General features: G+C 41.4%; 7 protein-coding genes across 20 annotated transcripts; 5 read left to right on the top strand and 2 right to left on the bottom strand.

Moving 5' to 3' along the window:
• Nucleotides 1-7,968: 7,968 nt before the first annotated feature.
• e2f7 (E2F transcription factor 7) lies at nucleotides 7,969-18,446 on the top strand. 3 transcript variants are annotated; one of them, XM_082510674.1, is made up of 13 exons: nucleotides 7,969-8,221; nucleotides 9,477-9,575; nucleotides 10,032-10,340; nucleotides 10,537-10,696; nucleotides 10,873-11,112; nucleotides 11,720-11,875; nucleotides 11,975-12,118; nucleotides 12,258-12,428; nucleotides 12,810-12,894; nucleotides 14,561-14,885; nucleotides 15,378-15,537; nucleotides 15,817-16,184; nucleotides 16,750-18,446. In XM_082510674.1, exons 2-13 carry the CDS (start codon nucleotides 9,477-9,479, stop codon nucleotides 16,903-16,905), a joined length of 2,373 nt encoding a protein of 790 aa, XP_082366800.1. In that variant the 5' UTR covers nucleotides 7,969-8,221; the 3' UTR covers nucleotides 16,906-18,446. The 3 variants fall into 3 exon arrangements, with proteins under 3 accessions (XP_082366800.1, XP_082366798.1, XP_082366799.1); XM_082510672.1 differs by lacking the exon at nucleotides 7,969-8,221 and adding an exon at nucleotides 8,718-9,013; XM_082510673.1 differs by lacking the exon at nucleotides 7,969-8,221 and adding an exon at nucleotides 8,996-9,078.
• Nucleotides 18,447-24,320: 5,874 nt separating this feature from the next.
• On the top strand, nucleotides 24,321-39,182 carry csrp2 (cysteine and glycine-rich protein 2). Its single transcript, XM_082510914.1, has 6 exons — nucleotides 24,321-24,484; nucleotides 25,980-26,098; nucleotides 28,032-28,200; nucleotides 30,241-30,370; nucleotides 31,992-32,085; nucleotides 38,996-39,182. Exons 2-6 carry the CDS (start codon nucleotides 25,987-25,989, stop codon nucleotides 39,070-39,072), a joined length of 582 nt encoding a protein of 193 aa, XP_082367040.1. The 5' UTR covers nucleotides 24,321-24,484; nucleotides 25,980-25,986; the 3' UTR covers nucleotides 39,073-39,182.
• Nucleotides 39,183-39,190: 8 nt separating this feature from the next.
• On the bottom strand, nucleotides 39,191-73,339 carry zdhhc17 (zDHHC palmitoyltransferase 17). Its single transcript, XM_082510887.1, has 17 exons — nucleotides 73,230-73,339; nucleotides 61,330-61,433; nucleotides 60,659-60,781; nucleotides 59,340-59,417; nucleotides 58,210-58,354; nucleotides 57,849-57,913; nucleotides 56,807-56,969; nucleotides 56,526-56,651; nucleotides 55,275-55,417; nucleotides 54,250-54,350; nucleotides 46,345-46,469; nucleotides 45,694-45,756; nucleotides 45,503-45,596; nucleotides 43,749-43,832; nucleotides 43,490-43,647; nucleotides 43,252-43,346; nucleotides 39,191-42,071 (listed from the first exon to the last, which is right to left on the bottom strand). Exons 1-17 carry the CDS (start codon nucleotides 73,290-73,292, stop codon nucleotides 41,933-41,935), a joined length of 1,869 nt encoding a protein of 622 aa, XP_082367013.1. The 5' UTR covers nucleotides 73,293-73,339; the 3' UTR covers nucleotides 39,191-41,932.
• Nucleotides 73,340-73,378: 39 nt separating this feature from the next.
• Nucleotides 73,379-173,281, top strand: osbpl8 (oxysterol binding protein-like 8; the record flags this gene model as incomplete). Of its 10 annotated transcripts, none has more annotated exons than XM_082510884.1 (24): nucleotides 73,379-73,398; nucleotides 107,937-108,034; nucleotides 133,365-133,401; nucleotides 134,582-134,770; nucleotides 155,847-155,920; nucleotides 157,144-157,224; nucleotides 158,723-158,824; nucleotides 159,031-159,234; nucleotides 160,646-160,730; nucleotides 161,935-162,100; nucleotides 162,201-162,426; nucleotides 162,993-163,177; nucleotides 163,583-163,664; nucleotides 163,757-163,855; nucleotides 163,992-164,088; nucleotides 164,203-164,301; nucleotides 164,799-164,896; nucleotides 165,563-165,652; nucleotides 165,997-166,133; nucleotides 166,419-166,604; nucleotides 167,178-167,331; nucleotides 168,689-168,791; nucleotides 169,162-169,267; nucleotides 169,354-173,281. In XM_082510884.1, the coding sequence occupies 23 exons, from the start codon at nucleotides 107,990-107,992 to the stop codon at nucleotides 169,481-169,483; spliced, it is 2,775 nt and encodes a 924-aa protein (XP_082367010.1). In that variant the 3' UTR covers nucleotides 169,484-173,281. The 10 variants fall into 10 exon arrangements, with proteins under 10 accessions (XP_082367010.1, XP_082367007.1, XP_082367008.1 ...); XM_082510881.1 differs by lacking the exon at nucleotides 73,379-73,398 and adding an exon at nucleotides 75,909-76,281; XM_082510882.1 differs by lacking the exon at nucleotides 73,379-73,398 and adding an exon at nucleotides 81,230-81,284.
• Nucleotides 173,282-176,096: 2,815 nt separating this feature from the next.
• On the bottom strand, nucleotides 176,097-178,567 carry LOC309692549 (E3 ubiquitin-protein ligase TRIM39-like). 2 transcript variants are annotated; one of them, XM_082511164.1, is made up of 2 exons: nucleotides 178,169-178,567; nucleotides 176,097-177,881 (listed from the first exon to the last, which is right to left on the bottom strand). In XM_082511164.1, the coding sequence occupies exon 2, from the start codon at nucleotides 177,870-177,872 to the stop codon at nucleotides 176,241-176,243; it is 1,632 nt and encodes a 543-aa protein (XP_082367290.1). In that variant the 5' UTR covers nucleotides 177,873-177,881; nucleotides 178,169-178,567; the 3' UTR covers nucleotides 176,097-176,240. The 2 variants fall into 2 exon arrangements, with proteins under 2 accessions (XP_082367290.1, XP_082367291.1); XM_082511165.1 differs by having other exon boundaries at nucleotides 178,241-178,567.
• A 36,989-nt stretch (nucleotides 178,568-215,556) lies between these two features.
• Nucleotides 215,557-238,990, top strand: nap1l1 (nucleosome assembly protein 1-like 1). Of its 2 annotated transcripts, XM_082511234.1 has the most exons (16): nucleotides 215,557-215,684; nucleotides 219,661-219,699; nucleotides 220,743-220,831; nucleotides 223,560-223,662; nucleotides 225,855-225,996; nucleotides 228,324-228,404; nucleotides 228,761-228,889; nucleotides 229,044-229,115; nucleotides 229,191-229,330; nucleotides 229,808-229,953; nucleotides 230,055-230,074; nucleotides 230,561-230,683; nucleotides 230,811-230,843; nucleotides 230,930-230,980; nucleotides 234,449-234,485; nucleotides 237,155-238,990. In XM_082511234.1, the coding sequence occupies exons 2-15, from the start codon at nucleotides 219,683-219,685 to the stop codon at nucleotides 234,452-234,454; spliced, it is 1,152 nt and encodes a 383-aa protein (XP_082367360.1). In that variant the 5' UTR covers nucleotides 215,557-215,684; nucleotides 219,661-219,682; the 3' UTR covers nucleotides 234,455-234,485; nucleotides 237,155-238,990. The 2 variants fall into 2 exon arrangements, with proteins under 2 accessions (XP_082367360.1, XP_082367359.1); XM_082511233.1 differs by lacking the exon at nucleotides 234,449-234,485.
• A 1,140-nt stretch (nucleotides 238,991-240,130) lies between these two features.
• On the top strand, nucleotides 240,131-244,325 carry phlda1 (pleckstrin homology-like domain, family A, member 1). The gene is made up of 2 exons (XM_082512068.1): nucleotides 240,131-240,816; nucleotides 241,970-244,325. Exon 1 carries the CDS (start codon nucleotides 240,325-240,327, stop codon nucleotides 240,775-240,777), a length of 453 nt encoding a protein of 150 aa, XP_082368194.1. The 5' UTR covers nucleotides 240,131-240,324; the 3' UTR covers nucleotides 240,778-240,816; nucleotides 241,970-244,325.
• Nucleotides 244,326-265,172: the final 20,847 nt, after the last annotated feature.

The following is a 265,172-nucleotide window of genomic DNA, read 5'->3' as shown; positions in this document are numbered from 1 at the left end:
TTTTTACTGGGGAGAGCATAGCTAGGATTTAATGATTTAACAAATTTTTTAAATCCTTTGTCCTCCACAATGCTAAATGGCTGGGAGTCCTCAATCACCATGCTAACCAGGTCTTCATCTATTTGAGATTGTTCTCCTGATGAAAGACAATAAAGACAAAGCACAAATATAAATATCACACACAGTGTAGCCCAGCATTAGCTGGCTCCATTCTCTCCTGACTTTCTCTCCTCACTCTCATAAATCTCCAAACTCTCACTAACCGCAACTCTCCATCAAACACGTACATCTTTGAATGAAGTCTGAGGGGTTTATATCTAGCTGTCATATCTCGCGGCAAAGTTCGAACCACTTCATGAACCACTTCATGAACCAGTCGGGTACAGCCGGGCAGCGAGGCTTCGGACGTCATCATTTTCAGCTGCTCCCATAAATGAAGCAAGCCTCGATACGCCCCCTCAATTACTCGACACAAGCTTCGAAGCCTCGATACAGAACGTAATATCACTATTGTAATGGCCTGTATTTATATAGCGCTTTACTAGTCCCTAAGGACCCCAAAGCGCTTTACATATCCAGTCATCCATGGCAGCTACATTGTAGCCACCGCCACCCTGGGGCGCACTGACAGAGGCGAGGCTGCCGGACACTGGCGCCACCGGGCCCTCTGATCACCACCAGTAGGCAACGGGTGAAGTGTCTTGCCCAAGGACACAACGACCGAGACTGTCCAAGCCGGGGCTCGAACCGGCAACCTTCCGATTATAGGCGAACTCCCAACTCTTGAGCCACGATCGCCCTATTGTAAAGCGCTTTGGGTGCCTTGAAAAGCACTATATAAATCTAATCCATTATTATTATAGAAACAGAATAATGTGTACAGTGTGCAAAAAAAGGTAAACATATGGGACAAATGGAGAGCATTGCAACTGCTCCACTTTGTCACAGGCACAGAAACTGCAACAACATCAGACGCTATTAGTTCCTCTTTCAAATGCGTCCACAGTGTTGACCTCTCAGGTTTATTTATTTTTTTTACCTCTTTACCACAGCATAAAGGCCATGCTTGTCATAGGTAGGTTTTGGGACATCAACAGCACCTTTTCATCTTGCAAACGTATTACAGAAATGTTAAAGCATGTAATATTTCATAAGATTATACTTGAATTGAATAATTTGCCTGGTGTGAATCGGCTACATTCCACAGGAACACTCATTAAAGTCTTTTATGACCTTTGGTTATGACTTGTGTTTCCGTGTATACAAGGAAGAGGTTTACGTGTGAATTACAAAGAGAAAGAATTCTGTTCAGACGGTGACATGAGAGACAAAAGCCAAGGAGCGGCACCAGGTTGAGAAAAAAAGAAAGGAGGAGCAGAGAACAATGAGAAGTAACAAATGAAAGAGAAAACAGAGGAATGAGGAGAGAGAGCGACTGAGATGGCGGACAGAGACTCCTGTTGTGTAGTCCCCTCTCTCTGTTACTGTAATGGCCAAACCCACGGCCACAGTCTAAAGTCGGTAACTCCTGTGTATTTTTCATTTGAACACAATAACACACTTGAGTTTGGTGGCCAGGGCTTAAAGCTGTTAAATACAAAGAGGGATAATTGAACGCACCACCACTTCCTGCTGAATGGGGAGAATGTCTATTTTCTTTAATTAAAAAAAGCTTTTGTAATTAAATTAAATATTGGAGTTTAGGGTTTAGTGGTTTTTGATTTTCTTCTTCGGTGTTTAGTTTATTTAAAAAACTAGACTGTACTGCATCATTTTTGTGGTTTATGATTGTGTTTTGTAGTTAGCCCTCGTGTGTCGTAGTGGTCTGATCAGCCATTATAAAACCCTTTTGTGTAATTAGGTCAGTTATGTTTGTTGGGGCAGTCATTTGGTTTGCTAAGTTCACAGTTCTTTGCCTGAGTCCAGTTTTGTTTCTTTGACCTCTTTTATGAGCTCAACATTTATTACTTTTGTAAATATAATTTTTAGGTTAAATAGAGTAGAATAGAATAATAGAATTAAATAAATAGAAATGGAATAGAATTAAATAAATGGAAACCCTATTTTTCTCATTCCTGAGATGACTCCTGCTTTTTTCAACTCGGTCCATCACAGTTACCCAACCCTTCTCCCCTCACCTCCCACCCCCACTTCTCCTGCCAACATACAAAGTGTGTGAATGAAGCACAGAAGGAGAAAGTAACTTGGACTCCAACCCTCATCTACCTTTCTTACCCACTCCTCCTTTAATCTGCACCGGCCCCTTAACTACCATCGCTAAGCTCTTATGCTCTTTTTATGCCAGCTGTTGCCATGGAAGTTGCCACATCAGATCTCTGGCTCCACCTATACTTGGCATCCTCTTCTGTCACACAAACCCATAGTTTCCATTGGCACCATGCTGACCAATGGCACTTTTGGGAATTAATCAAAAATAAGGCAGTACTTCCTATTTTAACAACTATTGACAAAAACCTCCATATGTTGTTAATGCTGCAAAATTCATATATTTTAGATAGTAAAAGAAGTTACTGTATATGTGAAAGAATTTGACTGAGCTGTCTAGATGAGTAGAGCAAGACTTAGGTGGCTCTTCAGAAGAACAAAATAACAAGAAATACCAACAATTGCCGTCTCCTTTTTCAGCTACAGAATGGTCCAGTTGCTCCACAGTTGCTTTAGAGCATAGATATCAAACTCTGGCCCACGGGCCAAATTTGGCCCGCAGCCTAATTACATTTGGCCCGCAAAGCCATACCAAATTACTATCAGAGCTGGCCTACTGGTATTATACAGCTAATATATATATATTGTTTAGTATTAAGCTTTGCTTGTTCCATATTCAGTTTTTCAGCAAAACGTGTTTGAGTCCATAAGAAAAGATTCATTCTTATATCTGGAGGAATAAATATATTTCAATAAATATTAACGTTAGCCTGCGACTTTGTTCCAGTTTTGAATTTTGGCCCACTGTGTATTTGAGTTTGACACCCCTGCTTTAGAGTTTGAAAGTTTTTGAAAATAATGAGTGATTTTAATTTAAAAAAAAATATCAAAAGTGATGTTAAAAAATATTTTTATTTTAAACTCAGCATCTTTTGAATTAATTTTTGGTTTGGCCAAAACAAAACACATAAACGAAGTAGTCTTATTTCATTTAGACACAAACTTTCTCCAGGTTGTAACTGCTGGCAGTGGCAGTAAACCCCCAGGACCACCCCCAGATACCCACACACACATATATGCACATAAGCACCCAGTGCTTTAAAAGCCTGACAGCATATGCTAGGAGTACAAATTACTTTAAATTACTCAGATAATATAAATAATGTAAAACATAGGCAGTGAAGACAGATCACTTTTCAGCACCTGCTAACATTTGGAATTCAGTGGTGACCCTGCTGAGGCAATGTGTTGAGAAATCGAGCCCTCGTGCGACGATCTGTTTCACTGCAGAGTTGTGCTGAATCCACTGAGCTCAGCCCCCTGCAGACGTCCGACGTTCTCCATTACCCATACATCACACACACATATGAACCCTAACGAGCATCTGGCCAGTCGACACTACATCAAACTGCAGCAGATTGTTTTCCTCTAATGCTGCTTTTGTCCTGCTTGCCAGGTAGAATCGGATCACGTCCCTCTGCAGATGTGAGCATCAAACACTACCATTTACACTAAAGGCGCTCATGATAGAGAATACCTCTCTCAGATGTGGTTTATTTTCTATCCACGCCATTCATCTATTATTATTCATGTTGTGTAATGTATCATCTGTCTGTAAATCGGCCTCTGGCCTCCTCGTGTTTTAGTTTTTACAGACAGTTGAAATGGAACTAATGCAATAAAGACTAACATCTGTGGCCTCTGATGACTTTCCATTATTTTTGTATAACTGCATGTCTACTCTAAGATTTTGGGATGCAACAGTCATCCCAATGCCCCGACTGGTTAATTCAAATGTCCAGTGTGTCTGGAGATATCTGTTTAATTTTTCTTTCAGATGCATAAAATTTCCATAGAATTTGTTATGCGTAGTTATTTATGGGTCCTTGTTAAGACAATACAACAATGTCAATGTCAAGTCTTGGATTACTCCTTTATGCTGTGCCCGACTCTGCTCCGATCAGCTGGTTGTTGTATTTGTAGTCCAAACAGGTGCGTTGCCAACAGGGAAGCTGCAGAGTGCCCTCTGGTGGACAAACTACTTTAAACTCTCAAACTTGAACTTTAAACAAAAGGGGGGGATGTCAGCCGTTTTACCTATAATATAGAAACAATGATATCCTAATATTCATGAAAAGGGAAACTAAAACCCCTGACCTCAAATCCAAATTTCCCAGTTCCGTTTTGGAGAAATTCAGCATGGTAAACTGCACTGTGAGCCTTATCATAGAGATCGGCGAAGGCAAATGGAGAGAGAAACGCTGGGCCGCTACAGACCCAACAAACTCAACTGACGACAGCCTAATACGGACAAATCACAGCCTGCTCAGCTGAAAACACAAACACAGAAGGATCCAACTCCTTAAACACACATTTTCTCAGTATATTGTAACAATAGCACTGAAATGTTGAAACGAAGAAAGTGCAAAGTTTCTTTGTTCTAAATTTGATGCTATCAAGTGTTTCAAAAAAAAGTTAGTGTTGCCATGACGATTTGTAAGGATAAATTAAGTGTACTACTACATTTTATGTTCTTTGAGTTTATTCCTAATTCCATATTCTTATTTAACACTTTGGGGATTTTTGTTGGCATCTTAGAAAAATGTAAGCAGTGAATGAAATATACGTTGTTGTTTTTTTAAATGTTTAAAAATGCGGTTTCCATTTCCTAAGACATCGGGAATTTCAACATTTGCATGTACTGCATGGAGTAAAGCACTTCTTAATTTGTTTGCATTGCTCTTGAATTCAGCTAACCAAATACTGATGAATGCCAGATTTGTGTGTGTAAGGAACAATTTGTGAGAATTCGACAGAAAGGTTTGAGAAACATCACGTTCTGGCTAAAGACCAATTTTTCCTTCCCACTGTCGCCAAAGTGCTCATAGGGGGTCATGTGATTGTTGGGTTTTTCTCTGTATGTATTATTGTGAGGCGACTGTTGCTGAGATTTGGTGCTGTATAAATTGAATTGAATTGAATTGAAATAAAATGTGCTCTTTGTTGGGGTCCATGGGTGAAATGTTCTTCATTAATGTAAAGAATACATCTTAGCAGTATCTCATTGCCATTTCAGGCAATGATGATTAATGATTTATCTAGTCAGTCATCAGTTAATGAGAGTGTCAGAAAATAATGTGTTACATGGGTGTTGTGGTTTGTTTTAGTTTGCAGGCTGCTTTTAAAAAGCTCGCTGCCAACACAACACACAACAATGTTAGAGTTATGACAGTACAATTAGAAAAAGACTGGTTTGTATATAGCACGTTTTTCTATGCCTAAGTGCTTTCTATCTAACATTAACACCCTGTTAGATTGCAACACACTGGAGAGCAACTTGGGTTTGCTCAAGATTAATTTGGTATACATACTGGAGCAACCAACGATCAAATCACCAACTTTCAATTAAATTTTATTTATATAGCACAAATCACAACAACTGTTACCTCCACGCACCTTATATTGTGAGGTATAGACACTACCATAATACAGAGAAAATAGAGAAAACCCCAATCATCTGATGGGCAAGCACTGGTGAGAGTGGGAAGAGAAAACTCCCTTATAAAAAGAAGAAACCTCTGGGAGAACCAGGCTCAGGGAGGGGCGGCCATCTGCCACAACCAGCTGGGGTTGAGGTGAGAAAGACAGGAAAGAGACATGCTGTGGAAGACAGCCAGAGATTAATAATAACTAATGAATGAATGCAGAGTGGTGTATAAAAACAGTGTGTGAAAAAAGGTGAGTGAAGAAGAAACACTCGTCATGCACCATGGGAACAGCAGCTTAGACCTATAGTAGCATAACTAAGGGAGGATTCAGGCTTGTTTTACAGCCACAGGAACAGGACACTGTGAAGTCATTACATCAATCGCAAACTGCTCTTTATTAAAAAGTATTCTAGAGTCAAATGTGAAGCCAAAGCTTGGCTGAAACTGGGTCATGCTGCGGGACAATGACTCCAAGCATAGCAGCAAACCTAAAACAGAATGTCAGAAAAAGAAAAGAATTAAGGGGAAGCAATAATCCAGTCAAAGTCTAAGAGAGCTGAACACAAACGGACACCTACAAACCTCGTTGAAGAGACCGATAGAGTCATACAGAAAACAGTTACTTCAGGTTATTGCTGCTAAATGTGGTTCTACGAGCTATTAAATAACAAGCTGTACTTAGTTTATCACAGGACTGCAGAATGCTGTGAAAACATTTTTTTCACATGACTGTATGTTGTTCCTGTCATGTCAGGTTGTGATTCCCTCCATTATTAGTAACATTCTCCAAAATTATTTCTTGTGTGTTTACTGGTGATGCTTTTTTAGGATTATGTCTGAAACCTTTCCTAAATGCCAGTGTCAGATGTCTTTACTGAGATCAGTGTGAACTGTAACAAGTTTTCCAGGGGAGTAGTTTAATAAAAGGTCAGAGCAGCAAAGCTGGGACAAGAAAACAAGTCTGTCAGAGTGACAACAAGTCAGAGGAAGGTAATAAAGGGCAGAAACAGATAGAAGTGGAGGGAGTCCGACAGAACGGATTTTACCTTTGAGCTTTAAAGGAAATCTCCACCACTAGCCTGTTGTTTACTCTCAGTCTAATGGTTACTGTGTTCCCATAGTAAATGTATATGCTGTCCTGAGTGGGGCTGTTTCGTTTACTGAATTTAAACAATTCTCTGACTATATTGCATTAACAACCACCACAGAACATGCCTGAACTTGCTGACCTCAAATCAAGCCAAACACCAGCAGAACAAAAGGCTTGAATGCAACTGGATCAGTTAGAAACACTGGTTGCTTTTTTTACTGTTGGCCTTCAATTCATTGCTACAGTCAAAATGAGGGAATAGGTTTATCAGAGTAGCACCAGGATAAATAAAGGTAATCATCGTTGTGTCATTTTGCAAAGAAAATGATTAACAGAGTGTGCAGTAGTCATTTTGTCACAAGTAACTATCCATCCGTCCATTATCTGAAGTTTACCCAGGTCCCTGTGATAGGAGTTAGCAGTCTAAGCAGAAACACCCAGACCTCCCTCTCCCCAGCCACTTCATCCAGCTTTTTAGGGGGAACACCAGTGTGTTAACAAGCCAACCCAAGAGATATAATCTCTGCCCTAGAGCCTCTCGGGGGAGGAAAAGCGAGTTTTTATGCATGAATGACGTGAATTTGAATGACAGCAAGATTTTCTTCTTTGTTTTTTGGTGACAGCATGCTGTCTGTGAGTGACAGTGAAAGTAGTAACTAACAACTATTTGAGAAACCACAGAATGCCTGAGATCGATATGTTACATTCATTTGAATTGTTACCTGGTTTATGTTTTCCCTTAAAAAGCGAGAAAACAAATTGTAAATTGATGCATAAAAAGCACAAATTCTTGCACTGCACTAGAAATCCAGCAAAATTATTGGACACCGACATTTTTGTCCCCAGATGTACCATGTAGTTTAGTAATTAAATTATTTGTTTTATCTCTTCATCTCTTCAAACTTGAGAAAAGCAGTCTGCTACAGTCATTATTTGCAAGCCACTGTCATTGACCTTTTCTGTGATAGACATAACTCAAATTTAGCAACCCTACAGTCTTGAAATACAGGCACGCTTTGACATAAACACCTTTGAGGTTACACGTTTTCTGCTGTAGCTCACATCTGACTGGGAGCTGGCGGCATGCTGTGTGTATTGGGGGCTATTATGCAAGCATTTGGGGTTCGTGACTGAGAGCTCGTCCTCTGCCAGTTTGCATACCAGTTTGCATACAGGGCGGGATCCCGGCTGCTAGAAAGTGAGCCCACTTTCCCACCGCCGCTTTTCCCGCTATGGCCCAGGTACTGTTAGCGCCACTCGCGCTCCTCCCCCTTCCGCCGCCTCCCATCTGTCTGTTTCAGCAGCTGATCAGCTAATTACAGCCGTCCACAGAGACTAGCGCCGGAGTGATTAAGCTGAACATATTAAAAGCGCCTTTGTAGGCGCAAAAAAAGTTCTACTTGCCGCTGCTAGGACCGTGGGAGAAGACGCAGACAAGCCAAACTTCTCAGCTGAGAAACAAAGATCGTCTATAGAGGTAACTCCTTGACCTCTCAAGTGTCGGCTACTCACAGTATGCCTAAAAGGAACAGGCTCTGAAATAAATGTCAGTTTTTATTTTAAATAAATTTTAGGTATTACCAAATACTTACTAAAGAAATCGCAAACCATGAGCACAGGGTACCCACGAATTTCCACACTGTAGTGAGAAGGCTGGGCTTTTTATTGTTATTATTATTATTGTTGTTGTTCTTTTGTACTTTCCCCATCAAATTTACTCGCTGTCTAGACTTCGAGTCGTGTAAATTCTTTTAATTAAAAACCTAACAAAAACTTTTAGAATACATCAAACACCTTCAAATTTAATCAGCCAGAACGTCAGGTTCCATGTAGGAAAATAAAATCACTAGAGTGAGACATCTTCTTATGACCATCTTCGTGAACATAAACGCGCCGGTTGCCCCGCCAACACAGATCTGGAGGCGTGGACGTCCGGTCCCTCATTGGTATTATCTGAGGCGCGCACCCGAGTACAATAGCACTGAGTGGCTGGAGCCGTATGACGGAGTCAGTCAGCTGACCGCTGATTGGCTGAGTGACCCAGCTGTAGGAGAGCGCCAGAAAACAAGCTTGAGCGGGTGATGTTGGATTCTCCAAGGAGTAGTATAGCTGAACAGGAGTCTGAAGAAAGGATTTGAGAAGGACTGCCTGCTTCTTTCTGAAGAGGGAAATAAACTGCTATGTCGGTCTGAAGGAGCGGCGCCCTGACAAGTGTGTAAAACGGGGACGCAGAGCCACACTTGACGATTTCATTCATTCAACAGCGAAGGTAAAGAGTGGTGATTTCCCTCCGGAGGGTTTCTGCAACACAGCTATAACAGTGTCCCTGGCTAGGTAACTAATTAATGCTAAGTCTTACTGACTTATAACATCCATCAGAAACGCATTTACCTCTATTCACAGGCTCAGCAACGGCTAAAGCTGTGGACCATTTGCATAAAATAATTTACGGCCGCAACTCGTGTTGCAACTTAGAAATAACATTCTACTAACGTTGTATATTAATACCTGTAGCTGTAAACTAATTACTGTCAGCTAAAAAGTTAATGCGGCACTTCAGCTGTAAAGTTACAGGGTTGAGGAAGAGCAGCGCAGTTAGCTTTATGAAGGCTAGTTAGCCGATGCTCTTTGCGCCAAATTCAGCTGACCACGGATCTGGGTTTACTTTTAAGTGTAACTTTACAATTCCCATTCTCAATATTTGTCTTTACTTTGGAACGCATTTTTCCCAGATGGAGGTTCAATGCCTCGCACTGAAAGACCTCTCAAGTCCAAGGAAGAGTTCAACGGTGGTGCCGGAGGAGGAGGATGGGGCTCGCGGGGAACAAAAGGTAGGCTAAGGTGGCACCCTGCTTTAAATCAGGTGAGGCAGGTTTTATAAGATTCATCTGAAAGAAAGCTTTGAAATCAGCGCAATCAGAGCGCTGTGTTCAGTCACGTGAGAGCTTATTGCTTTTGGCTTTCAGCAGCAAGGGCTGTGGGCTACAGTGCTAAATAAGATCTTGAGGGTTGTACAAATCAGTGTGAGTTGCTTGATTCCTCCAGATTCAGGAGCAGGCCTCCGGTCTCAGATTCAGCATATGGATGGCTTATTCGGATCTTTGGAGATGTGTGTTTATATAGTGGATGAGTTGGTATGAATAAATTCAACCAGGATTACATGTTTTTCTTTCATCATTCTTTGCTATAAAATGACCCCTTTGCAATTCATTCTGTATGAGAGGATATTTGAGCCTTTATTAAGGCAAACCTGCACTAATTCGATCACATAACTGTCTCCATCACAGGAGAACATGTGTGCAGAGAAGAGAAAATCAACACCGCTAAAATCTGCAGAGTCCACCCTTCCTACTTTGCTGATCAACAGAAAAGGTGCTCCCTCTGAGCTCGCCCACATTACCCCCATCAAACACACGTCTCTGACCGAACCCTGGACACCAACGGCTAACCTGAAGATGCTGATCAGCGCGGCGAGCCCAGACATCCGGGACAGAGAGATGAAAAAGGTGCTGTTTAGACCAATAGAGAATGATAAAGACCAGCCAGCGAGCCCAGATAATGTGGTGGAGGATCCAGAGGTGGAAGATTCTTGTCAGGTGTGGTGTTTTGTTTTTGTTTGTTTGTTTTAAAAGGACATTTTAACACAGATTGGATTTATTGTGTTGTAGTTTAAATTAATATTCTCCGAAAAATATATTTTATTGAAGTCCTGTTTAAAGACTAGTCATTTAAGCTGTGGATTGTTGGATTGGTTGACTAATCCAAAAGACAACGGCATTGATCTCTGTCCAGTTTGAAGCCGCTGATGAAGAGGACGATGCAGAGAAAAAGCCGAGCAGAAAGCAGAAAAGTCTGGGTCTGCTTTGCCAGAAGTTCCTTGCCCTTTATCCTGATTACCCACCGCTTCACAGCCCCATCTGGATCTCGCTGGATGAAGTGGCAGCCAATCTGGGTAAGAACCAGTAATTTGAGAGCAGCAGCAGCAGTTGGACACAGGAGAAGGAGATGACTACAATTTGTCTCACTGTAAACTCTTCATGGGGCCAGGAAAACACTGCTATTGAATTTGGGAATGACTGCTGCTCAAATCGTGCACGTTTTAGAGAAATGTTGCTGTAATCCTGTCAGGGGTGGAACGGCGGCGGATCTACGACATCGTGAATGTGTTGGAGTCCCTGACGATTGTGGGGCGGATAGCCAAAAACAGCTACACCTGGTACGGTCGTCAGCGGCTGGAAGCCACCCTGGAGGAGCTGCAGTGTGAGGGCCGACAGCAGGGCTACCACCTCCAGATGGAGCAGGCCAACGAGGCCAGGGAGACCGGACCGGGCCGAGAGGATGACGGGGGGGAAGGAGATGCTGGAAGCGGTAATAAACTGAAAAATAAGACTGGAGATGAAGAGTTTTGAGTGTTTAAAATGAACACTATAAGGAGAGTGTGCCTTTTCTTCCATATTGGCTCCAAATAAAGATTAGACGTTAACCGTAGTCTTCATTAGACTAAGTATCACTTCAGTTGCCTGCATGTAACAGTTTAGGTGTAGGCTTATTTTCACGGGCAAATGCTTAACACTAAAGCTGAATAAGGCCTTAAACCCACAGGAATGGATTCAAGCCTGGTTACCGTAGCGACGCTGCCTCTGTCTGCTCACAGCTTGTCATTAAGAGGTTGTACGTTTGCAGACTTATAATGTGGCTGGATTCTAATAAAGATCTAGTTTGTAAAAGTTGTACTGAGGTTTCAGGTTTGATTTCACGTCTCTGAAATGTTTTCATTCAGACTGAGGATGTACAGAAGAAACAAGTTTATGTTGACAAGTACTTTGAATTTCTGTTTGGAGTTTTGGTGCCTGTTATTAATGAATAAAATGTAATTAAACATACGATTCACTGGTTTTTAGTGGGCTGATTTTCACTGCTAATTAAGAAAGCAGTAGCTTTTTACACTGTCCGTTTCTTCTGCTTGTCTTTGCAGCCGGTAGCAACAGGAAAGACAAATCTCTGCGCATCATGAGCCAGAAGTTTGTCATGCTTTTCCTGGTGTCCAAAACTCAGACTGTTACCCTGGATGCAGCAGCAAAGGTCCTCATCGAGGAGAGTCAGGACTCATCAAGTCACAGCAAGTACAAAAGTAAGAAATCCAGAAGTGCTGCAACGTGTATAGTGACGTGTATAGATTCCAGGAAACAGTATTTCACCAAACTAAACACTGTGTCTGTGTGATCTCCAGCTAAGGTGCGGCGTCTGTATGATATTGCCAACGTGCTGACCAGCCTCAGCCTCATAAAGAAGGTTCATGTCAGAGAGGAGAGGGGCAGAAAGCCGGCCTTCAAGTGGCTCGGCCCGGTTGAATTCAGCAGCTCTGTGAATGCTGGTGAGAGTTAAAGATGACTTCAGTGAACTCTGCTAGAGTAACTTGAAAATATAAGACAGTCCAGACCTTTGTCAATCTAAGAACTGCGTTTGTCATCATTGCTCTTACCCTAAATCAGTCGTCATCCATCTACCTGTAGGAAACACTTTGAATGTAGCAGCCATCGCTTCATCTGAGTCTGCACAGCCAGGACAGGAGCTCAGAAAAGCAAAAATGGCACGTCATGCCTCCTTCAGCATCACGCCAACATCTGTTGCAGTCCAGCGGCAGGTCAGCTCCGCACCCAGCAGCCCGAGACGTGAAGTAACCGGTAAGAGATTTTATTTTTGGGGGAGTTGTTTGTTTCCAATCGGGTGGCGGGAGACGGCCAAGCGTCCCCGAGCCTTTTTTTAAATCTGCAAGTCGTGCGCTTTGACTCTGCGGAACAGCATAGAGCAGTGGTTCTTAACCTGGGTTCGATCGAACCCTAGGGGTTCGGTGAGTCGGTCTCAGGGGTTCGGCAGAGCCTTCGCCATGACATGCATGGCTCATTTTGTGCACCAGTAAAAAAATCACATTTTATTTTTCACTAAAGAGGGGTTCAGTGAATGCGCATATGAAGCTGGTGGGGTTCGGTACCTCCAACAAGGTTAAGAACCACTGGCATAGAGCTTTTTCAATATCCTGTCTGTTTGTTGTCTCTATGCTGCAGCCCTGCAAAACCAGCCTGTGGATTATTCCAGAAGGACTACAAGCAACAGTGCAGCGTGTCAGCTGCAGTTTGGAAGTAATGCTGAGTGAGTAAACGCTAACACACAGATACTTGGGTCATCTCAAAGATCAGCTTTCTCCATCTGAAGTGTTACTATTAAACCAAAAGTTTTTTGTTTGAGTTTTATACATGACACATTCAAAGTCATCTCTGTTGTCAGGTTAAAAGATGCTGCCCTCTCCCTTACAGAGTCTATTTTGCAACCATCTCTTATTCGTTATGTTTTACATTCAGTGCCAGTGTTTGATTTGGCTGATGTGTTTCGCTCAAGGCTACATGTAACAGGAGCTGACTCTGTGGACATTAATAGTTTTTGTCTCCTATGAGTGTATAAGTTGGCGGCATACATGGAGTACACAGTAGTTCATGTTGTTTCCTATTATTAACTAAACTACTCGTGGCCAAACCACAGCTGCCTCAAGGCTGTGGCTGTTAAGTGTTTTGTGGGGGAGTAAGATAATAAGACATGGAAGTGTGTGTTGAAAAGGAATATTTTAAAAATGAAGTTAGGCAAAAGTGCACCGGGGGCAGTGGTAGCCCACAGGATGAGAGCTAGAAGTTTATGCCTGTGGCCAGTTTCAAGTCTGCGTTTCAGCTGAGATATTGTAGGGGCACACAGACCCAGCTCTAACACAGTAACCTTTTGATCAGGTCAGGAATTTTTTTACCTGCATTTCAAACCATGGAAAGCAGGATTCAGGACCATAAAGCTTGTGCTTAAAAAACTGCACAGTTTGTACAGTTTGCTGAAACCTGCTTATTTGTCATTTACTCACTCATTGCCACTGGAGGCTTTGTTATGGCCAGGACCCTGTAATGTTATGCTATTTAACAAAAAAAAGTGTTCTGATGCGAGAGCAAAGTTTTAAGAAAAAAACTTTATTTCATCTTGTTATGTCTGCATCCTGCACACTTTACCCTTTAACTTCAAATATCTAGTCATGTGCGTAAAGCTCATGCTCCATTACAAATATGCCTTCACCTTCAATTTAAGTTACTTTTATTTATATAGCGTCAAATCAGAACAGTTGCCTCAAGGCGCTTAATATCGGTAAAGACCTCACAATAATGGAGAGAAACCCCAATAGTCAGACAACCCACTTTGAGCAAGCTCATGGTGACAGTGGGAAGGAAAAACTCCCTTTTAACAAGAAGAAACCAGCAGAACCAGCGAGGGGCAGCCAACCGCTGTGAGCACTTGAGGGTGATGGCAGGAAGATGGGACCAAAACAAAACACATTGATCATAACCAACACATCTTCCCATGGGCTTCCCATAATACACATCAGTGCATCATGGGAAGTCCACAGCAGCCTAGGCCTATTGCAGGGTCACTAAGGGAGGATTCGGGGTCACCTGATCCAGCTTAACTATATGCTTTATCTAAAAGGAAAGTTTTAAGCCTAAGCACATGTAAGCCTGCTATCTGAGATAGATAGGGGGCTACTGACGTGTGCAAGAGACTGATTTGTGACTTAACTTTCTGTGGTTCCTCTGTATCAGGAACAATTTGGTCAAAATGTTTAGAAGCTAAGGCTTGAGAAGCAGTGTTCCACTTTAGTCGAACACTGCAGTATCTAATGCTTGTAGTCATAAACAAATGTTTCTCAATCAGATTCTTGGCAAAAACTCAGTCTACAAGTAGCAGGAGAAATATAGCTTACTTTTCTTCCCCCCCCCCCCCTTTTCAGCAACCGACCCGGCACACCACCGCAGACTCGGCTCATGCACAACAGCAGTACTGCCCTTTCCCCGTCCTCCACCCTTCTGGCACCACTCCCCCACCCGGAGCACCTGTTTGTTGCTTCCCCGTCTTCCCATTGCTTGGCCTACTTGCCCAGCCTGTCCCAACCCTCCGTGGTCATGCTGTACAGACCGCCAGAAACGCCAAACCAGATGCTTGAAGGTCACACCTCACCCAGGTTGGAGGCAACGAAGAGGAAGAAGGAAGAAAGAGAGGAGGAGGAGATGGTACTTAAAAAGAAGGGAAATTCTGCGTTAGAGAAATGTGAAAAGGTGAGATGGTATTCTGTGGCGATGTGGATTTTAATTTCTGCTGCTAATTGCTATTCTTGTTCCAGTTAAAAACTAACTCCAAGCTAATTATTCGGTTCGGTGCCGTAATTCTGACAGTCAGAAAATCCTGTTAGTAATTCACCACGGCAGACAGTTAAACTGAAAATGGAAAATGTGCCATGCTCACTGATCAGGATAAGTCTTGTGTGGTGTAATTAAAGACTTCTCATCTCAGTAGAGTATAAGATAATTGATCATTTGAAAACCTGGTGCAGTTAATCAGGATACATAAAATCAAAGTAACTGGATGGTTCGGTGTCACATGCTAGGTTGGTCTTTTTAAAAGGTTGCCTGAGAAAATAAACCGTAAGCCAGGAACATGACTTGACTTTGTTACTAGAAGGGGAGACGTGTTATAGTCTGAGTTTTAAGGACTGTAACAAATGCAGATCATAAGGCTGTAACATCAGATGTCATTCCTGCTCTTTCCAGACTCGAGCTGAAGCTTGCAGGGAAACAGCAGAGTGCTCGCAAGCTGGTGCAGCAGCAGCAGGCCTCTGCAGAGAGCAGGTGATCGGCGAGAGTGGGGGTGGCAACACCAGCAGTGAGCACGCTCAGCCGTCGCACTACCTTTATGTCCCCAACAATGCAGGTAATGCACTGTTTTAGCAGCACGCAGAGCAAGATGTTAACTATGATTTGTTGTGATAGTAGAGGGACACTATGATTTGCACCCTTTCACTCTTTTACTGAGAATATTCCCTGCAGCAGGTCCTTTCAGTGCTGGAAATCCAGAGCGCTTTATTCCCAGGATTTGGGAACTGAATTTTATTTATTTATCTTTGCTTTGTAAAAAAAAAAAAAAAGAAAAGAAGAAGAAGAAAAAGAAATCCTTCAAACCTTTTAATCGGTCTCCTGTCCTCTTTTCTAGGATTAAATGGCCTCAACTTCCTGCTCTCAGCTGGACAACCAGCGGCCAGTCTAGCACTTCCTCCCAGCAGTGTTCCCACCTTGGCACTGCCCTATGTCCTGGTACCATCTGCTGCCCTCTCCCATTACCCCCTGGTGGCCGGCAGTCTACAGCAGCAAGGCTCTGATGCTCACACAAAACTGAGCTTTGGTCTGCCTGCCATGATGTCACCTGCCCACTTCATGGTGGGGGGGGCGCCGTATAGTGTGGTGCCGGTTCCACCGCCGTCCACTCCAGAACAGAGCGGGCTTTACAGGTCGTCAGCTGGCACGCCACATTCTCCCTCGAGACCACGACAGACCATCAGCATCAACACGCCAGAACCACTGGTAAGAACTGACTGTACTGCTGTAACCCTGCTCTCTCTCACACACAGCTGTCTGCCCTAAAATACATCAATGTAATTAGCCTTCATAATGAAACATGACCTTTCTCGTATCAGGCACTGGAAAATGTCACAACACAGCTTGACACGAGAGCAAGTGCAGCATCTGTTTTGTGGAAGGTTTACCCTCATTTACTCATCTGGACACTTTGTGTCACAGCAGTTAAGACTGATTAATCTCCAGCTTGTTAAATGGGAATGAACTTTACTGCCTGCAAAGACCAGTGTAGTGATGCTGGTTTAGCTCTGATAGAGTTACTGGGCAGCAAATTCACGCGACGTTATAAACAATAGGACAAGTTAATGACCACGTTGTAATGATGCATTAATCCCACTCTCACTTTCAGTGTGTAGAGTCACGTCTACCCACCCATTTTCTTAGATAATATTCAGTCTACTGACTTCCACTGACCTTTCAGCAAGTGAGCTTGCATCTACTGCTGGCAGTGGCTGCTGTTTATGCGTTGGGTTGTCTAAATGTTCCCTAAATGCATTCTGTCTCTTTACAGACTCCACATACGCCCAAGGAAACCCCAGCATCTTCTTCAAAGGCTTTCTTTCAGACCCCGGGCACTCTGGGAAGTGTAGTCAGTGCTGCGCCAGCTGTCCGAAAAAGGGGATCAGCACAGAGGAGACTCGACATTGGCCACCATCCAACCAGCTGAAGAGACGGGAGCTTGTGTTGAACGCGCCGTCTTAAAAATTGAGGGCGGTGAACCGAAAATGAAACAAAGAATATGGTTTTAAACCTTTGGTGCTATGTTTCTAAAGATAAATTAAGAACTTTCCAAGAGTATCGAATGTTTTCTTGTAAATCCTGGAGAGTCTCATATTTTGCTAATTGACTGAGTTTTATTAAAGGGGTGTCACACTGTGAAATCAGACACTCAAAACTATCGAGACGTCCTCAAGGTTAGGTTTAAGAGTAAGGCAGTATTACCAATGCAACAGTGCCCTCCTGTGATGGGAGCCGGTCACAGCTGCATTTTATGTTTCCTCCTAGAATGATCAAGCTACCTATTTACAAGGGCTGTAACGATTATCCAAAAGCACATTTCATTTTATGCTTTTCATACATACATACATACATACATACATACATAATATTATTTTAAAGGGGACAAATAACCAGAAACAGTCTTTTAATGTTACAGCTTTCACCACACTGCCACACTTCAGGCATTAACTTCTCTGCATGGGTATCACAGCACAGGAAAACGGGCATGCAACACGGCATCGCCGATGATTCGATCACTGTTTCGAGTTTTGCTTTGTAATCGTTACACCCTTGCTAATTCTTCACCCTTTGTTGTAGCCCAGTTGCTATTTATATCTTAGTGAAAATATGTCGATTACAGGGTCTGTAATGAAACATTAAGTTTTTAGCACTAAGTATTTGAAGAATGTACCCGTAATTTTGTAGTAATCGGCCCATTCAGATTTAGATACACGAAAACAGGTGTAAAAGGACACGTGTGAGCTGCTGAACGCCGGTTTACAATGACGGTGGTTGGACAATCCTTCCATTCTAGACATTAAGAAAATGATCACTAAAGCCTTAAACGTTTACAGCCAGACAAGTATCTGAAGGAACAGTTGTTATATTTCTCGATGCTTACGGGTGGTTTCGTGTTCTCGTCAGGAAGACGTACCCGGCTGGTGCTATGTGCATTCTTATGTGTAACCACTGTTACTGAGTGCTGAAAGACAATGTGGCAATTCTCTCAGGTACTTGAATACTAGTGACTGTGCTACAGTTGGATTGGGAAAAGTATCAGAGTACTGTAAAGTGTTTTTCCTCCTTTGTTTATACAGGGAAACTAGTGCCTTAGTTAACGGGGCATGTTGCTAAGAGAACATCGTTGTTGCCTCAAAACAGATTTTCTCAGGTTGTCAGTGAACGAGGCCCAGACAACCCAATAGTAGGAGTTATTCAGGAGAGCTTAGCTATGTCACGCCAAAGGCTGTACAGATAATCCACTCTAACCAGTGGGTGTGTCGTTTATGTCAATATTTTTAATGACTTATCCATAGTGTCATTTACAGTGTTTGTCTTTGTCCTGATTTTAAAAATAATGGTTATTGCACGGTTCTTTTAGGAGCTGCAACAGCTGGAAACTCATTGCTGTTCTTTCATTGTAACTCTGCACACACGATGTAGTTCAGAGCCAAACATTTCTGTGTGACTTGAAACAAAATAAATGATTCAGACCAGCTTTACAGTCTTTGTCTGTATTTCTAACAGCTCCATTTTATCGTGAGGATGTCAAAGAAGGAAAAAAAATGATTTAAACGCTTTGTTTTTCTAATCTACAATCAAAAGGGGCAGGAAATAAACTAACACAAGAATCCCAATGTTAATACAATTACAGATGGCTTCAGTTTACCAATTTGGGAATGTGCAGATGCCACTAATAATTCAAATTCATAGTGGCCCAGCAGATGGAAACAAGCGATGCTAGTGTAGACAGATGACGCTTCATCTGTAACACAACTCCTGTTGGTGCAAACTGTACTGATTTGTGTATTAAACAGTCACATATGATCCATGTGATAATCAGTATGATAAAGCCAAATATATGTAATGGTTCACATGTCTAGCAGAGGCAGTGCAGACTTAACATTCAGGCTGCACATGTAGGGAAAAAAAAAACCTGGCGTTTCGATTCTTATCTGCGATGAATTGGAGTTTCAATGCTGGACAACACATTTAACACATCAAGTGTGATCTCAGGGTCAGATCGGGCTGAGTGCGTAGCAATTAGAAAACATACCATCTGTGGATACAAACATGTAGCTATCAAAGCCTTTTTATATCAGCAGTAAAAGTGAGCCGAGTGAGCGCTCGATGGATCTCTTTGGCCCCTGTGAGGCATTTATGACACTAAAACTCAGCAGATGGAACAATTAACTTTAAATAGACAGACAGTTTAGCCAAGTGTCTGCTTTGACCAAAAACACCGGAAACAGAGGGAAAAGCAAGAAATTGGCATTTAAATATGCATTACTGTTAGTACCACCCCGACCATTACCACTACAAAAAAGAGAAATTATTACTTCCACTCGAAGAGGTAATATTGTTACACTCACATGACTCTTTATTCAGTACACCTGCTCAACTGCTCATTAACACAAATATCCAGCAGCTAATCACACAGCAGCAACTTATTGCATTTATCTACAACCTCAATGTAGGATCAGGATGGGGCAGAAAGATCTGGAAGACTCTGAATGTAGCATGGTTATTGGAGTATTTCAGAAACTGCTGAGCTACTGGGATTGTCCCACACAACCATCCCAAGGGTTTATTACATAGAATGGTCTGGAAAAGGGGAAATATCTAATGAGTGGTGGTCGTCAAGATAAAAAATGCCTTGTTGATACCAGAAATCAGGAGAATAGCCAGATTACTTCAACCTGATCAGAAGGCAACAGTCAGTCGGTGAGAGGAACATCTCTGAAAGCACAAATGTCAAAGCTTGCAGCAGAGTGGGTGCCATTTCTGTCAGCTAAGAACAGGAAATCTGAGGCTTCAGTTCTCACAGGCTGACCACAATTAGATGATGCAAGACTGAAATGACATTTCCTGCTCTGATGAGTCTTAATGAGTCCAGACTGCTTTGAAGTTGTAGCAAGACACTAGTAACTAAAATAACTACTTGCTAAGTCATGGGATGCAGAAGAGCATCTATGAATGAACAACAGGTCAAACCTTGCAGCAGATGGGCTGCAGCAGCAGAAGACCACACCAGGTGCCCCGCATAAGAACTGAATATCGAGGCTACAATCACACCCACTGTTAAATATCCCAATTCTTTGATCTTTGGGCTGAAGGAAGAACAACACTCGGTGTATAAATGCTCAATCAACAACCTCTTTAATCAATACAATGCTGAGTGTTTATTCCATACAACACTCAGCATTACCAACGTCCGGACGGGAGATGTGAACGGGAGGGTGTCCGGCAAAATCTCGAAGTGTCTGACGGTTTCTCACATTCTTATAGCTTCAGCCCCCTCAGAACTAAGCATTCACATTCTTTCTCTCTCAGTGAGCCTAGGTTACGGCCTTGGCTTCTTGTGCAGTATGTTTTGTTCTTTCTACAATCAGAAAAGCACGGCCATGATTCTCTGCAAACAGTATTCTCTTTATAAATCAGCAGTATGAAGTACCATAGAACAGTGTGATTCATTCACAGTAAATCAGCAGTTTAATGTAATACAAATCAGCCTAAGCAATCTAATAATTTCACCTTCTAACTCAGGAGTATAATGCAACCTAAAACTACATAATGATTTCATAAGCTTAAATCAGAGGTATAATGTAACAGTGTAATAATCTCACAACACTCACACGGGCCGGACATTAGAAGATTGGAATCTGCCTGGTCTGATGACTCGGATGGTGGGGGTCAGAATTTGGGGTAAACAACATGAAAGCATGGAGCTATCCTGCCTTTTGTCAACGGTTCAAGTTGCTGGTGGTGGGATGGTTAGGGGGATTTTTCTTTTACACTTTAAGCCCCTTGGTACTAAATGAGCATTACTTAAAGACCAAAACCTACCTGAGTACTCTTGCTGACCATCTCCCTACAGTACAGTGTACCCATCTTCTGATGGCTGATCATCTGAGATCTTCTCAGATCATCTGAGAACTTCTCGCAGGATCCCCCACAGAACATAGTCAAAAAAATACACGTAGACTAGTTGGGTAATCTCCCACACCCCTCCTATTCTTACTTTTGTTCTTCTTGTGAGCTTAGAAGCCTCTGAGGTGAGGTACCCCCACAGCACTGCACCCAGTAACTCCAAGAAGGCTGGGCACCCTGAACTGTCATTTGGCACATACGTATAAACAACATCAGGACTCAATCCACAATGTGAAGGTACAAGGAAGCAACGTTCTTGTCTACTGGGAAAAAAACAACATACAGGCAGCAAGATGATACAAGCATACCCGCTCTGCCCACCGCCAGGGCCTCCTTAAGTGCTACCTGACACACATTGCAGCCAACCACTTCACCACCTCCTGCGGGTGGTGGACCCAAACAAAGGCAGGCCCATGTTGCCAGGTTGGGGCACTCAAGCTCGCTCCCCAGGCTGGCTTCAGGGTGGGGCCCAGGCAGGGGACACTGGACCCTTGATTTTTTCTTTTTCAAAGAGGTCGTCTGAATTGCTCTTTGTCTGGATGCTATCAGGGGGCAAAATCTAATAAGAACGTACCCCCTGGATCCCATCTTAATGCCAGGTTCCATTCACAGTACATGAGCACATTAAATATTAAAAGATGAAAGCGCCAAACAGTTGAATGCTTCTTGAACATTTTTAACAGGAAATTGCTACACAGTAACATCAGCATTGGTTTTTATTGATTTGTATTTATGGATTTAACTCTTGCATTTTTCTTAAAATCAGAAACATATAGTTTTATTCCTGAACCTGTTTTATTCTGTCTCTGGAAGTATAGCCACCAAAAAAGTGTAGTAATACATTACTATAGTATTGACTTTAAAGTACTTGTCCAGCTTAAGCTTAATGGCCAGTTATTTGTTTTTTCCACTCCACTCCAGAGAGGGTTAGGGGGTTAGGGTTAGGCAAGTTTCTCTGCTTCTTCTCTGAATGCTCAACATTTAACGCTGTGAAAAACACATTTCATTTCCGTTTATGAGGGCATGGCTTTTCTCCTCTCAAATACTTGTGACCATATTAGCAGCAGCTCTACCTGCCTAAATCTGTTCTTTATTATTGCGCCTTAGTTTCTGCTTTTAGAAATTCTTTCTGAACACGAGGCTTATTAAACCCAGGTGTGCTGCCACATTCCTAAAACTGTCACAAAACAACAGAGAGCTCTTTATTGAATTCATTTTTTAAACTAACGTTGCTACTTTTTGTAGTTTTACATCAGGTGTTTACATCATTCATACTCCATGTACACTTTCCTCCAGCTCACTAAGTTTGTTGTTGTTGTTTTTTAACAATATAGTCTATAATATCAATGCATTTCTTTCTTTTGTGTATATTCTGGGTCTTGATTTTTCTCCTATCACTATATGCAATCATGGAAAATTGTCCCAGAAGCCTCGGGGAGCACATCCTGTTAGTTCCTTTGGTTACTCATAGTTCCAGCCTTCCTCTTTCTAACTAATTTTATTTTTACCCAGAATGTTTCTTATAGTGGAGCAAGGTACCCTGACCTTATAGCTAAAGCTTGAGATTCCTGAATACTTTCTGAAAATTCATTTAGTTATTACAGCATGCCCCGAGTAGTTCTGTCCAGCTTTCAGAAATGCCTTTTTAATGAGATACAACAGTTTTTCCCATTTACTTTAAATTTTAATGGAGGGATTTTTTTATTTGTAGCAAGTTTGTGGTGGGCTAATGGTAAGGTATAGCTGGAAGCAATCAAGCTGGAATTTATCTCGTCGGTTTGTAAGCTTTTCTGCATTTACCTTATCTGCAGGCTCTACCAGAATGTTCTCTTTACTGTAGTAGTGATGTTTCATTAACGACACAGGGAAATGTCACAGAATAGCGATTAGCTAACATTCATGTCAAACTCCTCACTTTGCTCAGTGCTCAGCTGTTTGTTAGCCAGTTGTAACCAAGTTTCACAAAAACTACTCGGTGCCTAAAGGGCAACATCAGCAGTAAAATGTATTTTTGTGTTGAAACTGTAGCTTTGACTATACCTTTTTATTTTCACACAATCGACAGTATAACTTGGAACATAAATGAAATGTGAAAATAGCAACTTTATAATTATAGCTGATTTCTGTTTTCAGGTGTCCCAGTACGCACTTCATTTATAACACGCCATAAAAAATTCCAGTTCCCCCTCCTTGCTTTGTTTCAGATGCTGGTTGTGAGCACAGTCCCGCTTACCTGCAGTTCAAATCTTCAGTTTGCATGAGGCAGCCAATCACAAGGATGCTATAAGGGAATGGGAAGGCAGATAAGACTGCATCAAGATAAATGAGGATTATTTTGAACTGAGTCATGCAAAGCCACTGTATAAGGATGAAAAAAAATACAGAACAGGAAACGATAACAGGTCCTCTTTGAAGGGCATAACTCAAGTCCACTCATTTCAAGAGCGATTCTTTCTGTGATTTGACTTTTTAATTAATTACTGTTGTGTGTCTTATTGAACTGTGCTGAAGTCAATCTTTCACTTAGAATACGGCTTTGTATCAGTTTTAGCTTTCATATATAGTTTGGTATCTATTTATAAGAATCGTCGGTCCTTTATGTTTGAGGTTTATGATGTAGTCATCGAAGAGTGTTGTACTGGCGAGTGCCGCATCACTGCCATTGTCTCCAGAGCTGTAGTGTCTGATATAACTGATTTCTTTCTTTATCTTGCCTGAGTGATACAAAACAACAACAACAACAACAACAATTTTCTGGTAGTGGTTTTTACATTCTGTGTCCAGCAGGGTGCAAGATTACAGCAAATTTTACAGCAGTGGTGATTTAAGCCCTGACAAATTTTCTGGGATACTGCAAATGATTTCCCTGTAAATGGATGCATGCGCAAATGCAGAGATATAATATTGTCTATTGTACTAAAGTCTATTGTCTCTGTCTCCTTTCCTGTAATCCTAACAGGAAGACCAGCTTCCTTTTTCCTGCACAAATCCATGAGTTTTAAGACAGACTGCACTCAGGCACACAGCTGGTGGTTCTGCATGCTCTCTGTAGTAATATATTCAACCACATGATCCAGTATAAATGGATAAGACAATAATTCTATATTTGAAATCCGAGCCACTGGTACGTGACATGACATAAAATAAAACAATAAGTCTTTTGGGGTTTTGTTATAGGAATAATCCACCATCATTATACAATCCTACTGCCACCATAATTATCCCACACAAAAGACAAATTAAACACTTTTCACAACCTCTTCCAACTTGGTTACTCGAAGGGAAACTATTATCAGCTGGCTTGTCACTGAACCCACGTTTTGTTTGTTTGTTTGTTTTAATCAGTCTACCTTCAGAGTCAACATAAATCTTTACTCTTCCGACCGCACGGGAAAGCAGCAGTGCTGAGTTCACGCCCCTGGGTGAAACCCCTCCTCTCTCTGTAAATGTGCGGAGCAGAGCGCTGTGTGGCAGTACGGCGTGTGTGTGCTGGAGGTACCACGGAGGTTTCTGGATATACCATTCAGACTCTGAGGTCGAGCTCAACCAGTTTTGGATATTGGCTGTTTTTTCTTCTTTTTAAAAAATATTTTAAGGTAATTTTTTGTTTAACCGGTTTGGGTTCGCGGTGTGAATTACTCACTGTTCCAGTGACAAGATAAGATAAAAAGATTACTTTTGAATTACAGAAATTATTGAATTAATCTTGTTGGTCTTTGGTGCAAAATGTTTGTAGACTAGTTATCGGGCAACTTTTGCGCAGACTGTTTTGTGCGTTTCACTGATAACTTAGATATACTTAAGAAACGAGGTTCAATGCCAGAAACAGCAGTGAGCTAACGTTAATACAAAACTCTTTGCTCGGTGTTCAGCTGTTCATTAGCCAGTTGTAATCAAGTATCGCACAAACTGGTCAAACTGTGCCTTAAGGGCAAAGCCAGCAGACAAATGCATCTTTGTGATTTTAACTTTAACTTTAACTGCAGCTTTTTTGTAAGGGTGACAATATTATTAATAATATAAATTCACTGTAAAAATGAAAACAAAAACGTTACAGCTCGTGGCTGACAGAATGAGAATTTAACTCCTGTCTTTTTTCAATATGTTCATATTCCAGAATAATATAAAATAAGGTCATTACCATTCACTGATATGTTATGGAGTCGCCTTATTGTTTCAGTTGTCCCAATGCAGTCTGTAGTCTATGCGAGAAATGGCAGGAAAAAACACTTAATTTCTTATTTTATAATAAGTTTCAGATTTCCTCTCTTGAAAAGGGTTCAGTGAATCTTTCTTGAGGAGCTCCATGCAGCTTCATTAGTCTTGCTTCACTGGAAGATTTCGTGTCCAGCCATGATCTCAAAGCTCAGACTCTTTCTCAGATAGACTGGAATACACTTCCACAGCCAGTACCAGCAGACTTGTTGGCCTGTGCACTTCCACACCGACTTTCTCATCAGCTGCTGAAGTATAGCATTAGTGGGCTTTGATCCCTTCTCATGCTGGGGGCCTGTGCTGCAGTCTCTAATCCAACAGGGAGGAGACCTGTGACAGAAAAGATTAATAGTCTCGAGTGTAATGAACAATCACAGCCATTTTCAAGTTTAATTTCCAAACTATGATATCATAGCAGGTTTGTTTTGTGCTGACATGTGAGGGGAAACTTAAAATGTTGCATTTGTATTTAGTGGGATTTAATCTGTAATTACAGGCAAATGGACAAACGTTAGGGAGACGCATGGTGTGACAAGACACTGTTTATTTCTCACTTCTTCTGTGCAGTTAATGTTTGCATCCTTCAGCCACAGCTCATCAGGAAACAAAAGCTCTGAGGCATGGCGCCCGCAAGCATTCCTCTGGGTATTAGTCTGCCCTTTTGTCAAGGCTGACTTTGTTTATGCAGTTGGGATAGACGTTGTGGCCTGTAGCTGTAATTTTCAGTCGAATCATTGCTATTGTGATATAAATCCTGCAGTGCTTTAATATGACAGAAAACACAGCTGTCCTTTTTTTTACTCACTCATGTTTGGAAGTTCAGAGGAGGAACAGACGAGATGTTTAACCTTTCTCATCATCTCTGTGTCTTGTCAGAAACACCATGCCAAACTGGGGCGGAGGCAACAAGTGTGCAGCATGCCACGGGACGGTTTACCACGCGGAGGAAGTGCAGTGTGATGGCAAGAGCTTCCATAAATGCTGTTTTCTCTGCAGTAAGTACATCAAATGCATCAAAATGCAAATATAACTTTATCTGGAATAAGACTGAGCAACGTTCCTGTCATCAGCGTAGACCCCGCCGAAGCAGGACGGCGCTTGAACTCTGTTTCACCTCCTCGGGTCACCTAAGAAAGCTTGCTCTGACATTTCGCTCACTAATCCTCACCCCAAACCAGCCTCAAAATGTCAGTGAAAATGTTCCAGTGAAGACCTCGCGAAGACATCAGGATATTTCTCCATAGAGCTGCTGTCAAGAAAAGAGCAAAACAGTGTGAGCCACAAAAGGCGGGTTTCTTCTTTTTGAGCAGCTCTATTACAAAGACAGCTTTGTCTGACCCAGGAGGTGATGAGCAAGGGCACTTTTTTGTCCAAATTCTCTGTTTTCCGACATTCACTGATTTTTAAGAAAGATAGCTTTATGCTGACAGAGAAGTCACACAGCCTCATATGACTCTGTGTACACTATCTGTGTCTTTGTCTCACCTATTTATTCACAGTCAGTGCCTGTGGCAACACATGGGGAATACTAGTGTACATGTAGTTGAAGCAAAGAGGAAGTACTGTCAAAAAACCTAAAAGTGCATCACAAACTGAGGAGGGCAAGTCAGGATTTAGGTGCCATTCAATGGGACATGCAAGTCTTGTTTTGACAGTGTTGGCTGGGAGACGTGCAGACGTGAATGGAGACATTTTTCCTGCCGGTTGTGTGAAATCTGAAACCAGATTCAGACAGTCTCGTAGCGAAGGCCATTGTGTAAAGAATTCAGCTAATCCCAGCAGCCAGCGTGGGCACAAGCGTGCAGCCTAAAGCACCCGTGGAGCCTTTGTTTTTACAGACGCTGCTTTCTCTGCTAAGACAAACCTGCCAAGATGCTGTCAATTTTTCCAACACCTTTGGTATACAGCCAGACTCAAGCTGGAATTGATTTTCTTTAACCTCTTACTTTATGTTATTTAAATACCTGCAGTTGCAATCAAAATGGTGTTAAAGTCATAAGAGAAAACACTGGAATTTGAAGAATCTGTTCTTGTTTTGTTGATTATTGTAGATGTGAACTTTAAATGCCAGAGGTCTTTGAACCTCTCATTCTTAGCAGCTGGTTCACATTCTTGAACTGGCTCTTCAGACCTTTGTGGCTATCAGATATTTTACTTTCCCCCCTTGGACACCTACTAGGAGTAACCCTTGTTTCTGTCATATCGTTCATCTGGACGTAGCGTTTTCAGTGGGAGAGATATTCTAATGTTCGTCAAGCCGCGTCTTTATTGATGTATACTGAGGTGTCAAAACTGGTCATTAAAGTTACACGGGAGGATAAAACAGAAACTACAAACAATCTTCTTTTCATTCCCACAGTTGTTGTTGACAGAAAGTGGACTGCTTTCAGCTGACACTGTAAATTACCCTTCCAGGTACATTATGTCAATTTAGCCATTCAGAACAAAGTTAGTTACGAGGGGAGCTGGAGGGCCATGTTTCGGACCCTGGGTGGAGTACTCAAAAAATGAATTTGAGCCCTGCATGGCTAATTTAGGAAATCCCAAAGAATACAGAGTTAGAAGTTAGCATAATAGGTGACCACAGACACACAACTCACCTGCACTTTGTGTGCTGCTTGTGAGAGGGACGCAGTTTTTAGAACACTGACTTTAAGGGAAGAATGACTGTAAAGGGAAAGAAACAAGGAGGAGGAACTGAGGGGCCGCACTAAAAGCCAGTAAAAGATTGAATATGGATGGATCTGTGCTACTCTAAAGGAGTCTAATAATAAATATTAGAATTTCATCTAGTACTTAAAATCTTTATAGTATTTCAGACATGTCATGTGCTACATTTAGGCAGTAAATACATGTAAATGTAACCAAGTGAAAAGAATTTAGAAGACCTTTCCTCTCACTTAACTGCTGCTGTGTGTGTGTCCACAGTGGTCTGCAGGAAGGGTTTGGACAGCACCACTCTGGCCAGTCATGACCAGGAGATCTACTGCAAATCGTGCTATGGAAAAAAATACGGTCCTAAAGGCTATGGCTATGGACAGGGAGCAGGAACACTCAACATGGATCGGGGAGAACGGCTGGGAATCAAGCCTGAAGAGTAAGCTGGACTTCAATGAATGTTTCATTCATAGAGTGCCAAATCACAGCAACAGTCACCTCAAGGTGCTTTATATTGTAAGGTAGACCCTACAATAATGCATACAGAGAAAAACCCAACAATCAAATGACCCCATGAGCAAGCACTTTGGCGACAGTCAGGGAAACACTCCCTTTACATAATGATTAAAGCGTAACTCTGACTAACTGTGATCACAATGGTTATTGCAGTTAACATGTGCACATGGTATTTCATGACATCACTACTGTATGCAGTGATGTAACTTTGCTGTATACTGGCTCTCGTCTGAGTTCTGGTGATGTTTATTGTTTCTGTGGGAGTTTAAAAAGTGTTAACTTTGTGTAAATTCCCAACAGTGTTGCCAGTAACTATGAAACTATAATATCTTAACAAAGCATCATTCATCAGTTATAATTGCACAGATGTAATGCTGCGGTGTGGTTGTCGAGGCCACTGTGTAGTGTTGCATTATTTGTAATGATCTTTATAAGCTGTGGCTGCTGACTGTCACAGTGCCATTGTCAGCACGTACTTATGGAACTGAGGTTGAAGCTGATCCCAAATACACAAACTACTTCACACAAAAACCAGAAATAGAGGTTATTATGTAGCTATGTAGGTGAGCGCTGTCCTGTAAAATGAATCTTTGCCTGATTTGAAAATATCACCAGATGCAATTTAAATGCGTACAAATGGCAATAACAAGACAATCTGTATGTTTGCATACAGATCAGCTTGCCCGAGTAGTGTCGTTCAGAGTAAAGATTTCATAACCATGAACAAGCCTCTGCGCTTCACAGTCCCGGCCCTTTTCTGCAAGAACCACAGCGCTTTGAGAGAGGAAAGAAACCTTACAGGAATACTGGCAAAACTCCACTTCTTTATCAAATCCAGCTTGGCTAAGTCAATTCCCAGATGTAGATCCACAAGATTCCTACACAGTATGGAAGGAGTAGTATAGAATTTGGATCTGGATAAAGAGACAAAAAAAGAGTATGGAAACATATTTTTGTTTTTACACTAATGCGAATATTGTCTTTAAAAATGAGAATTTCTGGAAATAGATTCTATAACCAGTGTTTACCTCCAATAATAATCATTTGATTCAACAGGTTTTGGTGCAGAGCTGGGTTGCTTTAAAACTGTGAGACTGGGACCTGTCTTTGAAGAGGATACAGGCTTCTCACTGTCGACCATTAGCTACAGTAAAATGCCGTGCACTAACCTTTTTGGGTTATAATGTTAGTACAGTTTGCATGTACAGTAACTCACAACACAGTACATTGTAACAGTGGGTTTAAATCCATTCCTTTACATGAGAAACATGTTTGTCCTTTGAGGTCTGATAAGATCTGATTCATCTGCCATGAAGTCTGCAGACATGAATCTTGGAAATGGTGTCATTTTAAAAGGGACCCAGAGTACAAGATGAGGCAAGTCTGAAATTCAAAGTAAAGATCTAAGAGTGAAAAACATCATCTAACCGAACAGGATCGTTGCTTTCCATCAAGCTTCCAGCCTGCAGCCCGGGAATGGGTTGGGGATATTTTCTGGACGCTCCTAAGGCAAAATTGCATCCGAGGTTTTGTTACACTGCATAATTATTACCCTGCCTCAGACGTCAGGTGATTCGATTATGAAAGAGTTATTATGCAACCAGAAGGATCTCGCTCACCCTGCTGTATCCTCCATCACAAAGACCTTCATTCAGGGGCCACTGAGGCTGGCAGTCACCCTTCGATAAGCATTGCTCCGGGCCCCATGGTGCCCTGCTCATTTTCCCACCATTGGCAGAGAACAGACAGCAGAGCAGTCAGGTTGTTTTCTGGATCTTAATGTTTTGGATCCTACTTTGTTCAATACTAGCACCACAAATAGTCTGATATGTTGATTTTAGGACTCTTTGAATTTACAGGCCAATGTCAGTCTGACTGAAATGAGAGTTGAACATGTGAACAATAAATTAACTTTTCCTCTGAAATAATTTGCCGTATATTTATTTGCCCTTTCCCACCCAAGGACCCAGACTCACAGACCCACGACCAACCCCAACCCATCCAAATTTGCTCAGAAGTTTGGCGGTTCGGAGAAATGCGCCCGGTGTGGAGACTCGGTTTACGCAGCCGAGAAGATCATGGGGGCAGGCAAGGTGAGAGTTTTACCTGAAGTGTGTTTAAAGATCACACCACAGACCTTCAGTCTCTCTGCTTTTCAGGCTTTAGTGAAACTGGCACACAGTGTCCACTTTGTAGGGCTTCACCAAAATCACACAAATGCTTCATGTCAAGGACACGTTTGTCGTTCTCAGTAGTGACGAGAACTAAAGTTTTGTGTGGTTTGATGGATCGTGACCCCCATGAGCTGGCACATCACTGAATGCTGATCGATCCAGTCTTGGACATAAAAACACAACAGCAGGGACGTGTTACTTTGCGTCATTTATAGTTGGTTGCTCAAGGTTCACAATACTGAAGTCACAAGCAATCCAGTGAATCAAAAGCTTCGGCTTCAGCTGACATTGGATATGCCTAATATGGTCGTGTCAGGCACTAAACTCTGGTTTGTGATAGGCAGCCAATCAGAGAGTGCTTACGGCAGATCTGCAACAAGGATTACTGTGGCTCATGCAAAGCTACAGTCGAAGTGTCTGAGATGACAACAAACAGAGTTGAAATCAGCATATTAGCTGCCCTTTAAACGAGAAAGATGCATCTCTGAATATGAATCCAATATGAACTTTGAATTGAGGCATCTGCTCAAGACATTGTCCAAGTCAGCTATTTAACTTTCACTAGTTCAGCCAAGTTTCAAAAATGTTATGAATTTATTATTACGTTAATGTGGACTTGCTTCAAGAACACACAACTGCACCTTTGTGCTGTTTTTGTTCTGTTTGCACTGTAGACACCTTTAAATCAGTTTGATCGATGGCAATCTGCAGTGTGATTTAATGTTATTCAGAAAACACTTTTCTAGTGTGCAGACTCCACTCAGCGCTACACAACTCTCATCAAACACAGCTTTAGCATGAACAGTCCCAGCACAAATGAGGTCCTTGAACTCACAGTCTGCAAACCACAGGGGTGAGACTGGTTTGACTGGATTGAACACACATGGTCTTGCCTGTGCTGAACCACACGCTGGAGGTTTGCTGCGGTTTCTCCTAATGAGAGAACGCGAATGCTGTTTTTCTGATTGAAGCCGTTCCACAGAGTCTGGATGGGAGCTTCCGGACAGCTGGTGTTAATCGGACTAAGCCTGCTATTGTCAGTGCTCTGATTTACGTCTAGGGACGTATCGGCAGGATGTTTTCAGAAATCAATAACTCTCAGAGCAGTTGCTCATATGAAAAGCTGTCCATGGAGGACAAACGATTTGTGTGCTGGATTTCTGTTGCCTCTCAAAGTGGGAGGAGTGGATCATTTCCTGTCAGTGATCACTTGTGGCTTCATGCATGAGCTGAGTAACAGCTGGTGACGTTATCAGAGCTGTTAATGTGTTTCCTAATGGGAGGAGAGGCTCTTCTCATTGGCTAAGACATGACCTGTAATTTTCTGTGTAATGAAAACGCCCCAGGCCGTGGGAAAGCCAAGTTGCTTTAATTGGATTTAATAAAAGCACTGATGATACATGATCCAAGAAGCATGTGCAGGTATCAGCTGTTATAGAACTGACCTGACATTGTACGAGCCTTGCAGTTTAATCTAGCTGTGGCATAAAAGCATAATAGCTGATCAAATGAGATCAAATCTTCCTGCTTTTCGTTGCAGCCATGGCATAAGAACTGTTTCCGCTGTGCAAAATGTGGCAAGAGCCTGGAGTCGACCACCCAGACTGAGAAAGATGGAGAAATCTACTGCAAAGGTGAGACAAATCTAAATAATTTGCAATGCTTCATTCCAGCATTACAACAGAGTGCTTCAGACACAATTTAGATTTCCTGAAAAGGTTTCCAGAAACGTCTCCGCTACCATAATAACTCCACCCAGGAATTAAGAGAGATTACTTACAGCTTCTACAAAGCAATCCCAGCACCAGCGCATTTTCCCACTGGATAGATCGACACTCCATTAATCAGTTAATGAATAATATTCAATTCAATTTTAACTGAGTTCAGTTGCCCAGACCTTACAATGATACAGAGAAAGCCCCACCAATCAGACGACCCTCTATGAACAAGCGCTTGGCAACAGTGGGAAGGAAAAACTCCCTTTTAACAGGAAGAAACCTCTCACAGGATCAGGGAGGGGCGGGGCCATCTGCCACGACCAGTTGGGGTGAGAGAAGGAAATGTGTGGCATACCACACTTCATGGCTCGAAAGTCAGATTGAAAATGTATGTTGGAGAACACTGCTGTTCAAACCTGTTTGTGTGAGGGAACCGGTCAGATTAAAGTTTGCTTAAAAGGACCTCCTCGTAATCCAAAAGGAGGAGAACTAAAACTGTTTTTACTTTCCACACAGCTGCACCAAGGCTCCGTGTTAAGTAAATAACACAGAGTAAAGTTGAGTAAAGTCCAGGAATAACAATAAAAATATGGAGCTGGAAATGATTGTGGTAGATTTGCTTTAATGCAGAAACTGGAGTCAGGTTTGTTTGGACTCCCCATGTCCTCAAATATCTAACCAGGAAGACTGACAAGTGGTATTGGAGTGCAATGACATTTGGTACAGGGTTTCAGAGCCTCTTTGGGGTAAATGTGTGTGTTCCTTTAACTTTCTGCTGCCATCAGCATTATTGAAACAGTACAGCTTGTGACCAAATACCTGCAAAGCAGATAACATTCCATCTGTCTCTGATGTACATTTGGTTAAACGCTTTTTAGCATGCTAGTATGTTAGCATGTTCATTGGCAGCTAGGGTTGCCAACCGTCCCTTAAAAGACGGAATCGTCCCGTATTTAGAAACAAAAGTACACGTCCCGTATTGAGCTAATAAGGGACGCACTTTATCCCGTAATACAGTGAGAATCAAAAGTAGTCTATAACTTTTAATGGAATTAACACTTTGTTTGAAAACATCATTCCCAGCCCCTCTCCTGCTTTGTGACCAATGAGCTGACAGCACACTTATGACAATTCAGATTACCGCTCATCTCATTGGTCGAGGAAAGGTCGCTTACAGAGAAAATACCGGAAGACAACAGTTGACCACAACAACAAGCATGGCCAACAGGGGAACAAACGCCGACACTGCGGTGCAAGTCTCGGACGACAGTAAACCTAAAGCTGGGCAAACACTGTGCGATTTTTTCAGTCACGTTATTCAGCTCCTGCTCAAACTGCACGATTGACGCGCAGGGGTTAGAAGTTGGTAGGTCACGATGCAGGTCTCACACTATACCGCCCGATGCTCTGATGCGACCCGAGTGCTCACACTGTGCCTCCATAACATGAAGGTTATAACAGAAAATCTGTCGCTCCCTCTCTCTCTCTGTCTTTCACTCACACAGACACACCACCACCATCAACTTTGCTAAATTGCTAATGAAAAACATGATCAGCTGTGATTGAGCAGCAATGTAAATCCAACTATTTTCACGGTTGTTGTGGTCGTGATAATTTTGTGATGCCACATCGAAAAGGCTCGGATGAGCTTTCCAAAGTTCTACAAGTTGTGCCTCCATCGCTTGTGTCCAGATCACACGCTGCACAGCTGTGCTGCTCCGTCTTTTTCACCGACGTTTACGTGTTTGCGCGCGAGCAGTGTGAGCGGCTGTGGTGACACGTCACGAGCGATTGATGATCGGGAGCTGGTCGTGAGGTGTTAATCGCTTCTCGTTACCCCACGTATACTACACGATGCACGATGAAGGCCACAATCGGGCCGATCACCAAATCGGTCGCACGACTCAAAAATCGGCTCAAAATGGGCCAAAGATCGCACAGTGTAAGCCCAGCATCAGAGCAGCAATGTTTGTTCGCTCAGAGAAAGAAAAAAAGGAGGAATGGGAAAAGGGAAACACCTGGCTGGGAAAGTGCACGATAACACCTATACAGCGCACTGCACTAGCAGAGTGAAGCTGACCCCCCACCCACTTGAAACGTAAAGGCAAATAGGCGGAGCGGTTAGTGCTACGTTTGTGCTGATTTGTGCAGGTAAAATTAGCGTTTGTGCTGCTACGGTTTTAAAGATATTAATGAAAATGTAAAGGTCAACCAGCCCCCCCACATTACCCAAATCCAACAAAAGTGGTATCAAACGTTTGTGCTACGTTTGTGCTGGTTTGTGCTGCAAAGATTTTCGTTTGTGCTGCTATCATTTTAAAGATATTAATAACAATTTCTAGAGGTCATCAGAGGTCAACCAGCCCCCCCACATTAATTAAATCAAACAAAATGGGTGTCAATCAACTGTGCTACGTTTGTGCTGGTTTGTGCTGCTAAAAATTTCGTTTGTGCTGCTTCTGTTTTAAAGATATTAATGAAAATGTAAAGGTCAAAAGGTCAACCAGCCCCCCCACATTACCCAAATCCAACAAAAGTGGTATCAAACGTTTGTGCTACGTTTGTGCTGCAGAAATTTTTGTTTGTGCCGTTATTATTTTAAAGATATTAACAAAAATTTCTAGAGGTCAACCAGCCCCCCCATATTAATGGAATCAAACAAAATGGATGTCAAACGTTTGTGCTGGTTTGTGCTGCAAAAATGTTTGTTTGTGCTGCTAACATTTTAAAATGTTTAATAAAATAACGTCTTGATGCGTGCTTAATCATCCAGGTAAGTAAATCCCAAAAGGTTGATCTTTCGCCATCCTACAATGCTGTGATTGTAGCCATTCCCCACTTTCTGTGAATGGTACTCATGGCCATTGATCAATAGGCTTTGATTAGTTGTCATTGATCAATGGTCATAAGAATTTGCATACTAACAATCATGGAATTAACCCCCCGGCACATTGTTCATTCAGTGGCGCTAGTTTCCTTCACTATGCAAATATACTGTTTATATGGTTGGGGAAACCTACAGTCAGCTGAGACTGAAGAAGTCACTTGGATGAGTGACGAAACGTTTCTCCAACTGAAAATGTCCAGATGAACAGAATCAACCTTTTGGGATTTACTTACCTGGATGATTAAGCACGCATCAAGACGTTATTTTATTAAACATTTTAAAATGTTAGCAGCACAAACAAACATTTTTGCAGCACAAACCAGCACAAACGTTTGACATCCATTTTGTTTGATTCCATTAATATGGGGGGGCTGGTTGACCTCTAGAAAGTTTTGTTAATATCTTTAAAATAATAACGGCACAAACAAAAATTTCTGCAGCACAAACCAGCACAAACGTAGCACAAACGTTTGATACCACTTTTGTTGGATTTGGGTAATGTGGGGGGGCTGGTTGACCTTTACATTTTCATTAATATCTTTAAAACCGTAGCAGCACAAACGCTAATTTTACCTGCACAAACCAGCACAAACGTAGCACTAAAAAAGTAGACCATTTTGGCCCGTTTTGGAGCAGTCTGGGGGGATGGTGACCTTTGAATGACCTATAAAATAAAGTTTAATATCTCGGAAACCGTAGCAGCACAAACGCTAATTTTACCTGCACAAATCAGCACAAACGTAGCACTAACCGCTCCGCCTATTTGCCTTTACGTTTCAAGTGGGTGGGGGGTCAGCTTCACTCTGCTCACTGCACTGTGTGCCAGCGCACTTTTTCCATAGGCATGCTTCTAGTGGTGGCACATGAAGAACATGAGGGGCGTGAAAGCTCGGGGAACCCTTAACCAATTTCTTGTCCACCAGGCCACGGCAGAAGCAGATATGGTATGTAAACATTGGGGTTAATATGGGCATGTGCAGTGAATATCAGCGCTATGTGGCCAGAAGTGTGATAATATAATTTATTTTGTGTAATAAACAACTGCAAGGATAGATGATTACAACAAATAGATCACTAATACATAAAAGTAATACATAGATGAATAATGATGATGAGTTATGATGCGCAATCATGGGAACAAGCGGGTTTACAAACAGGAGCAGCTGATTAGCTTTAGAAAAGCTGAAATAATATTTCAACTGGAGCCAATTGTACTAAATGCACTATATGTGCACAGTTACAAGAATATTTTTCGTTCTATTGTTTTCTATTAATTTATATAATTTTAAGTTAAGTAGGACAGAGTTCTTTTAAAGAAAGATTTACTTATATTCTCAAAAGTTAAGCATGACAGGCTTCTGTTTAAGAAAGAGACCTGTTTTATTGTGTTAATGTGTTCATTGTGAGCTAAAAATAAATGGCTAAATGATCATTTGTTTCCCATACGGTCATATCACAAAGAATATGCATCTGCTTAAATCAAATTCAAGTCAAATGGTTAAAAAATAATTTCACACACAAAAAAAAGAGCTACCACACTGGGAAGGGTGAAGACAACTGGGTCGCCCGGCCCTGGCCACGAGGTGTCCCTTATTTATTTTTCAGGGAGTTGGCAACCCTATTGGCAGCATGCTAATGCCATTGCATTTACATACATCAGTCTCAGGACTGAGCCAGGGGAACATTTAAAGCTGCTCACTTTTAAGATTGTGCTGTGTGTCCTGTTAGTCTTGTGACTTGCACAAGGGATGATGCCTTCGCATAAAAGAGACAGAACGGTCGACTTGTTACTCACAAACACAAAGTCAGCTAATTAGATCAGTAACGGCATTATGCAAATTATTCTCTGCTCCTGTGCCAGTGAATGTGACCATATCAGCAAAAAGTCAAATGGGATGGACTTTCTGAAGTGAAACATGCTGTAGCTGGTGTTGTGTCGCATGTTTTCTGTGGGTTTGGCTCTGTCATATTAACAGAGCCTCACCAATTTGACCTCCACAACAAGCTCTCTCCTCTCAGCACAATGGGATGCTTTGCTTGAACAGAAGAGTGATACACGCTGGCAGAAACAGTCGTAAACACAACTGTCAGCAGATCTTGTTTGCTGTACGTCACAAGGAAACCGTGCACTGATGGGCAGGAATGTTGCAACTCGGCTCTAAAGACAAACACCCTCAGCTCTGCTGCCGCTATCAATCAATCTGACAGCTCGCTGTCCTCTAACAGACATGTCCGCTCTCTGTTTCAGCAACATCTGGATGTTGTTACGGTGCCCCGCCTGAGTGTTTCAAAGACAGATGTGGACAGCAGATCCGATGTTTGTAGACAGAGCTCAAGGAAACGCTGCGGTTTATTGAATGAAATCTAGGAATGCTACACAGAGAATGGAAATTCTGCAGGTCTTTGTTTTACCACAATCCAAAGAGCGGGGGTATTGAACCTTAACACGTGCATGTTAAATAAACAGCTAAAGCTGGGAAAGCAGGCGCTGCTGCTACTGAAAGGACTGGAAACACGTACACACAGGAGGTTTCTGTTGCAGTGATTAGATCTGCTCAGTCACTGGGTCATAGAGGTCAAAACTGTAAGTGCAAGCGACAGGAAAACAAACTGCTTTCACAGCAGACATCTTGACACAGTTGTGTTAATGGTTAAATCCACCTACGGAGGTCCTGTTGGTTCATGATATTGGTTGGTTAATGGACCAAACGAATGGTGAAGAAAGGCGATTTTAAGTGAGTTTGAACGTTGCATTGTTGTTGGTGCCAGACAGGCTGGTCTGAGCATTTCAGAAACTGCTGATCTGCTTGGATTTTCCCCACACAGCCATCTCTAGAGTTCATCAGAGAAGGGTCCAAAAAGAAGAGAATAGCCCGACTGCTTTAAGCTGATAGGAAGGCAACAGCAACTCAAATAACAACTCATTACAGCCAAGGTATGCAGAAGCATCATGTACCACTCCTGTCAGCTGACAACAGGAGTCTGAGGCTACAGTTTCGTCGTGATGCGTGCTCAATCATCCAGGTAAGTAAATCTCCAACAGTTGATTCTGTTCATCTGGACGTAGCGTTTTCAGTGGGAGACACGTTTCATGAGAATTTGCATAATCATGATGAAGGAACTGACCTCCCAGCTGTTTGTTCCTTCAGTGGGCTGGTTTCAGTCATTATGCAAATGTACTGTTTATAAGATTGGAAACCTGCAGTCAGCTGAGATGAGTGATGAAACGTTTCTCCCAGAAAACGCTACGTCCTGATGAACAGACACAACTTTTGGAGATGAGGCTACAGTTGTCATGAGCTCACCAAAATTGAGCAACGGAAGCGTGGAAAAACATTCCCTGGTCTGATAATCTTGATTTCTGCACAGTAGGCTCTGCGCTTGGCATAAGCACCATGAAAACATGGATCCAGCCTGCTTTTTATCCCCGCTTCATGCTGGTCATAGTGGGGTAATAGTTTGGATTTTCTTGGCACATTAGTATCAAATGAGCTTTGTTCACCGCGACCCTGCCTATGTGAATACAGTGGATGGCTGCTTCCAGCAGGATGACACACCATCTCCAAATAGTTTCTTGAATATGAATAATTTCATTGCATGTAACAGCCTTGACAGTCACTAGATCTCAACCCAGTAGAGCACCTCTGAGATGTAGTGCAATGGGAGATTCACAACCTGGATGTGCAACCAAGCAAACTGTGATGCTGTGAAACAATATGGATCAACGTTCGGAGGAAAGTTTCCAGCACTTTGTTGAACCTGTGCCACCAAGAATCAAGTTGTGCTAACATGACACAGTGTTGTTAGCTTGTGTTGTGTGTCATTTCAGGTTTACACAACAATAAATAATTTACTGGTAGCAGTGATTTAAGAAGCTTTCAAATAGAATGACAATTAGAAGTAGAGAGGTTTGTTGATGTTTCTTCTTTCCCTCCACAGCATGTTATGCCAAGAACTTTGGCCCCAAAGGGTTCGGTTATGGCCAAGGAGCCGGTGCTCTGGTTCACGCTCAGTGATGGCTCGGTGGGACCACAGTCACTCTGCCCAACATGAACACATTTCATCCTCTATGCTTTGATGCTTAAAAGGTGCTGTTGATACAAATAAAATAAAAAACATGAACAAACCAACGGGTCACATTTGACTGTATTTTATTATTAAAGCCATTAAAACTGAACCATGCCCATATGTTTACATCTGAAGCGGAGTAACAGTGATGTCTGGAGGTGGGCAGAGAGGCACTGGATATGATTATGTGCTTTCTTTTTTTCTGCTTTTACTATCCCACATGGTGAAGGTGAGAGAGGCGGGGGAGGGGGGAGACAGAAGAGACTTTTTAGGCTGCTGGAAGAACTAGTGAGGACTGAGATGGCTTTGAATTCATGTCCTGTGTGAGCCTGAAGTGGTGAACCGCCCTAAAGAAAAACAAAAAACAAAACTAGCCTGCATATATCTATGTTCACTTAAAAGGCATTATTAGAACACAAGAGGCTAGTTACTGATATGAAATGTACAGCTGGGTCAGGGCCTTCTGACCATTAAAGCACACAAAACAAAGCTGCTGTGTGTCATGTTCTTAGGGCAGCAGTGACATCAGTGGTTAGTAAAGATGGAGGCTTGAAACATGTAATGATGACATAACCGTCCCCTTCTGATGATGCAAACACTAGGCTCAAAAGTTTCGGAGGCCTTTTATATAATATAACCTCCCTCTATCCTTAAAACTATTGCATGATCACATTTCAGCTTTTAAAAAACAGAACCAAAATAAAACAAAAATGGCATCTGCCTTAGTTCTCTAGTGTCTTTGCTTTACAATTTGTACATCCAGTGGTAATAACAAACCCAGCGGTATATAAGGTAGAAATAAAACAAACAAAAAATGGAACATTCAAATATATTACACGCTTGCACAGGGAGGGTCCCACTGGAAAGCTGGCGACCTGAAGGACAACTTTCACTAAATACACTGGATTTGAGAGAAAGAAACCTAAAAAAGGACAAATGAACAAAATGCAGAAAAGTACTTGCAAATACTTAACATTCACTATATACAGATACAGGGCTCGCTTGGCTGTCACCATGAAGAAGACGACGACGACAGGGGCGGCGACAGCCCGGCTGTCCCAAGCATCATACATGCAGTGGAGCTTCGTAAGAGTTAAAACGCCTATAGACAGCAGTGACGGACATCACTAAAAGCTACAGTCATACACTTGGAGTATAGTCACTCGAGTTTCTCCTTTTTCGGCTTGTTTGGAAGAAATCCCCCAAACGCGAGAAAAGAAAAAAAAGGTCCAGGAGCACTGTTGGGCTAACACTGATGAAAAGAAAAAGCAGAGGGAGATGATGTTTATGTACAGATGCACATTCTTGACATCTCAGGTCATCCTCCTGCTGCTGTGGAGCAGGCTGCGTGTGCGGGGGTCCGGACAGAAAGCGATGTGAGGCGGCCCGTCCTTTTCCTTCTGTGTAAACAATGGAAGCGTCGGCGTGAAGCTCTGCTTCTGTTCAGTAATGGCCAAAATTTAAAAAAAATTCAAACTTGAAAAAAAAAAATATCAGTGCAATAATGTAGGCAGACAAATGACACGACAAACAAATAAGACTGTACAGCTTCTGAAGAAAAACACGGAATGAAACCCTTGTAAACTCATCTGTCCTCCCGCTGCCTTCTCTTAAACTCTGCAGGTAATAAATACACTTGCTGTAGCCGCCTACAGGGGTTTGCAGGCAAGCTTCTCTGCCCTCCATCTTCTACAGCTACACGTACGCACGCCTTTTTTAACTCATAAAACCTACTCAGCTAAGTTGATCTGAAATGTAAAGATGATGTTGCTAGAACATAGTTACTTTCTCTATAAATAGCTTGAAAATAAATATACCTCACATAGTATCACATTGTCTGTAGGATCGTTTCTGTCACGTTTCTAGAGCGGTCGCCGCTGAAGGAGTCGTTCTCCGTGCGCTCCCAATCCTGCGTTCTTACTGCACAGCAACTACTCTGGGGTTAAACCCCTCCTATTCGCACTAAGCCTGTGTCTCGAGAGGAAAGCAGCTTTAACTCGAGCAGGTGAGAAGTGGGACTTCTGCAGCGGCTCCCTCTAACCAAACTCTCCTATGACAAGTTCAGCACTGGTTGGCAAATCATCAGCTGCGCCGGAAACTCATCACGGTGCAGAATAAAAACAAAAAACAAGACCTTAAAAGACATTCCCTTATTTCTATCATACTTTAAAACGATTTCTTGCTTTTTTTCATATACACGTATATATTTAAAAAAAAACAACTTTCTTTTATCTTTCACCACAGTTAGTTGTGACAGGAACGGCAGAGCGCCCGGACCAATCAGAAACAGACATGTACGGGGCACACGGACAGGGACACCATAAATAAGATATCGAGTGGGGGACAGGGAAAGAACAGCGTCGCCTCTTCGTGGCTCTACTTTTTCTGCAGTGTCGAGTCTCCGGATAGAAGAGCTTTTAAGTTTTGTAATTCCTCTCTCCTCGGCATTTGTGCCTGGCAGCAACGCACTGTCCAAAGAGCTCAGGAGAAGAGAGGAAGAGAGTTGGTCAGCGGCAAAGGTAGAGTAATAGTAGTAGTAATAGTAGTAAAGGTGGTGGTGGTGAAGGCCAGGGGGAGGGGGTGGGTGTGGTGTTGCCCCGTAACAGCATGCTAGTCCTGGCTGATTCTTTTTGTTGTTGTTTGATCGGTGAGGGAGAGATGGTCCAAAAAGCAGGTGCTCACAAGAACGCCATCACTCAGATATGCTCGCCAGAGGAGGGGTGGAGAGGGAGAGTGAGGGTCGTCCATTTATCCATCCACGCTCTGCTCACACTCCCCTTCCCTCTTCATCCTCTTACTCCTCCTCCTCTACACCAGCTGGTAGCCCGAGCCAGACGTCTGGTCGTATTCTATTGTGTACTGTGTGGTCCAGTCCACCGTGACGGGCCGGATCAGGCCGCAGCAGCGGATTTCAAAGAAATCTATGAGGTTTCTGATGCAGCCGTGACTACAGAGAGACATGAGAGGGGAATTAATGCTGCAAGCTTAAGCATTCTATACATACACATATAGCAGCCTGTTATCTGCCCTCTATTTATTCATTAATTTATTCAAACGTCTTTGCACTCTGCACCATTGCACGTATAAAAATGCTATACTGCTGTGTTAAGTACACTGAGACAAAAACAGAGCTTAATTCTTTCTCTGTGTACAAATACAGGCCAAAGAAATCTATACATCAGAAATTCAACCCTCCGAATTTAATACAATGATACATCTGAGTGAAATTACCTGCACTATCTAGTACTAATATCTAGTGTTCGACTATATGCCAGTACTGTTTAGAAATGTTTTTCCCCCTAAACTTAATCAGTTCAGTAAAGGTCCTGAATCTATTTAGCCTTATTTCAAATTGATGCATTTTCCTGTTATGGTACCAACTAACAACCAAAAATCTTTCACTTTTCACTTTCACGGGGCGATTGTGGCTCAAGAGTTGGGAGTTCGCCTTGTAATCGGAAGGTTGCCGGTTCGAGCCCCGGCTCGGACAGTCTTGGTCGTTGTGTCCTTGGGCAAGACACTTCACCCGTTGCCTACTGGTGGTGGTCAGAGGGCCCCGGTGGCGCCAGTGTCCGGCAGCCTCGCCTCTGTCAGTGCGCCCCAGGGTGGCTGTGGCTACAATGTAGCTTGCCATCACCAGTGTGTGAATGTGTGTGTGAATGGGTGGATGACTGGATATGTAAAGCGCTTTGGGGTCCTTAGGGACTAGTAAAGCGCTATATAAATACAGGCCATTTACCATTTACCATTTACTTTTTGAGGAAATTCAAAGCCGAGAAACTGACCTGAACAGCTGCTAATATTCCATTTTAGAAAGAAATCACTAAATAGAAAAAACCTGCTTCTGTTTTCTTGTTTTTCACTTTTTGACTTAAAAAATTGTGTTTCTCACCCTCAATAGTTTCTTTGGAAATAATATTTAAAATGATGCTTACACTGAAGTGAGTTTAAAAAAGACAACACCGCTGGGAGAAGTTGGTGTCGTTAAACTTTTAAGAATGTAAGAAAACCACAAACTCCCTTTTCCCCTCACTGTGCAGAAGCATCCTCTGCTCCAAAGCTGGATGAGACAATGGTTTAACCTCAGCTGCAGCTTCAGTGAGCTGGTGAGAATGAAGGTCGCTTACTTAAAGGGGCTCTCGATGGAGGTGGCTGTAACTTTAAAGTGCTTGTATCTCCGAGCGTTCATCCTCTCGTTGGTGGTGATTCCGAGAGCGGCGATCTACAAGATGTCAGAGCAAAGAGGTGAGCCGCAATGTAGCACGTAACTCGCTACTGAGAGTCAAAGCGATTACAGCTGTTCTCACTTATATCACAACAACACCTCTCTGCTTTTTCCGATGTAAACTTGGCGTAAACTCGTACCTGATAGAGCTGACACATGATGAGCACGGCCACCCACATGAAGTGGAAGACACTGTTGAGGAACATCCAGAACATCCAAGGGGAGCAGGAGGCGATCTGTGTCAGATAGAGCCAGAAACCATCCTTGGCGTAACTGGTGGCGCAGTGGATCCTCCAGTCTGATTGGGGGAGGAGCGAGGGAGAATCAAAGGCGTTAGCAGAGAAACAGGAGCGGCGTGAGAAATGAGCAACATTTTTAAAAGCGGTATGTTCTGCTTACAGGAGATACAGCCGTACATCATCCAGCAGATCATGCAGAGCAGGAAGAAGAGGTAACCCATGAAGTAGCGGTGATTCCCACTTCCTGTACACAAGAAGCAAGTGTCCTAATGTCACAGCGATACACGTCCAGTTCTCAGTTTAATTGTTTGAACAGAACTGAAGGTTAGACAACAGAGAAATGCAGAAGTAATTCCCATCATTCATTAATGCAGTGCTTCAAGTTAAGAACATGATTACTTGATTTGAGCTTCTCCCTTAAAACTCTGCCCTGTCACTCGAATAATCGCTGCTCATGCACACGTGGCTCTGTTCTTCCCCAAACCTGCACCTTTACTTTCACCCGCACTTCCTGTGCTCCAGGTTAAGCTCTCTTTCTTCTCCGAGCATCAAGTTCCTGGTTGGACTCGTGCTGTGCTGGACAATAAAGAGCATTCTGATCCACTTGACTCTCTCTGAAATGAAGATGGACTGTATCTCTGTAGATAACAGTCTTGACATCAACTCTAACCCAGACTTTTGCCAAATACTGGACTCTGACTCTCTACAGAGATCAAGGAAACTTTGGCATGTGCTACACAAAAAATATCAGCTGTTCATCCTTTTCTCTTGAAGTTCAGCTACATTTTTACTGAAGGTTTTGCACACATATCTGCAGGTTTTAACAAGTTAAATGTTGTTAAAATACTTCTTAACAACTTTAAAATGTGGATGGATGGACCAGCAGAGACACGGTGCATCATCTGATTGCTTTTATACATTTTCAACCTACATGTATACCATCCTGAGTGTCTGTGCATGAAATGTCCATGAGAATCACATATTTGAGTAGGACAGGCTTTAAAATAACCTTAAATAACTATTCCAGTGTTCAGAGAGATGGGGCCAAAAGCAGAGCTTGACATTACTGGTTACATTTGTTTAATCAAAATATTGAATTCTTTCACTTCAGGATTTAAGGACCCAGTTTTATTGTGCAGGAAAACATTCATTAACTTGGGGGTATGCAGGCATGTTGTATGATTTGTTACGCTACAGTTGCGCAGCAGTTTCTGGGTAAAAATACAATATTTTAATATTAGTAATATTCAGTTCAGTGTATATAATTGTATTGACTGGGTTTATGAGCTCTGTGGTGCCAGCAGGCAGAGAGGACTGTCAGGAGGAGGGACCTGCTGTTTGTTCAGACTGTTTCCTCACTTTCAAAGCTTCATTCTGACCGCATGCTTTCAAAGTGTTACAAGCCCTCTGCCACGCCTTCCTTCCCCTATTATCTACACACTGCTTTCACACCACAATCCTCAGCACACATACTTCCCATTAGCACTTCATTTTAAGGCTGGTTTGCTTTGTGCTCCTCTTCATTTCCTGCACCCTGTCATTAAACCATTCGTCATTGTTGCCTCGACTCTTTGTTTTTACAGGTTCTTTACTTTCTATGACAAATTATTACCTGCTTGTTTATTTGTCTTAGTGGCTGTGCATTAACTCTAACCTTAAGGCGATCTACACTACGGCCCTGCTAGTGTTCCCCGACGTGGCAGTAAAAACCTATATACACTAATTTGCCTCTCTGTTGTGCGGCAGCAGAGTAAATTGAAAGCAGAGCCTTCAGTCAGAACAGCTTCGCTGTAGCTTTTATAAAACACAATGAAAAAAGACAGCTGTGAATGTGGGGAGGAAAAACATGAGCTCTTTGGAAGTGCGTGTGCTGTTGTGATCCTCGTAAATCTGCAGTTCTGGTTCTTAACGTACCCACACAGTTCCCCACCCAGGGACAGTGGTGGTCAAACTTGGCAATGCAGCGGTTGCACACGGCGCAGTGTTTGGACCGAATGGGCTTCCGTATCTGCGGGGAAAAACAAATGATACGTCTTTAGCGTTATCTGTTTTGCTGGAAGTTACAGATGCTTGGGGGCAAAAACAAACAAACAAAAGAGTTTTACCAAACAGGTGCTGCAGAATATGCTCAGATCCAGGCTGCCTGTCTCTGCAAGCTCCACAATTGTCTGGGGAGGTTAAAAAAAAAAAAGAGAAAGAGAGAGAGAATGAAAACCCTAGAAATTCATCTTTGGCATTGCAACACAAGACCAAGCTGAGGCTGAAAGCTCACACTGGAAGCTTGGCTGACTCACAGTGAATTGGGACAAAGGCTTGTATGAATTTAAGATCTCAATTCAATTTCAATGCCTTTCTTTTTACGGCCCAGTTCCTGCGTTAGCTAATGTTGTTCCTCTTGTGTTTTATCAGCTTGCTTTAACAACAAATCTCAAAGTAAATAAATCCAAAATTCGACATCAAAGGACAGCAAGAGTTGGACGGGGATCCTCCACAGGGAACAGAGGGCTCCGTAGCCTTTGTTCTGAGGTGACTGCCCAGCCGCTGCACTGTGCTAACAATGCAGGGTAAATTTAGCTCTCATCAATCACAGGATGGGGATGTGGGGCCCGATAACAAGAAGAGCCTCTGTTGTCTCCTATTAGTGTGTGATAATGAGAGGAAGAGAGACATTAGCCCTCATGCCAGCATACACCAACACGTCAAAACAAGAACAGCCTCTCTGTGAAATACACCCCCGAAAAATTAACAGGTTTTACCTTTTTCTTCTGCTCCTCGGATGCTTTGATGATTCCTGGATCAGACTTCCAGGATTTACCAAAGTTGTAGAACAGAGCCAGGGTGTTAATGAGGAAGGGCACGTGGACGGTGGCAAAGGGGAGATGTGCATGAGGTCAAGGAAGAAGACAGGATTCCATTTGTTACTTTAACGGTGAGCTCCTCGGTTTAAACCAGTGTAACAGCCCCGGTGGCCGATGCAAGGCGATAAGAAACAGCATCGTGCTTCAGCCACGTCTAGACACATTTATCTTGTTGGAGATGTAACACTTTATCAGCAAACTGTTTGAAACCCATTCTAAGCTGGGAATGTTTCACATTCCTGAGTTATAAGAGAAGCAGCGTGGAATTTACTTTCCCTGGAAACTACTGCATTATTGTGCAAGAGAATAGAAACACCCGGCCCGATCTGTTGCTTCAGGAAGTGTTACTACACTGACGGCAGCTTGAGTTAGACTTTCTCTCGTCATAGCAGCTTGACTACGAGGTGAACTGTGACGCAGGGAGCAGCTCTGTCTCATCTCCACCCACCCAAGCTAAAGAGGGAGCGTCAGCCTGTCAAAGCAGCTCGTAGCAGCTTCTGATTTAAACAGTTAATGTATTTCACAGAGAATCAGAGTTATTACATAACTGAGTTAACACATCCATCTAAGAGCATGTAAGGCCAGTTCATCATAACAGAGATGCTCTATTCCTCGGCGAATACGCAAATCAGCAGCCTGTTTCACGGTCCTGTGTTTACCCGTAGACAGTGTGCGCTGTGCCAGCTTTTGGCTGCAGTCTAAGTCAGCTTTGCAGGTGTGCATGACTCAGCTGAATCCCAGAGAAAACAGCAGAGTCACACTGTGAAGTCCAAACTGCCAAATACTCACCTCTGTGTCTGAGAAAAACCTGGAGTGACATGCAGATGTGAAAAAGTACCAGAAAATTCAGACCAACACTAAAGCATGAAGCAGAAAGTGATTCAACAAACTACAGCCACGTGATTTTCAGTCTATAGATATAAACACTCTTTCATAGCAGCTGGTTTAATTGGTGTAACTGGCCTCACACTAGTGACTGTGATGCCCATCAACAGCACATTAACTGTGCTCAACATCACGGTGATCCTTCTAAAAGGTGGCAAATGTGTTGCATTTATGTGCTGAGATCATATTCGGGAAATTGAAACATCTGAACTGATTCTAACTCAAGTGTACTATAATCCAAACGTACAGGGATCCTAGATTTGGTATTTAGCTGATTTCCACAATAAAGTATCAGTCTGTTAAGGCATCCAGAAAGAAGAGATTCTATAACCAATAACATAGTTTTGCTAACTATTTGTTCAACATCTTAGTTTACAGTAACTGCTGACTAGAAAGAAAGCTTCTTTTGGCTGTTCCTTTATTCACAGGGGGTCACCACAGAGGGTGGACCACCGTGTTTGATTTGGCAGATGCCCTTCCTGCCATAACCTCCAAGAGATCTGTCACCACCCGGGACCAAACACAGGATCGTTTGGTTGTTGGGTTAAGGTGTATACTACTATATGATGGCGCCACTAATATCTGGTAAAATTAGTTAACTTCATGACCACAGCTGCACTGAGGCTGATGGGAACACTTGGAGTTGTGCAGGTATGTAGCCATCTACCAAGATCTGAACCTGAAAATGAGCAGAGAGGAGCCTGAACGCCTGAAGGATATTTAATATGTATCAAGGATTTCATGTGAGCCTCACACTGATGCCCGGAAAAGTCAAAGCATCAGCAAAGTCGCCAGGATACATCACAGAACTATTGCACTTTCAAAAGTGCCTACATTCTTTCTAGAGGCCAGCAGGGGGCGACTCTTCTGGCTGTAAAAACATACTTAAGTGCAGAGAATGACCTTATGACCTTAATAAAGATTTTCCTAAATAGTTTATGGTCCAAATCATTTTCTGTTTACACTAAAGCAATAAAGTAGCGGTGAATTTTCAGCTGACATGCTGTGGGTGAAAATTCACCGCTGTGCGAGCATTGCTCGGTTTCTCAGTCAGAACTACCCCCTGGCTTGGTCAGAATCCCCTATTTCAAAATCTCAAACTTCACTGAAAAACAATAATTTAATTTGCAATTGATCCAAAAGTTGGTACATGAAATATGGACCGAACAGAGAACAGGCAGTTCTAGCCACAAGCTAGGCCTTTTAACCAGAAGAGAGAGCTTGGCCTTTTTACTGGCCTTCAAAAAAAGCACATGTTTATTGTAACCATCTAAGCTGTATCATCTTCTGACTCAAATAGTGGCTACAGTTGCACAACCTGATCCTTTTTTAAAAAAATTAAGTGTTGGACACAGAGGATGCACACAAACATTTCATGCTTAACTCTGGAATCTTCTGTCAAAAAATGCTGCATGTAAAAAAGAGACGTGACAGGTTACACCAAACCTCCTAACTGACAACACTGAAGCGGCAATAAGGGTTCAGGATAACAGAGATCAGCAGCAAATCACTATTGTAAGCAGCTATGAAGAAGCACTATGACCACTGTGGTTTTTGTTGGTGAGAAAAACCCTCCAGCACCTTCATGACTGCACTGACTAAGTGATAGAGGCCTATACATCCCTTAGAGCGCATTGATCTTCATAAGTGTCTCTGTAAAGACCTGGGTGCTGATACTGCGCCCGCTCAGATGACCCGCTAAGTTAAACACTCTCTGAACCACATAATTGGTCTACTAACTCAATGACTAGTGGAGATGCTGAAGAGGGGCCGGTGATCAATGCCAATCCTCAGACAAATGGGTCTCAATGCTTCCTTGGGGAGTGATGGTCAGCATGTCCCCACAGCAGCCATTTTTCTTTAGAAGGCCTCGGCGGTGGAAAGGCAGCTGACACAGAGTCATACATGTCACTAATGACAGCATGCAGAGGATGTATAATTAAGCAAGTGCAGGATAAATGGTGCATAGTCATACTGATTATAAACAAAAATCTGCATGAAGTCTCTATACTCTCCTTCCATTTCAATGCCATATTTGAACCATTTTCAGACATTCACCTGCTTGAAACCCACTTAGGAGAAACGTCTTCCCTTCTTTTCCTTCTTAGTACTGAGGGAAATATGATCCAAGTCTGGAAAAGACTTAAACGTGCTCTTACAGAGCTCCACCCACGTCACTTGATCCCATTTCAACAGCAGGCCTGAGAACAATAATGGACTCACAACGGCAGAAAGTGGGTCAGAACTCTTAGTTTAAACCTGGGAGGAAGAAGAAAGGTGTGCAACGTGTCTGTCAAACTCTTTCTGTCCAATTCTGTGTGTTAATATTTTGACTGCCTGCTTATTACAAGTCTGTGTGAATCTGTGGATTTCCCCACAGCATCAGGTGGGTGGGGGTGGTGGGACGTCAAAGTTCAAAACAAGTCCATCTGAGCTGCAGGCATGCATGAAGCTGGGGAGTCGTCCAACCTCCAGTGCAGGGCCTCAGTGCGCAATTTGTTTAACCGGGCCCTGCAGGGTCAGAGAGGGTAAGCCAATGCCTCCCCTGACAGCACAGTCTGGAGAATACAAAGAGGACATTCGAGTATGCCTTAAACAAAGTGCTAGATAGAGCTGGAACAACTTTCTGACAAGCATATGGGTGAGGGACGAGATGAGTCACCCATCGATGTTAAACTCATTTTTTGGAAAATCTGAATTGATCTCCGTCCACCACAGTTGCATAAATAACAGGAATAAGAGCTGGGTGAAGCAAGACATGCAGTCAGTGGAGTGAAGACATGATGGAAATATGACATTTTCACATTGATATACTGTATATCAGCTGCTATTTTCTGCCTCTAGTAACACAAAAATGTCACACTAAATGGACTTTATGGTTGATCTGGTTTATTTTGAAGCCTGCTTTCATTAAACTTTCTTCCTCAAATATGGAGATGAATGTCTACTTGTACCCCTTTTTGTGCATTAAAAAGACTGAACACAATGAAATTGTTAGAAAGTCCAGGAAAGAGTGGCTAAAACTGTGGCTGTTAGTCTCTTATAGCAGCAAGCGCTTATGGCAAGCTTTAGAGAAAACATTCGAGAGATGCTTTGAGTAGCTTTAAACACTTTTACACATGTGGGCAAACAATACATCCAGCTCATCCTTAATCTTAATTTTCTTTTAGCTAACAGCATCAGAGAAATGCTTACTTAAAACCTTTCTGTGTCTCCTGCTGTTGCTATGCAGGAGTGTAAACAGTGACATTACATTTATCATTAAGTTCTAGTTATAAATGATGGTAAATGGACTTGTTCTTATATAGCGCTCATCTACTCTGAGCACTCAAAGCGCTTCATACAACTTTATACAATTCCTTCACCCAATCACACCCATTCACACAAGCACTTTTTCTAAACTGTTAAGTGCTTACTGTCTAACATTCATACACAGAGCAACATGGGGTTAGTATCTTGCCCAAGGATATTTGGGATCGAACCACCAGCCTTCCGGTTAGTAGCTGATCTGCTCTACCACCTGAGCTACAGCCACCCAGTGTTGTCGAGAGCACACCACTTCATTTCCATAAATGAGATTAGAAACATTCTGAGTACTAATGTATAAAACAAGCAGTCGACTTGACAACTGGGTGACAGGCTGACCGGTTTCCAGCAGACATGCCACACTCTGCAGCGCTGCACAAGAAAAGCTGACCTGCCTACACACTCTGGGACATGAATCAGCATGCCCTTCAACTGAATAAGCAGAAGAGACCTCTCACTGCATGCAGATTTATGGTTAAATCTGAAATCTTTCAAAGGGCTTATTTTGGTAAATGATTCATGTGCAAACACAATGTATCACCAGCAAACCTTTGCTCTTTTTCAAGATGAATGCACACATGCTAAGCTGGCAGCTCAAGAGCTTGTCTGCTGCTCTAATAGAGCTGTCTCAGCAATATATGGTCAATGCAATCGAAGTGCACCAAACATGCGTGAGAAATCTGCCGAGGACACCAGCAGCATTTAAAAAAAATAACCAAAACGATCTTCAGAGCAGCGTTATCTTTTTCAACAAACTCAGGCCAAAGGTATCCTGCTCTCGCTTCCCATTAGGGGAGCAACGAGGCAGAAAATTAAATGCCGTCCACAAACGAGACCTCTGCTTTCATTTCCTGTAATAAGCAGCTTCGGAACAGAAAGCCAATTCTTTCACTGATTTAAAAAAAAAAGCAGCAGTGCTGGGAGCAACAGGCACTCGCTCTGTTAGCCTTCACCTACCAGCTGCTACACTACACGCTCTCACAAATATTAACACAGCTGCAGAAAACTAAAGAGCTCCTTCATTTAGACACGCTCGAGCTTCATGGTTCCACTTGTTTCATGTATTTTCAATCAGCTCCTTCTGCTCTTTGCATAAACATCTCTCTCCTCTGACCGCACCTTTATTCCAACTTACTGCTCTGTAACCTGCTCACACAAGCAATTTTCCTGCTAATCTTTAGTTAGCGTCTGCCAAAAGTATAAGCTTTATTCTACAGGGTGGGCCATTTATATGGATACACCGTAATAACATGGGAATGGTTGGTGATATTAAAGTCCTGTTTGTGGCACATTAGTATATGTGAGGGGGCAAACTCCTCCAGATGGGTGGTGACCATGGTGGCCATTTAGAAGTCGGCCATCTTGGATACAACTTTTGTTTTTTCAATAGGAAGAGGGCCATGTGACACATCAAACTTATTGGTAATGTCACAAGAAAAACAATGGTGTGCTTGGTTTCAACGTAACTTTATTCTTTAATGAGTTATTTACAGGTTACTCTTTGTTCACAGCCATTGACATGTCGAAGAGGTTAACACGTGAGGAGCGGACCGAAATCGTGTTGATATCCGGTGAACGCAGTAACCGGGTCATTGCAGCAGATTTCAATGCAAGACACCCTACGAGACCACCCACCTCCCATGCTACAGTCAGCAAACTGCTTGCTAAGTTTCGTGAAACTGGTTCAGTGTTGGATTTGCCAAAATGTGGACGCAAGAAAACTGTCACTAATGAAGAAACATCAGATTTTGTTCAGTGATGAGGCAAACTTTTATGTGAATGGTGAAGTTAACAAACAAAACCACCGCTATTGGTCCGACACTAACCCACATTGGATGGATCCCTCCAAGACTGTTGGAGCAACAAAAGTGATGGTTTGGTGTGGTATATGGGGTACAACGATAGTGGGTCCATTCTTCATCAATGGAAACCTCAAGGCCACTGGATGTTTGAAATTGCTACATGATGATGTGTTTCCCTCTTTCTGCACTGAAGCTGGCACGTTCCCTGAGTTTTTCCAGCAAGATGGTGCACCACCACATTATGGGTGCCAGGTCCGAGCATTCCTAGATGAACAGTTTCCTGGAAAGTGGATTGGTCGTCGTGGGCCAGTTGAATGGCCCCAAGGTCTCCAGATCTGACCCACTTAGACTTTTATCTTTGGGGTCAGCTGAAGGCAATTGTCTATGGTGTGAAGATACGAGATGTGCAGCACCTGAAACTACGGATACTGGATGCCTGTGCTGGCATTTCTCCTGCAGTGTTGCTATCAGTGTGTGAAGAGTGGGAGAAGAGGGTTGCATTGACAATCCAACACAATGGGCAGCACATTGAACACATTTTATAAGTGGTCAGAAACTTGTAAATAACTCATGAAAGAATAAAGTTACGTTGAAACCAAGCACACCATTGTTTTTCTTCTGACATTACCAATAAGTTTGATGCGTCACATGGCCCTCTTCCTATTGAAGAAACAAAAGTTGTATCCAAGATGGCCGACTTCTAAATGGCCACCATGGTCACCGCCCATCTGGAGGAGTTTGCCCCCTCACATATACTAACGTGCCACAAACAGGACTTTAATATCACCAACCATTCCCATTTTATTACGGTGTATCCATACAAATGGCCCACCCTGTACAAGATTCTCCACACCCAGCAATCACATTTACAAAACATGTACTCGTATTTATGACTGATTCATGAAAGGGTCTTTGTAGCATGACTTATCCGTAAATCAAGATTAAAGATACTGCTTTAACATATAAGTGAACTAACCCCAAAAATGTGGACAATAATTTTTACAGTTAAATGATGTGTCACACACACAAGTCCAAGAAAAATATGACAGCGGTGGGCTGAAAAGAGCTTCACAAGAAGCTAACTGATCGCCTTTTTTAACAAATAGATCAGCAGTTGATGCTGAGGAATTCGTCAAGCTGAATCCTCAGAGACAATTTTTTAAATCTTTTAGTGCTTGTTCAAAGCAGCAGCCACAGTGCTGATAATAAAGCAGAGTCAAACACTGAATCCCCACATTGCAAGTCTCTCTCTCTGCAAAAGACTCTTAAATCAGCTAAAGTCCAAAACTACACACGAGTTAATTCAACATAACCGTTCATTGAAAGTTTTCTGTTTGAGACCATCTCCAAATAATATCACAGCTTTCTGCTCCGAAAACAGTTTTTACACTTTTTTTGCACGGATATTGTGAGTGATACTAAATTTTCCTCAGAGAGAGTAAAGACTGATGTCCTCGCACAGCGGCTCATCACAGAAAGTGTTTCTAGAAGTGTTTTTAACTCCAGACCATGAAAGCATCGACATTATTTTATTACATTTCTGTTTTTTGGCTTTAGACAGCTGTTTGAATCACTCCCATTTACTCCTCTTTTGTCACTGTCAACAATGTCACAGTGATGACCTATCAGGTTTCCAGTTTTACTGAGCTTTGTTTTTACCCTTCTTACAAAAATTGCTAATTTCATCTTCCTGAATATGTTCTCAGTGAGCATGACCTGTAAAGGCAGGCTGTCTTGGTGCTCTAATTTCAGTTCCTTTGATATTTTGTGCATTGGGTAGTGTGGAGTCCACGAAAAACCAAAAGGATATCATTCCAGAACCAATAAAACCAGGTGGTGTACATCCAAAACTTGGTCGCCAGGTAGATTCCCAGAGGGAGAGCGCTGTGCATGGAGTGGTCAAAAAAAGCCCTACAGAGAGAGAAGAGAAGCTGTTTAGCAGTAGGCGGCACTACCTCACTACACTTTCCATGAATGCTATTTGTGCAAACTTTTAACACATCAGCGTGATGCATTCACTGTTGCTAGACTGAATGACACATTTAACCCTGCTCTTTTGACCACATATGGACTCAAGGAAGTATGACGCTTCATCTCTCTGTGCTGCAGTCAAACAGCTGCAAAAATACACGAAGCCATTAGCTGATGACAAACTGCAGCTTGACTCAACAGCATTTACTCACACGACTATTTGTTAAACCAAGTAAGAATTCCAAGATTGTCAGTAAATATGAAGCTGACACCATGGATGATGAATGTTATTGTAGCCAGAGAGCTAACTGCAAGGCACAGTGAATCCTACCAACAGGCCCAGATGGTGGTGGTAATGGGGATCAAACAATGAGTAACATAGTGTCTGTGTGTACGGAGAAGGGGCCGAGCGTTTGAAAAAGGATGAGACAGAGATGAATCTGTGTCAAGTTGTGATTCTGTTCTGTTCATGTGCAGTGTGACGACACTTGGGTGTGCGCGATGGTCACACTAAACTCTACAGACAGATTTTTCCTCATCCTAGTGCAACACACATTTCTATCTGATTATTAAAAATGACACATCCTTGTCAGGTGTTTGACTGAGTGCGAATCTTTTGGCAGCTAACAATGTTTCCTGTGGTGTGAAAAACTAAAAGCACAATAGAAACATTTATGAGCAAAAAAAAAACCAGTTAGACTTTTTCTCTTAAATCCACCTCATGTGAACTCCAGTTCAACTGCTACACTTGAGATCTAATCAACCAACATTTAAATGCACAAAATTACCTAATGATAACAAATGTGCTAAATATGATGTAATAATCTCTTTAGTAATCTCTGTACTGTTGTGATTGAGACATACTTGGAGAGGAACTGCACTGCAACCCAGACACCGGCGTACATGACGCCCTTTATCAGCCAGGAGTCGATGTCCAGGTCAGCGATGAAACCAACTAACCAGATGACCACGAAGGGCGTTCCCAGCATCACCTTCTGTCTGAACTCCTGGAGGAGCAGAGACACGTGGACAGGACAATGAGGGGGAGGGAGAAATGGTAAGTTTGACTTTTCTGACAGATGCCATGATTTCAAAGTGTATTTTTCAATTAACTGTCTGTTTATACCACTCAAAGCTGTAAGTCCTTTGACCCTCTCCTTGATAGTTGATGTTGACAAAAATGCACAAGACCTTTTGATCCTGGGTTGCGTAATGAATCCATATTGATAGCCTGACCAGATTTTTTTAATCTCCATTGATATTTTCCATAACTTTAAAGCTTTTTAGACCAGAAGGTAAAAAAAAAAAAAGGTTTCCATGGCAAATATCTCAATTTCAAGCAGCAATTTAATCAATTTAGCTGCATTCCACAACTAAACCTACAACTAAAGCTCACTACAGCACACAGCCTGAAACTAAAGGCTGCACTAATGTGGACACCCCAAAATGGGATGGTGAGTTTATCTTCTACTTCTCAAATCTATAAACATATTCAGTTTGTTTGTGTTCTAGATTTCTGTCTAATTTACCTTAATTAGCTAAGAGTATCCAGGGAGACAGACAGAAAGATGGAAACAGAAAAATGAAAGCAGAGTTCAAACAGAATTTTAAGCACTGTTAATAACTACTGTTCTAAAAAATCTCTTGAGAGAAAGGGGAAAAAAGTCTGTATCTTCTATGAGAGTGGGAATTATTAACCACAGACATAGGTCACTCTGGCTTTAACGCCCACTTAACACATCCCACATTCAAGCATTCAGGCTCAGTCAAGCTCAGACTTTGATCAGAAAAAGGTTCTTTATCACGATGGAAGTGAATGACCATGATGACGCATCATAACAGATCTGACTCTCTGGCAACTGCAGACATGCTGTGGCAGTGCAGAAAGAGGCTAAGCCTGAGCAGGCTGGTCTGAGCATGTCTGTTGGAAATGAAAAGATGAAAGAGCTTTAATGGCAAAGTTTAGACAGCTGGACCTGATTTTATTCTTCAAATGCGACTTGGACTGCTACATAATGATAATCGTTTTTTGTGTAGCATTGATGTTGTGCCTTTCACTTATTTACAAAGCCTCTGCGCTTGGTTTCTGGCTAGCGTAACCATGTCTGTTTCTACCTTGTCCATCTTCAGTCTCTTCAGGTAGGACGGGCTGTCGTAGCCTTTGGCCTGCCGTGCTTCCTGTAAGTGATTGATCATCCAAACGTTCTTCCTTTGCTTGGCAAGATCCAGTGGTGTTTCGCCCTGAAAAATAATAAAAAGAACAGCTGCTGCATACATTTAAAAGACATATTTTAGCTGTGTGCGCACTGAAAGAAGATCCAGAAGAGGCTGCCATCCTGGCTAACAGCCTGGCATGCTTACAGGGAGACGCTGGTTCACAGAGAACCGTGGCTTACCTTGATGTTCTGTGCATCGACGTTAGCGTTGGCGTCCAGCAGCAGGCTGATGACGGTGGTGTTGCCGGCCAGCACGGCCCAGTGCAGCGCCGTGTTCTTGTGATATTTGTCACCCAGGTTGACAGACACGTTGAAGGTGAGTAGCAGCCTGGTGGGATCCACACTGTCACACAGAGGAGGAGATCCAGGCAAGATGAGTCAAACTAAAGTAAAGGGCATCTTACAAACAGGCTCTTCATAAAAAAATGGTTTTATTTACACACTTCCTAATCGTGAAAGCTTCGCGCTGTTACATTGCGACCATTTCCTTCTATATGAACCACGAAGTTAAAATGCAAAATCCCAGAAAAACAGCTGATTAGGGAATATTCATATGAAGCTGAGTAGCAACATGAAGAACCCGCCTGTGTGTGACCAGTGTGTATATAATTATTAAATACTATAACTAACTCTAAGTTCTACTATAGAATTAACATATCTTGTCAGTGGTAAATTACAGCGGTAAGGGAAAGTATGCAATCCCAATGGAATTTCCTGTTTTTTTCCTCAATTGATTGGTTGTAAAACGGGACCTGATCTTAATATAAGCCACAAGTACACAAGAAAACACAGAAACAATTAGAATCTTCTGTGGTTTTACTGAACTTTATTGCATTGCTGGTGGAAAGTCTTGGATTTAATAACTCTGCAGACCTCCTTCAGCAGCAATAACAGCACACTAGCATCTCTGGGAGCGAATTCTAAGGACGTCTGATGTCAACAGCTCTCCGAGATGACTCTCTTCCTAATGGGGCCCTCTCCAAAAGACACATTTTCTCAGTCTGGATTCATTCTGTGGTGGATTTAGTTTGATGTTTAGGGCCATTGTCCTGCTACAGAGCTTCCCTGACATCATCTTGTAAAAGACCTCAATAAATTTGGGAATACAAACCAGTGAAGTGTTGCCAGTTAAAATAAACTGTTTGGACATAATTGTGGATTAAATAACGATGGGACAAATTTAAAGATGCAAAGTAAAAACAGACATTTAAAACAAACACACCTGTGTGTCCTGTAAGCCGCCCACATTAGTGGAGTCATGCCATTCTGATCCATCATGTCCACATCCTGTTACAGAGGGAAGACAAATGACCACATCTGAAGAAGCTGAAAAAGCCATGGAGAGGCAAAAGAGAGGCAATAAGGCTCCCCCTGATGGAGAGAACTGGCATTATTAAAATACAGACTACTCTCAGAGTGGCTTTAAAACAAACAAACAAACAAACAACCAGAAAGCAAACCAGCGGAGGGATATATGTTACTGTATCTCACACTGGCAGCAACAAGACTTTTAAACATATGCCAGAAAAATCCACATAAGCACATTCGCTCTTGTGAAAATACTGAGCTGCAGCATTCTCTACCTGTCCTTTGGCAATGAGGTAGGCCACGATGGAAGTGTGGCCGAACTGGGCGGCCAAATGGACGCAGCTGCAGCCCTCGCCATCGATCAAAGACGGGTCAGCACCATATTTCATGAGCTGCACCACCATAGATAGATGGCCTTGTCTAGAAAAGATAAACACACAATAAAGGGATCATTTAAAAGACGCACAAACTGATCTTGAAGTTTTACTCCACAGCTAGAGAAAGTAACAAATAAAAACAGCTGTTAGCATGCACAAGATAAAACGATGTGTCTTTTAGAGGCCCCGGCTTCCTTACTTGCTTTGAGTTGGTGACCAAGGTAAACATCTACAGTCTCAAATGGCCCTCACATGATTGATGAAGCCTTGAGGCTGACTGCCTGGCTCTTCTTATCATTTTATTTCTATGGTGGCTGCATGCTTTTACTGCATACAGTATATTGGATCTTAAAACTGGCTTTTTATGACCAACACTGTCTACGATATAAACGTCCCAGAAAGGGCAATAAAGATTTGAGAAACTACAGGTGAAAAAGACAGAAATTCACAGCTTCAGTTTAACTTTATTGCCTGAGAGAGTTAAAGTGTGTATCGGTTTCCCTGCACAAAAGCGTGACTGTTATTTGCTTATTATTCTGAGGTCATCCAGATTGAGGAGGCTGGGGGCTTTTTAAGGTTACTGGGCACTGGAGAGGAGGCTATGGGGGTGGTTTGGGGGTCAAAGCAGAGGGTGACACACGACTCCTTGGTGTCAGTGTATCAGTGACGGTGCAGATGCCTGTCGTTAAATGTATCAATAATTCATGAGGAGACAGCTTCAGCCCCCTGTCTACATGCGAAAAGGAGGTGTGGATGTCATGTGAGCTCTTCCCTGTTATTAGTGGTCATTACAAAGGAAATCGATATTTAACTGTCAAACACTAAGGTTTAAAAAGAAAAAAGAATAAACAATAGATTTGGCTCAAGTTTGTTCGAGTGAAGCTCTAGCATTGTTGAACGTAACACAGAGAAGCTAAAATGTGTCTGTCAGATTTAGTCACTTTCTAATTAAAACATAATGACGAAACATAAAAACACTGATCTGTGGACGATTTCAGGCCACTGAGTAGCATATATCAGCGTGTCACCTGGTAGCCCAGTGCAGAGGTGTGGAGTTGAGGTCTCCTCCCAGTTGGTCAACTATAGCTCCCTTTGATATGTAGTACCTGCACACACAAACACAATCACCAGGTGAAGCATTACACTTTGTATACCTGTGATATGGACCTCCTATTAATAGGTGCGGCTGTATAAGAAATATAAATCCCCTCTTCAGTCTTTTATGGTTGCTCAACACAGTTCTTTCACTATTTTTATTTACAACCTGGCACTCGAAATGCTCGACCAACTTGGCAAGATTTGGCATCTTGACAATCTCTCCATTATTAAGAATCAAGTTGAAACATGTTTTTGTGAGGTTTTAAACTGAACGTAAACTTTTAAATTGTGTCACTTAAACGAAAAGATTGAAAAAGAAACAATTTTCATAAGAAACAAGCTAATTTATAAGGCTGTTCAACCACATTTTAAAGCTTCAAAAAATAAAATCAGATTTTAATATCAGATTTATATTCATTTAGGAAAAGGTCATTCTTTAAATATTTAAGTCTATAAGCTACATAGCCTGCTAGATATGCAGGTATTTCACATTGTTGTAAGCAGAAATGCTGCATTTAATCTGATTACACTGTAAGTTTGTCAGTGTAGTATAATCAAAAAGATTTTTCTTAGTTGAAAGTTTGGTTACTGGTGTAACCTGGGTTCTCTGAAAACCAGGCGAGCCAAGTTTGAAAGAGACCTGCTGTTCACAACCACAAACACAGCCACCGAGTCAAGAGCAGTTACATTAAACCCAACATCTGTGCCTCATCTGTCCATGGAAGTGCACCAGTACAATTCCCTGTCATTTTAATGCCAGTTTACCTAAAAAGGAAGACTCATAAAGCAGCTGACAATTAAGCGTAGAAGTATATTACAGAGGTCAATGGCAATGTGATGGGATATACTGTGAAAGGCTGCCTCCATACCTGAAACTAATTATAGTTGTAGTTTATAATCCTGTAAATGGCACCGCAGGTAATGAATATCCACATATTTTACTGCATCAACATAAACTATTAAAAAGGAAGTGGAAGTCAATAAAATGAAAAGCAAGATGAAAACGTAAATGAACGAATGGAGATCAACACAAATAGAAACAATGCCATTGTTTGACTCACTGGGTGCGAAGTATTACAGTTTTACAAAAATATTGAAATGTGTAAGACTAACTTGGTTTTGGTTTCTTCAATTCAGTTCTTTATATGAAACCAGAAGATGTCTTGTACATTTTGTTGAGTTGACCAAAGAGCTACACTGTAATCTCTGACTACCTGACAACCTCAACACATGATCTGAATTAACTCACTTGACCAAGTCTATCCTGTTGTTGATGGCGGCCCAGTGAAGGAGCGTTACGTTTTCTTTGTCTGGCTGCCGAACATCGAAACCTGCCTCCACCAACTCCCTGCAGCGCTCGAAGATGCCGTACCTAAGGCAGAGGGGGGAGGATTAAAGTATGTACAAATGCCAGATATACAAATGCACAAACATAAACAAACACAGCGTGAAATACATAAAACTAAGAGATGCTGAGAAAATCTGCACACAAAACTGGAAAATAAAAAAAAGCAAACACCCAAACAAGACACCCACACTGTGGCATAAAATGGCAAGTGAATAATCTCAACCTCAAATCAAAATAACATAAATCTAGTATCCAGTGTTACAGCCACTCAGAGCTATATATATCTTTTTTTCCATCAGGAACATATTTTCAAGCTTCGTCTCTTCCCAACAATAAGTCATCTCATGTCCTGACCTTGCAAATGACTTTCTTTACATACAGTGAATCAGAAAACCACAGATGAAAACATGGTGGGCTTCAGATTTAAAACCTGCGGTATGTTGACAACACAAAAACACAGAAACAAACACGCAAAGATGCGGGCTCCTATTAGACCAGCTGGTAACTAGACAACAATGTCACCTTCATAAGTCACACTGGTGTGATAACAGTAACACACACAATCCACTTACTGTGTGGCTTTGACAATGTCCCAGGTGCTGTAGTCATCCACGTGGTTTTTACGGCTGACATTCTCACTGTAGCCGTGATTGTAATGACTCTGGGGTTTGATTTCCTACAAGTAAACAGGGAGGACAAAAGACAGTTAAGTTCCTGCCTATGTTTGAGGTGACATCACAGGATTTTTGTACTAAAATTGTAAATTTCCAATTAATAAAAAAAAGCAAGTCCAGGGATCAGAGCTCACATCACGATACTGACAATTTTATAGCAAAAAGCTGAAGAGTTTAGAATCTCTGGGAGTAAAACAATGCTATTAAGCAAGGCTGCAGAATAACATGTGACTCTTCTTATCATGCTAAAAAGGAGCTAAAGACCGTAAGCACCGTCAATACAGTAGCAATAAAAGAATCTGACAAAAATCAATGACTACAGACAGATCGTCTTGAACTTGTTTGCTCAAACTGGTAAATGGACTGATTCTTACATAGTGCTTTTCTAATCTCCGGAGTACTCAAAGCGCTCATACCACCCATCACCTACTCACACAAGCACTGTCTTCTATGCTTTTAAGTTTTACTAACTACCATTCAGACATATTCATACTTCGATGGATGCACTGGACAGCAACTTGAGGTTAATACTTTGCCCAAGGATATTTGGCATGCAGACTAGGGGGAGCCAGGGATCGAACCACCAACCCTCCGAACAGTAGACGACCTGCTCTCCAGAGCCACAGCCACCCGTTTCTCAATCTCGTGGGGCTGAGCGCCATTTGTCCCTCTAAGAAGTTGGACTTGGACAGCATGGAGTCGAGTAACTAGGTAGCATGATGGTATTTGTAAAGGCGAAAAAGACTTGTAAATATCAGAAATCAGAGGGCAGAGCAGGCCAGACTTCTTTGAGCCAATAGGACGGCAACAGTAACTCAAAAAAAACCACTTGTTAAACCAAGGAATGGAGAAGTGCATCTCTGAATGAACAACAGGATGAACCTTGAAGCAGATGAAGACACATCAGGTGCTACTCCTAAGATCAGTAAACTGAGACTACATTCGGAGAACAACATTTGGAGAGCAGGAGCAGAATTAGCTGTAAAGAGTGTGAAAGCATGGATCCATTTTGCCTCATGTTATTGTTTGTGCACAGACTTGTTTGACGAAAGTTGACAACAAACTGTGTCAAATTCAAAACTGTCAAAAGATGAGAGGACACAGGCCATCAAGTGTACTGCAACCCTGACAATATTATCTAGAATTACTACCAGACTTGCCTTTTTTGGAAATGAAATGACATCACTTCACTGTATTTTCTTTGGACATTTGTTTGAAATGTGGTCATAACGACCAAAAAGGTGATCTGCCAGTCACACCAAACTTCTGTTCATGTTTGAGTCCAAGTAAGTCCAGATATTGCCACCAACAACGTAAAGGCAAAAAAAGAAGAAGAAAATATCCCCACTGGGTTGGAATACTGGGAAAACGTTCAAGATACCACACCACACATAAACAGTTGTTTACTGATTCTTAGATGCAGTTTTGGTTTGGCTTGGTTCAAGCTGCAAAAACATAAACAGATGGTCATTATCCGACAACAGCAGGGTCAACAAGGGCACAAGTGACAAAATACATATTAGAACAAAACTTGCAGTGGAGTAAAAACTTGGACGGGGAATTAGATGACTATAACCAAATGCTATGAAGTAAGCATGTAAGATCAGCGAGGACAACAACTGTTCTGTAGACATTTGCAACAGAACTACATGATAAAGACGTCAGTCAAGATTCATTTCATAAATTTGTTTCAACAAGAGATGAAAACAGATGACTTAAGGAGAAAATGTGTCTGCATGGGCCTTCATTTGAACACATTTTCTAAACTTACTTGCACCCTTCAGCACTGACACTGAGGAGCTGCAGCAATGTCACTGATTGCATGCACCGTGACCAATGCAGCAAGCATATCTGGCCCATAAAGGCCAAAAAGGCTTTGAAAAGACCACTGTGACAGAAACAAGTTTAGGACGCAGTGCACTGCAGGGGACAGGCTCCTGGAAATGCAGACACACAGTGTAGTGCTCCAGAACACTTCAGCTTTTATATAAATAGCTAATCACAGTATTCAATTATAAAAAGAGAATAAAAGCAGCAGGAGACCAGCTTGTTGTGTCCTGCAGCTGCTGAGGATCTCTTCTGTCACATGGATGTGGTGACTGTGCTACTCACATTCAATTAGCCTCCATGGTAACGCCTCAGAAACCACAATTAGCCTCGATCACCCGGAAATGAGAGCTGCATCTGGTAAACACAGAGGCTTCCACTCTGCCTTTAGCCAGTGAGACTCGTAACTTTGAGAGTGGGCACTGAGCCCAATGTTAAACTGGGGTAAGCTGCTTCTTCTTCATTGCTTTTAAGACCTTTTAAAATGAAAAAGGACATAAACACAAGGCAGAGAGAGAAACAAATTATGTATGAAATTTAGAGTCTAAACTGCGATCATGTCTCAGGAAGAGATACCAACCTTACAGTATTCCAGCAACATTACCACCTTAAAATCCCATGGTTTGACTTTTACACAGCCTTTCATGTCTTTTTGGCTGTGCTGCTGCTGCCACGCACTTAAGATTGAGAAATAATGAGGCATCCTCTGGGGAGGTGGCTGAGGATACGACAGACCTGTGTAGAGCTGCTAGGTAGCTTGAGGTGAGATCTCAGTGGCCACAGGGACTACAAGCTCATGATTATGTTCAGTGTTTAGCTTTAACTTCCCTACAGAGTCACAGGGATCTATCTGTGGAACCCGTGTGTCTCCCACCTTCGGGAAAAGGAGAAAAGTGCACAGGAAAAAGCAATACAGACAGGTTTGTTTAACAAGAATATAAGAACTTCACTAGTTTATAACAATTTAAAAAAGAATACACAGCTCAGTGAGATGCTTCTTTTCCCATAGAGCCATCTGTACAAACAGTAGCATGCTGAGCTACAAGACAAAAATCACAATTTACTTTATTTTGATTAGCCCACAGAGTTAGATGCATCAGAGCTGAGTAAATCTGCCAGTGACAGCTGTGACTGCAGCCTGCCAGCGGTCGCCCTAAACACTACTGAGCAGCGACGTATAATTAATACAAAAAATATGTACAAAGTGTCCACACGTGATCGTCTTTTGAACAGCATTCTCTGAATCTTTTTGTTGAACTGCATGAGCAATAAACATATTTTCCTGTGTTAGCACTCAGTGCTATCTATTTATTTATATCTTCCAGACATTTATGAAACATATGGTGGGATAGTCTTATAAAACCAATCAACCAGAGCACTTGGTTGAGTGATCACTGTGTCCATCCTTTAAAGCCCAAAGAGCTCAGATGACTGTTTGACAAAGTAGAGTTGATGGTAATGGCATTTTTATGAAGCGCACTACAACACATGACCTCAACATGGCATCTTCACATCTGTTTAATAAAATAAGAAGCACTTGTGTTTAGGGTTGCCACGATTAGTCGACTAGACACGATTACGTCGACTATCAAAATCGTCGTCGACGAATTTAATAGTCGACGCGTCGTTTGAAGCTTTGAGATCCCAAAAGACGCAGGAATAAGTAGTAGGGTTTAAGAGTGTAATAACGGACTGAAACAGAAGATGGCAGCACTGCATGTACAAGGATGCCAGCTGCCGTTAAACCCCGAAGAAGAAGAAACTGTGTCCCAGAATTCATAGCGCAGCCCTGCTCAGTTTCCAACAATGGCGGCAGCTAGTTAGTTGTAATATTACTCTTATTATTCTTTCTGGGTCACAAAATAAACATTTAACATATTTTCAGGCAAGAATGTAGCTGTGTAAACCTCAAATATCTGCTCAGTTTATCAAGACACCGCATATTTTCAAAAGCGCTCCGACGTTTTCGGAGACGTCTGTTACCCACTAGCTCGATAGCTAGCCGGGGTTCAAGGCTCACTAGAGCCGGTGAGAACACCAGACTCCCGGCAAATCGTTTTCAAACCCACCGCCGTCTTTCGCTACTCAGGTTAAACATGATACATAAGTCACTTAGAGCAGCGGTCTCCAACCTTTTTTGCACCACGGACCGGTTTATGCCCGACAATATTTTCACGGACCGGCCTTTAAGGTGTCGCGGATAAATACAACAAAATAAAACTAGTACCGGTACCAAAAAAAAGAAGATTTATTCATAACACACGTGAAAAGACCAGAGTTAACGATAAAAACGATAACAAAATGACGCTGAATACCGATAAAGACCCTGAAAACCATACATTTCACACCTGAGCCTCAACTCTCGCGGCCCGGTACCAAACGACTCACGGACCGGTACCGGTCCGAGGCCCAGGGGTTGGGGACCACTGACTTAGATAACTTAAAAATGTTATTGTTTGGCTTTTTTTGAGATGCTCGAGAATTTACTCCGGTGTCCTGTTATATTTTAGATGGCAAGAGTTTATTAAACTTCACCGAAACAATCTGCAAATGTCATTAAAATTCAATAAACTATCATCTTGTCTTTATTTTTAGTTAGCACAGACCTTAAACACTTAAAGCTGTAAGCTAATGATAGTTATATAAGAGCAGATGCTGCTGGTGCAATAAGCTGTACGTTTTACAGCTTATTGTAAAACGTACAGCTTATTGCTGGATGATGATCTGATTAGTCGACTAATCGCAAAAATAATCGGTGACTAGTCGACTATCAAAATAATCGTTTGTGGCAGCCCTACTTGTGTTTTTTGATGGTATTAAAAACTTTACCATCAAAATTTCTAAATACCCTGGTATACCATAGTAGTATCCAAGCCTACTTATGGCTTTCAGAAAATAAAGCATAAATGCAACCATCCAACCTCTTTGCTTTTTATCTAGTTCATGGTAGCAGGGGCGCCTGGAGTCTAGCCCAGCTGTCACAGGGTGAGAGGTGGGGTACACACTGGATAGGTCAACAGTCCATCACAGGGCTAACACAAAGAGGCAGATCATCATTCTCACTCACATTTGTAATCAGCAATTAACCAAACACATGTGCCTCTGGACTGTGGCAGGAAACTAGGACGAGTAAATGTAAACTCCAAACACTCGGAACCTTCTTCTTCTAGCCCTGTTACAGTAAATGGTATTATTTACTTTGTCTGGCTTAACATACAGCAATATGGCATTGTCTGCTTTTCGAACCAGGCCTCAAAAACCAGTATTAGCAATATTAACATCAGCCATACGTATCAAGTGCAAAAAACGTAGCACTAAAAACAAATACAACTAAGTCTAGGGTTTCGGAAAGGAAATCATGTTGCTTTCTTTAGATTGAGGCAGTTCTCTATGGTTCCTAAATCTCAGGCACTGCAAATCATCAGAGAGACCACCATTCAAACAGTGATGAGGGAAGGAAAAACAAGCTACAACCTATAACTTTGTTTTACATGGTAAATCAGGTTGAGGGAGAGGATAGAAGACGAGGGTGGAGCAGAGATATGAAGGTGACTACTTGCTGCTTTTTTCTTTCTATTTTAGGAGCATCAAAGCTGCCAAAATTCATTTGTACTTTCACTGCCAAGGTTTAGTCATTTGACAAATCCACATAACCCCATGTGTTCCTCAGTTTAGTCCAACTGCCAAGGGGAGGAAATAAAAAAGTGGGAGTAAAGAGCTGCTGAAAATGATTTAAATATGATCATGACTGCACTGAACTTTTTTTTTTCTGTTTGGCTGACAAACAGAAGCCGGATACTAAATGTGAAACTCAAAGCCTGAATATTCAGTTGTGTGCAATTCTGTTAAGGAATCTGCTTTCCTGTTAGCGGAGGGAAGCGGGAAGAGCGGGCTCATCTATAGACTCACAGACACCAGATGTTACATCACTTTCTCCAGCACCATCTCTTTCTTTGTGAGTAACCTTTGACCCCTCGCATGTCTCTGTGGCCACCCCCACCATCTCTGTCTCTCCTGGCATCAGAAAAAAAAAAGCCGAGGATGACATTTGTGACTCTAGTGATAATTGCAGCCTGTGCCTCTTTAAGCTTCCTCATTGTGTACCTGCTGACTTGTGATGAATACAACAGTTAGGTAGGAGGAAGGCGGGATAACATTACCAGTTAAACAGCATCTACTTCACTAATGCCATTGATTTAAGGTTGAAACCTTATCCTTTGAGGGCGGACACTTGGCTTCTGTTAGTGGAGCTGGTTGGTAGGACATATGGCAACAGTTCTACAGGGGGTGGTGGTGATCATGTGCCTTGGACAGTATCACTATTAAAAATAAGCAGGTATTATGACAGTAGAATCAACAAAATCAGTTGACATAACTGTAGTAATACTTCAATAAAGGGAATCAAATCAAAGTATGAGGCCAGCAATTTGATTTTAATCTGAAGTGCATTAGGCAAAAATTGTATCGCATCTGCAACGCCTAGTTTGCCAAGACCGGAGTTCTGTCTGGCTATAGCCATAGATCACAATTGGGTTTCGTCTGCAATTAGAGCTATTTCAAGGAGTTAATTTAATATTCAAGACACAGTTTGAATGCATGGATCAGGAAGCGGGGCAGAGGAGAAACACCATTTTTATGAGAGAAATAATAAGAAGGCTCCAAGCATTTTCCAAGTTACCACTGCAAGTAGCTGAGCATGTCATCAACCTTTATGAGTGCTTTATGGACAAAACAACACTAATTTGAATTTCCAAATAAGATAACCCTTTATTGTTTACATTCCTCAAGAGAGGAAATTTCCAAGTGGCAGGCTGAGCTGGTTCAAAGCAAAATAAAAGCAAAATAGAGGACTTTCTAAGTATACAACTAAACTTGATGCTTGATTTCAGGTGTCTCACACATTTAGACTTGCTCGGCTCTTCATGATCTACAGAATGACTCAGATTGTGCTAAAGAGAGGAGCAAATTCAAGCCAAGCCTACTTATGTATACAGGAAAAACACAGTTTATGATGAGTTACTACTGGTGACATGTAGATGTGAAGCCAAAGGTCATTTTGTGACAGCTCCTGAGCAATGATGCAGCAGGAAACAACACAGAATTCATGGCACACAGAATTGAGAAAGACCACGTTTAGACAAAGAGAGACCCAGCTGTGTTCTTGCCTTAATTATTGAATGGAAAACTTTATCAGCTTTAATATATAAAAGTAATGAGCACATTTTTACCTATCGCAATCTCTTCTATTGGTTGGTTTGAACTTTAGCTGGCCTTCTCTTCCTGCATATAATAAAAGTGCTAGCTTACTTGCAGTGAGCACAGAATGATTATTCACTAAGTTAGTCTGAAAGTGGCAACTCCACACAAACACGCAGGAAGGACTGTGTTAGGGGAGAAAATAAGACGAGGGTTCTCCTCATTTCATTTCCATTAATGAGGAGAGTCTTTAATTTTTTAAATCTTATCTTTACCAAGTATAATCTGCAATAATAGTAACAGCAAGCTCATTATGGCATTGTACAGCTCACTGTTACACCATCACAGAGAGGAAGCATTCAATCTATCACACAAGAAAGGAAAAGAGGAGAAAAGCAGTACTCTGTTTATGTATTTAAATGGAGGAACCAGTGGGTGTGGATGCACATAATCCTGACAACACAGAAAGACCACCTGCTTTGTGTGAGAAAACCACTTGCCCTTCACCTTTTCAAGGGATGTTTTTGTCTATTATCACTTAAATGTCTATAAATGCAGTCTCCAGACTGCAAATTATGAGTTGGAGGCTCATACTTGAGTCAGTTTAGTGAGTTTTAAAATAAACTCTCCAGTCCATACAGCTTTCATACACAATGAATGCATCTGATAGGGTCTGAGAGAACAGTGAAAGAACACTGAGATATTAAACATCCAGATGAGTTTCAGTACTGTCAAATATACTTATGCTTTGCTTTGCTTCCAATTAAATTCAAAATAATCTTTATTTATCTTATACTGGTCCTTTGTGCCACCACTCAAACCAAGCCAATTTAATTTCTCTTCCCCACCTGTGTGCCTGAGAGCGGTATATTAAAGATATCTGGACTTGATGGCAACATACAGATCCAGCGTTAACAAGCTGTCTGAAATGCAACATTTAGAGCACGGAAAGCATCCATGATTGGCCTCTGTGACATCACCTATCAGTTCTGGGCTCAGCATTAATGTTGTTGGTTTTTTTTAAGCCAAAAGTAACCATACTTGGACAAAAAGATGGAATGTTGACTTATGAGGAAATGCTAGCTTGCTTAGCAAGCTGTATCCATAAAGTGTAATGCACGGCTAATTACTGTTAATTATCAGACAAGTAAAACATGAGAATTTCACACACAGAAACACAGGGGTGAAGTCCAGCTCAGTGACTCACCCAAATTCAAGCAGAGATAAAGCCTAGCAGAAAGTGATAGAGCTACCTGTGTCTGGGCAGCTGTCAGTCCAAACAGCTCAAAGAGGGGAACTATCCTTAAGGCAAAAGCATTTTTGCAACAAGCAGTAAACATGCTTTTTACTGCTCTAAAGTTGGGTATTTTAAATGACTTCCTTTTGGAGACAGTAGAAGAACTTAAACACTTAAAGCTGTAAGCTAATGATAGTTATATAAGAGCAGATGCTGCTGGTGCAATAAGCTGTACGTTTTACGTTCAGTGGACGATGATCTGATTAGTCGACTAATCGCAAAAATAATCGGTGACTAGTCGACTATCAAAATAATCGTTTGTGGCAGCCCTAGTAGATTTTGAGCAGTTTTTAGGGTTGTTGTCTTGGTGAAATATCCAACCCCGGCACAATTTCAACTTCGTCACTGATTCTTGAACATTGTTTTCAAGAATCTGCTGGTATTGACTGGAATCCATGTGACCATCAACTTTAACAAGATTCCCAGTACCTGCACTGGACACAGAGCCCCACAGCATGATGGACTGCCACCAAATTTTACTGTGGGTAGCAAGTGTTTCTCTTGGAATGCTGTGTTATGTTTCCACAATGCACACCGCCTCTTCTTATGTCCAAATAACTCAATTTTAGTTTCATCAGTCCACACAGCACCTTATTCCAAAATGAAAGTGGCTAGTCCAAATATGCTCTAGCATACTTCAAACGACTGTGTTTGTGGCATGTGCGCAGTAAAGGCTTCTTCTGCGTTACTCTCCCACACAGCATCTCCTTGTGCAAATTGCGCTGAATAGTTGAACTTTTTTTTCAGGTCATTTGAGAGTTGTTTTGAGACTCCCATGTTGCCACTCTTCAGAGAAGATTCAAAGAGGAGGAAAACTTGCAATTGGTTACCTTAAATACTCTTTGACTGATCATGATTGGATTCCCCTGTGTATGTAGGTCAAGGGTCAATGAGTTTACTAAACAAATGTTGTGTTCCAATAATTAGTGCTAAAAGCATTCAAATCAATAAAATGGCAGGGGTGCCCAAATTTTTGCACCTGCCTAATTTTGTTTAAGTAACAATTGCACACTTTCTGTAAATCCTATAAACTTCATTTCACTTCTCAAATATCATTGTGTTTGTCTGCTATATGATATATTTAACTGAAATTGCTGATCCAAACAACCAATGATTTCTGAAGAAAAATCATGGAAATTATCAGGGGTGCCCAAACTTTTGCATACTACTGTATGATAGGGCCCTTATAGGTCAATCTCTACTATTGAAACAGGCAGGACAGCTGAGAAAGACAGCAACCGCAGCTGCTGGGGACAATGTGATGGGACTAGTACACCAGAAAACTGTCTCTGCCCCAGTTTGGGATTATGTTCCAATGATAAAGATGAACTAGACCACTGTTGAACTCTTCAAGCTCCAAAAGCAGTTTATTAACCACATGGTTTTATTAAACTGCAAGTCTGCCATCATTCCTGCTCTTACTACTGAAAGTGGTATTATAGTTCACTGCTGGGTGTACGGCAAAATAGTCTTTAATATTGTAAAGAACCTAGGATCAGTCAAAAGACAGCAGAACACTGACTCCTTCATGCAAACCCATTCAAAAGTGGCCACTTGCCTGTTCATGCAATATTACTATTTGAGCTCTAACTGGCCCAATATCTGAAGAAGATTCGTAAATTCAGAGCTTGAATTTTACTATTTGGATCACCAGCCCAAGTACATCAACTCATCCTGCCAGCATCTTGGAGACATTTAAGATATGAAGTCTTTTCACTGCCAGCTTTAACAGTTACTGAGCATGGTTGAGGGTAAACAAGCCTGCTTGACCTGCTGGCCAGCAAAAAAAGGAAAAAAGAACTGTTGAGAGTGAAAAGCAAGCCATCCGTCACTGAAGCATTACCAGACTGCATTACATTCAAACAAAACTCTCCCTGATGATTAGATTACCTGCCAAGCACAGATGGCAACTAATGACAGGCTGTGTTCAATAGCTAACCTAACAAAATATACCACTACCCTGAGGTATGAAATGTTAAATTGTTATATAGCACTCCTTAAACGTGACTTTCTACAATGCTAAATAATGGTAAGCTGGTCACCTTGGCCTTGAATAGATTTGCAACTTAAAGATCTAGGTAAATGGACAAACTTTCTACAAATATGCTGCATTCAGGCTAGCTAATTAGTTAACACTTTAATACTTCTTCAGTTAGACAAGTATGTCACAAATTATCCTCTATTATTAACAAAAATAATAATAATTAGTTCATCTTGATATATTACAAAAATACATAGGCGGATGAAGTATTCAGATTCTTTAAGTAAAAGGACAAATTTAATAGTTCTGTGCTTGTAAATGTAAGCATTAACCAAAAAAACAGCTTACAAAGAGCAACAATTACTCAATGCAGACTATATATATCTTTTTAATAATTTTAAGTGTTTTTAATTGCTTTCTGCATTAGCTGACTGTTCAGTTCAAAAACTGACATTCGACTACAACTTTTGAACATGACAGCTGGAACCAGCAAATGTTTGGAACCAGCTGTTTGACTAGTCAAATAATTGTTTTGGCTCTGGATACAATAGCTCCTAAAAACTAATCAATGCACAACTTATGTGACACAATAAACACTGACCAACAGGGCAACACCAGTGTTTGCCTCACATATTAGGACATCTCTAGTTAATAAAACAACAACAAGTCTTAATATGTTCTGTGTAAAGAAAACTCGTCCATTAGAAAAGCTGTCAGATAAATGTAGTGAAGTGAAACGTGCCATTTCCCTCTGAATTGTTGTGGAATATTAACAGAAAGGAAACACTGGAACACCTCACATCTCTACTGAGGTACAGTATTTACGGTAATATAGGGAGTTACAACCAGCCCAGTAATAACTTACCATGTCTAATGATATTAGGTGACAGAAAGCATTGTGACCCGGGTGGTCCGCTCCTACACAAACACCATTACTGACAACTGTTACCTCTGTGTTAGCTAACTGGTTGTATGCACAGAGTGCAGTTTTTAAATCTCCATTTTTAGCTGTTCACACTTTATTAATATTAATATTATTATTATAACAACCGACAGTACACAACAGCTTCATACCCACCTATACTACATATACATCACAGCAGCTAGCGTGAGTCCTGTCAGTTTAGCTACAAAGCTAACGTCGTACAAGATTAATCAGTAACCTTACTTCTTCCCACATGAACTGAAACGGAGACTACAGGCTTGTTTACTCGCTGTACGATCACTTCCAGGGAAAACACAACCTGGCTTGTTACCAATGACACGAACATCTGCCCAGCGTTAAAGGCTATGCAGCAGCGAGAGGGGGCTAGCGCTAGCACCTTTAGCATCGTTAGCTGGCTGCCACCCCCCCACCGGTGGTTTTGCAGGGGGCATCGGGTTTTCCAAAAAAAGAAAGAAAGGGGAAAACACAGAGCCACCGGCACGCAGGGCGAGGTGACGCCTTTACTTTGCGTTCATGTGTTCGTCCGAAGGCGTGAACCCAAGTGACCATACCTCAGGATGGAGAATAGGGACGCAGCCAGCTTCTTTCTCATATTCCTCCATAGCGTCGGCCATCTTGGTGGTGATGCTCGCTGAGCATTGTGGGAAACAGGAGGCAGTGCAGGGGGGAACAGTCGAGGAGGAGGGGAGGAAGAGAAGAGAGGATCTGTCAGAAACACTGGTGATGTACAGGTCACAGCACATAATAGAAAGGATGTCTAAAGTTGTACAGCAAAAATATATTTACTGTGATTTATTATGTTTCCTATAAAATTATTCGGGGGGTTTTGTGTTAGTACCCCGTTCTGGGGGTGGGAAGTGTAAGGATGATGGTTTGTTTTCCATCCATCCATCCTCTCATCTTTTTCAGGGTTGCTGGAAAAACCAGCAGCAGTACCTGCAGCAGAGTAGCACGTGATTGACTGCCACATTGATTTTGTATGTTTTAGTTACTATTTTTTCTGAGATAGGTTTACAATGTAAAATATATATTTGTATAGTAGGATAAAAATTTATTAAATTGGATTTTTTTTTTGTGGGCTACTAAAATTATACAAGCAGCCAGTAAAATGTCTAATGTACTGGTCTGGTGGCCCAACAGGGGGAAGGATGTTAAACAGTGGTGACACTGCAGTCCTTTTACTTTTATGTGGTTTCTTTTTACATAACAGTAACATTTGAACTTACTGTTAACTGTTGTCATCTGTACCCATCAACTGGCACAGGTCTTTGTGATCCCCAGGTTTCTGTAATGCTTGCAAATGACGGAGACATTTCCGTAGCATGTGGGACATCTGGTTGCCCTTCATTCTGATCAGCAGTGGAGCAGTGCATGGAGGAACATGATGAGCACTCCCAGAGTGACCTCTACAAAATGACCTCCAGCAAGTCACTGGTGTGAATGTCTCTGAACAAACCATCAGGAACAGACTTCGTGAGGGTGGCCTGAGGCCCAGTGACCTTTAGTGGGCTGTGTGCTCACCAGGCAGTCAGACTGGTGTTTGCTATAGGATACTGGCAGTCCAACGCTGGCGCCCAGTGCGCTCTGTTTTCAAAGTGTCACGTTCATTTTTTTGAGCAGTGTATATTGAAGTGAAAGTTAGCTTTTCAAATTTGAAAACAGGTTTTAGGATATACAGTCTTTATTTTTGGCATTTGTAATTACACACTAGTGTAAATAAGCCATCCTCCAGAAAGGTGAGTTCAAATACAAGGAACTCCCTGGGGGTTTCCTTCTAGGGCAAAATCTGATTTTGCAGACTCAGCTAATTAAATAGAAAACTCTTTCTAGTTCCACTTATTTGATTTGCAGTTTGATTAATTCAGTTTTTGCCATTACAATATTACCAACAATGTAACATCTTATTAGTTTTGAATCAGATCTAAAATCTGAGCAACTGTATGAGTTACGTATATATATCCACCCAGCTGGTATACTCACAGTATCTCATGAGCATTGTAGTTTTCAGCATTTTTATAACATAACAGTCGTATAAAGAGAGAGAGATAGTTATTTATTAATTTCATTTTTTAATGAATCCTTTGCTTATCCTGGTAAAAATGTCACCGAGATTAAAAATCTAATTTCCAAGAGAGATCTGGCATCATGCCAGCAAAGGTGATTTATTAAGAATACATAATTCTTAATAAATCGAGATAAAAAAATTTCCGGGTTGTAAATGGTCCAGTACTATTTGGTTTAGGGGAAAATCCATGATGACAAAACTGATTGATGGTCGAATTTTTATGTGAAACCATCGATGACACTACCGTTATACCGCTTTGCGCCTGTAGATGTTACCTGTCACGTGCACCTTTACCGAACCCAAAACTCCAACCACCACTAGATGTCACCGCACACCCAGGCATGGATACTTGCGGCTCCTCAATTGCAGCAGCTGCAATAATCATTGTAGTTATTACTGGGGGCAGAAAAATGATCAGCTACATTAAAAATAAGGTCGACCAAAAACACACAGGGGTGCTCATGGTAGTTGTGACTCACGAAAACCCGGCAGAGGTAAAGTTTGAATTGATCACAATTAATTAATGTGCACGTCTCCTTAACAAATTTAATCTCAGCAAAAAAGCATGACTATATAATAATAACCTGATGAGTTATATATACGAATTCCAATAACTAGTGTTACCAGAGGCACCTGTAACTGTCAGCTGTTTGAAAGTGCACCAAAGCGATTACACGTTTGACACGTTTGCAAGGGGAAATCAGACGTTACCCGAGCAGAGGGGAATTTTCGAGCTGACGGGTCAAGTTATCCAGTAACAACCCGTACACGGGATATTAGCTGTTGGCTCTTCAAAATAAAGTCCCAAAGAGAGCCAGGGCAAACGTAAAACGATCAACTCTTGATGAAAATAAACTATAACTGTTTTATAAAAAAATTATATTTTATTCACATATAAAACATTATAGGAGAAGGTGATTTAGAAAGAAAAACTGGACAAATACGATAAAGACAAGACATAAACTTTTATTTGCCATGTGAAAGTTAAAAAATTGAAGCAAAGCCCACACTGAAGTAGATTTCATGAATTAAATCAAACAGATAGGAGACCCCAAACTGTCTTATTTGGATAATTTTGACTGAAATACGTAATACATAAATACATAACGCGGACGTCTTAAAAATTTTAAATACCTTTTAGTTTGAAATCAGCGTCCGGAAGTCGTGCATTTTCCGGTTACATTACTTCATTTACCACAAAAACAGTCCTGATAGAATCGTGCAGGCACGCTGGTGGCTAACAAATAGACCGCGGACTGCTGGTAAATAAATATTAGAAAGTGTGTTAGCATTGTCAAAGTTGATTTTAAACATTTCAGACATTAAAACTGGACCTACGTGAAGCCAGCGGGCTGAGGAAACCGCGAGTCATCACTCGCTGACGCTGCCCAAAGACGAGTACCACCCGTAAACATTAACACATCTAAAGCTAACTGTTAGCAGACCGACACACGCCCCGGAGGACTGCTTTTAAATATTTACAGACAGCCTTTTCCTTTCGTGGCACAGCATAACAGGAGACCTCCGGTGGAGCCAAGGTAAGCTCAAACAAGCAAAGAAAAACACCGAAATGAAAGCTAACCCCACTGCCTGCTGTTGATTACAGGCGGCTAGCATAATTGCTAATTGTGTTTGTGGTTGACTGACAGCCGTGACTACAGACGGTTTGTGCGTATTATTGTGTAATAAATCAGGATTAGAGGTAGGGACCGTAGCAGCTCCCGCATCTTCATGCGCTGCACTTGTGCCCCCGGCATCTGTCCCAAATAAAACTCCACATTTAGCCTGTTGGTGTTAGTTAATTCAACGCGAATGCACCCCAGGGCAACGCGCTGAGTGATGAGGCTGGCTAAATTTGGATTTCCTGCCGCCCGCTGTATCCGGGTGATGTATGGGAGAAGCTGTGGATTATAAACCACACCAGCCTTTGCCACTTCAGCGGGTCTAGTGCTGATAATGTTGTTGCTTTTCTAACCCCCACCCCACCCCACCCATGCTGCCTTTCAGTCATATCTCGCTGCAGTGTTGGATGTCTGCAGCTCTGTTTCCACTTTCACTTGACAGGAGACAAGCACTGAAACAGGAGAATCACAGGGTAGCAGCAGCTCTTGCTAACTGTGTCAGACAAGCAATGCATCCGGTGGATCCTGGCGTGGTGTCTGATATCTGATATTACCATGTCATGGTGTCCACCTGCGATTTAACAGTGTTTTCTATGCCATACTCCTTTTTTTCTTGCTACTCAAAATATGCAGTGAGATGGTGAAATTATGTTGGGAACTAAATCTTGGGACCAGACTTGGCATCTGGCACTCATAAATTTATATTTGCAATATTTCCATATTTCCGTCCTGTGCCAGTGTGCATGTAAATAAGGGCAATCCCACACTTTCCATGGCAAACCTTTATTGAGGTGTGCAGTCCAAGGTCACGGGAGTAACCAGCTCATTTGCCAGTCAAAAGGAGTTTCCACTCAGACCTTTTTTTGAAGCACTGCTTGTTCCCTGCACACATATGGCTTTCAGTTTGAATGCTAGTTCTACTTTGAGAGCGCAGGCATGATATTAATGCTGACATGCAGAGGAAAAAATAGAGAACTCATTTCACTTTTGTTTGTTTGTACGGTGATATAAGCGTCAGCAGTGCCTGGAAAAAAGGAAGCCGAGATGATTTCCCACAGGTGTATTTCCGTGTGTGAAAAAATAAGTGGTTGTTTCTTCCTCAATAAGTCAGACATGTCAAAAATGAAGCCTAGAAGCCAGAATCGGCCAGGCAAGGATTCCAGCCCAGTGGACAGCCTTAGAAATTGTGAACAAGTACATAGATTTGTAACCATATATTTTTTTAGAAGTTTTACAGCTTTTCCTATTGATAAAGACCATCTCGCCCCAACACACATACACACACACACACACACACACACACACACACACACACACACACACACACACACACACACACACACACACACCACTCCATTACCATTCACACTACACCAAAGTAATTAAGTAATAGATAAACATGACAAAAAGTTCCTGTTTTTCCATTATGATATAGATTATTTTTTTACAGGACATTATTGATATTATGGGACAGTTTGGGCATTGAACTACCAAAAGTGACTGTAATTTTACACATTTATCACATAGGTTCAGTGGTCTGGTGAACTTAAGAGCCAAGTGTAGGGCTGTATGTACCACGGTGTAAAATGACTTTGACATCCCTGCAATAAGTCGACCTCACAGTTTGTTTTTTAACTTAAAAAGTGTATCTGTCAGTTATCGCAGCCTTCATTTATTTTTGATTTGACTAATTTATTACATTTCAGTGTATATTTGTGGTCTCAAGTCAGAGCATGTAGTTTTTTGTCTGGTGTGATTCTGACCCATGTTGTTCTGGGGTGGAGACCAGGAAGCAGGTTCAGCAAACTCTGTGAGTCTAATAATAAATGCCGGGTTGATTTTTCTTGTTCTGGGAAGACTGATCAGAGTTATTTCAATCAGCTCTTGAGTTTGCTCACCTTGAGTTAAGTGTGTACGTAAAGTAGCGAAAGCAAGCGATCTTCAGTGGAATCTGCTACCACGACTCACCATGGCAACGGGCAGATAAAGAACAGAATCTCCTTTTTTTTTTTTTTTTAATCCAGCGGAGCGAGTAAATGAACACATGCCCGACCATGATACTTATCTCAAAAATTTGGGGGGGGGAGTTATTTTATTAGCTTTGTCCACACTGTCATCATCTGTGAGAGTATAAAAATTTGTTATAAAGCATCTAATTTGGGGTCATTATTTACTCAACCTGAATTTTCATTAGATTAAGCTTGAATCTTGATTTGACATTTAATTTTCAAAGCTCCAGATCTGCCCCCAAGCAAGTTTTTTTTTATTAAATAAAAAGTCGTTTTTTTCCCAGTAATTTAACTTTGTAAAAAAAAAAAAAATTTCGCTGGATAAAAATGAGTAATGACATTTACAGAAAAAACTTTGCTTTAATGTTCCTGACATTAACCATGTGTAATTGCTAATATTAGACTTCACTGACTAATATTAGTCAATATGGCTGTTTTAAAGCCACAGTAGAGATGTTTTACTGAGTTACTGTTAATACTAAGAGTTGAGCAATTGTAACTGTTTAACATCTAACTTAAAAAAAAATAGAGGGCAGCTTTCCAAATCTAATGAAGGTAAAGTTTCATCCATAAAGGGAAAAAGTGTTATAGCTAAGCTTACATAAATTGAAATATTTCAGTGTAGTTTGGAAGGGTTAGGCATTAAATGGTGTTTTAAAAATGGGGAACATAACCTGTTCCTGACAGTTTTAGTTTTGATTCTCTCACTGCAGACTCGGTGCTGTTTAAGGGTTTGGAAGTAAAGATAAAATCTAAACTCACAATTTTAACATAAGCTTAGTTTAGGGTAGATGTTCTGTAGAGAATATACTGGTCAGTAGTGATTTCACGTCTGTTAATCTCTAATCTGGAACCTAAACATCTACGGCATAAGTTACCATGGCGATGTAATTTTAAATTTAATAGCTTTTTTTTTTTTTTTGGATACATGCGGGCTGTAGTTAAACATTCACCTTGTGTTACTGAAGCTGGTTAATTATTTTGAGCTCTGCAATGAGAGAGGCTTTTTTGCATATTATTTACCAAGGTGGTTATCTGGTTGTATGTTTATGCTCCACACTAGGGCTGCCACAAACGATTATTTTGATAGTCGATTAGTCACCCATTATTTTTGCGATTAGTCGACTAATCAGATCATCCATTGGACGTACAGCTTATTGCACCAGCAGCATCTGCTCTTATATAACTATCATTAGCTTACAGCTTTAAGTGTTTAAGGTCTGTGCTAACTAAAAATAAAGACAAGATGATAGTTTATTAATTTTTAATGAAATTTGCAGATTGTTTCGGTGAAGTTTAATAAACTCCTTGCTTTCAAAAATATAACAGGACACTGGAGTATATTCTCCAGCGTCTCACACTTCTGATAATCAGCTGTCTGCTTGAAGTTTATTTAGCTGTGCAAAAACTATAACTTTAATCTCAGCCAAACCGATTTACTCAGGAACAAATAAAATACTAAAGAAAGCCAAACAATAACATTTTTAAGTTATCTAAGTGACTTATATATATGTTTAACCTGACTAGCGAAAGACGGCGGTGGGTTTGAAAACGATTTGCCGGGAGTCCGGTGTTCTCACGGCTCTAGTTAGCCTAGCCCCCGCCTAGCTAACGAGCTAGTGGGTAACAGACGTCTCCGAAAACGTCGGAGCGCTTTTGAAAATATGTGGTGTCCTGATAAACTGAGCAGATATTTGAGGTTTACACAGCTACATTCCTGCCTGAAAATATGTTAAACGTTTATTTTGTGACCCAGAAAGAATAATAAGAGTAAAGTTAAAACTAACTAGCTGCCGCCATTGTTGACAACTGCGCTGGGCTGCGCTATGAATTCTGGGACACAGCTTCTTCTTCTTCGGGGTTTAACGGCAGCTGGCATCCTTGTACATGCAGTGCTGCCATCTTCTGTTTCAGTCCGTTATTACACTCTTAAATCCTACTACGCATTCCTGCGTCCTTTGTGATCTTACAAAGCTTCAAACGATGCGTCGACTATTAAATTAGTCGTCGACGATTTTAATAGTCGACATAATCGTGACTAGTCGACTAATCGTGGCAGCCCTACTCCACACAATTCAAATACATAGGTAAATTAGCTATGCTTAAAATTCTAAGCAAATCAGCCTTTATTTGTGGGACAGGGCGCCTGTACAGCTGTTCTCTGTGGAGCTGTGAAGTGTAGGCTCATAATTTTGTCACCTATTGTTATTTCATTTCTACAGTCTCCATAGGAAACGGAGGAAACTGTCAGTGGTTCTGCTGTATATTTGACTTGATGCTGACATTGTCATTGTCACCCACAGAATAGTAGTACCAATAGCCAGCTGCCAACTCTATGGATGCACTAAAATTATTATTTTTTTCAGACGTTTCATCTGCTACAAACATTCTGTAGTTGTTATTAGTGTTTGCTGTTGAAGCACTTCTCTGAAAAGCATATTGCTTTCCAGTTAAATAATGACACTCATAGCATGTTTGCTTCCCACCCGTCATATCTCCTAAATTATACTGCTGTGCAGTGCTAACATTTTCTAGACAAATGCCCTGTGACAGACTGGTGACCTGTCCAGGGTGTACCCTGCCTCTCATGCTATGATAGCAGGGATAGACATCAAGCCCCTGACCCTGAAGCGGATAAGGAAGGAAATCAGTGAACACATGAATGAGTGAAATGTACAGCTTGAAACTTTGAAATTGAAATAGTTAAAAATTGCTGCTATGTGTGTTTGTAACGTAGACCGAGAACAGGTGGTGCTTATCTCAGCTGATACCGGATATAAGCCTAGAGCCTGGGGAAATAAAGTATGCTTTTATAGGCTCTAATCATATTTACTGTCTTTAAAGGGAATCACAGCAACAACATCACCGACAGCCTCCCCTGCTCACAGGCACAGACTCACCTGAAAACAAGTAGGGATGCACTCATCTGACTTTCAGTCCTGATACAGATACCTTGGCTTTGGGTGTTGGCCGGTACCAAAGACTCATTGGATACTAGTATTGAATTAATAAACGTGGTTCCACACTGTGCGGAAGAGACTGTGCAGTTTTTCTAGCTCAGAAAGCTCCTTTGGGAATGAATACACAAGTAACCACAATATGTATATGAAATCTAGATTTCCTTATTTCTGACCATTTGATAGACAAAAGTGTCTGTTATGTGTGAGCAAAGAAACCCAAATAAACAAAAGTCAAAATAATTCAGCTAATAGTGATATTACTTTGTTCCAGGCTTACTTTTCTTTAGATTTCATTTCAGTGCTTTGTTTCTCCTCTCTTCCTGTGCTCGTTGTTTCACCGTGTGAGCATGCAGAGTGCGGCAGACAGAAGATGCAAATCAAAATAACAAAAACATTTAAATGCAATAAGAGTTTTCCAACAGTTTTGCAAACTAGCCAGCAAAATTAAAAAAGTGAGAATGTGGTCATGAAAAGCACCACCCATGGCAATTTTTTCATCATCGGCCTATTTGACTGGTGTTTGTAATTAAATAGCTGTAATGTTACAAACTACTGACCTGATCAGTTTCATAAAAGAATTGAATAAGGTCACTGTGGCTATCAAAGGATGAATGTCTAATATAAATATGTGATTGTTGCATCACTATTTGAACAGTGTTAGGAGCTCTAACTAATGATGCTTTGATTCTCAAGTTATTGAAATGCCAGGATAAGTGCATCAGAGCGGAGTAATCTCCCCAGCTGGGATGTCCGGGCAACTGGATGCGGTTTGGCTGATTCGATGCATTGGCTCTGACAAATACCAGATGTGCTCAGAGTGAGATAGTGGGCCCTCATTTTTTTGTCGTGGATTTATCCATCAGCGGTACAAAAATAAGATTACATTCTGGCATACTTCTCCCTAGGGTGTAGCTCAGCAGCCTTTATTGCCATCTGTAAGAAGGTTATCTGAGGCTCACCAATAAAAAAAAAAAAAACATGAACAAACAGCTGTTTTAATTCCAGTGAAACCACATAACTGTGTGGACCTTTCATTGTTGCCTGACTGCCATTGGGCTCAGACATCAAACAGAAGTGAACAAACGCACCTTCAATTTGTTTAATTTGTGCTGTCTCTGGTAGGGCTGTTCGATATAACGATATATATCGGATGACGATATAAAAACATCTATCGTTTCATTTTACGCTATCGTTTGTTTCGTGGTGTCGCAAAATAAACTGTTTACAGCAATATTTTTTCATCGTTTTGATGTCACTGTAGTGGCTATATTAATTTCTTAAAGTTCTCTCTTTCTCTTATATTTAATATAACCACACTACGGACGGACAAGGGCCTGTTTTTGTGCGTTGTCGTTAGCAACAACGACGGTAACACCATCGCCTGTCTGCTTGTTTTCCACATAAACCTTTCACAATAAAGCTCAAGATCCTGTTGAGACTTTTCAAAATAAACTGAATCACGTGAAAGAGTATGCAGAGTGTTTACGGATGAGAAGCAAAAAAGAGCCGTCAGGTGCTAAAAAATAAACCTTAGACTCAAACGTTAGAACAGCCTTTTCACCGCAGCACGCCGTGTAATAAATACTCACAAAGAAAACGGCGGCCGTTACAACTTATGTCTAAAAATGTATCGTTTCATGCATCGGCTAAAACACTCGACTCAGCTACACGACGTCCAGCTGGAAACACTTGTTACATTTTTGTGATTTATATCGTTATCAGGACGATAGAATTCTTATATCGGGATATGGGATTTTGGTCATATCGCACAGCCCTAGTCTCTGGTGATGAAAGGATTCAGATCTGTGTGGTTTCTTGTATCAGCCTTGCTTCAAGTCCAATGCCAAGCCAGATTTGTCATTTGACCAAAAGAGAGCGGGACTGTGGAGATCTTTTTAAGTGTCCCAGCCAATTAAATTCAGTGTCCACCCTCACTGGGGCTTTGAGCAGAGCTTTGGAAGTAGGGAGACCTCATAAATGTCCACCTGATTGTGTTGCTGGGGAGATCGTGGCTCAAGAGTTGGGAGTTCGCCTTGTAATCGGAAGGTTGCCGGTTCGAGTCCCGGGTTGGACAGTCTCAGTTGTTGTGTCCTTGGGCAAGACACTTCACCCGTTGCCTACTGGTGGGGGTCAGAGTGCCCGGTGGCGCCAGTGTCCGGCAGCCTCGCCTCTGTCAGTGGCTGTGGCTATAATGTCGCTTGTGTGAATGTGTGTGTGTGTGAATGGGTGGATGACTGGTTGTGTAAAGCGCTTTGGGGTCCTTAGGGACTAGTTAAGCGCTATACAAATACAGGCCATTTACCATAAAGATTTGCTTCTTGTTTTGTTAGACACGTGATGGGTGAAGCCTTGTGCATAGTTTAAATTGAGTTAGTTTTTTCTTGCAAAACATGAGAAACATCATTAAAAAGGGTACAGTTGGAACTTCCACGTAGGGGTGGGTGATATAAACGATATACGATAGAAATGATATAAATTTGGCCAACGATAGAGATTTTGACTGTATCGCTCTTTCGCGATAGCGCATGTTGATGATGTCATCAAGCTGCGCCTGTTTTGGTTGAAAGCATCGCAGCGGCTAAAACAATTATCATCTGCAAATTATGGCAGGCGACAGTCATAGCAAGGAGATGAAGCACTGTTGAAATATGGGGAAAGCCGAAAACTGCATTTCCTCCACTTCCATAACGTTGATTCATTAATGTTGAATTCTCTCGCAGCTGTTCTGTTCCCATGTTGTTGCAGTATATTAATAACTAACCTCGTATTGTGGATGAATGATCTCAGTTGTTCTCCTGACTGACGTTTGGCCCGTGTACAGCATCCTGCTATGCGACTGCATTTGTCCCTGACCACCAGAATCCCTCACGTTAACTTTTATCGAGTGGAAAAAAAGTTGGCGTTCATCCTCCAGCTTCACTGTGCTAATGTTATGCTAACATAGCTGTGTCGCTAGCAATCACGTAGCACATCATTATATACCAGGTAGCCCAACTTCAGTAACCCTGCAAACGCCACTGCTGTTTAGTTTTCTGTCTTCATTTATGTTGGAAGTGGTAGCAGAGCTGTACGTTTGAATTAGTTTCAAAAATCTCTGTCAGAACATGGTATGAAATGTTTAGGTGGAAACTAGCGAGCTAACTTCCTGCTAACTTCTAACTCCGTTAAATTTAATAAATTCTGTTTTCATGGATGCATGGATGTAAAACTTAATTGTTACACCCGATAAAGCAGCAACGCTGATGATTTTATTAAAGATGAAAGAATTTGGACCGTTTTTAACTCTCAGTATTCGTTTGACTTTGGGACCTGAAGTTGACGGAGTTTTGGACCCAGATTACTCCGCGAAGCTCCTCACTACGGCAGCCGTAATGCTCTGACAATCCATCAAGCTGTGCGGCTTACCAAAGTTGTACTAAAACATTTTTTTAACAGATTTCCGCAGAAATCGGTTCGAGGTCAGTAAGCACAATCAGAATTCATACATAAGTCACACTGTCGATTTTGAGAAAATTAAAGGATTTTTAGTGTGGAAAATATGTTATACAGAAGAAAAGAATATATCATGATATATATCGTTACCGCACATGCTTCAAATTATATCGCGATATGAATTTTTTAAGCCATATTGCCCAGCCCTACTTCCACGTGTTCGACAATAAAGCGTCATTTCAAAATTGTTAGTTAAATTATTATTAAAGTGAGTGAGACTGTGATCACCGTGGAACCTTGATGTCCTTCAGAACTGTCACTACCAGCTTCTTGGCATCTACAAGTTAGTGCTTCAAATCTTCCTCCAAAAAACATGCCCTGTCTGAGCTCATAGGTTGACTCATGAATGGCATAAAGCTCGTCTTAGCACAGGGAGTGGAGCTGTAGGTGTGTGTAACCAGTGACCACACCTGACATTATACAGACAATGTTTTAGCTGTGTTTAAAAAAAAAAGTTCAGGATAAAACAGTTGACAGGAGGCACATGTGATTACCTGTGAATCCTGTTTTTAACATTCAGCTTGAATGACAGCGATCCTCTGGTAAAGCTGTAAGAAGGGATCTGTGTTATATGTCAGTAACGTGTTATATAATTGACCTCTGCTACTGCTATGGGTGTATTGTTCTTATACTCTTTGGGCAAAATGTTTGGAACATTTTTCACGTGTAGTGGCTAACAAAGAGAAAAATGATTTTATCAGATCATGCATCCATTGGGCGTACAGCTTATTGCACCAGCAGCATCTGCTCTTATATAACTATCATTAGCTTACAGCTTTAAGTGTTTAAGGTATGTGCTAACTAAAAATAAAGACAAGATGATAGTTTATTAAATTTAAATGACATTTGCAAATTGTTTCGGTGAAGTTTAATAAACTCCTTGCTATTGTTGGGAAATCAGTTTTACCCCGGTTCTTTTTATTCCTCGAACATCCAGAGATGGCACCGGACTCAGTAGTCATTTTCACAAAATCTTTATTCATCTTCATTTAAGCATGCACTTCTAGAAGGGAAGACGAGGCCGGTGTCCCTCTCTAAATCTTCACCCCTTTGTTAGTTACAGCCAGCTTTATAGAGGTGACCTCATCATAAAACCCCCCACGGTGTGCTGCAAACTATGTCTATGTGCACGAGCACATGAATGCCTACATGTGCTCGTTCCCTCGTGTCTATGTGAGTGCTCGTGTGTGACTGTGTACGCATACCTGTGTGTATGTGTGAGTGCACATGAGTGAGTGTGCGTGTGGATGTGTGTGTTTTGATCGGTGTAGGTAACTCCCTAGAGGTCATAAAACCCCTCTCCCTTCCAGACCAGTTATCCAGTTACAAATGTTGAGACCCCCACCCTAAAACATCCTCTGGGGAATTTCCACTCAGTGGGGGAGAGGCCTCCTACACTCTACTCCTAAGTTCACGACACAGTGAGGCCTTTATTACTTTAAGGGCAGTATCAATGTCTCTACAATAGTTCTACATTCTATGATAACACATTTCTAAACTCTAAAATAAGCTAAACATTCTACACTATCTAAAATATAACAGGACACTGGAGTACATTCTCGAGCATCTCACACTTCTGATAATCTGCTTGATGTTTATTCAGCTGTGTAAAAACTATAACTTTAATCTCAGCCAAACCGATTTACTCAGGAACAAATAAAATACTAAAAAAAAAGCCAAACAATAACATTTTTAAGTTATCTAAGTGACTTATATATGTTTAACCTGAGTAGCGAAAGACGGCGATGGTTTGCCGGGAGTCCGGTGTTCTCACGGCTCTAGTGAGCCTAGCCCCCGGCTCGCTATCGAGCTAGTGGGTAACAGACGTCTCCGAAAACGTCGGAGCGCTTTTGAAAATATGTGGTGTCCTGATAAACTGAGCCGATATTTGAGGTTTACACAGCTACATTCTCGCATGAAAAAATGTTAAATGTTTATTTTGTGACCCAGAAAGAATAATAAGAGTAATATTCAAACTAACTAGCTGCCGCCATTGTTGAAAACTGAGCAGGGCTGCGCTATGAATTCTGGGACACAGCTTCTTCTTCGGGGTTTAATGGCAGCTGGTATCCTTGTACACTGCAGTGCTGCCATCTTCTGTTTCAGTCCGTTATTACACTCTTAAATCCTACTACTTATTCCTGCATCTTTTGGGGTCTTACAAAGCTTCAAACGACGCGTCGACTATTAAATTTTTGATAGTTGAAGTAATCGTGACTAGTCGACTAATTGTGGCAGCCCTAGTTCCCAGTGTTCTTCATGTTTTACTTACAACCCCACCGGGAAGCTAAATTCCATGTTGTTACTTCATATTTTCTGGTGTTTCTTCTTTTCCATTCTTCTATTTTAAAATGTGATGCAGCTATGATGTGTTTTTAAAATACCAAGGCAAAAAAGAAGGCCAAAATTGCCTTGTTCTTATTAGCAAAAACAAAAGTCATGATTTTTCATCAAGGATCTGTTAGATGGATGCATATGAGCAGTCCTTGATGACGTTGAATTTTTCTGTCCTCAACTGAAAGCATGACATTTCATCTGTAGCATACACAGACATCCACACCTCTGAAGTCTCCAGCGTCTCACAGCTCAGTTGCAAGGCTCTTCATCCAACTTAGCAGACACTAGTGTTAGACTGCTGGGATTTACCAGAATAGGAAAATTATAGCAAGAGTTATGAAAAAAGATGCATATAGCTATATGTTCTTATTGCCTTTACCACAATTTTTCATGATATAAAAAAAGAAAGAGAAACTGGTGCCGACCGAAGAGGTTCTGGTCTTTCAACAATTGAAAATCACCAGGACTGTGATTTCTTTATTTACTTATTGTAAGTAGGGTTTAATGTATTCAAGTTGGAAATGTTTTTCCCCGGTCGAATGTGTGAAAATATTATTGGCTTTTGTTATGTTATTGTTAACAGAGTCTTTGTCTTAATTATATGCAGATCAATCATGCATATGTAATCAGCCCAAAAGCTTATTTTGAACCAGGAAAACCCTGCAATTGGTACACACTGATATTACAAATAGTACTTAAAAATATAGTGATTCATAATCAGTGTTCATTTTTACAGCAGTCACAGTCTTTTGACCAAAACGTCAGTTACTTTTAGTCATCATTTAGGCAGCTAAGCTTTCAGTTTTAGCTGAGAAAATATCATAAGATTATAACAGACTAATGATTCAGTTGAGTAAAATATAACGTGTACATTTTTTTCCGCATTTCTACCGATGAGAGTTACTCCACATGGTTTACAAAGTGTTTTATTTTCCTTGACATTAAACATGAAATATGTCCATACATCTTCTCTTCTCTTTCTTCCAAGTGTTGACACTGTGTCTCGTTTTCATGAGAAACAGAGAGCATGGAAGTTGGCGGTTCTGTTTCCAGGGTCAGATCAAACCTGTGTGACTGAGCTCACCCCACAAGGAGATTCCTTCTCATTGAATCTCCAAAGGTTGATTCTGTTCATCTGGACGTAGCGTTTTGTGGGAGAAACGTTTCGTCACTCATCCAAGTGACTTCTTCAGTCTCAGCTGACTGCAGATTTCCCCAATCTTATAAACAGTACATTTGCATAATGACTGAAACCAGCCCACTGAAGGGACAATGGGCTGGGAGGTCAGTTCTGAATCATAATTATTCCTCCCAGCCCATTGTCCCTTCAGTGGGCTGGTTTCACAATTTACAACCCAGTCATGATCTATTGGTGCACACAGTTATAGTCTGCTCAGTTGAATCTCTCTTACTGAGCTGAAGGAGTTACAGGTGTTGTGCATGCTCTGCTTTCCGGTGTCCTGCTTCACACATTCCGAACTCTTGAGTCCTGCAGACAGCTGCAGCTCTTTGAGGGATGCACAATGCATCGCTTTTGATGTTGCTGTTTGATACAGCAGGACGGGAAGGCATTGTTTTGCTGAGCTCATGTTCACAGAGAGTGTACAATGTTCACCAAATATCAAATTTTATATTACACCAGAATCCTGGAACCCATTATTGTAGTCAACAAAATCTTACCTATTTTAAGCTTTTGCCAAACATTTATATCAATCACTGAGTCCTCTGCATCTCCTTCGTGCTGTTGGCAGAAGCACTTCGGAAATCTCCACAAGTCCGGCTGCAGTAATCCGTCCGGGCTAAGCCGTGACCTGAGAGAAAAAGGTTGTGGCTGTGACGTAAACTCACATACAAATACATCACATGGATTTTCCACTTGGAGTGTCACATCTATAAGCTTTTTCTTACTAATGTTTCGCGGCACCAGTGATCACAGCTATTCATGATAGACCAGTGAGGAAGAAAGGAGCTAAACTTAGCTGATACTGTCATCCAGAGCAACTTATTAAGAGGTCATTCATCTGCACTGGATCCCCAGTGTGTCATAATCATCATAATGTAGCTGTAATAAAGATGCACTGACTTCCCTGAAATGCAGTGATGACAAAAGAAAAAAACAGGCCTTAACAAAGAAACTTAATAAAGTCAGTATTTTTACATGTCAAGTTTGTTATTTATTGTCAATATTTTGTTGTGCAGCTTGTCTGTCTTCTCAACAGTCCTTTAACTGCTGCTTTGTGGGGGCATCGTCCACCTTTGTTCCAGATTAGGCAGCCTTTACTGAGTCTCTTTTCAAGGCTTTGGGGGGACGATTGTAGTTATTTCTTCAACAATGAATAGAATAGAATAGAATAGAATTCAACTTTATTGTCATTGCACATGCACAGGTACAGGGCAACGAAATGCAGTTTGCATCCATCCAGAAGTGCTTTAGTGATATAGGTATATTACAATATATATTAGCAATAGTATAGATATGTAAGTATATTACAGAAATGGGTCTATTATGGTATGTTATAATGTACACGGTATGAAGTATGTTGTGAATATTCTATAACTAAGTATGTACAGGCTGTAGTGAGTACAAGCTATGAACAGGATATAAATATGAAAAACTATACAGAATATGAAATAAATAACTTTACAGAAATCTGAGATATACAGCTATACAGAAATGGGAACTATGCAAGTTGTAAACAGTTGTAGGATTAAAGATTATTGAATGTACAGAATGATTATTTACACAGAGCTATACAGTAGTGCAGTTAAGATAAGTGAGGGTGTAGATAGTTTCTACAGAGGCTATATAAAGTGCTAGTGGTTGTGAGTGGTGGTTCACTCCATGTTATTATTGTGTGTTTGAGGGTACAGTTGTCCATTGTGTGTGTGTGTATGTTCAGTCCATGAGTTTAACGTGGGTCAGATGTCAGGAGGCAGAGTTCAGGAGTCTGACAGCTGTGGAGAAGAAGCTGTTCCGGTACCTGGTGGTCTCCTGTAGCACCTCCCAGAGGGCAGGAGGGTGAAGAGTCCATGTGATGGGTGACTGGGGTCTTTGATGATTTTCCCAGCCCTTTTCAGACACCGCTTCCTGTAGATGTCTTTTATGGCAGGAAGTGGTGCTCCGGCGATGCGCTGGGCAGTTTTCACGACCCTCTGCAACGCCTTCCGGTCCGAGGCAGAGCAGTTCCCGTACCAGACTGTTATACAGTTGGTCAGGATGCTCTCGATGGTGCAACGGTAGAAGTTCACCAGGATGTCTGAGGACAGGTGGTTCTTCCTCAGAGTCCTCAAGAAGAAGAGGCGCTGGTGAGCCTTCTTGACCAGCTTGGAGCAGTTGGTCGTCCAGGTGAGATCCTCGGAGATGTGGACTCCCAGGAACTTGAAGCTGCTCACACGCTCCACAGCCGTCCCCTTAATGTGGATGGGTGGATGTGGGTCAGCATTCCTCCTGTAGTCCACGATGAGCTCCTTGGTCTTCTCGGTGTTAAGCAGCAGGTTGTTTGTGTCGCACCACTCAGCCAGACGATCCACCTCCTCCCTGTAGGCGGCCTCATCGTTGTCACTGATGAGGCCAATCACCGTGGTGTCATCTGCAAACTTAATGATGGTGTTGGAACCATCAGCAGGTCTGCAGTCGTGGGTGAAGAGGGAGTAGAGGAAAGGGCTCATCACACAGCCTTGTGGTACACCGGTGTTCATTGTGATGAGCAGTGGTTATCCAGCCGGACATGTTGGGGGCGGTTGGTCAGGAAGTCCAGTAACCATTTGCAGATGAGGGAACTGATGCCCAGGTCTGTCAGTTTCCTGATGAGTTGTGAGGGGTGGATTGTATTGAATGCTGAACTGAAGTCTATAAACAGCATTCTGGCGTAGGTGTGAGAGGACAGAGTGCAGTGCGATGGAGACTGCATCCTCTGTGCTCCTGTTCTGGCGGTATGCGAATTGGTGGGGGTCCAGGGTGGGGGGGAGACAGGATTTGAAGTGTGCTAGGACCAGCTGCTCTAAGCACTTAGTGATGATGGGGGTGAGTGCTACTGGGCGGTAGTCATTGAGGCAAGATGGGTTGGAGTTTTTGGGTATCGGGACGATGGAGGTGGATTTGAAGCAGGCCGGTACCACAGCGTGGGCCAAGGACAGATTGAATATGTCTGTGAGCACTCCTGCAAGCTCCCCAGAACACGCTCTGAGAACACGCCCGGGGATGCCATCAGGACCTGCAGCCTTGTGGACATTGATCCTGCTCAGCACCGCTCCTACATCGGTGGGGGAGAGAGTCAGAGGTTGGTGGTCTGGCGTCATGTCTGCTTTGGTTGTGGGGTTCCCTCGCTCAAAACGAGCATAAAAGTTGTTGAGCTCGTTGAGGAAGGAGACATCAGAGGATGCGGGGGAGGGTTTGGTGGTCCTGTAGTCTGTAATGGTCTGGAGTCCTTGCCACATTCGTCGGGGGTTGGAGTTGGAGAAGTGTTCTTCTACCTTCTTTTTGTAATGGTGTTTGGCTTTTTTGATGCCCTTCTTTAGATTAGCCCTGGCTGTGCTGTAGGCGTGTGCATCTCCTGACCTAAAGGCAGTGTTGCGGGCCTTCAGGAGGAGACGAACATCCCGGTTCATCCAAGGCTTCTGGTTGGGGTACATGGTGATCCGTTTCTGGGTGGTGACACTGTCTGTGGTTTCGGAGATGTAATCCAGTACAGATGAGGCGTACTGGTCCAGGTCTGTGTGGGTGAACATATTCCAGTCTGTGTTTTTAAATCTGTCCTGGAGCACTGCCTCTGTCCCCTCTGGCCACACTTTAATTGTCCTCACAGCAGGTTTCACACGTTGGATGAGTGGTGAATACCTAGGTGTAAGGAACAGGGAGAGATGGTCCGATTGTCCAATGTGGGGGAGGGGTGTGGCTTTGTAGGCTCCAGCCAGGTTGGAATACACATGGTCTAAAGTCTTGTCTCCTCTGGTGTGGCAGGAGGCATGTTGGTGGAATCTGGGGAGGACTGACTTTAAGTTGATGTGGTTGAAGTCGCCAGCAACAATAACAATGAGAAGTTGAACTGAGGTATTGTTGGATGGTTAAGCCTTTGACTGTGCTCTGTTCTTGATTAGACTTTGGTTACAGTGTTCTAGCTGAGCTTAAAGGGAGGAAAACCGACTCTGCTTTATACATTTTTTGTTCTTTCTTAAAATGCCTGCATTCTTATTAACACCCTTCAAAGGCTTTCTATTACAGTGGTGTAATCTTCTTACATGGCTATGACTTTTGCACCATCCACCAAGGTCAGATGTATTCAGATAGCCTCTCATTGCAAAGCTTATTTAGCAAAGATTTAGGGAAGTGTTGAGGGAGAACTTGACTGTAGTGGTCTTCTAATTAATGCAGTCAGGTCACCCTTGACAATGAGACCTACTTTTAATGGATGCCACGAGTAATAGATTATCAGGTTATAGACTGCAAGTATAAAATCTGAAGTGTTTCCTACAGGTTTAGATTCAATCTGTGGAAAAGGTGTGGGGGGGGGGTGCGACTGCATGCATGCATCCTGGGCCGGGTCGCGGGGGCAGGAGCCCAAGCAGAGAAGCCCAATCCTCCATCTCCCCAGCCGCCTCCTCTAGCTTGTCCGGGGGAACACCAAGCCGTTTCCAGGCCAGCCGAGAGATATAATCTCTCCAGCGCGTCCTGGGTCTGCCCCGGGGTCTCCTCCTGGTGGGACACGCCTGGAAAACCTCACCCAGGAGGCGCCCAGGGGGCATCCTTGTCAGATGCCCAAACCACCTCAACTGGCTCCTTTCAATGTGGAGGAGCAGCGGCTCTACTCTGAGCCCCTCCTGAATGGCTGAACTTCTCGCCCTATCTCTAAGGGAGAGGCCAGCCACCCTTCGGAGGAAGCTCATTTCCGCCGCTTGTATTCGTGCTATATAAATAAAATTGAATTGAATTCGCGATCTCATTCTTTCAGTCACTACCCACTGTGCGTGGCCATAGGTTAGGGTAGGGGTGTAGATCGACTGGTAAATTTAGAGCTTCGCTTTTACACTCAGCTCTCTCTTCACCACAACAGACCGGTGCAGCGTCTGCATCACTGCGGCCGCTGCACCAATCTGTCTGTCGATCCCCCGCTCTCTTCTCCCATCACTCGTGAACAAGACCCTAAGATTCTTAAACTCCTCCACTTGGGGCATGAACTTGTCCCTGACCTGGAGTGGGCACTCCACCCTTTTCCGGCTGAGGACCATGGCCTCAGATTTGGAGGTGCTGATTCTCATTCCCACCGCTTCACACTCAGCTGCGAACCGTTCCAAGCAAACTCCCATGCACCCTCAAGTATCCTCGAGAGGATAAAGAGCTGATCCAGTGCTCCACGACCAGGACAAAAACCGCATTGTTTCTCCTGCATCTGAGGTTTCTTAAAGATGGGGAGCACCACCCTGGTCTGCCAGTCCAGGGGTACTGCCCCTGATCTCCACGTAACATTGTAGAGACGTGTTAACCAAGACAGCCTTACAACATCCAGAGCCTTCAGGATCTCGGGGCGGACCTCATCAACCCCAGGGGCTCTGCCACCAAGGAGTTGTTTAACTGCCTCAGTGACTTCGTCCCCAGACTCTGCTTCTGCCACAGAAGACGTGCCAGTGGGATTAAGGTCCTCGAAGTATTCCTTCGACCGCCCGCCAATTTTCTCAGTCAAAGTCGGCAGCACTCCAGGTAGAGCACCGCTTTCCCCTCCTGAGTCGCCTCAAACTCTGGTTTGCACAGAAGTCCAATAACAAAACACCACTCGGGTTCAGATCTGGGAGGCTGTTCCTCCCAATCACGCCTTTCCAGGTCTCGCTGTCATTGCCCACGTGAGCACTGAAGTCTCCCAATAGGACAACAGAGTCCTCAGGAGGAGCACCCTCCAGTGCCCCCACCCAGAGACTCAAAGAAGGCTGGGTACGCTGAACTGCCGCTTGGCGCATAAGCGCAGACAACGGTCAAGACCCGTTCCTTGACCCAAAGGCGAAGGGAACAAACCGTCTCGTCCACTGGGAGAAACCCCAACATACCGTAGCCCGCCGCCTTTCACCAGGGGCAACTCCAGACTGTTGCTCCTCTGCCGATACTTTTAAGAATCAAGTTTCTGAACTCTGACCCTCTAAAGAGGGGTTCATAGTAGGGCTGCAACGATTAGTCGACTAGTCACGATTACGTCGACTATCAAAATCGTCAACGACTGGTTTAATAGTTGACGCGTCGTTTGAAGCTTTCTAAGATCCCAAAAAACGCAGGAATAAGTAGCAGGATTTAAGAGTGTAATAACGGACTGAAACAGAAGATGGCAGCACTGCATGTACAAGGATGCCAGCTGCCGATAAACCCCGAAGAAGAAGAAGTAGCTCTGTCCCAGAATTCATAGGCAGCCCAGCTCAGTTTCCAACAATGGGGGCAGCTAGTTAGTTTTAATATTACTCCTGTTATCTTTCTGGGTCACAAAATAAACATTTAACATATTTTCAGGCAGGAATGTAGCTGTGTAAACCTCAAATATCTGCTCAGTTTATCAAGTCGTTTTCAAACCCACCGCCGTCTTTCACTACTCAGATTAAACATGATATATAAGTCACTTAGATAACTTAAAAATGTTATTGTTTGGCTTTTTTTTGTATTTTATTTGTTCGGTTTGGCTGAGATTAAAGTTATAGTTTTTACACAGCTGAATAAACGTCAAGCAGACAGCTGATTATCAGAAGTGTGAGATGCTCCAGAATTTACTCCGGTGTCCTGTTATATTTTAGATAGCAAGGAGTTTATTAAACTTCACCAAAACAATCTGAAAATTTCATTAAAATTTAATAAACTATCATCTTGTCTTTATTTTTAGTTAGCACCTTAAACACTAATAGGCTGTAAGCTAATGATAGTTATATAAGAGCAGATGCTGCTGGTGCAATAAGCTGTACGCTGTACGTCCAATGGATGATGATCTGATTAGTCGACTAATCGCAAAAATAATCTGACTAGTCGACTATCAAAATAATCGTTTGTGGCAGCCCTAGTTCATAGTTGTGTTTGTGTTTGTTTACACATGGTAGATTTTTGGTGTGAATTAAACACAAAGGGTGCAGATTGCTGAATGATTGAAAGTGGACAGGAAAGAAAGCAATGGAAGCGGTTCAAGAATGGGAAGAAGTAAACATCAAAGATTAAAAAAAAAAAAAAAAGCAGCATGAGAAACATACACAGTGGCTGTATTGGACAGAGTATGAGTTTTTACTGACACTCAGGTCCGTATGTTATAGCTTTGGTTGGAATAGCTCACTAAATGTAGTCCCACATATTTTGACACTTCACCCTGGTGAGCGTAACAGTTACAACATGTGAAAGACATTCTGCAAAACAGTGTGCAGCACGAGTGCACAACCATGCTATTCCCTTTAGACTGGTTAACTCAGCAGATCTCACAGCCGACCTCTGGAGTAGACCAAGAACTGTAGCTGGAGTTTGATTTGGTTTGGCTGTGAAATAAAAAAAGACTCACTGATATCGAGGGCCCTTGCAACAGCGACCCGCCCACTGTGTCAATAGGGAAACACAAGACTGGAAAGGCTGGGTAAATGTGATTGGTAATAGCTAAGCTGTCAAGGTAGTGTTCATTTTCCTTTGTTCAGTCTCCCTCCCCTCACCCCCAGTCAGTCGCAGAAGATGGCTGCCACCCCCTGAACCTCTGATGGAGGTCTTTTTCCTGTTAAAGGGTGTTTTTCTTTCCCACTATCGCCAAGTGGTTGGTCATATAGGGTTGTTTCAATATTGGGCTTTTCTCTTTTGTTATTGTAGGGTCCTTATAATATAAAGCGCATTGAAGGGACTGTTGTAATTTGGCACCATATTAAAAAAATGAATTAAAACGAGTCACTGAATGGAGTTGAGTGACCATTATCTGGACCCAGTGAAAGTGTCTGTGTAGGAAAAAACGTGATTGTCATGTGCTTTTATGTTTTTAATTTTTACATCCTTTCAGAATGAGAGTTAATTGTGTGTTAAGATTTTAATACATCAGGAAATTGTTCAGGTTAATTTCATTTTGAACTTTTGTGGAATATTTAGTTGTGAATCTGATAAAAGTATTTGTGCGTCAAATCAGGTCCTGAAGATTCCCTCGAATTTCTGTTACTGTTGCTCCACACAGTTGTGTAATTCAGCTCATTAATTCCTCCTATTTAAGGAGGTTTTAATTTTTTTTCTTAATTTATTTTTTGTAATAACTGAGGAAAATTCTGGCCCTTTAATGGTATTTGATAAAGTTTCCAGAGAATTTGTGTAATGTTATAGAAGCCAGACTGTTTACCCCTTCAGGGAAACAACACTCAGACAAGCATAAGAACAATACAGGTCATGAAGTTGCTCCGACTTAATTATGTAAATTCACTGAAAAATGTGTCACAGGGCTACAGAGGTCAACAATGCTGAATGGCTCTGTTTGCTAAAAATAGCTGGTGCCCTCAGGATGCTCTCAGGTGCTATGGATAAAATAATCAAATTTCCTCTTACAGTTTACCATTTGATCAGCGTGTCTGTTGACATTTCATCTACAGGGCTGAGGTATGGTTTGTGTGTGCTCACTTTTTGCACATGTAGAATCGTCATGACCTCAGCTCTGACCTGACTGTTCTTCCCTCAGGAAGCACACAGCTGGGTGCTTTTGTGAGCAGCTTGTTCCCCCCACAGCTGGACCAGTACACACAAACACTCACTAATATAGGAACACACACATCCTGCATGCTGTGCATACACTTTTAGTACCCAGAGCACTGAGACGTTAATCTTAAAATATCCAAACCAACTGTGTTATTTCTCTGTGTCCACGAGATTCCCACAGAATTCTTCCAAAATTAGCAAACACCAGGGCAGAGCTTTTGGGGTTCAGACATATGGAAGGCTGGTGTATAAACACAACATAAGGGCAAGACTGGGAAGATTTATTTTAATGCGATGAAACACAAGATTGTATTACCTGTGAGGGGCTTCTGGGTGAAAGCTGAATCCACTTAGCCAGGAAATTAGAAGAACAATTGTGAAGTCATTATAGCCAGCTCTGGTGATCCGTGTGGGTCTTTTGTAATGTAGTTTTGCTCTGGAAATACCCAGTCAAATATGAATGAGTGTTTATTGTTAACCATAATGCTCTTTTTTTTTATTTCCAAAGGGTGTTATCAATTGCTAAAGACAAAAATGCATCTAGCACATGAGTACAACTAAAGAACATGAACACCAATGTTGTTTCTCCATTCGACAAATGGCATGTTCAAAAATGACCTGACACCCAAAGTATCAACGTGAAGATGAGACTGGTGTCAAAATGCAGGTAAAAAGTAGCCACATATAACACAGGGGGACAGGAGAAACCTGAATGTTTACCCAAAGTGTAGTTTTCTTTTAAAGTTTAAAATATTGAAATATCTGGTAACAAAAGAAAGATGTTAGATGTTGAATTAATGCATTTTTCCTATTATTGTTGTCACACATACACTCTACCAAAGCTGAACAATATCAGCTCAAAATAAATGCAACTGTGAATCTTTTCGTCTAAAGATCAAGCTCAACTTGAACAACTAATGGTGAATATTACTGACATCTTTCATCACTATGACACTCACCTATTTCAGTGTTGTGGTAAAATGAAAGGATATTAGAATGAAATTCTGGCTTGTGTACACCAGTCACTTGATATTACTAAGTTAATCACCCCTGTCAACATGTCCTTCACGGTGGCTGTTGGTAACATTAGATTACACAGTGGAGTTGTTGACTTACCTCAACACTGCTTACCCAAAGTGAAAGGCTTGGTAATAGGAGTATCACTTTACCGGAGGTTTGAGCTTCTCTTGTCACTCACACATGGGGCAGCAGATGTTGATGTGGATAACGAAAAATATTTTCAACCACTATGATTTGTTAACTGCTGGGTTTCTTTTTATTCGTAAGTATAGAACTATGAAACCTATAAAATGATTTCTTGGCATCTTCCCCAAGAGGAACATTTTTTAAAATGCTGCTGTCCGGGTCCTTTTCCTTTGCTGTTTGTAGGTGACTTTCTTTTTTCAGAATTTGCTATTTTCAATAACACAGCTGTAATAACACCAATACAAGTTATTATAAATAATGTCACTCGTGGCTTCAGGAACAGGGAGAAATTACTGAACAATTTGAAGCTGCATCTTCTTCTAATTCTAGCATTTGTTGCTTTAGATAATTTCCTTAGTGATGAATACAATATTCTGATTCTGTTGACTTTTTCACTTGGCAGCTTTACTGTAGGGGTACATGGTGCTATCTAATGTGTGTAGCAAGGTTTTTCATATGAAGAGCATATATAATAATAATGATAATGATGATTAGGGCTGTGCGATATGACCAAAATCTCATCTCCTGATATATCGTCCCAATAAATCACAAAAATGTAACATTTTCTGTAAATTCTGTGAATCTCGGGCAGCTCGACTTGATGAAGTGTTTCCAGCTGGACGTCGTGTAGCTGGAGTCGAGTGTTTCAACCGATCCATAAAACGATGCATTTTTAGACATAAGTTGTAACGGACGCCGTTTTCTTTGTGAGTATTTATTACACGGCGTGCTGCGGGGAGAAGCCTGTTCTAACGTTTGAGTCTAAGGTTTATTTTTTAGCACCTGACTGCTCTTTTTTGCTTCTCATCCATAAACACTGCATACTCTTTCACGTGATTCAGTTTATTTTGAAAAGTCTCAACAGGATCTTGAGCTTTATTGTGAAAGGTTTATGTGGAAATTAAACAAGCGGACAGGCGATGGTGTTACCGTCGTTGTTGCTAACGACAACGCATAAAAACAGGTGCTTGTCTGTCCGCTTAATATAGTGTGGTTATATTAAATATAAGAGAAAGAGAGAACTTTAAGAAATTAATATAGCCACTACAGTGACCATCAAAACCATGATTGCCGTAAACAGTTTATTTTATGACACCACGAAACAAATGATAGCGTAAAATGATACGATAGATGTTTTTATATCGTCATCCGATATATATCGTTATATCGAACGGCCCTAATAATAATAATAATAATAATAAACGTAGAAGCCACCTGCTGGATAGTGAATGTTCATGAGTCAGACTGGGTGTACCTGTGATTTTGTGTATTTGCTTTTCAGTTGATTCAGATGCACTTCTTACACAGGTATTTTTAATACTTTGGTATTAAGTATTGTGACCCTTGAGTATATTTAAGTCACATGCAGCAGTCGTAGCTTCCGTAGAGCGGACTCTTCTTCTCTGTCATTGCACTCGCACGCACAGAGGAAGCTCTCACTGCTGCTCTGCTGCTGACACCGGCAGCCCTGCAGCACTAGCCTACATTTCAGAGCAAGACGGAGAGAAATATGGTGATGTCACCTCCATGTCTCTCTCTCTCTGCCTCTCTCTCTCCGTCTCTGAGAAGCTGTGTTGTGAATGCGATGGTGCTTTCTGCTGCGCGAGCCGCATGAGGTAGGTCCTCCATTCAGCTCCGCTGTTGTCGTGTAGCACACGTGCATGCTGCATCGGTGTGGTTCCCTGTGTGCTTGTTCAGAATTCAGATTCAGAACAAGCACACCGATTGTCCGTTTCAGTTTACCTGCATGTCACGAGGATAAATGTATTCTGTTATGTTCCTGCGTGTATTAACCTCATCTCGTTATCTCTGTATATGTAGAATGGCTCTGTTAAAATCAGATTCTGATGTACTGAGGTCACATCTCACTACAGCTTGATGACATGGTCTGATACCAGCTAGTTTCTCAGAATTTGTCCAGTTTCAGAATAGAGGTAGCTGATGATTTTCCACGTTTAGATGAAGCTGCTGATAGCAGCGATCGTGCAGAAACAATGATTAGGATCTTCAGGTTGCACTTTTTTTTTCTTCTTTAAAGGTTATTCTAGGGTCACAAGGTTATCACTCATCTCTGTAGCCTCTGCACTTCCCCAGTGATGTCTGTTCCCTAGTGATCCTTCCATATATACTGTAGAATGATTGCAACCTTAAGCTGAATGTGCCGGCATCTCTGCCTCATATCATCTCTCCTGTTTCTGTTATGCAAGAGGTATCGCACACAAACAGACACACATTATTTGACTGAAGCTGCATGCGTCATACACATTTTTTGTGCAGCTCAGTAGTGGATTCGTGGCTCTGTTCTCTCTGTGATTTTTCTCCCTGTCTCTGTAGCAGGGATGGTTTATTCTGCCTATGATGAGCCAGACTGAGGCAGCCGCAGTGTTTCTCCCATAATCACACTTAACGCTGTGAGGTCACCACAGTCTCCTTGACACTCTAGGAGCATTCTTTAGCATTCCCATCCACATGCTGCTGTTACAGAGCAGATAAATCTATACTACTGATGCTGAGTCTCCTTGTTGTATCCAGAAGCCTTTTATTCATGCAAGGACACACACTTGATGATGGTGCTTCACGTTTTTCTCCCACGAGTAATTGCGATGATTATAGAAAGAAAAAAAGTCTGGAGTGAAGTTACAGCTCTGGATGCTCTGAATACTAGCTGTGATGGAATGGCTGGTATTTTCACCTCATGAGTCTGTGTGTGTGAGGCACTTTGGCATAAATCGGATTATGTCTGTTCATCTATTGAAAGATTCAGGTTGGCTTTAAAGATATTTATTTTAACAATCTAGAGAGCATCCTCTCTTTGCACATTTGTCTGTCCTAACATGCAACCCACTGCACCCATGGTATCACAGACTACTATCTTAACATAAAGGTAAAGCAAATGCAAATTAACTTAATGGACCTTATAACTCAGTAGTGCTGCTACTGCAAACTCAGAACTTGTCCTTTTGAGGGACAAACGCAGACTGTGTCAGACAAATGGGTATTAAAGTTGACATCGGTGACACAAACTGTTTAACAGAAACTGAAAGTGCATACCGAGACTCTTTAAAGACAAGTAGTTACTCGACACGCATCATATTATTTTGAGCTGTCTGAGGGGAGGGTGATCTAAAATCTGAAATAAACTGAAGAATATTTTTAGCCAGGTCTTCCTAGTGAGTCAACCTGAGGTGTAAACACCATTTTCCTGTCTTTTTCTTCGTTGTTAGATCAGCTTGCGCATCCTTTAGAGTCGAACCTTTAAAAGAGTTTAAGCTACTCAAATGTGGACACAGAGGTGCTATTTAAAGGCTTCTTATATTTATAAGATTGGTTTTGTTTATGGATAAGATTTAATCTGTGCTACAGGAAAGGCTGACAGATATTTATTGGTGCAAAGTTACTATTAGTTTCATAGCCCAATACAGATGCTGCTTTTTATCTTTCATTCTCTGTATTTTCACAGGTACACTGTCAGAATTTTAAGTATTTCTGTTCTCACTAAGGGGAAGAACAATGACAGAGTGAAGTGCTGGATTCTCATTTGCCTGTGCCTACATGTTTAATGTTAGTCACTCTTTGGCCTACATGATTTTATTCTCTTTCAGTCTGACACAGACTTGGGCTATTTTAGCTTTAAAAAGCTGATGTGTGCAGAGTTCAACATGTCTGTACTGAATGATTTCTCAGTAGTGTGGAGTCCTTCTACTACTGTGAAGCAGCAATTAGTGTGTAATATTGTAATAAAGGGTGCATTCAAATTTATATAGTATAATATAATAATATAGGTTCACTGAGATTAAGACACTGGATCCAATAACAGTTGAGCAGCTGGATGACTTTTATTAGCAATTGCTGGTTGTTTGGATGCCTTAGCCAAATGATGTACATGGCACCTGTGGAGTCGGTGCAGGTGCCAGTAGTTTATTTAGATGAATCGGTGATTTCGGTGCATACACAGGATTCGTACAGGAAACATCTAAACAATAAGAAATTGTACTTTACTCAAAGCTGGTAGCCTGCTAGAGGTTTCATTTCTTATCAACCTATGATACTAAGCTATTGCAGTCTAACCGATATAGGGTTTTTAATCCCGATACCGATATTTGGTGGTTTAACAGTATATTTGCAGATATCTTTGTCAAGAAATGTAAACTCCCCTGACATTTATTGTGCGCCATTCTTTACTTACTTATTTAGTCTTTGCCCAACTCTGTTGTTGTGTTTGTAGAATTTCGAGCATAGGTCTCGTCTACAGGAGACCTACAGACCAAACTGTGTATCAACACTGTTTTTGCTGTCAGTAATGTAGTTTTCCGATTTTCATTTACTGGTTGATAAATTCCAATACCGACAGACTGGTTTAATATTGGTGGATTGTGCGGGTAAATTGGACTCTCCTAAATCGTTGCCCCCCCCCCCCCCCCCCCCCCCCCACCCTCTCCATTTCACAATTATACCATTTTGTTGGCAATAACAGTATTGTAGTAAAAGATTTTAATTATTTAGACTAATTTGTATTTTATTGTTGTATTTCTGCTAAATTAGGCTTTATTGTAAAGCTGAAATATGTTTTGCAGCTCGATATCGATTTGTTTGCTCAGTTATTGCTCAAAAATGTCTTTCTTAAAAATAAAGGTTGACAGCCTCCCCAGTCTGGTCCAGAAATACTATAACTGGTTTAATTATTCAGATTTATTATTGTGCAATATGAGTTAACAGCTGAGTCTACGATGTTACACAGGCCTCATCACTTTCTGGGATGGCAGATGACAATATTTGCCATCCCAGAAATGACATCTGCCATTTTTCTTATTTTCCTCCTCCTTTTTTCATGGATTAGTATTTTTCCTTTTTATATGTATTTTATATTCTGAATAATTTAATCTTTGAGCATTTAAATAATAAGGTTTTGATAAAGCATTACTATCATGAACAAACGGTGAATCCAATTTTTTTTTTTTAAATAATGGAGCGATTAAACCCATCATCAAAAAACTGAATATACCATACCATACCATACCACCTTTATTTATAAAGCACTTTAACATAAAACCAGAGTTCACAAAGTGCTGTACATGCTAAAAGCATAAGTAAAGAAAATTAAAATATGAAAACTTTTTGTTCTGTGGTTTGCTGTTTGAATTCTGAAATATCAGCACCCAACTTATGACATAGTCACATGGTTTCTCTCAGCTAGCATGGTAGACTTGTATGAGTCACTTAACCATTGGCATTCATTTTCCAAGTATTCAGCAGTGACAGCAGTGTAAATGTGCCTCCCCAGATGTCAGAGAGCTGTCTCACCTTTGGACAGTGGACAGCAACATCAATACAACCAGCTTAGCTTTGGGACATTGGGATTGGAAATTTACACCAAAGGTCACACGGTGCAATGTTTAGAAATTAAAGAAGCAAAAGAAGCGGTAGTGAAAAATATGACTTGTTTGGAAGAACTGCTAGACGAAAGCCTCTGCTCTCTAAAACGAAGATGGCAGCACTGCTTAGGTTTGCAAGGTTGAATCTGGACAATCAGACGAGATGAGTAGAGATGTTTTGCCACCACAGCAAAAACTGAACACAGCACATCAGCACAAATGTCTGATGCCAACTGCCTAGCATGTTGACCACGGGTAATGATTGGGATTTGTTTTGCAGCCACAGGACCAGGGCACCTTGCAGTTATTGAGTTTACCATGAACTCTAGTATTCTAGAGTCAAATGAGACTATCATGCAAACACAGCAGCAAATCTACAAGATAAGAACTAGGAAAGAAACGATTCAAGAACAGGACTGCATAGTCTTTTGAAAATGTTCTTTTTCCCATGACTGTACCGTCATATCAACTGTATGAGGGACACATCCAACTATGAAGGACATCAGTGGTATTTCATCCTAGTGATTTTCTTTAAGAACCTCATCATATTGGAAGTACCTTGTAAAACCAACAGTTAGCCTCTGTAGTGTTTGAAAATATGCAACACTATCATTTTTGGGGGGTCTGTGGGGAAAAAAAGCCCAACCCTGCTTGTATTTCTGGCTTTGTTTTGGGGCCCGCTGCCAAGCCACAATTTTAGGATTCCCTCTGTGTTTGCCCTCTATCTTTGGCAATGATGCATAGCTCCTTGCTCACAGACTGCTGTGGTCCAACTGAAACAAGTGCCAGCAAAGGATATGACGAAGTCCAGAAAATAGAAGCAGAAGATTAAGTTCCTGTCATTGGCGTGCCTTCTGTTTTATTAATTGACTCTAATAAATCTGCAATTTGACATGCTGTTAACTGAAGATAATAATAATTATCAGGCAGTAAGTAATACTGTTAACAAGTATTGTTAGCAGAAAGAATACTAATGCAAAGTTGAAATTGGATGGGGATTCTTTATAGTGCCAGCTTTTACATAGCCATGAGTAGCCATGCACTGAGTGCCACAGTGCAAAGTCTCCCGTTGTCCACTTTCACCAGGTTACTCTAGGTACAGGGACTTGCTCATATTTAACAATATGGCTTCCTTATTCCAGCAAACTCACCATATAAAAAAACAAAACAAAAAGTAGTTAGTATAATGATGTATTACGTGGCCCAACATGAACAAATCTAGGGCAAATAAAAAGCTATTGTTTATTTAATAATCCCAAGATGGGCTAGGCGTATGTTGAATTGAGAATGTATCAACTGAAAATGTAAGTCAGTGTCAAAATGCCAACTGTATTTGACATTTTATGTACCCCAGAGGGAAATTCTGTCACCATTCCTGTTACTGCTTCAGACTATGTAATAGCAGTAAGTGTTAGCAATCATCACAATAGAGAAAAAACCCTCCTACACACTGCTATAGAACATTCTGATATTTCTAATAATTCTTCCTACCTCAGCTGCTGCTCCCAGCTGAGTCATGTGCTGATTTCTAAAGCTGACTTTGACAACGAGTGGAAAGCATCTGTCTCAGCTTGATGGGTCCTTGAGAATTGAGGCCACATGAAGTGTGTGTGCTGGCTGGAACTGAGGCTGTCGAAGCATTGGAGCGTCTCATTGGTTGAACGACTGGTGGTGGGATTTAATGACCGTGTTGTACTCTGGCTGTTTTCTTGTCCTCGGTCTGATATTGGGTACTATTTGCGTTTCCTTGACTCCTTCCTTCCTGGTACTTTTTTCATCTCTCCTCTTGGCACCTTCATAAGGAAACGTGGTTTAAAATTGGCAGCCGCTCACTTGACTTTGCCAAAATGTTAGTAGGAAAAAGCACTTTTTTTAGTCTGTGATTATTTATCTAAAACTGCTGGCTTATGTGGGGAAGTGGTTAATTGGGTCAAATAAAATTGTATTCTATGCTTATGATATTACCTGTAATGAAGCAGTGCACCACCTTTTGAAAGCCTTTGGGATTTCCTGAACATTTCCTACACACAATTCTGTTTCTCACTAATCTGGCTCACTAACATTGGGCTTGAAACTGTCCTTTTATGTCCTCAGAAGGCATTTGTTCCACACTTTTGAGCTTTGATTGTTCTTGATGAATGGTCTGATTACTGTTCTCAGGCAGGGACACATCAAATTGTAATCTTTAACCTTTATATATCCAGTTAAGAATGTGATCAGACAGTTTTCTCAATAAATAAATAAAGCACTCACAGACTGTATAACTGGTTGTAACTATGGATGATGTCACCCACTGGCTATTGGAACAATATAAAACCCAGAATTGTAAGAGATGGTTGGTGCTGTCTGTCCTGGGACATTCTGAATAGCGGGTGTGTGCGATGACGTTTCATGTGCTGCTGCTAAAAATCTGCAGTACATCCTGTACAAAATGGATTTGACTGCAGATGTCCACATATGGAGATTTAATTAAAAATTCTGTCATATGTCATTTTGGGGGGAAATTTTATGAATAAAATATATTTGAGTCTTTTCCCCCTATATTTTGATGACCTCTTCCCTATATACTGATACCTCAGTATATATCAATAAAATGTGGTTTGATAATCATTAAAATAGTTTTGGCATCTTTCCATAGGTTGCTGCATAGGCAGAGACCACCCTCACTAACCTCTGATACAAACTCAGTCATTTTGTTCTGTATTCTGGTCTGAAATGTGCCAAAAAGTAAACAGATAATGAAGCAAACTTTGTGAAAACTCTATCAGTTCTTATTAACGAAGGAATCATTTCTAAAATGACCATCAGCCTATAAAGAGGGCTATGCTTCAGAAAAACGTGTGTCCCACTGGCCATAGTGTGTTCAGGTGTTCTTTCAGGTGGGGCCAACAGATTCATAACATTAACATATCAACATAAAACGGCAATCGGTGTAAGTGACTGATATTTTAAAAAAAAGAAAAAAAAAATCATCTCCCCAAAAGCGTGGTGTAATTAACCAGATGGTCTCGCTTGTTCAGGAACTGATGTTCAGGATTTAACGAACAGTAGCATCACAGCTGAATACAATGGAGCAAGACTTTATTATTATTGTTTTTAAATATTTTGCATGGATACAGTGACAAAGTGGAAAGCAAACCGATATCAAGGTTTTCCATTTAGGGATGAATTGCAGATAAGAGTTAGTTAGACAAGTCCATATTAATTACATTTTTTTTATTAATGTCATTAAAAATGTCAGTGTTGCATCTAGTCATGTGATCTACTACAACAATTTCTGAAAAATATTTCACTGCTACAGCAGTTGTTGACCTCATCAATCGCATATTTATTTTGGGTGGATAAGTATAGATACTTATTGTTGATACTTTTTACCTCTAAATGAGTTAAATGCTAAAAAAATATAAAAAAAAATAAAACCACCCACACAAACACTTTAACCCACTCCCACCACTTTAAATATCAGGATTGGGTGTCATAGAAATCAATGATAACAATGTTGTCATGATACTACTATTCTGCAATGTGCAATACAAAGCAAGTCAATCATGCACGATGCAGTACACTAATTGTGGAATGAACAAGAATAAATAACCCTACAAATAAACAACAGAATCATACATTATTCACACAGTTTGATATCAGTTTTTTTTACGTAAATAATGTCTGTGCAAGTTAGCTAACTTCTATTCACATCCTCATTAATTTCATAAGAAGGGTTGATGTAGAGACGTGGTCTAGAAATTTAGAAACACTCATACGTTCCAGCAAATCTATTCAAATCATGTGCCACTGTTATTTGTAACATTTCACAATATTTTGCCAAATCAATATTTTGCCCCACTCCTTGACAAATATATAAGCAGTAGCAAGTTTCTGTAAATCCAAAGAGTACATTACAACACTTACTCTACTGATGTACCCTTGAGTAAATCCCCATCTGGTCCAGTGGAGCAGCTAAGTGGTAACCAGCACAACCTTCCCCTGGATAGATTAAGATTAAAAACAATGCCACACTCCAACACTTCTATAGGGAAAACAAGCTCAAGGCAGACAGAAAAAGACGTATTGAAAGGATGAATTTTTCAGGGCTCTCTGGGGAAGGGAACTGAAAGAAAAGCTAATCCTCCATCCTCCCCCACGTGCGTTGGAAACGGGCTGTTTATTGAAGGCCTGGAGATATAGCACCCTTGTTTGGGTGGAAAGGGCAATGGTGGATGGTGAGGAGGTTTCTGATTCATTAGAATACAATGGCAAAAATAAGAGAGAGCCTTTGTTCTGCTTCTATATGGCCATCACAACCAGGTTTTTCTCACTTGTAAAAAAATGAGTAGGCATAATGCGGAAAATAAGTCCAATCTTGAAACTAGACTTCCCACATAAGGTGAAAGGACACTTTGAGAAACATGCAAATGAAGGAAAGAAATAACTGCTTTCAAAATAGTCCGTTTTTTTTTTAAACTCCCAAATGAATTTTAGTCACATGTCCACATTAGTCTTCCTGTCTCTGATCTCATCTTCTTCTTCACAGATATGCAGTCTTCAGAGCAGCACTGACAGGCCTAACTCTGGTTTGACACAACCATGGAGTCCTCCTCTGAGTCCCAGCAGGAACCTGAGAAAACTTTGGTAAGTCATAATGCATAAGTGGGTACTTTTCTGGGTAGGCATGTGTTTTTAACATTTTAAGCGAAATTTCTAATGTGATTTATTATCCGAAAATATAAATAAGGACAATAAAGTATGTAAAAGTGCTATATTTTCAGACATTGTGGCAAGCAACTGACACACCCAAGATTACAAATCTGGCAAGTGACCTTAACTTTAAGCTTCACTGTTTTCTTGGCCTATGTGACAGAAAGTACAATTTACACTTAGCGTAAGGTGCTAATATTACCAGCCTGCCACAGACTTTTCAGGCTCAACAAAACTGACACTTGATTAAAGGTCACACAGATATGAGTCATTAAAATGTCCTCAACAAACAGAAATCATGATTTCAGCTACTGAAAAGGAAAAGGGTACGGTCATCTGCAGTTCTTGTTCTTTGTTGTGTGCTGCAATGTAAAGCTGTTGCAACTTCCTGTTGGGCGTTCCTTGTTGAAAGTAGCAAAGTAAAAATCCAGCTTTAAAGTTGAGAAGAAAAGATGTTTATGTCTATAGTTTCATTTGTTCTACTCCTAACAGAGCACACAGCGGGTCTACATTCAGAAATGTAGTTAATAAAATAAAAAGCTGGAAAGCAGTGGCAGCGTGTAACATATAAACTTCAAGTTAGATGTTCTTTGGAGGAGAGATTTTAGGACATTAGAAAAGTACTACGAGCCACACATCATCAGGTTCATCTAAACATTAGATGTTAAAGTATAAATGCATCCAGGGAGACGTTAAGTTTAAGTTCTTTGTAAAATGTGTGTGGTTCAAAGCACATGAAAGCCAGCACTGTGTTTGCTTGTCAAGTGCCAAAGGATTTAAGCTGTTTGGTTGGCAAACAGCTGTTTTTTTTAGATATTTTTCCCCCAAAGATGTTGCGCACTAAGCAGTAATTCTATTATATTTTATATGTTACACAGTAATTGTGTTATTTATGGTGAGCTGCATGAAATTGAATCCAGTTCCAATAGTTTCTGAAATGTTTAAGATGAGGCAAGTTCTTTTGTACTGTGGGAAGCTGTGACAGCCACACTCTGTTATTGCAGTGTGAAACTCAATTCATATACAATCGTGTCAAAGGGGAACCCCAGTCCATTTGTTCTTGATGATTGGACTCAAATATGGCAAGGGTGACAAGGCATGGAGTGCTGACACGCTTTCATTATAAAAAAAACAGAGCCTACAGGTGGTGTGCTGGGTGCAGATGTTGAAGATCAAACGTGCTCTCATCTGAGGATACAGTCATGAAGCGCTCAGAACACATCATCGTCCACGATATGTTGTGTGTATATTAATGCATGTGTGCCTTGAAACATTATCATGCTATTTGCTGGGCCTTTTAAAACTGCAGCTTTAGTTAACGGACAGATGGTAGATCATCACAGTCCGGTAATCTAGTAACTTCCTAGTAACTATTTTGAAAGCAGGGTGAAATCCAGTCACAGCCTGAAGAAATATATGCATATACATTTGTGTCATATGCATAAACATATTTTTGTTTGGTGTATTAGGATAAGATCATTGTTGATAGAGACAGTAAAAATCAATGAAAATTGTATCTCCATAATAGTGTCAGGTAGCTAGCGCCCCCCCCCCCCCCCCCCCCCCCCCGCTCTCATAAAACACCCCTTCTATCCTCTGTTCTCATTCTGCCCTTTCATTTCACCTTAGTCATAATCCTGAGCAGCCATTTTTGCAGCCAGTAGGAGGGCAATTATGATTGCAGATAACTGGGGTGACAAGAGTGGAGGCTATCTCTCCCACAGGCCTCCACATACAGTGAAACACAATGCCACTGAATGGGAGCGGAGCTAAAAGCCCTGCCTTACTTCTCTGATTCTTGCAAAGAGTGGGAGTGAGCTCTGATAACCTTCAGTCGCTGTTAGTAGCCCAAGCTAATTTCTCACAGCCTGTTTTAGGGACTGCATAATAAAACTGCTGATGCATAAATTAGTTTGAAAGCCATGTTTTAATATTGGCTTTGAACTGCTGTTCTTTAAAAAGTGAATTTAATTTAATGAATCTGTACTACTCTGGGATTTAGGCATAAACTTGCTTTGTTGAGCTTCTGGGGCTGCGTGTTATCACTTCATCACACATTATAAGTGACTACAGTGCCAGAATGGTGTGAGACTTAAACTGTGGGATGTACTTTGCTGCAGGCTCATCCCGCTGTTGCCTGAAAAGGGTGCCTCCCAACCCCAGATGAAAGGCTCTGGGAAAAATGCCGGGTGTCTGCCGCTTCTCCCTTAACTCTGACATCCTCACAGTCAGGAGACACTTCAGGAATGTTTATGGCAGCCCACCCCCTCCTGTTTCAAACATCCACCGTCATCCAGTCTGCTGTCATTTACATTGTACATACTGAAATGAAAGCACTGGTGACCTGCTGGTCATAATAGGCAGCAGTGAAAAGGCACAACAACCATTATGCAGTTGAACAATGGGTTTGAGGTAGCTCAGAGGTAGAAGAAGAGAGTCTGTGGCTCAGAGATCACCAGCTAAGGTATTTGAAATGAATGAGAAAAATCTCATTTATTTCATGGCCTTTTGCATGGCACCACTCCCCAATCCTCCCCCACAACTGAGCCTCTTAGTTGCCAATGAGAATGCACAATTTAGAAGTTTAGGCCAACTCCAACATGAATGTTTAAAGAAAAAACCATCTCACCATTTTGTAAGGTAATAAGCAAAGATGTTTGAATTATGAACAATTAAATTTTGGAGACTCTCTTTAACTGACACTGGGTAAGGGGCAGTGTACCCCCTGGACTCATCTTTTCAGTCACCATCAGTGGTTTACACGGGGAGAGAGTAACATTAACCCTTTACAGCGCAGTTACAAAAGTGTCTGCTCCTCTTCTCTACATAAATAGTAAATTGCCTGTATCAACGTGAATATGTATGGATATAACTGCGGTCAAAATTGCTTCCACCCTGTTTCTTACTTTGATAATAAAAATCTGCAGATGCTGTAAGCCCTTAGTGAACTCTTCTCATGCATGTCAGGAAGCCCTGCACAGTCGCTGAACCACTTTGATCTACTTTTGAGGGAGCAGGGTGTTCAGGGGAGAACTTGGTTAACATAGCACTAGCGCTGTCACATATACTGTGTGGCACATTATGTTGCACCAGCAAGTATGCGTCTCTTATCATGAACAGATAGTAACTGACTGCAATTAGTGAACATTAGTGTACCGATACTAGCTGCACAATGGAAACACTTTCCAGCTGTTTCTATATGTATGTATACGTTCAGATTTCCAGTTCTAGGTTATCCTGAAGCTTTTGACTGATTAAATTTCCTACCAGTCGAAAAAAAAAAACAAGCCTTTTGGTAAGTTAAGGGAATGAGCACCTATGTAAACAGCACCTTCAGTTGTTTAAACTTTCAGCTGTGAAAGTTGCCCACCACAGCCCTGACTTCAAATGCAAGTTCAAAGTCAGATTATGCTTCGTTCAGAACACTGTTCAGACTAATAGTCAGGAATATTTATTTTGCCCCAGGTATCGGCAAAATAAACAGAGCGGCTCTGATGAAAAGATTTCAACTAGCAGAGCTTATAGAGACTCTTTGTACCGAAATCCAAAATGCCACATAATGTCACAGGAGGAAGAAGCAACAGGAGGCTTCAAGGAACCAGAGGTGAAAATTGGCTTCAGGCTCCTCTTGGGGAGTGAGGAACTGAGGCTGCCTTACTTTGTAAGCATCACTGTGTAGATGAGGGTGGTGTTGACAGAGCAGAGGTGACAGCGTGGGCTGATTAAACACATTGTCACCACTAAAACAAACTGGTTAAAGTAAACAGGAAAAGCGAGCTCATCTTTCACAGCGTTGACCTCAGAAACTGAAACTGAAAGCTAGAAAAAAACAGTAACTTTGAAAAGATGATGTGGCAGCTGTAGCTGATTTCTAAACTGATAAAGCTTCCCTTCCTCTTTGCTGGTGTGCACACTGACAAACAGGTGAACACCACTGTTGGAGTATCGACTTCCTCAACTTGATTGTCTGCTCATGAGCTGTAGTTATGATGCTAGAAGAGTGGCAGCTGTCCTCGGAGTCCTGTGTAGTGTCACATATGATACATGGCACTTTTACAGATCGTTGTTGTTATGACCACTGAAGTGCAAATTATAGCCTTTGTTTTCAACAGACAAAGAACAAGTGAAGTGGAAAAACAATCAGAGGAACTGAAGGTTACTTATAAATAAGTGGTCTGCTACTGGTATAGCAGCCTTCTACTCAATTCTGAGCACTCAAAGTGCATATATATTTATATATATACATAAGCACTTTTATCTAACATTCACACACACTCACACTCCAATGGATGCATCAGGGCAAATCGTATAAGGGCCGTTGATCGATCTGCCGATCTTCCCATTGGTAGACGACCCATGCAAAGAAAAAATATCTCCCTATTGAGTATTCTAGATGCTGAATCAATGCTTGGGCTTAAAATTTGTTAGCAGTAGATTCACAGAGTTCATTAGAGTTAAATGAATACATTATTTTTGGGTCTGTGTTTCCACAAGCCCCGCTAATGCTAGTGACTTATTCATCATGAAGAAAACAAGACAGTCGATCGATCGATTACTTGCGCAAGGGAGGCCTCGTCTGTGTCCACCACGAAAATGACCCCGACGGCGGCCTTCTCTCACTGCCTTTTATTGAGAGACAGTTCACACAAAACACATCACAGCAAAGCAACGGCCGCATGGTTCTAAGACGAGGCATTGTATGTATATGTGTGAACTTCTGTACGAATGTGTGTGTGTGTGTGTGTGTGTTATGTGAGAATGTGTGTGTGCTTGTGTGTGTGTGTGTAAGAATGTGTGTGTGTTACCTCCTGCTGACCAAAGGGTCATAAAAGCAGGAGCAACATCACAAGAAGCAGATCTTCCAGATAGGATGCATCTGCAATAAAACATTACAGCCCCCCCCACCCAGAACCTCGAGAATCTGGGGGGAAGGACAGTGGAATTCCTTTCATCAGAGTTGGCAAGCATAAAATGACAACATTTAACAATTCACTCTAACAATTATACCCTTTTTTTCAGTTTCTCGTGTGTCATATCGGTGTTTGAAGACATTTTTTTCGCATAGTTTTATGTGAAGCATTAACCAGTCTGTTTTTATACTGAGTTGAGTATTTTTCACTATGTCAGGCCTTCTTACGCAGTTTGCTGACAAACAGAGCTTTTCAGCAGAGTTTAGCAGTAAGTAGTAAGTTGTACTGAGGGCTGTTATTTCCTATATAGTCATTTCCTGAGTTCTTTAGCGAGTGGTTTGTGTCTGTGTTTGTCTAAGATCTGAATTTTGATAACACCGCTGAACATATACCACAGACTGCATGTAGTTTTGGAGCTACTATTACTCCTTAATCCTGTTCAAACGTTTTCTATTTTTGATGCAAACTGTCAGGTAAGAAGTAGCTTTGTTAGCATGAAGTAATGTAGTGTTCTGACAGGTTACAGAAAATCCCCCCCTCCCCCCCCCCCAAAAAAAAACAACAACAAAAAAACTAAAAAAAACAAAAACAAGTAATAATTACAGGCTTGCTTGCATTTCATGTTAAGGAGTAGACTGAAACAGTAAAGCTAACTTCACAGTTTCACTGTGGGAAAAACCCAAACATTTAATATTTGAATTGTCACTACTATTTACATTAAAGGCTCCATAAAGAAGTTTCGCTAAGAGAAACATTGAAATGTTTGATTTCTACAAGTGCCACATATAGAGTCATCACCAATGGGGAAACCTGATTTACATTCAAACCGATAACAATCGTGTCTTTACCCATAAAACTAATGTGTGTGAGTTTTTAAAAAAAGTTTTTAAAATTGTCATTAGAAAGCTCTGCTTCTTTTAAAAACGATCTCTGAACATTTCTTAAGAAAAAAAAAGAGTAAAAAAACCCTGTAAAACCAGATTTCTTAAATGATATTAATGGGTTAACAGTGCAGCTCGTGTCTCTAGTATAAAGAGTGCTTTGTTTCTTCTTTGAGAAAACGCTGTCTGCAGATGAACTTTTTGGTCTAATTTTAATGGCCAGTGCAGCAAATGAGTTTTACGTGTCTGAGTGTGTTCGATAGAGCTGGTTGACTTTGTTCATGCTCTTTGCATAAGACTCTGGTTGCTTCCACTATTTGAACTGCAAAGTGAGAGAAACAGGCGTTTTTTGTGAAGCTGAAAATAACTTTGAACCCTGACTTATGAATCACAGTCATCTCTCCCAGCAGGCTACATGCTGACTGCCTCCTTAAGACTACCAACATATACAATCAGCTACCTCTGTTATGACAGAGCTTTTTTTTTTAAATTTTTTATTCATGTGCACCACTTTTCTTTGAAAGGTTATTTCCAGATTTCGGAGCAGATGTATTCTTACTCTAATTTAGTCTTTTTCAGTTCCTCACATCTTTGGGTTAATAAGTTGCACGTCTCTCTCTCCTGGAAGACATTCACAGTGTGGCATCTGGTCTTTCACATAGAATGTGCCCTAAATAGTGCTGTATCAAATGTGAAGAAAAAGTTCAGTCCTTGGTTGCTTTTCAGTTCCACGTAGGTGACCGATCACCGTATTGGGCTGGTGTTAATTCAGAAATGCTTAGACACAGACTCAATTATCTTCCCTCAGAGAGGTACAGTGGGGCAAAAAAGTATTTAGTCAGCCACCGATTGTGCAAGTTCCCCCACCTAAAATGATGACAGAGGTCAGTAATTTGCACCAGAGGTACACTTCAACTGTGAGAGACAGAATGTGAAAAAACAATCCATGAATCCACATGGTAGGATTTGTAAAGAATTTATTCGTAAATCAGGGTGGAAAATAAGTATTTGGTCAATAACAAAAATACAACTCAGTACTTTGTAACATAACCTTTGTTGGCAATAACAGAGGTCAAACGTTTACTATAGGTCTTTACCAGGTTTGCACACACAGTAGCTGGTATTTTGGCCCATTCCTCCATGCAGATCTTCTCGAGAGCAGTGATGTTTTGGGGCTGTCGCCGAGCAACACAGACTTTCAACTCCCGCCACAGATTTTCTATGGGGTTGAGGTCTGGAGACTGGCTAGGCCACTCCAGGACTTTCAAATGCTTCTTACGGAGCCACGCCTTTGTTGCCTGGGCGGTGTGTTTTGGATCATTGTCATGTTGGAAGACCCAGCCTCGTTTCATCTTCAAAGTTCTCACTGATGGAAGGAGGTTTTGGCTCAAAATCTCACGATACATGGCCCCATTCATTCTGTCCTTAACACGGATCAGTCGTCCTGTCCCCTTGGCAGAAAAACAGCCCCATAGCATGATGTTTCCACCCCCATGCTTCACAGTAGGTATGGTGTTCTTGGGATGCAACTCAGTATTCTTCTTCCTCCAAACACGACGAGTTGAGTTTATACCAAAAAGTTCTACTTTGGTTTCATCTGACCACATGACATTCTCCCAATCCTCTGCTGTATCATCCATGTGCTCTCTGGCAAACTTCAGACGGGCCTGGACATGCACTGGCTTCAGCAGCGGAACACGTCTGGCACTGCGGGATTTGATTCCCTGCCGTTGTAGTGTGTTACTGATGGTGACCTTTGTTACTTTGGTCCCAGCTCTCTGCAGGTCATTCACCAGGTCCCCCCGTGTGGTTCTGGGATCTTTGCTCACCGTTCTCATGATCATTTTGACCCCACGGGATGAGATCTTGCGTGGAGCCCCAGATCGAGGGAGATTATCAGTGGTCTTGTATGTCTTCCATTTCCTGATGATTGCTCCCACAGTTGATTTTTTCACACCAAGCTGCTTGCCTATTGTAGATTCACTCTTCCCAGTCTGGTGCAGGTCTACAATACTTTTCCTGGTGTCCTTCGAAAGCTCTTTGGTCTTGGCCATGGCGGAGTTTGGAGTCTGACTGTTTGAGGCTGTGGACAGGTGTCTTTTATACAGATGATGAGTTCAAACAGGTGCCATTCATACAGGTAACGAGTGGGGGACAGAAAAGCTTCCTACAGAAGACGTTACAGGTCTGTGAGAGCCAGAGATTTTCCTTGTTTGAGGTGACCAAATACTTATTTTCCACCCTGATTTACAAATAAATTCTTTACAAATCCTACCATGTGGATTCATGGATTTTTTTTTCACATTCTGTCTCTCACAGTTGAAGTGTACCTCTGGTGCAAATTACTGACCTCTGTCATCATTTTAAGTGGGGGAACTTGCACAATCGGTGGCTGACTAAATACTTTTTTGCCCCACTGTATGTGGAGGAATGGGGAGAATTTCAACCACCGATCCAACCAGTCTTTGAGAGTTGGGTCCTGACAGGCTGGTAGTTATTGATACTATCTTAACACTAGTAAGCAACGCTGTCTTTTATTCTAAAAGCACAAGAATGATGCTCTGCACACTGTGTTAACATGTGTATGTAGCATCCATGCATTAAGTTTGTAGAGGTACAGAGAGTACAGAAAAAGGAAGAAGCCATCTTTTTTCTTTTTTCTTTAATTGTACAGCGACCTCCATCGATTTGCGGTTCAGTATTCGTGAATTCACCTATTCCTGGATTTTTCTGTGGAACATAACTCGGATAATTCGCCTATTTGCTGATTTTTTTTTTTTTTTTAAATTTTCATAGAGCTAAAATGTTTGATAATTATTTTCATTAGGATGATCGTTTAAGATATATTTGGTGTTTGAACTGTTAAAATAGAAAGTTATAAACGTTTTTAGAGGGGGGAGTGGACTGTACTGATGACTGTAAAGTAGTAGTACCTGGGGTTGTAACACAAGTACTCTGAAGTCCTGTTAACTTAATTTGTAAATAATTAATAATAAATTCAAGATAATCAAAAGTAATTCAATTTTATGTTATTTTTAATATATTTAAGTAAACAGAAATTAGGTTTATTCAGCATATTATACAGTATGTATTATATTATATGTAACAGATACATTGTGCCTGTGAGCACTGTGACTTGCCAAAGAGAAGAGGGTGGGGAAAAACTGTTGGCACATCTAAGTTTCCACCCACATTAAGTTTGTTTTTTCCCATGTTATATTGTCCTGTCACCAGTAAGGTTTACATGCTAGCTAGCAACAGATTAGATGAGAACCACAACAGGCTCTGTTCAGCAGCTACTGCTGACTGTACTTGCCCCCCCCCCCCCATCGCTCAACCTTTGAAACCTTCTTCTAGGCTACTTGCAAAGATGTCGAAGTATTTATAAAGTAAACGCTGCAGACCTCATGAGACACTGGACAAGTCTAAATGCGTTTGCTGATGAGACTGGCGTGGAAGCTGTTTGGCTGAGTCTTGTTTTGCAGATTATTTGCGCTTACTGAAGATGCCACAGCAATCAGACTGAAACTGGAGTGTGCGCGTGCGTGCATGCGTGCGCGTGTGCGTCCTCCTTTGGGGTTATTTTCCACGATGGCTTCGGAAATCGGCACTTTGGTTTATTGGTGCAGAAGAGCCATGTGGTTACAGTAGCCACGCTCGAGGGGATGCATGCCTTTCTGCAATAACTGCTTCAGCGCACTACGTTTTAATTGTGGCTGCCAGTTCAGTCCTTTATAAACAGAAGACAGCCTACTTCCTTGTTTTTGCAGTTGTGCGGGTGCTTTGCTGCTTTGCGTGTCAGTCAGATGATGTTGGGCTGAAAAACATGTTTGCGTTGTTGTAAAACGGAGAGTAAAAACATTGTTTCATGTTTTTTTGTGAAGATGGAAGGTGAGATATCAAGAGAGACAGTCATGAGTGCTTTTGAGGATAGATAAAAGCACTCATGACACAGTAAATAAATGCCTGCGATGTAATGCTTGAGTGGGACAATAAGAATTTTACTGAAGGCTGTGAGTGATGAGAAGAGGAAGAAAAGGACTGGCCAAGAGAGGAAACGGCGTTCATCATAGAGAGGCTTAAATTCTCTTGCATGCTTGTTCTCGGTGCTGCCTTGTCTCCTCCCTTTAGTGTTTGGTTTGTGTGTGTGTGTGTGTGTGTGTGTGTGTGGGAGACAGAGACGGGCTGTGCTCAGTGGCTTGTTGTACCAGGTTTAGTCCGATCAAGACGTGGTAGCAGCGACAAGCTCACATCCCTCTGCTGACTGACACATGGTACGCATTTCCTTTGTTTCTGTAAGTGAACCTTAACACTGCATGTGTGTCTGCTGGGTTGGTTGCAGTTACAGTTGATCACAGTGTCGCTTTAGAAGAGCTTTGATCTAGAAGATGCTTTGTTTCTTTGAACTACTGCTGCAGTAAGAGTAAGTAATTTGAAGCTCTACATGTAACTGTTTGTGATAAGGTTTCACACAAAAACACAGAGCCTGCCTTGTTGTTTCCACTCTGTTTGTTTACTTAGTGTGTTGTCACTGAATGAAGGCCAACTCTCACTGCGTGCTTTGCTCAAGGGCTGTGGGTACAGCCAACTCAGATTGTATTGCTTCTGTTGGAGCTGTAATGAAGAGTTAGATGGCTCAGTATGTGTCTTCACAGATTTCTTCTCAAGTGTAAGAATAAGGAAGGCTGTTGCAGCTGAAGCATGGATCCACTCAAGCCTAATGATGGGAGGGGGGCTGACTCTAGTTGCTTGCAAGCAAGCCACAGGCAGGAATACAACTACATTATAACAGCATAATAGCTCCTTAATGCAACCCTCTCAAGTCCAATTAAAACCCTAATGAGGCCTACAATGAGATCACAATGAAGCATTTTTTTCTTTAAGTCAGATCAATTAACAGCAGAAACGGCAGACCAGATTCTTAATTGTCTGACCATGTGTGTGTCTCATTTAAAGGCAAATTACCCAATTATGTATTGGTGCACTAGAGTTATGTAACAGCAGTGTTTTCCAGGAATGATTGTGTTTCTGTTTAATTATATTCCCCTCCTGCAAAAGAAACCCTGCGGGAGTCTTGGAGCTATCCAAGGGCTGCAGGCAGCTAGGACTGGAGTGAGTGTAATCAGATTGACAGTACTGGCCAAGCCCTGAGCTTGTTCATTCTGAACAGCTGCTGGCGTCTGGAGCCAGATCTTAGAATAAAGAAACAGGATAAAGAATGAATTGTGAACGCGCATTTAGCGAGTATTACACAGAGGTCTTAAGTGACTTTCCAATTCCAAAATCACTCAAATTCTAGCATTATCAGATAAATACACTGATCAAAAAAATTAAAGAAACTCTTGGAAAACGCTGATTTTTTTCCCCCCCATTCTCAATGGGACAGTGTAATGTTTGAGGAACTAAAGGATGCCACATCGTTTGATGGGAATGAAAATTCAGTGGGCCACAACAACAAATAGTACTCACTAGTTTGTATGGCTCCCACGTGCTTGTATGCATGCCTGACAAAATTTGGGGATGCTCCTAATGAGTCGATGGATGGTGTCTGGTGGGATCTCCTTCCAGATCTGGACCAGGGCTGAACTCCTGAACAGTCTGAGGTAGGGCTGTGCGATTTGACCAAAATCTCATATCCCGATATAAGACATCTATCGTCCGATAACGATATAAATCACAACAATGTTACATTTTCTGTAAAACCTGTGAATCTCAGGCAGCTCGACTTGCGTGAAGTGTTTCCAGCTGGACGTCGTGTACCTGGAGTCGAGTGTTTTAGCCGATGCATGAAACGATACATTTTTAGACATAAGTTGTAACGGCGCCGTTTTCTTTGTGAGTATTTATTACACGGCGTGCTGCGGGGAAAAGCCTGTTCTAACGTTTGAGTCTAAGGTTTATTTTTTTAGCACCTGGCGGCTCTTTTTTACTTCTCATCCGTAAATAATCTGCTCTTTCACATGATTCAGTTTATTTTGAAAAGTCTCAACAGGATCTTGAGCTTTATTGTGAAAGGTTTATGTGGAACATAAACAAGCGGACACGCGATGGTTTTACCGTCGTTGTTGCTAACGACAACGCATAAAAACAGGCGCTTGTCCATCTGTAGTGTGGTTATATTAAATATAAGAGAAAGAGAGAACTTTAACTAATTAATATAGCCACTACAGTGTCCATCAGAACCATGAAAAAATATCGCCGTAAACAGTTTATTTTGCGACACCACGAAACAAACGATAGCGTAAAATGAAACGATAGATGTTTTTATATCGTCATCCGATATATATCGTTATATCGAACAGCCCTAGTCTGAGGTGCAGCCTTGCAGCATCAGATGGACTGAAACATAACGTCCCGGTGTTCTGTTGGATTTAGGTCAGGCATTAATGGGGGCCAGTCAGTAGTATCAATTCCATCATTCTCCAGGAACTGCCAGGAACTCTAGCCACATGAGGTCAGGCATTGTCCAGGAGTAACTCAGAACACACTGCCCAGTGTATTGTGTGACAGTGCGTTCAAGATTTCATCCCGATAGCTGCAGTCAGGGTGCTGTCCCTCCATGGATATGCTTCCCCAGACAATCACTGACGTACCACCAAACTGGTCATGCCGAATGATGTTGCTCTCGTCTGTGAAAAACACAGGACGCTACTGGTGGAGCTGCTAATTCTAGTATTATATGGCTAATGCCAGTTGGGCTCCATGGTGCCTGATACAGTAACATAAATATTGATATTTACATTGTTCACATTGTAAGGCGCTTTACCAAACTGTATTTACATTTTTGTCCTGGGGCGTTTTCATTTTACAAAGAAGCAGGTAGTGTTAGTGGTTGCTAGTAGAAATGTGCTGGACGTTTGTTGTGACGAAGGGGAACTGGGTCAATTTCAGAAATGCAGTTTACCTAAGTCAACTTTCAACAGGCCTATGAAGTTATGTCCACCTCACCCTCCTTCAGGTTTGTGATGTGCTGTTTTTTTTAATAACTTCAATAATTTACCCTGTGTCTGGAACAACTGATTTTTAAGATGCTGAGGTAGTGAAGAACTAGGTGTTCCATGACAGGACTTAACTAATCAATTGGTGCTGGTTATGTCGGTCTATCATAAGAACTCCCTTTCACCTCCCTGCTGCTCTGGGCTTGATAAAACTGAGATTCCATTCTGTGTGAAATCCACCCAGTCACCCCCACTTTCCCAGTTTTAAAGACTTGCGTGATGAAATGCTACAATTTCATGAAATGCTGTTGATCACCTGTATCAGGTTTCACATTTCTCCCCCATCTCCCAACATGATTGTATAAACTCCTTTATATTGTAAAACCGATATTTTTTTTAATCTATTTACTTCTGCGACACCTACAAGGGGTTGTTATCAGACTTAGAGTTAGGAATGGAGAGACAGGATGATGAACAGAAACGCACTGGGATTCTTCCTGTTTGCTCCAGTGTTTCTGCTTAGAATTATCTCTGTATGGATTTCCTGTCTGACCCTGCATTGCTTCCAATTTCCATTGTGTCACACACTACTTCAGTTTATCTCGAGTAGAAGTTAAAGCTTACATTTAATTGCAATTGAGCATCTTCCAAGGCATGCTATTTTGTGTGGAAATCGAATTTTGACCCTAAAAAAATGTTGAAAATCCAGTGGTGTGCTGAATATATTCAGCAGTCTACACTGTAAACTCTGCTTTATCATAAACAACATTTAGAGTGAAGCAGCACTTAAAGCTATGTTGATCAGCCAGTTGTTGTTTTCTGCCCATCTGGAAATTACTGTCTATCAAGTAATATTTAAAGCCATTGCCTGCTAAGTATCAATTTAAGTGTTTTAAATGGAATATTGAGAAAATACTAAAAATGGCAAACATTTAAGAGACTCGTTCTGCAACACTGTCACTACTTAAACTACGTAAAGCTGTCAGGTTTGCACTGATCCAAGCATTTGTTTGGCGTACAATTGTTATTTTACATCACTGAGTTCATATAATATGAGGCAGTAACTGTAGCTTGTAAGTGGACGGAAAGATTTTGAGGCGAGGGGAAGACTGAGTCAAAAGTCAGACTCATTCTGAATTATAACACAGTCACATCTTAAGACACGGACTTAATGATGTTTTTAGAATCAGAATAACTCAAGTCTCAAAATTGAACTTCCTGCAGTGGTTCTCTCTATATTCGTGGAGCCATTGCAAAGAGGAACTGCTAGTAGCTAATTTGAATACTTTCAGTAGCATCAATAGAAAATCAAAACGTGAGTTCCAGTGTTCCTCACTGTATCTACAGTGGGGCAAAAAAGTATTTAGTCAGCCACCGATTGTGCAAGTTCCCCCACCTAAAATGATGACAGAGGTCAGTAATTTGCACCAGAGGTACACTTCAACTGTGAGAGACAGAATGTGAAAAAAAAATCCATGAATCCACATGGTAGGATTTGTAAAGAATTTATTCGTAAATCAGGGTGGAAAATAAGTATTTGGTCAATAACAAAAATACAACTCAATACTTTGTAACATAACCTTTGTTGGCAATAACAGAGGTCAAACGTTTACTATAGGTCTTTACCAGGTTTGCACACACAGTAGCTGGTATTTTGGCCCATTCCTCCATGCAGATCTTCTCGAGAGCAGTGATGTTTTGGGGCTGTCGCCGAGCAACACGGACTTTCAACTCCCGCCACAGATTTTCTATGGGGTTGAGGTCTGGAGACTGGCTAGGCCACTCCAGGACTTTCAAATGCTTCTTACGGAGCCACTCCTTTGTTGCCCGAGCGGTGTGTTTTGGATCATTGTCATGTTGGAAGACCCAGCCTCGTTTCATCTTCAAAGTTCTCACTGATGGAAGGAGGTTTTGGCTCAAAATCTCACGATACATGGCCCCATTCATTCTGTCCTTAACACGGATCAGTCGTCCTGTCCCCTTGGCAGAAAAACAGCCCCATAGCATGATGTTTCCACCCCCATGCTTCACAGTAGGTATGGTGTTCTTGGGATGCAACTCAGTATTCTTCTTCCTCCAAACACGACGAGTTGAGTTTATACCAAAAAGTTCTACTTTGGTTTCATCTGACCACATGACATTCTCCCAATCCTCTGCTGTATCATCCATGTGCTCTCTGGCAAACTTCAGACGGGCCTGGACATGCACTGGCTTCAGCAGCGGAACACGTCTGGCACTGCGGGATTTGATTCCCTGCCGTTGTAGTGTGTTACTGATGGTGACCTTTGTTACTTTGGTCCCAGCTCTCTGCAGGTCATTCACCAGGTCCCCCCGTGTGGTTCTGGGATCTTTGCTCACCGTTCTCATGATCATTTTGACCCCACGGGATGAGATCTTGCGTGGAGCCCCAGATCGAGGGAGATCATCAGTGGTCTTGTATGTCTTCCATTTTCTGATGATTGCTCCCACAGTTGATTTTTTCACACCAAGCTGCTTGCCTATTGTAGATTCACTCTTCCCAGTCTGGTGCAGGTCTACAATACTTTTCCTGGTGTCCTTCGAAAGCTCTTTGGTCTTGGCCATGGCGGAGTTTGGAGTCTGACTGTTTGAGGCTGTGGACAGGTGTCTTTTATACAGATGATGAGTTCAAACAGGTGCCATTCATACAGGTAACGAGTGGGGGACAGAAAAGCTTCTTACAGGAGACGTTACAGGTCTGTGAGAGCCAGAGATTTTCCTTGTTTGAGGTGACCAAATACTTATTTTCCACCCTGATTTACAAATAAATTCTTTACAAATCCTACCATGTGAATTCATGGATTTTTTTTTCACATTCTGTCTCTCACAGTTGAAGTGTACCTCTGGTGCAAATTACTGACCTCTGTCATCATTTTAGGTGGGGGAACTTGCACAATCGGTGGCTGACTAAATACTTTTTTGCCCCACTGTATAGCAGTATTGTGCTTAATATTTACATTCCTCAAAGTGCCAAATGCAAAGAACTTTTATCCCCAGTTTTGTTTTTTGGGTCTCTTTTACACACCGTCTGCTGTAGTCCACAGTTTCAGACTTTAACAACAGCCATTCTAAGCAGCTTCTGTTACATCTGTCTGAAAGCTTGGCTCCACTACATGATTAGCATCAGGCAAGGCATTAGAGGAGCATGTATTTCATTCTGAGCTATATCAGAATTTCCAGGGCACAGAGATGTACTTAAAGACGGCATAATGACACGGCTTGGTTTCAGCAGGGTAATTAACAGGAGCAGCCTCACTGTCAGGCAGCCCTGTGGGTCTCCACACCTGCTCCCTATCACAGGGTTGAAAAGCTACCGACTTAAACAGGTTTCAAACTGCATTGGTACTGTATCCCAGCACGCAGTGTTCATCATTTTGTCCACACCTTTCTTTCTAGTATGTAAGCCTAACACCTACAGCTCTCCCAAAACATTAAACAGAAGGATTATACACCTGTGTTTGAGCATGTGGAAATCAAGTGCAGTAAACAAAAACGGACTAGTTTTAGCAGCGATGTTCCAATTACATCATTGACCAGGAAGGAAATTCTGCACGGTCATCATTCACTCTGCCCGATTGCTTTTGGTTATTCTGTGGAATTGACACAGATGAAACAATAAAACATTTGCCATTCACTTTTTAACAGACTTGCATGATGGTTGCTCCCTCTTTACTGAAATAAATACCTTGGCTCACCCTGTAAATTCAGGTTATGGGCTTGGCTCTTGCCTTACTTTGGCAGTATCTTGGCCAGTGCATACAGATCTCTGTGAGCCCATACCATTAGACGTTTCATTTGTGATGCCTGCTGTAGTTCCACTCCAGTTGTAAATAAGCCACCCTTTGGTCAGCACCCATGAGCACCATCCCATACTGCAGCTCTCTACCTCTGAAGTCGGCCTTTAGCCAGGGACTTTCTGACGGATGTGCCAGACTTTGAAGATACTCTGACAGGACTGCGTGCTGGCCTGCAGTGGTTTCACACTAAGACTGCTGCAGAAGGGATATTTGAGTTTCATTAGATTGCAGCTTAGAATATTTTACATGATTAAACAGTGTATTGCACAAATGAGATGTGAAGTACTCTGTTATGATATAACATTTTATTGTACTGCTCCTCTTTATGCAGATATTTCTTCCATCAATCACTTGAGGCAGCCCAGAAACCTCTTTATTGTAAACGAGGAGCAAACTAAGTGTAAGCAGATCTAATGAACGCACTTTCTAACTTTGTAACTATCCAGTGAAATTGGCTTTGCATTCTGAAAAAAAAGTCACTTTTGAAATCATTTTATGAGACAAAACAAACCTGTTATTAGAATAAGTGCTTCTGTGTTGCTTTGATGTTTAATGTAACAGGACTCTTTCTACCGTCCATCAGGACGTCTACTAGAAAACCCCTGAACCTGTTAGGTTGTTCCCTTCAGGGAGTTTTACTTTAGAGCAGTTAATTAATTCATTAAAAAAATATAATTTGCTAATCAACAAATTGGTCATTTGTTAAGCAAAATACAGTTGGAGTGTTTTTCTACTTTCCCAGAACCTGAAGTCTAAATGGCTCCAGTGCTGTTCCTGCTGTCCTCTGTGTTTGAACGTCAGGAGGTTTCAGTTAGTGCTTATCACGTCAGGAATTAGGTTTTAATTGAATTTACATTCTTTCATACAGCAGTCTATGATGGATAGGACTTGGCACGAACCAGCTTGTATGAGGTTAATCTTTTAAAAATGCATATCTTAATGTCATTATGTAAAAACTGGTTTGCATGCTGTCTGTGTGGAGAGCAGAAATTTTGAAACCACTGCCTATTGTCTGGTGATGACTTAGCATTTTATTGGTAAAGTTTATCTATGATGACTGGCACATTGCAACAAAATTTGAACTGTTCGCTCTGCTGATATACTGCATCCATCCATCTTTACTTATAAAGCACATTAAAACAACCACAGGTGACACAAAGTGCTGTTACATTGGAATAAAAATCGAATCATTTTAAGACTTGGTTCTTACTGGCTAAAGAAACTAACCAGTGAACTAAGAACCACTGGGTTCCCAGACTGTTTAGTTTTGTTCAGTTGCAGAGTCTACAAATAAGAAATGTGATAACCATACAGTGGTTTTCCTGATAATAAATGATGAGTTTTATTTGCAGTTTATTGGCTGAGGGAGGGTTTTTATAGACAGCACAGTTCTGGGAAAAGAGGGTGAGGTGTTTTTTATGAGGAACTCTTCAGTTAGTAAACTATTTGAATTGCTGAAAGCACATTAGCACATGCATTTCGAAACTCCTTTGCTGATATACACTATGGGTAGTATAAGTGTGAACGCGACCATTAGTTTGATACACAGCTGGCAAAGCTTCTAATCTAACAGTAGTGATTAAGCCAGAGTCACAACAGCTGCTGTTCCATATTAGCTGTGATGGCTAATATGAAAGGTTTTTCTTCACTTCATGTCTTAAGCATGCAGTGGTTTTCCTGAAAATTAAATAATGAGTTTTGTTTGCAGCTCTTCAGGTTTGGCGTGCTTAGTAATTATTTAGTAATCAGTTGTTTTGATGTCTTTCAGCTTGTTGTTTTGCTTTTACAGCCCACAGCTTTACTGTTTGGGTTTGAGGATATGAGGCAGCTGGTGAGTGGAGAGCAGTGGACAGCAAAAAGGAGCTAGAAGGACAGTCTCTGCTCGGTCCTGCTATCGGGGTTAGAGAAATCCTATCTGTGTGGGAGTGTGTGCGTGTGTGCACTGCAATAGCATGCACAATGCTGTTGGAAAAAACAAAAGCATAACATTCAAATGGAGACACTCACAGTTTCGATTGCTAAGCTCGTTCTTAATTGAATAAAATGTGTATGTATGTTAATGGTGCAATTGAATTTATGAAACGCTCAGAGATGTTTTAGTTTTAGTAATCTCCAGTACTTTTAAAATCGTAACAATATTATTCCTGCTGACACAATTATAAATCAGTGCTGTGCTGTTTAATTCTAAGCCTCTGTCTGATAACATATTAGCTGAATCAAGAGGAATAGAATTCTGGATTGTGTTATTGAGCTAAACCAGCATATTTGTATAAAGAGGAATTGTTAAGTATAGTATGAACGGGACAAGTTTATGTAAATACCCTGCCATGGCCTCATATCACAACTATATCACAACACAGTGGAACATAAGAGATTTTAGAGCCACACGTTACACTTGCAATATAAATATATATTACATAAATGCAATATAAAGGCTACACATCGACAGACATGAGTTGTGCATGTGACATTTCAAAATATCAGCTTTTATACAAAATAAACAAAGTTTCATACAGTAACAGTGGCTATGTGGAGCTTTAAAAATAGCTGCCAGTGATGACTCAGCCATCCAGCAGCAGTCTAGCACCTGGAAACCTGCAGCTCTGTCTCTGTCGCTCCCTATTGAGATTTTTAGCCTCTGTAATTGTGTCTTTCTTCAGTGACAAACACCTTTGTGGCGTCTAACATACAGGCTGTGGATTTTTTTCATTATATAGATTATATAGAAGAGTTTTAGGCTGTATTTTGATTCTAGTAACTAAAGGTGCCTTTCAGATATAGGGGAAAAAACTGTTGGTTTTTTTTTTCTCCTTGCTGCTAAAAAGAAACTGGGTCAGAACTTGCTGCGAGTCATGTTTTAACATTATGTAATATGCCATGGCATTTTATCCTGAATTAGCACTCCATCCTTTCACAGGCAGAGACGGGGTTTGGGGCCATGTTTCCTGTCTAGGTTTGGAAGGTTTGGTGCGTTCTGATTGGGTGGAATCTGTTTAGGTAGTTACATCATCACCTTTTATAGCTGTATGAATATGGATGAGCATTTGTTTCCCAGCGTTGTGTAGATAAGCCTGAGTGTTCTTAATGCACTGCCTCCGTTTATGTAGGAGTTGGGTTTGTTCTGAATAAATGTGGAAATGGACAAAATTAGGGTTGTCTCTAAGTTTGTGCCTCTTCCCCAGACGCAAGGCCTTAAATGTTGGATATTTGGCTATACAGACTTTAACCACATACTGTTACTGTTATCTGAAAGTTGATTTAATTTATTAAAGACTAATAATCTCAAAATCGTTTCTTGCTAAGTGTAAAAAGCCCAGATGCTTTGCTCTGTGTCTGTGGTTAAAATGTATTTCAGTTTTCTCTCACAGCATCTGCTGCAGTGTCCTTGTTTGTCATGTCATCGGCACAGCAAGCTGCTGGCTTTGAAATGAAAACGAGTTGAAAAGAGTCAGACAGTAAAATGTCACCTTGCTTTTCACCCCCTCTAAAAGGGAGCTGGACACCTTGAACGTTGCCCCCGTCTTTGTTTCCTTCATTAATTCAAACAAGGTTGTCTGGTGTCATCCAGTTATGTCGGCGGCTGAGGTTGAAGTACAGGCTTGACTTGCACATCTATTGTGTTTGAGCCTGCAGGTCTGAACAGACCACAGTGGGATCAAACTAGGTGAGCTGTCACAGGGAGTTTACCTTTTTATTTGCATCTGCCTTAATCAAACACAGTAAGCTGTTGCAGCAATAGCTGCCAATGTTTTCTTTATTTTCAGACTGTGAGAACTCTTCAGATTCTTACAGTATTACATGTGCGTCTGCGATCGTGCACACAAAATTGTGATTGCTCAACTCATCTGAGATCTGTTTTGATTAACCTGTCAGTGGAAACTGAAACACTACCCGCATGAAAATATTATGATGATGATTTTTCTCTTGCAATATAAGGCTGATGGGTTCGAAACTTTTATTCTCTCTAATGATGGGAAATATCACTGACAGTAAAATGTACACATATCTATGTCCATGCTTTTAAGATCCATCTACTTTAGTGAAGGATTTTAGACATCTTATGATGCACATGTTAATGCATACATTAATACACCAGCACAGGCTCATTGCAGATCTTGTTGTCAGTGGATATGCAGTACGTTCCTCCTCAGGCCTGTGAGTAGAGTCACTGCAGTGGAGGTGCAGCAGACATTGCTTGGTTTGCTCATCAGAGAGCTCTTACTGGAGCTCCTGTAAATAGCTGGATAGTATGCATTGTTTTATTATATATTTTTTTACATTAATGTAAGTTTATGTTGAGGAAATATTGCTGGCTATATATGATATGGTATGATATATATCCGGCATACAAATGTAGATATCTGTATGAGCTTCAAAAATCCAATGTGCATTAGAGCAGCGGTCCCCAACCCCCGGGCCACGGATCGGTACAGGTCCGTGAGTCGTTTGGTACCGGACCGCGAGAGTTGAGGCTTGGGTGTGAAATTTAGGGTTTTTATCGTTTTTTTAGCGTTATTTTTTTAATCGTTAACTCCATTTCCCTGGGTCTTTTCCCGTGTGTTATGAATAAATCTTCTTTTTTTGATACCGGTATTGGTTTTATTTTCTTGTATTAATCTGCAACTCCTTAAAGGCCGGTCTGTGAAAATATTGTCGGACACACGGTCCGTGGTGCAAAAAAAAGGTTGGGGGTCGCTGCATTAGAGCACAGTACGTGTACGAGACTGGGAATGGAATTTAGTATCAAAAGTTTCCAAACCAAACATGGTTGTCAGCTGCTAGCTTTCCCAAAGTCTAATACAAGTTGTGCGTGTGCGTGTGTGTGCGTGTGTGTGCGTGTGTGTGCGTGTGTGTGCGTGTGTGTGCGTGTGTGTGCGTGTGTGTGCGTGTGTGTGTGTGTGTGTGTGTGTTTCAGCAACTACAGTCACTCATAGCTTCACTGAAGGTGATTTTTAGGTTGCTAATATACACTGTAGAAAAAAAAAAAGCTGCTTTGTGGTGTTAAAGAAATGAACAGCAGGGGCACTAGAGGAGCAACAACGAGATTACTCCCAAAGCACTAACGGTTTCACAGGTGGAGGACATTTTTCCCTCCTCATCAGTTTTGCATTTGGATCATATCAGTGTTACTACTGGCAGCATGAGGTGATACCTGGACTCCAGCACAGGTAGTCCAACTCCTCCAGGCACATCAGAATGTGCCATGGCTGGAGGATTTGTTGCTTCTCACCGTAGTCTCAAGATTACTCACATTACTCAGTCCAAATCAGTATTCAGCACGTCGCCATTGAGATCTGATGTGGTTTTAACGTGTCCCTTTAGTTTTGGGATGTTTTTTGAGCAGTGTAATAGTTTAATATTAATTATGATGATTGTGAGAATATTATTTTACAGAGGATTATCTGTAAAATAATTGCAGTGCACTGCAAAATACAGACAAATGCTAAAAATCCTGCTGGCTTTAAAACTGCGAGTTTTCAGAATGGGCTCATGTGTGGTGAAATCCCCTCCATCCTTTATCTCTCTGAACTTGAGTCAGTGCTCCTCCATCTCTACCTCACTTTGTTTTCCATGTAGAAACCCCAAAAAGATGAACGTGTTAGATTATTCATGACACTAAAAGTTCAGCTGTGAGGATGTGGGTTGTACACTGTTGATTCTCATTCTCCACACAAATGTTTGTGCTGGGAAAACAGCAGACTGTACAAATCTCACAGACAACTTGACAACAGACATTATTTTTGAGGATTTATAGAATATTAAAACCTGGTCACAAAAAGTTTGAGTTTGAATGATTCATGCTTTAGGTCAGCTTAGTGCATGCAAACCTCCCACCACCCTTTTTTTGATGATCAATTTATAGTGACAAAAGCTTTTCAAATGCTAATGTGCTCTTGCCACTTGCTGTGGTCCAGCAAGTGCGCTTTTATTCAACTGTATTGTTAAAACTCTTTCTCGGGCTGCCTGTCGCAGTTTCTGTTTTCTATTAGTATCACTTGGAGATTGTTGCTGGCCCTTCACTTTGTGTCTCTGTCAGCCTCTTCACCACCACCCACACTCTCATCTGCATAATTAATCAGCACTAATCACCAGGTGAGGTTGTTATAAACAGCATTCACCCCGGGTTCACAAAGACTGTCAGTCACGGAAGCTGCTGACAGTTGCTGTGAGTTTATTGAACAGACAGTTTGAGGAAAAGTGGTTTATTTTGGGATCAGACTGTGTGCTGTATTTAGAGAAAACTACCAGCCTTCCAGGAACAAATTCCTCTGACCTCTTTGCCCCAATGACTGAGGGTCATCTGTTTGCAACTTGGTGGGAGTGGCCTCAGTGTAATGGTAAGACAGCACACTGAGCCAAGATTAAATTAGGAAAGCACTCTGTTGGTGCCTCTTCACAAAGCCTCGTTAATAGATCTCTGGCGTTCAGTGACAGTTTGCTAATCCCTTATTGTTGTGAGCAGCTCTCAGTATCGTCTGCCCTCTCAGCCAGTAGGTCTCTGGGTTCTAACCAATCAGAACTTTGTGATTTGATTTCATCTGTAGGATTATCTGAGCAATAACCAATCAGTGGCCCTGTTTTCCCCGTCTTCCTTCTCACTGAGCTGCCTATGGTTGTTTTGTCTGACTAGAGATTATATAGGATCCTGCTTCACTCCGGCGGTGACCATGACACCAGATCTATTCACTGCAGCTGCCTGGACTAATATGATGGGTTTCTGTAAACCTGAGCCAGACGGTATCTTGGAGGTAGTGAAATTAAGAATCTTCTGCAGTCGTGTTGATATTTGCTGTGTCAGAGTTATGACTGAACAGAAACAGCGCCCTTACTGTTGCAGAGCTGTTACTTTTAAGATAAAGAGAGGCCATGGTGAGCAAACCTAATCAGAGCCTGTTTGTTGCTTTTGGTCAGCTGTTAAATGCTTCCACTCTCCGCTGTGCACAGGTGGAGGGAGTCATGTGGGTGAGTGTCTGTTGTTTGTGGTCAGAGCTCCTTACCAATTACACTGTAATGTTTATTGCTCTGCGGATAGGACTTAATAAGAAATATAAACCAATGGTTGAAATATTTAAGTTGATTGTAATGATTAACTTCCTGTTTATGAGACATTACATTAATAACTACCTGCAAAGTAAATGGTGTACTGTACTGAAAATATAAAACACTTGAGTAACAAAGTGGTTGTGCTGTTACATGGATATTTATTGTACCCAGAGGATGCATCCACAAATCATTAATATTTTTCTCCTGTGCTATTCTGAGGCTGATGCTGCAGGGATGACATGTCATGCAACCAGTGAATAATCCCGAAAGTTTCATTTGGCCAAAGTTCTTTTAAAAGTGATTCTTGTCACTTGGCAGGAACCTTTGAAACTACTCCAGCACTTATTTAGACGTTCCTGCTTAATTAAATAATTTGTGGCTTTTAATGATTTCTTTGAAGAATTGGGTGCACAAGTTTGAATTAATTCTGGAGTTTGGAGTTTGTCCCTTAAAAGACATCGAAGAACCTTCAGCACCACTTATTAAAGTTGTATGGTGCTAAATCAATCATTCAACCCTGGAAAAAGAGCAGCTCAAAGCTCAAATTACCATAACATGCTCATGATAAGTGTATGTAAACATCTGATCACAGCTCTATACTTCTACTATGCATGCGCAATGTTTGCTAACATAGCTTCTTTGGCTGTTGTTTGGCTCTTTGGGGAGCTTAGACATGACAGTTGTCTTCTTTGCCCCATCTCCTATAGATTTCTGCTCAGGAGTCAGGTCTCCTCCTTATATGATGTGTGGTTTAGTCATATAGCTAGCCAGCTAGCATATCCTAGCAATGACAGAAGCTGCTAACTATAATCTGTAAGAATAAGCTGGTGCATAATATTTCTAAGAGCAGGTTAGCATGAGGACATTATCATATTGCACAAAGCAGCGTTGGGTTTATTAAAATCATGTTTTTTTTTAATTTTACATTTGATTTTTAAGTTTTCAAAATGAATGTGCACTCACTCGGTTTGCTGAAGATTTCTAAACTCATCTTGTAAAACCAGTTTCATTCATCATTAATCAAAATCAGTTCCCACTGTCACGTTGCCTTGAGGTATATAGTCAATATCAGATGTGACACTAACTGAAACCCAGATGATCAGCAGCAGCTGTTGTAATTAATGGGCCGCTGATTGCTGATTGGTAGTCATTGGGAATGTGACCATTTATTCTCCATCATGTTTGTGTGTGCGCTGTAACTTTATCCATTGCTGTGTATCACCAAGTCTCCCTCCCACTGCCTCCATCACCCAACAGATTTATGTTAAGTTGTCTTCCATCCACATTTTGGTTAAACTAATGTGTTTTTTTTCTGTCTCTTGTCTCCTCTGTTTTTTGGTGTGTGTGTGTGTGTGTGTGTGTGTGTGTGTGTGTGTGTGTGTGTGTGTTTGTCTGTTGTCGTCCTGTGCGGCTGCGGCTTCACCTGCTGCTGTTGCTGCTGATGCTGCTGCTGATGCTGATGCTGCCCACTATACACCAACCCCACTGCCCGCAAACCCACCACTGCCAACATCTGGTGAACAACACATGGCGGACACCCCTTCGTCCCCTTTAATCTCTATCCAAAATCCTCTGACACATTTTCCAATCCCTTTCATTTTCTGTCTTTCCCTCTGTTTTTATCTGCTATCACTGTCTTGCCCTTCCCCCTCATCTCCACCCTTTCGCCCTGCTAGCAACACGCAGAGTTGAGAGAGCAGCATGCCACCTCCGGTAAGCCAGTGACCTTTCAGATGAAGGGCTAAGGCCAGTGTACCCAGTCAGCAAACTGGCCAGGACTGATATTTAGGCTGAAATTGATTAGAAAAGAATGCATGTGCTCTTGCTTTTCCCAAGTATTGAGCATTTAAAGTCAGTTTTAGTGGTTAGTTAATTATGTATTTTGGGAAAGTGTGTCACTGTCCACTTCATATATGGCTTCACAACAAAATGTATCTGCATTTGGAAAAGCAAACAAAGTCCATTCTTTTGAACAGAGTGCAAAGATGAACTTTTTCTATGTAGTATATAAACTGATATTAAGAACGCTCACCCTTAACTTCAGATGTTAAAGCAAAACGATGTGATTGTGTTGCTCTTTCCTTTGTCTAATATGTAAATTCCACTTTCAAATATAGCACAGAGCCATATGGACTGGTTCACATATTGTGCTTTTCTACTCTTCTTGAGAACTCGAAGAGCTTTATACAAAATGTCCCATAAAGCACTTTTGTCTACACCCAGGTGCTTTCTGTGTAACATTCCCACACCTTCCTACTCTGATGAATGAATTGTGGAGCCATTAGGTGTTTAATATCTTGCCCAAGACTGGCAACTGAAACCATTTTAACTAAAACAATAACTTCTGCTGTTGCAAGATGGTGTGTGTAAAGATAAACGAGTAAACACATTATTTAAATAGAGATGGGATAACAAGAGACATTTAGCTGCTGACCCCAGTAAGACCAGAGCAGTTGTTGTTTTTTCTTGTTACAAATATTTTTAGAACCATAAATGGTAGAAGTGTTTTCATACTTATGCATGAGTCCTGTTTTGTTTTTTTAATGCAATGGGATTGGTCACACTTCATCCGAGATGGGCTCCCATTGCTAAGCAATAACTTGCCTGCCTGCTTCATTAGGGCTCAGTAAACAAGGTGGAGTAATAGGGGAGAGGCTCACATCTTCAGGTTATCAGCTCTCATGAAAACCGTCATGATGATAATGTTGAAAACAAATATTATGTAAGTTATCAAAATAGGTTATGAAACAGAAGGCTGCAGCTATCAGATGCTCCACAAGAGGGTTGTGTGTGGATGTGCTCTGATTTCAAGAAAGGTGGCAACATGTCAGATTTTTCTTCTGATGTCTTCCCTTTTCATCTCTCACCTCTTCTTCCTTCTCCTTTTATGTAGCTGCCATAGTGTGCGGTGATGACACCGTCCTTCTGACACAGACCCCGAGCAGGATGAGCCAGCGCCAGGTGAAGGAGCGGGACAAGGAGAGGGAGAAGGAGAGGGAGAAGGAAGTAGGCCTCCAAACACCCAACAGGGAGCAGCTTGCCAGCCCCTCTACCCTCAGCCCAGGAGTCAGCTACAGCCACGGTAAGATCTGCTTTCCAAAACACTGGTTTGTTATTATTGTCATTAGTTTGCACTTTGTTCTTGTTCGAGAGCTGAGTGCACAGTGAGCGAGAGAGAGAGAGGGTTATGGCACGCAGCTGAAATGAAATCATGTCCATCATGGTTATTATAGAGCAGCGCGTTCGGTCATGATTTAGCGTGTCTCCATTACTGTACGTTATGTCATAGTAGTAACGCATTCTCCCAAAAAGTGCTGACGTGCTCTCAGATCACATTCACACTAAAAAATTAGTCAGGATATTTTAGTTGGTTCAAATGTTGTAAAAGTGCAGAAACCCTAACCCCTTCATGCTGCTCACTGTTTATGCAAACGTTTGACCTCCTCCTTATTTTTTGGCTGCTATGGTAATGACAGGATAAAGTAAATTACTAACACCACCCCCACTCCACACCCCCTCACATCACTACATGTCCTCAATCATAATAAAAGCAACCTGTGCTGCCTATTTGAACAAGTCATGATTTTTTTTCCCATTCAGCCTCTCAGAGTCATCATGCAGCACTTTCCTGATTATTGCTGTTGTACTTAATGCTAGTGCAGTAAATATCTGTATAATACTGAATTTAAACTCTGAGCAGATTGTTGATGCATTGCTACATGTACTTTCTAAGCAGATGTGTTATGCCAAGAAATTTGATAACGACTGGCAGACAGTTAATCCTGCACAAACATGTTCTGCTTTGTGCTTCTAAATGTTTTTTTTTTTATATAAATTTGTTTTTCAGCCATCACAGGAATCCACAGTAACTTTACATCAGTTTCTAAAATCAGTGCTTCCTCCAGTCTTTGTGGGATTTCTGTAGTGAAATTCTGTCTTAGACCTCCTGTAGCCTGTAGCATAAAATACATGGCTCTTGAAGTACCACCCTTATGACCGACATTAAAGTACAGTAGTATAGGCCTATTTAACACTACACACAGTTTACATGAGGCACTCTTATTAATTTTAACTGTCATAAACAGGATGTGACGAGTGATAATAATAACAACTGTTCTGCATTAAAACATTCACAGCAGGTGGGATATCCAATCTTTAACTGATTACATATGAAAAAAACTACTCTGCATTTAATAAGGCTTTTGTGTTTTTAACATGTTTTAATGTTTTGTATCTTCTCTGAGTTCATTTTAAAGCTCAGTTTTTAAACCCTTACGATGTAACTACAGCCCAGCCCAGTCATGTAGCACATCATTATATACCAGCTAGCCCAACTTCAGTAACCCTGCAAAAGTCACTGCTGTTTAGTTTTCTGTCTTCATTTATGTTGGAAGTGATAACAGAGCTGTACGTTTTAATTTTTCAGAAATCCCTCAGTCAGAACATGGTATATTATTTAATCTTAAAAACATTTTTGGAGACTCCCGCGGTCTCCAAGGGGGAGAACAGCCATCATAACAAATGCTGAACTGCACGCTCACCTGGAAAAAAGAAGCAAGCGAACTTACAAACTCGAAACTAACTAAAGACTGACTCAAACAGAAGATTCTTTACCCTCAATAATCACATTAAGCAACGGTTCTGAGAGAAATACAACTGAAATATATGAATTCAAAGGTGTGCATTATATAAACTGAAACTATACCAATCAAGTCATTTTCATTTAAATAGATTACGTCAAATGTTACATCCACTGCCAAGTTAAAAACAGCAGTTATCTTAGTGTGCCTGTAAGCACTGCGTCACTGTACCACCCTAATAAGTACATTTTAAAGTCTGGTGTATGTGTTCAAGTATATTATCATTTTCCTACATGTGTTTTTACTGCAGGAAAGAACCAATAAGAGAAGTTTAATTCCAAAAATAAGAGATCCATCACAGGAAAGATGGTAACTCCTACTGACTAACCAGTATATTGAGCAGGTTTTTAGTCATATCTGTTTATAGCAGACCTTTTCATTTGTGTGTCTTTGGTTTAAGTTATTCAGATTTGTTTGGAAGTACATGTTTATAATTGGAAAAATCAGCTCTCTGTTTCCTTTAAATGAAAAGTTATACTAATCAGACGCATTCCTCTCTCTCCAGTATTTTTAGAAATCGTGTCTTTAAGGGATAAAATATGCTCTTCAGTACAACCAGGACTTTTGTGCTCCTGACATGACATATTGCCTGTGATAATATTAGCAAAGTAGCAAACATTGTGTCGTGGTTTTGACTGTGCCGTGGCGCTCGTGATTGCCGTCTGATGCGCCTGTTTAACAGATGGAGCAAAGAATTTCTTTGAAAATCAACCAGCAAGTCAAAGAGAGGAGGTTTGTTTCTGGGCAGCATCACATGACATGAAATGATAAGATGTCTTTCATGTGATTCCTCAAATTTGACCATTTTCTTCACTAACCAGCTCTGTGTAATGAGGCTGAATGCAGAACTGAGCTCCTCTGCAGCAGTTGCTCTGATAAAGCACACGACTATTAATTGTTTGTTAGATATCCAGAATGGCTGTCCCAGACGGGAGCGTTAAAATATCACCGGCTCAATCGCTACACAACATGCTTGAAAAACACCATATACTTCATATACTGTACACTATAGGTCCAAACACACACACACACACACACACACACACACACACTCTGACCATTACAATCATTGTAGTTGCTGTTGAGTTCTAAATAGAGCTGCATACTGTACACGCTGAGCCTCTTAACTCTTATAATCCTGTTTCCTTTGTCTTCTTTTATTCTGTTGCGTGTTATGTTGACACTTTAAGACATTGAAGCAATGGCCATTTGTAGCCTCAGGATAGCTATCAGGGTTTTGCTTAGTCTCTCTCTTTTTTCTCTCCAGCCAACTGCAGACCTTTTTAGGAGATCCCAACTTCAAACCTGCTCATCCTGTTCCACTCGAGATTTGAGCTTCCTTTCTGGAAACCATCTCATTCAGGACTGTTGATGGGCTCAGGGATGGAAGTTCCCATGCAGCAGAATAGGAACAAATCAAAGAGGGGGTTCTATAGCTTTGAGGAAATTGGTCTTACATCATTGCTCATGCCTTATTCTTGTATTACAGCGCCCTCTTGTGGACACCTTACTGTGATTAGAAAATTACTAGAGTGTTGTTAGATTTCCTTGTTCTCAGTGTGTGTTCTTAGTATCAGAAAATTTAGTTTGATTCCTCTTAAGATCACAGAGAGCATGAAGGACAAAGAAGCGGAGGCTGATAGTTTTGATTTTGAGACTGTAAACTGTGACAGATCCTTTGTTTTTATTGCTGTGAGTGAAAAATGTTCCAATGTGGGATTTTTATTTTTAAATGAAAAATATTTTCTGGCAAATCTTGCTTATAGTATACAAGAAAAACTGAATCTCTGTGTCAGTGTTTCCTACATTATTCTAGGGTGGAACTCACTTTCTTACCACAAGAGAGAGCAAGTGGTACAGAGAATCTAATGACTGTGTTGTTATTGCAGAAATGCTCTCTGTGTCAGGCTTATCAGCCTAGGTGTATGCAGTGATCGCTGAAGAGTGTGATCTGTGTGTTACTGTGTGGATATAGGCTCAACACATCAGCAGCCTTTTGGGATCGGTCCATTAAAATCTTTGTCAGACGTTCAATGAGATACATGTTTTGTGTTTATGGTATAGCTGAAATGTATTAGTATACATACTGGAGTAAGAAGTGCTTAGTCAGCCCTTGGCTAATATTTCTCATTTCCTGGTGTAAGCATACAGAATAAAAGCAGTCAACTTACTTCACATTCTAGTCCTCACTGCTTCAGAGAAACAAGAGTCTGTAAGAATATATACCCAATATGACCCTCAAGTCCCTGCAGTCCAGAATGGGTATCCATGGCAACCGATTTGACTTCAACGTCTAGCCGATGGTCTTGTGTCAAAGTGATGACAGTGTTTGCTTTGACGTGTTTTCTCTTGCCAGTGTTAACATAGATTCTGCCTGATGTCCTTGGGTTAAAATAGGCAGTTTCTTAATATTGGAGTTCACGAATGAATCCACCCCATACACGAGGGCACGACTGCTGCTGTGGTACAGATCTTTCTGGAAGAATATTCTGCAGGAGTTGTGAGAACATTCACATCTAAGGTGTGAAGATGGAATGTGATTTTGAATTGCTGTGTTGGTGTGTCGCTGCTGCAGAGCAGGATTTCTGGAGGATAACAACTTGTGTTGAAACATAATCACATTTGATTGTACCCCAGCTGCGATGTGCTGACTAACCCTCGTGATACATTTGCATACATAGTAATCGTTTTAAAAGGCTAGAGCTTAAAGCTCCATGTTTACATGTTCATGATGGATGAAATCCCTCTTATCCTCCTCATAGCAGATTCTGACCTCATTAGCAACCATTTGATTGTTTTTATAAAGAAATGTGCACAAAAGCACCTCCTTGCATACTCCTGGAAGTTTCAGCGTTTCAGTGTGGCTTCTAGTTTTTAGTTGAAGTCCCCTCTGTTGTCGAAAGCTTATGTGCTTGATCTCCTGATGTGATGCACCACTTTCAGATCTCTGGTATGGAGCTTGAGGCTTGATTTTCATCACTGGTGAAGATCCTGAAAACAATTGGGTCAGTTTGACACTGAAGTTGATTTCCTTACTAAAACTGTAGATATGCAGCACTGAAAGCAGTCCATGCATATCCACATTATCTGAAAGCAGAGAATGTCTAGATTAAATTGGTCCTCATACGTTGCTTAGATGCTACAACCTAGTCAATAATCTTCTTCTACATCTCCTGGCTGCATGCCAAATATCCTTGGGCAAGATACTAACCCCGTGTTTGCCTACTGGTGGTGGTCAGAGGGCCCGGTGGCGCCAGTGTCCGGCAGCCTCGCCTCTGTCAGTGCGCCCCAGGGCAGCTGTGGCTACAATGTAGCTTGCCGTCACCAGTGTGTGAATGTGTGTGTGAATGGGTGAATGACTGAATGTAGTGTAAAGCGCTTTGGGGTCCTTAGGGACTGAGTAAAGCGCTATACAAATGGAGGCCATTTACCATTTACCATTTCTTTGCTGTCTTCTGCTCCTCCTCCTCATTGCTTTTGTCAACCTTTCATCATTGAAGTTAATTAAGTGTATTGTATTGTAATTGATCACGCAGTTCTGCATTTCTGTCCTGCCTGGGACAGATGCTGGACACACTGGAGGGATTATATCTGGGAACATAATGGTGTCCCCATGGAGGTGTTGGAGCAGGTGGCTGGGGAGATCAGTGCTTAAACTGCTATCCCCACATTTAGTTGTAGATGCATGAATTGATCCAAATATATGCGTGAGCATGTAGTGTATTTACATTTCTACACAAAGGGAATCCAATTTGACTGCAAAATTGACTTTTTGGAAATCTAATTACTGCTAGAACGGTTGGAGGTAACCAGATTACTGCAGCATCTGCAGAAAAAGTGACTAGATGTTTGATTTACCACCTAGAGTATGTATTTCCTATCACTGATTGGATAGTTTCAGCTCACTTTGAAAGTGGGATTTTCCCATAAACTATCATGTGTGCTCTCTAAATATGAATTCTAAAATTTTGAATTTTCAAAGGATGATTTTTGACTTTATAGATTGTAATGTACTGTAATAATCTTTCAAGTCAGTTCAGTTCAATTTTATTTACACAGCACCAAATCACAACAACAGTCGCCTTAAGACACTTTATATTGTGATGTAGACCCTACAACACTACAAATAGAGAAAAACCCAACAATCATATGAGCCCCTATGAGCAAGCACTTTGGCGACAGTGGGAAGGAAAAACTCCCTTTTAACAGGAAGAAACCTCCAGCAGAACCAGGCTCAGGGAGGGGCGGGGCCATCTGCTGTGATTGGTTGGGGTGAGAGAAGGAACACAGGATAAAGACATGCTGTGGAAGAGAGACAGAGGTTAATAACAAGTCTGATTCAGTGCAGAGGTCTCTTAACACATAGTGAGTGAGAAAGGTGACTGAAGAAGAAACACTCAATGCATCATGGGAATCCCTCAGCAGCCTCCACCTATTGCAGCATAACTAAGGGAGGATTCAGGGTCACCTCAACAATCTTGTTGATCGAAGAAAGATGGACAAAAAATCCAACTATACCTGCAAGTTTTAATTTTGTGTTTAGTTCAGATTGCTTTCATGACTCTGTGTGCTGTTTGGATTATTTAGTTTAATTAGTGAGAGACAGAGCATAAAAACAGGCGCACAAACTCGGTGTGTTCCCTAAAGAAATAAACTCATCACTAAAGGAAACTTCACACAGCCACTTTCACTTGCTCCTCTTGCCAGACTGCTACTGGGAAAGTTTGAAAGAGATGCATGTGTGAATCATACGAGGGGGCGGTTAATGAAGAGGATAAGATGGTGAGAGAATTTGATAAAGATTTGATAAAGAAATGAAGAGGAATTGTAGAAGAAGGAAAAAAGAGGAAAGGCAGGAAGTTAAGCTACAGTGCCAGAGCAGGTGGAGTCGGTGCGGATTTAAGCTCAGCCGCAGGGATTATGGCGTCAGACAGGGTTAACAGCCACTGCCAATCCAGTGTCCCTTCTTCCACCTACGCTCTCATCCAATGAGTGCCTGACCCTGAAAGGCAAGAGCACTGAGCGAGTTTGACCAAGGTTTGTCTGTAGAGAGCTGGAGGACACGAAGACATGATGGAGAATATGTCTGCTTGCAGCCTGAGCTCTGCTCGGACGGCTGAAGGCTTGTCTGGACTGACATGACTTGGGTGTAAAGCATGATTTGGGATCTTAAACTGCCGGCAGTACTTAACGTTGGAACATTTTCTTTTAAGACTTAACCTTAAGGAGTCCAAGGTATAGTATTAAGTAGTACAAGCTGTCACAGCAGTTGAAGTAGTGCTTGGTGGAATTGGAGACAGTGAAGGCAGAAGAGTAACGTAGTTTGAAGCCGCTCACCTGACTTCCAGCGCTAGCCTGTTTAGTGATTTGTGCTGTCTTGTGTGCTTTTGTGCTTATATACTCCATGTAAGGTTGCTCTCACGAGGACAGAAGGGAGCTCACACCAACATAAAACCACTTTTACTCATCAGAGTATGAATGTGGACTGAAACAAGAGATATGCATGTTGTTTGATTTACTGTAGGAAGGAGGAGTACAGCAGAAGAATGATTTAAAAAGCCTCCGTGCTCCACAGCTAATCTCAGGCTTACAGGGTCTAAGACTATAGATGTTTTACTGCGTGTGACTCTTGAAGGTGTTTGAGTCTTACTATTCTATCAATAGGTTTTTGTTCACTTTTGTGATTGACTACAAAACATGATAATAACTTCTGACTTTTATTTTTTCAATAACTCAACAAACAGCTGTATTTATTGCAAACATAGTGAAGAATAACAGGAGAGTTAATGAACTTTGCTTTGTTTTGAACCGTGACACCATGTAAAGCATCAACAGTGGTCAGATCAACTTAATGTAATAGCAACTTTGCTCTGGACAAATAAGACTAAGAGTCTTAGTGGCTCTTTGAGGCCGTATTTAGCCATAGGAACATCTCGAGCTGACATGCTAACAGTGGTGTGCTATTGCTATCATCACAATGCAGAATATTCACCATCTTCAGCTTAAGTTCATGTGCAGCTAATAGAAACAGTATTGATCAAATGTAAAGTTGTGCCTCAATGATGGCCTATCATAACGTGCCAAGTAATCATCAAAAACATCCCAGAGCGTGACAAGAATATCTTTTCTGTTTTTTTTTTAAGTAAATGTCACATACATGGTTGTATTGGTTGCACTGGATCCTTATCTCCAAATTTAAAGCAGCATTCAGTGGCTTTCAAGACGGTTTATGTTCAGTTCTCCTGATGACGAAACAGAACAAGGACATCATACCGATTTTACGTTGTGGGCCACGTACAGTGTCATGAACACTTTGATCTTCATTCAATTCAGTGTCACTTGTATAGCACTAACTCAAAAGCAGCTGTCACCTCAGTGCAAAAGTGTGAGTAGGCCTTACCAGTGAAACTCCTCTTTGTCAGTGTAAAGAAGTTTAGAAGACAAAACGCCAAAACACAGACTTAACAATGTGGTGTATGCTGTACAGTGCAGCGAGGAATGCTCAGACCTCTACATTGGAGAGACCAAACAGCCACTTCACAAGCGCATGGCACAACACAGAAGAGCCACCTCCACAGGACAAGACTCAGCGGTCCATCTGCATCTTAAGGATAAAGGTCACTCTTTCGAGGATGCCAATGTTCACATTTTGGACAGAGAGGACAGATGGTTTGAAAGAGGAGTGAAAGAAGCATCTATGTCCACTGTGAGCGACCATCTTTGAACAGAGGCGGTGGTTTACGACACCAACTGTCTGCCATGTATAATCCAGTTTTGAGATCCCTTCCCAGACGCCTTAACGCCCACTCACATCCTGGGCCATCTGACCTCAGGAATTCACATGATAAGGTGGGGCCAGGTTTCACAATGAACACACCCGAAACTCTGGCTGATTGGGACCCACACCCAGTTTCACACCTTGGCTCAGGCGATTAGAGGATCATCAGGGGGTCCTTTTGTCCCTCTGTGGGGGGAAACTCCCACTAGGTTTATATCTGGGACTCTCCACCATTTGACCTTAGAACTGAAGAAGCTTCTCGGATGAGAGGTGAAACGTCTTCAAGCAACTTAAAGAAGTCTTTGCAAGCTCCTTTGACTACGATGACCTGGATGACTGAGAACCTTCACAGACATAAAGAAGTTTAAATACACATTTAATCCGTTAGATATTTAAGGAAACAGAAGTGTAGTGTCAGGCTTAAATTATAAGAAACAAATGTGTAAAATTACTGAAAAGCTTCTGTTAGCTAATAGCCCAGGCTGTCATGTGATTATAAAACAGAAACATCTTGTTAATTAAAGGTGGGGCTTTTGTTCTTTTCTTTTGAATGTATGAAGAGTCCGCCCTGGGTAGCCTGGATATAGCTGGGAAAATGACCCAGATGATGACTAAATTTAGAAAAAGACTATCATGTGACTCAGAATGCCTTTGGAGTAACCAAAATGGGCATTTCCTCCTCTGCAAGCAGGTTAATGAGGTCTAGGATGTGAATTATACACGCAGACCATCTAATTAGCTGTATTAATTAAAGCACGGTTGAGGCAGGCAGCGCTCACATTTATCAGCTGTAGATTGATTAGCTACGTTGGGGACAGATGTTTTGGAAGGGATTACACTCACAAGTACTTCACAAGTTATCTCGGCTGAAATGTCCATGGACAGCTGGCAGGCAAGGCTTTGCGAGATGCCAGCAGATTTCTAGATTCCTTGCAAAGGTCTAGAATGAAAGAATGAATAGGACGGGTGAGATTAAAGGTGGCAGAAGACTGCAAGGAACAAGAGCTGATAATGTTCTTCAGTGTTGGGTTTCAAATCTAAGACTCAGGCCAAATGTGTTCCTTCGCTCTTACATAAATAAACGAGTTATCAGTGACTGTGTTTATATGAACCATACTGATGACACTTATCTTTCATTGGCCTTCAGCTTTGAACCTAAAAAGTTTATCCTTTAAAAAATCCTGAACACATTCACTGCGTGTATAAGAGAACTAAATCTAAAATAATCCACATGTATCAGCTTCTGTCGGATTTCAGACGAGACCAGAGGTCAGCTAGATTCATGGTGCAGAGGTACCATTTATAGAAAGTGCTCAGTGTGTCACAGATGTGTGCCAACAAAGCACTTCACAGTCAGTGTCACCTACAGGCACAGACAATGCACCTGGTTTTAGCTCTATTTACTGTACCTGTGTCCAGGAGAAGCACATGTTTCAATGCGGCATTCAGTGGCCGCGCTGCAGCCCGGAGCCTTCTGTGCCTTTGAACACTAAAGCTTAACCCGGCAGTGCTGACAGGCTTTCTTATTTCCCTGTGCAATGTGGGAATAAAAGGGTGGTCTGAGCAGTGGTGTGACAACAAACTTCCTTCTGTCCTCAGAGCATCTGGTGTGTGTGTGTGTGTGTGTGTGTGTGTGTGTGTGTGTGTGTGTGTGTGTGTGTGTGTACATATTTGCAATCTGATGACTCGTTATAGCATAGCAGGTATGGTTTACAAGCTGTAGTTATTTGTGTTGTCAGACAGAATAGGGAATGAAAAAGGGACATTTCACTGCAAATTAATTTGGCCATTTAAAGCAGCAGCAGCCAGCGAGGAAGCTTTTCTGACTCAGTCATACTAAACAAATCCGGACAACACGGTGTACATCGACTGTACAGACATGCTCTTATTAACCCTGCCTGCTTACTGCTGTGAATGCTTCGAGTAATTTGAAGTCATTAGCTCGATGCTGGACTGAATTATCACCGTTCCCATCTTCAGTCTAACACTGCCTCTTCTCTGATGGCTATGGAGAAGGGAATTGAATATTCTTTTACTAATCTTTGAAGACCAGCATAGCGGAGCATTCAAAGAATGGTTCAGCATGTGTCTCCATCAAAACAACCAAGAACTGAGTGATTAAAACATCACTGTTGTACCCTGAGTGACTTAGTAATCGTTAGCCCCCCCATGGATCGGGGGGGGGAACACAGCTAGGTCAGTTAGTGAATTAGAACATCTGAATAATGATTATTCAGCCTGAATAATCACAGTATTAACAAAGAAGATATTTTTTGGATTCACATTTGCCCATCATATTAAATGTAAACAGAAAAGGGCAATGGTGAAAAAAACCATCCTAGAAGCCACTGACTCTGCAGCAGCTTCAGGAGAGTTTGATTAAGTAACGTGGTCATCATTTTTTTACTTTTTATTCTGAAGGTCATGAACAAACTCTAGACCTTATACATTTGTGAACAAAACTTGCTTCAGTGCAAAAGGAAAATCAAAAATTAAAACTTTGATAACTGGCTAATCGACATTTGCTGAAAAAACAACAGCTACTGATTGATTTCTTACTTTCTAACGTTCAGACTAAGATGTCTGCTGACCACGTGGCAATCATGTAATACGTTTATAATGGACTGAAGCTGAATATGAGTCCTATGTTTATACCCTAATTTTCTAAATTACTGTTAAATGTTTTAATGCAGCTTTGACCTTCTCAGAATTTGGCAAACATAAACACTCAACAGTTTAAATATTTTCCCAACCCTGCCTCAGTGCTGGCAGAGTAGATGAATCAAACTATTATCTGGCAATCCCACCTTTTCATTCGCAGTGGCTGTCATGCTGGCTAACAGCAGTGATGCCACAGCTGCTTCCACAGCAAGACTTTCTACTTTGCTGTGTTAGCCAGGAGTATTGGTAAGAGGTTGAGCTTATCATCTGGCATCTGTGCCTTATAAAAGTCTATTATTTGCCATGTTAACTACATTTATTTTTAATCCCTTTAATTTGTTTCTGTGTCTTCATTAGTTGTTGTGAGGGCATGAAGGGATCCTTATCCTCATATTTCTTCCTGTAATTTACCGTCATCTGCTGATGTCAAAGGATTGAACGACGACACTAAATTCAGCTGGAGAAATATTTTGACAATGATAAGTATGGTAGACGTCAGAGACATGCCACCCCAGTGACTAATCCCGAGTAAGGTTGAAAAGCGGTGAAGTGTCCCTTTGAATCTGAAATAATGACTAAGAGACGCAGCAAGAGATTGAGCTGAAGTGAAAGATGAGATGCGGAACATAAGGGCTGTTTTCAAGCTAAGATGCGGCTCCCCTACCCATCCCGAGGAGAGGGAGTGGGAGGGGCTCAGCTTATTCGTTATTAAGTACTTACAGGCTGCTGCTTTCATACACACTCACAGGGCACAGATTGAGTGAGAGAGAGGGAGGCAGAGAGAGAGAGGGAGGAAGAAAGCAGTCGGCTGAAGGAAGCGTAAAGGAAAGCAGCGACTGCACCGGTCCAATGCCTGCTATCTGAACCGCTCTGTGTTTCTGTTTGTGTGTGTATGTGTTGCTGGTTGGGATATTCGCTTGCACACTAGCTGTGTGGGGAAGATCGGATTGTATCCCGATACCCTTCGACCTTCCACCTTTAAGTTTTCCTTACCCACCCCTCACTCCTCCCCTCCCGTCGGGGGAGCTCCTGCCGGCCCCATGATGAAGGAGGAAGGCCTGCTTAGTCGTCGCCGTTTCTCCACGTGCGGCGGGACGGCATCGCTTCGACCTCCACACCCGGACGGACGCAAACTCATCCGCAATGCCTCGTTCGGGGGCTATAACGAGCTGTCACCCATCTCGCTGCCAGGTGGGTGCACAATGGCGTGGAACGTCTCGCAAAGCTCAACGCTGGGAAGTGATGCAGGCTTATTAGTAGGTTTGCAGATGATTGACTTCTGACCTCTGCTACTTTTTGGCCTTGTGTCCTAAATACAGTAGTTGTACTGTTGGTATTGGTTTACTGTGGTCCTGAGAGTTTCGAGAACCACCTTAAATTCTGTGCAATGGGATGTATTCATGAAAGGAACCGATTCTGTCGACTGCATCATAGAAGGATTTGTTTGTAGGTGTTTCGAAGGGATACGTGTGAAGGCAGAGACAAGCTTTTGGATGGGGTAAAACACCAGAATTCTTAAAATGGGTACATTATTTGATGCTTTTAGGTTTTCCTCAAAGGCATTTATAGTGTCGACTGCTTTTATTCTCACACCCAGACAATCACTGCATAAGTGTGTCAGTTGACTCAGTGAAAAAGTCATTTTTAACATTCAGCAAATACATGAATTGAAACATATGAAGACTCAAATCATTCTGCTTCATGTTCAAAGCAGGGGATTACAAAGTTGAAAGATAAGTCATTATCAAACACCATGCCACTCACTTTGATTGGTTGTAACTTAAACTTGCCTCAGCTCTGAGGCACATTGAATCAACTAGCAACGAGAGCAGAGGACACTGTTGCTGTCAACAACAGAGCTGTCAAAAGATTAGAGGCAACGCAACAGGCATTGTTTCTCTTTGAAGAGTGCAGCACTGGGCTTTATCCTACGTATGCATTTCTTTTTTGCTTGGTCATTGTTGAGAGATGGTGCTTGTCTTAGAGGACTTTTCCTGCTCTCCCCTCTTTCAGAGCCACACACACAACCATTTACAGAGTCAGGAGATAGCCTTCCCTTCAACTGGTTTAGCTTTACGCGGGTTCCTGTGATACCTCTATTAGAGTGCAGTGATAATCCTTATTTTTGAAAGTACACTTAATCCCAGAGAACATTTAGGATTAAATCAGTTTTGTGTTCACTTCCTTTTGTTTATCCTGCTGAAAATGATGTAAACCTGGAGGCAGACAGCTGGCAGGCGCAAGAGCTTTCAGAGAGTGAACGTCCTCTGTTCCACTTTCACAAGTAACCGTTTTAACCTTTATGAATCCAGGAAAGGCTGACTGTGCACTAGAGCAGGGCGATATGACCAAAAATATTTATCACTATATACATTTGAAAATTTGCGATGACGATATAACTGATGATATAATTGACGCTAGACAAAATACTTTACAACTCCACAACTTTATTAGTGCAAAAAACCCCATCAATGTATTTTCACTGAAACAAGCAGCTGTTTTTTATGTGCATTAAAGTTCTATAAAAATGTAACAGTGCAAATGCAAATTCCTCGCTGACAGTTTAACCAAAAGGCATTTCCAGTGGAAACTGGCCGACATATCCTCAGCATAACCTTGTATAATATCCACAAAACTTAAAAAGAGGTTCTACACACACAATACAGTAACATTATGTTGAAGCACAGTACGTATCACTCCGCGAGGCTCCGCCTATGATAGCCGTAATGCTCCAACAATCCATCAAGCGGTGCGGCTTCGTAGCTTAGCAAAGTCGTACTGAAACATTTGACAGATTTTCGAGCGCCGTGTACATAAAATCATTTCGAGGTCAGTAACACAACCAGAGTTCATACATAAGGCACACGGGATTATAAGGGGCTCTGTCGACTTTCAGAAAAATCAAAGGATTGATTTGAAGTGTGCCGTATTTTCCAAACAACACGGTAATAACGACGGCCCGCTAGCATGCGCTACCAAAAATAGTGCTTTGTTGTGTATCTGATGGACGAAAGCTAAACCAGTTCCACACCACTGAAGCTGCAGCATTTTTACAAACCAGTTCTGGTTCATCCGTTTCATTCAACGATCCGCTTTCGCTCTTCTCAGTCGCCGCCATGTGCGTATGTAAACATAGGCACTGCACATATTCTATCGCGATATTTCATTTTCCTATCGTTGCCCAAAATTACACCGGTATTACTGTGAACGGTACGATATAGCCCGGCCCTACTGTGCACAAACTCTTTTCAGCATCATACTGTGATTCAGACTTTCACAACGACCTCAGTCCTCTACTGTTTTCTTAGTGTGCAGCTCTCCCAGTTCAGCACTTTGAGCCATGTCAGTACCATGGTCACAGTGGTGGTCTTGCTCTCCTCGGTCGCTCTGTGTCTGCTTCTTTCCCCTTTAAAACAGCAGCTTCTGCAGCTACATGTATATTTGGAGCTACGAGACATCGTCTGAGTCATACTCTGTTTCTCACAGTCAGCTCCCAGCCTTAGCTCCATTCATCTTTATTTTAGACATTCTGCTGCAGGAGACATGTGGTGCAGACGGGTAGACTCATTCATTTTCTGTGTTTTTGACAATCTCTTAATATATCTACATGTTTTTTTTGTTTTGTTTTTTACACCCACATTCCTCCAGTTGCCAGTTGACATGACCCTCTGAGACACTTTTCCTTGTTGTGTGTTATTCCTTGTACACTGAAATACATGCTTGCCAGCTGACTTGGTGTTTTTAGTCTTTTCACTTCCTTTTGAGGTTGGGGCTCTGTATTTTCATTACTAGGAGCAGCCGTACCACTTCAATGACAAACACTTTGTTTAACAAAACCGATAAGGGCGAAATTACTAATGAATATTCTTTCTTTGTTTCAATCTGTCAAATAGAAGATTTTTCTTCTCTGCTTTGTCTTTACACTTGTGTTTGTGAGACACAACAGGTGCTAAAACAAATAGTTAGCTGCTGTCCCAAAACTCTGAAGGCAATCAGTGCTGATGAAGGCAGAGTCACCAAGCAGCAGTTATAAGTGGAGGTGTCCACAGTGCCTGAGGCGAGGACGAAGATCCGGAGAATACTTGTAATTTTGTGTCCTCTTCCACTAATTGAAACAAAATGAAAGAGGCAGACTGGGAGGAACCCAGCATGCATGGCAAGCATAAAAACACTCTGGAAGTTTCCTAGAAGCAGAAAAGAACACGACCTTAAAAAGGGGCGATAGATTCATTGAAACTGAAGGTAAACTCTCTGAATAGTGACTAAGAAAAAACCTTCAACTTTTCTTATCTTCCTTAATGTATCTCTATTTGTAAACGATGGCTAGTGGGTGGAACAGGAAATCTTGGGTCAGATATCCACTGGTTCTTTTGGAAGCCTCGAAAAAAAACCCAAAAATAAATAAAATAAAAAAGTAAAAATAAAACTAGAAGTCGTGACACCATCCTGAGTTCCACATTTGGATCTGCCTAAACCTTCCTCCCACTTTATCAGCTGACAAGCCAAAATGTCATTACCTGCGGTCTGGGGAACAGTACCAGCATCTGCCAGTGTACATAAGCTCAGGTGAAATATAAATAGACCAAGACAAAAAACAGCAGCTGTGGTAATACAACCAGCCTGATGCCCTCTCTGTCATCCATACACATCCTGTTTGAAATACCAACCTTTTTTAAAAGATAATATGCTGTTGTCTCCTCACATCAGGATAAAAGTACAGCACTGTGGATCAGAGGTTTATGTGCCTGCTTTTGCAGTGGTAAGCTAAGGCTGCATAATAAGCAGGTTTGAAGGCCACCAACCAGGCCTGGAGATTTAAAAGAAACCTGGGCTCAGCTGCACCTAATGCTCTAACCTTGTATTGAAACGTTGTATTGTTCATCAGCCCATCACTAAGTGAGAGAGCACGCCCTTAGTTCCTCGGTAGTCAGAGATTGAGTGCAGCGGAAATTGATTTAGAGGTTGAAACTTGGCTTTGGCAAAACTAATAAGAGAGTGGAAAAAGCTGGATGCCTGCGGTCCATAATTAGATAGTCCCTGCTCATCTTCAGGTCAGCATGACCTAGCACATTGTATGGTGGATAGGATACTCTTTTTAGATTATCAAGAGGAAGTGGCACATTACAGTGTCTATGCATAGTTATGCCGATTTGTTTTAGTTTAAACGGGAGTTCCTTTCGAAACATGAAGGGATTAGTTCAGTTGTCACGGGAAAGATGACCTGGCCTAAGAAAACATTTGAACAATGTCATCTGTGGTCCAGTAACTGTGGGAATAAAACAGTTTCTGTCAACATCAAACACAACCTGAATGAATGCACGCATCGAGTGATTCAAATCCACGCTAGCTGGTTCTGCATATCATCCTCACCTCTCCTCGCAAAGCAATTGCAGCTACATGCAGCAAAAACGTCTTTGTGGAGGAACAGAGAGCATTTGAAATTAAATTTGTAGTGGTTAACACATTTGCCTTACATGTCTAAGATCAGGAAAGAAATCAAGAGGTCACAACCTTAGTGTGCTCCTAGTCCCAGTCCCAAGCTCGGACAAATGGGAGTGTTGCGTCAGGAAGTAAAATCTGTGCCAAATCAAAGTTGTGCATCCATCTGCTGTGGTGACCCCTTGGGAAATAAGGGAGCAGCTGAAAGCACCTTGCCAGTTACGTGAATTCATGCACTGCTTTGAGCTACTCTACAGATTTGTCCACGCATACTAAATTACACTAAAACAGTATCCATGACTTTTTCCAGCTGGTGTTTCTTTCCCTTTCAGTGAACCAGACGTCTTTCAATTTTTTATGATGTGTCACCAGTACCATAGAGATGCTGTTGCTATGGCAGGTTTCCCACAGTAGCAAACACTCAGGCAGTTTGCTTCCCTGAAATTGAAAAGTCACTCTGCTCACAGGCTCCCCCCCCTCTTGATTTGTTGTTCTTAGCTCACCTGTTGCCATGGCAGCGTTCATATTTCCTACCAGAATAATAGAGCAGCATCATAGAAAGCTGCGCGTAAGCCGATTTTGAAGAAACCTAGAGACTGCATTGATTAACTCCCTGGATCAATCTGGTTTTATGAGCTTTAAATGAACTTGATTTAATGAATGTGACGTTGTAGGAATCCAAGTGCTTGCAATAAAAACATCTTCTGGTGGGAGAAGCAGCTTCAGGGTTGCATTAAACAGAGGTGTAGCTCCAAGTTGAGGTGCTGAATACCAACACTGCAGATGATTCTTAGAAGTGAAGGGACCTTTCAGGGCCAGACCTGTATCTCTATGGATGTAAGTTGAAAATGAGTGGTTTGCTTATGTCAAATTCCTAGTGACTTTTTATAGGTTGGAGGATATCAAAGAATGCTGATGTAACGCCTCATTTAAGCAGCAAACTACAAAACCAGGGAGGTTAAAGTACTGTGTTTTTGTCGTGCTCACCCTTTACTAATGCGTCTGCTGTCTGACGTACACTGTGCTTCTAATGATGCAGTCTCATTTCATTCAGTGAGGAATTTTAGAAAAGTGTAAAGGCTTTGGATTTAGCAGGATACAGCTCTTTCTGTCTCTTTGCTGTTTAATTCCCTTTTCTCTCACTCGCTCTGTCTCTTTATCTCTTCAGTCTATGATGTTTGATGCACACTGAGATCTTTGGAGCTCCTTTCAGTCTGCAGTGGTGTGTTAGTCTCCAACACTCTCAGCCAGACACACAAACACACAGTCACTGATTTCCAGCCACATACATAACAGGGATTCCCATGTTATTGTCTTTGCATCTCACTTCTGTAATCAATTCTACATGATTCTCATTTGTAGTCGTTTTGTGTATGAGCTCTTTTGAAGCAATCTGCTTGAAAAAGTTTTGACTATCATGAGGTTTTTCTTCTTGCAGTGTCTTATATTAAAATAAAGCTGATCTGAGTTTATTTTAAAAAGGCTAAAACCTTTCCCCCAAGGGTGAATTTCTATTTCTGAGATTGTCTAGATTAAAAGCAGAGGACATGTCACAGACAACGCTCCGTGCCTTCATGATATGACATTAATGAAGAAACACACAAACACTGGAAGGTGTTGATTTTACATGAGCTCATTAGCAGATGGGCAGTCTCTCAGGTCTCTGCCTGGAAGAGGAACTCTAACCTTAGTCATTAGACAGTGACTGTCAGCAGTGTCACTGTCACATTTGTGACATGGTAACAAGCATGTCAACTGTTTTCCGGCTGATCTTTGCTTTTTTAACTCAAAGTGTCAAGTTTCAAAAATGAAAGTCTGATTTTCAGGTAAAAATGGAGTAAACGTCACACATTTCCCTCTAATATTTAATTTGTCTTTAGTCACAATCGTTAAATAAGCTGCCGTAATACAATGAAATCATCCTCTCTGCTTTCTGTTTGCTGCTGCTCCATGGTGACGCAGTTGTGTGAGTGGAGAAGTGGCACATTAAGGTGTCTTAAATTGAAATTAGGCACTTCATCCCAGTGGCCCACGGTGATTCTGTTCATCAGTGATTGCAAATTGAGTGACTAACATCCTCATTCAAACTTCACTGTTTGAATCCCTTTTATCATTCTTTCATCATCTTCCACTTTCCTCTCAGCCGCATCTTCTGCTGGTACTGCACCGATCGAAACAAATAAGCTAAAAGATTTATGTTTGTAGTTTAGTTTTCAGTTCATGTCCGCAGGCTGAGAGAGAAGGCAAGTACAACCTGTCAGGTTTGCAGGTTCTCAGTCTGGATGTCTAATGCAGGAGAAAACTGGAGATCAAGTTGAATGGATATGATTTATGCAGGGAAATTTTGCTTGTGATTGCTGATTCTGAATTAATCTTACACAAGCAGCATGCTTGTTGACCTGTGGATGTACCCTTTTCCGTACCCTGAATGTATTGTTTGAGAAAAAGCCTTCCAAGCCATACATTTCTAAGTAGACCCCCCTTCCCCACCCCCAAGACACAAAGGCACTCCTGCACGTTCCATCTCAAGGTACATGCTGGTTTGGAGTTTGCCTGCTGCTGCTGTCATGAGTATTCTATGTCCACGTAAAAGCACCAGCAGCATGGAAGCAGCTGCTAAAAAGCTTTACTGGAAATGGAAGACACAGAGCAAATAAAGCTGGCTGATAAAAAGTAGGTTTGACAAAAACCTTATGAGGCATGCAGTAAGAATACAGTCCTGTTTCACTGCAGCAAGACACGCGCCCACTTTTTTTTTTATTAAAGGGAATGGATGCTCAAATAGAATCTGACTTCTGTTCACATGATGAATGTCTCACTTAGAAATGAAGCTCTGCAGTTGTTCCTTCTCACAGCTGAATACTGATGACCTGAAGATAGGAAAGCATAAAATATTTACAGGCTCACTGTCACCTTGAGACCTCGTGTGCCACACACTGCAGTGATCTTAGTGGGGAATCTGTTGATGAGGTTTGGCTTATTGTTTAGAAGCTGGCTCAGTAATTAGGGTTAGAAATGCTAAAGCAGAGCTGAAATAAAAAACAGAAAATTTCCTTCTGCGTAGGTTTAAGACACACTAGCTCTGTAGTGAACTCACATTCCTTTCAACAACTTACTACTTTTTCTGTGTCCACTTTTCAAAGCTACACTGTCTGAGACTGAAACGGGGAACCTCCTTTTAGCTCCTTTCAGCAACTAATTTATTGCAGATTTGAGCTCAGTTCAGATTAAGCTCTTGTCACCGGTGCTAGCTTGTTGCCATCCAGCTTCTCTGGCTTTCCTCCAGTGGCTTCAAAGGACAGTGTGCTCCTGTGACATTATGTAATGGGATTCCAGTTAGGAAGGCAGACATTTGGACTTGAAATCGTCACCATGTCACAAAACTGGAAAAGAGAGCAAAAAGAGCTGCAACTCATAATTATTAGCTAAGACAAGTTTGTTGGTTAGTTAGGATTTCTAAAACAAGCAGTGTAACAAATACTTTAAACGTCTGTTTTTGAATAAGAAGCACATTCTGGATAGAGGATAAAGATTAATGCCTCTTATTGTGATACGTCATTAACACACTCGATATCAGTACTTTGTCTGAACATACAGGCTCTAAATTGATTCGTCCAGCGATTAGTTGAACCAAACTTATTTCTATCAGTGTATTTAGAGATTTGTGTTACTCACAGTGTTTTACGACAGCTTGTTTAGCTTATTTTCACTGTTAGCGTTTTGTCTGCTGTCATGTTGTTTCTTTGGAGCCAGTAGTGACCATACTGGGATGAGAGGGCTGAGTGCCAGGTTATAATCATCCGTAAACTGTAGACATGCAGTGTGAGACACAAACAACTGTTAATTTGTACTAAGTAGAGTCCAACACATTTATCAGCGGGCTGATATTATAGACTTATTATTTGCTGGTAAATGAAGAGGATGGGAGAATCAGCCTTCCATGTTATCAATGTTGACGTTGCATAGTTTGTCCACCAGAGTGCAGCTTGTCCTGTTGTCGTGACATCTTTTGAATGCCATAATCCACCAGCCGATGGATAACTACACATAAACAGATTTCCAAAATTTTGGAATTTTAGGCAAATCGCGGTCAGTACTGTCAAACTCTAATATTATACACATAAAACACTAAAACTGCACTCAGCAGAACTGAAGCACAGACTTATTGAACACACTGTTAGAATATTAACCACTAAGAAAGTGATATTATTTGTTAGATAGCTGCACCAACAATGCTCCGAAAGAACCAGCACAACATACATGACAGATTTGGAAAATGCCATACAGAGTGAAGCCAACTGGAACTGGACGTATTGTTGATGACTGACTGCAAGTCTGTGACAGAATTTCTGTATCACAACATCATCATGGCTATAATTCTGACTTTGTCATTTTGATATCATGTGTATGAAAGTGATTTGATAGGCATTGGTAGTATTTACTATTAGATTGGTTCTTTTTTGGGAATCAGAAGCCCCTTATAAGATTTGGAGAAGTCTTCAGTATTCATTCATATGACAGCAATCAAGCATACCTGCCCACGGTTCGTGCACCTGGATAGTGTTTTAAAATAACAGGAATAGAGAATAAGGAGGTGCTGCTGGAACCAGATGAACTTAGGACTTTCTTTATGGTTACAGGTTTTGAGAGAGGGAAGGAGGACCTCTTGCCACTGCCTTTGAAAGAGGACTCTCATTCCATATCTAAGAGCAAGGTAAGAAAACTCACTCCACTGAGCTGATGCACCGTAAAGGCTAAGAAGGAATGATGGGTTGCTTCAGTGTGTAATGAGACCAGAGAATAAGGGAATTACTGCACATCTCCTTTCCTTTTCCGAGTCTAGCCTAAGGCGTGAGAGAGCCTACATTGAGATGAATCATACATCGCATACGCTGCTAAACATCAAACATTTATCAACTAAAATTCGGACTCGACCCGTCTTTCAAGCGAGCTCAGCGTGGAGGCTCGTCTAGTTTATCTGTCGAGGTCCTCATCAAATATGTCAGTGCAAACGTGGGTGTCTCGAGACTTCCTCTGAGTCACTGCACAGACACTATGAAATTGTTTTCATGAAGTATGAAGAGATGATGATCCATGCATGATGGTTAATTTAGAGATTAAAAGAATCTCTCACAGAGGCTTGCCAGGAGGAAAACAAGAGTTAAAATAATGTGTGTGTGTATTAAAAACATCCAGATGACATCTTAGATGACTAGTTCAGATGCAGAATCAAGCCCAAGCTGTGGTTTACAGCAGTCCTCACAGGAGTCGTACTCTCAGCAAAATAAATCTGAACGTTTGTGAAAAGTACAAAAGATTTGGAAGGAGGGTTTTAGCTTTGTTGCTTACTATCACGTAACCTCCATCCTGTCACCTACACTGCTTGTGTGTGTGTTTACAGCTTTAAATAGCTCACACACACACACCTATGTGGCCACTATAGGTCGCTCCGGCTGGCATGTGACGGGATCTGGCAGAGACACACCAGCAATTTTAAGCTTTGTCCTAGTAGCAGAGCTAAGTTGGGTTCTACCATGGAAACGCATGAGCTTGGTCGGAAAAAGATCTGCTAACCTCAAATAATGTCCCCGTGTTTTAGTAGACTGTGTTGGTTGTGTGATTTCAGGTAACCAATTTCATTAAGAGGCAAAACTTTGCTGACATTTACGTTTGCACTTTACAGACTACATTAGGCATTTTACCGATTTTTCTTTTAGTTGCCTGGAACAGAAATTCCCAGATTACCAGCATTAGTATTACTAAGGGTCTTTAAGGTGACCCCACTGGAAGTCTCCAACCTTTCAAGGGTGTGTTAACCGTTAGAATGAACAAACATGTGGCTTAAGAACAGATTTTTCTCATTTGAGTATAAAAATGAACAATAAAGATCTTGATGTGACATCTCCAAGATCTGCCTTTTCTCTCCTGTGTTCTCAGTCTGAAACAAAGCTGTACAATGGTTCAGACAAGGATGTGTCGGCGTCTGGGGGGAAGCTCACCAAAAAGGAGTCCCTCAAGGTAAGTGAGCTCAAAGCGGCTTAAGTCTTGCGTATCCAGACGCTTAATTCTAAGGGCAGGCATAACGAGTCTTAATGAGGCTCTTTCATGGAGAGTGTTACGTATAGCTCAATCACTGATGCTTGTCAACATGACGATTTAAAGTGTTTGTATTCAAACTGCGTGCCATTAGAGGTCATGTTTTTCGTTAAAAGCTCATACTTTTCTTCATGTAACAAATGTTAGAGTGAGTAGGACACAGTGTAGTCAAACATGTTGAAAAAAACTCAGAGGTGATGATTTTGTCCTTCAAACTTTACTTTAGTCCACCTGCCGCAGGCACAGTCTTGCAGACCTCCGAATATAAATGCGTTTCAGCTCCCACAGCTTGCATTAATTTGATGTGCGCTTTTTCCACACTTTAACCTCCTAAGACCCGAACTCTTCCACGGCATGCATTTTTAATTTCTCTTTGATATTTGGGCTGATTGGGACCTGATGAATGTAAAAATAAAGATTTACCAGATTTTTTATTTAGTTATTTTTTTTACCTAATTTTTGTTTCTAACAATAATGAGAGCCACATATTCGTTTGAAATTTCAATAGAACAGTAGCAGCATAATGTCCTCGTGAGTGGATATCAGGCCCTTGTAGAGCAAAATTGAGTATTTTGGTCTAAATAACCCAAAAATGTGATGTCCACATATGTGGACGCCAGGTCCTAGGAGGTTACAGCTGTACTCACAACAGGCCAATACGGTTGAGATCAGCTGACTGTTCTGGCACACAGAATATCAGTTATCCACAGGATTATAGCACAACACTGGAAAATGGAGTGGATGCAACTCAAACTCTACCTTTAAAGACCTGTAGTAGCTTTCATTTCTGGAAACGGATTACTTCCCTGTAAGCTGAGCTGTAGACATTAGTCAGACGGATTGCTTCTTTAATCATAAAAACATTGCTTTTGCAAAAGTGCTTTAGGAATTATTGCTTGGAACTGAATTTTGTGAGAACATATTGCAAAGTATGTGTGCTTGGTCTTTTCTTTACTCAGTAGTGTACTGCAGCACTAATTTAATTGGAAAAATACAGTCTAATTAGAATCAGTCTTTTAAGATGATGCTTTAGATCCTAATAATTGATTTCTTTCCGACGAATATTTCTAATCAATTTCATTTTTGGGGGGTTTGTTTGTTTTAATCAAAATCCAGTCGGTACAAATGTTTTCTTTCGGGAAGTTGTGTATGTTGGGCCACACTCTACCTGATGATGTATAGAAAACACAGATTTTTAAACCTGTGGTGCACTGGTGTCATGCACATGTGCAGGCTTAAAGGGAGCCATTAAATGTAAAAGAGTGTACTCGACAGTCGAACAGCACCCTGGTGTTAATGTGACAGGGACACAGAGGAGTGTGATTTCACTCATAGTTTTTGTTGCCAAATGGAATTCAGTGGGAAGCCATGTCCACATAATGATGTCTTTGCATTGTCCCGCCCTCTGCGTTCCCTGTAGGTGCAGAAGAAGAACTACAGGGAAGAAAAGAAGAGGGCAACCAAGGAGCTGCTCAGCACCATCACTGATCCTTCTGTCATCGTCATGGCCGACTGGCTAAAGGTGGCGCATCCCACATTCAGTGTCTGCCTTGTGCTCTATATATTTGCATTGACAACTTGCCCTTAGGCCGGCATAAAATATAACATTACTTTTGCATTAGGAAAAATAGTGTTCCCAGCTGTAACAGTAAGACAAAGAATAAAAGAATCCCTTCAGGTTTTGGTAGCGTTTTTGAGTACCTGACTTTTTCCTGCAACTGTCTGCAGATCCGTGGCACTCTGAAAAGCTGGACCAAGCTGTGGTGTGTGCTGAAGCCGGGCGTCCTGCTCATCTACAAAACTCACAAAAACGGGCAGTGGGTGGGAACGGTGCTGCTCAATGCCTGCGAGCTCATCGAGAGGCCCTCCAAGAAAGACGGCTTCTGCTTCAAACTCTTTCACCCCCTGGAGCAGTCCATCTGGGCTGTCAAGGTCAGAGTGGACCTTTAAAAAGCATTAAGTCAGTTATGTAAATGATCCTAATGTAGCATCTTTTTAATTAAATTATGATTTTCAGACACCTTTTTAGAAAACTAACAAATAACTAAGAGAGCAACATAATAAACGCAACACCATCACAATAATCTAGCTAAGTGTAAATAATAGTAAACACTAAATATTGAATGTTATTGTGCAGCAGGCAAGACTGACAGCGCATGTTCACTGTTAAACACATTGTAACAATTAGTTTAAAGTATGCAGCAAGTGCACAGTTAACAAAAACGCTACAAAACAGTTATTTGCTCAAAAATGGCTCCGTTTGGAATCATCTCTTAGACTGCATTCTACTTCATATGGAGGTCTACAGGGATTCGTGTACTCAATGAAAAAATCACCATGAAAACAGTTGACATATAGCATTTGATTATGACATGATTTTTCTCAATATATATTTTTACATAGAAGCCTGCATGTGTTTGTTTGCTAGTCATCAATTGCTGGTATTTTCAGGCATCTAGCGAGTTCATAAGCTACTTTCTATCATGTCAAACAGCAGGCGTATGATCATTTTACCTTAGAAAGTGGTACCACAGCAGTGCCACTACAGCACACTTTTGTTTTTAAACCAGTGTCTGCTGGTTTTGGCTTAATTTTCTTAGAAATTGTTTCGCATTGTTTATAACAGTGTAATCATGAATGCAAAGCCAGACTGGTTCATTATGCAGACAGAGTTTTGCTTGCTGTCCATCGATGAGCAAAGCAGAATAAACTCTTACACCTAATTAGGACTGAAAGGGCCCTTCAGTTAAAAACACTCATTTGTCCCCTGCAGTTACAATAGCGAAGCAGATGTGGATGTTAACTGTATAATGAAAGCCATGTCTTTGTTTCATTTAGGACACACACAGAGAAAATTATACCTCCAGCCAGCCTATTTCAGTTTTGGCAGTTCTCATTTTCCATTGTCCCCGTTTTCAGCTCGCCCTGCTTTCGGTCCACTCCAGTAATTTAGTATTCATCGCTGACCTTGCATTTCAAGCCTCATTTTTCGTTTGTTTGTATTATAAAAAAACAAAACCTTGAATCAAAATTACCAGTTTGTTTTGCATTACAGCGTTCCTGCTCTCCACTATTGAAATAAGCACTTCACCGGCTCTGTTTCTGTGCCCTCTATGCTCTCTCATTTGCATAATTACATATCTGTAATGCTGGATTGTTTCTGTTTGCGCATGAAATGATGTAAAACGAAAAGAGAAAATATAAAAAACTTGAGATAAAATAAAGAAATCACAATGAAAGACTTTTTAAAAGAAGAAGTAAAACACAGATCAAGAAACTGAGTAACTAGGTGAATGTTTTTAACGTGCATTCCCGTCCTTTCTTTGTGTCTTATTGTTATCAGGGTCCTAAAGGAGAAGCAGTCGGCTCCATCACGCAGCCGTTACCCAGCAGCCACCTCATTTTCCGTGCTGCCTCTGAGTCTGATGGTAGGAGACAGGCTGTCATTTAAAGCCATTTCTCTGACTTTTGTCAGCAGCCGCTTACACTGACTGATTGAGATAAACTATCAATTTGCATAATATTGGCATTAACAAAGCTGTATTAGTATCAGATGAATAGCAGATGATCTGACAGTGAGTGGCCTTCATTGGAAGAGGCACTGATCATCTTTGTTTTATAAACCATCTGCTATGTTTTGTCTCCGGCACGCTGATAAAGGAGACCTGTTCTGCTCATTTCCAGCCTCATATTTCTTTTTGTCTTAACTACAGTAGATGTGTATGACTCACAGTGCAAATGAATCATTATTTATCTTATATTGGGTCAAGGTGCCTCTGTCTGAAACAAGCATCTGTAGCTGTTTGCCTTCGAGTCCTGTGATCTTTCGTCATTGTTTTGTTCTTAAAAGGTGGGAAAGGCTTATGTGCTGGTAGACAGAATTTTATTCCTTTTACTCTTTTCAGCTTACAGTGATTTCTTGTACATACACTCACTTTGTTATTTAAAAAGTTTAACATAAAACAACATTTAAATGTGTGTACATGTGACAGAAAGGAAAAGCATAATGGGCCCACTTTAAACAGGAACCGGGCAATCGTGGCCTAACAACGTTAGCGTTTCTGGCCACAATCTAATCAAAGGTACATTAACCTTTATTATCTGAATCAGGCTGTTAGAATAATTTGTAATGTAGTTTCCAGGTAGTGATAAAGAAGCAATAAGAAATATGGTTAAATGCTCTGTTTGCTTTAATGCCAACATAGGAGACTTTAACGTTGAATAAGGTGGGATGTGGAAAGGCTGGAATGGCTGTTTGTTATGAGGGCGGATGTGTGTATATGTGAATCTCAGTTTATGTCTGTGTAAATGTGAGAAAATGAAACAAAAGGAGACTTTGTGATAAATCGAAGGCTGTTCGGAGACACAGCAAGCGTGTCCTCTGTGTCTCTGTCCGTGGTGCTGAAACATCCATTCCAGCCTCTCCATCATCCACTCGGTCCCTCTCCATGGTGCTGAAATAACTCCTGTTTTAGGAAGACTTCCAAAGTGAAAAAGCTTTTTAACTCACCCAGAGTTGATTCTGATGTGTGGTGAGGGGCTGTTGTGATTCACCATGAATAGATTTCATGAAAACAATAATTCACAAAATGGTTTCTGCGTCTTGTTTATCAGCTTAATTCCTGTTTCCAGGCCGATGCTGGATGGATGCCTTGGAGCTGGCCCTGAAGTGCTCCAGCCTGCTGAAGAGGACCATGATCCGTGAGGGGAAGGATGACATGAGCACTGTAGGCACTGGTGGGGAACACTCCATTAATTTCTACAGCCTCCTCAGAGCCCACAACATACACGGTTTCCAGTGAGTAGGAAATGTCATTTACATTAGATTGTAGAGCTCAGCTATTACTGATTTTATGGATTTAAAAATTCTTTCTATGATATTCCCCTGCTTCTTACAGGTTCAATGACAGCGACCATTTGAAAGACCCGGACCTGTACTCAGACAAGTCAGATCGGGAAGGAGAGCAGGACCACGAGGAGTCAGATCCAGAGGGGCTGGAGAAAAGTGAGGAGAGTGACAGCGACACATCAGAGCGTCAGGACGACTCGTACATTGACCTGGACCCAAATGAGCATCTGCGTGAAACCCCATACCTGGAACAGTCCCAGGAAGAGTTAGGAGAGGTATGGAACAGGGGGTGGGGGTGGGAGGCTGCAATTTTGCTCTCCTTTGAACGTCAACAAGAAAAAGCATTGCAGATGAGATGTGATTGTACCACTAGGATACAATCTCCTAGGATTTGTAGCAGCAATTTTCATCTTTAAAACTTCATCTGAAGGCTTGTTTTTAATAAAGTTTCTCACATAATGAGGAGAAATTAGCATGTTCCTCTGCAGGGCTATTCAGCCTGTAACATGGACGAGCTTTGATCGCAGTGTGCGTGGGTGTCTGCGAGGGATGTGAGGATAAGTGTGAGAGTGAAAACACAGATTTCCGTCCTGATGAAATCTAAACGAGACAACTCAATAATTAAACACTGACTGAAGCAAAATGTTTACACTCGAGCTAATGAAAGCACCATTTGCACAAAAAGCCATGTGAACTTTGAAGCTTGTGGACATGCATAAAATTTGAAAGTAGCGTTAACAAAAGTAAAAAAAAAAGTGACAAGTGTCAATCTGTCATATATGTTACAACAGGACACGTGCAATTACTTAACCTGTCTGCTGTTTTCTGACTGTGTCCTCAGGCTGGTGAAGCTGCTCAGACAGAAACCGTATCAGAGGAGAACAAGTCTCTGATCTGGACCCTGCTGAAGCAGGTTCGACCTGGCATGGACCTGTCCAAGGTTGTGTTACCCACTTTTATCCTGGAGCCAAGATCCTTTCTGGACAAACTCTCTGATTACTACTTCCATGCAGACTTCCTGTCAGAGTAAGACATTCCATTTACCTTGACCTTTGTGAAACAGGCTTATCAATTGGGAGTAATTTGATGTGAATCAATGGTAATCGGACTTCAGCCTGCAGATAGTGGTCAGAGGGCCCGGTGGCGCCAGTGTCCGGCAGCCTCGCCTCTGTCAGTGCGCCCCAGGGTGGCTGTGGTTACAATGTAGCTGCCATCACCAGTGTGCGAATGTGTGTGTGAATGGGTGGATGACTGGATATGTAAAGCGCTTTGGGGTCCTTAGGGACTAGTAAAGCGTTATATAAATACAGGCCATTTACCATTTACCATTAGACTGTAAACAAGTTGGCCTGGCTTTGACTTTCAAAAGAGAGAAAAAAGAGTGTTTGTGTGATGGAGGAGCATCAGTTCAAGCTTTTGCTTCATTCTCAGGGCTGCAATTGAAGAGAATGCCTATAACCGGATGAAGAAGGTGGTAAAGTGGTACATCTCTGGATTTTACAAAAAGCCAAAGGTCAGCATAGCTTTTCTGCGTCAGCTGTTGGTCACATGTTTTGTATGTACATGACCCTAAAATCATGTTTTATGGTGCTTTTGAATTCACAGGGGTTGAAGAAGCCCTACAATCCCATTATTGGAGAGACGTTCCGCTGCATGTGGCTCCATCAGAAGACCAATAGCAAGACCTTCTACATGGCAGAACAGGTAACAACAATACTGCTACCGAGAGCTGCCTGATAGGTTCATCTGTTACACTGAATTTGGCTATATGAGGAGTACATATCAGATAATGTTGACAGGGTAAATCGATGACTGACAGTTTACATTATTTATTTTATAGGTATCTCATCACCCTCCAGTATCGGCCTTCTATGTCAGTAACAGGAAGGACGGATTCTGCCTCAGTGGAAGCATCCTCGCCAAGTCCAAGTTCTATGGTACAAACACGCACAGCACACTCACTGTTTAGTGCTGCTCTAATATTACTTTGACATTTTAGCTCTTTGGTCTATTATCTACTTTTGACTATCAGTACTGTTTCATTGTTTTAGGAAACTCGCTGTCGGCTATACTGGACGGGGAGGCTCGCCTCACTTTTCTCAACCGAGGGGAGGACTATGTGATGAACATGCCCTATGCTCACTGTAAAGGTTCGAATGAATCTTTTTCCTTTCACATGTCACTCATGCTGTGTGAACAGTGCTGTAACATCACTGTTCTGTTGGACATCCAAAGCACAGGGGTGGCTGTAGCTCAGGAGGTAGAGCAGGTCACCTGCTGATCGGAAGGTTGGAGGTTCGATCCCAGGCTCCTCCAGCATGCCAAGTATCCTTGGGCAAGATACTAACTCCAAGTTGCTCTCCGATGCATCCATCGGAGTATGAATGTGTGTGAGTGTAGTTAGAAAGCGCTCAGTATAGAGATAGTGCTTGTGAGAATGGGTGTGACTGGGTGAATGTGGCGTGTTGTATAGAGCGCTTTGAGTACTCCGGGAGAGTAGAAAGGCGCTATATAAGAATCAGTCCATTTACCACATTAGCTTGCAAAAACCTGCCAAATTAACTTTGCTTTGTAGGTGCTGATCTATTTTAGATATGTTTGAGTTTACCTGTAACCTGTGCGTTCTTTTATAAAAACAATCTGCTAGGTATCCTATATGGAACCATGACTCTGGAGCTGGGTGGTCATGTCACCATTGCTTGTGAGAAAACAGGCTACAGTGCACAGCTGGAGTTCAAACTGAAGGTATGGCTTTGTTCTGTAGTTTAAAAAACTTAAAAAATACTTAACTAAAGTACTTATTTAATAGTAGTAAATAGTGTGTAAGGGGAGGCCTTTAGGCTTGTGAAGTCCTAGATTTTGTAGTAACTGTTTAAGACTTTGAAAAAAACTCAGACTCACATGATTTTTCTGAATATCTCCTCCACCCTTCCTGAAAAAACATCCCACCCCCTCCAACCACGCCTCGCTCCATCATCATTTACCAACTAGCGACAGGTACTTTTATGATAAAGCAAACAGGGTAGCGAATTTGTAAAGATAGTAAAAGTTTAAGAAATCCATTTATTTAGTAATTGCTGCCCCTCAGTTTTATATCCCTAAAGTAGGCAAACAGAACCTTGGGTTGTGTGTACCTTCTGGTACCTTAAACATGTAAGCGATTGCCATTGGCAGTTTCTACAATGTTGTTTTCTTTTAATTGGTCTTCAATGAAAAGCGGTCGTATTAGTAAAATCTCTATGAGTAATAGTAAGTCACAGGATCTTTTTCTCGTACAGTAACTGCAGCAAGTAAACTGCTTTATATCCTTTCCTATTTCTTCTCCTCTCTCCTCTCCCATCCCTTCCTCTCTGCCTCCTCTTCCTTCTCATTCCTCCATTTCCCGCCCTGTTGTTTCCGTTTTTCCTGCAGCCTTTCCTGGGCAGCAGTGACTGTGTTAATCAAATCTCTGGAAAGATCAAGCTGGGAAAGGAGGTGTTAGCTACACTAGAAGGACACTGGGTAAGACGTGTGTCTGTGTTCCTGTAATCACTGCCTGTTTCATAAAAAACACAGATACAACATGTATCTGTATATATTTTGTATTGTGTCTTTAAAATCATTATTGGATTGATGTGTTGACATTTTGCTAATATTAATTCCTTATACAGAAATGAAATATATAACCAGTAATACAAGTTGCTGTGTTTTCTTCTGGTTTAAGAAAAGCTGGCAGATTTTATCAAACTAGACACGACTTTATACCCACAGAAAAAATTAACTTCTTAGTAAAACCTTCCCTTTGTTAGTTGGGTAATGTTTCAAAACTACCATGTTAAAAGCTATTTTTGTACTTTCCCCCTCAGGATAGTGAGATCTTCATTAATGATAAGAAGACTGGGATAGTGGACACTTTCTGGAACCCCACGACGGAGCTGAGGCAGAGCCGACTGACTCGTTGCACCGTCCCACTAGAGGAGCAGGGAGAGTCTGAGTCAGAAAGGTGAGCTTTGATTCAACTATTATCAGAGTATTGACTGTCAAATGTAATGGATTATCTGAAATGCACTTACTACATTGTGCAAAGGTTTGATGCTTCTGCAAACCACTTTGCAACCCCTTTTGCCGGAGTATTGCTGCTGCTTCTGGATCAGAGCTACATAGCCAAATCCATGTTACTGCACATGGAACTGTAGCTTTGTTTCAGCTGTAGTGGTCCTGATTGAAACGAAGAGTCTTATCTTTTAGTCTTTCATTAATGCTTTGTTTTTCCTTCTCAATCCGGCAGACTGTGGCAACACGTGACACGAGCCATCAACAACAAGGACCAGACCGAAGCCACCAATGAGAAGTTCATACTGGAGGAAGCTCAGAGGAAGTCGGCGCGTGAGCGGAAAGCCAAATGTGAGGAGTGGAGTCCTGCCCTGTTCGAGCAGGACCCCATCACCGGAGAGTGGCATTACAAATATGCCGAGTGAGTGACTCCTCTGTTGCTCGTAAGCGGGTGTGGTTTGAAATCACATTAAATTCAACTGTGTGTTTAATGGAGATAAGAAAGCGCTGAGGTATGAGCTTCATGCATGTCTCTGCTGGGAGATACCGACAAAGCAGAGCTGGTGAAACTGTAGTAAAAATGACAAAAAACAGTTAAGCTTGTGTTCTGATGTGTTCACCTTCTGCTGGCGTCATTGGAGACAGAATTTGCATGCACTGGACGTCACTTCCGGAAGTCTTTTACAAGCGTATTTGCAGTCAGCTGGTTTTAAATAGATTTCCCTCTAAAGGCACATTTTATTTTTTGCCTCAGTCTCAGAATTTTTTAGTGTGGCAGGCTGCCATCTAGTGGTGATCCCCTATATGCATAGATGATGTCCAGTTTACAGTTATTTACTGTTATAATGAGAATGTTTTTGTGTGTAAGATACAGTATGCTAGATGAGAAAGAGAAAAACTGTGAGCGGTATTTATATCAGAAAAGTTATATTTGTCCCTCTTCTTTTTCATCCTTACTGTGTTTCTTCGTCTCTATCATCCTTTTCTTCCTCAGCACAAGGCCTTGGGATCCACTCAATGACCTGATCCAGTTCGAGAAAGATGGCTGTATCCAGACCAAGGTCCGACACCGCACCCCTATGGTACGTTCTGGCAGTCTTATTAGTCTGAGTAACCAGGGGCCGCGGAGGGACAATTGCAAATGCCAGGTAGGTTGTCCAAATCGAAAACCGCTGTGAAGCAATGCATCTCGCCGTCTCAGCCATCTTCCATCCATGCATCTCAAAGCACCCTGCGCACCACCTTCATTGTGACTTCTCTGTGTTGTCTTCGCGGTGCTGCCACCACCATCGTCGCTTCTGCTCCACTTTATTGTGATGTTTTTTTTTCTTAGTGCCACCACCTTTATTTTTACCTTTCTTGCTGTTCGCTCTCAATGCGACGGAAGGTCTTGTCAGACTGCATGCTGTAGTAACTGGATGACAAGGCATTCTTCCTTTGTTCACTCTGAAGAGACGAGCATTGTTCAGCATGAAGGAGTGCACGAGCAGTATTTGGAAACATTGTTTGGCTGCAGGCTCTTCCACACGTTGTGAAATTTCAGAATAGTATTAAAAGGTTCAACAGAAAGCAGCAAAATTCTTCCACATGAACAAAACATCACTGCTGGAGCTCAGACTGGAACTTTTACTGTTATTTAGCTCTTTGTTTTGTTTCAGTAGGTGGCTACTTCTCCTGATAGCTATGTTGTGCACAACCTATCAGCACCAAATAACACTCAAAAAGTTAGAATCTCATTTAACTTAACGTAATAATTCGTGGCTAATTATTTATTTTAGGATGTGGAGGAGACCAAAACAGAGATAAAAGGAGAAAAAACTTTTTTAGTTTTCTAAAATTTGCAAAACGTGAAAGTGGTCATTTCCTACATTACACCCAAAAGCAAGAACCATTTCACCCTCATCAGTCTAATCCTGATCGTCACGCCTTCCTCACCCAACTCCATTCTGTTTTTGTGCAGTGTTTGTTGGACTCTTAAATTCGCTAGTTAGTCGTAAGAAGAGGCTAAAGGTTTCTGTGGACCAGTCAGTCTGGCCTCTTTGCATCCACATGTGTTCAGAGTAACCACCTGCCAGGATCTGAAGTTTGTCCCTGGTGGATAAATCAGTCACCATCAGTGCTTTCAGGCTTTTGCTTAACTGTTGCCAAATGTTGTCCAACAGGGCTGACGCTGTCCCCCGGTTGGAGTCAGTCACGCTTCTGTTAGGCAAACTTTGACATGCTTTTCTATGGCCCAGATCTTTACCTGGCAGAGTTAAACATCTGTGGAAGAAATGATTTGAATAAACAAGCTCAAGGCAGGTTTGTTCATTTGGGATGCTGAGTATGTGTTTTTTGTTGACCAGTTGAAATTGGCCTAACAGCATGCCTCGCACAACCGCCGTTTGCATCAACACTAAATAGCATGTTTGTCTGCGTGTTTATTTTGGATTTGTCAGTCCAAGATGCTGAAATTTGCCTTCTTTTCTGACACGCTTGTGTATTTATCCACACATGTGCCGACAGGTAACGGTGCCAAAGAGGAAACACAAGAGTGACAAGCCCAAGAGTCCAGAGAGCGGCTGCTCCTCACCTGAACCCGACCACCAGGACTCATCCGGCAGCGAACGTGAGCCACACACACTAAAACTCACATCTCAATACGCACATACGCAGGCTGAACAGTCAATATAGTCAGTCAACAATGTTCATTGACAAAATTTATACCTACAGCTGTGAATTTATTCATCTAAATGTCTGTTGTTGCTCTTGTTAGATGAGGAATTTGTGATACAGGTAATAAAGGGTCTTGATGACAACAGCTTTGCATATGTAGATGTTGCTACTGATGAGAAATTAGACTTTGTGACACACCCATGAATCATATGACTCATGTGTACAAATGCTTAGAAGCAGTCTGACTTAAATACATACATCTGCATTATGTAAGTGCCCATGCGTCTATGGTTTTAAACTTGTTTTGCTCTACTTTATCGCAGGACACAAAAGCAAGCATAACAATCGGCTGAGGAAAAAAGGAGCAGACCTCAGCGAACTTCAAAGTGCCATTGAATCCATAAAGCAGACGCAGGAGGACATTAACAGGTGGGAAGTATAAGTCACACTGTGAGGCGACTGTGGTAATACGCTGGACCTTTTAGCACTCACACGTAGCATCTGTGTGTTTGCAGGACCATCACCGTGCTGCGGAGTCGTGCCGCGAGTCGGGTGGAGGGCAGCTCCTTCCTCCAGCAGCGTGACTACATCATCATCATTTTTCTCATCTTCCTTCAGGTCCTGATCAACTACATCTTCAAGTAGCAGCCATACCCCCAGAGACAGTGATGTCCTCACACAAACACGCCCTCTGAGCTTCATGGGGGCGGACTCAGACTTTGACCTCTCACAGTTAGTGACTTCAACAGTCCTCTCCAACTCTCTTCTCCTCTGTCTTTATTAGACTCACTTACATGTATCCAGAAAAGCAGACTCTTCAACACAAAGAGAGACTTTTTAAAAACATATTTATTTGGAACCAGTCTTTTGGAAAATCTGGAGAGATCCTCAGATTTCAAAGTGGAGAGGAGCAGCGGTAAGGAGAAGTCAAAGGCGAGAGTTTGGTGTGAATAAATGTTGACTGCCACCTGGAGGCGTGTTGATTTGCCTTGATGTAAGCGGCAGAGACAGCAGCCATTTTTAACCTGTTGTTTGTTTGTTTTTCTGATGGAGTGAAATCACTCTGTCGGTTCACATTTCACCTCAAACAGGTAATCGTTTACCACACAATCAAGGACCACAACTCAGATCGTAACAGAGGACAAATAGATCTCTGATTTTAATGTTTTTGTTTTTATTCTTTTGCGTCTTCACTTCGCGTATCCTTTGTGAGTTGATGTCTGCTCAGAGCAGAAAACTAGCGATGAGGGTGACGGGGCTGGGGGACGCAGTTCAGTCTGTGGGACTTTTTTTATTGTAACGGCTGGAGATTCCACACGCGGAAGTGGCAACCGCGACAGAAAACTCACAAGGGACATTGTCGTAAGGAATTAAAGCTATAATTTCTGCTGTATAATAAAACTCCACATTTTGCATACAAAGTCAGTGTTTAAAAGAAAAGTCAGACATTTGACACAATGTCATTGTATACTGTAGGTAGCATGTACAGACAGGAGCAAGGTTAGGACACTAGCCCTATGTATTTTGTATTTTGTTTTAAGGCACAAATGCACTGGAAATGTCAGATGTTTGTATGATTTATACACTTTTTATCTGTGGACATGAAAATGCTTTTACACTTCTTTCTCATCAACAGGAGGAAAAAAAGATGCATTTCTTTTGGCCGTTTCAGTGATCACTGCCCTAGATTTCAGGTAAAAGCAGGTGACATGTTTTTATCTGAGAGCTCACTGTAAGAAGCTGGATTTAGCAACTCTAATGAGTCAGCCAGGCTGAATGATGTAGTCGCTCCTCTCAATGGAAGAGCGCAGGAATTAACTTGACTTTCTTTGCCGAGATAAGCGACGGGATTGGCCAGCAGCTGCTTGGTAAAAAGAGCTAGCGTGGGTAATGGTCTGACCAGAAAAGCTCACTAGTCAACATGTTTTATCTTATTGCTTTTGCACAAAAACCAAAGTGTATAAGAGTCCATAAAACCAGCAGGGGACCTGAGCGGTTCCCTTCTGTGGCTCAGAATTGGTAATAATCCACCAGCCTTCAAAGAGCTGGTCAGCTCTTTAGAGCCCCCTTTGGTGGTATTTGATCTTCTTATCTAACATACAGCAAAAAACTGAGCGGGTATATTTCCCAAACTGAGCTGGGACTACTCCTTCAGAGAAAATATTAAAATTGCATACATGAGCTGGCCTAATGGTCTCTATATGTGAATACAGCCTCCAGATCAGGCTACAGTTGAGCAAAGTTGCCACTTCGTGCAGCGCCTTCATGACGAGTCCAGTTGAGAACATCAGTCACCTCGTTCCAGTGCTTTTGAGCCCCAAATACTAACCAGGACAACTACAGTAGACTCTTTAGTAAGTTACTAGTAAGAGGAGGATGTAGACTCCTAAACCGTCTTCATAGTAAACCATTCCAAACGTACGCAAGTACCAGCCAAGCTCAGTGTGTAGCGTAGGAGTCGATCCTTTTCACTGTGTAAATATCTGACGGCATTTCAACACCGAGGTTTGCAATACAGACACTCGCTCTGTGCACAAACCATTGCTTTTAACCTTGTGTGTCAGTCTCTCCACTGCTCTGTAGATACACAGGCATGTAGGTCGATACAAAAAAGAAGTTAATATTGGGATGCACAATTAGAACTCCCATTTAAAAAAAGAGAGAGAAAAGGATCCCAGGGACCTCGATGTTACAGAGGTGTAGAAGTTACATTGCGGTTCTAGTCTGTTGCCTTTGTCTTTGGACGTGCGGATGCTGAAATTAGTCTCAGAGATGGTTCGAATGACCCCCGCACTCATCCAGCTTTACAGTTTAAAAAGTTACAGCCCTGTGAGGACTGCGTTTAGCATTACCGCACATAAAAACAACTCCCAGCAATCTGCTAGCAGTAGCAGTGGTGTAGTCATATGTGATTGATTCGAGGATGAAGAACCCTGCTACCTGACCTTCTGACAAACAGCGTATCAGGTGCTAGTAAGTAAGACCAGTCTAGGCCATTCAGAAAGATCCAGACCGCTTTGTGGACCATAGCTGAACATTTTGTAAATCTCTTCGCCTGTCATCATGTTAGCCTTGTTGAAGTTTACATATTTGATTGCCTCCGCCGTCAGCAGACTGTTAAGCGATTTAAACTTTGTAACTCCCACACAGGTATGAAGAAGGAATGGTAGCATTGGCAAGAGCCAGCTACCCCCCCCCCCCGAGTTACCCGGCTGGCCCGTGTGCGTATCTGTGTTTTTGTGCATCGTCATTGCCTCAATCGCTCATCTTAAATCGAGAATCTAGATGTTAGAGTTTGGAGAAATAAGTATATACCAGTGCCTTTTAGAGTGGGACTGTGGAGGGGGGATTAAGTGTAGGCAGTGGAGGTAAAAGAGGATAAGCAGTGGGGGTTTTTTGGGGGGGAAGGGGCACAGATATAGCCAGAGTATTAAAGGGGACCTATTCTGGTATTTTATAGTTACATTTAGTAATTATTAATGGAATTATTTCATAATTCCTACTTAACTCTGTCCCTCACTTCCTGCTGTGTGTGTGTGAAACTGCTGGTTTTAGCTCTTGGGACTTTCCCTGAACATCCATTTAATTCTGATTGGCTACCCCTGTCTTCTACAGACTAACATTGTGTTTGTAAGCCCCACCTCCTCCTCAAGAAAACTTGGGAGTGTTCAGAGCAGTCTCAAGTCTGAGCTGTGGACTCACACTTACGTAAACATTGGTCGTGTTTAAAATGAGCGTCTGTTATTGGGAGGAGGTGTAATAGGTCCCCTTTAAGGTGATGTAATAATGAAGGGAGCGGTGCAGTTGGGGTGAAATGAGACTCTGTTGTTTGAGTGGATGTGCCATACTTAGCCTTAGAAATGAGCTCCACAGGTCGCCACCCCACCTGGCTTCTCCTGCCTCCCCTCCTGAAGCGTTGCCATAGAAACGCACCCTTTCAGTTTCCGGATGCCGATTCCTGCCACAGGAGAGAGAGGGAGCGAGGGAGCGAGAGCCCTCCTCTTCACTGTCGTCCTCGTCTCTCTCGCTCTGTAACGCACCAAATTCAGAGGGAAATAAACATCTGTGCTGTCAGTTGTTGTCGCCGTGTCTGTAAATTAATACATTTTATTTATTCCTCTTTTATATTTGGATTCATGTTTACCTTTTTTTCTTGCTCATAGCTTTAGGTCACTGTTCTTCTTCCTTGTTCTATGATGTTTTTGTTTTTTTTGATTGATTTTAAATTCACACACAGTTGGTTTTGTTTTACTCTTCGTTACATCAGCGTACACATGGTCAGCTCCCACTGTTCCTCACCCCGAATACTCACCCCGAATGTTTTGTTTTTTTTCATATCCGAGTACCTGAATATATTTACTGTTTCTCCATGGCAACTATAACTTCTTGGAAGTTTATGTTCACATGTAACATAACACAAAATAAAGACAAATGAACAAGTGACGTAAGGTGTTTGTATTTGCTGCAAAGACACATTATTATCAAAACCGAATGTTGTGACGTTTACGTGTTTATACTGAATTTAATGAGATCATCACATGTTGTGTGTGTTTTGGTTACTGCATAGAAGTTCACAATGGGAATAATGTGTCATGTAGAACGCTCCGAAGTGAAGGTGTGGTCGAAGACATCCAAATGCAGGCCGATGCTGAGCGGCTAGCTTAGAGAAAATAATCGAAATAACATCAGCAAAGCAAAAAAACCCCAAAGAGGACTGGTTTACATGTATTTTTATATGGTCATGATGGACTGAGTGACTCCAGTCTGGACAAGCCCGATAAAGTCTGTCATTTCAGCTGTCATGCTCCTTTCATCCACACACCCGAGGACAACAATGTCCAAATATTACGAATAAATATTTGTGAATGCAGCCCTCATTCATTCTGTTTATTCCCATTTTTAAATCATCCCCTGGTTATTTGATTTGTCTGCACAGGTTTATATTTCAGCTGATAATAATATAAATAATAATAATAATAATAATAATAATAATGGATTGGATTTATATAGCGCTTTTCAAGGCACCCAAAGCGCTTTACAATGCCACTATAAAACTACCATGAGTGATTTGAAAGCATTTAGTTCAGTGTAAGTCAGCTGGACTTCCATTAGAGGGCAGTGTAAAGCCTTCCAGCATAACTCCAACCCCTAAGCCAACCACCCCACCTACCCAACAGTAGTTTTAAGGTATGAACTGACACCGGGCTGTTTCATTTCATCACAAAGAACATAAGCCACGGCTATAACAAATGAATCACGATGATTACACTATTGCACCTGTATGCCACTACATGTGTCACAGGGCACATAAACATATAACAGTCATTTCATTGCAGTGTTTTGGGTTTTTACTGTAGTGGTTTACACGTTCGCCTAACAAGCGAAAGGTCCTCGGTTCATTTCTGAGAGATGAAGCGCATCATTGGGGTTTGCGTCAGCTGCCAAACCAAAACGCAGATCTGCTTCCTGTGATGACAGCTTGTGAATAACGCAGCAGCTTTATATTAAGCCTTTTTGCAAGTTTCTGTAATGGTGTGTGAGATTGCTACTTATTTTAGTTCATTAAAAAGATGCCTCATCTTTGAAAGTGACTTCCAAGTTGCACGCTTCCATTGAGTAGTCATCCGTTCTATCATTTCCTCTTCCAAGGACGTTGGTGAGGGTTGACAGAGAAGGGCTGTCCTTCCTGTCCCTCTCAGATAACGGCAAAACATCTGATATCAATCCCCAACCTGTACCTGTGCTGCTCTGCTCTGTTCTTTTGCATCATCACTGATCAGTCGATGAAGGGAAGGAGGGAGGTCAGAGTGAAGCAGGGAGTCACTAAGAAACCGGGACTAAAAGGAGTTCAGATTTTAAAAAGGAATGAAGATTTAAATCTCCTCACAAAGGTGAGAGGTAAACTGCCAAGATGTATCCTCTGGACAGAGGAAAGAAGGCAAGGAGACATGGTGGGGCAATGGGGAAGAACAGAAAAGCATTCAAAGAAAGAGGTTGCCAAAGAATATGAAGGATAAGCAAAGAGATGGGAAAGGATAGAGGGGAGTACTGGAAGGCTAGGTGTTCTGCAAAGAGAGGAGGCAAAGAAAAGCGAGTTATATGTGAGGCTGGACCATAAGGGAGGAGAACGGAACTTGCATTGATAGAGATCAGGCTGTCCAGCAGGTTAGGATGATCAAGGATGGAGATGGAAATGCACTAACGAGTGGAGAGTGTGTGCTGGGAAGGTGGGAGGAGTACTTTGAGAGGCTGGTAAAAGATGAAAATGAGAGGACAGATGGAGGATGGTGAATCAGGAAGTGCAGGAAATTAGAAGGAGGAAGTGAGAACAGCTATATAGAGGATCTAGAGAAAAAGGCATTTGGTCCACATAACATACCTGTGGAGGTATGAAGATGTATTTTGTTGTCAGTTCTAACATTTAACATGCTTCTCCACTTGTATCTTTGTCCCTGTATGATGGACTTTAAATTATAAGAAAATGGCTTTAAAACCTTCCCAGACTGATAGACTAAGTTGCAGATAACTTTTCCTTCCAAGCATCGCGTTAGAGACCTAAGTGAGAAAATGCTGGGAGGCAATGTCAAATGTAAATAAAAGAAGAATGCACTGATTTTATAAAACATTTGTTTTCAAAGTACAACATAGAAATCATATCAAAAGCTTAAACTGAGACATTCTCACATTTTATGAAACATATTTTATGATTTGGGTAAAAAATGTAGGATGTCTTAACTGGGTCAGAGTTAATTTAAAAATGGACTGAGGCAAAGTGAAAAATCGTTATGTGCTCAGAGTAATTCAAATGTAAAATTGCTCTTGGAAAACATGGATACTACAGCCTCCAGGCTAAAGAGACCTCCCGGCTTATGAGTGCTAACTTAAAACTGCCTTAGTGAGCATAATAAACTGGCGAGGAAAGGCAGGTTGCACAGGTTTAAATCGCTCTCCCGCTGATTGCTTGCAGATTGGATTGCAGGTGAGGCAGGGGAGGTCCCATCCAAAAGGGGAGGACCCGCAGCCACAGATGGAAAACCTCCAGACACTCCAACGGACCATGACACTTTTCTTTTCTCGTGTCTTCAATTGTCTGATCTACAAGTTGATTTTTCTTTTCCCCATTTTGAGTTGAAATACTGCATACTGACAAGGATAAGCAAACTGTATATTTGAATAATTTATTGAACAAAAATATATGAAAACAAATAAGTTAGTACAGAACTTAAGAGTTCAGCTTCAGCTTTAAAACAAACACAGAACACAGAATTTAAAGTTGCCCACTCCACTGAAGCAAACACAACATTCCCACCACCACACCAAGTCATTTCATTCACACAGACTTCTTTTGCCATACGAACATATTTTGACCAGTAGTTTGTCTAAAAAGAAATAAATACTGCGTCTAATGTTTTGGAAGAACAGAAGAGATAATCAGAGGGGTGGAGTTTGCACCACCTTCATCAAAACAAGGACTGAATAATGGGTAGAGTTTCTCAGTGAAGTTACAGCCAGTAAAGGAGTAGATGAGAGCTGCTGCTCCTACATCATAAAAAGACACCAGACCCTCTTCATAGTCCACAAACACGCCCACTTTCTGTGGTTCTGCTTGCAGACTGAGACAGATTGAGGGGCCAACAACAACTTTGTACTGATTTCCATTTCTCAGCCGAATGGTCCAGTAGCCATTTTTGGGACACAGTGGCTTTTTCTCTTTCCTGTTTATTGACTCGTTGGCCACTCCTAAATCCCACTGAGTTTTTTCATTGACCTGAACTTCATAGTAAAATCTTCCTGAGGAAAACCCCTGCTTTCCCAGAACATTTGCATAATAAATGCATCTCTTGGGGGTCTCGGGGAAATTCTGCCTTTTGTTACAACTAGATACTTGTTTCCCATCATCGGACAGGACGAGGTTAGGATGTGCTGTGTCGGGATCCAGAGTCACATCCACTGCGTACTGCTGAACCCTCTTCAGCTCCACATCATCGTGCAGCTTCTTCATCTCTTTACTGAGTGTCTGCTCCAGCTGAGCAACAGCTTTCTTCACAGTCCCCTCGTATGACGAGTGAACTGTGACCTCGGTCCAGTCTTTGGTGGGTGGAACAGGGTTCAGGGATGGTAAACTCTGGAGAAACTGGAGGTGGTCTCCAGTGTGTGAGAGCTGCTCCAGCTCAGAGATGTTCATCCTCAGCTCAGACACTTCTTTCTCCAGCTCTTTGATGAAGCCTTGAGCCTGGCTCTCTGTTGTTTTCTGCATCCCTTCGATCACACCATCGAGCTGATTCCGACTTTCTTCTATACACTTGATCAGACTGTCAAATATTTGCTCACTTACTGTTTTCTCTCTCTCTGCAGCTTCCTTGCTGCATGTTAACAATTCTCTGAAGTTGTTTATTTTCTTTTGTCTTTCTCTGATCATCTGATGAATTTTACCCTCTCTTGCTTCCACTTCGGCCTTCTTTTGCTCATATTCTGTCTTCAAAGGAATGGTGAGATGTCCCTTGTGATTGGACTGCTTGCAAAATTCACACACTGGCATCCGGTCAGTCTTGCAGAAGAGCTCTAAAGGTCTGTTATGCTCCTTACACATTCTGTCTTCAAGGTTCTTTACAGGATCAATCAGCTGATGCCTTTTCAGGCCTGTGACTCTGCGATGAGGCTCCAGGTGAGTCCTACAGTAGGAAGTCAGACACTGCAGGCAGGACTTCACAGCCTTCATCTTGGTTTCACTGCACACCTCACATGAAACTTCTCCTGATTCGGCTTGCTGTTCCTCTGCTCTGCCATTTTTCTTTACGGTGGACTGTTTGAACATATCCACCATCTCAGATAAGATGGTGTTGACGCACAGCTCTGGTCTGCTGTGGAAAACCTTAACACACAGTGGACACTGACAGCAGAGACTAATATTCCAGTTTTCTGTGATGCAGGTCTTGCAGAAGTTGTGTCCACACGGGATGGTGACTGGATCAGTGAAGACCTCCAGACAGATGGAGCACAGAAACTGATCTTCAGACAGATAGCTGGTTGCCATGGTGTCACGCTGAGAGCAAAAGTGAAAGTGTGACTGGCAGCAGTAAATTTAAAACGTTTTAAAGTATGCACCAACATTTTGTTGAATAATTTTCAAAGAATTCTATGAGTTTATTTCTTTGAATTAAGAATGAAATCAGAATCAGAATCAGAATACTTTATTGATCCCTGGGGGAAATTATTTAAAAGCAAAACTATTCAGGAGACAGATTCACATCTTGTAATATGCTGAATATGTGTGAATGCTGGCTGTTTAAACAGCTCTTTGGATTAAAAAAAATCTCTACTTGCGCGTACTTGTCGAAGATTTAGTCGTGTCAGCGACACTTTACTGGAAGTTTTTCAGAGAGTTGTAAGGATCAGCCTCACCTTGGGTTCAGATGAGTCTTGTGTTTACTTTCATTTTTCCTTCAGTCATGTTCTCATGTTTCCTTCTTTCCAGTGAAGCTCCGCCTCTCACTGCAGGTAAACTGTCATCATTTTAAAGACATAGTGCTCTTTGACACAATGTGAATAATATTATTTCAGATGAATTACATAACAGCCCTGCTGCCAGCACCAGGAGTTTCTCACTCCTAGCTGTAGATTTTGAGTTGTCTTCTTACCCAAAAGACAAGAATATAGAGAACGAGACAATAAACGAAGCAACCAAACAATCAAATGTTTTGGGTCAAAATCAGGCAATGAAACAAAAACAAAAAAAAACCCTGGTTGAGATCAGTTCTACAATATATATTATATATGAACCTATATTAAGCTGAAGATGGATTCTGTACTGTTTCCCTAATCTTTAGCTCTTTCATTCATTCATGGCTTTGGCATTTCAGTGTCACAGCTCCCCTCCTCCTGCCTTCAGTCTTCACTGCAATGCTCAGCTGTCCAGCCCAATCTCCCTGTTAACATATGCAAAACAGACGCACCCTTTTAAAATCAGAGGCTTGTGTCCAAGCTTTACTAGCACCATGCTAACTTCCTGTTGTGGAACAAAGCTACAGGCTTCTTGATATAATGATACAATACGACTCAAGATTAGACCACAACCAGTATCTTCACTTTTTACATAATAAGGCTCTCCTCTTGGCGTATTTGATCAAGTTATATTGAATACTATCAAAGTAATTATTTCTGGCATCTTGATCTGTCCTTCAAGAGATCGACACATTAGCCAGCTATGTATTGTTATTGGCAGAGATAATTAGAGGAGTTATGTTTTTTACATGCAACAAAAGAGCCAGTGTCAGCCTGTTTTACCTTCTGACCCCGGTCAGTGGATTGAGTCTTCTAGCTGCATGCCATAGTATCCTTGGGCAAGATACTAAACCCAGAGTCGGAGTGTGAATCTGTGCACAAATGTTAGACAAGGGGCTGAGGGGTAGAAACAAGCACCTGCATAAATGTGTGTGTGTGTGTTTGGTTGTATGAGGCTAGTGGGGAAAAGCACTTTGCATGCTCTGTTAGAGCAAAAAGGCATTATATAAGTAACAGTCCATTTACAATTTACCTTAAAAATTTACCTTCTGCACACTGTGTTTATATATTCTAGGAAGTACCTCCAGAACACTCTTCTCTTCTCTTCTCTTCAGGATCTACTGAATTTTAACGGTTTTCTCCTCAAATTCTTAAGTTTCTTCTTTACCTCATCTTTCAAAGCAAAGATGGGATGTGCTTCTTACTTTTCTTCTTGTGCTTTCTTGGGTGGCTGTAGCTCAGGTGGTAGAGCAGGTCATCTACTGATCGGAAGGTTGGTGGTTCGATTCCCGGCTTCCCCTAGTCTGCATGCCAAATATCCTTGGGCAAGATACTAACCCGAAATTGCTCTCCGATGCATTCATCGGAGTATGAATGTGTGTGAATGTCAGTTGTGCTTGTGTGAATGGGTGAATGCACAAGTTGTGTAAAGCGCTTTGAGTGCTCAGAAGAGTGGAAAAGCGCTATATAAGAACTAGTCCATTTACCATTTTCAAAGTTCTCAACAGGACCCAAAATAATAATAATAATGGATTGAATTTATATAGCGCTTTTCAAGGCACCCAAAGCGCTTTACAACACCACTATTCATTCACTCTCACATTCACACACTGGTGGAGGCAGCTACAGTTGTAGCCACAGCTGCCCTGGGGCAGACTGACAGAAGCGAGGCTGCCATATCGCGCCATCGGCCCCTCTGGCCAACACCAGTAGGCAAGTAGGGTAAAGTGTCTTGCCCAAGGACACAACGACCAGGACGGAGAGCCCAGGGATCGAACCGGCGACCTTCCGGTTACAGATGCGATTCCCAACCCCCTGAGCCACGGTCGCCCAAAAGCCCATGTCTGAGAGCAGATAGACAGTTATAACTAACTCACACCAGACACTGATGATCCAGTGCTTTGTGAGGCAGACCTTGCTTTTGTTTTTTAAATGCATAAATCCTTTATGTGTCTGGATAATATCAATATCCATCCATCCATCCATCCATCCATTCGCTTCCGCTTATCCTTTCCATGTATCAAAATACATTTACGAGTCTAGCAATTGAAATAAAAAAGAGAATAAGCATTGTAGTGGTCTTTGGATCCTACCAACTATATTTTTTATATGGGAAAACAAGGAAAGCCCTCCTTCACCACTAACTAAAGTTCTGCTGCTCATGTTTATGTTGTGTTAAGTTTGATATACTGTATATTTTTAAGGAGAGTTCTTTGTTCTAGGATTGAACAAACTGACAATCACATATGTACAAACAAGCTGCTGACCTTCTTCAAATGGATTTTACTTTTACCAGTACACTGACATCTGGACTACAGAGTAGTCCTAGAGTAAGGAACCACCACTGCTTTCAGTCTCTATTAGCACAGCCTTTCTGTTTTCTTCCCAACCAGGGGACATTTTTAATGCTCATTCAAGCTAGTGAGAATTTCTTTTCAGCATCTTTGGAAAGAGCTGTTTATTTGCCAGTAGGAGTTCCTGTTCATGCAAAACCAAACAAACAAAAAGTATCTTTGGGTATTATGCTTCTGAGCTAATTATTTCTTTGCTTAGTGGTTACTGTCTTATGCAAAATACTGAACAAGGGATTCATGGACTAGGTTTAATGAAAGCATCTGAGTAAAGCTGCCACCCATGCAGTGCTGTTGAATGCTAAGATTGAAGATGGGGTACTGACATTAAAAGCTGATCCATTATCAGCTGATGGGTATCCCTTCACCCCCCTCCTCTACTCTCCTTTCCACTCTGTCCAATCACAATCTCTTCCCTCTTCATCCAAAAATTAAATTCGTCTCATCTTGATGCTGAATGGGTGGGATGTCACTGTTGCTAGGATACATCATTCTGGCAACTGGGTGCTTTCCTTGGAGGCTCAGAGGAATAAGAGAGGAGGGAATAAGAAAGGGCAGATAATGATTGCAGGCGGAAAAGAAGCAAGGAGGACAGCAGTAAAAATAATTGTTTAAAGGAGATGAGGGGTAAAAGCAACAAAGAGAAAGTAAGGAAGATCGTGGGAAAGAACAAATGACCTAACAGAAGGAGTAATCGGAAAGGAAGGAGGGCATAAAGAGTCTTAAAAAGCACGTGCATTATGATGCTTTGGCATCACCTGTTTGAGAGTGAGAGGTAAGAGGTGGAGCAGGACAAAAGGACAAAAAAGAGAAGGAGGGAAAAAAAGGAGTGATTAAATAGTAAAGTGATATCAGAAGCAGGGAAAAGAACAAAGTGGAAAGAGGGGGATGTGATAAATAATAATGGAAACAACTTGTGTTTGTTTTATCATTATGCAATCTGCCTTTGTGTAGTCATCATCCTTGTCCTTTGCACAGAATCCTCCCCTTTGGCATTTTCCTGGCAACTGGCTGTCAGACTGATGCTGCTGAGAGTGACTCAACAGTAATATTTTGCATTGCTAAGTGCTGTGAAACAGGTCAGGTACAAATGCTGGCTAGCTGGATTGAGATTAGAATACCACTAAAATAGGTACAGAGGGGAAAAGAATTAATTGATGCTGTAATGAATGTGTAAATTTTCTTACTTACAAAGAAATCCATCCATCCATCTTCTTCAGCTTTTCCGGGGCCAGGTCGCGGGGGCAGCAGCCTAAGAGAACAGAAGCCCAGACCTCCCTCTCCCCAGCCACTTCCTCCAGTTTGGGGAACACTAAGTAATTTCCAGAACAGCCGAGAGATATAATCTCTCCATGTGTCCTGGGTCTGCCCTTGGGCCTCCTCCCAGTGGGACATGCCCAGAACACCTCACCCAGGAGGCATCCTTGTGAGATGCCCGACTCATCCCCTCTGCAATTCGCTTCCTTATCGTGGTGAAAGGGTTTTCTTGTCCCAGGAATTCCATTGGTTACGTTGTCTCATGTAGGGTTTCCCATGGCAAACTGGTCCTGAGTGAGGGAACAGACAAAGAGCGATTCAGAATACCCCAATGAGTAGAACACCAAAGGAGCAGTTCACCCCACCCAGGATAGGGTTACTGGGGTCCTACTGGGGTCCAACAATCTTGAAAAAACACATTGCATAAAAGTCAGATATTGATTTGCATCTCATTAAGTATGAGAACCCAGTATTTTAACCTAGAAAGAACAGTGGTGTGTCTAGAAAATTTTTGTTGGGGGGGCCAGGTAGGGGCACAGATTTGGAGAAGGGTGGCAGATGTAATTGGCAGATAATGTTAAAAAAAAAAATCTACCAACCGTTAACCATAATTCAATAATCCTATAAACCTGATAACCAAATGCGCTTTTAACTCTTATTAGAATGAGATTTTAACCACTACGGTGCAAAGTTTTTAGATACTGCGTTGATAAAGTACAAGAGATACAATCAGTGCTTTGTCAGTGTTTACTATTATGTTAACTTTATCTGCCTATTTAAAAAAGAAGATAATCTTCTCACAAACTGGTTTTTGATTTTGAAACAGGAAAAAAGTGGGGAAACAAATGAAAAGACTAACATTTGAATGAAACCTGAAAGAAAAGTAAATACTTTCTATGCTGCCTTATGGTAAACTTTGGTAATATTGATGTATAAAGAACAACACTGGCTGATGATGAAATCCAGTCAGCTGGCATGGTGACACTGCCAGTATTAACCTGCAGGGCTAAAGTAGGCGATAAACAAACAAGAGAGAAAAGCCGATCAGCTGATCACTGATCAGTTTCATGATTGAAGTAGAAACAGGAGATAGAGGGGGAGAGAATGAGAGAAGAAGCAGCTGAAGCGTAACGACAGAATAAATCCAGCTTTGTGTCTTTTTCATTGTAGCTGAAGTCCTATTTTCTCTGAATGAGGGACCATTCCATTTTTAAGGAGCCGTTGGCAACTCTACTAACTAACCTTATGAATAAAGTTCACTATCAGTAACGTCATAGCACCACCCAGCTGTATAGAAACTCCGTCATGCTAGCTAGTAGCAGTACGAGTTGTTGTAACTGACTGTAAAAAGTCAGCAACATGAAAATAAACTCCACCTAAACTTGGTTTATATCTGACCCAGATAGACTGCAGGTCATAACTTCTTACCTGAAGTTCAGTTCACCTGACACTCGGACTGGTGGCCGCCTCGGGTCTCTCCTCCTGCCTCCCCTTCCCTCATCCACCTGCTGGCCTCTGTGGAAGCTCCGTGATGCCACCACCAAACAACTGAGTTATTTTTACACATCAACCTGCATCTGGCCAATCCACCACCTCTCATTGTTCATGCCGTTACAAAAAAAAAAAGTCATCAGCCCACCGGTATGCCCGATGGTCAGTCCAGCTATGTTAACCTGCAACCAAATCTGCAGCTCCATACAGCAATGTTACGACTTAGATTATATCTTATAACTCAACTAAGGAGGTATGACGGTTTGTCACCTAACTTTGCCCATCAGAGTATACTTGTAGCTCATATTCATACAGCCAGGATGGTTTGGCACTTAATTTTACCAGTCAGAGTATGTGTCTAGCTGTTATTAACAAAGGTAGGATGATTTGCCACTGAATTTTAGCTGTTAAAGTATGCTTGTAGCTCATATTCACAAAGGTAGGATGGTTCGCCACTTAAATGTAGCTATTAAAGTATGCTTCTAGCTCAGATTAACAAAAGTAGGACGATTTGCCAATAAATTTTAGCCGTTTAAGTTTGCTTGTAGGTGACATTCACAAAGGTAGGTTGGTTTGGCAGTTAATTTTACCCGTCAGAGTATTTTTCTAGCTAATATTCACAAAGGTAGGATGGTTTGCCACTGAATTTCGTGTTGTGCGCATGCGCAGAAACCACAGGTAGGATGGTTTGCCAGGTAGGATGGATTCCCAGAACACCGTCTTTCGTGCTTGGCTCTCCTACCTTTGCTAAGGTGATGCTCATAGTGCAGAAGCCGATGCTGCATTCACTTACACTCGGATATCTGAGCATCGCTGTGAAAACATGATCGTACATTTGATATTTGATTGAATTTTATTGTTTTAGCTTCGGGGTGGCACCTGGGGTGGCCAGTCTGGTTGGACACGCCACTGAGAAAGAACTACTGATTACAATCAACCCGTCAATCAATTACAGACATTCCTGATCTCAGCCCATTATGTATTTAAATCAAACCTGTCAACAGAATCTATTTCTCCCACTGTAGACTCTCCACACCACAGGACAAGACCAAAGAGCTGTCCATGGACAACAGGGACAAGACTGCAGACCTGCACAAGGCTAGAATGGGCTACATGACCAAGCAAGATTATTGGTGAGAAGGTCACAACTGCTGGTACAATTATTTAGAAATCATGCTCTTGGTATGGAGCAACATGCAAGATCTCTCGTAAGGTGAGAAAGATCATGAGAACTACATAGGAGGAAATGGTTAATGATCTGATGGCAGATGGAACCACATTGGTAACACATTTCACCGCATTGGACTGCACGGTCCTCATGCTCAAAAAGACCCATCTACAAGCCCATCTTAAGTTTGACAGTAAGCATTTAATGATTCAGGGAAGGCGTTGATCTGTTCTGGTCAAATGAAACTAAATTTGAGGTCTTTGATGTCAGCAACTCCTCCTGTTTGGAGGAAGAAAAATGCTGAGAATGACACAGTACAACACAGTCAAGCACGGAGGTAGAAACTCTCTAAACACCTGTTCAGCAAATAGTATCAGTGCAAATTAGAAATGAAAAGAAGCTTAGTAGCTAGCTGATAAGCGACTGGAGTGTTGTGGAATCAAGAGCAAGACGTCTTTGCCCCAATACTGTATTTCAAAAATCTATATAATATAATAGTAAGAGCAGAAGCCTAATAGAAGCACAATTCAAAAATAATACTGGAACCAACAGAAACTCAAAGCTCATGAGTTAACTAAGAATTCAAAATACAAGAACACCACAAATAATAGTATTAAAAAGTTGTAGTTGTAGTCTTTATGCAGCTTTCTCATGTCATTCTGGAACAAGATGTGCTCTGTATCACAGCACACAGGCAGTTAGTGTAAACGGCTAAAATAAAAGCGGTGAGCGGTGGGAGACATCAAGCATGGCCACCAGAGGGTGTTTTCCATCACCCGAGCCCCCTCTGCCCACTTTGGCAGCTGTACTAGTCAGTAGGCTTAAATGGGTTAACAGACATAAAATGAGGTAATCTGCAGTGTTTGCAGTGCAGCGGGGTTGGTGAGGTTGCGATGGGTGCTGGCTCAGCGTTGTGTTTATCCCCCTGTGCTGTCGACAGAGCATAAAAGAACTGCTGCAGCGAGCCGCTCTCATTCACGGCCGGATTAGTGGAGCGTTTAGTCGTCTTTTTATTATGATTTTTTCCTTCTTTCTTTTTTTTCTTTACCCTGCGTGCCTTGACAGCACACAGATGAATACATGAGTGACCTAGGCAACTAGAGGCAGTGCTGTCCATAACACCACCTCTGTATGCTCCATCCCAGCTTTCACATCTCCTCCTGTAACATCTGGGGCAAAGATAAGAAAATGTGACATTCCAAATATATATACATATATATAAAAATATATATATGTATGTATATTTGAAAGTCATTTTTGTAGAACTTTTTTGTAGATTAATATTATATATACATTTTTCATTGACAAATATTATGAAAGCTGAGTTCAGGTCCTGCTTCTGTCCCTCTCTCTCTCATTTGAATGCATGCTTCGGATGATGATTTCCCCCCTCTTGTCCAGGTTGGCAGAGCTGCAGCTATTTTTAGAAAGAGGAATTGCTTTGGGGAACCCCTGTAAGTACAGCTGCCTTCCTCTCTGTCTCCCCTCTCCCTCCCTGAACACAAAGTATACTCTCGAGCAAAACCCTTCCTGGGATTTCTTACTTTATGCAGCATAAAAAACATACTAAGCTCACACCACCTAATAAAAAGGTTTGTTAAACCTGCAAAATGCAATGTATTCTTTGACATTTGGCAACACTGTACAATGTTTGGCGAAACATATGCATCACCTGAGGACCGTCTACTCCAAAGCACAGACAAGGTTTATCCTGCTGAAAGGGACGTGTTGGACTGACAGTAGCTGAGAAAGCTGTCGGGCTAATAAGTTACTCAGACGTTTCTGCTTGGCACAGGGCTGCTGATGAACACACACCAGCTGCTGTGAAGCTGCAAAACATTACGCTGCTCACAAAAAAAGTTTGTCTGCAAAATAGCAGATGATGGAAATAGTACACACAGTAAATACACTGGTGAGAAATGGCAAAGAATGATATAGATATTACGCAGATTCATATGTAAGATTATATTTAAACTTTTTTAATTGCTTAAAATCTTATTTTATAATGCGAAACACTGTGACTGTTCTATTTGAAATGTGCTATATAAATAAATTACTTACCTGCATTACAGTATTTGATTATCATTCATTCATTACACTTCAATGTAACATTATTTAATTTATTATAATGACACAATGAACTGAGAGCACACATGCAGGAGAGACGACGGCAACAACGACATCAATGACAAGACAATGAACTGATGAAACCGAGGAACTTAAATACACAGAATGATTGGTGTTTAGAGACCAGTGAGTGAACAGCTGAACTTGACATGAAATGACACATGGAAGCAACTGGAACAGCAAAACAGGAAATGTGAATGAGTGAGAAATAAACTGAACATGACTAAACTGAAAACACTGGGTCAGCGACACAGGAACCCTGGTCAATGTACTTCTTTAAAAAGCTGAAGTAAATTTATAACCCATCACCAACTCCATGGTCTTGGGCATTAGTGCGTAAAAATGAATTTAATTCTGTGCTAATCCATCAAGTTATAGGTCTCTAAACGTTCAGCATTGACCTGTTGGTTGTGATGGTTAAGAAGTGAAGGGATGCCCAAGTTATTAGAATTTAATCAGGCCTAGATCAATGCTGCTAGCACTGCCAAACGGCCATCTATTTGGAAACTGACATTTTACTTCCATTTCGGCAGGGAATCCATAATTATTGTGTCGTGAACTACATCTGTCATTCCTGTGCTGAAACAGAAACATCACCGAAGACAAAATCTTTGCATACATCGTCATCCTCTCTGTTTCATTAATAGACTCCTGGCTCCTTTCTCAGGTTTCCATCATTTAGCTTTGCATAAGAACAAAAGCTGACCTAATGTTGGCGTAAAGGCAGAGATCATCAACGCTGCACAGTTTGCTCAGATTGGGTTTCACTGCTCCAGCATTTTAGCAGAGGCCTTGGACGGTGTGTTACACCTGATCTGCATGTCCACAACCGGGATGGGATTTTGCCTGGCTGGTGAATTTTAACCTCTGAGGATGCTGGAGAATGCATAAAGACACAGATGCTCAATTGCTTTTTCACACAGCGCCGGGCAGATTTGGATAGTTTGAAAACATCATTTACTTGTGTCGCGTTTGTCTAATATTAAACATGTGACTGTGATGAGTGAAAAGAAAGATTACTTTGCTACTGTCTGCAAACACATTTGGAATGAAGCTCATTGGAGTAAAAAAAAGTGTCAGAAATCAAATCATTAGAGATCACGATATCCTGAATTTCGTTTCCCCCCCCCAAAACACTGGCTCCGACAATTCCCATAATGCAACATAATGTCACACAACACTAAAATCAAATGCTTTGTCATCGTCTGCAACATTCCTTTTGACAACTAGAATATGTGTAATTTCCTGTGATAAAAAGTATTCCATGGTATGTAAGCTGGAGGTTCTTGCCTTATACAAATATGAGTCTGACTCTCTCACAGGGGAAATCTTAGCCCAAGTAAACACTTTCTTTTCTCCCTCTTTATCTCGTCTTTCTCCTGGCTGGCAGTCAGTGGCTGCATTAATGGAGCATGCTGCTATAAATAGACCAATCGCTTTCACGTTGCTGGTGATTTCGTCTGTGTTTGAGTTGTTGACATATTTTGTGTGGGTTTGCACATCGTTTCTGCCCCAGCCTGTGAGAAAAGTGGAATCTGCTCAGATTTGTATCTCCCATATCATTTCTTAATGCAGACCTGTCGAGAACTACTTAATGACAGAAAGGTCAGCTTGCTCTTTTTCACCAATATTCTGATTCCCATTCAGCTTCAAGTATTTTCCACTGTACTTTTGGACTTTCTTTTCTCTGCAGAGTGCTGTTCTCTCATATGACCAAGGATATAAAGATCACTACACGCTTGCGCCCGTTAAATCCTTGCTGTGCCCTTTCAAACCTCTCACCTCGTGCCCACTCTGCACTTGCTAATAAACTGCCTGAACTGTCAGAGTTGTCTCTGTTCCTCTCCTCTACTCATGCGCGCTGAAATCTTCTCCCAGTTAGCTGATGTTCATGGCTGCTGCCTGACTCCTAACAGCTCTATCTGCATGCGCTGTCAGTGAGACTGATGGCTGACACAACAGAGAGGGATCGGGAGGAGGGGAGGTGGTGGTACTGTTTGGAAGTGTGTGTGTCTGTGTGTGTATGGGGTGGCAATCAAAGGAGGCCAGGCGATGACTCAGAGATTTTGAAGCGCAGCCTTCTCTGGTTGCCAGCCTGCCTGTCTGTGTGGCTGACAATATGCTGACTCCTCGCCACCTTATCGGATACCCTGGTTGGTCTCGGCTCGGTTTGGTTACGCTCTGTCCCGACCCAGACAGTCCTTTCTTGCATGCTCACATTTTGGACCAATTTAGGGGCCAACTGTGTTGCTATAAATACAGGAATATATGATGTATGTTATCGTCTGCATATGCTCATATAAAGTTTAGGCTGACCCTAAAAGGAAATTTCTAAGCTACATCTGTCACTGCTGTCCAGACATTACACAGCATGTTATCATTAAGTATCGGTGCATCTATCTGTGTGTTTAGTTTGGTGTCAAACATTGTTAGGCTAGCAATATTTAAGTTCCTTTTGTAAAAAACAATGTGATTACATTTCTTGCAGTAAGTTAGATGAAAAGATTGCTCTCCCATCTAAGCACAAAGAGATGGATCTTTAAGGTAATTATCTTAGCTTATCTTAGCATAATAAACGGAGCTAGCTAGGAACAGCTAGCTTGGCTTTTCCATAGATCAACAGTACACCTGCTAGCACCTTTAAACTCGCTATTTCAAACACTGAGTCTTCTGTGTATAACTCACACACTAACACTAACACTAAAAATGACTGTTTGTCATCAGCTAAGAAATGCTGTGGGGACAAAATCACATACTGGCATTTTGTACAATGTAAATGTTCACTAATGTGGTAATAAGGCCAGGCTACTCCATTATGCTTTTTATGCTAACATACCCTGTCTTTCTACTTTTTTTCTAGAGTGGTATTGATCTTTTTAAGGAATCCTCAGCGGGGTGGTGAAAATATCAAAGTGTTCTTTCATGACCTATCTTTTAAACACTCAGTCCTGGGAAGTTTGAAAGAACTGCAGGTGGTCAACTTTAGAGGTCTGAACTTTTTATTCTCTTCATTATGTACCATTGAAAATAATCCATATTATATAAACTTAAACTGGACCAGCACAGTGGTGCAGGGGTTAGCACTGTGACCTTGGCATGTGAAGCTTCTGGGTTCTAACCTCCTCTTTGCCTGTGGCCATTCTGCGAGAGTTTCCTTTGGATGCTCCAGCTTCCTTACAAACGTCTTGATGCACGCTCAATCATCCAGGTAAGTAAATGCTCAAAAGTTGATTCTGTTCATCTGGATGTAGCGTTTTCAGAGAATTTGCATATTAATGATCAAGGAACTGACCTCCCAGTACACTGTTCCTTCAGCAGTGCTAGTTTCAATCATTATGCAAATGTACTTTTTATAAGATTGGGGAAACCTGCAGTTAACTGAGACTTCCATTTGCTTGGATGAAATTGGTTCCAAAAAAGTATACAGTGGTGCACAGAAAACTTCCTTGTGATTCCTTTGGTCACCAGCAGAATGCATGCAAGACAATGAATTGTCTGCAGATACTCACTAATTAATCCCCAATTGGTACTGAAACTGTGAAAAGTGTGGCATAAACCAGAAACAGGGAACCTTCAAAATAAAGCTTGTACCTTTTGAAATGTTTTGGTTGTAATGGTAAGGCACAAGCTTTACTTTGAAGGCGAACTTGCTCGATTTCTGTTTTTGTCACACTTTTACAAATTTCACTACAGCTTGGAGAGTGTGCCAACAAGTTAGCGTCTCCCATGCAAACTGTGGGTGAGTTTTGCCTGAGGAATTAATTGCTGACTTAAGCCAACTTTCATCTAATACGAAAGTTGGCTTAAGTCACTCCTCGGAAACAGAAGATTTAAACAACAGGTGGGTTGGGTTTCTGTGCTCACAGCCAGAGCTGTGTGCCTTGCATGAAATGCTAAACTTAGCTTTTTATTTAATAATTACATGGATAATCTTTTCAAGTACTTACTTTTCAAGTAATTGTTTCAAGTATTTCTTGTTCTTTGGAATTAATTTACTTCCAACACAACACAATAAAGTTAAAGTTTTAACTTAAAGGTTTTGTCTGACCCACTACACTGGCAAAACATCTTGTTTTAGCAGAAATGTCAGTAGAAATGCAGTGTAGTACTCCTCATAGTATTTAATATCCTCATAGTAGCTACAAAGTAATTGACGCCTTCATATACAACATGTGTTTTCCTTTCATTTGAGTCTATTTAACGGAAACATGAACTATGATCAGTTATGTAATCCAGATTCCACTACAATGTCTGTGTATGGAGTATCTATGTTTTTATATTTAGGTTCTGCTTTGGCTGGCTTCAGAATGAAAAATATCACATATCATACACACAGAGCATATTTTCTGTGCAGTGTTATTTCCCAGGTGCCATGGTTACTAACAGAGTTATGTTTACATAACCACCTTTCTTTTTCTCACCAAGCTGACAACCTGTGAAAGAAGAAGATGGTGTGAGCTTTTCAGTCTACTCTCCTGTCTAAGATATTCAACAGCGAGGTGCCACCTGTCAGGCTGTGAAATCATTATTACTTCATGTTTGATACAAGGAGAGAAAAGACTGCTAAAGACGTGGACTTGTTGCAAGAATGGTGTTTTTTTGTGCCTGTTAACGACAGGCACAATGCAGGTGGTAGAATTCCATGAAACTACTGTACAGGTGTCCATGAGGGAGGTGCTGACAGCAAGGAGCCAGACAGTGCTACACCAGGAATGTCCCAGGTGTAAGACACAAGTGTTCAGTTAACTTTTCTTTGATTAAAATTTGGATTACATTAGAAGTGGGTTCAACAAATGCAATTTTTGCACTCTGACCACAAGGTCCTTTTCCACAAATGATGAAAACACCTGAGACAGTGACCTGTAAGGTGTAGTGGTGAGATTAAGACACAAAAGAGAGAATGCAAATTTAAAGTGACACTCTGAGTGACTCTGCTGTCTGAACCAGAATATAGCGAATTTAGCAAACATACTTTTCTATCCATCCATCCCTCCTTTTGTTCCACTCCTCCAGATAGGCTCAAGCCCATCCCAGCTTCCATAGGGTGAGAGGTGGGGTACACCCGGGACAGGTTACCAGTCTGTCGCAGGTCTACAGAGAGACAGACAACCACTCGCACCCACATTCACACTTATGCACAACTCAAAATTACCAGTTAAACTAACCCCACTGTATTTTCTGTACTTTGCACCACTTCCCTCAGAGCACAGGCTCGCAGGATCATCCAGCCAATCCAGTTCTGATTTCAAGAAGGCCAAAACCAAGTGAGTCTGCATAGATTCCCATGTTTAAAGTCTAGGTTTGTGATTACATCTCGTGATGAAAAAGCTGATAGGATCTGTGCAGATTAATCACAGCATGCACTTGAAAGGTTGTGAATCTCTTTTGGTCTTTTTGTGTTTCCTGGTGGTCATTTCCCAACACACCATGTTCAGGCTTTTCCTGGCTCAAAATGGGCCTTTGGTGGTTGACTATGCACATATGCACTATGCACAGTTATGGCATCTGTTACCTTGATTAACAAGAACCTATACATTTTCCCACCATTTTTAACAGTTTTCTTTGCAGAATTCTCAGTTGAATGAGTGTATGTTTGTTACTTGCATTAAAAAGATATAGAGATCTGCCATTGTAGGTGGAACACTGTAAGCTCAATGGCAGGATGACTCAGTCAGAGTGGAGGAAATCCATGTGGGAGGAAAGGTTGGGAGAGGACACTCCTGAGAGCTTGTGGACCAGGGAAGCTTTTCATTACCAAAGCTCCAGACGCTTCTACAGTCCTGCAGCAAACAGCAGCATGTTTCAGCAGTATCAGTGTTAGAATTTAAGAATCTGAATATTATTTTTGATTAATTTTAGCCTTTTTTAGGCAGTGGAGGGCAGAGAGTTTCAGAAGGTGGGTGTCGATACAATAGAGAGAAGTTCCAGACCCCTAAACTATCCGTGTGTCTCGTTTGGGTGGTACGCTATGCAGTATGTGGTGACTGATGATGGGCACTTATCTCACAGGTTGAGGGAAAGATAACAGCAACTCTAAAAGAAGGGAAAAAAGAAGTGTTGGTTTGGAATAGCAGGAACTATTTTTAACGTGGTGGGTGTTGTGGAAACAGATACAAATCCATCGTTAGCAGCTGAATATGTAGGTGCTTGGCTTAAAGGCTGCAAAAATAAATTTAACAACTTCGCATTACTGAAATATCAGCACCACATATTACTGCTGTGTATAGTACATATACAGGGAAGAAGAATCATTTTATCCCAAAAGATTTCTTTTAAAGGACACTATAATACACTTTCATCCATCTGCTGCTGTTTATCTGGGTCTAGTTTGCGGGAGCAGCAGTCTAAGCAGAAACGCAGGCCACCTCATCAGTCTCTTCTGGGGGAACACTTAAGCATTTCCAAGCTAGTTGTTACAACCCGGCTCAAAAGCTGCAACACAAATAAGGAGACGAATACCAGCGTATCTGTGAGAAGAGGTTTTATCTTAAAATGCATAGCAGGTTGGCTAAAATGGCTGGTCCCACCAAGGCAAAGACCAGCGAGCCTTCTTGAAAGCCTGCTTCAGGTATGCTTTTATCCACACCTGACTAGGTGTGATCAATTAGCACCATCTGAACACACTGAGGAGATTAGGGGCTGCAGAGGAGCGTAACACTAGTCAAGAGATATAATCTTTCCAGTGTGGCTTGGGTCTGGCCTGGACTTTCTCCTGGTAGGACATCCCTGAAACACCTCACCCTAGGAGGTCCCAGAAGGCATCCAAGTAAGATGCCTGAACTACCTACCTTGGATGTGGAGGAATGACTCTGAGTTCCTTATAAATGACGCAGCTTCTCTCGCTATCTCCAAGCCAGGTGCTAATTCTTATCCCAAACACTTCTCACGCAGCTGGACATTGTGGCTAGATGAACCCAACAGAACCACACTATCCTCAAAAAAGCAGACACAGGATCCTGGTCTTTCTCAGGTCAAAAATGTAGTCCACAAGAATTCTGTACTTTAGGCCAGTCTGAATCGGTCATTGTGGACATGTAAGCACAACAGCCTCCACCACTCACTGCCATTTCGTACAATATTTACACCACAGTGATGGCTAAAAGTGAAAAACAAACCATGGGCATCACGTGTCAGTGAGAGCACATGTTGCAAGCTGCTTTGTTGAACGTTGAATATATCAGAGAACATCATTAGCCTTTGTTTGTAGCAGTAATAACAGTGATAAATGTGCTCTCAGGTGTTATCTCTGAAACGATAAGTGATGTTTTTCATAAAAGAAAAGGCCTTGGTGGGCAGCTGTGCCATCTGTGTGAAAACAGTGACTCATTTTTCCCTGTTTGACACTGACCTCACTCACTTCCTGCATTACACAGCTTTATACTTTGCCTTGAAGTTTATTCTTTTTTGTGTTGATTCAAAAATTGCACCTATACTTATGCATTTTTCAGATCCTTTTTCAGGAGCCTTTTTGTGTACTTTACTTAGCCTGATGGCGCACACAACGGCCTGCATGTTTGCAGTGTTCAGCAGCAGCTCTGGATGTAGCGTGAGAATACTCTCTCCCAACCAACCACAACCCACATGCCACTGACAATGACATCGCTCTGCCCGAACCAGCCGATGAAGCGCTTTTCATTGAACATGAGGATTAGAATCCAGTGGTCCCTCGCTTCCTCAGAGGCCCATCCAACTCACACAACACACATAACATCACATAAGATCAGTGGAAAAGCCGTAGACGGATACAGTGTTGCTGTGTATTTTATTTGGCTTAACGTTTCTAAAGAGGGTAAAATTGACTTCCAAGTCAGAATGTTTGGATATATTTCTGTTCCTTCTATTGTGACAGAATTGTGTGTAGTATTAGGTACAGCTAAATGCTTGCTAACAAGTTAACATCCCAGTATTAATGTAGTAGTAGTGCAGTAGTAGCATGCAGAGATTGGATTTTCTGCTGCAGAAGAAGAAAAACAAATCTTCCTCCACTGATTAACAAGACAAACTGGACCAGATGAAAACAAAACTTGTCCTGATTTTGTGCTGCACTGCATGGATATCTTCATTTTTTCCGCTCCTTCTGGGCTCAAGAATTGTAGTTAGAATATTTACAATTCGCTAACAATATATCATCAAATATATAAAGCAAGATATATGGAATTATGTAGCAAAAACAAATTCATAAATAACTCTAAGTCTTATATTTTAGATTCCACAAGGTAGCGACTCTTTGCTTTGTTGATAGTGCTGCAAACCTTCGGCCTTCTCTCAATGAGCTTCATGTTGTAGTCACCTGTCAGGGTTCATTTGTGGCATTTCTTGTCTTCTTAATGGGGTTGGGACCATCAGTTGTGTTGTGCAGAAGTCAGGTTGGTAAACAGCTGACAGTCCTATTTGACAACTGTTAGAATTCATATGATGACCTAGAACCAGTCAGCTAAGTCAAGACAAACGACAGTCCATCATTACTTTAAGAACTGAAGGTCAGTCAGTCGGAAAATTGCTACAACTTTGAACGTGTCCTCATGTGAAGTTGCAAAAACCATCAAACTGGCTCACACGAGGACCGCTCCAGGAAAGGACGACCAAGAGTCGACCTTTCCTGCTGAGGATAAATTCATCCAAGTCACCAGCCTCAGAAATGGCAGGTTCTATCTGTCAAACTCTTTTTTCACTTTCCCCTCATTCCTTGAACAAGACCTCAATATACTTTAACTTTTCCGCTTTGGATAGCAATTAGTTCCCGAACTGGAAGGGGCGCTCCATCTTTCCATATCTGCACCTCAGATTAGAGTCCAGATAAATGCCACACACAGTTCCAGTAGCAGACACATCTCTACACCAACTGTTCAGAGGAGACGAATGTGGTCTTCATGGTCAAATAGCTGCTAAATACTAAGGAAAAGCAACAAGCAGAAGAGATTTGTTTAGATTGGTGGAAATCTGTGCTTTGGTCTGATGAGTCCAAATTTGAGATCTTTGGTTCCACCTGAGGTGTCTTTGTGTGATACAGATATCAATATAAAAATGTTTTGCGTGATTTCACACTTTTTTGCTTACTACATACTTTCATATCTGCTCATAGTTTTGAAGAATTGCAGTGAGAATCTGCAATGTAAATAATCATGAAAATAAAGAAAAGCCATTAAATGAGAATGTGTGTCCAAACTTTTGACTGGTAGTGTATGCATAAAATTAGGCTTCTGGTAGTGCACACGCTTGAAGGATAACGAGCGTCCACAGGGCGAGTGGGAAATTTACACACACACACACATATATATCTATGTATATACACTACTACTACTACTACTACTACTATTGTTCAGCTTGCTGCTTTGGGAGCTGCCATCGTTTTTTGGGGTTATTTTTCTTGCTTGTTTGTTTTTTATAACCAAATGTGACTATATTTGGATAAGATGGTATCAAGTAGCGCTAGTTCTGGGTAGCTGACGTGTGACTAAAAGCAGCAGCTACACTTAATTTTACATACAGTTTGTAAGAAGGGGAAAATAGATTTTTTAGGTTTTGTATCAGATTGCATATTTTGTTTTGTTTTTTTTGTTGTTCTTTTACTGTAAAGATTATTTTAACATCTTGGCTGTGGGGACAAACTTTAGCATAAATTTTATATTTTTTGTGTCAGTTTTGTTTTAATTGTTGAGGAACTACAGTTTCACTGACGTTTTCTTCATCCCGAGGTTATTGCTTGTTAAAAAGCAATCCAAATGTAATGATCTAATCTTGGTATGAGTTTTGCTTATATTTTTATCAACACTATAATTACACGATCCATTAATCAGCCACAGCCAGGTTAAAAAAAGCCCAGCTGTTCTTCATTGTTGTTATTGTGTAAGAGGCTATGAATGGATTCATGTGCCTGTGAGGCGGCTTATAGATGAGCCTTGGCACTTCACCGTTCACGGCTAATGGATTCACGAGTGGCTCTAAATAGGCCATGGCACACGAGCAGTCCAATGGCAGAAGCCAGGCCATGAATAATGCATGGAGGTAGATTCAAAAATGACTTCCGGCTTCAAGGTTTTTACTGAAACACTGCTTTTGAAGAACTTTTAATGTTTATATAAGAGTTAAAAAATATTTAGATTTTTGTCCAAAGTATTTTCATGTTCTTGTTAAAAATGCCAGATACATTTTGCCATCATCAAATGATTCTTCGCTTTACTGTCTTCTTTTATTATTTACACTGATATATGAGGGCTTTTAGCAAGTATCAGTCACCACACCCTCCATTGCTTTTCAAATCAATCATGTTTTCTTCTTACTGGTTTGTCTGTCTTCACACTGCAGCTGAAAATAACCGAGCTGAAATGGCTTAAACCCTTCTCAAGTACATAATATGCATATGCGCACGCACACACACACACGCACACACACTTCAATCATAGCTTGACATTTTAAAATAGCAACATCCATAAGGTCATTTTAATATTCTCAGTCATCCTTGTCGGCTTCACAGATTAATGTCAGTGGAGCAGGGCTTACAGGAGTGACGCCGGCCTCTTATTTCGCTGGCCAGCGATGATGGTGGCAACTTATTGTAGTGACAGTGGTGAATGGGATTACAGAGGAGCTTCATGGCACAAACCAGAGCTCTGGAAGAGAGGCTTTTTCATTTCACTGAAGAGCTATTTTTAAGTGTTGTCAAACCTGCCTGCAAAGAGCGCAGTCCTTTGATGATTATGAAAGCTGTGTTTTTGTAGAGATGACAGTGAAAAAAAAGGGATTTTTTCTGTTGCCATTAGTCAATTTTTCTTTCTTATAAACTCAGAAACATTGGATTGGAAACATTGGACATAATGGCATCTAGTGTCTGATAAAGTCATGCCAGTATGCACAAAAGAGCAGTGAGATCAAACTGGTACAGTGTTAGCAGATAATATCAGCCAACATTTGCTTATTATCGTTAGGCAGGAACAAAGCAACATCAGCATTTCTTGCACTTGTGTCCGGTACAATCATCAAATGTACTACAGCTCTGACCTATACTGTGAAGTTTATTACCTGTTGCCAACAACAGATTCTAATTAAATGCTAATTTCTTTATTATTCATTCAGTAATTGTTAACTTTCTGCATATATTTCAGTGCTGGAGATGTAGTATACAGAAGGTAAGGCTTCTAGGTAGATCAATATTTTATTTCCTTTTAACCCCTGAAAGAATTTAGGTCTTTAGCTGCTAAATGTTAGACTATGTTCATCAGTTAGTCATTATCTTTACTGCTATTTCGGTGTCTCAGTGGGGTTATAAGATGCTTTTGGGGAGAAAAGTGGTAAAAGGACCAGTTCTTATGTAACGCTTTTCTACTCTGAGCATTCGAAGTGCTTTATACAACAACAATAATGTATGAATAACACCGTTGGTGCAAAAACGTTAGTTGCCTGTCAAACTGTGTTACCCTCAGCATTTGTTATAGATTCAGCTAAACAAAAACCACAAAACAACAACCAAAAGATGTGTTTTGTGACACAATTTGTTTCTGTGTTAAGCTGTCATCCTTGTAGTGCATGTAGATATAACACTGGTTTATCATTTTAGTTAAGTGGATTTTTTTTAATGCTTCAATGATTCATATGTCAGTGTTAAGCACTTTAGTAAACAAGCACACAAACAAACACTTTTTCACTGAAAATGAGTGAAAAAGAAGCCAATAAAAGCCTGGAGAACTATTGCTCAACACCACTGTAAACATGAAACACAAGAAAGTCAGTTTCCTTGGAAGCAGTAGTATACACAAGAAATATAGATCATAGACTGAATTTGTCACGGTGGGGTACACCGGTGTGTTTGTGATACAGACCCAAAAGCAGACACTAGAAAGATGAACTGAAGTTTAAAGCAAAGGCAAGACTAAAACCTGAACTGGGATAAACTAAACTCAACATGAACACATTGACATGACCGTGATGTCAATCTGAACGGGCACCTATGAAAACTGTGATTCGAAATATGAACAAGGACTTGATGTCATGATCAGGCTGTGTGGCAGGCAGGAAATAGGACCCAAACGCAAACTCACGGGAAAACAGGACTGAACTCAAAATACAGCTTTATTGCTGACAAAAGATGACAGCGATACAAAATAACATGAAACTAAACTGGGATGTACTAAGGAACTGACTTACGAGGAAACACACGGAGGGGCACACAGTCATGAGGGAGAACGCGACACCGAACTGAGGGAGACGCAGACATAAATACACAGAGGGTTAACGAGGGAAGTGGGAACACACGGGGAACACAGGTGACACTTATAATCATAACAAGACACGGCAGGAGTAAATGCAACACTGACGGGAGACTGTCAAAGTAAAACAGGAAGTACACAGGTTCAGACAGGAGGAGAGAGCACGGGGAGAACACAGACATAACGGGCTGGGGAAACATGGAATAAAACACAAGGAGAGACGAGGGCTCACATATACACAGAGGGGCACACAGGGGGTAAGAGTCACAAGGGGAAAACACACAAGGAACAACGTAACAGAGAAACCCAGGAAGCATGGCCTGAATAAGGAACAATACACAAATACATGAAAACTAAGAATACTGGGCCACCATGGCCCAGGACCATGACACTTGAACAAACGCATGAAAACAATCCTGAAACCTACTGTGACCTGAGATAAGCAGACAGACCAACACTGAACAGAGGAAGACAGAGGACTTAAATACACCGAAGGGTAATAAGGGAAGTGGAAACACCTGGGAAAACACAGCTGACACAAATAATCATGACGTCACAGGGAAAAGTAAAACTAAGCACAAAGAACATAGAAACAAGACTTTCAAAATAAAACAGGAAACATGAAGAGACATGAACTGGGACACGCAAGCTTGACACAAGAGACAGAGGGACACAGGAGAGCGGCACAAGGGGAACCTATATAGATGAGGAAGCATAGAAAAAACAAACCAGTCTAAAACTCAGCCAAGACAAACTAATAATAGGAATAAGAATACTAGCACATGATTTTAACATAATATTAACACAAGAGATCAACAATACAAAATAACACAAAACACTGGGTCACAGATCCAGCCCCTGACAGAGTTCATTTTTATTTCAAACATATACGTTCACCAACATTTCATAATATCATTCCATGCAGTTGTTTGAAAAGGCAGAAGTGTTTAGCCCTACTTCCTGTTTACATCTTAATTATTTCCTCATCATCTAAATTTGAACAACAAAACTAAAACAATGGTTTCAACTTAGAACATAACATCACAAAAATATTTCCTCATATTCAAATAAAAATATGTTTGATTTACTGATTTGCAAAAGAAAATAAACATCACTTTGACTGCTGTGTTGGGTTAATTGCATTTTCTTCATTCTTATACTTATTTGAAATTTCTTTTTTGAGTTTTATTTTAAACTAGTTTATATCACTACTGACCTTTATTTCTTCTTCTAACTCGTTCCAGAATTTAACTCCCGCTATTGAAACAGACATCCTTTTCAATGTTGTTCTTACTCTTTGTAGTTTTAAATTCCACTTCACTCTTAAATTATACCACCCTTCTCACTCTAAGAACCATTTACTTATTTCGATTGGGAGCATCCCTTTCCTTGCCTTATATATTATTTGCACTGTTTTAAACTTCACCAGATCCTGGAATTTTGTAGCTTGCGTCTTAAGAAAGAGTGCATTTGTGTGAGCCCTATACCCCTCCTGATTTATTAGTCTAATAGCCCTTTTCTGCATTATGATTATAGTCTGAATATTACTTTTATATGTATTTCCCCAAACCTCTACACAATAACTCATGTATGGTAATAGTAAAGCACAATATCACATGTACAATGTTTTCCTATCCAGGAATTGTTTTGCTTTCCCCAAGACAGCAATGCCCCGAGCTAACTTTCCCCTCACATGAGTGATGTGTGATTTCCAACAGGCCTCATGATCAGATAGATAGATAGATAGATAGATAGATAGATAGATAGATAGATAGATAGATAGATAGATAGATAGATAGATAGATAGATAGATAGATAGATAGATAGATAGATAGATAGATAGATAGATAGATAGATAGATAGATACATACTTTTGGGAATTTGGTTTTAAGTGGACATTACATGATCATTACATGTGGCTTTTCTTATTTAGTTTCTGTACCTGTTAGGTTTGTTTGTGCTGCTGCAGAGAATCTGGTGATTATCGTGGTGCAGGCATGAGGCTGTGATGCAACATCAGAATAATGTCCTGAAGATCGCAGCTGGAAGCTCTGCACAGACACAAACAGGCAGAGGATGTGACACAGTAGATGTAACCTCTCAGAACATTACCCCCTCTTCCTCGTCCCTGACCTGCACCATGCTGTCAGCCTCCCGTGCCTTATTCACTGATTGTTACCCAACAGGGGTTTATGCCATGTGCTACAAGCTAGTTAAGTATTTATCAAGCTTCTTGTGTAAGCTCCGGATGGCATGCACCTGCCAGTTGCTTCTCTCTCTTCTATATCTCCTGCCAAGCTCGATCTATTTTTCTTCTTATTTGCTGACTATGTGTGTGTTTACAGGATACCCAGATGTCACCACCAGATCTTCCAATTCAGCTGCGGTGTGTGCCGCCGCATGTGTTGAACTCAAGATGTGATATTTCATGATAATGCTTGATTCTGATGCAGCATCATAACTTTAACCTGCCATCCTCTGAGGGATGTGCCACGTTCCTCATAATGTGAGCTTAAGCCCAGCTGTAAATCACCACGGGACAAGTAGAAGCCGAGACAGAAAATCTAACAAGTAGTGATTGAGCTCCTCTGCTGCCACAAGTCAAGGTGGTTTTTATAGCGCTGGTTTGTGATGAAAATCTCGGCTGGCAGATCAAACTGAAATTCCCATTGTGCTCTGTGGTGGTAGATGGGGAGAGCAGGCCAGGATCCAGTCTGTCAAGAGATCAGTGGATTATACCCATCACAAGTCCTGTCAGCAGAGCCATTTGGAGAAGGGGCAGAGCAGTGAGTGAGAAGGTAAAACTCATCCCCAGGGTTCGGCTTTGTCTTATTGATGCAGTATGAGCAAGGTGAGGACTAAGGTTGTCCTATAGGAGCATTTGTAGAGGAATTAAAACTGTCTTGTAAAGATGTGGGCAGCCTGGTTGACCAAAGAAGAGAAAAAAAACAGAACTAAGTTGTTAATGGGCTAGTTTAAGGCTCTACTCAGTGTTTTCACTCACTTTATAACTCTCATACCTCTGTGCATCAATCAGAATTAGGTAATCATGAACGACTGTGTGTCTGTACCTGCAAAATAAGACTATTGGAGAATGATGTGGCTATAATTCATCTAGCACATTACTGTGCAAGTTTTGAGTCATGCCACATTTATTTGCAAAAACACTGTACTTCTCTGTATAGCACTTCCAGAACCAACCTGAGGAGGGCATTGAACAGGCAAAGGAAGCCTACAGGAGGAGGACAGGGGGGTTCTTCACTGATAACAACCCCCACCAAGTGTGGAGTGGCATCCAAGCATTCACCAACTGCAAAGGCCAAAGCCATGCATCCTCCAAAGCAGCCTCAAACTCACTGAGAAGCTAAACACCTTCTTTACTTGGTTTAAGACCACCCCTCCACCTTGATTCAAGTATTTAAAAGGGCACCTTAATCAAGGGATGGACCAATGTTCTGTCTACTATCTTTAGGAACATTGTTACTAGCAGCCTGCCAATAAATAAATAAATAAATAGAATTTCTAATGTTTCCCATTTCTTTCATTGTATCTATAAAATATGCCAACGATACCACAGTCTGACAGCCACTAAATAGTATTTATTTGAAAACCTAATGTATGTCAACACGGTCTTCAGTGTGAAGAACAGATAGCTGTAATAAAACATCTATAGCAGAAGAACAATATCTGAGAGAAATAGGAAAAAAACAGCAAAGACCTGACACAGGACCTAAGAGATGATTCTGGCCCTTCCACTCATCCATCTGCTTTTTGCTAAAGCCACATCAGTGATGGTCTCAGTGGTCAAGTAGCTGTCAAGAAGCAATTGTTAAGAAAGGCAACTGGACTAAAAATCAGTGGTAACAGAAAGTGATCAATCCAAATGTAACTTTTTGGTTTAAATTATCATCAATATGTACAGAGGAGGTCTGAAGAGAGGTACAACAGTTAGAGTGTGTAAAGCATGGTAGAGGCTCTATCATGGTTTGGGGCTGCCTTTCTAAATAGAGTTGGGAACACAGAGTACAGTCAGATTTTGATCCACTGTGGAATACCATCTGTAAAGTGTCTGTTTGTCCATGGCTTGACAATGATTCCAAACACACTGGCAATGGAGTAAACACATACTTGGATAATGGAACATCGGTCATGGATTGGCCACCCCAGAGACCGGGGCTCAACATTACTGAAACAGGATTGGATCATCTTGTGAGGTAACAGAACCAAAGCCAACATCCAAAGAAGAGTTTTGTAAAGTCAAGACAGAATTACACGTTACTTGCTTAAGAGAGTTCAGGCTGTGTTGAAGAATAAAGGTGGTCAAACCAAATGTTGACTTTGGGGTTGTGCCATGAAGGGTAAGTGCAGCCAGATGAAACATGCAGACCTACCTGTTTGTGATTAGGGGAGCCGAGAAAAGTAACTGCTAAATGAAGTTTCTGCTTGATAATCTGTGTTTGCATGTATGTTTGAACATGTTTCAATAAATAGGTCCACCTACAGGGAGTGCAGAATTATTAGGCAAGTTGTATTTTTGAGGAATAATGTTATTATTGAACAACAACCATGTTCTCAATGAACCCAAAAAACTCATTAATATCAAAGCTGAATGTTTTTGGAAGTAGTTTTTAGTTTGTTTTTAGTTTTAGCTATTTTAGGGGGATATCTGTGTGTGCAGGTGACTATTACTGTGCATAATTATTAGGCAACTTAACAAAAAACAAATATATACCCATTTCAATTATTTATTTTTACCAGTGAAACCAATATAACATCTCCACATTCACAAATATACATTTCTGACATTCAAAAACAAAACAAAAACAAATCAGCGACCAATATAGCCACCTTTCTTTGCAAGGACACTCAAAAGCCTGCCATCCATGGATTCTGTCAGTGTTTTGATCTGTTCACCATCAACATTGCGTGCAGCAGCAACCACAGCCTCCCAGACACTGTTCAGAGAGGTGTACTGTTTTCCCTCCTTGTAAATCTCACATTTGATGATGGACCACAGGTTCTCAATGGGGTTCAGATCAAGTGAACAAGGAGGCCATGTCATTAGTTTTTCTTCTTTTATACCCTTTCTTGCCAGCCACGCTGTGGAGTACTTGGACGCGTGTGATGGAGCATTGTCCTGCATGAAAATCATGTTTTTCTTGAAGGATGCAGACTTCTTCCTGTACCACTGCTTGAAGAAGGTGTCTTCCAGAAACTGGCAGTAGGACTGGGAGTTGAGCTTGACTCCATCCTCAACCCGAAAAGGCCCCACAAGCTCATCTTTGATGATACCAGCCCAAACCAGTACTCCACCTCCACCTTGCTGGCGTCTGAGTCGGACTGGAGCTCTCTGCCCTTTACCAATCCAGCCACGGGCCCATCCATCTGGCCCATCAAGACTCACTCTCATTTCATCAGTCCATAAAACCTTAGAAAAATCAGTCTTGAGATATTTCTTGGCCCAGTCTTGACGTTTCAGCTTGTGTGTCTTGTTCAGTGGTGGTCGTCTTTCAGCCTTTCTTACCTTGGCCATGTCTCTGAGTATTGCACACCTTGTGCTTTTGGGCACTCCAGTGATGTTGCAGCTCTGAAATATGGCCAAACTGGTGGCAAGTGGCATCTTGGCAGCTGCACGCTTGACTTTTCTCAGTTCATGGGCAGTTATTTGGTGCCTTGGTTTTTCCACACGCTTCTTGCGACCCTGTTGACTATTTTGAATGAAACGCTTGATTGTTCGATGATCACGCTTCAGAAGCTTTGCAATTTTGAGACTGCTGCATCCCTCTGCAAGATATCTCACTATTTTTGACTTTTCTGAGCCTGTCAAGTCCTTCTTTTGACCCATTTTGCCAAAGGAAAGGACGTTCCACCTGTTCAATTTATAACCCTAAATAAATGGAAGAAAATGAAGGATCAGTCAAGGTTTGGGTTAAGATACTGAACACGTGTTGTCATATTTACCACGATGTGGTTAAGGTTACAGGCTTTCATGATTAAATGGGAGACCAAACACCTTCTCTGTTGAAGTTCAATGTTTTGTTGACCCATTCATCCACCCCCACCCCAACATAGTGAGTGAGTTTGTCACTCACTTTATCACTAGTCCTAATAGCTCTAGAACTTAGTGAAGTCCTGAGATGAACTATCTCTGACTTTGGTGACCTCTTGGCTTATTATAACACTACCAAATTATGTCGTTTTTAGGTTTTAGACTGTGATACCACCCTGCTATTGTTGAGATTTTGGATTTGGGGGAGATGTGCTCGTTGCCTTTTAGGTGAGCCTCTGCACCCTGTGGTCACACTCTGATCTGTGTGTAAGTTTCTTTGTTGGTTTTTTAGTTCAGGCACAATTCCACTGTTAAACTTGTAAGGTTGAGTCTTAATCTCCATTAATGAACCAAATAAAGTTAATTACTAAGAATAAAATGAAGTTAATTTATTGTCTATGAAGCTTTTAAAAGTTCAACTTTGGCCATATCTACATATTTCAATATGTAGTTTTCAAGGCAAACCTTAATATAATAAAAAATCTGCATGTCCTACAATTCAACCTTTCCTGCCCTTAGTGGGTGGAATTCTTGTGGTGGATGCTTGTCACTCATCTTAATGAGATAAGTGTTCAGTCAGCTTGGCTGTGCCTTGTGGTTTTTGGTATCCATCTGAATAAGTTTGCAGATACTTTGTCCAGATATTATATAGAAAATCTATTTCATTTTTCCAAGAGTCCATTTGTTTTTTTTGTTTTTTTAGCATCCATTAATGAACTATAGGGCTGCTGATATAGGCTGATAACATAGCACCATCTTCATTACCTCCTGCTTGTTCATTCAGCAAATAACAGGTTTTCACCAGGCCAGTAATATCTATCATTGCTGTGGGAAAGAGAGGACGTTGAAAGCTGGGGAAAAGGGAGCTTTTAATTGCCATTAATATTTAAATATGCCTCGTCGAAGGCCATCTCTCCTTACAGCATCCATGAAGACGTCGAGTGACATCTTTGCACTCGATGACAGTGGTGTCATCAGTTCCATCCTGCAGACCAAGAACCATTGAAACTGAGAATTACAACATCTAAAAATAAGTTCTGTTTACCAAGACTGACCTGTGCATAACCCTGTGTCAGGGTTTGTATCCTGAAACGTCCTGAAATTATTATTATTATTATAATAATTGTGAAAATGCACTAAAACATGTTGGACTTAGCTTACCTTGATGCCATGGTAACAATAATTAACATGCAGTTAAGGTTGTTTTCTGGGTACAAACCTAATTCAAATACCTCATTTTTGTTCACTACTTGCCAAGACGTCGATATACAGACAGAAACATGGCATACAAAGTCAATTTTTGGCTTATAGTTACAAACTGTGGAGAAATGTTGGAAATGCATATATTTTATATCAGTTTATTTGCCCACAGTTATTTGTAAAGTAGAGTTGTGTTTTAACCATTAGCTGCTGTTCATTTAGAGTGACCTAAATAAGTAATAAGAGGTCATTATTAGCAGCAATGCTGATAACAAGTCAGGTTAAGATAATATTGCTTCGATATTTAATGGATATAGCTGTTATTGTGTTATTTTACCCATTTACCTAACGTCAAGAGATCTTCTGAGCTTTATCATCTGTACACGTGTATGCTTCCACGGCATGTCTTTATCCTGTCTTCCTTCTCTCCCCCCAACCAATCACAGCAGATGGCCCCGCCCCTCCCTGAGCCTGGTTCTGCCGGAGGTTTCTTCCTGTTAAAAGGGAGTTTTTCCTTCCCACTGTCGCCAAAGTGCTTGCTCATAGGGGTCATATGATTGTTGGGTTTTTCTCTGTATGTATTATTTTAGGGTCTACCTTACAATATAAAGGTCATTGAGCCAATTGTTGTTGTGATTTGGTGCTGTATAGATAAAATGTTATTTAATGGAATTGAACATTGGGTTAATAGAGCTAATAAGCAAGTGTTAGCATGCCAGTACACCAAGAGGCAACCTTCAGTACTAGATGGGTACTGCCGGGGCCCCCATGGTCTAAGGCATCATGACAAGTACAGACCATCATCTCAGCAGATTAATAAAATCAAACTTTTATTTTATTTGTTTGATTTTTATGAACAGCAGTTGTTGCCATCTCTCACTATATACAGTGATATAATGAACATAAAAATAATTAACATAATAAATTAATATACATGTCTGTGTCTTCATACATGATGGAAGTGAACAAGCGCTTCTGGCCTGGCAAAGCTTCCAGTGGGGAGGTTATCTATACAGACTCGATGAGGCATTTTTTCCCCAGGTAAGAAAAATAGAAGGCTGACTCTAAACAGACTGTGAGCAGATGGTGGATTACTGTGTCAAGAATTAGCACTGCTAAATATTACAAATGAGAGTCAACACACACACACTCTCGCAAATAGGCTACTGAGAAAGATGCTAGCTATTGATCAGCTGGGATTTGAGTCTTCCTTTATGATTACTGTGACAGCAGTGCTTATCATTGTGCAATAACACCAGTCTGTGCTTCCCACAGTAATCACTCTGGAGCCAAGTGTTATGTCTACTAGCTGAATGGAAAATTGCAGAGGTGGAATATTCACCCCCACACACTCTCAAGCAGAATGCTTTGCCTGGGTGCTCAAGACTCACAACTAAGGTCCCATTTGCATTTGATGGTCTCATTAAACAGCCCATTAGGAAGCCTTGCTATGCGGACAGGAGACTTTTCGTGGCAATTTGCAGTCTGATGGCCATGGGGTGCGTTCCTGCGCTGCTCTACCAGGTGACCTTGAGAAGTTGATGGCATTTCTCCTCCTGATGAAGCCTTCACAGTTAGCATTTGGGAACAATGTTTAGTCTGAGAGGTTAATATCAGGCTGCACTTTGGACACAATTACAAATTCTGCCTCTGATAATGATGTCATCTAATTAGCATTAATAAATATATTATAAAGCTGCACTACAGCCAGGCTATGACAGTGCTTTTGTACTATCTTCCTCTAGATTCGAGTAATAGCCCAAGTTCTATATTTTAAGTGTGCTTGTGGCAGAATTTGAGTCCCATTGTTAATCCATAATGTTTAGCATGATGCCAGCCACCCTTTGTAGCTATAACAGGTTCTAGTATTCTGGGAAAGCTTTCCACAAGGTTTAGGAGTGTGTTTGTGGGAATCTTTGACCATTCATCCAGAAGCCTATTAATGAGGTCAAGAAGGCATCCAGAAACTTTAAATAATGAAGTTATGAGGACAAAAAAAGCCTGGCTTACAGTCTCTGCTCTAATTCATCCCCAAAGTTATTCTGTATCGGATTTAGGACAAGGACTCTGTGCAGACCAGTCAAGTTCTTCCACATCACACCAAACTCTCTTATCCATGTCTTTAAGGACATTTGCTTTTTACACTGATGTGTATTAGGAACATATTGGAAGAGGAAGGGGCCAGCCCCACACTGTTCCCACAAATTTGGGAGTCCAAAAGAAGTCATGAATGGACTTGTTGCACAGGTGGCATCCTATAACACTGGAATTCACTGAGTTCCTGACAGCGACCCGTTCTTTCACAGATATTTGCTAAACAGTTTGCTTGATTTTTATACACCTGTGTCCATGAGAATGAGTGTAAGCACAGTTAAACGGTCTCTGTGCTGTTTGGGTAATCTAATGCAGAAGTTTTGTACTTGAACTAATCATTTAAAGTAACTACAGATCTCAGATAATTGCAATGAGTTAAAAATGTTTTAAATGAAATATGCTTGCACCAGACAGTTTATTAATTACTTGTGGCAGCAAATATTTAAACAGCCAATCAGCATGCATTTAGTGGACTTAAGGCTTACAGATTAATATCCACTGAGTGGTGGTTCTCTTTGTTGGTGGTGGAGGTGAAAGAGGAATGGTGAGACACATTTATGCTGACAGAAAGGCTACACTCATTACAGTCAATTGATGCCAATGAGCCTACCTGGATGTACAACACATTTAACCCTTAAGGAGGTAGGCAACAGCAGCAGGTGCCACTCCTGTCAGATATGAACAGGAAACTGAAGGTACAGTTGCTATAAAGTCAGCAACACCAGATAATGGAAGACTGGACAAATGTACCAGCCTGGTCTGATACATCTTAATTTGTGCTGTACGAATAGTTCAGTTAGTGGATGGAGTTCTAATCATGTGGTGGATGACCAGTTTTGCACCAAATACTAATCAATGCCTTTATGTTTTACCCAGCTTCTATTGGTTATTTTCATTAGGAAATCATCTTGTGTCATGCATGACTGACCTCCACAGCCACCAGAAAAATGTCATGGTGAGTAGTAGTGAAGGGAAAATGAACACAAAGCGAAGCCTGGAGTCAGGGTCACCTTGTTAGATGCCCTTTGCTCAGGGAGCAGACCATTTTGGTGTGGGTCACTGCTTTCAGCCAATAGCAATTAATTCATGGGAGGAAACGGTTCACATCACAGGCCAACTTGTCAAACTAACTATTCTTTCTCACATAATTAAAGAGAGCTTAATTTTTTCTTATAACCAACTATAGTCCAATACTTTTTTGTACAAAATTCTGTAGAGCAATGCATTAGCAATAGAATGAAAGACAAAAATACAGGGAGAAACTTCAAAAAGCATCACTGTGTCACTTCTAAGAGGCCATAGTAAATAAGCAGCATTTGAGCTGTAAACTGCCTATCTGGGCCAGCACATGTGACAAGACATGCTGGGAAGCAAAGCAGCGTAGAAGAGTGAGTCAGGCCTATTAAGAGAGCAGTTCTTTAGAGTTTTCTAAGTGGACTAGGTTAAGAAACACACCATATTAATTAGGCAGGTCTCTGAAGTTGTGAGAAATGCCACAGCAGCAGTACTTCAGTCAGTTCTTCTCTTTTTTTAGATCCACTATCATATTGTTAATGACAATTCAACAGAGCTATCAAGTGTTATGTCTATGAAGAGTCCTGCTTTGTGTACACACACTGACAGTGAGCTGACTGTGTGAGGAGGGGAGTGCACACCAGTTAGTTACTGCAAATGCACTCAAGTTGAAAATTAAATTTCCACCAATTCCCCACAGTATTACTAACAGAGGAAGGACACCGTGTGACTGAGAGGAGGCACGCCTGCAAGCTTCGGCAGCTAATTATGCATCAAATGAAGAATAACGTGTTGACAGTGTGCAAAAATTATGACGTTATTCCTCTCCAATAAGCAGTAATATAATTACTTCTAGCAAGAACAGCACTCTTATCTGGCTCAAGAGTTGAATAGCTTCAGCCCCTATAAAACACTCACAAGTTTCAGAGATGTATAGTATATCTGTAGTTATTAAGTAACTTTTAAAATGAATTGTTAAAAATAAATTACCCAGGTTTTAACTTGGGCCCTATCACACAGGCATAGATACCCGTCAGTGACGTTTATTGGCGGTTGCTAGGGTGAAATTGCTTGCAAAGCCTCCTTGCAGTTGTTGGTAGCCTCGGTCACCAGTCGTTAGGAGACCTGGGTCGCTGACCCAGAGTTTTGAGTTTTCTTTACTATTGTACTTTGATTCTGCCATTATTTATTGTTTCTAGTCTTTTGGTTTCTTTATTAATGTTCTGGTTTCTGTCTGTGTTTCTTAGTTGCTCTGTCTCCCCTGTCTGCTGTGTCCCCTTGTCAAGTCCACGTCTCTGGGTTATGTTTCCTGTTTTACTTTGAAAGTCCGTGTCTCATGTTAATGTATCTGGTTTTGTTTCCCTTGTCTCGTTAGCCCTGATTTGCCACGGCATCTTTTTATGCTTGTCTGGTTAACTTAATGAAGTTTTCTCAGTGAATAAAATCAACTCAATAACTGTTAGTTTCACGAACTATGTTAGCATCTGTTTGTGTGCAATGCATCCCAAGGTTACAGTGTATATATAGTCCTTACTAAAATAACATTAGAAAAATTAAGCACATCCTCACTTTAAGAGGAAAAGTAGCAGCTGGTGTATTCAGGTGTGTCTAAATACAGGGCAATAATCTTTCCAGAAGTGGACATTCTTGCAAATCCAACCCAAGGTAAGATTGTGCAATGCTTAGAAAAACTGCAAAATACCTAAGAGCTACCTCTCAGATTCTGAGGGCCCCAGTTAAACTAGAAAAGGTCTGAACGAATATGGGTTGTTTGGAAAGACTGCTGGGAGAAACAGACAAAAATGCCAAACTTAAGGCTTCAACATTTCAAATAGTACAGTCAGGTTCATCTGCTGGTGCTTTTACTGGAAAAACATGCATTCAAATTCAGAAATGCCACAAATTAAAGTCTTAAGCTGGACCATCCCATGCATAAAGATGCTACTGTGCCCCATCTCTGGTCAAGGTACATGTTATACTTTGGAATAATACTTTTTTGGGGGCAGATCAACCACAGCTATCTTATGGTTCAATCAATCAATCAATCAATCAATCAATCAATCAATCAATCAATCAATCAATCAATCAATCAATCAATCAGCACATTTAAAAAGAACACAGGTTGGCCAAAGTGCTGTACATAGTAAAAAAGTAGATCAAACACACACAAAGAACAAAACAAAACTCAGTCACAATTAAAAGCTAGAGAGTAAAAATGTGGTTGCCTCTAACTCGTGTCTGATGCTGACTTGACTTGCTCAGGTGTGCAGTTCAGCCTGTTTGCCTGTTTTTACTTTTTCTAGAGGAATGATTCTCAACAGCATGTGGTGGGGTCAGTGGTCTATGGGTTTACTTTGTACTGTCTGGATCTGCATGGTGGCTCAAAATCTGATTGTATTTTTCTGCATTAATAATTCTGTCAATTTTAAAAGATCCCCTCAAAATCACTGACTGAAATGCAGACAGACCCTTCACCACATCTGTAGACACTCTCTGCTAAGACCTCTTGTTTATATATATTCTTTGCTGAGATTTTTCCCGATTCTTAATGCCATGACTCTCAGATGCTGTAGAATCTTAGGCCTGCCACTTCTTCTTTTGTCCACTACTGCACACCCATGATGAGATATGTCAAGTTTTTATCAAGAAGCTCTTTGGGAATCATCTTGTTGGTGCTACAATGCTATTTTATGCCTGTCAAATTCTGTTATTTTTAGTCTTAAAAAAAAAGATTTAACTGAAGAAATGGGAACAAATTATGTGTTTTTGCATCAGGCTGCTAATGACATAAAAATAAAGTCTCGTTGGAAGCAGGATATGAAGAAATGATGGCTGGCTTTTTCACAATACTATATTCCTACTGACTGGGAAAAAATGCTAAAAAATGGTTTGGGTCTTATTGACTGGTGGATATGTCACCAGATAACAGTCAGTGGTGTGAAAAACGATGACAAGAACAGGGCAGTTTCTTTGCAGCAGGCGAAGCTCCCATTTGTTGGAGCAGATTTGCAGTCTGGAGTCCCATATCCACACTCCAGCTAAAAGAGCATGTGGTGATATATTCAAATGTTAGTGAATAATCATTCCTGTACAACATAAAATGGATGAATAAAAATATAATGAAATGTAATTATTGTTTATAGAAATGCTGCTAACAGTGCAATGGAATAAGACATCATGGGTAGCCAGCGGGTCAGCCCCTGTTGGTTGGTTGACTAGTTTTTAATGATGACCATTTTTTTGACATCAAAGCTCAAAGCTCACTCGCTCGGCTTTATTTACTTTTAAGGCAATAGTAGAATATTTCGTATATAAACATTATGTAGGAGTAGGAACTTAATATTGATTTGTAAATAACTGGACATGAATAACTGTCCCTAGGGTTAGGGTTAACCCTTACCCATAAAATGATACTACAGTATATTTCTAAGCAGCTCATTCTCTAGTCAAGGTTCTCTTTAAAGATATGACACATTTTGGGATCAACATGACAGGAAGCCAGAAATGTAAAAGTGAGGTCAGAGGTCAAAGGTGACATGATATTTGGATGTAAATCATGTCTAATGTTTTAAAAATAAAAGGCATTTCATGAAAGTTTGACTTTATTTGACCTTGAAGTAGAGGTAAGAGGTCCAAAGTAATGTGATATTTAAATTCCCACTATATTCCCTATATGCCTTATGCCTATATGTTGTAATTACAAACTATGGGAGTAAGAATTAAATAGCTTTACATCTAATTTGTATAGAATCATTTTGACCTTCGGATTAATCTGCTGACCTTGAAGGAGAGATAAGAAGTCAAACACTCATAGTTTCTAAGTTTAAGGCTTTTTGTCAATTTTTGACCAATGAATAGTTACGCTGCCCTTGAAGGCCTTGGTGGATGTAAAGCAAATTTTAATGGAGTTTTAACATCACCCCACTCTACAAAGTTTACCAGAATTAATTTAGAACTTTTTGAAATCCCACATTTGCAGACAGAATGAAACACATGCACACAAACACTACCAAAAACACAACCTCTCTGGCAGAAGTAATTGCTAACATTAATGGTGATTCCATTCCATTCAGGGAGCAACTTTAAGGCCCCTGGTGTGAACTGTTTGTATAAAACTAGTAACTTAAGACACTGCACAAAACAGGAAAAAGAAAAGTCTTCAGCAGTAACTCAGAAACACAAGACAACAAACTGGGGGGAAAGCAGTCGGCAGGGCAGAAAAATAGAAGGACACACAAGAGGACAAAAACAGAGACACAGGGACAGACACAGAGACAGGAAGGAAAAGCGCAGAAGATGCATAATGTAAGTGACTTTTCAAAAGATGAAGGAAGTCACTGAAAAGAGAGAAGAAACAGAAAACACAAGCAAAGCACAAAACTTGCAAGAAAAAAGTAACACTAGAAATAAAAATGAATTAATATAACAGAAATGGATATAGGTGTCCTTGGGGGGGAAAAGGCTTTTGGTAGGTTTTGACAATAAAAATACACGTGTTTCAAAGTGGGGTTTACCTGGCAGCTCTCACGTGGACCTATAATGTGAAAGCTGGAAAACAATTCCTCTCACTGTTTTTATCTGCTTTCTGTTCCTGTGCTTCTGGCTGGCATGACTCAGGGAAATATTCACTTTTGAGTTTTGTGCCATCAAAGACACATGTGGGAAGGCTTTGTCTTCTGGGAAAGTGTGGAATGAGAGAGATCCGACCTCTGGGCTGGTGCCAGGTATTGCTCAGAGGAGGGTAGAAGCCAAGCAGTGTGCCTGGTGTTAGTAACACTGAGTCCGGTGCTGCCTGATGGATGAATCACAGTGAAATCCTTCCAGTCTTTGCTTCTGGCTTCATTCCGGGTCACTAGGAAGAGGTTTTCTATCCGGCTGTCTCTGTTTTGAGATATGTCATCACTCAAATGTGTGTAGGCTATTTTTTTTAACCGGCGGCATACACTTTCCCTCAAAAACCACCTGATAAATTTTCGCTTATATGGTGGGACATTGATGGACAGAATCACCACTGGACCTAACCCCACTAACTGCATGCCTTTAGACTGTGGGAGGAACCAGAGCACCCAGAGGGAGAACTCACACAGACAAAGGGGAACATGCAAACTCCACACAGGAAGGCCCTGGCCAGATGGTGGATTTGAACCCAGCACCTACTTGCTGCCAGGCAAGAGTGCTAACCATTGCTAACCATTACCTATCTCAGATTTTAAGTCCTCAATCTATAAAACAAACTTTTTTGGGTGTGCTATTGTTCAGTGTAACAGCGGTGTACACACAGTTCATTTTTAAGCAAACCACCATAAAGTGTGAGTACGTTGTTGGGTCACCATGTAAGTAAAGTAAAAAGTAAGCAACATTTTATTTGCATAACACCTTTCAAGATAAAAACCACAAAGTGCTTCACAGAAAAGCTAAAACATAGCTAGAACAGCTGAAACACACATTAGCATTGAAGTCTGAGAGTTTTTATGACTAAAATAGATACCGCCAACAAAAGGTCCCAAAGTGTGGTTTGTTGTAGTCAAAGTGGCTGGGGATGCTGGTGAAGACATGGTGATTTTGATGCTAATAACAGGGGGAGCACGAATCTTGCTGGGGAAACTGAGAATGAAGATTATGGCAAAAGGACGAGCGTCACAACGTCCATGACGTCCGTGGCACCCAGACTCTGGAATAACCTCCCCGTTCATATTCGCACTGCCGAGTCTATCCAGTCTTTTAAATCACGTCTTAAAACTTATTTTTTTACTTTGGCTTTTGATTCTGTCTAGTTGGCTGTTTTAGCTTGTTGCGTTGTTACCTATTGTTTGTTGTCCTCTTCTATTGTTTGTTTTAACTGTCTCATGTTTTTATTGACAGTGAAGCACTATGGTCAACACTGTTGTTTTTAATATGTGCTATATAAATAAATTTTGATTTGATGATGAGTGTAATCAGTTCCCCAGGCAGTGATGATGAAGACGACTGCTTGCACGATGAAGGCAATGGAGCTGGTAGCTGCGATCATGACAATCGTGGTATAAGATAATGACTGGAAATGACATGGTGAAGAAGTTTAAGACGCTGATTAAGAGAGAGTTGTGACGATAATGAATGAATGAGGTGATGAAGAGCAGCAACCAGATGATTAGAAGACTATAAGGAGGACTGGAACGATGTTTCCTCATCCTCTGCTTTCCCCCCCTAGGGGCAACCTCACCGCCGCCCCTCCCATGCACAGCGTTGCCTCGGTGATTGCCGGTTTACGTGATGACGTCGGATGTATATGAGCGCAGGCGGCGGGATCTCTCTCCCTTTTACCGCCATCGGAGCGGAGTCTCTTTCTTCCCCGAGACCGCTTCACTGCGTAGCGCCGCTAACCAAACCAGCCTCCGGCTAGACAGCGAAGGTAAGAGACGGGAGTTGGGAATGGCTTCGGCGCTAACGCCCCAAACTTGGTCGTCGTCCCCGAAGTTGAATTTCAGTCCCACTGTATGAGCGAACGGTGGCAAGAGGGTGACAGCGCTGCTTTTGCTAATGCTAGTCAAGTCAGACAGTGGCAGCAGCCATTGAGACTGGCTCCACCATGATGTGTGTTAACGTTACACGCGATTTGGGGAAAAAAAAAAACAATAAAACAGCGTTTATGTTCGTCCGCTTCCACCGGACTGTTTGACCAGTCATTGCATTCGCAGAGAGGACAAAACGCTGGCTAAGTCCGGCACTTGTCGGCGTTTTTCGACATTTGTTGACACGTGTCTCCTTTCTTGTAATTTTGGACTTGACCTTATTTTTATTTTTGTGGAGGATGGGTGGGTGGAGATGGAGGGGGACGGGGGACTGTTCAGGAGACTGAGCTTTACTGATAACGGCACGCGGCGTTTGGTTGAATTGGATAGTCGGTTCTATTACATAAGGGGAAGCTGGTTAAAACGTGGTGCTGGAGCGTTGACACCACTTCCTAACTGGCCCATATTTTCTAGTTACAGCACCGTGTCTGTCGAAGCTGTTCCTCCCACTTGCTCTCCCCGAGTAGTGCGCATCGAGCTAGCAGCACGCAAGCTAGCTTTAACTAGCAGCGCACACACAAGAGCTCTTTGATACTAGACTGAGGCAGGCCGGCTAAAGTTGGTCTGTACACTAGCCGGAGTCCGGCTTGTTTTATGTGGGTAAAATGAGTAAACGTTTCAACAGGTTGGCTGCCAAATGAAGCCGAAATGTGGTTTCAGCAGGCAGGCATCCACCCGGGGCTTTTTGTTAGTCATGAATGGGTCGACATGACTTCAGCATGCAACACGTGGTCGCTGGGCAGGGATAGAAGAAATGGCTATCTTGAGTAAGGGTCTGTCTTTGGGCCAGTTTGATGTTTTTAGGAGAATGTAATCAATTAGCTGCTCCGTGTTGCAATTAGTCTTCTCTAGGGAAGACGTAGGTGGGTTTAAGTTGTCTTTTTTTTCTTTTTTAATGGCAATTACACACCATACAAAGTGGGAGCAGCTTAAATCTTTTTTGTTCAAATGAATCGCCACATATAGCTCTGGAAGCGCTGATGTTGTTATCACTTTTCACAATGAAAAAACAAGTTGAGGTATTTTAGGGACTTAAACAATGAGGCATGCTGTTGATATTGACGCAGGTTGGCCTCGGCAATTTGATAGAAAATGCTCCAGGCTGGTATTATCCTGTGCGTAATATACCCAAGTCTTTGTTTCGTGCATTATAAGTCAACTACCCCAACTAAAAACACTGTCATCTCATTCTGCACAGTGGAAGTTTTTTTTCTTTTCTTTTTTTGTCCTAAGAGCTTTCTCCAGTACTTATCAATAATTTGGAGAAATAGAGAGGTGGTAGGGATGGTGGGTGTCATCCTAGAGTAACAAAGCACATGTGCTTTTATTATTCCTAGACACTTTCAGATTTATTCATTTGTCAGTGTAAACTTAAAAAGTGAAAGCCTAAAAACGTTTCTTGCTATTCCAAAAGTGGCAGACTGCAGGTTTCATTTGAGAAATGGGATGTAATTAAAGTCACAAACCAGCCAACAAGGCAGGCTTCTCCCTAAACCAGTTATCCTCTGCAAGAGGGAAGAAACACATTGATCTGTCATGTGACTTTTCCAAACTAAAAGTGTCACATCAGCTCTGCAGCTGAATAATCTTGGCGTATCGGCTGAATATAGCCCACCTGAGATAAACAGTTATGATATGCTGCTTTGTTGAAATAATTTCCTTGCTCTGTTGAAAGACCTACATAGATTTTTGGTTTCGATTCTAATTTGTCAAAAGTTAAGTGTAATAGATTATAAGCTCCTGGGCTTTAGTTCTTGAAGCCCTGCAGCTGCTAGTGTTACAGGCTAACAAGGGACAGATTTGCCCCTGGGATGACAGTTGAATGTAGTTAATGAGTTGGGACAGCAGCAAGAACATGGCAGTCAGGAAAAGGATTATGGACCTTTTACCATCATCTGCACTCTGCTGAAATGCCGTCGTGTCATTCATGTGTTGCTAGGTCAGTGATGATTCATATAAAATGTGTCTTGTAACATTGTCATGATAAAGTAGTGGTAGTCAAAGTCCATTAGACTTTTAAAAAATTGAATAATTGTTTTTTTTTTTTTCTTAATGGGGAAAAAAAATACTTTGGCTCATGTGTTCCTCCATGGCACTCAGCTGCCTCTTCAGTGAGTCTCGGGTCCATCCTTTATGGGTTTTAGCAGCAATTGCATGCAAGTCGCATCCTAGAGCTGGTGGAGAACTGGTTCCTGTAGTGCTAAACCAAACTGTACCAGGCTACAGGAGTAGAAAAGGGACTGCTGTCAAGCAGCTAAACTCCCAGCTGGTGGAGTTGGAATATGTCTGTAGGGAGAGGCAACTGAATTGCATCAAGGACCCGCCACCCTAATCAGTCTCTCAGGGGAAGGTGGCCTTGGCTGAGTGGCAAGGGGGTGACTGACTAACAGCCAGGGTTGATCCCATGTAGACTGGGATGGGACTCTTAAAATAAGCATGTGATGGATTTAGACAAATCCTGAGTGTTTAATAAAAATTCTGTGGAAAAAGAAGTTAATTATTTATTTACTTAATTATTTGGGGATGGGCGTGTTATTAGAGATTAGTAAAGTTTATTTGAATATCGATCATAGCAGGTAATAGTAGCCACAGTGCTAAACAGACTGCTGTACTGATCGGCAAAGGACTAATGAGGGAAAGATGACATTCATATGCACTAAAGTCATTTTCAGTCTTTTGTTTTTAATCAGTGTGTGAATGCCTCATAAGGCTCTGCTTTGATCTTTCGTGAGATGCTGTCAGTGCTGTGTTGACTGCAGCCTAGGGTTCCTTTTATATGCATTTTTCATGCATTTCCTCTGGAGTGGAGGGTAGTGCTGTGTGTGCACTATTTTCAGGAGTAGCATTACTTATACAGCCAGTTTAGTTTCATTTGCATCAAAATGGTGAGGCTGCAGTTTTACATTTTTAAAATTATACAATAAAAACTATATCATTTTAGTTTTGTGGTAATAAGAAGGGAAAGGGACTTGATATGAAGTAACTCGAGTTTTTGTGGTTTATTATTAGCGTTCTCTAACAACATTGTGGGGCGCTTATTGCAGAAATTTTTCTATTTATTTTTTTTACTGTGGAGGTGCTCAGTAACATTCCAGTAGCTGTTTAACAACACAATGAAGGACTGTTAAATTTAAACCAGTATCTTTATATTAGCTTAGAAGTTGGTTGTAAACGGTGTTCAACAGAAATCTTAGTGTACTAATTAAAAACATGAATGCACATTAATATCCTCAATGCCCCCGCAGATACCTTTCCTTTCTGCAAGTTCTTAATATTAGTGGACATGCCAGGCTTTTTGTTTTTAAGTATATTACATAAAATTGTTCAGAGTGGTGGTATTCACCCTTTAACTGCTTACTAGAAAAAGATGTGTAAAGGTAGAGATGAGGCTCAACAGACGGATGAACTACTGATAAGAGCCGCATTCTGGTTGTGGTCATTACTCCTGAACTTTCCACTGTGAGAACAGAAGTTGTATAACATAAAGTGTGCTCTAGCTCAATCATGCGTAACCTCATGCATGTGTCTTCGGTGCCCTCTGGTACTTATACAAATTGCACTACACCTTTGTGCGTATGAAATTTCTATTGTCATTAAATGATTTACTCTGGCTCTTGCAGCCAGTTTTTAAACTGAAACTAGTCATTTTGAGCAGGTTGTGTTAATAAGTTGCCATCTCCTAACCTGGTTAGGATAGATGCAGCTTTGCCTTTAGGCTGAACAATTTTGCAAAAAGCCTGTGTAGTGCACCCCTCTGGTAACAATAACATGTAATCCAGGATTTCTAAGCTAACTGGTTCTGTTCTTTCTTTCTAGCATCACTTGAGACTCGGTTAATATGGCAGACATCGACAAGTAAGTACATTATGTGGTGTTGATAACTAAAATTAAACATTGGGCCTCTCTGTCAACTCGTGTTTTTTTGTTTTTTTTTTCTTTTCTAAGTTGAAGGTGACATTTTTTGTGCTTATAAGGTAAACCTTGAATATACCAAAAGCAGAACCATGGAGAGGTCCAGATTAGTTGCGGTAAAGCCTGACAAAGGGTTTGCTGCAGGTGGGACACCTGTCAAAGCATCCACACCCCAGCCTTTTATTCTAAAATTCCTGTGTCGTTGTTGCAAAAGAGGCAGTGATTTATAGTTGCACACTCATTATGATATGAAATGGGACTTTTTAACATGAAGCCTACAGTAGTTGGACTTGTTTTTGGAGCCAGCTTCATGTGGTCATTGGAGGAACTGCAGTTTCTGGTACCGAGTTTTCAGATTCAGAAAGTGCCCCTCAGGTTAAATCTAAGGGTGCAGTGCAGTAGGAGCTCCTCCACACACCTCTCCAACACCTAGGGTTACTTTTTTTCCCCCTTTAAATGAGTGTTTTACAGGCCACCTTTAAAACATGTATGGCTCTGTAACAATGGCCCAATCGGATGGAAGCGGTCTCTTTGACTCTTAAATTCTTCCACTCTTGGGCATTGATTTTTCACAATAGTCTGCAGCCTGATGGAAGGATGAGACGGGCTAGTGAAGCTGTGTTATGTTCGGTATTGAACTGTGATAGTGCTGCATCTTGAAGTTGGGCATCATGTTTCACTGCTTTGAGCAGCATCATGGGTAAAGGCAGACTCCAGTTTTGTTTACTAGTGAATTTTTAGAGCTGCACCGCATCACTGCTGGCCCTCACTCAGTATCAGGATGATCTTGGGCAAGGTGTGTCAGCATGGCAGTTGGCTCTTCATTATTAGTCATGCTATTACTGCCACATGTGGCTGGCATAGTGGTCAGTGATCAGCCAAAAGATGGCAGGAGTGTTTGGCCAATCTTAAATGTTCCTTCATAAGTACTGCTTTGTTTTGGCTAACATTTCCACCCTCTGTCCTTCCCCTCTCTCCTTGAGCAGCAAAGATCAGGCTGAGATGGACCCAGCAGATATGGAGGATGTTGAGGAAGTGGAAGAGGAGGAGACGGGAGAAGATGAAAACAGCAAAGGTAAGGCAGTCTCAGTATACTTAGTCTAGAGTTGAATTGCGCATATTCTGTGGTTTAGGTGAAATGTAGAAGTGGGGGAATGTGGGGTCACATGTGCCCCCCCTCAAAAAAAGCTATTTAGCCAGTGCCAAAGGAATATCAATAGCCAAGTGATAACATTGAGAAGATGGCAATTCAAACACTCAGTATCAGTGGGTGAACAAAGTGGCACATAAACTTGAATACAGCATAATAGACTTAACAGTTGAGAGCTGGGAGCACTGATCCGTTTTATTTTGGGATCTCGATGCTGTTTATGTATTCTTTGATCCTCAATGGTTCTGACGACTCCTCACATATTGGCCTACTCCCGGCTTATTGTGGCTAGATATAGATTGCTGCTTGGGCCTATCTTTTTATAGCTAGTTTGAGCAGTGTTTTAAAAGCCAGACTTGAAAGAAGACTGATTCTGGCTGCCTACGTCTGATCTGTCACAGCGGCCACACTTTAAGGAAGTCTGTACACAAGACCTAGAAGCTGGGGGAGGATTATAAATGCATGAGTAATACATGGTTGCAGCCTGCTGGCGTTAACATGCAGTGTAGACCCTCATTAAGAAATCTTTTGAGATTTCACACATGAGGGCTGTTGTGGAACACCTGTAACTTGGGAATCACAAGCTCTGAACATTTGAGATTTTTAACTGATGTTTGAGCTGAATGTAAATCTATTAATTACATGAAGCACCCCACGCCCTGCAGATACTCCTCTGCTTTATTGTAGGGTTTCAGTAATGCTGTAGCTTCAGTTGCACAGGTACTGTGGTGTAGTACAGTTTCTGTAGTGTGTGGATGCACTATAGAGCAGTTCCTGTGGTTGGTAGATTTGGTAATGATTAAAAACAAGTTTTTATTGCTGGTTGTGTAGTAGCGGCACCTTGGTTGAAATTCAGTTACTACTACAGTTGTGCGATATGACCAAAATCTCATCTCCCGATATAAAACATCTGTCGTCCGATAACGATATAAATCACAAAAATGTAACATTTTCTGTAAATTCTGTGAATCTCGGGCAGCTCGACCTGCGTGAAGTGTTTCCAGCTGCGCGTAGCTGGAGTCGAGTGTTTTAGCCGATGCATGAAACGATACATTTTTAGACATGAGTTGTAACGACGCCGTTTTCTTTGAGTATTTATTACACGGCGTGCTGCGGGGAGAAGCCTGTTCTAACGTTTGAGTCTAAGGTTTATTTTTTAGCACCTGGCGGCTCTTTTTTACTTCTCATCTGTAAACATTCTGCATCTTTCACGTGATTCAGTTTATTTTGAAAAGTCTCAACAGGATCTTGAGCTTTATTGTGAAAGGTTTATGTGGAAAATAAACAAGCGGACACGCGATGGTGTTACCGTCGTTGTTGCATCGACGATGCATAAAAACAGGCGCTTGTCCATCTGTGTGGTTATATTAAATATAAGAGAAAGAGAGAACTTTAAGAAATGAATATAGCCACTACAGGGACATCAGAACCATGAAAAAACATTACCGTAAACAGTTTATTTTGCAACACCACAAAACAAACGATAGCGTAAAATGAAACGATAGATGTTTTTATATCGTCATCCGATATATATCGTTATATCGAGCAGCCCTACCTACAGTCGTTCCAGTAAGCTGAGCCGATAGACTTTGACTTGAGGTTTTGTTTTTTGTTTTTTTTGGTGTCAGTTTAACAACATGGGCAGTTATAGTTGCTCAACTTGCCCCTGCATTTACATAACTTGAGGAATGTGCTACAGCTGCTAGTTAATTCTGACAGTGCTGCAAATGGGTTTTAACATAATTCAAATCCCCCTCAGTGACCCGGTTTAAGTGTGTATAGCTTTAAAACCTCAAATGTAACAGTTGAAGACTACAGGGGGATCAGTTTGTAAAGGTGTAGTGATGCTTCTCTAAAACAATCTAATGTGGTGGTTTACACACAGCTCAGTGGTTCAGTTTCAGTCAGAGACACAAATCCACTTTCAGGTTTCTTCAGAAAGGTTATCCAGGGTTAAACTATACCAAATAAAAACATGTGGCGCTGCCTGCTGTGGTGACCCCTTGTCACAAGGGGAGCAACATTTGTTTTGTCACTTCATAACAGCCCCCTTCTTGTGTTTTTGGTCTACTACAGAATTCTACATTAAAGCATCTGCTTAAGGAGCTGATTTTGTCTAAATTCAGAGAAGCTTATTTATTTGACTCGGTGCAGCATCCCAGACAGCTCGCTGATTTTTGGCTTGTAACACAAGGAAAATGTCCAGGATGTGCCAGCAGAGAAAAGTGACTTCCAGTCTTTTTAATCTTCTCACCTGCCAGCAGCAATCTGACTGAGCTTTGATAGGTGTGAGCAATGTGTCGGACACTTGGGTTGTACCATCTGTCACCTGTCTGGCTGCACAAAGAGCACTCTTTGACTGCTGAGCATATATGTATATGCAACATTCATAATGCACATAACCAGACATCAACCTCTGTTTCCACACTTTAAAGCATACAACAAGCAAAGTACTTAAGAGCACTCCACCGAGCAGTGATGGAATGGTTACAAAAACAATCGTGAAATTGTTATTGTGCAGCTCCTGATTTGGGTTTCAATTATAAATCCGTATATTTGAGTGTAGTTTTAAGTGAATCCCGCTCAACATCAGTTCTGAGATGATGCTCAAGTTCTGCTCATAGATTTCTTTTCACTGTATGTTTCTCTTCAGCTCGTCAGCTGACTGTCCAGATGATGCAGAATCCACAGATCCTGGCTGCGCTGCAGGAGAGGCTGGATGGTTTGAATGGCTCACCATCAGGGTACATGGAGAGGTGAGGGATGGCTCATTTGTCTTGCCTGAGCAGCACACAGGCAGCTCTGAATTGAGAATAATGTACAGACTTTGTTTTTGTTTTTATATTAAGGTTTTTATGCAAGAGTGGTGTTCACTAAATTTTGTTCAGTAGATCCTGCTTTTTTTTTTTTTTTTTTTTTTAAAGTCTGGCTGTTGGCAACTGTTGCTGTGGGCTTTCCATCAGTTACAGCAATCACTTCCTTGCAAATAGACAATCAAAAACATCCACCTACAATCTACATGCTTCAGCATACTGATGAGTATCTGAAATGGTGACGACACCTTGTTGAGTAGAAATGCAAATGACTTTGAAGTTGAGGTCAACACCAACGGTGCAGTCAAAACCAGCGAGTCATGAGTTGATGAGCATCTACCGGTGTGACACTACATGGCTCAAGAAATACAACCGGGTTTCAGTGTGAAGCAGGTGGGCTTCTTACATTGAAGTGGGAAGCCTCAGCCCCTGGCGAGGTCAGCTATTATCGTCTCGGATGCGATGAAGGAAGAACGCATGTTGAGTTTCAAACATCATTTGTAAGGACAGCTGGTTTTAAATTGGGTATGCTGAGGCACATAAAGGTGAGATGTATGGTAATAGGAAAACCCATTTAATGTCTTACAGACCACTTCCAGACTGTAGGCAGTGAAACATTAAACAGAAGTTCAAACAAGACAAAATTGTCTGTTCGTTTTAAAATGCAAAATCCAAAGTCTAGCTCTGCTTTCTCAGTGTAAGTGGCTGTGAGCACCTGGTGTCCTTCATAAAACAGCATACCAGAGAGCCTTTAAAATAAATGCATACAATGATGTTGTGGAAAAAGGACAGTGGGGCACCGCATTTCAGGGCATAGTACTGGCATCAGTTGTAAATAATGAGGGCTGCTTTAGTGGGCGAATAGCTGCACAAAGACTTTATTTTGTGTAGTCACTTGAGTTAACATGGATCAATTTGTTGCCTGAGTCCAGGAAATGTAATCGCAGCTGACGTGAGTCATAGTTAAAACGAAAACAATCCAAGTGGAGGAGATACTTTTAACAAAAACCACACTGAAGGATGCTTGCTGAAACGGCGACAGTTCAGTCAGTGGTTGGGGCTTCTGAGATGCTAGGTTGTGAGCGTCGCTGTGCATCTTGGCTACAGGGCTGAGCCACCCACTGCTCCTCTCTTCAGCAAAACCATCAGCAAGCAGCTCTTTAATCAACATGTCAAGTGTTTGGCAGTCACCACCAAACTCACCGGTTGCATCCCAGCACTTGGGACTCAAACACGCATTCCCCTGCCAGACTAGTGCAGGCATCTCTAATTTACCACACTGCAGAGAAACTTGACTGGGTGCAGTCTCTCTGCACTTCTGAGTCTGGTTAACTGATCATTCAACAGATTCTAAAGATGTAATTAGGATGTTAAAGTTGCAGGGTGTCCAAATGGGACCGCAGAGATGTGCACCTTCAAAAGCAGAAACATGGGGTCTGATGTGAAAGAACAAGCAGAAAGAGCAGATTTGCATTACAGGAGAATTTATTCCACCATCAGATAAATGCACTATATTGAAAGCTAGCTGAATGGAATCGGTAGCATCCTACAAAATAAGTCTGCGATGAGTTTGAAATGAGAAGCATGGATGTGATGAAATGGTTTCATATTCATTTCAGTTTGCGTTTTAAAAATATAAACTGTCTGTCCATTAAAAGCAAACATGGAAGTGACCTTGTAAGACATGAGGAGGAACCCCTCTCTCATCTACAGCAAGACCCAGGCCACAAGTTCCCCAAGTGTCCACCAAGTAAATCTGCAAAAGAAACCGACGCTGGTGTTAAATGAAGCAAATCTGAATAAAAGCAGTTCTCAGCATAGTTTTTTTTACTGTTTTTAAAATGTTTTCTTGGAAGGCCATCCTGACTCACTATGGATCCTCTGGGGAGAGTATGTCTGCACTTTGTTGCCATTCTCTAAAGCTCTCTGCAGATTAACTTCTGAAGAGGGGGCCGCTCTTTGCCTCAATCACTTTTTCCCCCCTGTGACTTAAATTTTTTTTGTAAGGGCTAGAAAACGAATGACAATCAAGTGTATATATATATTTATACTTACATTTTTTATTTGGAGTTTAAATATTACTTTTCAATAACCAGGATTGTCCTCATGTCTTCTGTTCATGTGTCCTCCCTCAGTTTACCAAAGGTCGTAAAGAGACGTGTCAATGCTCTCAAGAACCTGCAGGTCAAATGTGCCCACATTGAAGCGAAGTTCTACGAGGAAGTACATGAGCTGGAAAGAAAGTATGCTGCCCTCTACCAGCCCCTCTTCGACAAAGTATGTTTTTGGTCTTGTGTATACTTTGTAAAGAAGTCATGGTTTGTCACCACAAAGTAAAACTTACTGCGTATTATGTGTTCCAGTGTGATGCAGCCACTCTTTAGTCACTCACAGTAAGACCAGAAGCCTAATTTTGTATGGCTCTTTCCTTTACAGAGACTTAGGACATAAATGACAATTTAAAAACTCTTTTTAGAATGTATTTATTTATTTTAGTTTTTTTGAAGAACAGTTGAATCACAAATTCTGCTCTTCAGAAGAAACTCTCATAAGCCTACAGGTTGCATATACATTTACCTAAACATTGATTAAATACAAGAATCTGCTGAGCGCTTCCTGAGGGCCAAAGCGCTCGATTTGAACAAGACTTGCAGCTCTCACGTTGTAACTGGACATGAGTAGGTTTAGACCTGCATTGATACTGATGTGTTTGACGCTTTCTCCTTGAGCATCATTTGTCTCGAGTGCACGCTTTCTTGAATCTGTGAAGCTACATCAGGATTTAGAAGCAGCTCAGGGAACTTGGAGCTTGCATAGAAAACGTATGGCTCTGGTCTGCTGTTTGAGCACACTCCATGTGTGTCAGTGTATCTATAGTAACCATAGCTCTTTCATCATTCTTCCATTTGTGGTGGAGCCAAGAAAGCAGCTTTTCTCAGATATGCTGCAAACCTTTGATAATCTGGGACCAGAATTTTTCTGGGAAATGAAATGAGTTGTTTTCTCAACTATAAAAATAGTTCCTCTTAAATGTTAACTGATAGTCAAGTAAATGCTTTAAGCTGACTTGTGTTGAAAGGTTTGCTTTGTGTTGCATCAGAAGGTGATGAAAGAAGAGGTTGTAAAAAGCCCCTTTATGGATTTGGATCACACTGTTGTACTGCGTGTAACATAAGTGCACGATCTAGGGCTGCTCGATTATGGCAAAAATGATAATCACGATTATTTTCACTGAAATTGAGATCACGATTATTTGACGATATTTATTTAACCCTTTAAGACCTACTATAGAACCAAGTCCACCAGAGCTTATATTATTTTTATTTATTTTTTTTACATGCTGTAGTGCCATTTGTGGGAGCATTTCAAGTTGCTATACATCAATACAACTGTTATAGCCCATATTTTAATAATATGTATGCATTAAGTCCATAGTAATTACATAAATTGCAAAAAAGTGCAATAAACTAAAAAAAATTGAAAATTGCTTTCGTTTTGTTTACATATATTTCTACTTGGAGAAATTTAAGAGGTTTATCCCTCAAAACTTTAAATACAATAAAGTTGCAAAAAATAGTTTCCCACCACGGGAAATTTACTTTGAGTGTCTTCATAGTTTTATTTTGGAGATACAGCAATTTTTATATACTGCAGGAAAAACAAAAAACAATCCTATGATGCAAATTTGCAAAGAAAACAGCATGTGCATCATTTCACTGTGGGAAGTGTTACGAACAGCTGATAGGAACGGCAAAGCCTGTTTCTGGAATATTATGCTTTTGTTCCTGCAAGAGCTTTTTATGCAGTTTTTGCAAAGCTATATGTGGAACGAAACCGTGACCGAGGACAAGCTGATGGCATCAGATGTAAGTACAACTCCTCCGGTTTCATATGCAAAACAAATTATTGCGCTAGCTTACACGGTTCAGGTTCTACAGGGATTTAAAAATAGTTACACAAAACGGAGCGTGCTGCTCTGACCGGCTTTAAAGGGTTAACAATGACTTTAAAAAAATAATATAAAATGGTGTGCAACACCACTGAAGTTTTTTTTTTTTTTTAACTCTCTTTTCAACCAACGGCAGTCACTCTCCAAATAACTTCTGCTTAGCTTTCCGAGCTTCCCTCGGGTCCTCTTAATCAGCGGTCTCCAACCTTTTTTGCGCCACGGACGGTTTATGCCCGACAATATTTTCACGGACCGGCCTTTAAGGTGTCGCGGATAAATGAGGGAGGGGCTAATAATCGGCTCAGTCATTTTTAATGATCGTTAAAAGCCCAGATCGTAATCGTGATTAAAATTCGATTAATTGGGCAGCCCTAGCACGATCCTTCACCTTTGCAGTGAGGACTGCTTTCAAGCTGCTGTTCTGGGTGTTTCTGATGTCACTAATGCAGTGTTAAAGGCACCTTTTTCTGTAAAGTAACACTGTTTGAAATGACTACTTTGCCATTTGAATCCAGAGATCGCTTGTTCTCATACAACTCACAGAATGCAGGATTTGTTTATTTTGTAAGAACTGATTTGCTGTGGTATAACTTGCAGTATAAAATAAATGCATGTGTAAATATGTAATTCAGATGGTTCTCTCGTTTCCTCACAGAGAAGTGACATAGTGAAAGCAGCTTATGAGCCCACAGATGAGGAATGTGAATGGAAAGCGGATGAAGAGGAAGAGCTGACGGTACGTAAGCAGGGACAAATGACAAATACACCTGCATGCTTACTGTACAAATACTTGGCTTTCTGCATTTTTCTGCTTTCACATTTCATACGTGGACCAAATTGTCTTCCCAAAGTGACAGCACAGCATCCAACCATCACTGATTTCAGACAACTGCTTTTCAGAGTGGATTAAATCTGTACTATGGTGCTGCATGTGAAGCTAGGTTTTTTTTTTTTTTTTTTTTTAACATCCCCTTTTGGTCATTACTGTTCAGTGCTGTGTGGTTGTATATGTGGACGGGGCATAAAATGTTTTGGTTTGTTTATTCACCAAACGCACATACAAATACTTAAAAGAAAACCTCTTTTAACCAGGATGAGATGAAGGAGAAGGCCAAGTTGGAGGAAGAGAAGAAGGATGAGGAAAAAGAAGACCCCAAAGGCATTCCTGAATTCTGGTTAACGGTTTTCAAAAATGTGGATCTGCTCAGTGACATGCTGCAGGTATGTTTACGCACACAGAAAATGGGTCACAGACAGCGACTACTACTCTAATTCAATAATCAGGGTTTGCTTCCACCTCCTGGCCAATAGCTGTATAGGCTGGCTCGTGTGGTTTTCTGTGTTTGCTTCTAAACCACTTCTTCCCTCCCCTCAGGAACATGATGAACCCATCCTTAAGCATTTACAAGACATTAAAGTAAAATTCTCAGATCCAGGACAGCCAATGGTAAGTGTGCTTCTCATACTTTAAATGGCTAAAACCAGTCTGACTGTTTGCTCATCAGCCTCTTGTGTTCACCAGAGCTTCACATTAGAGTTCCAGTTTGAGCCAAACGACTTCTTCACAAACACAGTGTTGACAAAAACCTACAAGATGAGGTCAGAGCCCGATGAGAACGACCCCTTCTCCTTCGATGGGCCAGAGATCATGAGCTGCACAGGGTGAGTGTCGGCGATTCTTTTTTTTTTTTTTTTTTTTCTTTTCAGGTTTTTGTTTTCTAAGCAACTTTTGATGCACATAATGAAATGCTGCCAAAGAGCTTATCATTTCTTCAGTTTTGCACCTCAGCTGTCACAGGCTGATGGAGTGGTGCTGTTGAGTGGGCAACGTGGCAGCTTGTGAACTGACATAGGACTTTGAAAGTCATACCATAGGTGCACCGACCAAATATCTGAGATGAGTCTGAACTCTGTGACCTCGAGGTCACAATTTATAAATCAAATGTATACCTAACTCGTATTAACTTGGAGGTTGTGGGTGAGCACTGGTGGCCACCAGTATTGCTCTCCAACCAGAGAGGCAGAGGATAATTGAAAGTCCTTACTGGATAATTCGTACATCCCAGATGTTTTTTAGATTTGACACTTCAAATGCTGCCTCCTGACCTTGTTTCCATTGCTCCTTGTTTTTGACAACAGCTGCACGATTGAATGGACAAAGGGCAAGAACGTCACATTGAAAACAATCAAAAAGAAACAAAAGCACAAGGGCCGTGGCACGGTCAGGACGGTCACCAAAACGGTCCCCAACGACTCCTTTTTCAACTTCTTCACCCCACCAGAGGGTAAGAGTGACATGGCAGAGAAGTTGACCGTTGCTATACAGAGTTTGCTCCAGTCTGAGTTTGTTTGCATTGTTTCATTTTGATCTGTGCTTTCTTTGCAGTCCCAGAAAATGGCGAGTTGGTAAGTTGGTGCTTTTACACACCATTTCACCTGGGATGTCTTTTGATATTAACTTGAACTTCTTTATATGAGACGCACACTTCCATTAACCTCAAACATCATGTAGTGACTTAAAAACATGATTTGGTGACCCAGATAAGTAACTACAGTCAAGGTTGCCAGAGGGGCTGGTCTGTGAATCTTAATATTGAGTAATACTAGAAGCAAAGCCACTACAGTTTGGCAACAAACTGTTTTCTCAACTTTTGATTTTGACAAAATTCAAATTTTATCACACACTAACTCCAGCTGCATCTTGGCACATCTTAAAGGCAAACCTTAGTGCCTGACAGGCCAGAGGATTTGTAATCAGTTTTGTACCCATTCTTCCCTCCAAGGAGGAAACGCACTTCAGATGCCATTTGTATAGAAATGCTGAATCAGGGGCAGCTCTGGTTGCTTTCTCACTTTGTTCAGGAAATGCATGAATAAACTGTCTGATTTCAGGATGAGGATTCGGAAGCCATTCTGGCTGCTGACTTTGAAATTGGCCACTTCATCCGCGAACGTATCGTACCCCGAGCGGTGCTGTATTTCACAGGAGAGGCCATAGAGGATGATGACGATGATGTGAGTGTGGGCATTTGATATCTTGGGTGGGGTTACAAAGTGATTGAGTTGTAAGAATTAATTCAACTTAGATAAGCATTTTAATTTGGCATGATCCTGGCTCTTAACAAATGTTTTTCTTTTACAGTATGATGAAGAGGGAGAGGAGGCAGATGATGAGGTAAAACCACCAAAAAACTACCACAGGCCACTAAAGCTTACATTTTGGAAGTTGTAGACTGAAGTTGCCCTGTGCTGTGTGTTCAGGAAGGTGAAGAGGAGGCTGACGAGGAGAACGACCCCGACTATGATCCCAAGGTGAGAGAACATGTCTGTAAAGATCTCTGGTGCTGTGAGAAAAGACCTTACTCAGCAGTTCTCAACTTTGATGGCTCAGGATTTTCTTACTTAAGGCGATGGATAGCTTCACGAGTCACTGCGTTCAGAATCTTTCTGCATAATTTTCTGTCACCTGAGGATCCTGAGCTGCAGGTGGAGAACAGCTGATTTCAACATACAGAATACATACTGTCAACAAATGCATCTCATTTTACACCAGCTTTAATTTGCTTCAGCTTCTGTTCTGTTGTGACCTTGGTTTGGTTCTCTGGTTAAGACAGAAAATGCATCCAGTTGATATTTTGTCTTTTCAGCGCTCCATTTTCCGCTTGACTTTTACAAGTTGTTGAAATTTGAATGCTGCATGTTGTTGTTGTTAAAGCTAAAGTAACACAGATACAGTATGCCAGAAACAAAAGGACACAAGGAAAAAAAAAAGTCCTTCAAGTTTGTACAGAATTTTAGCCAATAGGCTTTCTGCCACATTTGGACACGATTTTACCTCATTTTATGGTAACTGCCCAGAAACGTATCAAAATCTATCTGCCAGTAAGCAATTTATCTTCATTCATTTATCTTTACTTCATCACCTAATGAACAAATTCATCTGGAAACCACGTCAATCTTAGTCTAAACCAGGGGTCGGCAACCCTAGGCACGGCACGCGAAGGGTTTACTGATGGCACGACCATAGCTGGACTGGCCAGATTTTTGGTGGAGGCCAGCAGGTGGATGAGGGAAGGAGAGGCAGGAGGAGGAGAGACCCGAGGCGGCCGCCGGTCTGAGTGTCAGGTGAACTGAAATTATGACCTGCAGTCTATCTTGGTCAGATATAAACCAAGTTTAGGTGCAGTTTATTTTTGTTGTGCTGACTTTTTACAGTCACTTACAATAACTCGTACTGCGTGCTAGCTAGCATGATGGAGTTTCTATACAGCTGGGTGGGTGCTGTGATGTTACTGATAGTGAACTTTATTTTATTCATAAGGTTAGTTGAGTTGCCAACCGTCCCGTAAAAAGACAGAATCGTCCTGCATTCAGAGAAATTATTACGCATTTCGTGTTGAGCTGAGAAGAGACGCAGTTTGTCCCGGACTTCAGCTACAATGAAAAAGACACAAAGCTGGATTTATTCTGTCGTTACGCTTCAGCTGCTTCTTCTCTCATTCTCTCATGAATGAGTTGAAGTTATGAGCTGTTTCTGAGAGCTAAATAACACCAGGATCCTTTTCTAAGTAGCTGACAGCTGGTAACTGTGCAGGGGCGGATCTAGGAAAGTTTTGCCAGGGGGCAGGTAGGGCATTAACAGGGAAAGGGGGGCACAAAGAAATACTTATTCTCATTTAAAATGTCTCGCTGTTATTAAATAATTATCTGAAGCTTACAACCAAAGTGTTTATCTGATGTAAAATGTATAGAAATCATACATATACCAACAAGACTGTACATCACTGTCACAGCAGCATTTGTTTTCATTCAAAGGCTTTATGGCTTTAATACCTGGTGGGCCGGTCTCTAATTAAAACGATTTTGTGTCCCAGTCCAGCCCTGAGCACGACACGCAGTGAATTAATCTGAGAAGGTGCATCAAAAAATAAATGGCTGGGCCAGCGGGGCACATTGCAAATTAGCTCGCATACACACATTAGTTGTGTCGCTTCTTAATGATGGTATCTTAGCTAACAACCCCAACTACCAGATTCAACTTGTATTTGGCTAAAAATAACTTAGAGGGACGTTGTTAGCTTTCCACATTCCGACACTTCAAAAGCTTCAGGAGCTGTCCGCTCAGCACAGCATCAGCACCACGGAGATACACGGATACATCCGTAGACTCGAGACACAATGCGTTTTTGGGACTTTCAGGCGTTTGGACCAATGTTTTCTTTTCTGATCAAACCAGAAATCTTTAATGAGCAGCTGGATTTGTCTCGCATTAACTGGCTGAGGTAATGCCAGTTAATGCAACATCGAAGCAGCTGGAATCCACAGCTGTGAGTGTTCATGGAGCTGCATGTTCACCTGCTGGACATCACTACCTGACAAGTTTAACTGTCTTCAGAACATTGCAGAGGCCTTATTGACAGTATTTGGCTCTACATATCTGTGTGAGCAGATTTTCTCTCACATGAGTGTCCTCAGGTAGCTGTCCGCTGGACACCCGGAGACCTGTGTGTCTGAGTGGGAGACCAGAGATCACATTAACATGTCTCTGTATTAACAAACATGCCAAATTGGCCCAGTTTATTTTTCTTGTTGTTGTGAGGAGACCATAAATAGCGTTTGTATTTTCTGTTGTACAGTTCATTTGCTGTTATGGATAAAAAGTGTCTTTTTTTGTTTTTATTGTGTAACTTCATAGAGTGTTATTAAATTTATTCTTAATGCAATCATATGGCACACTGACTTCTGAGGAATTTTTAAATGGCACTCGCCATCAGAAAGGTTGCCGACCCCTGGTCTAAACCTTAGACTGGATATAAAACATTAATTTAAGTCACAAATGACTGCAATATTAAAGTCATCAATCAAGTTAAAGTAGGTGCTTTTCTCCCCCCTCACCCAGAGCTGCCGAGGCTGCCTACGTCCCAGGATTCCAAATTTACTGTAACCTGAACACACCAGCTGTGTTTATTGTGACAGTCCAATTACTACTATGTATCTTTACTACATTATGGTTACTCAGCAGGTTACTCAATGAGCCAGACCACTTTGTAAAGTATTGTGACTGAGAGCCAGGGGTCCTTCATCACCTGTCAGCAAACATTCACTGCATTAGAAATAAACTTGAAAATGCATGGAATGTAAAGACAACATTATACAGTATTTATCAGTTTAACATTGCTTGAACCACCCGTCATGGTCAGCAGCTTTTAATGGGCCAGAAATTCTGTGCCCATCTTTAACCATTTGAATAGAAGTGGGCATGCACACATCAAATGAAGTGCAAATCTGATGAGATTTGGCCTAGTCCCCCCGAGACACAAAATAACAGGTTGTCTCCTGCGGGGCTTTTTGTTCACTGAGATTCTCTGCATCCTTCTTGATGAAGGTAATGCAGCTGGAAAAAACTGAGTAAACAAAAGCACTGGAAACGGCAGCAAGATGCATGAACGTCTGTGATCAATGGACTCAAAGTGTCCTTTTGTAGGTAGTCATATTTGTACGGTTGGGTTTTTGAGGGGTTACCTGCATGACCTTGCGTGTTGACTCATTTGGCCTGAGACTAGTAACTTTGAATTACACCAAACTGAAGAAGCTGAGTTTGACACCACAGCATGTAAACAAGCATGAGCTCTGCTGCTGCTTTGCTCAACTAAAACATCTGACATTCTGTATTCTGCGAGTTTGGCTTTTTCTTTTTTTTCCTCCTATTCATTGATGTGTCTTCATCACCTGTCACTTTGGCATATTTTGTCAGCTACTCTTTAAATTTTTCCTCACTAGGTTTAAGTGGTGACTGTAGAAAAATAACCCTATCCTGGTAGGTACAGCTCATTAATTGTCAGCTTTTCCACCATCACACCCCCACCACCCTCCACCCCCACACCTTTTGATTTTGGGTTATGGCTTTTCCATCTTTGTCTCTCTCCACCCTTCCTCGGCTGCTGTGTTAACACTATCCTGACTTACTAACTCACTGGTTTGGCTTTTTTATTTTTTCTTTCATGAAGTTTAACCCATATTAGAGCTCTGCATTTGCACCTGTATCATTTCTGTATGTTGAAGCGAGCCCAACCTTCTTTGTTTTGTCCCCACCATGTTGAACTCTTCCCATGCACAAACACAGGCTAGTTCATCAGGGTGATGATTTGTTTGGCAAAAATGTCCTTTTTGTTTATGTGCGAGTTCCCATTTAAATGTCATTGGTCTGTTCGTCCATGAACGTCCTTTGTTTTCCTTCATGACCTCTGTTCATCTACATGCCCCCAATACAGGGCTGCTGTGATGTCTTAATGTCTGGTTAAATGGCTCTCAAATGTCCCCAAAAGTGCTTTTAATTCTAAAGGGCCTGTTACGATCCATTAGAAACTGGAGTTCTGGTAGTATATGGAGAAAGAAGCTCAGATGCTGCAGCAGTGGTGTTGGTTACAGACAGGGCATTCGTTTTTTGAATGTGTACTTTGAGTCGCTCATTAAAAGCCACATGTGTTGAACGGTGGCAGCAACGACCTCACTCTGTAGTAATGTGTGGCATCAGGCCATGAAGAGCAGCCTTGAACAGCTGCAGCGTGCCATCATCACCTCTGCAAGTGTGTAATGTCCAAGGATGTCCCACCCTGAGTGTGCCGGGGGCTTAATGATCCTCTGTGTGGTTTTAAACCTTAAGTTGCCCCAGTGTTTCATTTATTTGGCAGCTAATTGATTTGATCTGAAGTCCTTGAGTTTATGTTTAAAGTGTCGACATTTGTTATTTTGAAAGGGCTAATGGAAAATGGGCTCCTATGGCAGATGTTTGGGTCTCTCCCAAGTTTGTACTGTGGATACGGAGTCCCATTATTCAACTTTGCTGGTTTAAAAAAAAATATACCCCAGCCATTGTTAATTTAATTAACCAGCGGAGATTCTGAAGCTAAATTTTCAGTCACTGAATCTCTGGCAGTTAGCTGGTTGGATGTTGGTATATCAGCCTCTAATCAACAAGTTACACAGAAATGTCTGATTTCTTTTTTTTGTTTTAGTGAACAATCATTATTATTTTGTCCTCCACAGGACTCATTATGAGATTATCTCACACAGTGATGGAGGCCTCGAAACTCCAGTATTTGTCTGCATTTGTTGAAGATTACTGAGCGAGTTTCTTTCCTCACCATAAGTCAAACTGAGGACAGCAGATTGTTCTGTTGACACACCCCATCAAGAAGATCCACCAGCTCGTCTTAAAATGAGATCTATCATGTCGTTAATGTTTCAGAGAGATCTGAAAGTTGTCATTTCCTAAGGCACCAAGATACATTTCGGCGTTCTCAAACGGCAACATTTAAGTCTCAGAAAAATGAGCAAACTGTTTATCTCATGAGGAATTACCTTTACCTGTCATTCCTGGTTGCTCAGAATGCATCAAGTAGACGAGTAGAAATGTGTTTACTGGATGAATGTGCTGATAAATGGAACAGAATAATCCTTTAATCCTTTGGCACACCTGACAATAAGAGAATCAAAGTGTATTCTATGATGTTGGAAACCCTTCACACTGATTTCTGAAGTGCTTAGTAACATGCGAGTGCTGAAAGATGTCTGAGGGTGCTTTAAGAGTTGCATAAGATTGACATGCTCCTGGTAGATGCCAACTAATGTGCGTTAAAGCAGGAACCGTAATATTGCTGAAACTAGCATGTTAGGCTGGCATGTTGGGGATGCTGGCAGCTGATGGTTTTTGTGCAGTAGAGGCTGGTGGGTGGGGAAGTGGTCCTTACTCAGACATGAGCGCACAGCCCCCTGAAGTTTCCCAGTCACGACTGCAGTAAAGTAAAAATGACAGGAACCTCCTAGCTGTGTAAAAGAAACTTGCAATACCTACAGCTCGCTCAGGGCACTATAAAACTCCAAGCCATCCACATCGGGCTTTATTTTATCCATTTAAGCACTTTATCTCCCTCACACCTGTGGTCAGCTTAGCTTTCATCATGAGTGCTCTTACACTTACACTCCAGAAGAAAAACTTGAAATGGCCATCTAAGGTTTGTCACTATTTTGCCTCATGCTGATCCAAAGACATATGGGGAAAGATTTATATGAAGCACTTAAAGGTCACAAGTTGCATATGATAATTAGAAAAAAAATGTTAGCTTAGCAGAGCCAGCCTACTGCTAAGCTAACCTGCTGCTGGAGCTTCCCACGGGAGTGCACTCGATCCTCTGAAAGTCATGTCACTTTCAAATGGTCTCACCAGCACCCTAAAGAATCCCTGGCCTGATGTTTATTTGCATCAATACTGTTTAACAAAAAGTATTTTCATACTGCTGTCTGTCTAATGTGAATGTGTCAGTCATCACATCCTTGTCATTTCTGTTGCATTTAAAAATAGCTGAGGTGAGAAGTTTGAGTTTGTAGCTGCTTGAGTGGTGGAGTGGCGTGACTGCGTACGTGCCGTTTGAATGAGTCTGTATGGAGCGACCTTCATCTTAACACCCACCATCCTGTTTCTTACAGAAGGATGCAGCCCCCCCAGCTGAGTGCAAGCAGCAGTGAAGCCTGACCCGGCTGCCTCGAGGATCAACTGCACTGTAACAGCTTCTCAAAAGAAGAAATATATAAATAAAAAAAAATAAAAAAATAGTTACTTACCGCCTTATAATGTTTTGTATTTTTCTTGGTAGAGAACTTGGAGAAAAAAAGGTTTCAAGATTTTTGTTACAAAAACTCATGGTAATATACTGGGAGCAGTGTGGCTCGATATACATAGTATTTTACTAGACCTGTTTTCCCCTCTCTTCCTTCTCTGTACAATAGTTAGACTGCAGGAAGATAACCTCCCTCAAAAAGCATGAACTTGTTTCTTCACTGCTAAACTAGTTTGGGTTCTTGTGAAGTCTTTTGTTGTATTTGCTCTTAGACAACAGCTGTGGTTTAGACTGGCATTGCGGCGACACCAATCTATATATCCTCTCCTCCAAGCTAAATTCCAGGTTGTCCCAGTGATTTATTTTAGCTTTTGTTTTCTAAACTCTTAGCGGGGACTTGAGCACTTAAAAGAGAACTCACAAAGCACTGTAGCATTTCCAGACAGGATGGATGTGTTAGCTGCACCTGAGTGTCCAGTCCAGTTTATTCTGTGGGATCCACAGTTGCCACCCCCTCACCTGACTTTTCTTTTTCCCACTCCCCCACAATTTCTTTGGGAATTCCTGTGCCACCTGTGCTCCACTGCTTTCCGCTTAAACATTCCGGTAAACGGACTGGCTGGCCCCATTAGTGAACCTCTTAAAGAGTCTGCCATTCTTCCTCCGGACGGACTGTTAAAATGATATCAAAACTGACGTTTGCAGTGACTTCTTCGCTCCTGTGGCTCTCTACAGCCGACTCTCGAACATTCCTTATCTTAAGAAAACTCTGGAAGGTGGGGTGAGACAGTTTGTCAGGATGGCGTAGTAACCTCACGCTTCAGGCTCCTCGAAGGCTCGCAGTAGTGTGGCTGTCGTCTTTTTCTATAGCACTTTGTTACTTGTGTGGTGTACCAGTGGTGTCCTGTCCAATTATTCAATGTGAGCAGCCCTTTGACTCCTCCCACCCCATACCTGGGGGGATGTGAGAGGGGGTGCTGCTGTAGCCCCGCTCTGCAGAGTTCAAGTTGTGCTATTTGGTTTAAAGTGCATTACCGTTGTTGTCGAGGGAGGCACACTAGTCCCATTCAGGGAAGCTTTATAGGAACAGTGTTGGGCAGATGTAGCACGGTGGATGACAAGGGGAGGGGTGGAGTGTCAAGATTGGGCTCACCTCACTTTTTCCCTCTTCGGTTTGTTCACCCCCATCATGTAACCAATTCATGTCGCATGTGAACCTGAGCCCAGTAGCTGAGGTCACGGTTCATTTTTATCACTGTGAAAGAAATGGGGGAGTGTGATAAGGCCATTGTGTTGGCTCATGACCCACCACCCTGCCCACCCAAACCTGCTTCCTTTGTTACCCAGAATGCCTTGGAAAAGGTTGTCGGAGCAATACTTAAAGCCAGGAGAGGAACTGAAATGTAACAGCAGCCTTGCTCCCCCCAGTCCTTAAGCGTCCCCCCCCCCCCCTTTCTCTCCCCTCGGTTGTGAGAACAGCCATCTGTTGGTTGTCATTGGGGCATCATCATGTCCACTGTGGAGATCCAGGGTACTTGGCATTTTGCAGGGAGTGTCCAGATCATGTTCATTGGAAATGGACTGACTGGATTTCTGTGGGGGTGTCCTTCTGAGCAGCTGTTGTCAAGGCAAAATGCTATGCTACAAAATACTAATGTACTCAATAACTGTACGTGTATGTTCATGAATAAATTGGTTAAACATGTATGTGATGGCTGACTTTTTCTCTCTCTCCTCCCCATCAAGTTTTTGTTTGTAGAATATTTTAATCTGTCACATCAACACAATGCTTTGCTTGTTATCACCCGGAAACTACAGCATGGTTATTAGGTTGCCATCAAAGTATATTTGCATGCCCTGACACTTATTTTTAAACTTGTAGTCGTGCATCATAAAATATCACAAATGGTCCTGACAAAGTGTTGTGTTTAAAATAAGCGTTCCAATTTAAACTGTCTTATGCACGTGAGTCGGCTTCATTTACTGCCTTGAATATACCTGTTCTTTGGGAAAGTGACTTGTATTTCCTTCATTTATCCTGTTAAAGTCTCATTGACATGAAAAAATGTCTTTTGTCAAAACAGATTTGGCCAAGAGTGTCAGAAATTCTGAATAACAAATATCACAGCAGTTTTATAAATGTCATTTAAGGGACCAAAAAAGAACTGGACTGGTTATAATGAAGCCATCATACTTGAAAAGCAGGTGATTTCTTTGTGTTATAAATAACCCACTCATTATGATTACCAACAAAACACACTGAATAAAAAAAAAAAAACACAAGCCCCAGAAATTACTTTTCAAACTACACTGGGAATGTGGCCTATGAAGTGCTTGTTCCAGCAGATGGCGCAGTTGTGCAACATTTGAAACCATGTCCCCCGGGGAGTGCGGTTTGTAATAGAAACTGAACATGAGCACACAGAACCCCACACAAGAACCAAAAGGTCAATTGAATGGAGAGTGAAGGGCAGCAGTAGTGATGCAAATGAAAACTGAGTGCATGTAAAGCAGGCTGCAGGTGCTTACTGTCACTGTGATTCACTTGGAGGGCAGTGAATCTGAATGACTGACTACAATAATTTGCCTGCGTTTCAGTCTAGGCGGTGTTAGTGTTTATGCATGAAGGCGAAATCTCAGCTCTGCGCAGTGCAACTTAAAGCACCTCTGATGCGTCTGCACATACTGGCAGACTTTCAATCTCTTCTTCCATACTAAACTGAAAATACTGACGTTATCAGTACTCTGCTTTGTGCTCATCCCAGGAGGCTGGATGTTACTCAGGGGGGCGGTGCACCTCTTCAGACCCCTCCCGCCCCCAACCCACTTCTCTCTCTCTCACACACACACATATACACACACAACACACAAACACCGCAAGCAGACAGGCAGGCTGGCAGCCTTCTCACTACAGCCAGCGCTTCTTGGAGCCGCAGTCACAAGCAGCATCCCATGCCTTTCACCTGCTTGGGAGTAAAACACGCGTCCAGTCCGTGAAGCAACCACGAAGGGCAGGAGCACCGAGGCGTCCGGGTAAACATGCTGGAAAACGGGAGGAAAGTGTTCAAGGAGGGTCTGCTGGAGAAACGGAGCGACGGGCTGCTGCAGCTCTGGAAGAAGAAACACTGCGTCCTGACCGAGGACGGCGTGCTGCTGCTGCCGCCCAAGCAACACGACCACCAGCAGCATCACGGCGGCGGCGGGGACGCGGGCAAAGTCAAGGAGCTCCACTTCGCCAACATGAAGACGGTGGACTGCGTGGAGCGGAAGGGTAAATACGTGTACTTCACGGTGGTCATGACGGAGGGGAAGGAGATCGACTTCAGGTGCCCGCAAGACGAGGGCTGGAACGCGGAGATCACTCTGCAGATGGTCCAGTACAAGAACCGGCAGGCGATCCTGGCCGTCAAGTCCACCCGGCAGAAGCAGCAGCTGCTCGTGGTGCAGATGCCCGGACAAAAGACCGTGCGCAGCTCTCCGAACGTAGCGTGACCTGCGGCGAGTCCCGCAGACACTGGTGCACGATTTGCGGTAAGACAGCTACAGGAGAAAGCGGTGGAGGGGGCTCCCCCGGGTCCGCGGACCACCCGGGGGTACCCTTTAAATTAAAAAGCATTTATCTTCTGGATGTTTGAACCAAGAGCAGGGACGCGTGTTTTACTGTCAGTGGTCCAACTAATCCCACGAAACCAGGATTTATTTTGGTGAAACAAAAAAAAAAGTTTAGGAGCCCCCCGCGCGCTTTAGGCCTCCTTGTACCCCCCCTCGTGGAGGTGAATTCGCTCGCAAGAAAAGAGACTTCGACGGCAGGTTTGACATTTTATAAAAGGGTTTCTCACCAAAACCTACCTTTCGCTCTGATAACCGTAAAATGAAATGATGCCCCTGACATAATCACTTACAGTTAAGTAATTCCGACAATTCACTTCATCCATACATAACCGAAAGACTCGTGTGCGATTTAAAATAGTAGTCCATCTGTCTAAATCTAAATTTAAGCTAACTTTAAACTGGTGTAAAGATTCATGCACTAAAGTTTAAGTAAAGCTGAAGTGAAACATCGCGTGCCAAATTACGCGTAGATATGCGCAGACTTTGCAGGCGTATTCGTGAAGGTGCGCGCGCACATGACGTGAAGCCCACAAATGCGTCTTAAAGTGTTCTGTAGGAGCAGCTGGACGGAGCACGTGCAGCTTTTGGTCCAGTCAAACACTCAAAGCCAGCCTGAACCAACACAGATGTTTGTTTTTCCCAATTCACGGTGAAAAATAATCCGCATCAATTACAAATATGGCACAAACCCTCTTACTGAAGAGTCATTAGAGTGCATTATCTTTAGTTTAAACCCAAACCGCTGTTAAAACACATTCACTGGTTTTGTAAGAGGAATAGATTTCAAAAGCGATCCTTCCCCCACAGTAAATGTCCATAGATCAGGATTTTGCTGTTCTGTGGTCTTAATTAAGTGCACTGCAGAGGAGGAGACTGAGGACATTATTTGGAGATTATAGCATTTGCTGATGCTAATACTGTTAGACTATGTGACAGCAGAAAAACTCAGCAGAAATATGACTTTTTGTATATTTTGCTATTTGTGTTTATTTCTTTCTTTTCCATGCAAAAGCATAATGATATAAATAATGCATACACGCGCAATAGCCTGACTAACTGATTGCATCTGCAGGTTAACTCAGCTGGTGGATGAATCTGAACCCGAGGTGCATCTCTCCCTGCCGCTTCCCCACCGAGCCTCCATTCTCCAGGAGAACCCCTCTTCCATGCGGTGGTTTCCACAGACCTGCGCCTCGCCCTTTTTCAGTACAGAGACTTGTTTCACAAAAGACTCATGGACAAAAAGCATGTGAGAAAAAAAGAGCTGTGTTCTACCATGCGATGGGTTTATCTCTTATTTATTAGAAGTGTATATATATATTTTCTATAAAAATGTTACATTGTTGATAAATGGAAGAGGAAGGAGTGGCTTTGCGGTTCATAGCCTACAAGGCCATTGGAAATAAGCTTGCATATGTATTAGGATGGATATCGTAGGTTAGCCAAACCAGTTCACTATTAGTAGAATGTGTCACTGTCCATTGTTTTATTTTTCAACTGAACCAAAGACTCATTTCAAAACAATTTTTTTTCGCTTGTGCAGTGTTATAACTCACAATACTGAAGATCTGTAGGGAGTCTATAAGCTGATATACCTGCTCAGTATATACAAACATTATTTTCCGCTCTTCATTTGTATAGCGGCAGTATATGGGAGTGTTTTACGGTGTAAATCGATCGTAATTTTGTTTTTGTTTTTTTGCTGCATTCATAGATACAGAAGTTGTCTGATATCTTTGCTTTATGTGAGTCTTAAAACTAAAGAAGATGCTAGCTTATCACACTCAGCTGGTTTTCAGTGGTTACAGAGCAGAGCTTAGTAACAGCAGAAGATTATTAGTGCAAAGTAAAGTGGATGTGTGTGAGTTACAACACCAGTTTGCAGAATCTGAGCTGCAATCTGAGACAGGTTCAGTGGTTGTGCTAAATCTTTTCTGGCATGGCTGAAACAGAGAAGGAAAACTTAAAGAAACAGCAGACAGTGCCAACGTTCTCAGAGTTGTGTGGAATCAGAGATTGTAAAGCTTCTGTTTTTGAGTTTTACTGTCCTGTTAGGGGCCAAGCGAGTCTTTGCAGAGAGCTCATGTGGCTTTTAAGTTATATTAAGTTTCTTACCAACTTCTGAAATTTCAGGTTCATAGGAAATCCAAGTCCTTATTACTTGGCGTATTAAGTGACTACATAAGCATGATTGGGTTAACAGTATTACTATAGTGATTGTAGTATGTCTGTATGGACCCTACCTCCTCCTTCAGGGGCGGGCCGATCTGAACGAAACTTTGCACAGACACTCATACAGAGATTATTGACATTTATACATAAAAAAAGACCTATTTTAAATGCCAGCTCTTTTGATTTCCATATTCATAGTCTCCCCAAATGCAATGTTACCTTCTCCACTTGCAATTGGTTTCATGTGTCACGTTAAACCTACTTGGCCCGTGTAAAACTTAATGGTCATCAGAATTTGATTCTTTTAGAAACTTTGTAACTGAAAGAATCAACTAGTAAAAACTAGTAAAGCGCTATACAAATACAGACCATTTACCATTTTACCATTTGTTCAAATCACTGCTAAAGACGGAGAAATTGAAAAAAGTGCTGCAGGTCCAGATTTTGAGTTGTTCACTGTGATACTTACTATCAGTAAGTAATGTATCAACAAGCATTGTAGTTGTACAAATGTTTCTCTAATGTCCATGTTGCACAACAAAATATTGTGGCATTTAGACCTGATAGGTTTTGTTTTCCCAGTTAGCTGTATTTTGATAGGAGTTTGTGAATTTAAGCTAGCCAGCCATCCAAGTAAAGCTAAAGCACCGTCATTCGCTGTGCTAACAGACATTTATCATGACCACTGAGATTCTTTCTGTCTCTGTAGCAGCTCTGCCTCTGAGAAATGTTTGTAAAACCACAACACTCGTTTGCAAAGTTTTAATAGGCATGACATACTTTTCATGTGAAAGCAAACAGACCGATAATACTTTGAAACGGTGTGGTACATGGCAACATTTACAGGGACATGCTGGGTAATGGGCTCAGAAATGTCCTTGATTGGTTTTCACGATGGAGGAATATCGTGCTGTCAGGAAACATTTTATCTCACTGTGGCTCATGTCGTTTCCTGTTAGCTGGCAGTTTCCCTCTGCTATCCCCACTTGCCAGCGTATCACCGGCAGACCAGCACATGTCTCCGTGTTGTTGTCATCTCCCACACAGGGTCACAGCTTTGCCCTTTATCTAATGCAACTGGTGTGATGCTTCTCTGACATTCCTTCCTGTTGCCATCATTACACACAGTTATAGCTGTGCCCTTTGTAGCCACTGTTCAATTTCTTATTTCAACGTGAGATCTATTTTCATACCTCGATACAAGATACATTCCATTAAAAAAAACAAAAAAGCAAGAAAAAACCAAACCAAACTCAGTCTGTTGTCTCCTGTGCTTTCTTCTCCTGTAGCGGCAGATGAATGTCAGCCCTGCAGGGACTTTTCCGTGACCTGTTTAACTAGCTGCTGCTCTGTCCGTCTCCAGCCTTTCAGTGCTTTACAACCCCTGAACCTCTCACCCCATGTTTCCTGCTCTAAAAGTAGAAACCACAGAGAGAATTGGGTTTCACTGGCAGTTGTCGTTGCTCAGATAAACTGAGCGTGTAATGTCAAAAGCGCACGTGGCTCCAGCTCCTCCTCTGTTCAAAGCAGAGTTAATTTCATTAAACATGGTGCATGTGACAGGCAGCACTCTCTCCAACACAGGAATGCTGGACTACTCTGTGTGAACCATGTCCTTCATTACCTGTTCTACTTAATGTTCTTATCAAACAGAGCAGAGGCTCTAAGGTGAAGGCTAAGTATGTTTTTATTTCCTTGATGATCAGTGCTACAAGCTGTGACAACAGCAGTACAGGCAGAATGGTTGCGTAATTATCAGTAAGTTTGTGACATTAGCCCACTGGTCATACCAGGACAAGTTTGGAACAGCAAAAATACTTAAGTTAAAAGGTTCTGTTGCTTCTGAGCCGAACTTGTACTTTCGTTGTTGTTTTTGGCAATTTACACATTATTCTGAACACCAACTTTGAACAAGAAGAGATAGAAAAGGGTAACAAACTCAGTGTTTGGCACTACTTATGGATACAGTTTTGAAAATACTCAGTTTGCTGAAGGAAAGAATAAAGTTTAACAAGTATCCAGAATGATCTTTCTAGTTAAAGAGATCGCATTGTTCATTTCCATCCAGTAACACGTTAATTCCAGAGTTTTACTGCTAACAATAAGTGCATCACAGTCAATGTTTTCTTCTTAACCTAACAAAAGTGGTTAGCTTCTGTGTTCATTTGTAGCTCTGTGTTCAGACTGTCCTACAAAGCAGAGAAAGGATCAACAAGGATACGATTACAGTTCTTGCTGTTGTTGGAGACCGTCCAACATGGCAGCCGGCCCCTCTGAACTAGCCGCGGGAGCTGCTCTTCAAACATTACTTAAGAAGCCTCTGTAGTTCCGTCTTGGCATGTAGGATGAGCGCTAACTCATTCCTCACCATCAGCAGCTCTCTTTGATCTGGAGTATGATGTGGGGGACTTGGTTTTCACGATGGAGGAATATCGTGCCACATATAGGTGCATGTGGCTGCGAGTGATTTAGGAAGAGCATCTAATCCAAACTTGTGGGGTCCCTTCGGGATACTCCGCTGCCATTGTTCCACCACCGGGCTACTCACAGGAAAGGACAATTAAAAAAAAAAAAAGGTTTCTTCTGTATCCAGCCTATTTATCAAGATGCTCACTCAATATCTCCAAACAAGAAGCTGATTCAAAACAAGACTATTTTGGGCGACTGGATTCTGGCTTATCCTTTATATGTCAAGTCCAGAAGTTAAAAGTTGACTGTGATATAAATTGAATCAGTATATCAGTGTCACATTTTAATACCTTCACCAGAGTTCTCTGTATTCTGTATTTTCCTACAGGTATCCCGCACAGACAAATTTGGAAATAATGAATAATTTCAGTTGTGACAAAAGGGCACGAAACAGAACAAAATCACACACATTGTACTGAAACTTGAAGCTCATCTTTGGTGCTGATGGAAGTTAATTCCACAGTGAGCGATTTCATAAGACCCTTTTGGATGAATAATACAAGTTTTAAGGTGTTGCACAAGCAATGCAATAAACAATGCAGCATAACAATTTAAGAATGAAGAGAGTAAGACACTAAACTAGCTCGTTGAAAGTCTTTATATGTTAAAAAAAGAACAGCTAATAGGATTTAAAGGTAGAAACTAAGCCAGCAAGTCTAAGATATTCAGGTCTATTTCCCAGACTTGAAGTTCACAGACAAATATATATATGTTTAAAGGTTGGTTTCATGTCCGACCACCTGCACAGGTTAAGATGGATGAAGACAGTGCAGGATTTTGTATGTTACATTTGAATGGAGCCTGCTTGTTTCAGGTGATGCTGTGATGAAGTTCAGCTGGCAGACATGCCTAGAAGTCTTTATCCCCTTCCCTTCTATAGTATAAACATGTAAAAAGAGCATAAACTCATCACTTAGTGTGTCTGTGTGTCCTTATCTGTTGCATTTAGTTTGTGGTGGATTTTCTGCCTACAACGCTTCAAGTCTTAAAAGTACATTCTTTACGAGATCCCTTCCAAAGCTGAGTCTTATATATTGCATTTGGAGCAGGTACACTCTGGCCCGGGATCTTTAAGCAGACCATTTGTATGTATGCCACAATACTGGCACTCAAATGGTGCATAAAAATTGTCAGGCCTTGTTGATTTTATAGTAGTGAATTCATGTGTCCATAAATTGCAGAATATTCCGGGTAACCAGCAACCTTCCCTGGATCCACTATTATATGATTAGGCTAAATGACTTTGTGAGAACTGCAGTATATGAGTGCCTCGGGCAGTCGTTGATCCTCAGACTGCATATCACTCATGTACAGTAGCTTATACGCTTGTTGAGAAAGTCGATTTAATTTAACCTAAGCTATAGTTCAGGTTAGCTTAGTATAACTTAGTATTCTAAACTGGTGTGACCACTTAAGTTGTTACAAATTTGCTACATTGTCTGTGTTTTACTTTAGCAGACAGTCGGGCGTTGTCTGCTCCTGCCACCAACTCTGTAAGGAAACACAGTTCCAGGAGAGTAAAAGCTGTGGAGCTGTGTTTCTGACCACCAGATGAATTTACGTCTATTAGTAAACTTGTTTCCTCCATAATGTTCTTTAGCTGTATTTGCTATTATCTTACTGGAAGTGGCGGCACTGGTTCCTGTCCACAAAAAGAGTAAGTCACTTGTCACACACTCTTCCGATTCTTTTAGAGGGTTGCCAATCAATATATGCCAGTCAGTGGTTTTCTTTACTCCCATTGGTTGTGGCTTCAATCGCAGTTCCTAGCTGAAGGTAGTTTGACTCAGTACCTGTTTAGTTTGTGTCGCGAACGATTATGTAACCTGTTTTTGCTACAAGTCACTGAGGCTACATTCACAAGTACACGGGTATTTTTGAAAACTGAGATTTTCCCTTTTCGTTTTAAAAAAATATCCCGTCCACACGTGCAGTTTTGAAAAAATATCTCCGTTTTTTACCATGTAAACGCTAAAAACAAAATGTTGGCCAATCAGACGTCCAGGAGCCTAGGAGGGAAAGAGTAAACAGGGTTTTGTACCCTCACAAAACCTTAAGTACTTCTGAAAAGTTGCCTAAGTGCCAGCTCACCTCCACCGCTGCCTCTTGTGCCCCGTCCAAAAATGAGGGGTCCTCGGTGATGAAAAAAGGATTATGAATAGGCTCACACCGGGGGACTCTTTTTTTCATTCTTCTTCTTTTTTTGTTTTAGTTTCTGGGTTTTCTTGCCCGCGATGGCCTAGGATGCTGTGCAGCTTGTTGGAGTTTCCGTGCCTGTGCTCATCCGAGGCTTCTGCTGCCCCAGCTCCTTGAGCCCACTCTTCCCAGGGGAAACGAGGGTGCACCCTGTCGCCTGCTGGGACTGCTCCCCGATTTTGGCTCAACTTCCTGAACAGATTAACAGGCCAGACTGGAACTGTCCATCTTGGGGTTACTATAATGTTCAGCTAAATGATATGCTGCAGCTATACAAAGATATGCAACATGGATACAATAATCTCATTTCATTTGCAAATTGAGGAGTGTGGATTTGCATGCAGTCATCATGTTTGTTAGACTTTGCACAGCAGGCGTCTGAAACACCTCTGACACCTTCATACTTTAATACATAGAGTATATTTTTCCCTTCGATTGTTAGTTTTTAAGGATTTTTTTTCTTTATGCTCAGCAGTTATGAAAAGGTGAGGTCAGCAGACCAGGCAACCTCTGATTAAATATTTATGAGCCACACATCCTGCCACTGGACCAGCAAATCAGTTTTCTTCCTCATGTAGTAACTATGCCCCGCCTTCATATAACATTTTGATTTTGCTAATGTGCCTCTGTTATCTGACGCACACAGCATACTTTAACTCACTGTTTATACAGTGTGCAGAAATATGGCATGGTTTTTACAAGTGACAGCATTTCACGAGCAGTATTGTGCTTTTCTTCATAAGCAGTCTGAGAGTCAAATGCTCTACTGCTTTACGCTTGCTCTGAACATTTCCTGGTTTGTTTTGCTTTTATTCTGATATTTGTTTGCTTGATCATAGAAAAAGGTTTGGTCCACAAGTGTTGTTAACCACTGTCTAAAAGCCATAATCATCCTCAGCTGCCACTCTTATTGTGCTACATCAACGTCGTATCACGACTCGTGTAGCAGCCGCTCAGATTGCTTCGTTATTCAAAGTGGCGAAGCGATAACAGGTACACAAAGAAAGGCCCATTATTCTGGGACATCTGGCGTCAGCCCGACTCCACGGGCTTTGTCAGACGGGGAAACAGCTCATCAGCGGAGAGAACGGAGTGCAGATTGTTCACACAGTAGCTGTTTTATTTTCTCCCTGCTGTGTGGGTGGAAGATAGATAGGTGTAAGACTGCTATACGGTGCTTTGTTCATGCTGCACGTTACAATCAGAGCCAACTTGTTTGAGCTTTTGTCTGTATTCCTGATGGACTGCACACCAGCGAGTGCTCCACTCAAGTTGCTGTTTTTTTTGTTGGTTTAATCTAAGTTTCATTATTCTGTAGTCGGAACGCAAAATAAATGCTGCCATATTTTAGACCTTCATTTGAACTATTGAGCATTTTTAAACCATTATGCTTCATGTGATTAGCTATTAGCCGGCTGTGCAGTGTGGTAAAGCCATATAAAGAATCCAGGAATACTGAACCATCTGTTTAGTAGTACATAAACTGTGTGTTTTATAATTTCTATGTAAATGACCCAAATGGAAAGAAAAAAAAAATAATTATAATGAGCAAGGCAAGCTGGCTCTTTGAGAAAGTATTTCAGCTTGTCAGTTTGCCCATTTCATTCCATGTGTGTATGTGTGGGCACAGACTGGAGTTTCAGTTATGCAAACATGTCTCCAGGCAAAAGTGCCGTGGAATATAAAATCATCGCTGGGCTTCTCTGTGATTCATAGACACTGTGACGTGTTTGGGGTTTAGTTGGTTTTTATCAGATAGCTACAGCTTTGTATTCCTTATAGCCTCTTTGCTTGAGTTATATCACAGATTTTCCTGTTAGAGAATGTTAGGTTAAGATAAAAGAGAAATAAGCAGCAACCTTTGGGGCTGAGAAGTGAAGCCAACATTGAAGTGTTTGAAATAGCTGTTGCTCTAGTGGCTACTTGAGGTTGGCTCCAAAAGCAATCAATCCCCGTTAAAACGTCGCACAGTTACCTCCTGATCCAAAACAAACAAACAGTTTTTGCATCTATGCATTATTTTAACGTCCCATATACGGTACTAGCACTTCAGCTTTTGCAGTGTACTCTGTCCCTCATAATTACAGCAGTGAACAGCAACCTGGTCAACCTGTGCATCGTCAGAAAGCCATGGACAGAACACAGAGGCTTCACAAAGTTGCTAAACTGAAAAGAAGCATGCACCATGGCCAAGATATATTTCTTCAATGCCCAAACTTCAAAATGTGACTTATCAAGGCAAGTTTCATCAAAGCAGAGGAAACAGCTGAGTCCAGCATTTTCAGACAAACTGCAGTTTTGCAATATTTGCCTTTTCAGTGCTGCCAGTTTGAGTTGTGATATTCAGGCTGTGAAAAATATGTGCGGCAACAAAATGAATATTTATTATTTTGCTTTTACATCTCAATACAGTGTTTCATTGATTGCTCCAAACTAGAACTGTGAGCTGGTTACAGATGAGGACAGAATCATTAGCCTGCTTTCCGTGTAAAATGTGAAATTCATTTAAAAAGTGCTGTTCAACAGAACAGGACGTTTTGAGCTCTGCTTTTCCAAACATCTTGATTTTATTTCACATGCTTATATTTTACTTTTATTTTATTTTGCGGAAAGAAACAAAATGATCCACCCCACAGGACGTCACGGGACTCTCCAGGTTGTCCTTGGCATACTTCAGCCTCCCCCAAAGGTGTCTCATCTGGAGAAGTGGATTTTTTGGCAGTCCATTCCCATGCTGGGTTCTGGTGAACATCTTTGTGACACTACAAAGTCACTCACTACTGTCTTGGCAGTTATTCCGGGGTCTTTAGAGACTTCTCTCACTAGTTTTCCTTCCAGAGTCTTTGAAGTCTTTCCTTTCCTACCTCTGCCAAGCTTGTTCTAAACTGTATGGCTTTCTTTGAATTTCAACTAGGAACACTTGAAGCCCTTTTCCACTAGTACCTACTCCTGCCGAGTACTAAAAACTACTACCTAATGGAAAACCCTAAAAACTGAGTCAAGTTGAGGCGAGCGAGCCAAGTAAGTGCTAGGACAACAATGGAGTAAATGCATCTTTTAATTTTGCGGGTGTTTTTGGGTTGCTGTCATCAGCTTGATTCTCTTGTTGATTCACTTTTTTGTAACTTGCATGTGATGGTGCCAAATATTTCTTTTGAAAATCAAAGTGTTTTGGAAATCCAGAGGGTGTAAAGGAGTTATTATTTTTTAATATTTAACACCGTGCCTTTATCTCTGCTTTTATGTTTGCTACTCAAATACACCTTTTCTCTGTGTCGCAAAAAGGAACTCCCAAAAGCCACGCTGCTTTGCAACAGTTTAGTGGTCTTTCATGCGATCAATAAAAAAAGCATGAATTTTAGATTAGAATTGAATAATGACACGGCACATTGAATAATTAAAGCCAGAAGGAAGTAGATTTTCTTTATCGACTCAGACAAATGTAATTTCTAAAATTCAACACAGTCAGGTGACCGTTAATGCACCTGTGGGTCTTTTTCTATTCAAACTCGTGCTGCTCTGTTTTCAAGCCTGTTTCTTTTATATTTGGACCAAAATGCATTTTCAGTCATTGCACCTTGTTAGATGTTGACATGCCCTCTAAAAAAAGTAAATACTGTGTCCTTAAATAGGAAAAGATGGTGTTTTTTTGCTCCAGCCCTGGGTGGTGTTGGTGTAATTCAAACTGTTCTTTACTCTGTGTATGTGTTGAGTCTGGAGCGTCTGTAGAATTGGCTTTGCTACCTGTCTCTGCACTTCAACCCTCTCCGTACTTGCTGGCTTTAGTCCTACATGACCTCCCACACACAGCAGCACCTGTTGCCAAACCACCCAGCAGAGGCAGAGCTGGTCAGCTGGCTCAGCTCTCCTTTCTCAGTGATCAGAGAAGAAAGTTGGTGATAAGAGTAGAAATGTCACCTTGGTCCTTCTTCCTGCTAAAAAACTCCATAAAATCCTGAGTGAGGGTTTACAGACACAGAGATGTGTTGGCTGTAAAACCGAACTTTATGAGATCAAATTTTTTATGACCAACCGACCTTTGGGAGTTACAGAAATCACAGAACTTGCAGTTTAGCTTCAGCACAGATCTGTCTCATCAAAGCCATTTTGTAAGAGGGCTACAAAATCAGTATTTCAGTTTAGTGAGTTGAAAAAGCAGATTCCAACCGGCTCCTGAATTAGGTTAATCAGTGTGGCCCTTATGCAATTAAGGGGGAAAAAGTACAAAATAATCACCCCAATCAAAATGTGAAGAAGGAAACTATCCACAGAAAGCAAAACTGTGAAGGACTAATAGACTCAAACACAGCTGTTATCCAACTGCAATAACACATCTGAATACTACAAAAAAATGTCCATCACGCCACTCTTGTGTTAATCTATGCACGGTCTGAAGCATGTGTGTGGGAATGTATGTGAATGTTTTACTGTTATATCTTATTAGTATTTTAAGTATTCTATCTATTTTATTTATTGAATTTTATTGTTTTATTTATATTTTGATATTGCTAGGGATGATGCAATGATCGGGGACCATTCTTAATTTCGTTGTTCTCATGACAATGACAATAAAGTTTCTGATTCTGATTCTGATATGCGTGTAAGTGCTGCTGAGGACATGGGCTGTGACTAGAGGAACTGCAGCTTTTGTCACTTTGGTGCTGGCTTTATTTTTCGGCTCCTGGGCTGCTCCTTGGCCATGACTGAGTGGATGTTAGGGGAAGGGAAAAAAAACGAGAAACATAGTGAGATATTTTTACTGACACATCTAGGTCAACACACTGACTTACCAGAGTCTCATGGTGATATTTATCAAATGAACTGAAGTTAACTAGCCTGTTGACCTTCCCCCCACACATATTTAAATCCTTTGTAAGCGCTGCGTCATACAGACTGGTTTAAATAAAAGAGCGTTACAAAACTTTTCATCCCTAAATCTGCATGAATGAAGATTTATTGAACCACACTGATATGAAATCATGTCATTTCAGGACTATTGCAGTAATAAAGAAAATACAATCACTTGGTACATGTTTGGTCTTGTCTGTCTCTTCTTCTTTTGTTGGCTGCTTTTTTCACACAGGCAGGTTTTTGACATATTGAAATATAGAAAGTCCAAAATGTTTGCAGATCTGAACAACAAAAAACCGTCATAAGTAGACACACAGCACTGAGGAAGGGCAAAGGGCAGGGGGCACTCAGACAACATAAACACAAGGTAATAAGACTAGTGGAAAACAAATTAAATGCAATACAAGGCACACAAGATCAGAGATGATCAAAATAAAACTAGAAGCAGCTTACACTGAGAGGAGAGGACTGGAGGAACATAGTGAAAAGAGCACAAATAACAGAGAGCAAGAGAAAAACACGATACACACAAAACCCAAAAGAAATCACAAACCCATACAACTTTAAACTCGGGGTTCAAGACCCGGGGCCATGACACTCCCTCTCTTGTCCCTGAACCTGGCTCTGCTGGAGGTTTCATCCTGTTAAAAGGTAGTTTTTCCTTCCCACTGTTTCCCAGTGACTACTTATAGGGCTTTGACTGTTGAGGTTTACCTAAAGCACCTTGAGGTGACTGTTATTGCAAATGGCTGCTTATATAGGAGAACTGAATTGAACTGATAGAAGTAGAATGGAGTAGAGCTGAACAGCAAGTGTCATATTATAGAGTGTGCTCTTTTATTTTTAATAGTATAGCAAAACTCTCAAAATATGTTTTTTGCATCGTCTTTGTGTGTGTTTTGTCCAGTACTGTGCGTACATGGGTGAGAAGAATGAAGTAAATCCTTCTGAAAATTATAGTGTTTTTCTTCCCTTTTAGCTGAGTGGTAACGAAAACACGAGGTCTACAAAACAGCGATCAAATGTATCTATGTGACATTTATGTCCTCTAATGTAGGCAGGAGGCCAGTTGGGTGCGCGCGCACACACACACACACACACACACACACACACACACACACACACACACACACAGTATCCATTCCTTTATCAGAATGAATATGCAGCTGGTGTAAGCTTTAGACTCATGTATGCAAATATACACCAACAGTCTGTTTGACAGGGAAAAACACACACACACACACACACACACACACACACACACACACACACACACACACAGGTGTGTCTGCCTATGATAACAGCAGTCCAGCAGCTGAGCTGACTCAACCTTCCTTGCACCATCAAGGTCAGTGATAGGCCTGCAACAGCAGGCACAGCTGTGTCTCAGCCAATGACGTACCTCCTTTGTTTGTGTGAAAAGCACAGTTCCTTTTTTGCATGAGATAATGTTGTTGTTATACTGGGATTATCTTCTGCCAGTAGCCAAATGGCAGTTTCTGAATAATGTAAACTGAGACACCAAAGCACTTTGCAGGTAAATTAATCTGGGAATATATGTTGGCCAGAACCAGTTTGGCAACTAAAGATACAACGTTTTCATGATTACAACGGCAGGATTTATTTTTATAGATATTGGCAGTAGCTGTTAATCAAATAATCAAATACTTTTTGCGGTTCATGCACCGTGAAGAACCATGAAATTGCTCTAAACAAAACTGGAGACAAGTGAACAGACATGTTTCTGTTTCAAACACTATACGATCAGGTAAAGAAGAAGGTGAAGCTGGGCCCCATCAATGTCCTGCCTTCATTAAAATCCCTCTCAGTGCTTGAGATGCACTTTAATGCATTGGTTATATAGAATCTTATTCTAACACACAGCAGTTGGTATGATTTCCCTAATATGACTTTCATATCTTCACCTTGAGCACTAATAGTGGCTCGTGGTAGATCTAAGGAGGAAATGTGCGAGTGCTGTGATGCTGTTTACTTCAGTGGGAGGAATTCCCACTCGCAAAAAGTGCGCAAGATGTGAGCATCCAACCATGGGATTAAAAGACACTTTAATCTGCTTAACCCCCCTCATACCGTTATCTGTGCCAGTTTTAACAGATGTTAAAGGTGTGTGTGCGCGTTATGCTGCATGCTATGCTGTCATCAATAAATGCCACAACACTCCTATGTTATGAAGAAAAAGCTCTAAGATGAGCACTGATGTTAGATACCAACTAGTCCATGTAGCGTGGTCGTCAGGCATCCATAACCGGGATTACTCTCATTCATATTATTTGATAAGTCTGGCATCAGCAGGTCTCCTTCTTTGCAGCAGAGCAGTGAGCACAGAGCCAACATGCACCATCTTTCAGATCAGCCCGTCTTATGTGTGCCTCTGAGCCTCATTTTCTATTTGATTTAGCCCCGTTTTTAATGAATGCAACCAACCATCAAACTGAAATGACTTTTGACTGTCCTCATAATGGTGCACCGGTTAATTCACCATCGTCTTTCGGGGGCTACTAGCTTGGCTGTGTTGCAGCGAGATTTCTGTTAATTTTCAAAACTGTCTGTTTATTTTTTTGTTTATTTTTTAAATTCAGACATGTTTTTAAAGTAGGCTCAAAAGTAGAAGGCTTGGGCAACATTACCTTAGCTTTACTTCACAAACAACAACAAATCCTAAGTCAGAAAACAGTAGGTCACAACCAGTGTTGGGTTATTACAGGAAAAAAGTAATGTATTAGACCTTATCTAGTGCAGTAAATTAGGAATTTGTTACACTACTTGTTACATTACTTTCTTGTTACAGTGCAAAATGACCTGAAACGCACTGTCACATAAGTAGCAGTTAGCAATATAAATAGGCTACAGTCCCCCACACCAACACAAGCCCTATCCTAATAAGGACACGTGTACAATCTTTTATTTTTCACACATTTTCACACAAAGCTGACACTAAATCACCACAATGACTCTGCTGTAGAAAAATGTACAGACTTGCATGATTCTGGGTTCTCATCTAGCTTTGCCTTAGCATGGGATCTATGCAGATGCTTGAAAAGAGCTGAAGTTGTAATAGCAGGTTTATGTTTTTTACATCCTGGACACAGTTTCACCATCACATTCTTACCCTTTTGTGCAATAAAAATAAGCGTGCCCGTATCGCCACTCCACAAAGCTGTGACCGCTCCATCATGTTCCTCCATCTGCACATTAACTTAAATCAGCTGACTGTGGTGCAACAGGAAGAAAAAAAAAACATATTTGTTGATTTTTTTTCCTTTTTATCCACCTGGTGTGCGGATAACTGAAGAAACTTTGCAAGACAAGTAGTAAAGTACCTGTCAAATTGAATACAGTTATACATTACAATATAGCATGACTGAGAAACGTAATATGATTACAGATACCCATAGTTGTCCACCTTCATCAGTCTATAATCTACCTTATCAGTTAGTTTTCGTAAAGAAAGTGCGTGCACATGCACTGGCCAGGTCTGCATCATAATATAAACAGTCTTCTTCTACTTGAGTCTATCAGGTAACATTAGTATTTGCTACCGTGCGGTGGTGCTCCACTAACACGCTGAAAATACTTTTTTGCAGCGATACATAGCCTGTTTGCAAGTGCTCCCTGAGATGTCACCTTGTTGGAAAGCAAATGTTCTTTTTGTACTGTGCTTGGAAGGTTTGTTAGTAAAGTTGGCAGCTAGAAGTGTACTTTGGATACAAAAAGTGGTTCAGACCTGTATCTGTTTTATGACTGGGAAAATTCTTCCACTGTCACCGTAAAGCTTTGTTAAATCTGTGGAGATTTTAACGTTAGCTTAAATCGCATCTTATTTTTTGTGACTCCTGGTGGGACTGTGAGTTTTTTGTTTTTCAAAGATGTAAACACAGAACAAGACACAGGAGATTAGGGGTAATTTTAGGGTGTACCAACAGTAGTCGACTTGACATTTGCCAAATCTGTATGAATACCCAACCGTTTGTCCTTAAAAAGCAACAACATTTTCCACTCAATCCTCTCCAATTACAGCTAATCTTTATTGCTTTTCCTGGCAGGAGGCCCCCCTGTGTGTTACATATCGTCATGATAAACACAGACATTGTTCAGTCTCCAGGAATGCGAATAAGCGGTGACGCACACTGTGAATCAGCACCCAAGCTGATACAAAAGTAGTCTGACTGTGGCTTTTCACAGCACACAGGTAGGCTTGTAATGTGTGTGTATGTGTGTGTGTGTAATGAGACTGATGCTTTTGATACTACCTTGTGTATATTTCAAGGCTAAACAATGTGGTGAAAGAAAACAGCCCCAGGACAAAGTTTCCTTTTGTTCCAGTGACTGTTTGTTGTCTTTTGTTATGGATTCTCTAATAAAAAAAATATGATGGTAATGAATACTGATATTTTCATATGAATAAGAATAAGCTGATACAACACAAACAGTACCTTACTGAAGATGATGTAATCTTTTAAGTCTTAGTGTCTTATTAAAGCACGTTATAACATGGTATAGAGTCTTGTCACCAACTTATATTAATTGCACTTATTGCGCTGAGTTGTATTGTTTGAGTGGGAATGTAAAATGTGAAGGAATGTTTTACAACAAATTCTATGTTGGAAATGTCAGCTTGTCCTGTTTACCAATAAATTTGAGCTACAGTCACTTTTAATTTGACCGTCCACCACTGGAGATCTGTGACAAAGTGGGTGAGAAGACCATTTGTCTACATTCTTAGTTAACATTCTTGTTTTGATTTAACCATATTTCACATGTAATCTGCAATAGGCAAACATCTACTATCCCGGGTTTATGTTCTGCACTTTTACAGATTATATAATATAACATCTTGGTTTAAATCAATTCATACAAGTTTGTTAAGTTAACATGTTATTTATTTCAACTGTTAATTTGTATTGTTTGAACTTACCTTTACCTACCTGTCTTCCAGAAGCAAAAGGAGGAAATGTAGTTCTACTTCCTGCTTTATACCTTCTGGGTTCATCTGAGGTCACAGGAAGAGACCAAGTGCAGGAGGGGAAGAATTCTTATAATTTAATAAAGTTGATTTTAAAGGGTTTATAAAGAAATAGATTTAATGTTGTGATATGTATTGATTACACCAGAGTTTATGTTGCCAGTCAAGAGGAGTAGTAGAGGATGAATATAATCATGTTCATCTCACCTACCTACTGAATGGAATAGTCCAGAGGAGAAAGTGTTTGATTAAGGGGACTATTTAAGCAGACGAACTCAGGTGTTTCAGAAGAAGGGTTCAGGTCAGTGTAGCTGTGTGCAGTTTGACCTTAATTTCCGTTGATTTAAGTTCAGTTATGTTTATTTGAATTGAGTTAATTATAGAGTTGAGTTTCTTATTTGTTTCTTTGTAAATATTCTTGGGCCACAGAATGGTGAATAAATCACTTGCTACACTGGACAGCATCAGTCTCCTGCACTTCTTTGACCGCTTAAGTCGAGTCCTACCACATTTGGTGGCAGCAGTGGGATTCCAGGCCAATTAAGGAGTGGAGAAGATGTCTACCCGAGCAAAGAGAGGGCACGTTCCAGAATGTGAAGCAGATGATTTACAAGATGGCAGCGACCAACAAGGGGCAATAAGTGGCCATATTTCTGGACAAGAGAATGTGGCTGAATTGTCCAAACTTTTGCAAACTCTGATGCAACAGCAGGCTGAACGCGATGCTAAACTGGAGCAAGAGCACAAGCGCCAGGATGATAGATGGAGGCAAATCCGGCATCAGTTTGCCCAGCTTCAACAGCAGATGCAGCATGGCAATCTAGAGCATCAGTTACTTGAAGTACAAGCATCTACATCGGCTTCTTCGAGAGCACCTACTCCAGAACCATCTGCCAGCACACAAGAATCAAATAGGCTTGACTTGGAGCCGGCACATCAACGCAGTGAGGCACAGCTTTCAACACTGGTGAGACATTCAGGCTGGAAGGGGCCAAAAATGCAACCTTACAATGAAGGTGAGGACATTGAACATTATTTAATCACCTTTGAAAGAATTGCTCATGCTTGCCAGTGGCCGCGAGATGAGTGGGCTCTTCACCTAGCACCACTGCTAGCTGGTAAAGCACGTTCCGCTTATGTAGCCATGGATATTGATGACACTATGGACTATGCAAAAGTAAAGTGTGCTGTCTTGCAGAAATATGAAATAAGTGTTGACACCTATCGAATGAGGTTTCGTTCTAGTACCTTTGGAGCAGAGGAAACACCAAGGGAGCTGCAGGTCCGCCTAAAGGAGTTGTACATCAAGTGGATGAATCCTGAAACAAAGACAAAGGATCAAATCGGAGACGCCATCATCATGGAACAGTTTCTCAAGGTTTTGAATCCTGATCTTCGGACGTGGGTTAAGGAACGTAACCCAAAGACTTCCAAGGAAGCAGCAGAACTGGCTGAAGCTTTCTTAGCAGCTCGTCGACCATCAAAAGACTTCACACCAGTTAAGTCAAATTCCAACGTGCCATTCAACAAGTTAGGTGGTGGCCCTGACTTGAAAGTTAAGCACACAAGACAGAACTGGTATAACTCAGATCCTGCCAGATCTGAGACAAAAAATAAAACCAATAAAGCATGTCATTTGTGTGGTCAGATAGGTCATCTTAAAGCTCAGTGTACAAAGATGTCTGTTAGTAAAAATTACATGTGTTCTGCTAGACAAACTGAAGTCAGTGAGAATCACAAAAATGAAATTGAATGTCAGCAACGTGAGCCATCAATTGGGGTATTTGTTGAAGACAAACCCTGTGTAGCTCTGTTAGATTCAGGAAGTAATCGCTCTCTGGTTAGACAAGACAGTCTTCCCAGGGATGTGATCTTTTCAGGAGCAACAGTGGATGTGTGCTGTATTCATGGTGATAAGGTATCATACCCAGTTGCTGAAGTTGCAATTGAAGTAGAAGGCCAGTGTTACACTCTTTCAGTGGGAGTGCTGCAAACGCTGCCTTATCAAGTGGTGTTGGGCCGTGATCTCCCAATACTCACAGAGCTAATAGCCAAGCATCCCTGTCAGACTGAAACCGTTGAAAGTTTGTTAGCGGTCACAAGGTCAAAAGCTAAGGAGCTACAGGTTAATGCTTTGGGTTGGGATGAATTACCTTTTGCAAATGAGGATGCCCCATTGGACGAGTCTAGCACTCGTTCTAAACCAAAAAAGAGCAAGAGACAGAGAAGACATGAAAAGGTGAAGGGAACAAGAGTAGCTGAACACATTTTAGATCCTTTAAAGACTGAGTCTCTCCCCAGTGCTAGTCAGGTTGCTAGGCTTCAGAAAGAGGATCTAACACTTAAACCATTGTTCTCTAAATGTGTTCCAGAGTCAACTACAGTTGAGGGAAGGCAGGAAGTGTTTGTGGTTAAGGGAGATTTGTTGCATCGCCGTAGCAAGATTGGTGACCAGTTGGTGATCCCCCAGAGTTTGAGATCTACCATTTTGAAAATGAGTCATTCCATTCCCTGGGCAGGACATTTGGGACAATCTAAAACATTTTCTAGAATGATTCCCAGATTTTACTGGCCCCAACAGTTCAGTGATACGGTACAATACTGTAAAGCTTGCCCACAGTGCCAGTTAACAGCTCCAGGCAGGAAAGCAGATAGAGCTCCGCTTATCAGTATGCCCATCATTGATACACCCTTTTCACGCATTGCCATGGACATTGTTGGCCCACTAGAACAGAGTAAAGCAGGTCATAAGTACATACTTGTAGTTTGTGACTATGCCACAAAATGTCCTGAAGCCTTCCCCCTGAAGAAAATAAAGGCTCGTCAGATTGTTAACTGCCTGATTCAGTTGTTTTCCAGAGTAGGTATCCCAAAAGAAATCATCACAGATCAGGGGACCAATTTCACTTCTAAGATGCTTAAAGAAGTATATAGTTTGTTAGGGATCCAGGGTGTCAAGACTAGTCCCTATCACCCACAGACTGATGGCCTTGTGGAGCGATTTAACAAGACGTTAAAATCAATGCTCAGGAAATTTGTGAATGAAACGGGGTCAGATTGGGACCAATGGCTCCCATTTTTGTTATTTGCCTACTGAGAGGTTCCACAAAGTTCTACTGGGTTTTCACCATTCCAGCTACTTTATGGGCATCCTGTCAGAGGTCCAATGGATGTTCTGAAAGAAGCTTGGGAGGGTTCGATGTCAGAGCAGAGGTTTAGTGAACTCTCACATGTCCTCAAAATGAGAGACAAGCTAGAACATTTCCAAGAACTTGCTAATAACAATCTGGCCCATGCGCAACAGCGGCAAAAACAAAGATATGATAAAGTGTCAAGAAGAAGAGTCTTCCGTGAGGGACAGAAAGTTCTTCTACTTTTGCCAACTTCTGAGAGCAGTCTTCTTGCAAAGTGGCAGGGGCCATATGAAATCACAAAGAAGACAGGCCCAGTCACATATGAGCTTCATTTACCAAACCGTCGAAAGAATCATCAAGTGTTCCACGTCAATCTTTTGAAAGAGTGGACTGACCAGCCACAGGACTCAACATCCATGTGGGCATGTACAGTTGTGGATGAGGAAGAGCCTCAGGAGCAGTACTTCCCTTCTTCAGCTGTCAAAACTGTGTTTCCAGATTTAAACCATTTGCCTTTGGAAAGACGTCAGGAGGTGCAATCACTTATGACCAAAGAACTCTTCAGTCTAAAGCCAGGTCGTACACACCTCATTGAACACAAAATCACTTTGCATTCTCCAGACCAACGGCCAATTAGAGATACCACTTGCCGTATCCCAGCTAAGCTATTGCCTGAGTTGAAAAGTGAGCTGGAGGAGATGCTGGCTGCAGGAATCATTGAGCCATCGCACAGTGAGTGGTGTAGCCCTGTTGTGCTTGTACCAAAGAAAGATGATCCTAAGCTTAGATTTTGTGTAAACTTTTCTAAGTTAAATTCTGTGTCTGCTTTTGATCCTTATCCAATGCCGAGGGTTGATGAACTAATTGATCGTTTGGGAAATGCTAAATTTCTGACTACCCTTGACCTCTGTAAAGGTTATTGCCAGGTTCCCTTGACAGACTCATCTAAGGACTTAACAACATTCAGAGTGCCGAGTGGACTGTTTAGATTCACAGTGATGCCCTTTGGTTTGCATGGAGCACCGGCTACATTCCAAAGGTTGGTGGATCGAGTGTTGAAGGGTGCAGAACAATATGCAGCTGCCTACATTGATGACATTGTTGTTTATAGTGGTACATGGGAAGATCATCTGAAACATCTTGCTGATGTGTTTCGACGTATCGCAAATGCTGGACTTGTCATAAATGCCAAGAAATGTCACATCGCCAAGCCCGAGGTGCAGTACCTGGGTTATGTAATAGGGGGTGGAGGCATTCGCCCTCAGGTTGGAAAAGTGGATGCAGTTGCTGCAGCACTCTTGCCAAACACAAAGAAAAGGTTGAGATCATTTTTGGGATTAGTAGGTTGGTATCGTCGACTAATTCCAAATTTTTCATCAAGAGCAGCTTTATTGACTGACATGACAAGAAAATCTAGTCCTACAAGGATCAGGTGGACGAAAGATGCTGAGAATGCATTTAATGATTTGAAAGACTGTTTGTGTCAGAAACCTGTTTTGCAGTGTCCAGATTTTAACCTTCCATTCACAGTACAAACAGATGCCTCTGAGGTGGGTCTGGGAGCTGTTTTACTGCAAGGAGAGGAAGGGCAGCAGTTGCCTGTCCAGTACATCAGTCAAACTTTTTCCAAGGGAAATGAGGTATTCGACCATTGAAAAGGAGGCATTGGCGATTAAATGGGCTCTAGACACCTTGCGATATTATCTTGTTGGGAAAGGGTTTGTTCTTGAGACTGATCATCGTGCTTTGCAATGGATTCATAATATGAAAGACACTAATGCCAGGATAACAAGATGGTATTTATCTCTCCAGCCTTTTCGTTTCCAGGTCCAGTATAGACCTGGACATAAGAATGTCATTGCTGATTTCCTGTCCCGTGACTCAGAGGAGTAACGGTCTTAAGGGGGGAGTGTGACAAAGTGGGTGAGAAGACCATTTGTCTACATTCTTAGTTAACATTCTTGTTTTGATTTAACCATATTTCACATGTAATCTGCAATAGGCAAACATCTACTATCCCGGGTTTATGTTCTGCACTTTTACAGATTATATAATATAACATCTTGGTTTAAATCAATTCATACAAGTTTGTTAAGTTAACATGTTATTTATTTCAACTGTTAATTTGTATTGTTTGAACTTACCTTTACCTACCTGTCTTCCAGAAGCAAAAGGAGGAAATGTAGTTCTACTTCCTGCTTTATACCTTCTGGGTTCATCTGAGGTCACAGGAAGAGACCAAGTGCAGGAGGGGAAGAATTCTTATAATTTAATAAAGTTGATTTTAAAGGGTTTATAAAGAAATAGATTTAATGTTGTGATATGTATTGATTACACCAGAGTTTATGTTGCCAGTCAAGAGGAGTAGTAGAGGATGAATATAATCATGTTCATCTCACCTACCTACTGAATGGAATAGTCCAGAGGAGAAAGTGTTTGATTAAGGGGACTATTTAAGCAGACGAACTCAGGTGTTTCAGAAGAAGGGTTCAGGTCAGTGTAGCTGTGTGCAGTTTGACCTTAATTTCCGTTGATTTAAGTTCAGTTATGTTTATTTGAATTGAGTTAATTATAGAGTTGAGTTTCTTATTTGTTTCTTTGTAAATATTCTTGGGCCACAGAATGGTGAATAAATCACTTGCTACACTGGACAGCATCAGTCTCCTGCACTTCTTTGACCGCTTAAGTCGAGTCTTACCACAAGATCACTCTGCTCCAGAAAAGAGGGAAGAGTGGTTTTTTTTTTTTTTTTTTTTTTTTTTTTTTTTTTTATAGTTACAAAGCAGGAATTCATATATTCAGAATAATCAAGCACTTCTGTTGACGTCTATATAAACAAATATTCCTTTTTGCCAATCATACTTTCTGAACTCATTACTCTGCCAACCTTACAACAACAATAATAATAATACAACTGTATTTGTATAGCACTCTTCAAATAAACGCACTGAACTGCCCTTCCAAGTCTGTGACTGAGTTCACCTGCCTTGATCCACATGACATAAACAGGTAACATAAAAAGAAAACACGTGAGTTTTGAGTACAGAGCCCTGAGGTACCCCACAGATCATCTTCATAGAAGATGGCAGTGACTGTCCAATACTAAAAGACTGATCCTGTAAGTAAGAATAAAGCCACCTTAAAAGTCAACCAGAAATGGCTTTGCTTTAGTCCTATATTCAATATTTTACCTTTTATATTAAATCTCGTTCATTGGGGTCTTTGTGTTTTCTTGATGTTTGGGTGTTCCAAACACTGAAACGTTTTGTAAAACTGGTTGCTTATAACCCATCCCTACATAAATCAGTAGTAGGAAATTAAGAGGTTTATTAGCCTGGTGCTAGCAACACCATGCCAATACATTTTAAATCTTCCCTCCTCAGCTAACGTAATACATACTAAAGGTTTGGAGTAATGGCAAGAGTTTATGCGCACATAAATAAAGATTATACATGAGTCTTCTTACAATATATAACCTAATATTTTCAGTGGGTATCAGTACCTGTTGACTAAGCCATACTAACTTAGTCATACTTTATATGACTTAGTCATATAAAGTATGACTAAGTCATATAAAAAACTGCTCAAGAAAAAAGTTGCTTTTGTATTTTTTGAAAGTTTACGTGTTGTTGCAAGTTCAGAACTGGTTGAAGCTCCCAGACTGTCATCTGATAATGTGGAACAATAAAAGTCTTTCTTTCAAAGGCAAACAGAACGTCGTGGAAACAGATTCAACTCTTTGTTTGCTGTTGCATCTGATATCAGGCCTGTAATGCTGATATGGGTGATTGTTGTTCCAGCCTGGTAGAGTGTTTAATATTCAGACGACACTATCATCATCCTGGTACTGAACACTGGCATCAAGCAGATTCATTTCTTCTTCATTTCATAACAGTGCAGATAAGCTTGTTGATTATCTTTATCTTTGAGTGCCACTGTATATACATATGATGTAAATTATGTGTTACACCATTACATTTGCTCTAGATTTTGCCATCTGTTACAGATTAAATACACCTATATAGAGTTATTTAGAAGAAAATTGAGGCTGTAACAGGTCCAATGATGATTTTTTTAACTTCTTCTGAAGGCTAAGTCTTAGGTGGTAATCCTAAACCAAACCCTATCGTATTTTGATACAGTGGCAATAAATAAAAAGAATAAATGAATAAAATTAATGTTTCTCCCACTGAAACCACTACGTCCAGATGAACAGTATCAACTTCTGAGAAATAAAATTAAGTAAAAGAATAGTTTTTGATGTGTGTCAGTTTGAATGATTATTTTCTTTGTTCCCAAGCTTGCTAAAATGGGTTTCCAGCTGCACTCCGCTTGAGGTGGATGACCTATGTGTCGGCTGAATGCTGTTTGGGTTAACAAGTGGGCTTCACTCCCTTCACAAAGGGAGTGAAGGCAGACTTCAACAGAAATGGGATCAGTATGAAAACAACACGAAAGACCAAAAATAC

This window comes from Aulonocara stuartgranti (assembly GCF_965226115.1).
Source record: "Aulonocara stuartgranti genome assembly, chromosome: 17".
Classification (NCBI taxonomy): domain Eukaryota; kingdom Metazoa; phylum Chordata; class Actinopteri; order Cichliformes; family Cichlidae; genus Aulonocara; species Aulonocara stuartgranti.
Note: the sequence above shows the minus strand (reverse complement) of the source record. Positions and strands in the feature narration are given on the sequence as shown.

Excerpts from the sequence above, each read along its gene's own strand:
- LOC309692549 (XM_082511164.1), bottom strand. The coding sequence starts at position 177,872 with ATGGCAACCAGCTATCTGTCTGAAGATCAGTTTCTGTGCTCCATCTGT.
- nap1l1 (XM_082511233.1), top strand. Across the intron at positions 228,405-228,760 it reads ATGAAGAGGAAGAGCTGACG|GATGAGATGAAGGAGAAGGC; the intron begins GTACGTAAGCAG and ends TCTTTTAACCAG. Across the intron at positions 230,981-237,154 it reads ACCCCGACTATGATCCCAAG|AAGGATGCAGCCCCCCCAGC; the intron begins GTGAGAGAACAT and ends TGTTTCTTACAG.
- zdhhc17 (XM_082510887.1), bottom strand. The coding sequence starts at position 73,292 with ATGGCCGACGCTATGGAGGAATATGAGAAAGAAGCTGGCTGCGTCCCT. Across the intron at positions 56,652-56,806 it reads TCGATGCACAGAACATCAAG|GGCGAAACACCACTGGATCT; the intron begins GTAAGCCACGGT and ends ATTATTTTTCAG. Across the intron at positions 43,833-45,502 it reads CTGGGTGGGGAACTGTGTGG|GAAGTGGGAATCACCGCTAC; the intron begins GTACGTTAAGAA and ends TCTTGTGTACAG.
- phlda1 (XM_082512068.1), top strand. The coding sequence starts at position 240,325 with ATGCTGGAAAACGGGAGGAAAGTGTTCAAGGAGGGTCTGCTGGAGAAA.
- e2f7 (XM_082510674.1), top strand. The coding sequence starts at position 9,477 with ATGGAGGTTCAATGCCTCGCACTGAAAGACCTCTCAAGTCCAAGGAAG. Across the intron at positions 11,113-11,719 it reads GGAAGGAGATGCTGGAAGCG|CCGGTAGCAACAGGAAAGAC; the intron begins GTAATAAACTGA and ends TTGTCTTTGCAG. Across the intron at positions 12,119-12,257 it reads CAGCAGCTCTGTGAATGCTG|GAAACACTTTGAATGTAGCA; the intron begins GTGAGAGTTAAA and ends ATCTACCTGTAG.
- csrp2 (XM_082510914.1), top strand. The coding sequence starts at position 25,987 with ATGCCAAACTGGGGCGGAGGCAACAAGTGTGCAGCATGCCACGGGACG. Across the intron at positions 26,099-28,031 it reads TAAATGCTGTTTTCTCTGCA|TGGTCTGCAGGAAGGGTTTG; the intron begins GTAAGTACATCA and ends GTGTGTCCACAG. Across the intron at positions 28,201-30,240 it reads CTGGGAATCAAGCCTGAAGA|GACCCAGACTCACAGACCCA; the intron begins GTAAGCTGGACT and ends TTCCCACCCAAG.